General features: G+C 43.0%; 12 protein-coding genes across 26 annotated transcripts; 4 read left to right on the top strand and 8 right to left on the bottom strand.

Moving 5' to 3' along the window:
* Window positions 1–1,468: 1,468 nt before the first annotated feature.
* On the top strand, window positions 1,469–20,293 carry LOC137290856 (2'-5'-oligoadenylate synthase 3-like). Its single transcript, XM_067822011.1, has 6 exons — window positions 1,469–1,639; window positions 16,023–16,212; window positions 17,328–17,604; window positions 17,962–18,113; window positions 18,735–18,925; window positions 19,180–20,293. The coding sequence occupies exons 2-6, from the start codon at window positions 16,030–16,032 to the stop codon at window positions 19,292–19,294; spliced, it is 918 nt and encodes a 305-aa protein (XP_067678112.1). The 5' UTR covers window positions 1,469–1,639; window positions 16,023–16,029; the 3' UTR covers window positions 19,295–20,293.
* Window positions 20,294–23,124: 2,831 nt separating this feature from the next.
* LOC137290638 (dimethyladenosine transferase-like) lies at window positions 23,125–35,697 on the top strand. Its single transcript, XM_067821709.1, has 12 exons — window positions 23,125–23,321; window positions 26,856–26,929; window positions 27,282–27,368; window positions 31,909–31,970; window positions 32,180–32,273; window positions 32,520–32,569; window positions 33,378–33,501; window positions 33,668–33,760; window positions 33,995–34,059; window positions 34,226–34,289; window positions 34,579–34,685; window positions 35,164–35,697. Exons 1-12 carry the CDS (start codon window positions 23,264–23,266, stop codon window positions 35,204–35,206), a joined length of 921 nt encoding a protein of 306 aa, XP_067677810.1. The 5' UTR covers window positions 23,125–23,263; the 3' UTR covers window positions 35,207–35,697.
* A 3,642-nt stretch (window positions 35,698–39,339) lies between these two features.
* On the bottom strand, window positions 39,340–111,022 carry LOC137290629 (zinc finger FYVE domain-containing protein 16-like). Of its 2 annotated transcripts, XM_067821695.1 has the most exons (18): window positions 110,903–111,022; window positions 104,217–104,284; window positions 75,961–78,060; window positions 75,608–75,814; window positions 75,128–75,360; window positions 67,369–67,468; window positions 63,567–63,719; window positions 62,782–62,931; window positions 60,145–60,258; window positions 59,708–59,761; window positions 59,337–59,405; window positions 56,033–56,197; window positions 55,635–55,859; window positions 55,118–55,305; window positions 54,477–54,627; window positions 44,291–44,534; window positions 41,673–41,952; window positions 39,340–41,284 (listed from the first exon to the last, which is right to left on the bottom strand). In XM_067821695.1, the coding sequence occupies exons 2-18, from the start codon at window positions 104,263–104,265 to the stop codon at window positions 41,132–41,134; spliced, it is 4,635 nt and encodes a 1,544-aa protein (XP_067677796.1). In that variant the 5' UTR covers window positions 104,266–104,284; window positions 110,903–111,022; the 3' UTR covers window positions 39,340–41,131. The 2 variants fall into 2 exon arrangements, with proteins under 2 accessions (XP_067677796.1, XP_067677797.1); XM_067821696.1 differs by lacking the exon at window positions 63,567–63,719 and having other exon boundaries at window positions 40,201–41,284; window positions 110,903–110,992.
* A 1,828-nt stretch (window positions 111,023–112,850) lies between these two features.
* LOC137290639 (ERI1 exoribonuclease 3-like) lies at window positions 112,851–120,856 on the top strand. Its single transcript, XM_067821710.1, has 8 exons — window positions 112,851–113,089; window positions 114,858–114,879; window positions 116,256–116,372; window positions 117,979–118,038; window positions 118,192–118,283; window positions 118,590–118,662; window positions 119,619–119,715; window positions 120,078–120,856. The coding sequence occupies exons 1-8, from the start codon at window positions 112,920–112,922 to the stop codon at window positions 120,158–120,160; spliced, it is 714 nt and encodes a 237-aa protein (XP_067677811.1). The 5' UTR covers window positions 112,851–112,919; the 3' UTR covers window positions 120,161–120,856.
* A 2,389-nt stretch (window positions 120,857–123,245) lies between these two features.
* On the bottom strand, window positions 123,246–127,142 carry LOC137290635 (tRNA 2-selenouridine synthase-like). Of its 2 annotated transcripts, XM_067821703.1 has the most exons (3): window positions 126,975–127,142; window positions 124,636–125,207; window positions 123,246–123,969 (listed from the first exon to the last, which is right to left on the bottom strand). In XM_067821703.1, the coding sequence occupies exons 2-3, from the start codon at window positions 125,168–125,170 to the stop codon at window positions 123,359–123,361; spliced, it is 1,146 nt and encodes a 381-aa protein (XP_067677804.1). In that variant the 5' UTR covers window positions 125,171–125,207; window positions 126,975–127,142; the 3' UTR covers window positions 123,246–123,358. The 2 variants fall into 2 exon arrangements, with proteins under 2 accessions (XP_067677804.1, XP_067677803.1); XM_067821702.1 differs by lacking the exon at window positions 126,975–127,142 and having other exon boundaries at window positions 124,636–125,300.
* Window positions 127,143–127,371: 229 nt separating this feature from the next.
* Window positions 127,372–144,559, top strand: LOC137290636 (mRNA export factor-like). 5 transcript variants are annotated; one of them, XM_067821704.1, is made up of 11 exons: window positions 127,372–127,424; window positions 128,419–128,539; window positions 132,876–132,971; window positions 133,179–133,271; window positions 135,806–135,892; window positions 139,456–139,542; window positions 140,776–140,847; window positions 141,444–141,551; window positions 141,953–142,132; window positions 143,086–143,280; window positions 143,836–144,559. In XM_067821704.1, exons 2-11 carry the CDS (start codon window positions 128,444–128,446, stop codon window positions 143,926–143,928), a joined length of 1,107 nt encoding a protein of 368 aa, XP_067677805.1. In that variant the 5' UTR covers window positions 127,372–127,424; window positions 128,419–128,443; the 3' UTR covers window positions 143,929–144,559. The 5 variants fall into 5 exon arrangements, with proteins under 5 accessions (XP_067677805.1, XP_067677808.1, XP_067677807.1 ...); XM_067821707.1 differs by having other exon boundaries at window positions 127,391–127,781; window positions 143,836–144,556; XM_067821706.1 differs by having other exon boundaries at window positions 127,402–127,507; window positions 143,836–144,556.
* Window positions 144,560–151,215: 6,656 nt separating this feature from the next.
* On the bottom strand, window positions 151,216–170,503 carry LOC137290445 (regucalcin-like). 8 transcript variants are annotated; one of them, XM_067821378.1, is made up of 7 exons: window positions 170,367–170,421; window positions 155,356–155,528; window positions 154,537–154,713; window positions 153,703–153,882; window positions 152,958–153,173; window positions 152,591–152,734; window positions 151,216–151,865 (listed from the first exon to the last, which is right to left on the bottom strand). In XM_067821378.1, exons 2-7 carry the CDS (start codon window positions 155,444–155,446, stop codon window positions 151,654–151,656), a joined length of 1,020 nt encoding a protein of 339 aa, XP_067677479.1. In that variant the 5' UTR covers window positions 155,447–155,528; window positions 170,367–170,421; the 3' UTR covers window positions 151,216–151,653. The 8 variants fall into 8 exon arrangements, with proteins under 8 accessions (XP_067677479.1, XP_067677483.1, XP_067677480.1 ...); XM_067821382.1 differs by lacking the exon at window positions 155,356–155,528 and adding an exon at window positions 168,741–168,779 and having other exon boundaries at window positions 170,367–170,398; XM_067821379.1 differs by lacking the exon at window positions 170,367–170,421 and adding an exon at window positions 157,004–157,037.
* A 2,122-nt stretch (window positions 170,504–172,625) lies between these two features.
* Window positions 172,626–189,157, bottom strand: LOC137290210 (regucalcin-like). The gene is made up of 6 exons (XM_067820940.1): window positions 188,961–189,157; window positions 185,631–185,809; window positions 184,501–184,680; window positions 183,881–184,087; window positions 183,387–183,536; window positions 172,626–173,149 (listed from the first exon to the last, which is right to left on the bottom strand). Exons 2-6 carry the CDS (start codon window positions 185,791–185,793, stop codon window positions 172,938–172,940), a joined length of 912 nt encoding a protein of 303 aa, XP_067677041.1. The 5' UTR covers window positions 185,794–185,809; window positions 188,961–189,157; the 3' UTR covers window positions 172,626–172,937.
* Window positions 189,158–192,234: 3,077 nt separating this feature from the next.
* LOC137290209 (regucalcin-like) lies at window positions 192,235–197,225 on the bottom strand. Of its 2 annotated transcripts, none has more exons than XM_067820937.1 (6): window positions 196,952–197,225; window positions 195,811–196,016; window positions 194,569–194,748; window positions 194,195–194,395; window positions 193,304–193,453; window positions 192,235–192,811 (listed from the first exon to the last, which is right to left on the bottom strand). In XM_067820937.1, the coding sequence occupies exons 2-6, from the start codon at window positions 195,971–195,973 to the stop codon at window positions 192,600–192,602; spliced, it is 906 nt and encodes a 301-aa protein (XP_067677038.1). In that variant the 5' UTR covers window positions 195,974–196,016; window positions 196,952–197,225; the 3' UTR covers window positions 192,235–192,599. The 2 variants fall into 2 exon arrangements, with proteins under 2 accessions (XP_067677038.1, XP_067677039.1); XM_067820938.1 differs by having other exon boundaries at window positions 196,948–197,067.
* Window positions 197,226–200,375: 3,150 nt separating this feature from the next.
* Window positions 200,376–225,633, bottom strand: LOC137290208 (regucalcin-like). Its single transcript, XM_067820936.1, has 6 exons — window positions 225,479–225,633; window positions 223,597–223,773; window positions 204,134–204,313; window positions 202,369–202,569; window positions 201,874–202,023; window positions 200,376–201,473 (listed from the first exon to the last, which is right to left on the bottom strand). Exons 2-6 carry the CDS (start codon window positions 223,754–223,756, stop codon window positions 201,262–201,264), a joined length of 903 nt encoding a protein of 300 aa, XP_067677037.1. The 5' UTR covers window positions 223,757–223,773; window positions 225,479–225,633; the 3' UTR covers window positions 200,376–201,261.
* Window positions 225,634–248,988: 23,355 nt separating this feature from the next.
* Window positions 248,989–271,376, bottom strand: LOC137291015 (regucalcin-like). Its single transcript, XM_067822257.1, has 6 exons — window positions 271,251–271,376; window positions 270,658–270,845; window positions 268,649–268,828; window positions 251,484–251,684; window positions 249,731–249,883; window positions 248,989–249,249 (listed from the first exon to the last, which is right to left on the bottom strand). Exons 2-6 carry the CDS (start codon window positions 270,818–270,820, stop codon window positions 249,038–249,040), a joined length of 909 nt encoding a protein of 302 aa, XP_067678358.1. The 5' UTR covers window positions 270,821–270,845; window positions 271,251–271,376; the 3' UTR covers window positions 248,989–249,037.
* A 7,443-nt stretch (window positions 271,377–278,819) lies between these two features.
* On the bottom strand, window positions 278,820–287,989 carry LOC137290437 (tartrate-resistant acid phosphatase type 5-like). Its single transcript, XM_067821368.1, has 6 exons — window positions 287,781–287,989; window positions 285,031–285,236; window positions 284,470–284,594; window positions 284,091–284,291; window positions 281,003–281,150; window positions 278,820–280,305 (listed from the first exon to the last, which is right to left on the bottom strand). The coding sequence occupies exons 1-6, from the start codon at window positions 287,827–287,829 to the stop codon at window positions 280,057–280,059; spliced, it is 978 nt and encodes a 325-aa protein (XP_067677469.1). The 5' UTR covers window positions 287,830–287,989; the 3' UTR covers window positions 278,820–280,056.
* Between the last annotated feature and the right edge of the window lie 369 nt (window positions 287,990–288,358).

Here is a 288,358-nt window from a genome sequence, read left to right as displayed (position 1 = left end):
GGAGTTAATGCTTCATCAGGTGATACAGAATGGGGTACAGAGCTATATTTATATGTACAGGTAAAACAATAACAAAGTAACAAGTGGAATGAGTTAACGAAAGCTGGAAGCCAGTATAAACAAGCACTGATAAGAAGCCGACAGTTATGATAACAATGATGGAAGCCAATGGTAATACAATACAGATGATAAGATATGTTTACATAACACAGATCGGGGATAAGGACGATGTACATGATTGGGGATAAGGATGGAAGCCAGTGGTGATACATTACGCATGATTGGGTGATGTTTACATAACATATGATGGGGATTAAGGATGGAGTACATGATTTACATGAGGGTTGATGAGCATGATTACATGAGGGTTGATGAAGTACAAACACAAGTTGATAAGGATGTACACGGGTAGATTGGCTATACATGAATTACACAGATAGAATGTACACAAACAGATGAGATTAATTTATCAATAAGTCCCAGGCACTTGGTAGGTACACTCCTTGGTCACGGTTGATTGCTGGTTTCTGTCTCCGGATCTCGATGGCCTCTTGTAGTTTCCTTTGGCGCCAGTTGTTGTTGTTGGTAGATAGTATCCTAGTGTCCTCCCATCGAACTGAATGTCCAGGGTTCAGAGATGGCCGATTTCTGGTCGAGTTTGCTGACGGAGGTCTGGTGTTCCTTCATTCTGGTGTTGATTGGTCTCAGCGTTTCTCCAATGTATAGGTCGCCACAGTTGCAAGGGATCTGGTAGATGCATCCTCTCGGGTTAGGGTGTTCACAGCTGGGTTCTTTACCGTTGGCTTTTAGGTAGGTCGTGATGGTCTTGCCACTGGAGAAGGTGACATCGATGCTGGCTTTGGTCTTGATTTTTAAAAAAATCTTCATTGCTAGAGTCTGCTTATCACAATCAACGTTTTGTTTTTGGTTTTTGTAACACTAAACTATTGCTCACGACCTCATACTCCGGGCAGGCATACTGTTTCATGCTCCACGAACCTACTCATTTCGCTCGAGCACAACCCAGCATAGTTGCTGAAACCACTTTTTCCCCAGCGCTGGTGGAAAATTAATGAATCATTTGAACTCCGATTTCGCGGGCTTTTTTCATCGCTTTTTTTTCACCTTTACAGGTAGAATTTGGCATTTTTGATGATTTGTTTCGGTAAGTGCATACCGAAAGGTATCAGGATCTGCAAAGTTGAGTTTTACGTTGTATGTGACCTTTAACCTTCGTGTTAGGGTTACTACTCAATACATAACGATTGAATATATTTTGCACATATTACTTCAGCATACTCACTCACACACACACACACACACACACACACACACACACACACACACACACACACACACACCTAACCCGATATTTACCATGTATACAGTCTATCGACGGTGTACAAAGAGGGCCTGTCTCGTTATGTGACAAATATAATATATATACCCAACTCTGACCTCATACAATGTTTATACGGTCACCAGTAACAGTGTATCAACACAACAATACCCACGCACGGGACCGGTTCTATTGAGATATATACGCCCCACTCCCCCGCGCGCCATATTGTCGTCCGACTGCGTCGCTGTACCACTGCTGTCGGGAACAGTGGAAGGTTCACTGTTCGGGACTTACACAGTAAGTACACAATCATATGAACTGGTGTGAACTATTCAAGACTTCATCCTATGAACTGTTCAGGTGAAAGCATGTTAGCAGTTTGCCGCTGATTGGGACTTGCTCCCTTTGTATTACAAACAGTGAAGGTTCCGGGTAGTAGCTGTAGTGTTCAGTAACCTCTTCGTAAGAGGCACGGGGATCGGGTGGACAGGCTCGCTGACTTGGTTGTCATCGTACCCCTACTTGCGTAGATTGATGTCATGCTCTTGTTCACTGGATTGTCGAGCTCAGACTCGATTATTTACAGACCGACATGGAGCTGACATGTTACTGAGTGCAGCGTAAAACCCTTTGTATTACGGTAGCGTCTGAACGACCTATTGAGGTACTAATTTATTTAGAAGGCTGTTATATCCACAACATAAGTCTATTCACGCGTAGCTGATCAAACACTGCCAAAACATTCCCGACAACCCAACAAATGCATGCCTGATTCCTTGTAACGGTGTGGTAGTCTAATAGTTACGGGGCTCCCGTCACGCTGATTCCTTGTTGCAGCGGTGTGGTAGTCTAGTGGTTACGGGGTTCCCGTCACGCTGATTCCTTGTTGCAGCGGTGTGGTAGTCTAGTAGTTACGGGGCTCCCGTCACGCTGATTCCTTGTTGCAGCGGTGTGGTAGTCTAGTAGGTACGGGGTTCCCGTCACGCTGATTCCTTGTTGCAGCGGTGTGGTAGTCTAGTAGTTACGGGGTTCCCGTCACGCTGATTCCTTGTTGCAGCGGTGTGGTAGTCTAGTAGTTACGGGGTTCCCGTCACGCTGATTCCTTGTTGCAGCGGTGTGGTAGTCTAGTAGTTACGGGGTTCCCGTCACGCTGATTCCGTGTTGCAGCGGTGTGGTAGTCTAGTAGTTACGGGGTTCCCGTCACGCTGATTCCGTGTTGCAGCGGTGTGGTAGTCTAGCAGTTACGGGGCTCCCGTCACGCTGATTCCTTGTTGCAGCGGTGTGGTAGTCTAGCAGTTACGGGGTTCCCGTCACGCTGATTCCTTGTTGCAGCGGTGTGGTAGTCTAGTAGCTACCGGGTTCCCGTCACGCTGATTCCGTGTTGCAGCGGTGTGGTAGTCTAGTAGTTACGGGGTTCCCGTCACGCTGATTCCTTGTTGCAGCGGTGTGGTAGTCTAGTAGCTACGGGGTTCCCGTCACGCTGATTCCTTGTTGCAGCGGTGTGGTAGTCTAGCAGTTACGGGGTTCCCGTCACGCTGATTCCTTGTTGCAGCGGTGTGGTAGTCTAGTAGCTACCGGGTTCCCGTCACGCTGATTCCGTGTTGCAGCGGTGTGGTAGTCTAGTAGTTACGGGGTTCCCGTCACGCTGATTCCGTGTTGCAGCGGTGTGGTAGTCTAGTAGTTACGGGGCTCCCGTCATGCTGATTCCTTGTTGCAGCGGTGTGGTAGTCTAGTAGTTACGGGGCTCCCATCACGCTGATTCCTTGTTGCAGCGGTGTGGTAGTCTAGTAGTTACGGGGTTCCCGTCACGCTGATTCCGTGTTGCAGCGGTGTGGTAGTCTAGCAGTTACGGGGTTCCCGTCACGCTGATTCCTTGTTGCAGCGGTGTGGTAGTCTAGTAGCTACCGGGTTCCCGTCACCCTGATTCCGTGTTGCAGCGGTGTGGTAGTCTAGTAGTTACGGGGCTACCGTCACGCTGATTCCTTGTTGCAGCGGTGTGGTAGTCTAGTAGCTACAGGGTTCCCGTCACGCTGATTCCGTGTTGCAGCGGTGTGGTAGTCTAGTAGTTACGGGGTTCCCGTCACGCTGATTCCTTGTTGCAGCGGTGTGGTAGTCTAGTAGTTACGGGGTTCCCGTCACGCTGATTCCTTGTTGCAGCGGTGTGGTAGTCTAGTAGTTACGGGGCTCCCGTCATGCTGATTCCTTGTTGCAGCGGTGTGGTAGTCTAGCAGTTACGGGGCTCCCGTCACGCTGATTCCTTGTTGCAGTGGTGTGGTAGTCTAACAGTTACGGGGTTCCCGTCACGCTGATTCCTTGTTGCAGCGGTGTGGTAGTCTAGTAGCTACCGGGTTCCCGTCACGCTGATTCCGTGTTGCAGCGGTGTGGTAGTCTAGTAGTTACGGGGTTCCCGTCACGCTGATTCCGTGTTGCAGCGGTGTGGTAGTCTAGTAGCTACCGGGTTCCCGTCACGCTGATTCCGTGTTGCAGCGGTGTGGTAGTCTAGTAGTTACGGGGCTCCCGTCACGCTGATTCCTTGTTGCAGCGGTGTGGTAGTCTAGTAGCTACCGGGTTCCCGTCACGCTGATTCCTTGTTGCAGCGGTGTGGTAGTCTAGTAGTTACGGGGTTCCCGTCACGCTGATTCCGTGTTGCAGCGGTGTGGTAGTCTAGCAGTTACGGGGTTCCCGTCACGCTGATTCCTTGTTGCAGCGGTGTGGTAGTCTAGTAGTTACGGGGTTCCCGTCACGCTGATTCCGTGTTGCAGCGGTGTGGTAGTCTAGTAGTTACGGGGTTCCCGTCACGCTGATTCCTTGTTGCAGCGGTGTGGTAGTCTAGTAGTTACGGGGTTCCCGTCTCGCTGATTCCTTGTTGCAGCGGTGTGGTAGTCTAGTAGTTACGGGGTTCCCGTCACCCTCATTCCTTGTTGCAGCGGTGTGGTAGTCTAGTAGTTACGGGGTTCCCGTCACGCTGATTCCTTGTTGCAGCGGTGTGGTAGTCTAGTAGCTACCGGGTTCCCGTCACGCTGATTCCGTGTTGCAGCGGTGTGGTAGTCTAGTAGATACGGGGTTCCCGTCACGCTGATTCCTTGTTGCAGCGGTGTGGTAGTCTAGTAGTTACGGGGCTCCCGTCATGCTGATTCCTTGTTGCAGCGGTGTGGTAGTCTAGTAGTTACGGGGTTCCCGTCACGCTGATTCCTTGTTGCAGCGGTGTGGTAGTCTAGTAGTTACGGGGTTCCCGTCACGCTGCTTCCGTGTTGCAGCGGCGTGGTAGTCTAGTAGTTACGGGGTTCCCGTCACGCTGATTCCTTGTTGCAGCGGTGTGGTAGTCTAGTAGTTACGGGGTTCCCGTCACGCTGATTCCTTGTTGCAGCGGTGTGGTAGTCTAGCAGTTACGGGGCTCCCGTCACGCTGATTCCTTGTTGCAGCGGTGTGGTAGTCTAGTAGCTACCGGGTTCCCGTCACGCTGATTCCGTGTTGCAGCGGTGTGGTAGTCTAGTAGTTACGGGGTTCCCGTCACGCTGATTCCGTGTTGCAGCGGTGTGGTAGTCTAGTAGTTACGGGGTTCCCGTCACGCTGATTCCTTGTTGCAGCGGTGTGGTAGTCTAGTAGTTACGGGGTTCCTGTCACGCTGATTCCTTGTTGCAGCGGTGTGGTAGTCTAGCAGTTACGGGGCTCCCGTCACGCTGATTCCTTGTTGCAGCGGTGTGGTAGTCTAGTGGTTACGGGGTTCCCGTCACGCTGATTCCTTGTTGCAGCGGTGTGGTAGTCTAGCGGTTACGGGGTTCCCGTCATGCTGATTCCGTGTTGCAGCGGTGTGGTAGTCTAGCAGTTACGGGGCTCCCGTCACGCTGATTCCTTGTTGCAGCGGTGTGGTAGTCTAGTAGTTACGGGGTTCCCGTCACGCTGATTCCTTGTTGCAGCGGTGTGGTAGTCTAGCAGTTACGGGGTTCCCGTCACGCTGATTCCTTGTTGCAGCGGTGTGGTAGTCTAGCAGTTACGGGGTTCCCGTCACGCTGATTCCTTGTTGCAGCGGTGTGGTAGTCTAGTAGCTACCGGGTTCCCGTCACGCTGATTCCGTGTTGCAGCGGTGTGGTAGTCTAGTAGTTACGGGGTTCCCGTCACGCTGATTCCTTGTTGCAGCGGTGTGGTAGTCTAGTAGCTACGGGGTTCCCGTCACGCTGATTCCTTGTTGCAGCGGTGTGGTAGTCTAGCAGTTACGGGGTTCCCGTCACGCTGATTCCTTGTTGCAGCGGTGTGGTAGTCTAGTAGCTACCGGGTTCCCGTCACGCTGATTCCGTGTTGCAGCGGTGTGGTAGTCTAGTAGTTACGGGGTTCCCGTCACGCTGATTCCGTGTTGCAGCGGTGTGGTAGTCTAGTAGTTACGGGGCTCCCGTCATGCTGATTCCTTGTTGCAGCGGTGTGGTAGTCTAGTAGTTACGGGGCTCCCATCACGCTGATTCCTTGTTGCAGCGGTGTGGTAGTCTAGTAGTTACGGGGTTCCCGTCACGCTGATTCCGTGTTGCAGCGGTGTGGTAGTCTAGCAGTTACGGGGTTCCCGTCACGCTGATTCCTTGTTGCAGCGGTGTGGTAGTCTAGTAGCTACCGGGTTCCCGTCACCCTGATTCCGTGTTGCAGCGGTGTGGTAGTCTAGTAGTTACGGGGCTCCCGTCACGCTGATTCCTTGTTGCAGCGGTGTGGTAGTCTAGTAGCTACAGGGTTCCCGTCACGCTGATTCCGTGTTGCAGCGGTGTGGTAGTCTAGTAGTTACGGGGTTCCCGTCACGCTGATTCCTTGTTGCAGCGGTGTGGTAGTCTAGTAGTTACGGGGTTCCCGTCACGCTGATTCCTTGTTGCAGCGGTGTGGTAGTCTAGTAGTTACGGGGCTCCCGTCATGCTGATTCCTTGTTGCAGCGGTGTGGTAGTCTAGCAGTTACGGGGCTCCCGTCACGCTGATTCCTTGTTGCAGTGGTGTGGTAGTCTAACAGTTACGGGGTTCCCGTCACGCTGATTCCTTGTTGCAGCGGTGTGGTAGTCTAGTAGCTACCGGGTTCCCGTCACGCTGATTCCGTGTTGCAGCGGTGTGGTAGTCTAGTAGTTACGGGGTTCCCGTCACGCTGATTCCGTGTTGCAGCGGTGTGGTAGTCTAGTAGCTACCGGGTTCCCGTCACGCTGATTCCGTGTTGCAGCGGTGTGGTAGTCTAGTAGTTACGGGGCTCCCGTCACGCTGATTCCTTGTTGCAGCGGTGTGGTAGTCTAGTAGCTACCGGGTTCCCGTCACGCTGATTCCTTGTTGCAGCGGTGTGGTAGTCTAGTAGTTACGGGGTTCCCGTCACGCTGATTCCGTGTTGCAGCGGTGTGGTAGTCTAGCAGTTACGGGGTTCCCGTCACGCTGATTCCTTGTTGCAGCGGTGTGGTAGTCTAGTAGTTACGGGGTTCCCGTCACGCTGATTCCGTGTTGCAGCGGTGTGGTAGTCTAGTAGTTACGGGGTTCCCGTCACGCTGATTCCTTGTTGCAGCGGTGTGGTAGTCTAGTAGTTACGGGGTTCCCGTCTCGCTGATTCCTTGTTGCAGCGGTGTGGTAGTCTAGTAGTTACGGGGTTCCCGTCACCCTGATTCCTTGTTGCAGCGGTGTGGTAGTCTAGTAGTTACGGGGTTCCCGTCACGCTGATTCCTTGTTGCAGCGGTGTGGTAGTCTAGTAGCTACCGGGTTCCCGTCACGCTGATTCCGTGTTGCAGCGGTGTGGTAGTCTAGTAGATACGGGGTTCCCGTCACGCTGATTCCTTGTTGCAGCGGTGTGGTAGTCTAGTAGTTACGGGGCTCCCGTCATGCTGATTTCTTGTTGCAGCGGTGTGGTAGTCTAGTAGTTACGGGGTTCCCGTCACGCTGATTCCTTGTTGCAGCGGTGTGGTAGTCTAGTAGTTACGGGGTTCCCGTCACGCTGCTTCCGTGTTGCAGCGGCGTGGTAGTCTAGTAGTTACGGGGTTCCCGTCACGCTGATTCCTTGTTGCAGCGGTGTGGTAGTCTAGTAGTTACGGGGTTCCCGTCACGCTGATTCCTTGTTGCAGCGGTGTGGTAGTCTAGCAGTTACGGGGCTCCCGTCACGCTGATTCCTTGTTGCAGCGGTGTGGTAGTCTAGTAGCTACCGGGTTCCCGTCACGCTGATTCCGTGTTGCAGCGGTGTGGTAGTCTAGTAGTTACGGGGTTCCCGTCACGCTGATTCCGTGTTGCAGCGGTGTGGTAGTCTAGTAGTTACGGGGTTCCCGTCACGCTGATTCCTTGTTGCAGCGGTGTGGTAGTCTAGTAGTTACGGGGTTCCTGTCACGCTGATTCCTTGTTGCAGCGGTGTGGTAGTCTAGCAGTTACGGGGCTCCCGTCACGCTGATTCCTTGTTGCAGCGGTGTGGTAGTCTAGTGGTTACGGGGTTCCCGTCACGCTGATTCCTTGTTGCAGCGGTGTGGTAGTCTAGCGGTTACGGGGTTCCCGTCATGCTGATTCCGTGTTGCAGCGGTGTGGTAGTCTAGCAGTTACGGGGCTCCCGTCACGCTGATTCCTTGTTGCAGCGGTGTGGTAGTCTAGTAGTTACGGGGTTCCCGTCACGCTGATTCCTTGTTGCAGCGGTGTGGTAGTCTAGCAGTTACGGGGTTCCCGTCACGCTGATTCCTTGTTGCAGCGGTGTGGTAGTCTAGTAGTTACGGGGTTCCCGTCACGCTGATTCCTTGTTGCAGCGGTGTGGTAGTCTAGTAGTTACGGGGCTCCCGTCACGCTGATTCCTTGTTGCAGCGGTGTGGTAGTCTAGTAGTTACGGGGTTCCCGTCACGCTGATTCCGTGTTGCAGCGGTGTGGTAGTCTAGCAGTTACGGGGCTCCCGTCACGCTGATTCCTTGTTGCAGCGGTGTGGTAGTCTAGTGGTTACGGGGTTCCCGTCACGCTGATTCCTTGTTGCAGCGGTGTGGTAGTCTAGTAGTTACGGGGCTCCCGTCACGCTGATTCCTTGTTGCAGCGGTGTGGTAGTCTAGTAGTTACGGGGCTCCCGTCACGCTGATTCCTTGTTGCAGCGGTGTGGTAGTCTAGTAGTTACGGGGTTCCCGTCACACTGATTCCGTGTTGCAGCGGTGTGGTAGTCTAGTAGTTACGGGGTTCCCGTCACGCTGATTCCTTGTTGCAGCGGTGTGGTAGTCTAGTAGTTACGGGGTTCCCGTCACGCTGATTCCGTGTTGCAGCGGTGTGGTAGTCTAGTAGTTACGGGGTTCCCGTCACGCTGATTCCTTGTTGCAGCGGTGTGGTAGTCTAGTAGTTACGGGGTTCCCGTCACGCTGATTCCTTGTTGCAGCGGTGTGGTAGTCTAGCAGTTACGGGGTTCCCGTCACGCTGATTCCTTGTTGCAGCGGTGTGGTAGTCTAGTAGTTACGGGGTTCCCGTCACGCTGATTCCTTGTTGCAGCGGTGTGGTAGTCTAGTAGTTACGGGGCTCCCGTCACGCTGATTCCTTGTTGCAGCGGTGTGGTAGTCTAGTAGTTACGGGGTTCCCGTCACGCTGATTCCGTGTTGCAGCGGTGTGGTAGTCTAGCAGTTACGGGGCTCCCGTCACGCTGATTCCTTGTTGCAGCGGTGTGGTAGTCTAGTGGTTACGGGGTTCCCGTCACGCTGATTCCTTGTTGCAGCGGTGTGGTAGTCTAGCAGTTACGGGGTTCCCGTCACGCTGATTCCGTGTTGCAGCGGTGTGGTAGTCTAGCAGTTACGGGGCTCCCGTCACGCTGATTCCTTGTTGCAGCGGTGTGGTAGTCTAGTAGTTACGGGGTTCCCGTCACGCTGATTCCTTGTTGCAGCGGTGTGGTAGTCTAGTAGTTACGGGGTTCCCGTCACGCTGATTCCGTGTTGCAGCGGTGTGGTAGTCTAGTAGTTACGGGGTTCCCGTCACGCTGATTCCGTGTTGCAGCGGTGTGGTAGTCTAGCAGTTACGGGGCTCCCGTCACGCTGATTCCTTGTTGCAGCGGTGTGGTAGTCTAGCAGTTACGGGGTTCCCGTCACGCTGATTCCTTGTTGCAGCGGTGTGGTAGTCTAGTAGCTACCGGGTTCCCGTCACGCTGATTCCGTGTTGCAGCGGTGTGGTAGTCTAGTAGTTACGGGGTTCCCGTCACGCTGATTCCTTGTTGCAGCGGTGTGGTAGTCTAGTAGTTATGGGGTTCCCGTCACGCTGATTCCTTGTTGCAGCGGTGTGGTAGTCTAGCAGTTACGGGGTTCCCGTCACGCTGATTCCTTGTTGCAGCGGTGTGGTAGTCTAGTAGCTACCGGGTTCCCATCACGCTGATTCCGTGTTGCAGCGGTGTGGTAGTCTAGTAGTTACGGGGTTCCCGTCACGCTAATTCCGTGTTGCAGCGGTGTGGTAGTCTAGTAGTTACGGGGCTCCCGTCACGCTGATTCCTTGTTGCAGCGGTGTGGTAGTCTAGTAGTTACGGGGCTCCCGTCACGCTGATTCCTTGTTGCAGCGGTGTGGTAGTCTAGTAGTTACGGGGTTCCCGTCACGCTGATTCCGTGTTGCAGCGGTGTGGTAGTCTAGCAGCTACGGGGTTCCCGTCACGCTGATTCCTTGTTGCAGCAGTGTGGTAGTCTAGTAGCTACCGGGTTCCCGTCACGCTGATTCTGTGTTGCAGCGGTGTGGTAGTCTAGTAGTTACGGGGCTCCCGTCACGCTGATTCCTTGTTGCAGCGGTGTGGGAGTCTAGTAGCTACCGGGTTCCCGTCACGCTGATTCCTTGTTGCAGCGGTGTGGTAGTCTAGTAGTTACGGGGCTCCCGTCATGCTGATTCCTTGTTGCAGCGGTGTGGTAGTCTAGTAGCTACCGGGTTCCCGTCACGCTGATTCCTTGTTGCAGCGGTGTGGTAGTCTAGTAGTTACGGGGTTCCCGTCACGCTGATTCCGTGTTGCAGCGGTGTGGTAGTCTAGCAGTTACGGGGTTCCCGTCACGCTGATTCCTTGTTGCAGCGGTGTGGTAGTCTAGTAGTTACGGGGCTCCCGTCACGCTGATTCCTTGTTGCAGCGGTGTGGTAGTCTAGTAGCTACCGGGTTCCCGTCACGCTGATTCCTTGTTGCAGCGGTGTGGTAGTCTAGTAGTTACGGGGTTCCCGTCACGCTGATTCCGTGTTGCAGCGGTGTGGTAGTCTAGCAGTTACGGGGTTCCCGTCACGCTGATTCCTTGTTGCAGCGGTGTGGTAGTCTAGTAGTTACGGGGTTCCCATCACGCTGATTCCGTGTTGCAGCGGTGTGGTAGTCTAGTAGTTACGGGGTTCCCGTCACGCTGATTCCTTGTTGCAGCGGTGTGGTAGTCCAGTAGTTACGAGGTTCCCGTCTCGCTGATTCCTTGTTGCAGCGGTGTGGTAGTCTAGTAGTTACGGGGTTCCCGTCACGCTGATTCCTTGTTGCAGCGGTGTGGTAGTCTAGTAGTTACGGGGTTCCCGTCACGCTGATTCCTTGTTGCAGCGGTGTGGTAGTCTAGTAGCTACCGGGTTCCCGTCACGCTGATTCCGTGTTGCAGCGGTGTGGTAGTCTAGTAGTTATGGGGTTCCCGTCACGCTGATTCCTTGTTGCAGCGGTGTGGTAGTCTAGTAGTTACGGGGCTCCCGTCACGCTGATTCCTTGTTGCAGCGGTGTGGTAGTCTAGTAGTTACGGGGCTCCCGTCACGCTGATTCCTTGTTGCAGCGGTGTGGTAGTCTAGTAGTTACGGGGCTCCCGTCACGCTGATTCCTTGTTGCAGCGGTGTGGTAGTCTAGTAGTTACGGGGTTCCCGTCACGCTGATTCCGTGTTGCAGCGGTGTGGTAGTCTAGTAGTTACGGGGTTCCCGTCACGCTGATTCCTTGTTGCAGCGGTGTGGTAGTCTAGTAGTTACGGGGTTCCCGTCACGCTGATTCCTTGTTGCAGCGGTGTGGTAGTCTAGCAGTTACGGGGTTCCCGTCACGCTGATTCCTTGTTGCAGCGGTGTGGTAGTCTAGTAGCTACCGGGTTCCCGTCACGCTGATTCCGTGTTGCAGCGGTGTGGTAGTCTAGTAGTTACGGGGTTCCCGTCACGCTGATTCCGTGTTGCAGCGGTGTGGTAGTCTAGTAGTTACGGGGTTCCCGTCACGCTGATTCCTTGTTGCAGCGGTGTGGTAGTCTAGTAGTTACGGGGTTCCCGTCACGCTGATTCCTTGTTGCAGCGGTGTGGTAGTCTAGTAGTTACGGGGTTCCCGTCACGCTGATTCCGTGTTGCAGCGGTGTGGTAGTCTAGCAGTTACGGGGCTCCCGTCACGCTGATTCCTTGTTGCAGCGGTGTGGTAGTCTAGTGGTTACGGGGTTCCCGTCACGCTGATTCCTTGTTGCAGCGGTGTGGTAGTCTAGCAGTTACGGGGTTCCCGTCACGCTGATTCCGTGTTGCAGCGGTGTGGTAGTCTAGCAGTTACGGGGTTCCCGTCACGCTGATTCCTTGTTGCAGCGGTGTGGTAGTCTAGCAGTTCCGGGGTTCCCGTCACGCTGATTCCTTGTTGCAGCGGTGTGGTAGTCTAGTAGTTACGGGGTTCCCGTCACGCTGATTCCTTGTTGCAGTGGTGTGGTAGTCTAGTAGTTACGGGGCTCCCGTCACGCTGATTCCGTGTTGCAGCGGTGTGGTAGTCTAGCAGTTACGGGGTTCCCGTCACGCTGATTCCTTGTTGCAGCGGTGTGGTAGTCTAGTAGTTACGGGGCTCCCGTCACGCTGATTCCTTGTTGCAGCGGTGTGGTAGTCTAGTAGTTACGGGGTTCCCGTCACGCTGATTCCGTGTTGCAGCGGTGTGGTAGTCTAGCAGTTACGGGGCTCCCGTCACGCTGATTCCTTGTTGCAGCGGTTTGGTAGTCTAGTGGTTACGGGGTTCCCGTCACGCTGATTCCTTGTTGCAGCGGTGTGGTAGTCTAGCAGTTACGGGGTTCCCGTCACGCTGATTCCGTGTTGCAGCGGTGTGGTAGTCTAGCAGTTACGGGGCTCCCGTCACGCTGATTCCTTGTTGCAGCGGTGTGGTAGTCTAGTAGCTACGGGGTTCCCGTCACGCTGATTCCTTGTTGCAGCGGTGTGGTAGTCTAGCAGTTACGGGGTTCCCGTCACGCTGATTCCTTGTTGCAGCGGTGTGGTAGTCTAGTAGTTACGGGGTTCCCGTCACGCTGATTCCTTGTTGCAGCGGTGTGGTAGTCTAGTAGTTACGGGGTTCCCGTCACGCTGATTCCGTGTTGCAGCGGTGTGGTAGTCTAGCAGTTACGGGGCTCCCGTCACGCTGATTCCTTGTTGCAGCGGTGTGGTAGTCTAGTGGTTACGGGGTTCCCGTCACGCTGATTCCTTGTTGCAGCGGTGTGGTAGTCTAGCAGTTACGGGGTTCCCGTCACGCTGATTCCGTGTTGCAGCGGTGTGGTAGTCTAGCAGTTACGGGGCTCCCGTTACGCTGATTCCTTGTTGCAGCGGTGTGGTAGTCTAGTAGTTACGGGGTTCCCGTCACGCTGATTCCTTGTTGCAGCGGTGTGGTAGTCTAGTAGTTACGGGGCTCCCGTCACGCTGATTCCTTGTTGCAGCGGTGTGGTAGTCTAGTAGTTACGGGGTTCCCGTCACGCTGATTCCTTGTTGCAGCGGTGTGGTAGTCTAGTAGTTACGGGGTTCCCGTCTCGCTGATTCCTTGTTGCAGCGGTGTGGTAGTCTAGTAGTTACGGGGTTCCCGTCACGCTGATGCCTTGTTGCAGCGGTGTGGTAGTCTAGTAGTTACGGGGTTCCCGTCACGCTGATTCCTTGTTGCAGCGGTGTGGTAGTCTAGTAGCTACTGGGTTCCTGTCACGCTGATTCCTTGTTGCAGCGGTGTGGTAGTCTAGCAGTTACGGGGTTCCCGTCACGCTGATTCCGTGTTGCAGCGGTGTGGTAGTCTAGTGGTTACGGGGTTCCCGTCTCGCTGATTCCTTGTTGCAGCGGTGTGGTAGTCTAGTAGCTACGGGGTTCCCGTCACGCTGATTCCTTGTTGCAGCGGTGTGGTAGTCTAGTAGTTACGGGGTTCCCGTCACGCTGATTCCTTGTTGCAGCGGTGTGGTAGTCTAGTAGTTACGGGGTTCCCGTCACGCTGATTCCTTGTTGCAGCGGTGTGGTAGTCTAGTAGTTACGGGGTTCCCGTCTCGCTGATTCCTTGTTGCAGCGGTGTGGTAGTCTAGTAGCTACGGGGCTCCCGTCACGCTAATGCCTTGTTGCAGCGGTGTGGTAGTCTAGTAGTTACGGGGTTCCCGTCACGCTGATTCCTTGTTGCAGCGGTGTGGTAGTCTAGTAGCTACCGGGTTCCCGTCACGCTGATTCCTTGTTGCAGCGGTGTGGTATTCTAGCAGTTACGGGGTTCCCGTCACGCTGATTCCGTGTTGCAGCGGTGTGGTAGTCTAGTGGTTACGGGGTTCCCGTCTCGCTGATTCCTTGTTGCAGCGGTGTGGTAGTCTAGTAGTTACGGGGCTCCCGTCACGCTGATTCCTTGTTGCAGCGGTGTGGTAGTCTAGTAGTTACGGGGTTCCCGTCACGCTGATTCCTTGTTGCAGCGGTGTGGTAGTCTAGTAGTTACGGGGTTCCCGTCTCGCTGATTCCTTGTTGCAGCGGTGTGGTAGTCTAGTAGTTACGGGGTTCCCGTCACGCTGATGCCTTGTTGCAGCGGTGTGGTAGTCTAGTAGTTACGGGGTTCCCGTCACGCTGATTCCTTGTTGCAGCGGTGTGGTAGTCTAGTAGCTACTGGGTTCCTGTCACGCTGATTCCTTGTTGCAGCGGTGTGGTAGTCTAGCAGTTACGGGGTTCCCGTCACGCTGATTCCGTGTTGCAGCGGTGTGGTAGTCTAGTGGTTACGGGGTTCCCGTCTCGCTGATTCCTTGTTGCAGCGGTGTGGTAGTCTAGTAGCTACGGGGTTCCCGTCACGCTGATTCCTTGTTGCAGCGGTGTGGTAGTCTAGTAGTTACGGGGTTCCCGTCACGCTGATTCCTTGTTGCAGCGGTGTGGTAGTCTAGTAGTTACGGGGTTCCCGTCACGCTGATTCCTTGTTGCAGCGGTGTGGTAGTCTAGTAGTTACGGGGTTCCCGTCTCGCTGATTCCTTGTTGCAGCGGTGTGGTAGTCTAGTAGCTACGGGGCTCCCGTCACGCTAATGCCTTGTTGCAGCGGTGTGGTAGTCTAGTAGTTACGGGGTTCCCGTCACGCTGATTCCTTGTTGCAGCGGTGTGGTAGTCTAGTAGCTACCGGGTTCCCGTCACGCTGATTCCTTGTTGCAGCGGTGTGGTATTCTAGCAGTTACGGGGTTCCCGTCACGCTGATTCCGTGTTGCAGCGGTGTGGTAGTCTAGTGGTTACGGGGTTCCCGTCTCGCTGATTCCTTGTTGCAGCGGTGTGGTAGTCTAGTAGTTACGGGGTTCCCGTCACGCTGATTCCTTGTTGCAGCGGTGTGGTAGTCTAGTAGTTACGGGGTTCCCGTCACGCTGATTCCTTGTTGCAGCGGTGTGGTAGTCTAGTAGTTACGGGGTTCCCGTCACGCTGATTCCTTGTTGCAGCGGTGTGGTAGTCTAGCAGTTACGGGGTTCCCGTCTCGCTGATTCCCCACATGGGGACATGGTGCGAAGCCCATTTCTGGAGTGACGACCATGGATTTGCTGGACTCGCTAAAAGTGGCATAAATCCAGTTACAAAAGTGAACAGGGTTTTACTTCACGTAATGTAGTCCTTAACATGCTCAGTTATTCTTGTTTGTTTAACACCGCACCTTCCAACACTCCCGGAATATCAGATCGGTCTATATATAATCTAAAACAAACACTCCACTGACTGACATCATGAACATCGATCCCCTTCAGCCGCCTCTTACGACAAGGGTGATCAGGAGTTGTCGAACACCATTACTCCTGCTGGCCATAAATATGAAATGGACAAAATATGCCAAGTGTTTCCCATACAGTACGGGTCTAACCATACCAGCTGACCTGAACATATACAATGTGGCGGTCAGTTCCACCTTGTCTGGTCTTACATGTGTCTGTCAATGAAGGTAGACAGCATGTTTAAGACAAAAACTACCAAATGTGAAAATTCCATTTCCTAGAGGCCGCGGTGGCTGAGTGGGTCAGATCGCTGGCTTTGAATGAATCAAGATTAAATAGCAGATTCTGAGTGTGTGTGTGTGTGTGTCTGTGTGTGTGCGTGCGTGTGTATGTCTGTGTGCGTGTGTGTCTTTCTCTGTGTGCGTGTGTGTGCGCGTGCGTGTGTCTGTGCGTGCGTGTGTGTCTGTGTGTGCGTGTGTATGTGTCTGTCTGCCTGTGTGTCTGTCTTCCTCTGTGTGTCTGTCTGTGTGCGTGTCTGTGTCTGTGTGTGTCTGTCTGTGTGTGTCTGTGTGTGTGTGTTCGAATCCCGGATTGGACTTGATCCCTAAACGTATTAGAATCTGTACTTGAATGAGAAAGTGTGACCCAAAATGTAGCATACGATGAATCTGACCACTTTCTAAATCATCGTATCCCACTATTGCTCAGACCGATACTCATGATGTCACTCACTGGATTGTCTGGTCCAGACTCGATATTTGCAGACCAACGCCACATACCTGGAGTGCGACATTAAACAACAAACATTGCGTAATCATTGCGTTTAAAGCTGTAGACGATATTTTTGACATGTAACGTGTTTGTTGTGCGTCAGCGTTGTCATGGCAGCAGCCGGAACCTCGCTTATCAAGGGCATCAACTCCGGCGAATCTCTACTTAAGTTCATCGACAGAGCTGTCCGGCCTGATGCTGGGTACATTGCCAAATGTCAGGAACTTGTTGGGAAGTTTGCCAAATTTCTGGAGACCAAAAACGGACCCCTGAATGTAAAGAACGTAGTAACGGTGAGTGAGCGTTGTGATCCTGTTTCATACCGTCTCACAAACACAGTGGTATGATGTCTTGAACATGCTTATGGGTGAAATTCAGTTAAGACCGTAAATCCATGTTCACGTCTCGTGTAAATCCATGTTCACGTCTCGTGTAAATCCATGTTCACGTGTCGTGTAAATCCATGTTCACGTCTCGTGTAAATCCATGTTCACGTCTCGTGTAAATCCATGTTCACGTGTCGTGTAAATCCATGTTCACGTGTCGTGTAAATCCATGTTCACGTCTCGTGTAAATCCATGTTCACGTGTCGTGTAAATCCATGTTCACGTCTCGTGTAAATCCATGTTCACGTGTCGTGTAAATCCATGTTCACGTGTCGTGTACATCCATGATATGCTGGACATGCTAAAGTTCACACTGCCATTTATGGTAATATATTGTGACATTGGCACTCTACCTATCTCAAACTATGGTAAACTCGATATGTATTCCGTACTCTTCCAGACTTTCAGTATTTTACTTCATTGGCACTAATTTATCAGTGCCCCTATAAATAATAGGCCAGTCATTCTAGCTTATATATAGCTCAACCTGGAACAAATCGCAATAACAGTTCGTCTGTTTTGTAATCCTCATAATATGTATTTTAAGATATCAAAAGTGTAGGAATGTATAATGACCGAGAAATACAAAACTATCTATAAAATCAGTGAGTGAGTTTTTAGCAATGGTCCAGCACTATCGCGGCAGGGGGAAACCAGAAATGGGCTTCACACATTATAGCCATGTGGGGAATCGAACTTGTGTCTTCGGTGTGACGAGCGAACACTTTAACCACTAGGCCACTAATAAAATCAGTAACTACCATTAAAACATGAACCTGCATAACGGCGATAGTTGTAGTTGTATTTGTTGTATTGATAGCAGTAGATAGATTAGTAGCGCAATTGTATTCCAACATCAGCAGCGGTATTTTAGATCGGCGGAGGGTGTACATCGTGTGAAGCATAATTCCCTTGTCCCCTGTCGTGGAATTGCCGAAATATTGGTAAAGGCGGCGTAATACTATACAAACTCAATCACTGGATAGTTTGGTTAACATTAAACCATCCACACGCTCTTCCAGACCGGGCCTCTCGTGACGGGCACGGCAGTCAGGGGAAAGGCCGACGTCGACGTCATCATATTCCTCAACGGCTACAGCGACGTCAGGGATCTCAGTAGAGACATCAGCAACGTTCTACGACATCTAAAGACCTTTATCGAAACAGACGTCACCTGGACCAAGAGCCTTGCGTTTAAGGCGATGACACCACAATCTGTGCAGTTTCTTCTCAACGTGGATGACTGCGACTTCGAGCATACAGTCGAACTACTCCCGGCTGTGGATATCTCTAAAACAAGTACACATGGCTCTGCTGTATAGTCGACCATGCATGTCTTGTTATTACACGGGGGGATTACCAAATGTCAATCTTCTGTGCCGAAGGCTGAAATACTGTCGGCCATGTCCATAGTTAAACTCTGAAAAAAGTCTCTCAGCACATCTCGTGATTCGAACCCACGTCCTCAGTGTCAGGCACCTAATCACCAGCACACACAGGAAGCCGGTTAACCCGCTCGGTCACCGAGGAAAGCTTGTACTTTGCTAAGAAAGTGTAATTCCACATATATCATACGTTCTTCGGGCTCTGATAATCCTGCAAATACTATGTGTGTTTACCATGAGGTATCACTAATACACGTCCTGCTTTTTTCAGTGTCGCAGAGCACCATCTACGAGGAGATGAAGGACAAGGCAGACATTCGGAGGTTCTACAGTGCCAGTCTCGCCGCCTATAATTTCCGCTTCTTCCAACAGGTGCCCGCCAAAGTAAAAGATCTCATCAGACTCGTCAAATACTGGCAAAGGGTGAGGTGACTTCTAAGTATTCACCTATATCGGGCTCATTCATTGGGCTCAATCGTTGGGGGCCGGATATTGTAGAATTGGCAGATTCGGGTTGACGTTGACATACATAAAAAAACATCATTTAAGAATGGTTAATCCTGACTCGGGAGTTTATGGTTAGTTTTCACAGTCTCTGGTTTCGTGAAAGCTGGTAAGGTGATAAGAACTCACTTCTCTGTTACTGCTTGAACATTGGGTACGTTTCTGCATGATGTTCCTTTCGTTGACCAATCAATAACTAGTTGTCACGGGAAGTGTACACCAGTATGGCTGGGCTCCATTTCGGCCGTCAGTCAGATCTCTCTTGTTCGGGTACGTTGGTCATGACCATGCTACCAGGCACGTAGCAAGCAAATGTTTTCGTGTAGTCCAAAAGGTTGCACACCTATATAATAAGTAGTATTGAACGCGTTCACAACTTTCATGGTGATCTAGCAAAATCGTGTGTAAGCCCGAGCTTTTTTTCGTAATGGTAGCTACGCCCCTGGAGGCACTAGCACTGAGCAGCTGGTACCAACTCCTCTATAGACCCCCAACGGCTTTAGGGTACCAAGATGACTGTTTAAGTTTTTCAAACAACAGGTGGAGGACGTGCCTATTGGTAGCTGTTTCATCGAGACACTGGTGATGGCAGTCTGGCGGGAAGACCACAAACCTCAAAACTTTGATATGAACGAGTACTTACGACAGGTGATGCAGCGTTTGTCACAAATCAAGACTCTTGCCATCGTCTTCGAAGACAACTACAATCACCGCTTGTACAGAAACGACCTGTACGTTAGTGAAACCTTTATTGATATTTCATGGCATTTCCTTAACTAACATTAAATGTTTTGCATTCGGTATACATTAATCAATGACAACGTTTAGTATTTGAGCGCGTGCGTGTGTGTGTTGACTAAATGTATGATATTGATACTTAAATCACTTATCGAGCCAACTCTGGCCTGTCCCTGTGCCTGTACTTTGCTTAGGAATCCATAAGAGGGGAATGGGTTACATATATCAATGGTTTGTATTTCTGCAGAAAGGCTCCATACCTGCTCGACCCGTTTAACCCCTACAAGAATACGGCGCCCTCTATCGGCGACATTCACATTGTGAAGAAGAAAGCGGACGTCCTCCTAGGAAGCCTTGCATGATACAGAAGCGGGTACACCCAGACCAGCAGATTAAACGACGGGTCAATTCATGGACAGTTTATGGACTAGTGTCATTCATATATTGATGGACTGATTCCTGTTGATACAACCACCGGCATAACAGCGTGGAAATGTCGGTATTTTTCATTCAAGCTCCGAATATATCTGGCTGAACTCCAGAAAACATCACTCAGTCTAAATCCATGGGTCCTTTTAACAATGTCCAGTTATCGAGCTGTCGAGCCGAGCCTGTGCTTATTACAACGTTCCGTATAAATATTCTCAGGACCGACTCCAGTATGGCTTTATCTGATACCGACCACATAAATGCAACTGTGTCTGCAATCCGCTATGACAAGGCAACAAATGATTTACGTCTTGTTGTGTGAGTGAGTGCATTTGATTTATGCCGCTCTTAACAGCACTTTCATGAAATGCCTTTCGTTGTCTAAGTTTAAGACCTTGCCATTTTCGGGGACCCACAACTGCGGCTATCGTGCTGGAATATAAGAGGAGCGAAAATCGAATAAGCACTAAAACACACCAGAGCGTGACCAACTACAGTCTGTTTGATTTCATTTGAGACCTACGAATTGCTCACCAACACAAAATATAATAAACTCTGATGATTTGTCTCATAATTTTGGACAACCGAATAAACAAATTGTGTAACAAACGATCATTATTTTGTTTGGCTGGGCACTTGCTGGTAAAACAGCCACGTGATTAGCCTTCCCTGCCACTTCACACGTGATGACAATGGATGACGACTCATGGTTCCTGTCAGTATCACAGCAGGTAGAACAACTTGGACGCAGTTTACTATATGTGACGCAAACTGGCTGTCTTCTTATGATCGGAGTCAACATTTCCGTCATGTTATATTTATATGTGTAATCAAAAATGAATGCTATTGTATATGAATTCCAAAAAGAATGTACGTATATGTATTTTAATTGTCATATTCGGGTACTGTAATAAATCTACATGCATGTGGTGTCACGTTTTATATATATATATATATAAACTCGCGAGTTCGGGGATCGACTCGCTTGGCAATATGTATGACTATACCAACCCACACACATTCTCACCACAAACAAGATCTTAGAAGTTGGGGGTCTTTATAATTTGAGCCAAGACTCGGTAAGGCTTGCAGATGTTGTGATCTGCTCTAAACGAAGTGAGAACATGAAGAAAAGGAAACGAACCAACTTCAACAGCCTTAACTGACATATAATGAAAATGGTGAATCTAGCTCGGCGATATTTCTGAGAATCACATATTGTGAGTTAGGGACCCGAATATACGTATTTTCGATAGTATCATAGTTGAGAGTAAGCTCACAGTGGCGGAGCGAATAAGTAGTAGATTACAGTCTACACTAAGTAGATCGTGGAATATGCCAAGCAACGGGTCTATACAACATATGTATACGTTTGCAATACCTAGTTATAAAGAACGAATATATCATTTTCACAATAACTTATAAATTTGATGCTCACATGTTCATAAAGAACGATATGAAAACGTAAGCATGAAATTACAAGGTATTGAATACCTTCTTGAAAGCTATTATCTATAGCGATGTGTAGACATACAACGTACGAGAAAAATCCTTGAAACCGGGAGTCTGGTTTGTATAGGAAGACTCGGATCACGCAGACAATGTTGATCTGCACTAAATGCGTACATGCGTAGGGCGTAGAACGTAACCATATCGTACCGTAGAGAATCGTACCGTAGAGTAAGAACCAAGCCGATTTCAACAACTTAATCTGATAAAAATGTATGTCTGATAACATCACATCGATTGCAATACATACTCAGTATGCGAAACCATGACAAACGTGAACACGACGAATCAATGACCGGAGAACATACAACATAACTACGAACATACCTCACATAAACAAGAACGTCCTTGAGAAGTTCACGTACGCAGTTCATGTTGAGAGTCGCAACCAAAGTTCACAGATACTGTCAAAACATAGGAAAGACCTTGGTAATGCTTCTTGAGGTATGCCGAGGTTTACTTGATCTTGAAAGTCGGTTCACTCACTTGGTTGTTGGGTCCAGATGGATTTGTCGATGATGTCCTGATCCATGGTGAACGGCTGACATCTTGATGATACTGGGGTTGTCACTGCTTCTGCTTCTGATCTCATGCTTCTGTGGTCCATGATGACGTCCGCGGTGACGCTGTCTTGTCGTACCTCATGTCAACACCGGTGCTTTACTGCGATGCGGCTCGCGTTGAAAGTAATACCCCACATATCGTGACTGGAGGAGTAATGTAATGTTGGTGCTAGGGGCATTGGTGTGTGGGATCCTTCAGTTGTTCGTCTGTTCCATCCGGTTCTGTGGTGGAATCCAGGGGCGTCTGTCGACATCACGTACATTGTGCCCGTGCATGCGTGTGTGCGGCTGATTATATGACACGCCGTATGGTCGCCCTTACGGTTATGGTACGGGAACGCGAAATTTGAGATAGTTACGCCTGAAAACAGTGTCTCGGTTCCGGTACTTCTTGTAACTCGTTCCGGTTCAGTTATGTCGCGGTTCCTATTCCGGTACTTGTTGTCATTTGTTCCGGTTCTGTGATGTCGCGATCCCGGTACTTTGTGGAGTCGAGTCACGTGCCCTGTTACCGCACTCATCACAGAAAATCATATTAAGGGGGTTAGGGAATGATACAGCAAAACAAGACACAACAAAACAAAACTCAGGTGAGCCGCGTACAGTCAGTTATTTTACACGTTCGAATTGATGTAGTTATATATGTATGTACTTTAGCACTCAGACTTTACCGCTCAGTCCTTCAATAGCAGGATTACTGTTTTCAGAACTGGATTCGATTTCCAGAGCTGGTGTACGTGTTTGTGTACAACTATTAAATATTTCTGGTTTCAAATAAAAACATTACCGACCCATCCATATGGAATACAGCCATAAAATCCGGGGCAGAATTGATCTTTAGCAACCCATGCTTGTCGTAAGAGGCGACAAACTGGATAGGGTGGTCAAGCTCGCCGACTGGGTTGCCACCTGTCATCGGTTCCCAGTTGCGTGGATCGATGTTCATTCTGTTGATCACAGGATTGTCTGGTCCAGATCCGATTATTTACAGACAGTTGGAATACTGCCGAGTGCTGCATAAAACTAAACTCACTCACCAAAAAACTACAGAAATTAGGACATTATAAACATTCTGGCCACTTTCATTTCTTTCTAGCCTTGCCCTCCCCCCCCCTTTTTTTTTTTTGTGTGTGTGTAAGGGGGGGTGGGGTGGTTGTATAGAGTAGTGATGTCACTATCTCTGGCAACTGCTAGAGCAGGGGACATATTTGGTTGGAGGAATTAAATCAGAGAATCAAGCATACAGTGTCTAAATATAAGTAGATTTAAAATCATACACCGTCAGTGTATATATAGTATGCTTTCTCATTTAAAGGCTTGGACTTCATGACAAAATGTCCGGGAACAGGTCAAAATGGCCACACGACAAAATGGCCACACTAACCCTAGTCAAAATGGCCACAGAAAAAAGTCAAAATGGCCACACAAAAAAGTCAAAATGGCCACAAAGAAAAGTAAAAAACACATTGTATTATTAGTTTTTAATGCTCATGGCATTTGTATTATTTGATATCAAAGTGACCAGCGTGTTCTTAATGAAGTAAACGCTGTTGTAATCACATAATTATGGTGGAAACATTGGCATCTTGTACTCGAAAGTTTTATACTTCTCCATGCAGGCCCAAAGAAATGTATACAAACAGATACAGCGTGGTGTTCACATGCAGCTTGTTGTGGTTCTTTCAAATACCTTTAGAGTTATCTGCCCCTGATATCGGAAGTTGTGGAGCGATTGTGAAAACATGAACACGTGTTTGTTAAGAATACAGATTTGTACTGTTTGGGACTAACAAAGTAAAAGTCGTTTCCAGTGAAGGAGAACATTTAGTTATGCCAAAAGTAAAGCAAGACAAGAAAAGTCGCCAACACCAACAAATTCAAAAACAAGGTGAGAAGATATGAACTTGAAATGATTAGGTTCAGGAATCTCAGTGTGACATACAGCAACGTTTGATGTAAACCTTCTCACATTGACGAGGTGGTAAGCTTCTCGTGGTAGTCTGGACAATCAGGGGGCCTTCACTAATAAATCTGTTATTTTAGCTGATAGTCAGTGACGAGAATACGTCAGTTTTGAGAAAAAGACCTATCCATGATCTCTGTTTTCGTGGCAATACACAATATAAATATGTACAGACTGTTAGTGTAGCGGAATCAGTAGGTTTATTATGAGTTGAGTTCAATGTAATTATTACGTTTTCAGTGCAATAAACTTGGGACATCTGCGTAAATCCACTACACAAACAATGTATATATTATTATCATGATTGTCAACAATATTATGGGAGACTCCTTAAAGAGGCACTGATGCGGAGCAATTTCCATGGACTGGTGTAAACTTTTGTTATTGTTTTTCTCACGTGAGTACCCGCATGATATCCCAGAATTCGTGACCTCAGCAGCGCAGTCCGTATTGCGAGTTTAATTATGGACAGATCAACTACGGTGAAGTCATTTTTACTTCATTACAAATGTATTATAAAAACAAATGAAACACTTTGAAGGTTAATCATCTGCCAGTGGTAGAAATGGTAAGAATCTATTACAACGGCAAAAATAACGAAGCCAGTTTGCGTCTCTATATTTTGTCTCATAACCCTAATTAGTTTATCGTCATATTTGTATGGTTTTGAAAATTAATAAAAGGACACACGTCTAATTGTGCTTATAGCAAAATTTCTAACATGACAGGAACATTTACACATTGTATCGATTGCCAATGTGGATCCTATTTCACACACATCGCGATCGTTTGTGGCACCTGTCATATAGATTCTACTGAATGCTATAACAAATAAATTAAAACAAAATGCATATACTGAATGTCAAACAGACTAAATTTATAGCAACAATGTCAGACTACTACCTTGTTCAGGAATGTATCCATCAATATCCACATAAAAGAAATCGTATTCCATTCGTCTGCAGCTGGTATATAATCATGCTCTGTGTCGTGTGTCTTACAACAGTCTAATTTGCGAGAAAGTAACACATCTTTCACATTGGTGAAAACCTGATAAACCTCTCATTGGTCACCCAAGATAGCACACCTGGCAACTAATTGTATGATGTCCGCCATTCTAAGTAATTTAGTTAACCAATAATGAGCAATCAATCAATCAATGCAAGGGTGGTTAATTCTTTGAAGGGAGGATGTTGTTTTTACACTCGCACTTTATGACAGGGTGTAGTCAGTATAAATTAGTACCTCTATACACACTGCCTCTTGACAAATCCGCTAGAAGATAAAAGTAATTAATCAATCAGTGTGTTATCGGTTAATCCTTTGATCGATATTTGTTTTTGTAACTCAGCTGATAAACTCTCTTGCATCACTTACATGCACATATTACATAACATACAATACATTTGCCATTACACACCTTAATTTATTATGTTGAGTATTTACTCCAGACAGGAGAAATGCCAAATGGGAACCTTTGTTGAGTAACCTGAGTGGTGTTACCACTAATTATACCTGTTACAAATTCATTAACTGACCATCCAGAGAATGACGACAAATAACATGTGTAGGTTTACACCATCAAACACGAGTTACAGCAAGGAAGATGTAATCTCTGTGTCGCATGCATCCTGAAAACACTTATGGGCCGAAACTGTTTTGAGGATACCAACAGAACTTCATTACATAAGGAATACATACAGGCATTTGCTGTGTACTTGGGTAAATGGGTGTAATAAGGGGGTTTTTTGACGTAAGAAAGTTTTCAGATTTCTCTCCCAAAGGCAAAGTCATCATTTTAAGTTTACAAATTCAAATAAATCAACGATGTGTTTTCATTATCATAAATAATAAACCAAGGTAGCTACCATAACTACCAAAATTTACATTTGACATTTACTATCACAGCTGAACCAACACTCAAAACTATCTAAATATAAGCAATCTTTCGGACTGAAACAAATGGCTTGCTACGTGCCTGTAGACATCATATTTTCACGTAACATGATTAAATATCGAGGTTAAAAACACAGAAATAGGATCAAATTGGATCAGTCACTATACCATTCAAGCATCTGGAAAAAAGTACACTGCTGGTATATTTTGTTATGATCAGACAAGGAATACCATGGATATTTTTAAATAATGGCATATGATGGGCATCCGGACTCCTGGCTGTTTAAGTGAAGAAATTCTACTAATATGGACAGGAGCCCAGTCCCTTTGTCTGTCACGGTCAAGGGAGCGGGCGCTGACCAATTTGCAATTTGGTTTCGTAATTAGACCGTTGGCGAGAAACATTATTCGCTCGGCATCAGTGCCCCTTTAATGGGTAAGAGCTCCTCCCATTCCCCCATCCCAGATAATACATATGAATTGATATATACTAGAATTGTTAACAAAACCTAACACAGCAATTTGCGAGAGGACTCACAAATGTAACGAAAAGTCTCCAAATTACGTACAGTATATTGAGTTGAACCACTTACTGTTACCTCTGTTAATCTGTGGAAGAAAGAATATGGAGGAATGAAAGGAACTCTTTCCCCTTAATGATTTATAGCACAAAGGTCATAGACAATAATCTGATAATAAGAAAACAGGAATGTTCCCCAACACATGCCCCACCCAGTGCTTGCTGTCAACCCGGAAAGGGTCCAAATCCACAAAGTATTCGCAGCACAGCAACATTTGTATGCCTATGATAAACAGGTCGTAACGCTAAGAAAGATTTGTCATCAGGATATTGGATATCTTCTGTGTTATACTATGGATAACATACTGCATTAACCAGTTACCACGAAGCACCTTCCAAGCAATAATCTTGTTATATACGGTATTAAAACTGAAACATTTATGAATGAAACTCCTATGAAAACCAGCAAGTCCACACGGTTGATAACTGAAAAATGTTGGTGGCCCTGTTAACATGTAACCAGCCCTGTATCAAAACAGGAAACAGAGATAAGGCATTAAACTACTCTTATCAAAGAATTGCTTATAGTGAGGTAAACTTAAACATATGCAAAAGCAAATTTTACAAATTGAGACAAAAAGGCAATGTCAGAATGGTCAATATGTTTGGCAAGAATGGTCTCTACATGTTTTTCATGCAATTAGCAGGGTAACTCTCCTTGTGAAAAGTAAACACGCACAACAACAAATTTAACAAAAACAACTTGGTCACTGGAAGCATTCTTTAGACCAATCAGGTTTAGTGTTAGATAAACAGGTGGGATGATCTGATTGAACATGAAGTACATATACAGACGTATATTTTCAAAATATCACTTGTAGTCAAAGACATGGTAAAATATATACCTATGAAAAATGGATTGGCCCACATGCTATAAAATAAAGTTGTAAGCCCACCATGTAACTAGCAAGCAGCATGCCGCCGAGCAGAAGCCTTTTCATACACTGGGTCTGGTGAATCTCATAGTCACACTGTGGTTGCAGGCATCACCTTCAAGCATGACTTTGGTCAGCACATCCTCAAGAACCCTCTTGTTGTGGTCAGTATGGTGGAAAAGGTGAGTCTAGTGACTTCGTCTCTTTAAACTTGAAACATAACGTAAAATAAGTCTCAATCTCAACACTCTTAAGACACTGAGTGGGTTGTGGCCTGATGGTTCAAACTGCACACTGCATCATACACGGGGAACATATTGCAATCCCAGCGACATATTTGCTCATTCCACAGATGATTTCAAGTGTAAATTTTTGTTTCTCATATTTCAGCTTTTCAAATCTAATATTTGTGAATCAGTTCTGATTAAGTATGCCCTCAATATTTAAATCTTAAAGCTGCTGTGCTTAGGTTATTTGTCCCTTTACCTGTTAACAATATTATAAAAACACATGAAAGCCGTTGTGATGTTGCAGGCTGCATTGCGTCCGACTGATGTCGTCCTGGAAGTCGGACCTGGTACTGGGAACATGACGGTCAAGCTGCTGGAGAAGGTCAAGAAGGTCAGTAGTCAATCGGTCCAAATGTCTTAAGACTGGTTAAAATATATGTACTCTACTGGACCAGCACTGGACTTGATACAAAAAAGGAAAACATAGCAGATATGAAAACACAGTAAGCAGATGTTGATGATCATATGTGAGTTAAAACTTACTGCTTAAGATGGTGTGCTTCTGTAGTCTGTTTCACTCAAACCAGGGAGCCTATATAGAGGGGAAGAAGAAACTCCTCGAAAAGCAACTGAACGTATGTCTCGGGTCGTTGCAGCGTAGTATTTAAGATTGAGCCCGGTGTATTTTCAACAGCTGATTAAGTTCACTGAGTGTTATAACAACTGAAATTCTACATGTAGAAGATAGGTTAACAATTTTTTCACTTCAGTTTAAGTCAAATATTGGTATTAGTGTCCATATTAGAACAGTAGATTTGTAGTAAAGTTTCAAGTCGGTAAGTTATAGCTCCCTGGCTTCTATTCTCGATTCACCACGAAGATAGACTAAATTGTGCCGATAAAAGCTTCTTTCACACATTCGTTAAATTTTTAGAAGGAGAACATACCTTTGGTTGAAAGGTATTTACAAGTAATACTAATAGTGACAATTTTATAACTTAGAAAATTGTTAGGGTGTAACTGAGGTGTGTGAAAAATATGACATTTCGCCATTGAAATGCTATATGCAGTTGTTTGAGTATTCCTAGTTACTTCCTCAAAAACATCTTTCACATACACCGTTAATTCTTATGAGGGAATATACTATCAGATGAAATGTGTTTGCAAGTAATAGTGATAGTTCCAAATCTAAACCAAAATGTTAGGGTGTATTTGAGGTGTGTGAAAAATGTGACATATTGCCGATCTGCTCGGATGCACCATTGAAATACTGTACTCCGTTGTTTGAGTGTTTCTAGTTATTACTTTTTAAAAACATCTTCCACATACACCTTTAATTCTTGTGAGGGGAATTGTAACGGTGTAGCAACATTTGCTTTGAAAATGGCGGCCATTGTTATGAGTGATTAGTGCGCTCGGCAAATTTTGTTACGACCGCAGTATTTATTGATCGTGCCCACCTTTATGTTATGTTAGTTTGTAGCCCACTTCTCGTAGTATCATTACATTAGTGTTTGTGTTAAGCAAGTTTTGGATACACGGAGAGTTTAACGTTTTCTCAGTCCGTTACTATGGAAGTAGTGGAAAAGAACTACTTTATAATTATATATATCTGTTGCATGTAGGAGTTAGTAAAATCATCTCATGAAGTTGGATAGGTTAGTTTCAGATCTTTCCATACATATATGATGAAAGTTGCTATCATTGTTGCGTACAGGCAGGAGAAGGCAATTACAGTATTTTAGAAGCAAAGATTTACTAACAAAGTGAATCTTGACTGGCAATGAGAGGTTGTTTTCTCTGAAGTCCACTTCGGTCATATTTAAGCAAAAGGACCAAAATAGTATGGGGTCAGTAGGTCATAAGCAAAACACACTTCAGCCAGGCACACACATCAGTCAAATTGGATACCTAGTGGAATACATATTGGACACTTGGGAATTTACACTCTGGAAACGGAACAGTCGTTTTAAAACTGAGTGAGTACCTTCTCTAGTGTTGCTAAGTCAGGGGAAGTTGTGACTGCCAAGTGTCAATCTAAGCATTATGAATTTTCATATTACTGATCTTTAGCCTTTGAAAACTTAGAGTTGGCCTGCGTAAATTAGTGTACTGCCTAGTGCCAATCCGAGCATATTGTAGTTTTCAATCAGTGACCTTTACATTTGAAAACGTAGAATGTGCCTGCATATTAGTTAGGCTTCCGTATATAGTAAAAGTCTGATAGTTTCCTTGTTAAACTGCATTTATTCATGACTGGTCGAATGATGTTGAAGTTTCCATAGTCTGCCCGTGAGTTGTCAATGTTTCCGGCAGAGTGTTGTTTTCATCCTTGATAGTGAGTACTTACCTCATCGATGTGAGTAGGGCAGGGTGAATTATCTCTTATAGTTGCTTTTAGGCACGTTCATGTTGTGACTCTGTCATATGACTACCTGTTGATTGTCAGGAAATTGAAGGACACATCTGTATAATATTCCTCCGTGACGAAATGATGTCAAACCACATGTAGTCTTGCGTTAGTTCTAATACAATTTCTGGAATTCATCAACCTTGTTGCGTGCTGTTTTCACGTTTAAGCTACCTACAGGGTCTAGGCCTGGTAGATAGATTGTTGAGTGACTAATAGTGTATTCCACCGTAACATGCAGATAATTCTACAGAGTCTAGGCCTGCTAGATAGACTGTTGATTGACTAATATTCCACCGTAACAGGAATATACTATCAGATGAAATGTGTTTGCAGGTAATAGTGATAGTTCCATAATCTAAACCAAAATGTTAGGGTATATTTGAGGTGTGTGAAAAATATGACATATTGTCGATCTGGTCTGATTCACCATTGATGCTTGAGGGTTATAGGGAACTTCTTTCTTTCTTGTTGATCTTATTATTTGACCAAACTGGAAAGGTGTTTTAGAATGCTTTGTGAGAGTTTTACACTTTATTTTTGAGGGCAGTGTGACAGCATCAGTTAACGTTTTGTTAATGTCCATTCAATTCCCCACATGCAATAAGATATCTGAATAAATAATTAATGTAAACAAAAATGTCTCAAAGTAAATTTTTTAAAAGGACAGCTGATGTTAACACATGTTCTCGCGATACTTTTGCATTCTTTAATATGTTTTGGGAGGGAAGGCCGCGGTGTATCATTTATTCCTTCATTCATTCACATATGTACTTCTTCCTTTCATTCTTTTTCTTTATTTTCATTCATTCACATAATTCTTGCTCTTAATTCTTACTATAATTCATTCATTGTAAAATTCCGATTGAAACAATAAACTGGCTGAAGTTCTGTTAAACTATACTCTACATAGCCTCCCTGGTTAAACACAACTGAAGTTGTACTGGGAACGAGCTAAGTCACTGTGTGCGTTGGAGCATGACGAGGCACATGTAAATTAGTACATCAGATCAACTCTGTGAAGTTTTTTCTGAATTTATGGCCTAAAAATAAAAAAAAGTTTTTAACAAACAATCATTGAAATATTGACAGTGACAGGAGTGCTGAGAAAGGAACAGCCAGGTGTTCGAAAAGCATGTGCACAACTGCTGACAAAAGTACTGATTCACAAACCTGTGGTGTGTCGTCTTCATTATTAGCGTTAACAATCTCTGTTATCTAGATAGATGACAGTGTCACATGTTTCAGGAAGTTAATAACAGTGTCACATGTTTCAGGAGGTTAATAACAGTGTCACATGTTTGAGCCAGTGCATAACAGTGTCACATGTTTCAGGAAGTTAATAACAGTGTCACATGTTTCAGGAGGTTAATAACAGTGTCACATGTTTGAGGCAGTGCATAACAGTGTCATATGTTTGAGACATTGCATAACAGTGTCACATGTTTGAGCCAGTGCATAACAGTGTCACATGTTTCAGGAGATGAATAACAGTGTCACATGTTTCAGGAGGTTAATAACAGTGTCACATGTTTGAGCCAGTGCATAACAGTGTCACATGTTTCAGGAGATTAATAACAGTGTCACATGTTTCAGGAGGTTAATAACAGTGTCACATGTTTGAGCCAGTGCATAACAGTGTCACATGTTTCAGGAGATGAATAACAGTGTCACATGTTTCAGGAGGTTAATAACAGTGTCACATGTTTGAGGCAGTGCATAACAGTGTCACATGTTTCAGGAGATGAATAACAGTGTCACATGTTTCAGGAGGTTAATAACAGTGTCACATGTTTGAGCCAGTGCATAACAGTGTCACATGTTTCAGGAGGTTAATAACAGTGTCACATGTTTGAGCCAGTGCATAACAGTGTCACATGTTTCAGGAGGTTAATAACAGTGTCACATGTTTCAGGAGGTTAATAACAGTGTCACATGTTTGAGGCAGTGCATAACAGTGTCATATGTTTCAAGCAGTTCGTGACAGTGTCACATGTTTCAGGCAGTACATGACATCATCACATGTATCAGGCAGTACATGACAGTGTCACATGTTTTAGGAGATTAATAACAATGTCACATGTTTGAGACAGTGCATAACAGTGTCATATGTTTCAAGCAGTACATGACAGTGTGACATGTTTGGGGCAGTGCATAACAGTGTCACATGTATCAGGCAGTACATGACAGTGTCACATGTTTCAGGCTGTACATAAGAGTGTCACATGTTTCAGGCAGTATAGGACATTGATTGACAGTGTCACATGTTTCAAGAGGTAGATAACAATGTCATTTCTCAGGAAGTAGGTACTAGTATCAGAGGTTTCAGACAGTATAGGACACTGATTGACGGTGTCACATGTTCCAGGAGGTAGATAACAATGTCATTTTTCAGGAAGTAGGTACTAGTATCAGAGGTTTCAGACAGCATAGGACACTGATTGACAGTGTTACATGTTTCAGGAGGTAGATAATAATGTCACATGTTTCAGGCAGTACATAACAGTGTCACATGTTTCAGGTGGTGGCTTGTGAGATTGATCCTCGTTTGGTGGCAGAGCTGCATAAGAGAGTTCAGGGAACGTGAGTACTCCTACTCTGGGATTTTAGATCCTATGTGTATGAAATTGTTCCAGACTATGAATGAACATATTTGAGAGTAGTGAAGAGGTCAGGTACGGAAAACAAATTCATATCAATGATGCAAATTGTTTTAGAATGCTGTTCTTTTTAAATAGTTGTGTATGTGTTTCCCAGTGCAGAAATGAATGTTATGTTGTTTTGCATGTCAGTCCTCAGGCCAGCAAGCTGCAGGTGATGGTGGGGGACGTCCTCAAGACAGAGCTTCCATTTTTTGACATCTGCGTGGCCAATCTGCCATATCAGGTAGGGAAACTATCAGAATTATTGAGGAAATTTGAGTTTTTGTACAGTTTTACTGTTCTACAGCAACAGAGCATCAGGAAAGTTTCCTTAATATGCTGTCGTGCTGTGTGGTAGTATTGTAGTGATTGGAAAGATTTGTAGAAGTCATTCTCCCATTGTGGAGAATACCATAATCGCACATTACACGACAGACAGAAGATATATAGGTGAGTGAAATATTGTAGTTTTTCTCTTTTTTTTTCCCAGATTTCATCTCCCTTTGTCTTCAAACTACTTCTGCACAGGCCCTTCTTCAGGTGAGTGAGTGAGTGACTGACTGACTGACTGACTGACTGACTGACTGACTGACTGACTGACTGACTGACTAGGAATATATGTCATCTTATGACTACACAGCTGGGTATAGTAGTGGGACTACATGTCATCTTATGAATACACAGCTGGGTATAGTAGTGGGATTATATGTCATCTTATGAATACACAGGTGGGTATAGTAGTGGGACTATATGTCATCTTATGACTACACAGCTGGGTATAGTAGTGGGACTGTATGTCATCTTATGACTACACAGCTGGGTATAGTAGTGGGACTGTATGTCATCTTATGAATACACAGTTGGGTGTAGTAGTGGGACTATATGTCATCTTATGACTACACAGCTGGGTATAGTAGTGGGACTGTATGTCATCTTATGAATACACAGCTGGGTATAGTAGTGGGACTATATGTCATCTTATGAATACACAGTTGGGTATAGTAGTGGGATTATATGTCATCTTATGAATACACAGGTGGGTATAGTAGTGGGACTGTATGTCATCTTATGAATACACAGCTGGGTATAGAAAAGTTTCTGAGGTAGTTTTTTATCGAAACCCATGTGTACAACTAGGGTGCAAGGATCAACAGAACTACATGTTCAGCTTGTTTATGAGCTAAGTGGTGTGTGTGATGTTGCTGATTGTGATCAGACTCTACACTGAACATGAGCACCTATGCTGTCTCAAAGACACAAGCACATTTTCTTTTATTGAAGTTTGTGGGACATGTGCTGCTTTATGTTCTGAAGTCATGTATCACCACAATACCTCTTCCTGTTCCAGATGTGCTGTCCTCATGTTTCAGAGAGAGTTTGCTCAGAGATTGGTTGCAAAGCCAGGGGACAAACTCTACTGCCGGCTGTCTGTGAACACACAGCTTCTGGCTCGTGTTGACAACTTGATGAAGGTGGGTAGATATGACGTCTGACACTATGGACTGTCAGTGAGCTCACAGCCTCTGCTCATGTTGACAACTTGAAGATGTGAAGTCTGGAAGTTTGGGATATCATGCTGCTGACTCAAGCACGAAAAGTTTTATTACCATTCAGCCTCACTAAGTGATTCTTTTTCAGGTTGGCAAGAACAATTTTCGACCACCCCCAAAAGTTGAGTCCAGTGTTGTCAGGATAGAGCCTCGAAATCCTCCTCCACCAATCAACTTTAAGGTACACTTTGTTTCCTGGTTACCACTTTTTAAGATTATATATCATCACACCCAGGAACAATCTACTCCACAGCATAGTAGTGTGGTTTGCACAATGTGGCTGGGGTCTGCACAGTAATTATAGCATTGTAGGATAGTGACACCAGTGTTCGACTGTATGATCAGCCTGTAGACTGCTGATGGCAAGTTTTATGGAGGAATGAATCCAGTTTCACTGCCTGTGCTTTTGTTTCAGGAGTGGGATGGTCTGGTGAGAATCTGCTTTGCAAGGAAAAACAAGACCATTGGAGCTGCCTTTAAGTGAGTACTTGAAGTATGAAGTATTTAGAAGAACATTAGTATTCATTCAAGACGTCATAATTCACCAACAAGTTTACCATCACTTTTCTGTATGATGATACTGAAAATAGTGGAGCCATTACACTGTCTCCGTGAGGTTCTGTATAAATCAGATTTTGCATTTCAGATACACCAAAGTATTGAATCTGATGGAAAAAAACTACAAGATTCACTGTTCTGTCAATAATATAGTAAGTACTGGCTGGTGACTGCACTACTCACATTTTACAGATGAAATTTGTGTTAAACATGGTTGCTTTGATACATACTGGGGTAGCCTAGTGGCTAAAGAGTTCACTTGTCACACCAGCGACCTTGTTTAGATTCCCCACCTTGGTACAATGTGTGAAGCCTGTTTCTGGTTTTCCCCACAGTGATGTTGCTGGATTATTGCCAAGAGTAGCATAAAACCATGCTCACTCACATATTAAAGTGTCATCCTGGGGTCAATGTTTGTGAATTGTTCACATTGATTTCCAGACAATACCAGCTAATTTTGACATCAAGGAAAGAGTGGTGAAGATTCTTGAAGAGAACAGCTTTGACAAGATGCGAGCCCGCAGTATGGACATTGATGACTTCCTGGCGTACGTACCCTGTCTACCCAGTGATCTCTCTATTCATAATACACATGCAATGTCAGAGACTCATTAATGTAATCTCCACCCTAACAGTTGTCAAGTCTTCAGTAACTCAGAGTCTGGGTTGTATTCTCAGTAGGAAGCTCTTCAAATGGCACTTGCCACTATGTCACTACACCACTGAAGTCTTAAGGACAAGGATCTATTTCCATGAATATACAGGTTCTTTTTTCACTGTGATTGAGACATTTCAGTGAAGAATTGGGTGACTCAGCAAATGAGGCACACATTTTGGTAGTGTATCCAGAGAGTTATCTCCCTTGTACTTTGCAGGGAGCTGAGAAAATTCCTTCCTCCATACTCCAGTGACCTGGGAAATAGCCTCGTAAACACACTGATGTATGTTTCAGGGCTCAGTGCAGCTCAGTTTTAAAATACATGTATTATTCATACGATTTCTTGGATATGTTTATCTTCCTTCCAGGCTATTAAACAGTTTCAACAAGGATGGCTTCCATTTTTCATGATGTGAGATGTGGTTCCAGTATTGTCTGAATCGAGATGAACCACTATCAGGGCGTCGGATTACTACCGAGTGTGAACCACTATCAGGGCATCGGATTACTACCAAGTGTGGCATTAAACAACAATTTGTTTCAAGGGTTCTGTGATACTGTGTTATGCTTATGGTGGTCAGTGAACCCTCATTTTTATGCTCCCCTGAACACTGAACACACAATGATTGAAAAGCATGAATGCCAGGGATAAGCTGGAAGAATTCTTCAGGTTCTTGCTATGAAACCCGTGTCCAGAAATCTCAGACCATGAATATTGTGAAATGCTTTTGACTGTGATGGCATTGAATGTGACCAGATGACACTGAACAGGAGTGTCTTCACTGTATACTGGTTAGTAATGTAATGTATGGATGCTCTGTAAGGAAGAGACAAAGCCGGTACATGGATTCTATAAACACTTGTTTATTTGGTCAGTGCCAGAAAATAAATATGTATGTACATTTGGGTGTTTTCTGTCGAGACCGATGTGGTGTGGCATGGTGGTTCAACACCTCCATCTTACAGACGTGTTTCCCCCGACACTGATGTCAAACATTTAACACTCAGTCTTACACACAGCCAATCACACACACAATTTCTCTCCAGCTTGCTCCAACTATATACAGGTGTGTGGTTCTATGAAGACAAGTACACGTCTCATCATGCATCACTGTCTGATGACGTGCCCAAGTGGTAGTCAATTGGTGTACCATCACCTGTTCCTGGAACATGTGCGAAATTTTCATAATTATGCTCCAGCTTTAGATGTAAACATGAAATAGTTTGAGCCACCAAATTATTACCATTCATAGTTTCAATTCACAGTTTCATGGTTTTGAAGTATGCTTAGAGTTTGTTGAATAAGGATCAGGTTTTGCAATGAATATTTTCTGTTCACTGCAAGCATGGCAGTTGTGTAAATTCCTTTAGGAACAGGAGATGGCATATATATGGCAGGTCCTATTGCCAGCATGTTTGTTGACCAGACAACAGGTATAACCTTGGTGTTCTAACAGCTAGAAGTCCTAGACTATACATTAAATATACATGAAAAAATCTGGTCAATAAGACATCAAGTCATTAATATTGCATGGTTTTACTTATCAGAGTCCCACTTGGCGGAGGGTTGTAAGTACAACAATGTAATAACTGATAAAGCTGATCATTTCAGGAAATATGTTTTCTTATTTCTCAGTTTACTGATGGTCTGACAAACCAAACTAATTTTTCGAAAAAACATATGCCATTTGAAAAATGGTCACCTGCTACTGAAAAATCTGCTGATCAAATATTATTTTAACCTCCTCAAACAAAAATCCATTCACTATAAAAACACTGTATCCTTAGTCAGAACAGAACAAATGTACATTGAAAATGCTTTAACAATTTTCACTGAATGACATGGAGTCATGTGCTCATTAGTGTTGTAACAATATGGTGAAGAGGAAGGTAACTGTGGTACTGCATACTAGTACTACTACCATAGCATCATGGAATATGTACCATATAGCACTCACACCATCTGGTCATGGGAACATACATGTCAGTACTTTCCAGTATTTTATTATCTAAGGGAATATATGCTGTATTGCATGCCCATTATATAATGGGGTATATGTACCATATTGATAGGAGAGGATACTACATTGCATGCCCAGTGTATGATAGGAGTACATGTGCTAGTGTGTTACCTGTATCTACCCTATTGCTACACCACTAATGGACCAGCACAATGCCTACATGTCTGGGTCAACAATAACAGTCAGTGATGACTTGCTGCTGGCTCGAGCTACCATTAAGTTCATCCCTGAAAGAATTAAGGACATTACAATGTGCCCCCAGTACACGGCATGAAGAGACAAGGACAAGTATGCACAAAACTCAAAGTTGTCCTACCTTCTAAAGATAACTGCTCTCATGTGTGTTGTCATACTAGCAAATATGTTGTCATAATTAATTTCTTTGTTATTTGTGTCCAATCCTTAATTCAACTCCCATCTACACATATAACAGACTACACATAAATGGAAGGTTGTGTTAGAAAATCACTTGCCATGAACGATTCGTCCAGCTTGTTTTGAGTAGTACATCTAAAATCATACATCACTGCATGCCGAGTTCTGACGGGACATTGCAGTTATGTACAGTTGGGACGTGACACAACCTGATGTCAGTGAGAGAGTCAACAAGTGATGCCAGATATTACTTTAGAACATATCAACAACTATCATGAAAACAAGTTGAGCTAAATTTATACATCTTAAATTCAACAGTAACATGTGCATACTGATAGGACACACTGACCTGACCAAAACAAAGGTACCCATTATCTCCCTTTTAGAAACAACTTCCACTCATCTTCTACGTACAGGACTCCAGCCCACTCATGATTATATACCTGGTACATGAAGCAGCTTGCACAGGAACAGAAGGTACAGTTCACTCACAGGGACATTATTTCTACTGCAATTGCATACAAAATATTACTACACACGTATTCCATACTAAACTTGGAAAACGAGTCCATGAATTTCAGGCTGTTCTCCATGTTACTAAACTTAGCTGCTTTTGCCCCACAAACATTTTCCTTGCCACAAAACATTCCCTGTTGACCATCCATAATTTAATGACAAGTCTGACATTTACAGGGCCCAAATCCATTGATAGCATCACTGTCAAGTCTAGAGTGTTGGTTACCCATTGGTGCATGGCTACAGGTCCTAATGAACATCAACTACTGCAAACATGGTTAAATAAATGTATCGTATCACTGATCTTACAAAACATACTGGACTGTCTGAAGAAAGTCCTGGTAAAATGAAGGTAACTGAAGCCTGAAAAGATCTGGTGAGTGTGTTCATGAGAGTGTCTAATGGTGTTGTCTGTTGGGCATCACAGACCTGATGATACATGGGGGAAAGCATGTCTTAAGAGTTTGTCTCGAACAAGAACTGTAGTGGGTGAAGGACAGGATAAGTGATCTAGTAGAGACCTTAAACACTGAAAACAAAACCTTTTTGAGAAGAGTTGAAATACAAGTAAATGGTCTTGCACTAATATCCCCTGAAGGAATTCAAGATGCCATTATTTCTGTACTATGCTTGGGGACTTCGGTGGTTTTGTGCTGTGTAATGTCTGATCACTGGGGTCCAACAACCCATCCTAGGTGACCCTCATCCAAAGTATTTCATTCTCTACTTTACCTACTGACATGCACTGAAAATAATCATGAATGTGACATACCTTATGGCACGGTATGTTCAAAACCTCGAACTAATAGTGTAGTGTTTCTTACACGCTGCCTCAGCATCTGACAGAAATGACCAGTTCATCATGAAATATTCCAGGACAAGCTGAGAAATTTTCTACTTGTGAACTTATTCAAAGGTGAGAAATTATGGATTCATGCTCACAATTTGGTTATCAGACCATACCAGTTTCTTGAAAATGCTCAGATCTACTCTCTACATCTCTAATCACACTGTAATATAAATATAAAATGCAAAACATCTAGTTCCTTTTTTGGTAATTTCATTACCACAATCTTGAACAAGAATCCTTACATCTTTTTGTTCACCAATCTCACGATGACAGTCTACAGAGTCTGAGCAGGCTGCCTGACCAACCGGAGAACGGGAGAACTTTCACACATCTCACCAAGTTTCTAACACGCTGCCTCACAAATACACATGACCAGCAGGGGGAACTCATCACACACACAATAAACACAACAAAGCCCTATGAAATAAGATCTGTACAAGGATCTACATGCATTGATAGGATATAATAGCCCATACACCTACTCTACCAGATGGCAAATGCCTATCTGGGAGCTGGCTATGATGATGACGAGGCAGATTATGAGAGACAGGATGATGCAAGCTGCTATAATAATGCTAAAGCAAGCTCAGTACTATACAGACCTGGATAGGTCTTGAACCTGTCACCCTGTCAAGTACTGAACCTGTATAACACACGATGAACAACCCATCATCCACTAGACCACCCCATCTACCGCTGCTAAACATGATGGTGATTAACATCATCATGATGAGTACCATTTCAAACTGTCTTTGTCAGTTTTGACTGACATGCAGAAGGAGTGAGTGAGAGAGTTAATATTTAATGTCACATCGGCAATACATGCAGAAGGAACCTGTACCCATGTTCAAAATACAGCAACCACTTGACGATGAGATGATGATGCCGATGATGATGATGATTATGATGATGATGATGATGCTAAAATGCTTTAAAAGGCTTTACAAATACAAGTACTGCTTACATACAATATTTACAGTAAATGTTCATCATTGTATTTTTGCACTATTGATATCAGTCATGACCCACCCTCCAGTTGGACCTCTACCATGAATGACCAGTGTGAGATGGGACGTAAAAGGAAACAGATGGCTGTACAGGACACTGGGACCACCAGACAGCTCTACAGGACACTGGGACCACCAGGCAGCTGTACAAGACACTGGGACCACCAGACAGCTGTACAAGACACTGGGACCGACAGACAGCTGTACAGGACACTGGGACCGACAGACAGCTGTACAAGATACTGGGACCATCATACAGCTGTACAAGATACTGGGACCACAAGACAGCTGTACAGGATACTGGGACCACTAGACAGTTGTACAGGATACTGGGACCAGGCTGTTATCGTTTTGTTCTGCCGTAATCTTATCTATCACAGATAAGTGACCTGAAGGTGATGCAGTAGCCTAGTGACGCTGGAGGGTCATGAAGTGCATTCACTGAGAAGTGCCTGGCCAGTTGGGTATCTGAAGCACTCATAAATATGGTTCAATGTACTGTAGAGAGGCCAACAGATTGACAGATACAAAAGAAATATCAAGCATTTAACACTATATCTAGTGACACGTTCCTCTAAAAACTGAATATGTTGATGCTTGAGGTCAAACTCCTTGTTCAGTGCTACAATGCCAAACGACACGAACATAGTTGGCACACATTTGTACATACATCTCATTTACAGATAACTGTCTTTGCACATAATATATTTCTCTCCAAAGTATATAACAATCTGCCCACTAAATAATAAATATAACAGTTTTCTTACACAATACACAACTTTGATGCACAATATTCACAAACCCTGTCTATTTGAGATAGTTGTCCGATAGGTAATTTCTGTTGTTACATTGGCCACGCCATACATGGGGAGTTTCAACACTATGTACACATCTTATCTACAGCTAAAACCAAGCAATCTTTACACCACAATCAACAGTCCAGCCAAACATAGAAACAGGTTCATGAAAACATGTGAGTTAATGAGCTTTAGTTTGGGTTTGTCACAGTGACTGTTTAATGTGGCACACATCCGAAACATGTACTACGACATGTACAATCTGCCAGAATGAGTGCAGTCACGCCAAGGGTCATGACCATTCTGAGTCTGCGATTTGCACCCACAACCTACAGATTTGGTAGGGCTTGGGCTGAAATTCTGAACAGCAAAATCTGATGTCTTGGACAAAGGTTTTACTGTCAGCAGGTCATCACTCTTGTTACTGGTCTGGTTTGTTTACTGTGTTAAATATATAACATTGAAAGTGCTGACAGGATGATGAAAGAGAAAATTGAATATTCAATGTTGCCACTTGGTAGGTAGTTTGGAACTATACATTCTGGAGGAAGAACTCTGGCATAACATCCCAACACTGTACACAGGGCACTCAAGTCTTTATCAAATGTGCTTCATCTTAAAATATATCTTTTGCCCCCAATACATTAACACCATACTGCAATAGATTGTTCCTTATCATCATGGTTTCTTTCAAAGCACTTGCACTGTGCATGGAATTACTACATTTTCTTCATTGCAGGAAGCAGTTAAATCAGCTTGTATCAGTTCAGTCACTCTAGGACATAGAATACAAGCTCCAGGACAATAGGGCCATCCTGACTCTGTGACACTGCTCCATGAATCACTGGAATCAGACCACTGTCAAGGTCATTCATGTAGAAGTCGGCCAGTTTCTCACCATTGGATCCAATCTCATATCCAACCTGTAAGTTAAAACATCTTGCAACTTCAGTCTCGGTAGCGAATTGTATTTCTATTGCAGTTACTTAATTCTATCTAGAAAAGAATCAATACATCAATGAACAGTAACATAACAGTGTGTCTCTGAATATGGTTTTGGAAGTTGACTTGAAACCACAATCACAAACATCATGGATCATGACTCCACACGGTTTACATCAAGTATTTCTACAACTTTCCCTTCATGACAAATAATTGTCACCTCCAAAAATAACCTTCACCTACCCTTGTTTTAACAAAAATATAGGCTCATGTACAATTTACAAGTTGGTTATTTCCAAAATTATAAACAGAAATGGCAACCCTCACATCAAAATAGATCCTGAGTATTGACAATTGTATTATACGCACCTGTTCTGTATCCAGAGTGACCCGCAGTCCTATCTTGACTGTCCCTGCTTCCTTCAGACGGTCTAGGTGTTGTGTGAGGCAGATGCAGGTCGCAGACGCTAGAGTCTCTGCAAGCCGACTCAGATCCACTGGCTCCCAGCGTGCACCACTATCCTCGTTCTGGATGAAGAACACGTCAGTCCATCGGATTGAACGATGCTCTCCTACATAGTCTGTGGAGTTGTGAATGTGGATACTTTCCACTCCATCAAGGGACATCTTGTCAATAGGACTCTTCACACTAGAGGTGGATAAACAGACAGTGATAAAATCATATGGACTGTGAGTTATGGATGCACCAAAACCACATGAATTGATGCTCTTGTCAAGCCCACATTCCCAACAGTCGCAATTTGTTTACAGACCACCCCCCCAACAGTTGCAATAAGCCCAGCATCCATCCCCCCAACAGCCACAATTTGTCCATGGCCCACCCCTACAACAGTTGCAATTTGTCCATGGCCCACCCCCACAACAGATGCAATTTACCTATGGCCCACCCCTACAACAGTCAAAATCTGACAATGTCCCACCACCACAACAGTTGAAATTTGCCCATGGCCCGCCCTCCCAACATTGCTGATAACATCATGATGTCATGGCCCACCCTCCCAACATTGCTGATAACATCATGATGTCATGGCCCACCCTCCCAACATTGCTGATAACATCATGATGTCATGGCCCGCCCTCCCAACATTGCTGATAACATCATGATGTCATGGCCCGCCCTCCCAACATTGCTGATAACATCATGATGTCATGGCCCGCCCTCCCAACATTGCTGATAACATCATGATGTCATGGCCCACCCTCCCAACATTGCTGATAACATCATGATGTCATGGCCCGCCCTCCCAACATTGCTGATAACATCATGATGTCATGGCCCACCCTCCCAACATTGCTGATAACATCATGATGTCATGGCCCGCCCTCCCGACATTGCTGATAACATCATGATGTCATGGTCCACCTACCCGACATTGCTGATAACATCATGATGTCATGGCCCGCCCTCCCAACATTGCTGATAACATCATGATGTCATGGCCCGCCCTCCCAACATTGCTGATAACATCATGATGTCATGGCCCGCCCTCCCAACATTGCTGATAACATCATGATGTCATGGCCCGCCCTCCCAACATTGCTGATAACGTCATGATGTCATGGTCCACCTACCCGACATTGCTGATAACATCATGATGTCATGGCCCGCCCTCCCAACATTGCTGATAACATCATGATGTCATGGTCCACCTACCCGACATTGCTGATAACATCATGATGTCATGGCCCGCCCTCCCAACATTGCTGATAACATCATGATGTCATGGCCCGCCCTCCCAACATTGCTGATAACATCATGATGTCATGGCCCGCCCTCCCAACATTGCTGATAACATCATGATGTCATGGCCCGCCCTCCCAACATTGCTGATAACATCATGATGTCATGGCCCACCCTCCCAACATTGCTGATAACATCATGATGTCATGGTCCACCTACCCGACATTGCTGATAACATCATGATGTCATGGCCCGCCCTCCCGACATTGCTGATAACATCATGATGTCATGGTCCACCTACCCGACATTGCTGATAACATCATGATGTCATGGCCCACCCTCCCAACATTGCTGATAACATCATGATGTCATGGCCCGCCCTCCCAACATTGCTGATAACATCATGATGTCATGGTCCACCTACCCGACATTGCTGATAACATCATGATGTCATGGCCCGCCCTCCCAACATTGCTGATAACATCATGATGTCATGGCCCGCCCTCCCAACATTGCTGATAACATCATGATGTCATGGCCCACCCTCCCAACATTGCTGATAACATCATGATGTCATGGTCCACCTACCCGACATTGCTGATAACATCATGATGTCATGGCCCACCCTCCCAACATTGCTGATAACATCATGATGTCATGGCCCGCCCTCCCAACATTGCTGATAACATCATGATGTCATGGTCCACCTACCCGACATTGCTGATAACATCATGATGTCATGGCCCGCCCTCCCAACATTGCTGATAACATCATGATGTCATGGCCCGCCCTCCCAACATTGCTGATAACATCATGATGTCATGGCCCGCCTACCCGACATTGCTGATAACATCATGATGTCATGGCCCGCCCTCCCAACATTGCTGATAACATCATGATGTCATGGTCCACCTACCCGACATTGCTGATAACATCATGATGTCATGGTCCACCTACCCGACATTGCTGATAACATCATGATGTCATGGCCCGCCCTCCCAACATTGCTGATAACATCATGATGTCATGGTCCGCCCTCCCAACATTGCTGATAACATCATGATGTCATGGTCCGCCTACCCGACATTGCTGATAACATCATGATGTCATGGCCCGCCCTCCCAACATTGCTGATAACATCATGATGTCATGGCCCGCCCTCCCAACATTGCTGATAACATCATGATGTCATGGCCCACCTACCCGACATTGCTGATAACATCATGATGTCATGGCCCACCCTCCCAACATTGCTGATAACATCATGATGTCATGGTCCACCTACCCGACATTGGTGTTCTTGTCATCTTCCACCCACTGCAGGACCACCACCTCCTCTGGCTTGTCAACAGCAGTGCTGCCACAGCCAATTGTGTAGTCCGTCATATCTTTGATGGCTTGTTTCACTGCCACCATACAGTCGGGCAGGATCTGCACCATTAGGCCATCTTCTACTATGCTCGACTTTGCTCGTAGTCCTGAGCTTGTCTTCAGTGCACCATTAAACACTACAAAACTAGCACCAGTCACTGTAAAGGTAAAGTTAAACTCTTAATGATAATATATCAAATTTAGTCTGTCTTCTTAGAACTGTAAGTAATTGAGTCTGGCCTAGGCAATCCAATGATCAATCAATATCAACTGAGATACAAATCATATACCAGCCAACTCAGCAAGCCTCACCACGTGATCACTTTAGTCACCTCTTACAAGCATTTGTTGCTGAAACCATTTTTAACCTGGATCTTCCAGGTCTGGTTCCCAGTGCCAATGTAGGGGATATTGATGACTTTGTTTTCTTGTCACTTCAGTCAAGTTGTGTGATTATGGTATAATTTTTCCTTATCCTGACTCATGCTTAACTGCTTATCTCCTCTTCCTGGCAAAGGTAGTGGGACACCTGAAATCCATTGAAGTTCCCTTCTAAAAGAAGCGGACGTAAAATCCACACTTACCCATGAGTTACCTCCCCTGTGCACATGGTAGGCTGATCGCCATGATACTCATGCTGTCCTATAATCACCCGACACAAGAATATGAGAATTCAGCGTGTCTGTGAGGGGAGGCTGGGGGAGCTTTCATCATGAGTCAGGATAAGCATAAAATATCAATTTTATTCAGAAAATTACATATTTTCCCTTATCCCGACTCATGCTTAATTGCTTACAGAATCTGACGGAGAAAGTGGTGGGTCAGACCATGCTGGATTCTGCTGGCTGTACAAAATTACTTCCAATAATTTCTCCCCTTAACGGGAACTTGTAACGATAATTTGGTCCTGTCCTTTCTAATATTCATGTAAATTCTGGGGGGATCACATCCAGTCGAACTTGTCTTCCATAGACGACTTCGTTGACTGGCATGTGATGACATCAAAAGTAACTAGCGTCCTGCTAGTTTCTGATGCAACTAAATGTCAAGATATAGCAATCGAGACTAGTTGCGAGCCCTCTTTGCATACAGGTATCTTCATTACGAGTACAGGGTCATAATCACTCATGCTAGTCTGTTTAAGATGTGTGCATTGACTTTCCACCATTATACTCCGCAGAGCGCCTGGCTTCCACAAGTCACATGATAAAACGGGCGAGTGAACTCAGCACCCTCGGGGAACTTTTAGTTGCTGAGCAACGACAAGATGCCCAAACTGATGAATGCCAGAGACGTCTTTCATGGCTATGTCTCGTAGGTAGTGGTTGGCAAACACTGTGTTTGACTTCATTATAGCCATTATAGTTGATAGTGAGCAATTCCCATGTAGCGCTAGTGTAGAGGCTCTGACTTCATGTGGGTTGGAGGCTCATGGAGGTTCCAATCCTGCTGCATTAAAAGGCTCTCAGTATAACAGCTCTGATCCACACTGAGATAGTGTTGCGGGATACTTCCATAAGTGTCTCAGTAGATATAGGGATAAACAGGTGCTTGAAACTTTGTCTTCTTGACTTGGTACTTGCGATGTGTATCTTCAATGCTCTGACTGGACATTATGATAACTCTTGAGTATCAAGGGGTCTAGGGATTGAAGATAGTGCTGGTATGTAGAATTGTCCATCCCGTTGACCTTCCAACTTGAAGGAGCGTAGCAAGGCAAGTAACTCGGGTACTTTAGTCAGCTTGGTCCCCGTTTCCATGGTGACAACTGAGAGCTGCCAAGTATGAAGATAATGTAGAACCTTTCAGACCTCTGGAATGTCGTAGGTGACATAAATATTCTGCTTCACGTTGCCTTCATCGCCATGAAGACTTTCTTCTTGGCGTATCTCTCAAACCGCTTCCACTTGTCATCACAAAGGGTGCGAGTGGATTTCCATAAGACTAAGGTAACTGCTTTCGCTGCTCCTGTCTCCTCTGCATCCTCTGGAGTGAGTGCAGATCCAGTTGAGTGTTCATCCGGAGCAGCAGTCGACGTAGATGAAGATTATAGTCTTCGTTCTTCTTCAACATGACCTTACCAAGCTCATGTTGCATGAAAGCGTCTGCGTTGAATGGTTGTGTTGAATGTAACCCAAGAGACACGCCAGGTACCATGATGTGACTTCTGAGTCCGAAAATAGGGCTTCCTCCGGTGACAAATCACAATCGTGTCTAACTTCATTCTTCCTAGAGTAAGATGAATTCCTAGATCGCCGACGATCCTGACTGTGTGAGTCTAAATCCAAAGGGGACGATAACTTCTATGAATAGGGGAGACTGAAGGAGACCTTCTCCATTGATGAATCCAAGAGTGCACTCACGCGAGCGCGTGACGTTACTCCCCTAGTAAAACTACTCGTACGAGTGCACTCACTCGGCGTGGGTGTATCCTTTTCTGTACTGTGACCTGATGACCGGGACCTGGATCTTCTGGAGTGCATGCGTGCATGCACCACTTCTTCATCATCAGATGTGAATGCAGGTCTAGATGAATTTCCTCTTCCAACCGTCGCTCCATAAGATTCATCATCTGCGTTGTGAATTGTTGCATGAAGGTGCACGCATTGACGACTGTGTTGAAGAGTTGTCTACGATGCCCAAGGTTGCAAGGAAAGGGTTCTGAGGCACTGATGATGCTGTCGGTGTCGATCTAGTTGCCGATGTCTTCACTCTGTGTGATCAACGGAGACTCGTAAAAAAATTGACATTCCTCTAAGGGGACGATCTCTTCCCCGAACCATTTCTTCATCAAAGAGGGACGATTCTGATTTCTTGGTCTGTGACGGCCCTGCCTCAACAGACGGTCTCTTCTGAGTCTTGGGAGGGGACTCGCCCGACCCTGGACACAACCTCAGAGAAACAGCTGGCATATCATTGGAATGAATCTCAGCATCAATAATTAAATGGTTACCCGATTTTATTTCACTAGATTAGACATGGCTAATGTGAGCTGACGTTGTTTATCTTCAGCACGTCTGTGAACAGACTGTAAATTCTGCTTCAGACAAATTAATACAAAATTTACAAGTATGAGCAGAACATAAAGGTTTACACACCAGGCAAAGTAAATGCAGGTCAACCGTCGACAGTCGTAACCTGCACTGAAAACATGATTTCATCAACTGAGACTTGAAATATGTGTTAGAAAACGGCACAATAATCACAAATTTGTATAATAATAATAATAATATTATTAAAATCTAAATATTTTAGATATTTAAATACTTACCTTACCATAGGTCTTATGCATATTACCTCAAGCTTCGCTAGAAGAGATCAGACAGTCGTTGATTCGCCATTCCCTAGATGGCTACCTCATGTAATCTACGAATGTAGTCACGGAAGTGACGTGATCTCCCCACTCGCGCAAGCGCGAACAATCCAAAAATCACTTTTACTGGCAACAGGAAGGTCCGAAGAGTCCAGAGTGGGGAGGAGCATCCAGCGTTGGGAGGGAGTCACCGCCCTATGGTAAGGTAAGTATTTAAATATCTAAAATATTTAGATTTTAATAAATTTTTAACTTACCTTACCATAGGTCTTATGCATATGGCTTCGACAGATGGATGGTGGTGTGGACTCCGGAGGACCATCCCTCAGCAACCAGTGCACATGCATTAGGAGAACCTGGGAGACCAATGCCAACAGTCACAGGACAAACCTGGAAGCAGGGCAAAGAGTAACCCAAGGGAACTCCAAAGAAAAACCGACGCACCCTGAGGGTGAGGTTAATCTTAAGACCAACGGTAAGTAACAGTGTTATTACCTAATGGGCGGACGTCCGGGTAAGTTGCTGGGCAACCACCAACGGACTGAAAGACTGTAGTCCCTCCATGTCCTCAACTGCCAAGTCCCTCAGGTAGTGGGAAGCGAAGGCAGTAGACGACGACTTCCAAAAGCAGCCTTCCATAGTTTGTGGCATTGTGCAATTTCTATGGAGGGCCATGGTAGATGCCAACGCTCTAATCTCGTGTGGGCTGTCTGCCACCGGATGAGGTAGACGCTTGGCATCAAAAGCCGCCAGGATCGTAGATCGAAGCCATCAGGCGACTGTGTTCCTGTTCACCTCCCCTTGCAGATAGTCGAAAGCGGGATGAACAGTCTTTTAGGGGAACGTCTCTTAGAAGCCAACTTCCGGATGTAACATCTGAGGGCTCAAACGAGACACAGCAGCTCCCCCTCCATGTCCTCAACTGCCAAGTCCCTCAGGTAGTGGGAAGCGAAGGCAGTAGACGACGACTCCCAAAAGCAGCCTTCCATAGTTTGTGGCACTGTGCAATTTCTATGGAGGGCCATGGTAGATGCCAACGCTCTGATCTCGTGTGGGATGTTTGCCACTGGATGAGGTAGACGCTTGGCATCAAAAGCCGCTAGGATCGTAGATCGAAGCCATCAGGTGACTGTGTTCCTGTTCACCTCCCCTTTGCAGGTAGTCGAAAGCGGGATGAACAGTCTTTTAGGGGAACGTCTCTTAGAAGCCAACTACCGGATGTAACATCTGAGGGCTCTAACGAGACACAGCAGCTCCTCTTCCAAGTCATGTTGTCCCAAGACTGCAGATGACAGAGGAATGGAGAACAGTCTGTCTGGCTGTCCAGGGAGCTGATTCTTGGCCACAAAATCTCACAGGAGACCCAAGTGGGCTGGTCCATGCCTCGACTGATCCAAGCGAACCTGCGTGACGTCCAGGGCATGAATTCCACTAGCTCTATCAGCAGTAGCGCTAACACTAGAATGAAGACCGTCCTTTTTTTTTTTTGAGACAAATACACGAAGGAGGCTTCCTCTAAAGGCTTATACGGAGGTCCTCTAAGATGTTGTAGGACGATGTTGAGGTCCCAAACTAGAGGACGAAGCTTAACTTTCCGGTCCTCCAATTTGCAGGCCTTGAGTAGCGCAATAAGATCTGGTACCTTGGAAATCTGTTTATCTGCTTTAATCGAATAGAGTTCAAAACCGACAGATAAGTCCCCAAGGTACTGCCTCTAAGATGCTTGCAGTTATGCAGGAACAGGAGGAAGTTCGCTAAATACTGTGGAGAAGCTGTCATAGGGTCTTGCGATCTTTGAGCGCAAAAACTCTCAAATGAGCGCCACTTGTCGTCATATAAGGACCTAGTGGACATTCGATGCGTACAAGCTAGGACGCTTGCCGCGCACGAGGAGTAGCCCTTAACTCTTATTGCCTTCTGCAGATGACCCAACTGTGAAGATGAAATCTCAGTGGGTCCGGATGCAGCTGCCGACTGTGCGGATGTCGAAGCAGACGTAACTAATCTGGGAGCTGGTACGACTCTCCGCTGGCGAGATGACGCAGGTCGGGGAACCATGGCCTGGCTGGCCACCAAGGTGCGACCAAAAGCAGTCGCAGGATCGTGTCGATCGCCCACGCCTGCAGGTCCATAAAGTGACTGAGTGGAAACCCTGTGCTCCAGGGTGATTAATTTCGCCACTTGAGATGAGTACCCCTTGGCCCTCAAGACTATCACAGATGGTCCAGGCGCAAAGATGAAACCGTGACGGATCCAGGTGCAGTGTCCAATTGTGAGGATGGTACAACAATTGGTCCCACTCTGGAAGCCGATATTTGAAACGTCTCTCGACACAACATATTCTCTGTTGGAGATAGACATAGGGGGCGAGATAAGGCGTCTGCCATGAAGATGCAGGCTCCTGGTGTGTGAGATGCTTTTATATGGAGGATCAGACTCGACCACGTCGAAGGGTAGAAACGACAAGTGTAGTAGAGGTCGTGGTCTCCTTGACCCTTGTTTACCTAGAGGGCTACTATTGAGTTGACCGAATGGATCATCAGTAGCTTGTCTCTCGGTGCTGTCAGCCAATAATAGACATGCATCACCGCTTATCTTCAACTGGGTGATGTGAAGAGATAGAGCTCCACTCCCCCAGAATCCTGCTGCAACCTCCTTGACTAGATAGGCACTCAATCCTGGTAGAGACGTGTCAACCTAAAGATGGTTGTTGAATGACGGCTCTAATATGCAAGTTCCAAACATTGACCAGCGAGTCTACCACTGGTGTGGAGTCAAGACGTCCAAAGTCGTAAACCTGTCTTGAAATCATGATCAAGAAAACGCTGTCATAGACGTAATAGTAGACGTCTACGTCTGATCATATCCTAAGGTGACGTGAGCAAATCGAGTAGACATTATCACTGACATAGTGATAACGGACAGAGTACAGCTTGCTTTTAACATCGCCTTGAACTTCGACCCCCGAACCTGGGACGGCGATGTGATGAATCAACTCCCGCGGAGTTAGTTAGTCATCCAAGCTGACTTAATAGCCTGATAATGAAGTCCACCCCTCTCAAGATAATCTTGTATGCCGTAAAGATGCGTCATACTTCGACTTCAGAATAACCACGCTGTTCATTATGAATGTGTTGACATTTCAAGGAAGTCTATTTATAGCTGGCTGTCTGTCCGATCAGAAACTGCCATACATCGCTGCACGCCTCCTGATAGGCAGCGTTGAGACTACTGTTAGAGGATCTCTATGCCGAGTAGAGAAATCCAATGCCGCTGTAGACTGCTAGTCTAGAGTGTAACGACATCTTTCCATCGTAAATGACTAAGTCACTGCAGACAACTTCCTTACACTAGAATAATAACAACACATTCTGCGCAGGGCGTTGTCCCTCGATGACCAATCAGATCGTAGATGTAACGTCCTGGGATCCTTTGCAGGGCGTTGTCTCTCGGGGACCAATCAAAATGTAGACGTGACGTCACCGGTGTAGCAGGTAACTAATCACCATGAAATCTTGTAAACGGTGATACCCTGCTAGCCTGTAGGCTTAACAGTAACCATGCTGTATGGCGAGCACGTGTCTAAAGGAGTAAAGCGCGCGAAAACCCTTCCGCCGCTTGAAACGGACGTAGACAAATTGCTTTCCAAGTACATGTGTTGGAATTTTCCCCGAAGATAAATGCTGCCCTCTCTATAATAAGAGGTGTAGTTAGGCGTGGCACTTTGTAGTTGTCTCGAAAAATCTTCGTGACACAATGCGTAAAGCACGTGAAAGAAAACTTTCTCCGCTTGAAGTATATGTAGACAAATTGTAAAGTAAGGATCTTCGAGGATGCAGCCAGTCCCTCCAAAGGACACCCAGTCTCACGCCTACCAGCAGAGGAATATCTGGTACGGTGATCAATCCTCGAGGCGTTGTCTTCAGACAAGTCCATCGCCGTCGCCGAGGTAGCTGACACCAGAGCAGACAACGGTTTAAGCATCCGCTTGAGTTCAGTCTCAATGGTCACCCGCTTAGAATCCTGCACTCTGTAAGAGAGCTGCGAGGAGCCCAATAACCGCTACATAGATTCAACCAAGACCGCCACGCTGTCCGCGAAAACCAGGCTGTGTATCTTGTAATCTGACTTCTTGGATTTACACACTTAGAAATTCGGATTAGATGACAATTTTTCAAAGACCGCATCTAATACAGCCACAGCGTCCGCCACCATAGGATCAGGCGGGATGAGTAACTCCGGCGATAAATGAAGTGCTGCAGGGTTGTTGGAATTAGCTGAAGGTGAAGGGCAGTACGGTAACCTGTCAGCAATCCACTCGAAGACGACTGATAAGGGTAGTTAAGTGCCATCACCATCGCCGTCGCCTCCTGCCTCCTCGTCGAAGTCCGGGCCAAAAACCTGTTCTTCCAGGTCCTCATAGGAAACGGAATTCGAATCACGCCGCGACGTAGGAGACCAAGTCGATGCATGAGCAGCAGATTCCTTGGACGAGATCCAAGGTGGTTCCGGCGACCGCAAACGCCGAGTTCTAGAGGAGCGTCGAGGTGATATGGACTGGGAGCGCAAGCACCGTCTTCACCTGGTAGTAAAGTGAGAGTCCTCATTCAAAGGGCGTAGCGGGGACCGAGAGCGCCGACAAAGACTACTGTGGAGGGTACAGGATCACCGACTCCCAGGGAACCTGGAGTGCGATCTGCGCCGAGAGCGCTCTGCCTCCAAGCGCCGAGCGCGCCCTTCATCCAACTGTCGATGTAAAACCTTTTCCCTGGACAATGTATGCAACACCCTGGGTATACGGTAAGGCGCAGGCGCTGGCGCTGGCATAGGGTCCGGCGTCGGCATAGGCGCTGGCGTAGGTATAGGCACTAGCGCAAGCACAGCCTCTGGCGCTGGCGTGGACAGACGCTGGCGTAGGCATAGGCATAGGCACTGGCGCAAGCACAGGCGCTGGCGCTGGCGTAGACATAGGCGCTGGCGTAGGCATAGGCGCTGGCGTAGTCACTAGCGCAAGCACAGCCTCTGGCGCTGGCGTAGACATAGGTGCTGGCGTAGGCATAGGCACTGGCGTAGACATAGGCCCTGGCGTAGACATAGGTATAGACACAAACACAGGCGCTGGCATAGACGCTGGCGTAAGCAAAGGCGCTGGTGTTGGCATAGGCGCTGGTGTCGAGATGTCGAGACGCTGGCATCGCAGCAGCACCGGGCGTCAGGAGAGAGCGCAGGAACCTCTGGACTTCCGGATGAGACAAGGCATCTGGATGAAAACAGATCCACGATGGAATCCGAGCGAGGTGGTTCCGGGGACAAGCGTACAGGCGTCACAGACGAACGCCCCATCCCAGGCGTCGGCACAGGCGTTGAAGGCGGTTGTAAGTCAGGGTCGTCCGGCAGAGATCCCAACGACGACTCTCGAAATCCGCCACCAATAACACCTCGCAGTACTGGCAGTGTCCGTCAAAAGAGCAGGCTAGAGACGCACAATCCGGGCACCAAGGGTGGGGATATTCGCCGATTCCTGCCCCAAGCAGATAGTGCAAAACTGGGGAGATATACACAGTTAAGTGCAACAAACAAACATAACAATGCGTTGAAACCAACGCAGGAGGTAGAAAAAACACCCCTATTCCAGAAATGCAGCACCAACGCACCCCCACTATAAAGTAGGCACACCCGTAAGCTCGTGACAGCGAAGGGCAAACAACCAAAACGGTTGCCTGCGTACATCGCAACGTGGCACGAAAAAACATATAAATGCAGTGAAACCTGGCAAAAATACTAATCGACATGGAAAACCACATGGAGGGAGAAAACCAGCAAGATATAATACCCCCACGGACGCCATGCCGCACTCACACACGATGCGGGCGAACCCACCCCGAAGTGAGAGAAAAAATAACACGAGGTAGCAAAGTAAGTGCAGTTAAAAGATAACTTACCTTAACACGCACACCTAAGGGATACAAACCATACCTACCCCTGAGGAAACAACTTTATTGAACCACAAAGTAGGTAAACTAAGCGAACCAAAAACGTCCGAACAGACGAACGCTAGAAGTAAAAGTGATTTTTGGATTGTTCGCGCTTGCGCGAGTGGGGAGATCACGTCACTTCCGTGACTACATTCGTAGATTACATGAGGTAGCCATCTAGGGAATGGCGAATCAACGACTGTCTGATCTCTTCTAGCGAAGCTTGAGGTAATATGCATAAGACCTATGGTAAGGTAAGTTAAAAATTATATATATATATATATATATATACAAGCCAAAAACCGCATACAACACAAATTTAGTTAGAAAAACCAAAAGAATGAAGACTTATCACCGTGTACCGGACCCAGGGTGCCTCCAGCCACCCTCGTCGGGTGATAGGGAGAGAGTGAGTATCATGGCGATCAGCTGACCATGTGTGCAGGAGGGGAGGTAACTCATGGGTGAGTGTGAATTTTCACTTCCGCTTCTTTTAGAAGGGAACTTCAAGGGATTTTAGGTGTTCCACTACCTTCGCCAGGAAGAGGAGATAAGCAATTAAGCATGATTGGATAAGGACAAAATAAGACACTATTATATAAACATTACACCCCGAACTGACTATGTTAAAGCACTTATCTGTATAGCATTCAGTTTGACAGGTCAATAAGTCCAAAGGAAATATACACATATGCACTTGGCAAACAATGCACAAATTACTCTAACAAAAGACATGACAGCTAGAACATTGAGCCCTTTATTAGGGAATGTTAAACTGGAGAAGGTTGTGGACAGCATGATCGTGAACTGACCTTTGCGAGGTTTGTTCTGAATGTTTATGGCCTGTGTTTGATAGTTGCCCTCATCGTTTTGTATACACACAAGGTGAGAGTCGGCATCGGCGCTGAAGCTGGATCCCAACGCCATCACATGCTCATTACTGCTGTTGACCATCTTCATCAACTGCAGGCACAAGAAACATCAGGTTCCCCAACACCATTACATACAATCACAGTATCAATAACATCACCTTCTGGGTTAGATTTTCAAAGCTCTCTTAGCGCTAAAACGGTTATAAGATAATGCTAATGTATGGTACTTACAACTATTTTAGCACAAAATGACCTTCAAAAATCTAGTCCCATGTCCCCAATGGGAATATTAACTTACTTTTGGTGTGTGTGTAATGCTTTTGTCTGACTTTCAATTTTATGCTGATTGACATATTCTATTGAGTGAGTGCGCATGCTTTTACAGTGCTTTCAGCAATAGTCCAGCAATATGACAGCAGGTGAATCAAACCCAGGTCTTTGGCATGATCAGCAAACACTTTAACCACTAGGCTACACCACCGCTGGACAAAACATCAATATAGTCAAAGAGCGGTGCATCAAGTTTTAATTGGCAGTTGTAATTGGATCTTGGTTATGAACAGTAATGTTGTGTGAGTCACCTCATCATATCTGTTGCGGGGGAAGTTGATGACAGTCTTTTTGTCCTCCATGTGTATGTGGACCCCTCGGATCTGTGGCAACATGTATTGGTAGTTCCGGAAGTCAGCCAGCAGGTTCATGATGGTATGGCCAATCTCAAAGAACACAGGCTTGCGGTTGCGAATACTCACCAGAGGGCAGGGGTAGTCTGTGAAAACGTTTACAGGCCAAATATACCTATTTATCACTGGTGAATACTGTACCTCTGGAGAATAAAGAATGCTTCAAATTCCTGTGGTAAATACAGTTCATATCCATCTGAACAAACAGTAAGCGATTCTGTGGCACTGCATATTGAATAACCAAGCACTGAATGAGGCCACAGATTCAGTAAAAATGTAATTATTGTGTTTGCAATCAATAGTTGACTATTCATTACAACTTTGTGTACATCTCATAAACATCTCTTCTACCTCATAAAATGTAAAACAATTATTGAAGCAATGAGGACAATACTTCTTGATGTGTATTCCTTACATCTGTATTCAGCTCCCAGTCGTAGTAGAAGCCGAAGGGGAAACACTTTGGCCCATGGCGTCTCCCACTTCTGAAGCAGAACTCCAAACAGATACGGCGGTGACGGCAAGGGCAGTTTCTGCAGACACTGGAACGTTGGCCGCAAGTACAGGAAGCCCCCATGATCACGACTGTCCAGAAAACTCTGGTTGAAGATTGTATGTCCCATGTCAGACACAGTGTTACCTACAAGCAGCAGATGGCAGAGTGTAGCAGAAAGCCATTTGTAGAGTACAATAGTCGTCCTACATGGAGATCACTGTGGCATCATTGTAACTCCTCACAACACAGATACAGCCTTCTTGTTACTAGTATATGTCATTTGCTGATTGACAACTTAGTAATGTCAGAGTACCCACCTTTCCCGGCCTCTTCATACATAGTGGCAAAGTGACAGAAGATGTCCCTGGCAGGCTGGCTCTCATCAGGGAAACACTCCAGAATTATTATGATCTCATCCTGACCCACAGTACAAAGGCCACGCGTCGTGAAAGTCCAGCATTCACGGTTCACGCAGCAGTCCACTGTAACCATGGCAACAAATAACTGGCATTGCATCACCATCTCCTTATTGACCATTTTCAACATTCACCAATTAGCCATGTACTGTGTTAGGAAAGGATATTTATTAATGGCTTCAGGATTTTTATCCGAGCCACCAATCATTATTTTCCTCAAATTGGTTACCATTCCACTTGTGTTACAGTTACATTTACAATGAGCTTAGAAACTGCGAGTGATGTCACTCTAATGTATCGCCAGGTTCTCCTTTTACTGAGGAAACCTCTACAGGCAGTTTTGTAGCATTCTCCAAGAAATCAACAGAATTGACACAGTACCAAGGAATTTTTTGAGGAATTGTCTGGGGATTTTCTGAATAATAGCCCTTGACTTTGAATTGTTTTACACATACCAACAATGTCTTGCTATTACTAAATACGATCATAAAATATCACATTACTGAAAACTTCCAATATATTGTGTGGATACCTGTTTCCTGCAACTGTTACTAGCTTTAATTTTATCCACTAGCCTACGAAAGATTGTTTGTCAGTATAAACCATGTGTTCCTCACAAGTGCGTGGAGTGCAAATACAAGACACAGGGAGCACGTGCAGTGCATGTGCAATGCATGTGCAAGGCAAGGTATTAGCTGCCAGTCACATCCCAGTTGATTTACCAAATATGTAATTTTCTGAATAAAATTGATATTTCATACTTATCCTGACTCCTGAATGCTTATTTGCTTATCTCCTCGCTCTATGCAAAGATAGTGGCACAATTGAAATCCCTTGGAGTTCCCTTCTTTTGAAGTGGACGTACAATTACCCACAGGAAGCCTCCACGTTTCCCGCCCCATCAATCACATGAACAGGTTCTTCCATTCTGAGAGTCTCAGTGATGGTTGTCCTAGTTCTTCAGTGAGTACTGAAAACCATTCTCTCCCTGGCCAGTAAGCGTGATGAAAATCAGTTCCAGCATCATCATCTATTTTAGCATACCAATGACCTTCGGTAGTACGACAGGAGGCTGGAACGCCGTTCATTCATTCCCATAAGATGTTGAGATCAACAGTTGCCCATACAAACAGAGATCCGGTACTGGAGACATGAATGTTGGTATCTGTTGAATATGTGGTGATCCGAATGTCTGACTGATGAGACGAAATTTCTCCTGATGTATCAACTCTGCTGCAGACATGGTTCTAAAGGAGATGACATAATGGGGATGTGGAATGCCTTTAAGTAGAGATTCAAGTCGCTGACGATGTCGATGAGTTGAAAGGTTAGCTGTAGCAGGATGTGAGATCATGTTGACCCTTGCTTATTTATGCAGAATGCTACTGCATTGATTACAACTTTCATCTCCGCGTGGTTGACATGTAGAGTGCATTCGTTGCTCACCCAAATTCCTGCTGCAGTTCAGCTCTGTCAAATAATTCTCTGCAACACTGTAATGGGCATAGTTGCAGTCTTTCCCTTTGAGCCAAATGCTGCGCTGAGGTGAGTAGACTGAGAAGACACTGCCAGGGTTGTACTGGTAATAAAAATAGTAGTATGTCTGCTATCGTGGCTTTAATCTTGTCTCAACACTTTCATATTGCGAAGATCTTCCTTCCTGGAATGTAAAACTTGCGTAATAACCAACTCTGACTTCATCAAATCTTCCGGTAATGGGATACCATTCTGTGTAAGCCATGCTCATTGTTGCAGGAATGTTTCAATCAGCTAAATAGGTTTATTTGTAGCTGACTAGCTGTCATGGCAAAACAGCCATGTGCTGCTGCTTCTGACCTCCATATTAACGTTGAACCTGCTGTAAGAAGACCTCTTTTCCTCATGAAGACAATCAAATGCCGCTGTAGACTGCTATCTGGGTTGCAAATGAAGACTTTTCAACATTGAAAGGTTGTTTACATTTGTGGACGACTTCCTCACTTGCAACCAATGGCTGCATTCTGCGCAGGCCATTATCTTTCAAAGACCTATCAGATTGCAGATGTGACATCACCACTGTTGCAGCTAAATCTGGTGCAGTTGGTGATTTCCTCACAAGCATTCGGACTTGTCTCAGAGATACCAGAATGAGCATGTGCATAGATGACTGAGTAGAGGCGCGAAACTTTCCACCGTTTAATACTGACATAGGTAGACTGTCATTGTGTCGGTGTTCATCAGCTGAAGATCATGCCGTTGTTATACAGATGTTGCGAGGCAATTCCCACGCTTCCCCATGTTGTTACACATAGAATTTCATATCGTAATGATAATTAGACCAAAGCAGTATACTGCTAAATTTTGTAGAAAGGACCAAAATATAAAAGGATATCAAACGCCGTACGTACAGGAACGAAAGTTGACTCCAACCATCTCATCGGGCGATGGAGGAGAGTGTGACAAACAGGGTTGTTCATGTGACCGATGTGGTGGAAAACGTGGAGGCTTCCTGTGGGTAAGTGTGATTGTATGTCCACATCAAAAGAAGGGAACTTCAAGGGATTTCAAATGTTCAACTATCTTCGCATAGAGCGTGGAGATAAGCAAATAAGCATGAGTCAGGATAAGAAACTCTAAAGTATATGTTCGATCCATTCATAAGTTGGATGAAAACGTCCTCAGAATTTTCCCATGTCGCAGGCCTAATTTTTCAAACAAATCCAAGGAGGAGGTTTTGATTCTTCACATCTAAAGTTGGCCAATTGGTCATGAGGGTTTGATATCAGCAGAAATCACACAATGAATCATGGGATAAATACACAATGCCCTTATGGCCAGCGGCCAGAAGCAACATGTTATACGTTATATCTGGGATTAGACTCTCTGGGAGTCCAATCTGTGATTCAAAACAGTCAGTAACCTAACCAAGTCTTCCTCAAGAGAGGAAATCTAACAATCTATATCACATACTCAGTGTTCGTAGACCCAAGACTAACTTGCAGGTGTGATTGTAGTCTACCACTAGATATCACAAAGGTGCTGGCTGTATATGTCGTTCACTTGGTCAAACTGTAAATGTCAATTCAAACTCTGTTCTCCTTGTCTGAGTTTTGACAAATGAAATTCATCCAGAAAAACAAAGATGCCAAAACATAAATACAACAGCTATTAGAACTGATCCATGCATGTAACTTGAAAGTGAATATTCCAGCTGAATGGGACTTACACATGAGGATCTTGACAAGCACCTGCAGGTTGCTGTTAATAGCAAATATGATTGGTTCAGCTTCCTCATCTGAAAACAAGACAAGAAGGCCTCATAATCACATACTGCATGTGATGAAGTCAACATACTGGGCACAATAGTCCGAGGTTGTACCAGCTGGTTATTTGGGACAGAATGCAAACAATGGAGTATAACCTTACTCACTAACATTACACAGCTGTACACAAATAATCACCAAATATAACCAAATCACTTGTCCATGCAATCCTTTCAAACATCCAACTAACATTCAAAATTCTTCAATGTGAGTCTCTTCCAACATTTGGTCCATTACCAAAATGATTAACAATGATCTCAGTGTATGGTCTTACTTCTAATTTGTGTTAAATGCTTCCCTGGGTCATAATTGTCGTCAAGACTGACAGCTGAAAAGAAAAAATTTGATTCATTAACATTTCAGCAAGTTAAAACATAAACCAAGTAAAAGCTAATAAGGTGTGAATACGTGAGTATCTTCAAAGATACACTCCTTATGGCAAAACATTTTCATGTGAGAGTGATGGGCTGGTCTACATCCACTGCATATCCCCCTGCTACAAGAGTCATTAAAACAACAATACTCACATGATCGTTTGTTAAATAACTTTTCATTTCATCATGCCAATATTGGAAATTATAGTGAAGATTTGATATGGACAAATGTTTGATGCCATTTAAGATGACTAACAATTTGCAGCAAATGGACAACAGTCAACTTGGCGAACGGGTGAATGAGTGAATTGAACACATCTACTGGATCTAGTCTTACCACCAGCATCTGTGAGGGTGTACAATGGGGGAAGACCATCTTCTGGGATTAAGCACTTGTTCCTGGCATTATCACTTCCTCTTAGCCTTCTCGTCTTGGGAGAGGATTGTCCTCCTTGAAACAACACAACAAGTTTCAAAGACAGAGAATACCAATACTAGCCCTATGATTTATAACAAATTATATTTGGATTACACTGGATGGGAAGCTCCGCCTACGGAAAAAAACAAAAAAACTTCAATGTGGTCATAATTGATTTTCAAAAGGGGGATTAATCCCAACTACACTCCCCAACCAATTTCCTACATCCCCACCCTCCATCCATTGTTTTATTCTAACCTCCAATCCATTTCTATATCCATGATGTCCCATCCTTTCCTATATTACCCACCTCCCATCCTTTCTTGCATCACTCACCTCCCATCCTTTCCTGTATTACCCACCTCCCATCCATTCTTACATCATCCACCTCCCATCCTTTCCTATATTACCCACCTCGCATCCATTCTTACATCACTCACCTCCCATCCTTTCCTATATTACCCACCTCGCATCCATTCTTACATCACTCACCTCCCATCCTTTCCTGTATTACCCACCTCCCATCCATTCTTACATCACCCACCTCCCATCCTTTCCTATATTACCCACCTCGCATCCATTCTTACATCACTCACCTCCCATCCTTTCCTGTACTACCCACCTCCCATCCATTCTTACATCACCCACCTCCCATCCTTTCCTATATTACCCACCTCGCATCCATTCTTACATCACTCACCTCCCATCCTTTCCTATATTACCCACCTTGCATCCATTCTTACATCACTCACCTCCCATCCTTTCCTATATTACCCACCTTGCATCCATTCTTACATCACTCACCTCCCATCCATTCCCATATCGCCCACTTCCAATCCTTTGTTATATCGACCAGCTCCCATCCTTTGTTATATTGCCCACTTCCCATCCATTGCTATATCGCCCACCTAACATGTATTCCAATATCCCCCACCTCCCACCCAATCCTATATCCCAGTGTCTATTCTACGACACGAGATTGCATGATTTGCGCTAATAATGATCAAATCGCACCTCATGAAAACAACAGAGCATGAACTGTCGTGCATAGTAATTTGCTCCCTAACTACATTTAAAAAAACATACGAAAAAAGCTTTATATTGACAAGGAAAGACTTTTTAAATCAGAGTCAAGTTCAAGTGACAACATGTAAATATAACAGAGTAACCTCAGTTGGTTAAAACCACTATCGGCACTGGGGAAACTAAATTCCATTCATATCAGTATGAAAATAGATAACATTTTTCGATGAAGTTATGATTTGATTCATGAATTAATTGACAACTTTAGACTCTAAAAACTCTAAACATAGTGCTTGTGTGCAGCACTTGCAAAACACAGTTTCGTCAATCTTGTTTAGAACATCAGTTCATTTTAGCTTCGTTTTCAAAATCAGACAATATTATCACCTGAAGTTGCCGATGACAAATATATACGAAATTCTTATTTACAACAGTTTGTGGTAATTTGGCATGAATAATGCCACCCAAAAGAATGAAAATAACTGACTTTTTTGCACAAAATACCACTGAGAAAGCAACAGTGTCCGCCATGTCTCCCCAGACTGATGCGTCTGTTAAGGAGACGTGTGAATCGAAAGGCGAGCAAAACCCCGAGACTGACCCCGGTCCCTCCGACTCTTAAAAAAACCCTAACCAAGTGTTTTTCAGAAAAAAATTGTTGCAAGAATGGCCATGGCTCTCTAAAAATGAGCTTGGTGCTATGATATGTGACTATTGTAGCCAAAATAAACTGAGCAATAGTTTCACTGGTGGTGGTGGTTGCAATAACTTTCGTACATCCACACTATTTTGAAAGACGGTAATACAGGTATCCTCCCCCCTCCCATTTATACATCCTACAACTCCCATCCTTTCCTATATCCCTCATTTCACATCCATTGGTATATCGCTCACCGCCCATTCATTCCTATATCCCCCGCTTGCCATCATTTCAAATTCAACCACTTCCCATCCTTTGCTATATCACCCACCTCCCATCCATATATCCATTTCTATATCCCTCACCTCCCATCTATTCTAACATCACCCACCTCCCATCCATTCTTACATCACCCACCTCCCATCCATTCTTACATCATCCACCTTCCATCCATTCCAATATCCCCTACCTCCAATCCATTGTTATAACTTATATTGGCCACCTCCCATCCATTCCTACATCTCCTATCTCCCTTCCATTCCTATATCCATCAGTTACCATCCATTCTTACATCACCCACTTCCCATCCATTGTTTCATCACCCCTTTCATCAATTCTTACATGACCCATCTCCCATCCATTCCTATATCCAGCACCTCCCATCCATTCCTATATCCAGCACCTCCCATCCATTTTCACATCAACCACCTCCCATCCATTCTTACATCAACTATCTCCCATCCATTCCTACATCCACCACGTCCCATCCTTTCCTATATCCCCTACCTCCCATTCCAATTTCAGAATGTGACAACCAGACAATAATTTATATATTCCCACTTCACTACAAAAAAACAAAAAAAAAATATATGACACATTTTGATAATTGTTACCTTGTGCCTTTTCTACCTTCTTCTGAAGTCGTCCCGTGCGACGAGGGGGGAGCCGAGCCTCACTGGACCCATCTAGCTCTGTCAAATCTCCACCCGGACGAATCCCATCTGAGAACATTACTTGTTTGGGCTCCGTTCTCCTCTGGCTCCCTACATAAGCAGTGGAAGAACCATTGGTCCAGAGCTAGAGCCACAGGCAACATGCAAGTCACTATCTATCTAGCTACAAGGCCACACCAACATCCAACACAAATCATAGAAAACACAAAGTAAAAAGGAACAATGAAGCCATTCAAACTACAGAAAACAGGATAAACAGCACTTCAAATACTTTCAAGATACTAAATGCAATAAACAAGTAAAAATGGTAGTTGAGAAATCCGAAAACTGTATTAATAATGTGTGGTGAGAAAGAGAGTGAAACCGGTGCAACTGAATAAACAGAAAGAACGATGGATGGAAGCTGAATGTAGGGGTGATTTGAGAGCTGGGTACATGACACAGGTTTGTCAGACACACTCTGACACATCCTGACACACCACAGTGGGCTGCTTGTTGGAGAAGAGCTACACAGACAGGAAGTAATGAGCAACACACCCAAACACTGTTGCAACACCAACGTTCAAAGTAAACAAAATAAAGAACATCCACCATTACACTTATCAATAGTCATTGCATTTATTGAAACTTGGCTTAATGTTCTATTACCATAAACAAACAATTCAACATCTGAGGATAAATCTGTTGAGTTGAGACTGAAGGCACCCACCATGGCTACAACTCACCCTCTCGTTTAAGGACGCCCACCGGTACCAAAACAGTGGGCAGGGGGGCACGTGCATTAGCCTGTTGCTGAGGTGGAATGGTAGAGCAGTATTCGCTGGGGTTATTGGGGTTGGGGCTCCGGCGAGACGAACCACCGGTCGGCGACCAATCAGCTGGGAACACCAAGCAGAAAGCAGGATGAGCCAGCCGCCACACGTGATCACATGATGACAGCAAGCCAATCACATGCAAGCATTTGGAGCAACCACCAATCCAATAAAGGCACAAGTTTGACAATGGTCTCATATTATTTTCAGAAGCCAACCATGATCAACTTCATTGTCTGTTCAACAATGAAACCCCAATTTCCAGTTTTAAATAACAGAACCTCACCCCAAAGAGGAGCTTCTTCCTCTTCCTTCTTTGAAGTTTTATGTAATTTTAGAGAACAAATATTATTTTACACTTATTCTGACTCATACTATTTGCTTCTCTCTCCTCTGCTCCAAGACATGTCAGAAATGCCTTGTTATGTTCCACATAGACAGTAAAAACATCTCATCCAAACACACCCCTCCATTGCTCATGTGCACATGTGCTCATCTCCCACATGATGAGCCACATGGCAAAAAATGTACACATGGCAAAAAATAGTAGTAGTGACCAGGGATGCCTGGAGGGATTCTTTAGGGTATGATTCAGGATAAGTATAAAATCATTTTTTTAAGAAAAAAAAATGTATTTTATTCTTAATCCTGACTCACACTATTAGTTTGAATCGGTCGGAAGTAGCCACCCACGCTAAATTTGAATTCATGTTCATAACTCCCAAGATAATCCTCCAGAATCTTCAAGAAAAGTGATACAAACATCCTTTTGCAACAAAGGAAATCTTAAAGAGTTTTGTGGATTAGACTTGCATGTCAATACGAATCTTTGTAATCTTAGGATGATCCACATGTTAAGAATAGGTTGTAAATTTATGGAATCATGTCACTTATGCTCTGAATTACTCAGTTAAATGGGGGCACTGACTCTCAGTCATGGATCAGTAAACTCACTTCCACAATTCTACATGAATTTGGGTAATGTCATTTGTTCTGAAAGGTAAGGACCAAACTCATGAATGCCAGTGTTATGTTGTTGGGAAAACCCTGAGATAAAGGTTGTCCACGCCAGTATCCAACATCCATGATGGATGAAATGGAAAACCTGACATCCAGCACAAACACATTTGTTCATCTACACGGGTGTGTATTTATGAATATCCTCTTAAACTTTCTTCTTCCTAGTGTCATTCTTTGCAGATAAACACGAAGAGCTCTGACCGAGCAAAGCGATATGTCTCCTGCACTGGTTTCACACTTCTGTCGGAGATGGAGCATGCAATGTTTGTCATGTTGCCTTGGTAAGCTGATTTTTTGTGAGCCTTCTGTGTCCTCCTAAGACCACAAAATGTCCACAAAGTGATCTGCCTCAAGAACGACTTATCAATTGAATTCTCGGGAGTTCATAGTCTGAATGGACTTGATCAACTTGATCTTTGCTGTGTTCTACAACTTCATTATTCATATACAACTATTCACATCAAAGGTGGTTGGTAATTACCTTGACATATTAGAGGCTTCTGAGATTGTGTGATGCTCTGAGGCTATGTGAAGGTCTAAGGCTGTGTACAGGTCTAAGGCTACATGCAGCCTTTCTGATAAATGCTCATGATCGCTAATGAAAGAGTAGATGGTTGTATGAATGTTGACAGCTGATCTACCTCATGGAGGCCTGCATGGAGGGAGACTCTTAAGTCTTATGAAAATCCCTAAAACACATCACATTTTTCTTCTTTTACTGGTGAGAGGTTTGTCCAGCAAGGTCACCAATGGCTGCATGGAGGCCTGGGACACATTATAGGTTAGTGCACGTCTTCCATTGGAGAAGGGTTCATGTATCCAGTGGTGACTGTTGCCACTGGCTTCATGAAAGACGTCTTTTTCTAGTCATCTTCAATTTCACCCATTTCTGAAGTACTAGTGATCTCGTGACGACAATTTCCGTTTGTCACCAGTATGTGTCATAGTGAGTCCTATGGGCCTTGCACCAATGATAGAGTCTTGTGACAACAAGGCTCATAATGACTGAAAAATATTTATATCAACAGACTGAAGAATAAAATTCCTGTACAATGTGTAGGAACAAACTCAAAGTCCCCCAAATGCTGTATAATCTTTTCTGCCAGTGAGAATGACTACAATAACAACCTTGACATTTCCCTCTTTTTTGTCCATCTACTTTCACTGCACGACAAAGAAAAAATGTGCAAACTCATTATACAGACAAGAGCACAAAAACTATCATCTAAGCTGCAATGTGTAAGGACACATGTTGAAACAAGTTCTGTGTGAATCTCTTATCAAAAACACAAAAACTGTCTCTAATTAATCACCACTTTGAAAAAAAACAAACCACAAAACCATATCAAAGATAATCCAAGCCAAAATTTCTGAAAAGTCTACTAATTTTTATGGGATAGCTTGGATACAAAACAGATATTTTCCCCAACCATTCCACAGAGGGAAACTACAGAGTGATATGTCACCAGCAAGTCATGGAGGGAGCCAGTGCAGTGGGGGGTAAGATGTTTTCACTGTTCTTGAGGAACATGACACAGAACATTTCCACCATGTCTCAGATTTAAGGAGAGAGAAGCAATAAGTCATGACAAGGAAAAATAATGAGAATGAAACGATATTTTTGGCAAATTTCCTTATTTTATGTCAAAATAAGACCAGACAAGTTTGACACAAGAAATAAATTTGAATAATTTGATTGTTATAGGGCTGACACACACCAACACTGGATTAGGCACTGACACATGCGAGAAAGCTGAAGATGCAGTGGTCTAGGAACATGCTCACTAAATGTCAATCAAAGAAGAGAGACAGGTGGTCTGACTGCCCCGCCCACATTATCTGCATGTGACTGACAGAGGTGGATTATGAGATGAGAGGCCTTCTCCAGGTTTATCAGGAAGCTTGAACAATGAGTATCCATCAAGAGGATGGCAGTAGTGAGAGTGTTGTGTGTCAAGAGAAGCATTAGTCAAGAGTATTGTGAAACACTCTTGAGGATAAATGCTGTAATAAAGTTTCCTTCTTCATCCTCCTCTTCCCAGCCAGTCACCATCTTGCCATGACCTGTCCTGGTGGTCTCTTGTCTGTCAGTCTTGGTGGTCCCTGATCTGTCTGTATGTCCTGGTGGTCCTTGGTCTGTTGGCCTGTCCCTGGTCAGTTTTTCCTGGTAGTCCTTGGGTCTGTCAGTCTATACTGGTGGCCAATGGTCTGTTGCGTCTCCTGGTGGTCTGTTGGGTCTTGGTGGTTCCTAGTCTGTCGGTCTCAGTGGTTCCTGGTAAGCCTGTCCTTGTGGTTCCTAGTCTGTCTGCCTATCCTTGTCTGTCCTGGTGGTCCTAGTCTATCTGTCCTGCTGGGCCTGGTCTGTCTATCTGTCATGGCAGCCCTTGGTTTGTCTGTCTGTCCTGGTGGTCAAATGGTCTGTCTGGCCAAGTGATCTTGACCTGTCTGTCGTGATGGTCCTTGGTCTGTCTGTCCTAGTGGTCCCTGGTCTACCTTGGTGGTCCATCCGTCTCTACTATATCCCGGTCTGTCTGTCTGTCTGTCTGTCTGTCTGTCTGTCCTGTAGTTCCATGTCTGTCTGTCATTTCCGTCTATCTGTCCTATATCCCGGTCTGTCTGTTCCTGGTTTATCTGTCCTGACCTGTCTGTCTATCCTGGTGACCCCTGGTCTGTCTGTTGCTTTAGTGTGTCTCACCTGACTGGAGAAGCTGATGACACTGTTGACACACCCGAGCCTCCTTCAAGTCCATGTAGGCCAGGGCACTCTTCTGGCTGCAGCATGTTGAACAGAAGACCTGAAGAACAGAAGATATCTTCATAAAGTCACACTTCAATAGGTGAAAAAGACCCACAACTTAATTCTTAAGAATTGTTTGATCAGCATTTGAAAAGTTGGTGAATCAAAAATGAAATTAGAATGGCATCTGAATCTTTACTTCTATCCTCTAACCTCAGTTTTGGTCCTTGTGCTACACAATTTTAACTTCATCGCTAGATATGCTTCAACAGTTGAGACCTATTTTCGAATCCATCACACAGAAGCGAGCAAACCACCTGAAGAAACAAGGTTGCACAACTGACTGTAACTTGTGGCTTCACAACGATTTGGTCTTAGATAAGAAAAGTCAATACACTGATTTTTCTGATAAGACCAAAATACATCTTAATATCACTCTTACAAAATCATTGAGAATTTTCATCATGACTCATCCTGAGTGTATATGGATCACAACTTCTTCCTTATTTTATAATACAACCTTTCTGCGTTGGTTCTTGCCTCTTCTTCAATCACTTGAAATGTCTTGTTATACAATAAAGAAGTTGTCACACATGTACTCGTCTCATATATTCACCAACATCTGAATATCTGAATACGTCTCAAGAATCTCATAAGACTTATCAAGACTAAATCTAGTTTCACATTGTTGTCTATAAAAATGTAATTTTCTGAACAAAATTGATGTTTTATACTTATCCTGACTCATGCTTAACTGCTTATCTCCTCTTCCTGGCAAAGGTAGTGGAACACCTGAAATCCCTTGAAGTTCCCTCCTAAAAGACGCAGACATAAAATTCATACTCACCCAAGTATTACCTCCCTTTCCCGCCACATGGTCAGCTGACCGCCGTGATACTTCACTCTCTCCTATAATCGCCCGACACAAGAATATGAGAATTCAGGTTGTCTGAGAGGGGCGGTTGGGAGGGCTTTCACCATGAGTCAGGATAAGTATAAAATATCAATTTTATTCAGAAAATTACGTATTTTTCCATATTCTGACTCATGCTTATTTGCTTACTGAATCTGACCAATAACATCCTGTCGAACTTGTCTTCCATAAAAGGCTTTGTTGACTGGTACGTGACGATACCAGCTATAGTTAGCGTCCTGTTAGTTTCTGATGCAACTAAATGCGACTATTATCTTCATAATGAATACAAGGTCATAATCGCTTATGCTAGTCTGTTCAAGACGTGCGCATAGACTTTCCACCAAAATACTCTGCAGAGCGTCAGGAGACAAGTGGTCCAAACTGATGAATGCCAGTGACATTTTCCGTGGCTATGCGTCGCAGGTAATGGTTGGCGAACACTGTGTTTGACTTCCAAAAATAGCCATCCATAATAGTAGATAGTGAACAATTCCCATGTAGCGCAAGTGTAAAGGCCAAGGCTCTGACTTCATGTGGGTTAGAAGCTTGCGGTGGGTCTAATCATGCTGCATTATATGCTCTCAGTATAACAGTTCTAATCTACACTGAGATAGTGTTGCGGGATACTTCCGTGGGTGTCTCAGTGGATATAGGGATAAAAAGGCGCTTGAACCGTTGTCTTCTTGACTTGGTATGTGCAATGTATATTTCAATGCTCTGACTGGACATAATGATAAATCTTGTGTATCGTGAGGTTGTAAGATTGAAGACAAAGCCGGTATACGGAACTGTCTATCTGGTTGACCTGGTAGTTGATTCTTTGCTATAAAATCCCATCTTAGACCCAAATGAGCTGTTTCTTGGCGACTTGTATCAAACTTCCTTCGATGAAAGTCTAGAGAATGAATTTCTGACATTCTTGCAGCTGTAGCCAGGGCAAGTAAAAAAAGTCTTTTGAGTTAACACTTCAATTGAAGTCCAATCAAGTGGTTCATATGCATCACTTGTGAGATGTTGGAGTACAATATTTAGGTCCCATGCTGGAGCTCTAAATCTGTATTGTTGATCTTCGAACTTGAACGAACATAGTAAGTCAAGAAGCACTGGTACTTCCGTCAACTAGGTCCCTGTTCTCATGGTGACGACTGAGCTGAGAGCTGCTAAGTATGTAGATAATGTAGAACCTTTCAGACCCTTAGAATGGTGTAATTACCATAAATAATCTGCTATTTGAGGATGAGTTGCCTTGTTCACCGAAAATCCCTTTTTCCCTTGTATGTCTCAAACTGTTTCCACTTGTCATCATAAAGTGTGCGAGAGGATTTCCGTAAGGCTAAGTTGACTGCTTTCTCAGCTCTCGCCGAATATCCTCTGCATTTCAAACGAGTCTTAATATGGTCCATACGTGAAGACAAAATACCGATGGTTGGCCGTGCATTTGGTTTGTGTGCGTACGCGTTTAGTCCTTCCCATGGAATGCTGAGAGTGTTTGTTGTCCAGGCTAAGGGATCTGGTACTGGCTACACAAAGGTTGTTATGTTTGTTAAATCTTGTTGCAAATAGGTCTATTTGCGGTGATCCAAATGCTTGACTGATTAGTTGAAACACTTTCCGATGCAGCATCCGTTCTGTTGGAGATGGACGAAGGGGACGAGATAGGACATCTGCCATGACGTTGTATGCTCCTGGTATGTGACATGCTTTTACTTGAAGATTCAGACTGTCGACTAAGTTGAACCGTTGAAACGTTAGGTGTAGTAGAGATAGTGATCTTGTTGACCTTAGTTTGTTTATGTAAAAAGATACTGCTGACTTGTCCTTATGGATCATTAGTAACTTGTCTCTCAATGCTGTCGACCAGTGGTGGATGGAATGAATGACCATTTTCATTTCCAGCTGGCTGATGTGAAGAGCCTGTTCCTCTTCGTTCCAGATTCCTCCTGCTACCTCGTTTCCTAGATGAACTCCCCATCCTTGTAGAGATGCGTCTACATAGAGGTGGTTGTTGAAAACCAGCTCTAACATATAGGTTCCTTCACAGACATTCGATCAGCAAGTCCACCACATCAGAAAAGGCTTCAGACTGTCTGGGAGTGGAATCTGTCCTCTGTTGTTGAGATGAACATTCAAGAATCGTTGTAAGGGATGCAACTGCAGTCTTCCTCTTCTGGTCATATCTTGCACTGACATCAGGAGGCCTAGTAGACACTGCCATTGTCAAAGTGTTAGCGGAGAGAGTAGAGCTTGCATTATCATATCTTGAATCCTGACCCTCCGGTTCCCCGGAACTACAATCTGATTCAACGTAGTGACGAAACAAATCCTGAGGAATTTGATATCTTGTTGAGGTTCCAGTTTCGATTTTAGGTGATTTGCTAACCATCCCAGTTGTGTTAGTAGCCTGATTGTGAAGTCTAATTGTAGTCTCAGTTGACTGAGGTGTAGATAATTGACTATGGGTTTAGTTATCCGTGTAAATAGCCATGGGACCAAAGATATTCCCAATGGTAGGACTGTCCATTGGTAATGCTGGCCGTTGAAAAGGATTAGATTCTCAAGTCATTCAAGCTGAGTTAGTAGCCTGATAGTGAAGTCCAACTGTAGACTGAGTTGACTTCTCTCATGATGAGCTTGTATGTCATGAAGATGCGTCATTCTTCGTCTTCAGATCATCAACCCTGAATGTGTTGACATTCAAAGTAAGTCTATTTATAACTGGCTGGCTGTCCGATCAGAAACTGCCCTTCATTGCTGCAAGCCTCCTGATAGGCAACATTGAGTCTGCTGTAGAAGATCTCTATGCCATCTGAACAATCAAATGACACTGTAGACTGCTAAAGTAGTGTGAAAACGACATCTTTCCATCGTTGAATGACTACAGGTCAAATGTAGATGACTTCCTAACACTGGAAAAATAACATCACATTCTGCACAGGGCACTGTCTCTTGAGGACCAATCAGATTGTAGATGTAACGTCACTAGCTTTCTTTACAGGGCGTTGTCTCTCGGGGACCAATCAGATTGTAGATGTGACGTCACCAGTGTAGCAGATAACTGATCATCATGAAATCTTGTTCAAATGGTGATACCCTTGCTAGCTTTTAGGCTTGTCCGTAACCATACTATTTGGCGAACACGTAGTCTGTGCTACAGACCCTGAAGTATAAATATCCAAGAAAGCTCATGCAAGTCTAGAAAATGTGGGAAATCTAGATTTCCATAGCTTCAGGGTCTGTACCAATCTGCTGAATTCATACCCAGTATATGGCTAGTAATTATCAGTTGATCTGTAGCTGTCACTGGTGTTTAGTATAAATTCATGGGGAGACTCCCCCACAGCTCCCCATGGTCCCACACTTGGCTAAGACCTCCTGCCCTGTCCTCTCACAGCGAGGCAACATGTGTCGGGTTTTATCCAAGATTCCTGATCCTCCTTCCTGAGCGAGTCCCTCGACTCACAATGTCTTCGGTAGACTAACAACTACTCTCTGAAATGAACATATTTTAGTGGGAAAAGGTAAGAGTTAAAAAATTAAGAATAACATAATAAAATGGAGACTGAGACTTTCTTCACTTTCAGAAGCTAAGGGAATCTAGACTTGCCACTTGCATGGGCTTTCTTGGATATATTTGCTTCAGGATTTGTACAATAGACTGTTGTTTATCTCAGTTGTTTTGTGCCTTCAGTTCCACAGGACTGGTACAAATCGATGGCAGTCTTTTCAAAGGGTTTTACAAGACAGCACAATGTACTGTCCATATGAGTGACCTCATGTGAACATTTTCTACATACTATGTGTGTTGAACATTTCCTGTTAACTGTTACTTGTAAAAAATTTCAAAGACATGGCTCTGTCTTACTACTTCCAATGAACAGTTTTTGCCTGTTCCATGTGATTTCAGTCAAACTGCCGTATATAATGCAGACAGAATATTTTGATTTGACGAAAAAATTATATTTGATATCTTTGTTGAGTTTTGGATACATCCAGTTTTCCAGCCACAGCATTAGTCTCAAGAGATGCTAGTTTAACCCTGAGCTATGTGGTTGTGATGCTTGATACTTCCCCTGAGCTGCCCACACCACACTGAGAGGAAGTGCGGGTCGTGCTGGGTAGAGTGATGTTGGGGGCAATAAATAGGCCTGTCACATACACCTTCAGTGGCATGTCAGTAATGGGTGATGAGAATCTTTGCACGTGTTGAGAAATTCCAAGAAATTATCGCTCTGCAGATTTGTTTAGTCTCTGAAAATGAAGAAAGTCTCAGGGCTCCATTTCATTATATTATTTTTTTTCACTATGAACGTTTTTTCAGAAAAATATGTTCATTTCAGAGACTACCTGTTAGTCTAGCGAACACGTGTCTAGATGAATAAAGCGTGCAAAAAGAAATTTCCACCCTCTGAAGCTGATTTTAGACAAACTGTCTTCCAGGTACATGACATATTCATCGTCGACTTGTCTGTTTGGGTTACGGCTACAACGGCACCACAGCAGAACGGCACCTAAATTGTTTGGTGAAAACGGCACCATCTATAAAACATTGTTATGTTGACTTTATTGTTTTATTTCATTTTACATCAAGTAATCAGCAATCAAGGTGTCAATGGACTTGATCATCATGACTTCTCTAACTTCTTGAGCAATCATCCTTGTTACCTCTTCAATCTTGTTGAGGGAGTAGATTCAGTCCCGCAGTAGTTGAGACGAGGTGTTCAGACATAAACTGCTGATCTTTCTTCTGAGCAGGATTGCTGAATTTGAGATGAGAGTCTAAATCGAGCCCGTCCCAATGTCCTCTATCTTGTAAGATCGTTGCAGACTTGAATGCCGTAGATAACTTTCTCAGAACTCGTAGATTCTGGAAACGTGAATGCACGTCTTCCTTCTTCATCCTATATGTGTTGGGTTAGTTGGAATCCTTGGATGATGACACTAAGTCCAGACCATTCATGATACACGATGTGAATTTTGAGTCCAAAAATAAGGCTTCCGTCGGTGACAAATCACGATGGTGTCTAACTTCATTCTTCTTAGAGTAAGATGAATTCATAGATCATTGACGATCACAACTGTGTGAGTCTAAGTCGGAAGGGGAGGATGAAGACTGAAGGAGACACAAGTGCACTCACCCGAGTATAACTACTTGTGCGAGTGCACTCACTCGGCATGGGTATATCCTTTTCTGTGCTGCGAGATCTGACCTGGATCTTCTGGAGTGCGTGCGTACACCTCTTCTTCATCATCAGACGTGAGTGCAGACCTAGATGAATGCTCTCGCAGATTCGCAGACGACATCGTTGATGAGTGCAGTCGTCTTTCCTCTTCCAACCATCGCTCCGTAAGATTCATCATCTGCGCTGTGAATTGTTGCATCAAAGTGCCTGCAACGAATGCATGCGGTGCAAGCATTGATGACTGTGTTGAAGAGCTGTCTACGATGCCCGAGGTTTAAGCCGACATGCGACTCCGTATGATAACGGAGACTCGTCAAAACATTGACGTTCTTCCCCGAATGACTACTTCATCAAACAGGGATGATTCTGCAATGATCTTACAGGCGAAGACTTCGACTTGATGACTTAGATTTCTTGGTCTGTGACGGCCCTGCCTGCTCTTCTGAGTCTTGGCAGGGCACTCGCCCGACCCTGGACACAACCTCGGAGATACGGCTGACAAATTAATACAATATTTACAACGAGTATGAGCAGAACACAAAGGTTTACACGCCGGCAAGTAAATGCGGGTCAACCGCCAACAGCCGTAACCTGCACTGAAAACAAACTAAGTCTCAGTTGATGAAATACATGTTAGTAAAAGGCACAATAATCACAAATTTGTATAATAATAATATATATATCAATCAAAAACCGAATACAACACAAATTTAGTTAGAAAAAGACTTATCGCCTTATACAGGACCTCGGGTGCCTTCAGCCGTCCTCGTCAGGTGATATGGGGGAGAGTGAAGTATCGCGGCGGTCAGCTGACCATGTGCATGCAAGGGAGGTAACACATGGGTCAGTGTGAAGGGAACTTCAAGGGATTTCAGGTGTTCCACTACCCTCGCCAGGAAGAGGAGATAAACAATGAAGCATGAGTCAGGATATGGAAAAATTATACCATGATCACACAACTTGACTAAGTGACAAGAAAACAAAGTCATCAATATCCCCTACATTGGCAAAATACTCTTCATGAATACATCTACCAGTTATGACAATGTCAAAAGTTTTGGCAAAGTGGAAGGAGATTATTGAAAATACTCCATTCAGAATTCCAAAATTACCAAAGGCACCAGTACACCATCAGACCAATCTACATGCTAAATTTGGTGAGGAAATATTGAAAGGTTTTACAGTTCTGCTCCGGTAATGAACACTATCACCAACTTCAAAGTCAAACTTGTTGCCATGGAAATGGAAAATATACTTCATTAAGAATTCCAAAACAACCAAACTGCACCAGTACACCACCAGACCAGTCAATGCGCAAGCTCTGAGGATGAAATATTGAACAGCTTTAAAGTTCTCCGCAGGAAAAGAGCACACCCACCAAATTCAGTCAAAGTCAAACTTTGGAACGTTGCTATGGAAACATAAAAAATATTTTATTCAGAATTCCAAAACTACCAAAAGGCACCAGTACACCACCAGATCTATCTACGTGCCAAGTTTGGTGAAAAAATAGTGAACGGTTTTAAGTTCTGCTTCAGAAAGGAGAAATGTGCACAGACACACACAGGGAATAAAAATGAGTCAACTCTGGCCTGCCTCTGGACTCCATGACCTTACTGACCTTGCCACAGGCTCGACAGTGATGCCTCCTCTTGGTGAATGTGAATTTGGCCTGGCACTGCATACAGTTGGGTGCCTCATGGTCTGGCACCCAAGTGGGGGCCACCCGACCCAGGTTGGAGTGGATAATGGAGGGTGGGGGAGGTTCATTAGACATGGGTAGAGAACCCTCCTCATCTGTTACCCCAGATGCTTCTGTAAGCCCCTCATCACCTTCACTGTATTCTTCCCCTACTGCAAGCACAACATAAAATCACATTCTTCACGACTGACTTACAGACAGAAAAAAGGGAATCAGTTTGACAAGAATTTTATAAATTTCCATTACTTTTTATTTTATTAGTGGAAACTAATTAAATAATATCTCAAATTGACAGATTGTTAGCAAGAATATTATGATATTGCCATTGTTTCAGACTAAAATAGGCTTAATGTTGGCAAAGCTACAACACCCATTTGTTTGGAAAAATGCTCTATGTACCTGACTGCTCGGCTGTGTCCTCCTCGGGGATCTCATCCTGCATCATTCCAATGCCCCTTATCCGCCCACTTGTATCCGGGGACCGGTCACCAGCCATGGCAAGTTCTCCCCGAGGGGGCAAGTTCAAACTGGTGGGACGCCTTAGTTTGCCTGGTGGGGCGATCTGACCTGATCCTGGGCTCCAAGAGTGGGGTCGAGCTGGCATACCTAGAAATGCATGGGTACTATATCAATTGTATCCAACAACTTGTCCACATGGTGTACACTCTTGAAGCAACACCACTAAGATAAAAAATAAAGGTTGAGCTTAAGTAATTTACCACTGAAGAATGTGTCAAGGTATCAACACTTACCAGCTGGTACGTTGAGTCCTGGTTGGACAAGCTGCTCCTCACCACGCCTCATTATTGGCATGTCATCCATCGTCTCCCCAAGTCCAGTCAAGGTAGTGACCTCTCCAACCATCTCCTCTTCACTTGCTTCCCCTTCCATCATCCCATCTACAGGCTGGTCATTAGGCTGTCCTTGTTGGCTGAGCTGGTTATTGTGTTGCCCAACCAACATCCTGTCCATCCTCTGTCTTTGCTCCTGCTCTATCTGTTGACGGATTTCAAAGTTTGTCAGTTGTTTTTGTTCACTGGCAGGAGCAGGAGGAACCTCCCCCACTTCTCCTCCAGGCGGCTGTGGGAAACTACCTCCATACTGATTAACATAGCCAGGAGGTGGATCTATCGTCTCACTAGCAGACATGTCACCACTCTTGGAGGACTCTGCTAGCAAATGGCCTTCTGCCATTTCAGCTACATATTCAGAAGTTTCAGATACCTCATGAACAATATTATATGTAGAAGCCATATTGACTTTTGAAAGTCCTAACAAGCTATTAGGGCGATTCTTTTTAATGGAGGATGGATCTTTAGGTCTGGCTCCTATCCCAACAGTTGGAGGACTGCCCTGTTCACTGGGGCTGGAGTTGGCCTCCAAAGACCCACCAGCACAGCCATATCTTCCAGCATCACTTAAAGACGATTCTTCAGATGCTGAGTTCACACTTCCACAGGAACCTTCTTGTTTCCTTGAGTCAGGCGAAACATCCCTTGAATTGGACTGAAGAGTAGAAACAAGATCTGTAACTCTCATCTGATCTTGACCGCCAATCTGTGTCAACACATCAGAATCATTATACGCATTTTGCGACTGTTTACTATTCATTAATTCACAGACTTGAGTTTGGTTCTTTGACACATCTATCCCCTCTGAATGAGGAATCTGTGAAGGATCACTTGCCATGCCACCAGGGCCTGGTAGAAGAGAATATTGCACAATGCTCTTTTGATCATTCATGAAGTTTTCACTCCTCCCAATGTCAAGCACAATGTCTGGATTAACCTGTTTAGGTAAACCATGCTGGTTCTCTTGCTTACTGTCAGATGTGCCAAATGAGTCATTGAGATACTGATCAATTTCATTTTCATCAACATCACCACCAACACTGTCAAAGCCCACAGTTGATCCTCCTGTAGACTGGGAATGACCATGACCTAATTTTGTCCCATATACATTATCAGAAAACTGCATACCAGGTGATTTATCTGTTGACTTGGTGTTGGAATCCATCAGCACAGAGTCTGCCTGTTTTGTGGGAACTGACTCAAGTCTTGCATAGGGTGCAGAATGCTGATAGGGGTCATGAGGCTTAGACCCAATGGGTATTGAATTATGTTCATGGAAATTAGTTATAACATTAACTTCAGAATTTCCATGTCCATCAACAATAATGTCAGACTTTGGAAATGGTATGGAATCAAGTTCTCTCTCAGACCTGGGTGTCAAGGCATCAGTCTGCACTGCTGTCACCTGGGAAGCTACCAAGCCTTTTGTTGAGTTCTGGAAGTTATCATTAACAACTGAGCCATTATGTTTGGAATACACAGAACCACCAATATCATTATCACCATCAACCATGCCCTGATGAGAATTGTTCCAGTGTTCTTTCTCCGCCTCTCCTGAGGCTGTCAATGTCAAGATTGAGTTTGATTCAATAGACAGATCATTACTCTTGGACACTACATCAGTTTCCTTTTCAGACAAGCTAATCCTGTGCTGAAGACTATCCTGTTTGTCACCACTGCCATACTGAATGCTACCACCAAGGTCCAAGTCACCTCGGCCGAACTCCACATTGGCGACATTTCTCTTTAGATTTGCCAGATGAGTTGCATCAACGAAGTCGTGTTTTCTGTTACCCCCTGCATCATATGGAGTATCATAGTCGTACATGCTACCTTCCAAGCTTCCCTTCCCTGCCAGGCCATATCCCAGCTGCATACCTAGCGCAGACACAGGGACTTCTGCCAGAGACTCCCATGGCTTGTCTCGGTGGGACTCCAGATACTCAGAGTAGCCGCTCGGCCTCACTTCCTGGCCAGGGGTCAGAGAGTCTGCAGCCTTCTCTGCAACGCAACATACAACATGAGAAACTCTCACGAGGCATGCACTCAAGTATAATACTGACAACTCACTCCATGTTTACTTTATTTCAAACAAAACTTACCCAATCAGGACAGCATATGGTGGCTACATGTAACAAGACAAGTAGGGAAAAATCAAACAGGTTTTCCATATTTCCCTGAAATAGTTTAGGTATAGGACAAAGCAGGTGTTTTCTCCCATACTGAAGCATATAACTTGTCACCTGTCTCATGTGACACATGGACCAGGCAACATGTGACACATGGACCAGGCAACATGTGACACATGGACCAGGCAACATGTGACACATGGACCAGGCAACATGTGACACATGGACCAGGCAACATGTGACACATGGACCAGGCAACATGTGACACATGGACCAGGCAACATCACTGCTGATGATGAAGAAGCACCTGTTTCCTATGATCAAATGATCAAATATTCATACTTCAACATATACCATCGAAGACACCAACCTCAAAGTTACAGCTGACTTTAGGCCTTCTGTTTTAAGACATATCATACATACACAGGATAAATGCACAACATATTCTTTAAAATAGCAGTCAGTATCTCAGCCAAGCTGTGAAAACTATTGAAAAGTCATAGCAGTCATAGTACAAAGAAACAAAATCATTGTTGATGCCACAACAACTTACCATAGAAGAACAAATTTAGTTCCTTCCTTCGCCAAAAATCCATGGCTAGGTGAACTAGCAGTGGTGTGCAAGTTGTGTATGTGTGTGTGAGGGAACAGAGTGTTCTAGGGCACATGGCTGGCTGGCTGGCATTGTAAGCAGCTTGTGCTGCACGACATGGTCACATGCTGAGACAGCCTCAGACAGTGACACTTTATGACACTGGAGATACCTTGGTGTTTGTATTGATCTCAGCTACCAATCTCCTTCAGTCACACCAAGTCATTATCATGCACAAAATATCATAGGTTCTTGCATCAAGTGCTATTAAACAGTAACTAAGTAACACCTTGAAAAGTCAAAAGAGATTTTCAGAACAAGTCTAAGTCAAGTCTATGAAGAACAAGAAACCTTCACTTACGCTCATTAATGCGAGTTTATCCAATGGTGTTATCCATGTCTGTTTACAAATCACAAATCAGGTCTAAATTAAAGGTCCAGCATAATGAAGCTTGTGGCATTTGGACAGATTTACTGTCACAACAATGTAGGTATAGTACTGACAGATCAAGCATCACACAATCTTGGAATCTAAATACAACTGGGGGATCAAAACAACACAATTTCTGTTATGAGGAATACTGGGATAAAGGAACACTTATGCCATTTACCGTCACAAGTCTCTACCATCATGTGTCCCTACTATCATGTGCTTCCAACAATGTCTCTACCGTCACAAGTCTCTACCATCATGTGTCCCTACTATCATGTGCTTCCAACAATGTCTCTACCGTCACAAGTCTCTACCATCATGTATCCCTACTATCATGTGCTTCCAACAATGTCTCTACTGTCACAAGTCTCTACCATCATGTGTCTCTACTATCATGTGCTTTCAACAATGTCTCTACTGTCACAAGTCTCTACCATCATGTATCCCTACTATCATGTGCTTCCAACAGTGTCTCTACCATCACAAGTCTCTACCATCATGTATCCCTACTATCATGTGCTTCCAACAATGTCTCTACCATCACAAGTCTCTACCATCATGTGTCTCTACTATCATGTGCTTCCAACGATGTCTCTACTGTCACAAGTCTCTACCATCATGTGTCTCTACTATCATGTGCTTCCAACAATGTCTCTACCGTCACAAGTCTCTACCATCATGTGTCCCTACTATCATGTGCTTTCAACAATGTCTCTACTGTCACAAGTCTCTACCATCATGTATCCCTACTATCATGTGCTTCCAACAATGTCTCTACCGTCACAAGTCTCTACCATCATGTGTTCCTACTATCATGTGCTTCAAACATGTCTACCGTCACAAATCTCAACCATCATGTGTTTTTATCATCATGTCACTATTAAAAGCATCCATCACAATGTCTCTCTACCATAACGTGTCTCTACCATTCTGTGTCTCTATCATCATATGACAATCTATAACATTCATCATAATGTGTCTACTGCTGAGTGCCAATCTACAAGCAAGTCATCATCTATACCATCTACCATAACAGGTCTCTATCGCTGAGTGCCAATTGACAAACACTCTACATTCCATAAACTGTGTACGTTACCATGTGTCCACCACACCATCAACTGTGTAGTCATCATGTGCCCATCACACCATCAACTGTATAGTCATCATGTGCCCATCACACCATCAATTGTGTAGTCATCATGTGCCCATCACACCATCAAATGTGTAGTCATCATGTGCCCATCACACCATCAAATGTGTAGTCATCATGTACCCATCACACCATCAACTGCGTAGTTATCATGCACCCATCACACCATCAACTGTATAGTCATCATGCACCCATCACACCATCAACTGTGTAGTCATCATGCGCCCATCACAATCTATCAACTATGTAGTCATCATGCACCCATCACACCATCAAGTGTCTAATCATGTGCCTATCACACCATCAACTGAGTAGTCATCATGTGCCCATCACACCATCAACTGTGTAGTCATCATGCGCCCATCACACCATCAACTGTATAGTCATCATGCGCCCATCACACCATCAACTGTATAGTCATCATGTTCCCATCACACCATCAACTGTGTAGTCATCATGCGCCCATCACACCATCAACTGTATAGTCATCATGCGCCTATCACACCATCAACTGTGTAGTCATCATGTGCCCATCACACCATCAACTGTGTAGTCATCATGTGCCCATCACACCATCAAATGTGTAGTCATCATGCACCCATCACACCATTAACTGTGTAGTCATCATGTGCCCATCACACCATCAACTGCGTAGTCATCATGTGCCCATCACACCATCAACTGTGTAGTCATCATCTGCCCATCACACCATTAACTGTGTAGTCATCATGCGCCCATCACACCATCAACTGTATAGTCATCATGTGCCTATCACACCATCAACTGTGTAGTCATCATGTGCCCATCACACCATCAACTGTGTAGTCATCATGCGCCCATCACACCATTAACTGTGTAGTCATCATGTGCCCATCACACCATCAACTGTGTAGTCATCATGCACCCACCACACCATCAACTGTGTAGTCATCAAGTGCCCATCACACCATCAACTGTGTAGTCATCATGCACCCATCACACCATCAACTGCGTAGTCATCAAGTGCCCATCACACCATCAAATGTCTAGTCATCATGCACCCATCACACAATCAACTGTGTAGTCATCATGTGCCCACCACACCATCAACTGTGTAGTCATCATGTGCCCATCACACCATCAACTGTGTAGTCATCATGTGCCCACCACACCATCAACTGTGTAGTCATCATGTGCCCATCACACCATCAACTGCGTAGTCATCAAGTGCCCATCACACCATCAAATGTGTAGTCATCATGCACCCATCACACCATCAACTGCGTAGTCATCAAGTGTCCATCACAATCAATCAACTGCGTAGTCATCAAGTGCCCATCACACCATCAACTGCGTAGTCATCAAGTGCCCATCACACCATCAACTGCGTAGTCATCAAGTGCCCATCACAATCTATCAACTGCGTAGTCATCAAGTGCCCATCACACCATCAACTGCGTAGTCATCAAGTGCCCATCATACCATCAACTGCGTAGTCATCAAGTGCTCATCACACCATCAACTGCGTAGTCATCAAGTGCCCATCACAATCTATCAACTGCGTAGTCATCAAGTGCCCATCACACCATCAACTGCGTAGTCATCAAGTGCCCATCACAATCTATCAACTGTGTAGTCATCAAGTGCCCATCACAATCTATCAACTGCGTAGTCATCAAGTGCTCATCACACCATCAACTGCGTAGTCATCAAGTGCCCATCACACCATCAACTGCGTAGTCATCAAGTGCCCATCACACCATCAACTGTGTAGTCACTAAGTGCCCATCACACCATCAACTGAGTAGTCATCAAGTGCCCATCACAATCTATCAACTGCGTAGTCATCAAGTGCTCATCACACCATCAACTGCGTAGTCATCAAGTGCCCATCACACCATCAACTGCGTAGTCATCAAGTGCCCATCACACCATCAACTGTGTAGTCATTAAGTGCCCATCACACCATCAACTGCGTAGTCATCATGTGCCCACCACACCATCAACTGTGTAGTCATCAAGTGCCCATCACACCATCAACTGTGTAGTCATCATGTGCTCATCACAATCTATCAACTGCGTAGTCATCAAGTGCCCATCACACCATCAAATATGTAGTCATCATGCACCCATCACACCATCAACTGCGTAGTCATCAAGTGCCCAGCACAATCTATCAACTGCGCAGTCATCAAGTGCCCATCACACCATCAACTGCGTAGTCACCAAGTGCCCATCACAAATTATCAACTGCGTAGTCATCAAGTGCCCATCACAATCTCTCACCTACGTAGTCATCAAGTGCTCATCACAATCTATCAACTGTGTAGTCATCATGTGCCCATCACAATCTATCAACTGCGTAGTCATCATGTGCCCATCACACCATCAAATGTGTAGTCATCATGCAACCATCACACCATCAACTGCGTAGTCATCATGTGCCCATCACACCATCAACTGTGTACTCATCATGTGCCCACCACACCATCAACTGTGTAGTCATCATGTGCCCATCACACCATCGACTGTGTAGTCATCATGTGCCCATCACACCATCAACTGTGTACGTTACCATGTGTCCATCACACCATCAACTGTGTAGTCATCATGTGCCCACCACACCATCAACTGTGTAGTCATCATGTGCCCATCACACCATCAACTGCGTAGTCATCAAGTGCCCATCACACCATCAAATGTGTAGTCATCATGCACCCATCACACCATCAACTGCGTAGTCATCAAGTGCCCATCACAATCTATCAACTGCGTAGTCATCAAGTGCCCATCACACCATCAAGTGCGTAGTCATCAAGTGCCCATCACACCATCAACTGCGTAGTCATCAAGTGCCCATCACAATCTATCAACTGCGTAGTCATCAAGTGCCCATCACACCATCAACTGCGTAGTCATCAAGTGTCCATCACAATCAATCAACTGCGTAGTCATCAAGTGCCCATCACACCATCAACTGCGTAGTCATCAAGTGCCCATCACACCATCAACTGCGTAGTCATCAAGTGCCCATCATACCATCAACTGCGTAGTCATCAAGTGCTCATCACACCATCAACTGCGTAGTCATCAAGTGCCCATCACGCCATCAACTGCGTAGTCATCAAGTGCCCATCACACCATCAACTGTGTAGTCACTAAGTGCCCATCACACCATCAACTGAGTAGTCATCAAGTGCCCATCACAATCTATCAACTGCGTAGTCATCAAGTGCTCATCACACCATCAACTGCGTAGTCATCAAGTGCCCATCACACCATCAACTGCGTAGTCATCAAGTGCCCATCACACCATCAACTGCGTAGTCATCAAGTGCCCATCACACCATCAACTGTGTAGTCATTAAGTGCCCATCACACCATCAACTGAGTAGTCATCATGTGCCTACCACACCATCAACTGTGTAGTCATCAAGTGCCCATCACACCATCAACTGTGTAGTCATCATGTGCTCATCACAATCTATCAACTGCGTAGTCATCAAGTGCCCATCACACCATCAAATATGTAGTCATCATGCACCCATCACACCATCAACTGCGTAGTCATCAAGTGCCCAGCACAATCTATCAACTGCGTAGTCATCAAGTGCCCATCACACCATCAACTGCGTAGTCACCAAGTGCCCATCACAAATTATCAACTGCGTAGTCATCAAGTGCCCATCACAATCTCTCACCTACGTAGTCATCAAGTGCTCATCACAATCTATCAACTGTGTAGTCATCATGTGCCCATCACAATCAATCAACTGCGTAGTCATCATGTGCCCATCACACCATCAAATGTGTAGTCATCATGCAACCATCACACCATCAACTGCGTAGTCATCATGTGCCCATCACACCATCAACTGTGTACTCATCATGTGCCCACCACACCATCGACTGTGTAGTCATCATGTGCCCATCACACCATCGACTGTGTAGTCATCATGTGCCCATCACACCATCAACTGTGTACGTTACCATGTGTCCATCACACCATCAACTGTGTAGTCATCATGTGCCCACCACACCATCAACTGTGTAGTCATCATGTGCCCATCACACCATCAACTGCGTAGTCATCAAGTGCCCATCACACCATCAAATGTGTAGTCATCATGCACCCATCACACCATCAACTGCGTAGTCATCAAGTGCCCATCACAATCTATCAACTGCGTAGTCATCAAGTGCCCATCACACCATCAACTGTGTAGTCATCAAGTGCCCATCACACCATCAACTGAGTAGTCATCAAGTGCCCATCACAATCTATCAACTGCGTAGTCATCAAGTGCTCATCACACCATCAACTGCGTAGTCATCAAGTGCCCATCACACCATCAACTGCGTAGTCATCAAGTGCCCATCACACCATCAACTGTGTAGTCATTAAGTGCCCATCACACCATCAACTGCGTAGTCATCATGTGCCCACCACACCATCAACTGTGTAGTCATCAAGTGCCCATCACACCATCAACTGTGTAGTCATCATGTGCTCATCACAATCTATCAACTGCGTAGTCATCAAGTGCCCATCACACCATCAAATATGTAGTCATCATGCACCCATCACACCATCAACTGCGTAGTCATCAAGTGCCCAGCACAATCTATCAACTGCGTAGTCATCAAGTGCCCATCACACCATCAACTGCGTAGTCACCAAGTGCCCATCACAAATTATCAACTGCGTAGTCATCAAGTGCCCATCACAATCTCTCACCTACGTAGTCATCAAGTGCTCATCACAATCTATCAACTGTGTAGTCATCATGTGCCCATCACAATCAATCAACTGCGTAGTCATCATGTGCCCATCACACCATCAAATGTGTAGTCATCATGCAACCATCACACCATCAACTGCGTAGTCATCATGTGCCCATCACACCATCAACTGTGTACTCATCATGTGCCCACCACACCATCGACTGTGTAGTCATCATGTGCCCATCACACCATCGACTGTGTAGTCATCATGTGCCCATCACACCATCAACTGTGTACGTTACCATGTGTCCATCACACCATCAACTGTGTAGTCATCATGTGCCCACCACACCATCAACTGTGTAGTCATCATGTGCCCATCACACCATCAACTGCGTAGTCATCAAGTGCCCATCACACCATCAAATGTGTAGTCATCATGCACCCATCACACCATCAACTGCGTAGTCATCAAGTGCCCATCACAATCTATCAACTGCGTAGTCATCAAGTGCCCATCACACCATCAAGTGCGTAGTCATCAAGTGCCCATCACACCATCAACTGCGTAGTCATCAAGTGCCCATCACAATCTATCAACTCCGTAGTCATCAAGTGCCCATCACACCATCAACTGCGTAGTCATCAAGTGCCCATCACAATCTATCAACTGCGTAGTCATCATGTGCCCATCACACCATCAACTGTGTAGTCATCAAGTGCCCATCACACCATCAACTGCGTAGTCATCAAGTGCCCATCACACCATCAACTGTGCAGTCATCAAGTTCCCATCACACCATCAACTGCGTAGTCATCAAGTGCCCATCACAATCTATCAACTGCGTAGTCATCATGTGCCCACCACACCATCAACTGTGTAGTCATCAAGTGCCCATCACACCATCAACTGCGTAGTCATCAAGTGCCCACCACACCATCAACTGTGTAGTCATCAAGTGCCCATCACACCATCAACTGCGTAGTCATCAAGTGTCCATCACAATCTATCAACTGCGTAGTCATCAAGTGCCCATCACAATCCATCAACTGTGTAGTCATCATGTGCCCATCACAATCTATCAACTGCGTAGTCATCATGTGCCCATCACACCATCAACTGCGTAGTCATCAAGTGCCCATCACACCATCAACTGCGTAGTCATCAAGTGCCCATCACAATCTATCAACTGCGTAGTCATCATGTGCTCATCACACCATCAACTGTGTAGTCATCAAGTGCCCATCACACCATCAACTGCGTAGTCATCAAGTGCCCATCACAATCTATCAACTGCGTAGTCATCATGTGCTCATCACACCATCAACTGCTTAGTCATCAAGTGCCCATAACACCATCAACTGCGTAGTCATCAAGTGCCCATCACAATCTATCAACTGCGTAGTCATCATGCACCCATCACACCAACAACTGTATAGTCATCATGCACCCATCACACCATCAACTGTGTAGTCATCATGTTTCCATCACACCATCAACTGCGTAGTCATCAAGTGCCCATCACACCATCAAATGTGTAGTCATCATGCACCCATCACACCATCAACTGCGTAGTCATCAAGTGCCCATCACAATCTATCAACTGCGTAGTCATCAAGTGCCCATCACACCATCAACTGCGTAGTCATCAAGTGCCCATCACACCATCAACTGCGTAGTCATCAAGTGCCCATCACAATCTATCAACTGCGTAGTCATCAAGTGCCCATCACACCATCAACTGCATAGTCATCAAGTGCCCACCACACCATCAACTGTGTAGTCATCAAGTGCCCACCACACCATCAACTGCGTAGTCATCAAGTGCTCATCACAATCTATCAACTGTGTAGTCATCATGTGCCCATCACAATCTATCAACTGCGTAGTCATCATGTGCCCATCACACCATCAACTGCGTAGTCATCAAGTGCCCATCACACCATCAACTGCGTAGTCATCAAGTGCCCATCACAATCTATCAACTGCGTAGTCATCATGTGCTCATCACACCATCAACTGTGTAGTCATCAAGTGCCCATCACACCATCAACTGCGTAGTCATCAAGTGCCCATAACAATCTATCAACTGCGTAGTCATCATGTGCTCATCACACCATCAACTGCTTAGTCATCAAGTGCCCATCACACCATCAACTGCGTAGTCATCAAGTGCCCATCACAATCTATCAACTGTGTAGTCTTCATGTGCCCACCACACCATCAACTGTGTAGTCATCAAGTGCCCATCACACCATCAACTGCGTAGTCATCAAGTGCCCACCACACCATCAACTGTGTAGTCATCAAGTGCCCATCACACCATCAACTGCGTAGTCATCAACTGTCCATCACAATCTATCAACTGCGTAGTCATCAAGTGCCCATCACAATCTATCAACTGTGTAGTCATCAAGTGCCCATCACAATCTATCAACTGCGTAGTCATCATGTGCCCATCACACCATCAACTGCGTAGTCATCAAGTGCCCATCACACCATCAACTGCGTAGTCATCAAGTGCCCATCACAATCTATCAACTGCGTAGTCATCATGTGCTCATCACACCATCAACTGTGTAGTCATCAAGTGCCCATCACACCATCAACTGCATAGTCATCAAGTGCCCATCACAATCTATCAACTGCGTAGTCATCATGTGCTCATCACACCATCAACTGCTTAGTCATCAAGTGCCCATAACACCATCAACTGCGTAGTCATCAAGTGCCCATCACAATCTATCAACTGCGTAGTCATCATGCACCCATCACACCAACAACTGTATAGTCATCATGCACCCATCACACCATCAACTGTGTAGTCATCATGTGTCCATCACACCATCAACTGCGTAGTCATCAAGTGCCCATCACACCATCAAATGTGTAGTCATCATGCACCCATCACACCATCAACTGCGTAGTCATCAAGTGCCCATCACAATCTATCAACTGCGTAGTCATCAAGTGCCCATCACACCATCAACTGCGTAGTCATCAAGTGCCCATCACACCATCAACTGCGTAGTCATCAAGTGCCCATCACAATCTATCAACTGCGTAGTCATCAAGTGCCCATCACACCATCAACTGCGTAGTCATCAAGTGCCCATCACAATCTATCAACTGCGTAGTCATCATGTGCCCATCACACCATCAACTGTGTAGTCATCAAGTGCCCATCACACCATCAACTGTGTAGTCATCAAGTTCCCATCACACCATCAACTGCGTAGTCATCAAGTGCCCATCACAATCTATCAACTGCGTAGTCATCATGCACCCATCACACCAACAACTGTATAGTCATCATGCACCCATCACACCATCAACTGTGTAGTCATCATGTGTCCATCACACCATCAACTGCGTAGTCATCAAGTGCCCATCACACCATCAAATGTGTAGTCATCATGCACCCATCACACCATCAACTGCGTAGTCATCAAGTGCCCATCACAATCTATCAACTGCGTAGTCATCAAGTGCCCATCACACCATCAAGTGCGTAGTCATCAAGTGCCCATCACACCATCAACTGCGTAGTCATCAAGTGCCCATCACAATCTATCAACTGCGTAGTCATCAAGTGCCCATCACACCATCAACTGCGTAGTCATCAAGTGCCCATCACAATCTATCAACTGCGTAGTCATCATGTGCCCATCACACCATCAACTGTGTAGTCATCAAGTGCCCATCACACCATCAACTGCGTAGTTATCAAGTGCCCATCACACCATCAACTGTGTAGTCATCAAGGGCCCATCACACCATCAACTGTGTAGTCATCAAGTGCCCATCACAATCTATCAACTGCGTAGTCATCATGTGCTCATCACACCATCAACTGCTTAGTCATCAAGTGCCCATCACACCATCAACTGCGTAGTCATCAAGTGCCCATCACAATCTATCAACTGTGTAGTCTTCATGTGCCCACCACACCATCACCTGTGTAGTCATCAAGTGCCCATCACACCATCAACTGCGTAGTCATCAAGTGCCCACCACACCATCAACTGTGTAGTCATCAAGTGCCCATCACACCATCAACTGCGTAGTCATCAACTGTCCATCACAATCTATCAACTGCGTAGTCATCAAGTGCCCATCACAATCTATCAACTGTGTAGTCATCATGTGCCCATCACAATCTATCAACTGCGTAGTCATCATGTGCCCATCACACCATCAACTGCGTAGTCATCATGCACCCATCACACCATCAACTGCGTAGTCATCAAGTGCCCATCACAATCTATCAACTGCGTAGTCATCATGTGCTCATCACACCATCAACTGTGTAGTCATCAAGTGCCCATCACACCATCAACTGCATAGTCATCAAGTGCCCATCACAATCTATCAACTGCGTAGTCATCATGTGCTCATCACACCATCAACTGCTTAGTCATCAAGTGCCCATAACACCATCAACTGCGTAGTCATCAAGTGCCCATCACAATCTATCAACTGCGTAGTCATCATGCACCCATCACACCAACAACTGTATAGTCATCATGCACCCATCACACCATCAACTGTGTAGTCATCATGTGTCCATCACACCATCAACTGCGTAGTCATCAAGTGCCCATCACACCATCAAATGTGTAGTCATCATGCACCCATCACACCATCAACTGCGTAGTCATCAAGTGCCCATCACAATCTATCAACTGCGTAGTCATCAAGTGCCCATCACACCATCAAGTGCGTAGTCATCAAGTGCCCATCACACCATCAACTGCGTAGTCATCAAGTGCCCATCACAATCTATCAACTGCGTAGTCATCAAGTGCCCATCACACCATCAACTGCGTAGTCATCAAGTGCCCATCACAATCTATCAACTGCGTAGTCATCATGTGCCCATCACACCATCAACTGTGTAGTCATCAAGTGCCCATCACACCATCAACTGCGTAGTTATCAAGTGCCCATCACACCATCAACTGTGTAGTCATCAAGTTCCCATCACACCATCAACTGCGTAGTCATCAAGTGCCCATCACAATCTATCAACTGCGTAGTCATCATGTGCCCACCACACCATCAACTGTGTAGTCATCAAGTGCCCATCACACCATCAACTGCATAGTCATCAAGTGCCCACCACACCATCAACTGTGTAGTCATCAAGTGCCCACCACACCATCAACTGTGTAGTCATCATGTGCCCATCACAATCTATCAACTGCGTAGTCATCATGTGCCCATCACACCATCAACTGCGTAGTCATCAAGTGCCCATCACACCATCAACTGAGTAGTCATCAAGTGCCCATCACAATCTATCAACTGCGTAGTCATCATGTGCTCATCACACCATCAACTGTGTAGTCATCAAGTGCCCATCACACCATCAACTGCGTAGTCATCAAGTGCCCATCACAATCTATCAACTGCGTAGTCATCATGTGCTCATCACACCATCAACTGCTTAGTCATCAAGTGCCCATCACACCATCAACTGTGTAGTCATCAAGTGCCCATCACAATCTATCAACTGCGTAGTCATCATGCACCCATCACACCAACAACTGTATAGTCATCATGCACCCATCACACCATCAACTGTGTAGTCATCATGTGTCCATCACAATCAATCAACTATGTAGTCATCATGCACCCATCACACCATCAAGTGTCTAATCATGTGCCCATCACACCATCAACTGAGTAGTCATCATGTGCCCATCACACCATCAACTGTGTAGTCATCATGCGCCCATCACACCATCAACTGTATAGTCATCATGCGCCCATCACACCATCAACTGTATAGTCATCATGTTCCCATCACACCATCAACAGTGTAGTCATCATGCGCCCATCACACCATCAACTGTATAGTCATCATGCGCCTATCACACCATCAACTGCGTAGTCATCAAGTGCCCATCACACCATCAACTGCGTAGTCATCAAGTGCCCATCACAATCTATCAACTGCGTAGTCATCATGTGCTCATCACACCATCAACTGTGTAGTCATCAAGTGCCCATCACACCATCAACTGCGTAGTCATCAAGTGCCCATCACAATCTATCAACTGCGTAGTCATCATGTGCTCATCACACCATCAACTGCTTAGTCATCAAGTGCCCATCACACCATCAACTGCGTAGTCATCAAGTGCCCATCACAATCTATCAACTGTGTAGTCACCATGTGCCCATCACAATCTATCAACTGTGTAGTCATCAAGTGCCCATCACAATCTATCAACTGTGTAGTCATCATGTGCCCATCACACCATCAACTGTGTAGTCATCATGTGCTCATCACAATCTATCAACTGTGTAGTCATCATGTGCTCATCACAATCTATCAACTGAGTAGTCATCATGTGCCCATCACACCATCAACTGTGTAGTCATCATGCGCCCATCACACCATCAACTGTATAGTCATCATGCGCCCATCACACCATCAACTGTATAGTCATCATGTTCCCATCACACCATCAACTGTGTAGTCATCATGCGCCCATCACACCATCAACTGTATAGTCATCATGCGCCTATCACACCATCAACTGCGTAGTCATCAAGTGCCCATCACACCATCAACTGCGTAGTCATCAAGTGCCCATCACAATCTATCAACTGCGTAGTCATCATGTGCTCATCACACCATCAACTGTGTAGTCATCAAGTGCCCATCACACCATCAACTGCGTAGTCATCAAGTGCCCATCACAATCTATCAACTGCGTAGTCATCATGTGCTCATCACACCATCAACTGCTTAGTCATCAAGTGCCCATCACACCATCAACTGCGTAGTCATCAAGTGCCCATCACAATCTATCAACTGTGTAGTCATCATGTGCCCATCACAATCTATCAACTGCGTAGTCATCAAGTGCCCATCACAATCTATCAACTGTGTAGTCATCATATGCCCATCACACCATCAACTGCGTAGTCATCATGTGCTCATCACAATCTATCAACTGTGTAGTCATCATGTGCTCATCACAATCTATCAACTGTGTAGTCATCATGTGCTCATCACACCATCAACTGTGTAGTCATCATGTGCTCATCACAATCTATCAACTGCGTAGTCATCAAGTGCCCATCACACCATCAAATGTGTAGTCATCATGCACCCATCACACCATCAACTGCGTAGTCATCAAGTGCCCAGCACAATCTATCAACTGCGTAGTCATCAAGTGCCCATCACACCATCAACTGCGTAGTCATCAAGTGCCCATCACAATCTATCAACTGCGTAGTCATCATGTGCTCATCACACCATCAACTGCTTAGTCATCAAGTGCCCATCACACCATCAACTGCGTAGTCATCAAGTGCCCATCACAATCTATCAACTGCGTAGTCATCAAGTGCCCATCACACCATCAACTGTATAGTCATCATGCACCCATCACACCATCAACTGTGTAGTCATCATGTGCCCATCACAATCTATCAACTATGTAGTCATCATGCACCCATCACACCATCAAGTGTCTAATCATGTGCCCATCACACCATCAACTGAGTAGTCATCATGTGCCCATCACACCATCAACTGTGTAGTCATCATGCGCCCATCACACCATCAACTGTATAGTCATCATGCGCCCATCACACCATCAACTGTATAGTCATCATGTTCCCATCACACCATCAACTGTGTAGTCATCATGTTCCCATCACACCATCAACTGTGTAGTCATCATGCGCCTATCACACCATCAACTGCGTAGTCATCAAGTGCCCATCACACCATCAACTGCGTAGTCATCAAGTGCCCATCACAATCTATCAACTGCGTAGTCATCATGTGCTCATCACACCATCAACTGTGTAGTCATCAAGTGCCCATCATACCATCAACTGCGTAGTCATCAAGTGCCCATCACAATCTATCAACTGCGTAGTCATCATGTGCTCATCACACCATCAACTGCTTAGTCATCAAGTGCCCATCACACCATCAACTGCGTAGTCATCAAGTGCCCATCACACCATCAACTGTGTAGTCATCATGTGCCCATCACAATCTATCAACTGCGTAGTCATCAAGTGCCCATCACAATCTATCAACTGTGTAGTCATCATGTGCTCATCACACCATCAACTGTGTAGTCATCATGTGCTCATCACAATCTATCAACTGCGTAGTCATCAAGTGCCCATCACACCATCAAATGTGTAGTCATCATGCACCCATCACACCATCAACTGCGTAGTCATCAAGTGCCCAGCACAATCTATCAACTGCGTAGTCATCAAGTGCCCATCACACCATCAACTGCGTAGTCACCAAGTGCCCATCACACCATCAACTGCGTAGTCATCAAGTGCCCATCACAATCTATCAACTGCGTAGTTATCAAGTGCCCATCACACCATCAACTGTGTAGTCATCAAGTTCCCATCACACCATCAACTGCGTAGTCATCAAGTGCCCATCACAATCTATCAACTGCGTAGTCATCATGTGCCCACCACACCATCAAATGTGTAGTCATCAAGTGCCCATCACACCATCAACTGCGTAGTCATCAAGTGCCCACCACACCATCAACTGTGTAGTCATCAAGTGCCCATCACACCATCAACTGTGTAGTCATCAAGTGCCCATCACAATCTATCAACTGCGTAGTCATCAAGTGCCCATCACAATCTATCAACTGCGTAGTCATCATGTGCTCATCACAATCTATCAACTGTGTAGTCATCATGTGCCCATCACAATCTATCAACTGTGTAGTCATCATGTGCCCATCACACCATCAACTGCGTAGTCATCAAGTGCCCATCACACCATCAACTGTGTAGTCATCAAGTGCCCATCACAATCTATCAACTGCGTAGTCATCATGTGCTCATCACACCATCAACTGTGTAGTCATCAAGTGCCCATCACACCATCAACTGCGTAGTCATCAAGTGCCCATCACAATCTATCAACTGCGTAGTCATCATGTGCTCATCACACCATCAACTGCTTAGTCATCAAGTGCCCATCACACCATCAACTGCGTAGTCATCAAGTGCCCATCACAATCTATCAACTCTGTAGTCATCATGTGCCCATCACACCATCAACTGTGTAGTCATCATGTGCTCATCACAATCTATCAACTGTGTAGTCATCATGTGCTCATCACAATCTATCAACTGTGTAGTCATCATGTGCTCATCACACCATCAACTGTGTAGTCATCATGTGCTCATCACAATCTATCAACTGCGTAGTCATCAAGTGCCCATCACACCATCAACTGCGTAGTCATCAAGTGCCCATCACACCATCAACTGCGTAGTCATCAAGTGCCCATCACAATCTATCAACTGCGTAGTCATCAAGTGCTCATCACAATGTATCAACTGTGTAGTCATCATGTGCTCATCACAATCTATCAACTGTGTAGTCATCATGTGCTCATCACACCATCAACTGTGTAGTCATCATGTGCTCATCACAATCTATCAACTGCGTAGTCATCAAGTGCCCATCACACCATCAACTGCGTAGTCATCAAGTGCCCATCACACCATCAACTGCGTAGTCATCAAGTGCCCATCACAATCTATCAACTGTGTAGTCATCATGTGCTCATCACACCATCAACTGCGTAGTGATCATGTGCTCATCACAATCTATCAACTGTGTAGTCATCAAGTGCCCATCACACCATCAACTGTGTAGTCATCATGTGCTCATCACAATCTATCAACTGCGTAGTCATCAAGTGCCCATCACACCATCAACTGTGTAGTCATCATGTGCTCATCACACCATCAACTGCGTAGTCATCATGTGCTCATCACAATCTATCAACTGTGTAGTCATCAAGTGCCCATCACACCATCAACTGCGTAGTCATCAAGTGCCCATCACAATCTATCAACTGTGTAGTCATCATGTGCTCATCACACCATCAACTGCGTAGTCATCATGTGCTCATCACAATCTATCAACTGTGTAGTCATCAAGAGCTCATCACACCATCAACTGTGTAGTCATCATGTGCTCATCACAATCTATCAACTGTGTAGTCATCATGTGCTCATCACACCATCCCCTGGCACCATACTAAACTCCTCTGTACTAGCAGCCACTGTTGGAGGAATTACAAGCTCCAAGAAGTAATCCGTATCAACCATATCGTGTCAGCCAATCATGATCAGGGAGCTTTCCTCTGTATGCTTTAACACAAGTAATTTTAATCTACTTATCCTCTTATTTAATCAACTGAGTAAACACATTACAACTGTCATGTCATCAATTCCATCCTAATTATGTAGCATCCATCTTTTCACTTACACGAATCGAATTATAAATGAAGACTGAGACCGCCTCTTCATATTTCTGATCCTAACCACAGGACTGATTCTACCTAATATCTTCAGAAGTATGTGTGTAAGTAACATGAAGCCCCTGTTGTAATCTATAAATTATTTTGCCTCACAACAATCAGACGTGATTTCCTTTAAATGCTGTCTTATAGGAAATGCCCGTCAAAAGAGCTTTGTCTAGACTGCTGCATAAATTGTTGAAGTTGTACAGTTGGCTGTACAGGTATGCAGTGTTAGGAAGTATGTAAACCGTGGAATAACTCACAATATCCGCAAGAAAGGAGATAACATAACTGTGCAAGTGCTTGCTATATGGCTAAAAAGAATGGAGAACCTTTCTGATGCCATCCTGCTTGATACTGATGGAAGATTAAATAAGCCTCATTTTACACTCACTAATTGTATAAACTGATTCCGAAAAATATCATCATATGACATAGTTGATTCACAAATTTCAATGATGTTGATGATTAGTCTTCCCACACAGAGAAGAACAATGATTTTACAATTTACAAGTCCACTGATTCAAGATAGAGTAACATTTAGGAAGTACCACTGCCATGTGACATTTCCTGCAGGCTACCATGTTGATAGGTAATTAGATGTCAGCTCTCTAACTGTTCATTTTGGAACAGAAAAAATAACAAGCATTGCCACTAAGGTGACTTAATCCCCTGCCATAAATTATCAAATCAAACTTAAAAAGTAATGAAAGTGAAGGTCATAATTTAAGATGAAGCTACGTGTCAACAAAAATATGACCAGTCAGCCTCTTGTGATATATTGCTCTGTAGTTGTTAAAACACACAAATATTTTCAACAGACACTTTGACATGACCGTTTCAGTGCATGAAATATGAAAAAGTAGTAATAAAGAAATTGCTTATGGAGAAGCATTCAAGCATGTCTTGAAAGTCTATGAAGAAGATCCAGCGAACACTTTCTTGAGGTATCTCACTGAAAAGTTTAACATGTAGCTTGAAATGCAGATTTCTTCAAAGTGTCGCCATGACCTTAAAAATTAAGCGAAAGTCACTTAATCGACTGGGTCCTGCACCTTCCCAAGATAAAAAGTGGTGATGAATATGAAGAAAATCCAGTTAACGGCTCTTGAGATATTTTGTTGACAAGCGTAAAATGCAGCCTGTCATGCTGAAATCTTCAAAGCATTACCATGACCTTGAAAATTATATGAAGGTCACCAAATTCGACTTGGCCCTGCAGCTTCCCTAGATAAAGCTTGGTGCTGAATATGAAGAACATTCAGTGTACACTCCTTGAGATGTCTAACTGACAAGGGTAAAATGTTGAAGTCACCTTGTGACCTTGTAATGAAGGTCAAGGTCACCAAACCAGACAGCGACCTTTATTAAACAGTGATGATCCTAGGTACAGAATATGAAAAGAATCTATTTGACCATTCTTAAGATATTACAACGGAAGGATGGAGCCTAATACTTAATTCCCAACAACACATTTTGCACAAGGACATAAAGTGTCCTTTATTACACTATACATGAAGATTGAGCAAACTGTATTTCTTATTAAATACTTTATTAGGATAATGTCAAATTAAATTCTTTCTTAGGATAATTATGTTTATATAAGGCAGAAAACAAACAATATGTCAGTGACCAAAATTAAGAATCCTCACACAGGGCTAACTGGCACATTGTTCTTATCATGTCTTCCCCACTACATTAAAAAGAATGTTACCAGAAGAACAAATGACAAACAGTTTGATGATGATCTACATTCGGGCTAAATATCTTCTCTAAATTATTTAATTAAATTAAAAAAGCATCTAATAGAAATTAGTTATTATGTACAAATAAAACAGTCTGTAAATGATTGAGTCTCGACCAGACAATCCAAAGACCAACAGCATGAGCATTAAATTACACATCCAGGATATGATGACGTGTCAACCAAGTCTGACCACCCAATCCTGCTAGTTGCCTCTTATGACAAACATGGGTTGCTGAAAACCAACCCGCATCAAAGTTGATAATAGCCACTGTAACCTTATCACGCTTTGTGACCTCAAAAGTATTGTCATATATACAGACTGTACTGCCCCTCTATCAGTATTACACCTCTCATTTCCAGTACAGCAGCCTTCCATGCATGATGATGCCATGGGATGTATGTTCACACATCCAGTCCAAGACTAGTCAACCTCTTACATAATGGTAGGACATATTTTACCACTGTTCTAATCACACTACAGAAAACATGAGTGCTGTTTACTTTGATATACACTGTTGACTTAATCCTTGAGTGGTATAATCTGTGTGTGTCACTGTGGCTCTCCACCACCACCAAAAGAGCCTTGTTACATGATATATGCATGTGAGTCACACGCAGTGTCATGCGTACCTCCCTCCATATTCCTGGCGCTGAAGCAGCTAAGTATAACAGCAAATTGTTTGTTACAAGCTGAGAACCTACCTCCACTTGGTAAGAGCTGTCACACAGTCACAGCAATACGTCAAACTGGAAAACCTCCCTGCTGATCATAGCATAGTTATCCAAGGTTTGATGATTAAATATTAACACATATAACAGGACAAAGTTTCCAATTTGTGCTACACAGACAATAAATCTGTGGTATAGTACACAAGCTGGTAGCATAACTGTAATATAACACACAACATGGATATCATCTGTGGGATGAGACGCATTATGGATAAAGCACTTGATATAACACACAAGATGGCCAACATCCGTGAGGGATAAGACACAAGCTGGATAACACGTTTTAAAATACACCAGATAAATAATACACCAGAATGACAACATCCCTCTGGGATAAGACAGAAGCTGGATAACATGCCTGAGACCTTACACTCCAAAACTCATATGTTCAGAATGTTAAGCATTCATGAAAAGTCACTTATTGACTATCAAAATTGATTTCCATCAATATTTTTTGTATATTTTAGACTTATCAGTAAAACATCTTTAAGAAACTCATTGGATGTGCCCTATATTATGCATGACCAGATAATTAGGGGTAGATCAGCTATGTACCAAGATTATCTCCTGGAGGACCACAGAAACAAGGCCAAAGGAGGTGTCTATACACTGTAGACCAGCTTGGCATTCACACACATTTTGGGAATGACTGAGTTTAGTTTTATGCCACACTCAGCAATATTCCAGCTATATGGCAGCAGTTTGTCCAAACAGTCAAGTCTCGCTAATCCGACATCGTCTGATGGACATCGAATTACTGAGAATGTCGGACCATCGATTTCTGAGAACAGACCACACCCATGGTCAAAAACAGGACAATCATGATTCAAATCCCCAATGTCACTATGAATAATATTAAAGCGATAATAAAATCAGTGTTCATATGTATTTTATTGGCATATAACATAAAAATGCACTAAATTTATATATCTTATTCGTAATATCAAACACATGTATAAAGTTTACGAATAACTCCATTTGCAAGTACATGTACTCACATGTGTCACATTCATGTACACGTTTCTGACAACATACGATGGAGTCTGTAAGAGAGTCTGGACCAGACACTCCAGTGATCAACAAAATAAGCATAGATCTGAGCCACTGGGAAGTGATGACAGTTGTCAACCAAGTCAGCAAGCCTGACCACTCAATCCCATGAGTCACCTCTTACAACAAGCATAGTCACCTTCTGTGGCAGCATGGGTTGCTGAAGACCTATTCTATCTCGGAGCTTCTACCATTTATATATTTATATGAAATTTCACTCAACAAAACATAAATGACAAGAGTGCCACTAGATAAGATAAGACAAGATAAGATAATGCTTTATTATCCTGAAGGAAATTTGTTTTGCACGGTTAAAATTGAAAACACATACAATGCAAGAGATACAGATACATAAGGACACAAAACACCCATTCATATGTCAAGTAGTACTAAAACAGCTAGCAACAACACCCAGAATATGAGGTAAAGATAAATGTGAATGTATAATAACAAATTTAAGAATCAGAGCTGTATACAGGCGACATTAAAAAGAAAAAAGAAATTTTGATGAGGAGCAGTGGCACTAAAAGTATTTATACAAGTTTGAAACAAGTGATTGTAAGGTGATTAACAAACATTAAAATAATTCATTTAAAACTGATGCTTGCTGGGATGAAAGAATTTCAAGCCCTGTTTATTCTGAATATTGGCGTACGCAGTCGATGGCCTGACGGAATAAGTTGAAATTCCACAGATAGGACATGAGTGCTGTCATCTTTAATTTTACGTGCTTTCTTTCCAATTTGCTGCTTGTAAATAGTGCCAATATCTTGCATTCTGAGTCCAGAAATTTTGCTTGCTGTGTTAACAATTTTGGAAAGTTTATATCGATTTTGAACAGACAGACCCCTATACCAGCAATGTAAATTGAAAACGAAAATACTTTGAATAAAAGACTTATAGAACAATGACAATATGGTTGTGTCAATCTTTAAATAACAAAGATGACGTAAAAAGTATAGCCACTTTAGCCCTTTCTTGTGTATGTAGTCAGTGTTGCTGTTCCAGGTGAGCTTAGAATCACTTCTAAGAATCTAAGCCGTCTTAGAATCACTGTGCCAAGATACTTATATTCCTCAACTCTATCAATGATTTCGTTATCAATGGTAATTGGCAGTAATTCATTGTACTTTTCCGAAAATCAATAATCATCTCTTTTGTTTTCTCAACATTTAATTTAAGGAAGTTGACATTACACCAGTCAAGAAATTTTGTGATTTCGGAGCGATAGTCATTCTCCGAGTGCCTTATAAATCCAGCGAGTACGGCATCTTCTGCAAACTTTACAGTTAATCCTTGTGAAAAGCTACTGACACAGTAATTTGTACATAAAATAAACAAAACCGGGAATGGACACAACCTTGCAGGGCACCAGTGGAAAGGAATGTTGTTGGTGAACTGGGATCTTTTTACAAGAAACGATTCTATCCATTTTATATCACATGGGTTGACTGACATATTACGTAGCTTTTGCATTAAAATATGAGGCTGGATGGTATTAAAAGCTGAAGAAAAGTCTGCAAACAGAATTCGTACATAGAAATAGGAAAGTTCTAGATGTTTGTAAATATTATTTAATAAGGTGATGGTGGCATCCTCGACACCTCGCCCAGCCCTGTAGGCAAACTGAAGAGGGTTGAGAAGGTGCTCTGTTTCTTGTAGGAGCAAACGCTTTACCATTTTTTCCAAACATTTCATAGGTATAGGCATCAAAGCAACTGGATGGAAGTTATCTTTACCACAAAGATTATCCAGACCAGTTGCTTTGTGAGTATTTATTTTAGAAAATGAATTGAAGACATCAAAGGGAGTTAACTAAATCATACGGTCATCGGATAACATATTTCGAACATTGTCTCTTTCATCACTGAAGACCACTGTAACAAATCGAGAGTAGAAAGTATTTAAATTGTTAGCAAATTGTCGAGGGTCCGAGGTCGAGGTTTACGCTTCTTATCTGTCCCCAGTACACATTTGACTCCACTCCAAGCCCGACGAAGATCATCGTCCGAGAATTGTTGTTCAATTTTAGACTCGTATTGTCTTTTACATGCATCTATTGCACATGATATTTCCTCCTGAACAACTTTTACTTTCGCCATGTCACCAGTAGAGAACGCCCTTTTCTTTTCATTGAGCACAGACTTGAGTTCTTTAGTCACCCATGGCTTATTGTTAAGATACAGCTTTATTGTTTTCATGGGTATGACACAATCAACACAGAAACTGATACCAAAGTAAAGTCTATTAATGAATGGTACCGACAAGCTGAACACTGATACGTCAGTACCTTGAATCGGCTTGATGAAAAGTTGGCACTTAAGGACGGTCATTAAGGATGGCACAGCCTCTTGTTGCCCACTACAGAGACAGCACAGTGTGTGCAGCAGGATTCCATGTCATCAGTCAGATCAGCACTGACAACATGCACACTGAGCTGACTGAATTCGGTCTCATCAAAATACTGTCAGATGTCCCTAAATACCCAGATCAATATCGCTCACAATTTGGTTTCCATGGAAACACAATTTCTCACATAAAGCACAAAATCTATATGGACATCAGTCTCACATATCTTCAGTGTAATGAAAAACATTCAACATGCAGTCTTTGAACTTGCTGTCACCCTTAAGTTGAAGATAATTTGATATGATTTAGGTCTGGAGAAGTGTATGAGGTTGTACCACCAATAATACATTCAGTCTATTTACTGTAAGTTCACAGACTACCATTTATCTCAAATAGTTCCAGATCAATTTCTCACTTGGATTCAGGACACAGACCTGAATCACATATTTGAGCGAGTTGGGTTTTACGCTTCTTTTAGTAATATTCCAGCAATGAGGCAGGGGGACACCAGAAATGGGCTTCACACATTGTACCATGTGGGGAATTGATCCAAGGTGTTTCACATGACTAGCTTTAACCACTAGGAGGAGGATACCCAACCGACCCCAATTCAGACGGGTATCAGGCATGTACCATTAATTCCTATTAATAAGGATGTCCTCTGATGTGCATTATGAACTCCTTTGTTGAAGACAGGTATCTCTGACATTAAATGCTGTCAAAACAGTAAGAGCTGTCTTGTGTAATGAATGAGACACACTTTGACACTTTGCACTAGATGTCTCAGTTGTGGATAAAAATAATATAATAGTGATATGGTCAAAATCTATTTCTGAAATATATTTCGAAAAGACATTCAACTAAAGAATCACTGTCTTGGTGAAACTACAGGTGAAAATCTGTTTCTACTATTACTGTATTGGTGAAACTACAGGTGAAAATCAGTTTGTACTATTACTGCATTGGTGAAACTACAGGTAAATCAGTTTGTACAATTACCAAATTGGCGAACCTACAGGTGAAAATCAGTTTGAACAGTTACTGCATTGGTGAAACTACAGGTGAAAATCAGTTTGCACAATTAATATACTGGTGAACATAAAGGTGAAAATCAGTTTGTACAATTGCTGCACTGGGGAACATACACTTGAAAACCAGGTTGTACAATTACTGTCATGGTGAAACTACTGGTGAAAATCAGTTTGCACAATTACTGCATTGGAGAAACTACATGTGAAAATCAGTTTGTACAATTGCTGCACTGGGGAACCTGCACATGAAAACCAGTTCGTACAATTACGTCATGGAGAAACTACAGGTGCAATTCAGTTTGTACAATTACTGAATTGGTGAGACTGCAGGTGAAAAACAGTTTGTACAATTACTGTATTGTTGAACCTTTGGTGAAAATCAGTTTGCACAATTACTGCAATGGGGAAACTACAGGTGAAAATCAGTTTGTACTATTACTGTATTGGTTAACCTACAGGTGAAAATCAGTTTGTATAATTGCTGCACTGGGGACCCTATACATGAAAACCAGTTTGTACAATTACTGTCTTGGTTAACATACACATGAAAATCAGTTTTCACAATTACTGCACTGGGGAAACTACAGTTTGTACAATTACCCTACTGGTGAAACCACTGGGGAAACTACAGTTTGTACAATTACCCTATTGGTGAAACTAATGGTGAAACTAAAGTTTGTATAATTACCATATAGGTGAAACTACAGATCATACAATGACCATTTTGGTGAAACTACAGTTCATACAATGACCATATTGGTGAAACTACAGTTCATACAATGACCATTTTGGTGCAACTACAGTTCATACAATGACCATATTGGTGCAACTACAGTTAATACAATGACCATATTGGTGCAACTACAGTTCATACAATGACCATATTTGTGAAACTACAGTTTGTACGAGTGCTGTTTCGGTGAAACTACAGTTTGTACAAGTACCGTTTTGGTGAATCTGCTGGGGAAAACCTGATCATAAACTCCTGCCATAACAAGGAGCTCTTCATAGCAAAATGCTGCACACGTTATCAAAAACACAATCAAATGTAACCCTACTATGCAAACCTAAAGATGACGCACTTGTGACGTGGACGCTACTCCGCTCAGCCATCCCAGCCACATAATGATTGTTGTCAGTCTGTGCTAAAGTATGGGAGTTCCCCTTCAGCAGACACTATGCCAGGTGCATCCCAGTGAAGGTACATGAGAGCGATGAACATCATCGTTTTACTATCAACACAATGTTGAATCCATTTTCAACTCTTAGCAAACCACTACAGCCCTCTCTAAACCAGCGGCGTTATTTAGATAAGTACATGATGGAGCTGTGATTTATGTATCAGCCCGACTTAGTGACACATCCCTGCAAGGACCTTGCAGCAGGTCAGTCAGCTCTTCCTCATTGTGTGATCACTATTCTAGAAATTCTAATAGAAGTTGGTGAGTCGATCATGAAGCATACCATGATTTATGGAAAACTTGATGGAACAAAAGCGAAGTAATACAGCACAGAACTGACTGATATAATTGTTATCCCTAAAGTATTGTACCTTTCATATTATTAAAATGACAATCAAACAGATCTTACACCACCATCAAGCTAAAAGACTAAATGAAGTCTTAGTAAGGATCTACACTGAAACATCACTCCATGGAAACATTACTCTATGGAAACATCACTCTATGGAAACATCACTCTATGGAAACATCACTATGGAATTAACAGAAAGGTGTTATTCCTAAAGTTCTATGTTTTAAAAGGCAGAGATAACAACCAGGTTTGTTGCATGGCCATAAGTTATGGTTATACAAGCTGGATAACATACACTGTAAATGACAATGAAAGATGTGACACCTGAACTCTAACTAACATACAACAGTAACCATGGGAACATGAACTGACCTTCTTCTTCGAACTCATCAAGAACTTTGTCGAGATCTACAAAATCCATGGTCGATGATACCGAGTCACTGAAACATAAAATACAGTACAGCCATCACTTGTAGTCACCCTCTATCCATGCTGCAGCAGTGTATACACGCTGAGTGGGAAGTCATGACTCCATGCTTTCGCAACACTCGCCAGTCTACAAGGCCTTCACACACTGTACTCAGTCATCACTAACCACCCAAACAACTGTACTACTAAGGCTTTCAATCTGTCTTTAACATATTCAGCAATAATACATCATTATGTATTAGATAATATTATGACTGGATGAATACTAAACGCATTCCTCTCAGTGAAACTGTTTATATGTTATGACAAAAAACACACTGTCTCTATACAAATAAATTCCAAGGCACCAAAACGTTAAATGACTGATTCATTCCATAACGAGCCTGTACAACTCACACTTATGATACGACTTTCATTAGTTATCACATGAGCAAATCAATGTCTTCTAACACACTCTGTGACACGTCACAACTATAAAAGGTAAGCATTTGAGTTTGTTGAATCATGGAATAAGACACAATTTGTCTCTATCATCATATTCAGGGCCCCATTTCACAAAGCTCTCGTAAGCCTAAGACCTCGTAAGTTTTCTCGTAGCCATTGTGCCTCCTATGTTGTAACACAGGAGCTACGGATACTACGAGAAAAGTGAGCTTACGAGAGCTTTGTGAAACGGGGCCCAGTACAACTGGTCACAAAGTCAAAATGTTTTTAATTATTTTTTTATTCTTGTACATATATCATCAACCAAATGTTTCCATATACTATCCCATACAGGTAGATTTGTTTGGCTCTTTGTTTAACAGAGCATTCAACAATACTCAAACTACTGTATCTCCTCTAATAAACACCCCCAGCCCTTAATTTTTCAACGGACCTCCAGAAACAGCGTTTATTAGAAGCCCGGCGCTTTTTAGAGGACTGGAGCTTATTAAAATACCAGTACCCTGTATTTTCAAAAGGACCTTTTGATTTAAAGGATTTCTAAAAAATGTAAATATTACATAATGTCATTCAAACTGTATATATACACCACATCTGTACCATCCATTTATGAAAAAAAGCCCTAAAAATTATAAATATGCACCAAAAGGAAAGCCATTTTAGCCCCACCCACTAGTATGCATATTTCTATTTTTAGCGGTCTGCCATCTGTGGGTGTGATGTCATACCCTGAGTCCACTCAGTGTGTTTATGAAAGACCCCACAGGTGCTATCAAAGAACACAGTGCTGGCAAAATATGGATACGAATAGGCAAAACACAACATGGATACATTCCCTTTGACTTTCTTAACTAACACTGCAGTCGAAATGTAAACTTGGGACAGAGACCGAGAGTAGCATTCCAGAAGTGATGTTCGATGCTGGTGAGTTTTAAATGTAGTTGCTTTGGAGCAACATTAATACTCTAGTAATATAAAGAAACAGTTGATGTAAAAGTATGTCATAATTTGTCTTATTTTTGACAAGAGATACATGTATATTTTTTCAAAGTCACTGTAACAGTTACTCAGCAGAGTGAATTTCTCCAATGAGGACTTGCATAAGAATGTGCGGGTAAGAGAGACCACATAACTGCTTAAAAGTAGTGGGATTGGTCCCCAACAATGTTAAAATGGCTGAAATGAAGAGGGAGGGATGGTTGGGGACATTGAAGTGTTGGCTCTCTCTTCCTTTAACATGTTTAATACAATGTTCAATACTTATTTGAATGCACTTGCATTAAACTTCGTGAAAAACCCCTGTTAAAACATTGTGACAGCTGTATATATAGGTTACTTTTAACCCACTTTCAAAAGTGGGGAAAAAGGGAAATAGGTACATTCAGATAATGTATTTTTTTGGTGTGGTTTTATTTTCTGGGCAAATGTAAAAATGCTAGTTTAAAGCTATTTTAGGGATGTACCTGGCAGTTTTTCACATCAAATGAAAACAGCCTAAATACCCCAGCAGTGACCAAGACTGCAGAACACAAGAAGGAAAGCAGCTACCCTTGATCGGTTTTCAATGAACACATGCTAGGCAGGTGGCTTGTATGCCAGCCTGCAGTGGTCTGTTCAAAATGTAGTCAGGATCAGAATTGTCCCATGACGGTATGTCATCAAGTGGTGGGATTGTTGTCAATGTTGTCATGTATGTGATATTATTTGTATCTAGTATGTCATCCAATTAAAGGTTTGACTTTGTGGATTAATATTTCTGCTACACTTGAAGCAGGCCTCAGTAAGCAAACAGGTTCAGAACCACTGTCTTTTCCATGTGTTGATGTAGCAACCCTCAGGTATGACGCCACACGACCATGTGACCGCCTACCTCTTCTTGCAAAATGCCAAAATGCTTTCAAGGGACAACCGTTTTAAATTCACAATAGAAGCTGTATAATGAAATATTACTGTTTATAACCTTATTTTGTATATATTATATGTATCTATGTGTTCATCAAGATCGAATTTAAACAATGAATAGAGACCTTTTCAAACCTTCAATATACATATTTATAGAACAAGGGAGAATACACTTTTGAAAAAATGAAAACGTCTGTACCATGGCAGCACAACTACAACTCTGAAAATAACTTTTATACTGATTCATTGAACGGTAAATGTGCTAAAATTTGACAAACTCAAATGATTCAAAAGCAATTTTTGCATCCCATCAACCTGGCACTCTCACAGATTAACAAAGGTGTGGATATTTGGAACAGCAGCACACCCAGCTGGAAATCCTGTTTAGTACGATAACATAGTTGGTGGGTTACTTTATAGGTCCCATACAAATTCTGTCAGTCACGATAGTGTTCAGGAAATCCTGCTCTTGAGTTCACATGTTTACTGATGTAGTGAAAAATAATTGAAGTGACATAATTTTTGTGAAGTTTTAAGCTTATTTGGTTCATCATATGGTATGGGAACACGTATTTTCACAACAGCAAATATAAATCATCTGTGTGGCGTCCAAAGGCACAACATGATTGAATGCATTTTTATACCTGATACCCATTCATCATTGTAAGTCAATGAGCGCCACTATCATATTTTCAGGAAGCATTTCAGAACCAGATGTGCATCAACTCTTGGAATTATCATATTTGGACCTTTCTTGTTGAGACTTTTCAGTCCTATCTGGGGAAGGTGATTATTAGGCTTATCTCCTCCTTCATCTAACACAGTCAGTTCCACCCTGAAATCAGATGCAGAGTGTCCTCCTCCTCAGGTTCACATCAGCTTGTATTGCTGAAAATAATATGCCCTGGATCCTACAAGTCTACACTGATTTCCACATACATCCTTCTTTACATGTATATGGATATCAGTGTCGACTTGTAGGACCCAGCCTAAACTGATATCCCTATACACCCTTCTTTACATGCATATGGATATCAGTGTAGACCTGTAGGACCCATCCTACACTGATTTCCACATACATCCTTCTTTACATGTATATGGATATCAGTGTCGACTTGTAGGACCTAGCCTAAACTGATATCCCTATACATCCTTCTTTACATGTATATGGATATCAGTGTAGACTTGTAGGATCCAGCCTACACTGATATCCCTATACACCCTTCTTTACATGTATGTGGATATCAGTGTAGGCTTGTAGGATCCAGCCTAAACTGATTTCCACATACATCCTTCATTACATGTATATGGATATCAGTGTCAACTTGTAGGACCCAGCCTAAACTGATATCCCTATACACCCTTCTTTACATGTATATGGATATCAGTGTAGACCTGTAGGAGCCAGCCTACACTGAGATCAATATACATCCTTTTTTATATGTATATGGATGTCAGTGTAGGCTTGTAGGACCCAGGATGTATTATTTTCAGCAATACAAGCCCCTGTGCTCAGGAAAACAAGTGAAATCAGTGGCAACCATAAAAGTGGCTTAGTAATAACCATCAGTGCTGTATCTTGACAATGTACACCAGTGACTGGCAAAGAAATTTACTTCATACATAGAAAGCATAATACTTACAAATTTGTCAGTACAGGACACTCACTAAATTGTACTTTCAATCAATTATTGTATGCGCCATGACTTCAGCATATGTTAAAATGGTTGCAAAGGAATATAATATTTTATCCTGTAAACTCTGAATTGGAAGCTGCAAGCAAAATCTCATTTAATTAACAAATATTGCTGTGACATTTTACAAATGAAAACATTTTCATCATTGGATCAGCCTATCTTGAAATTTTGAGAATTTTGAAATTTGGCATTGTTTGAGTTGTCAGTAGAACTAAGAGAAAGTTACATCACTCTGCACCAGATTTCACTAACTCCCAATAATGTACAGAAATCACTATGGCTACAGCCTTCAAACAAGCCTTACTTCTCAGAGTATGGATACCTATTTTCAAATTATCTTCCCTTCACTAACGCACTAGGTGTGCTCATCTGGATGGTCCAACCTTAAACTGACTCAGCTTGTACACAAGATGCAAAGAGACAGATAACCAAGACAGCTTTCACCCTCATCGCTGATGTTCACGCTGGTGTATCAACAGTACATCTTATCTTTTGGTGATACTCCACCAACATTCTATAAACAGAATAGCGCTGAACATATGCATGATGCACTCAGTCCAATACTATGTTCATCAGAAGGCTCAGAATGTTTTCACAGTTACTAAAACAAAAAAGTTTGACAACAGAGATAGCATCAAACTGGCAATTCACTGGGCATGGAGAATAACTGGACTTGGTCAGGAGGGTTCGAAAATTACTGCACATGTAGACACCTCACTGTATCGTTTTTCATCAGCTGTTTTGTTTTCAGCTAAAACATATTTTCGAAACTGTAAATGGCACATGACTTTCCTAATGTTGATAGACTTTTCAATAATAAGGGGGAAGTACACTGGAGACATACACAGGAGAGTTGAAGAAGGTTTTTTTCTGTATGATGAAAATGTAGACAGTACATTTCCCCCTTCCTTGAACATGCAAGCCAAGTCTGCCAATTGTCTGTCACTACCATGGACTAGGGGTTCAATAATTTCTTAAAAATCCATTTGTCAAAGGGCAAGTGACTTTCAGACAGCTCAAACTACAGACAAAAACAGAAAACCACTGTCCAGCTGGTATACTACATCATGATAACAGTCGAAACAGATCATAAGCAGGGGACACCAGAAATGAACTTCACACATTGTACTCATGTGGAAAATCCAACTCAGGTCTTCAGTGTGACAAGAAAATGCTTCAACCACTAGGCTACAGAAGAGCTCCACCACTGATCATGTTTGTTCACTGTGCACAGTACAGCCTTGATATTCTGTACACTGTATATCAACTGGATCAGATATCACTTCTGCCATAGTTGCAAATGTTGAAGACATCTGTAACTTTGGTTTGGTCATAGATGATTGCCAGGAACATGTCTTTGCTGGGGTGCAAGACAGAGAAGTGAATGTCACACAAACATCAATGTTATCTATACACACATCCTGAGGAAACCAAACTAGCAGTGAATCATACTCATGTAGAACTTGGTTTCACATAAGCCATGGTGCAAATTATTCATGTTTCTGCAGGGTTTCATTACATAAATATGATGAGTCTTAGTTCCGATATTGTTAAATAAGATTCCAAATTGGGGTTCAAACCTTCATGACTATTCAAAAACATGACTATAATAATATGATCAGTACCTATAAGAAAAGCCAGATTTATGGATGTCAACTTCTCTATTGTGGAAAACACAACATTTCAGCGTGTATACTTGCTCCTTCACCAAATGAAGGCACAAGCATACGCTTATTTAGGTGAGGGACCAAGCAAATGCTCTGAAATGTTGTGTTTTCAACAATAAAGAAGTTGACATCCATAAATCTGGCTTTTCTTATGCACTCTGCTTCTAAATACCCTTCAAAGATTTAATCAGTAACCATGATGTGTGCACTGAACATTATCAGCATGCATAGTATCACACATTCAATGAATCTTAGACTCTTAAAATCTACTTGTTTCGTGTGAATGCTAGGAACAAGAACACATATGCATACTAACACTAAAAGCTTAACAGGAAACGATAATGTAGTCTGAACAATAAAAGTAATGTTTCCTGTCAAGATTTGTGTTGTACACTGTCATCTAATCAGGTACTATCACTTCCTGGGTCAAAGTAAAACCATATTGTCACTGTGTCACCTGTATCTCCTTTCTACATGAGACCTAATAGGACCTTGTTCACACAGTGATGCTGTACACATCAACCAAAGGGAAGTGAAGGAAAAGTTCCCATAAGTAAAAGTAATATAGATACAGTTTCTATTGGTCACAACTGAGGGTAATTGCGGTCTGCTATACTCTTAGACACATATGTCAACATTTTGAAATCTAAGCACACTAAGAGCAAATGTGACGATCTGGTATTCGGATAATTGGAACCCACGTCCGTTATATCTCCTCCATGAATATGCAATGTTACATAAGAGGCATCTAAGATTTCACCAGCACCAGATAATACGATTCGGTCTTGCAAAGATGTGACCTATCCTCGAAATTGTTGTCAATGTTGACATCTGAATAGACCTGGTATTTATATATCTACCTAAGATTAGGACCGTAACCAAATTAAATTGGAAATACGACGAATGGTAGAATGAATACCTTAACTAAATATCATTTCGTTGGTTTCATGAGGCACTTCCGGAGACCAAATCACAACAATTTTTCCCTGACTCAGTGGAGGTAGTCTCTTGCAGTCGCCATATTAGATAGCCTATTTCCATTCGTGACTGGTCGTGATTTTCCGGAATACGTCGGAGTTGGACAACGAATATATTTGTTACTTGACAAATACCATTCCTTGTCTCCTTAAACAGATCACGATTCATAACAAAGTCAGCATCACATTTTAAGAACTTTGTAAAAATACCAAGCTCTAACTGAGGCCCTACTGCGTATTTTTTACGCCGTGAGTAGCTTAATAATTGCTTTTACCGGGCTTCTGTCTACAAACAGGAGTAAGAAGATTTGGAGCACACTTATCTGCGTGTACCAAGAGCGAGTCTAGTTTGAAAAAGGAAACGATCATTGTGCAACACATTCTATGTATGAATGTGTTACGATGTAATGATTTGATTTGTTCTGTATATATTAAATCCATCTCATCTCCTGACTGATGTCTTCTAGAAATAAACAACCACAAAAACACACACACAAAAAACCCCGAAAGATCCACCATGTTACTGGGTATGTGTACCATATAGTGAGTTTAGTTTTAGTTTTAGGCCGCTTTTAAGCAATATTCCGGTAATATTACGGCGGGGGACACAGGACACCAAAATCTAAAAATGGGCTTCATACATTGTATCCACATGGGAAACCGAAACTGGGTCACTGGGTCTTGAGTGTGGCGTACGAACGCTTTAACCAGCAGTATGTCATTTGTAAGTTTTCCCTGACTCATTAATTGAGGTGTGTGAAAAATATGACACTTCGCCATTAAAATGCTATACGCCGTTGTTTGAGTATTCCTAGTTACTTCCTCAAAAACATCTTTCACATACACCTTTAATTCATATGAGGGGAATTTACCATCAGGTGAAATGTGTTTGCACGTAACACCGATAGTTCCATAATCTAAACCAAAATGTTAGGGTGTATTTGAGGTGTGAGAGAAGTTTGACATATTGCCGGTCTGATCTGATTCGCCATTGATGCTTGAGGGTTATAGTTCCATAACTTCTTTCTTTCTTGTGGATCTTATTATTTGACAAAACCGGACTGGTGTTTTAGAACGCTTTGTGAGAGTTTTACACTTTATTTTTGAGGGCAGTGTGACAGCGTCAGTTAACATTTTGTTAATGTCTATTCCATTCCCCACATGTAATAAGATATCTGAATTAATTATTAATGTAAAGAAATGTTTCAAAGTAGATTTTTTAAAAGGACAGCTGATGTTAACACGTGTTCTCGCGATACTTTTGCGTTCTTTAAAATGTTTTGGGAGGGAAGGTGTAGCGGTGTATCATTTATTCTTTCATTCATTCACATATGTACTTCTTTCTTTTATTCTTTTTCTTTATTTCGTTCATTCATTCACATAATTCTTGCTCTTAAATTCTTGCTATAATTCATTCATTCATTGTAAAATTCCGACTGATACAATAAACTACCTGAAGTTGCTAAGCTAGGGATAATCTTCAACGTATTCTCTATATAGACTCCCTGGTTAAACACAACTGAAGGTGCACTGGGAACGAGCTAAGTCCCTGTGTGCGTTGAAGCATGATGAGGCACACGTTAATTAGTACAAATGGTAAAGAAAGCAATCGAGTGACCTATCCCTGTTGTAGAGTATCCTTGCTTATATTCAGATGTGTTGGAATTCGAGTTAGTTTATTTTCGTTAATAAAGTGTGAAAACCATGCTCATGGCAATATCGTGTTCTTTGAAAATATTTTTCGGTTGAAAAAGCTATACAGAGTTTATGTATTTATTTAAGGGTCAGTATCGACTCGATTAGATGTTATTAACAGAGAACCATTTCTCCTTTATAAATGTCATTATGTTTCAAGAGAATAGTATCAATGTATTTAAGGCTCCAAACAGCGCTCTCTGGTCTTAACTGTTAACGAAGAAAGAAAAGTGCTGTTGTAGAGCTTAACGGGATTTCACAAACATGTGCACATCTACTTTTGTTTCATCTTGTACCCAGAATATTCGGAATAGTGTCACATATAGATCTTGGTTTCGCTCTGTCTACAGGGAGATGGCTTCCTGTTCGCAAACATCCGGACAACAGTTTGATTTTCTCTTAGTGTTAGATTTTGAAGCAACTTGTGCACCGAGGTAGGGCTGATCATCTGCTGAAGCCGAGAGAAGGGGTCGTTGTCGACATGGGTACTTCGTCACAGTACAGAAACGTAGCCTCAGCCAAAATGAGAATACAGTACCCAACAATGAGTCCATTCCGTATTGTACCGTTTCCTAGATCGGAACTGTCATTCTATCGTATCATATGCATTTGATTGCGCTGTGTAAGACAAGAGCACACACACAAAACTAATATTCTTTTACGTGGGCTTTCTAAAACTAACGGAAACCGCTACATTCGGTTTCATTTTGGATTGGAGATTACGGATTTTTCTCCCGCTTAGTGTACCGGGTACGTTTCTGTATTTTGATAAGATACGTACATTTCTTGTTTGTGATACATTTCGGTATAAAGACCATACTGGCTAGCGGCCAGTTATCGCCAGTTTCAGCGATTTTTAACAATTTGCTTCATTGTTTCTTAACATAATGAAACAAACTTTATCTTCATGATAGGTTAGCAATTCACCGACGTTTCCAGTTTGTTTACAATCGATCGTCTTTCTTCAAAGCGTGGTTAACATGTAGAGCGTGGTAGAGTGTGGTAGAGTATAATGTGCTTTCCAACAACTAAGAAGACCAGTTATCGCCATTTTTGAAATTTTCATGTTATCAACCAGATGTGACATAAATTTGGTAATAAAACTATTGTGTTTCAAACCTTGACATTTTGAAGAAATTTCATGATTGGAATTTGTTTTAAAAAAAGAAATTTAAGAGAACAAAACTTGCTCTTATTGTGAATGTTAATGGATGCTGATAATGGATAACTCATAAGCTGATGGGAATATGGAGATGTCGCTGCACGATTGAACTTATCAAAGTTAACTTTTTGAGTAGTTGTTAGAATCTTGGTATTGTTTGTCTCTTGGAAAAAAATGTAAAGATAAAGGTGAAAAGTGCCTGTTACATTTTGTCAGTATCGTCTGCATGGTGTCAGTCGAGTCCTTAAAACAGAGATGGGAATGTAGGTCAATTCAGAGTTTAGCGATTGAGTGTTTGCAATATGGATATGCTTAGACAAATTATAGTCTGCAGTTTTTATGGACTGAACTGTAATGTCATAGATACGCAACACAGCCAGGATGATTTTCATTCAGTTCCCTTCATTTATGAAATTTCAACACATGAATGGTCACGTGACATCCCCCGAAGTGTTTGGGTCTAGTCTTCCAAGGGGATTCATATTTGTAACTTCTATAATGTAAACTACTTACTATGATTTTGACTGTCATAGCCTATCACTTTTGTGATGTGTCAATGTACGAAGTATAACGGAAGAACAAGTCAAGCTGTCCACACAAGCGCTACAGTCGGATGTTGGCGATAACTAATGTGCAACGATAACTGGTAGCTAGCCGGTATCTAGAGTACATGTCAGTAGTACCTTGCCAACAGCGCCTCCAACAAGCATCTGAAAGAACATTGGCAAACAAAATCTGACTTACAAGAAAAATATATTCATCTTGTATTCACCAACATGCACGTGAACTTTCCTCTTTTTTCATAATCTCAGTGGTCATGTGAATGCACCTGTTAACTTTGATAAAACAGTTTAAATATTTTGCTCATTTTAGATGTTAAACAGATAAACAGCTGATACATGCCTCTTGCTACCTTGCCATTTTGCTATTTTGTGTTATTGGCAGCATTGGTTAGAAAATATGTATTAATCTTGGGGGCCTTGCTTTACAGTGTTTCCAAACAATTTCTCTTGAGTAATTACTCTATTCTCTCCTGACAGGGGGGAGACACTTCAGCCACAGGTAAGTCTGAAGATTTGTTTTGTTATTTTACAAAGAAATGATGACACACAGAAACATGCATAAATGTGGATGCACACACACAGACATGTTACTAAAACATTTTCTTGGACACCTTTGTAGACCTTGCACTGTCATCCAAGCATTTCTTGATGAACCTTGACAAATCTGTACATGGAGTGCTGTCACATTTTGGTTCAGAACACCAGCTATCATTGATAGTCTGTTTAGTGTCTTAGGGCACAGCTACCATTGGTAGTGTATTTAGTGTCTGTGGACACCAGCAACTGTCGAGAGTGTGTTAAGTGTCTAAGGACACCCGCTATCATCGATAGTGTATTTAGTGTCTGAGGTGACCAGCTACCCTCAATAGTGTATTTAGTGTCTGAGGTGACCAGCTACCATCAATAGTGTATTTAGTGTCTAAGGGCACCACCTACCATGGATCGTGCGTTTGGTGTCAGAGAGCACCAGCCTACATCGATAGTATATTTAGTACAAATAGGACAAATTGTATGGATAACAACTTCTTTATTGCGTGATAGCAACGTTTCGGTGCAGATTCTTGTACCGTTTTAAAGCATGAATGATGCATAAAATCCAGAACTTGTATATATATACTAATACAAACAATGGGATTACATAGTATAACCGGAGCAGCATAATGCCATAATTGGGGAAACAGAAAGCTGGAGAAGCATGTAGTAGACAAAGGATACTGAATGGAAGCCAGACATGTACAAATAAAGGGGGGTTACAATGAAAGAGGATGAGATGTTTATACAATAGATTGGGCTTGGTAGAGGAATGCATCATAAGCAGATGGAATGAAGTATCCTTGGTCATGGTTGATGGTGGGCTTGTGGCGTTTGATGTGAATGGCTTCTGTGAGTTTGCGTTTGGTGAAGTCCGTTTGGTTGTTGGCTAGGATTGTCAGAGAGCCAACATCCGATGTATTTAGTGTCAGAGAGCGCCAGCCACCATCGATAGTGTATTTAGTGCTTGTGGGCACCAGCCCTATTTGTATGAAAAACAGTTGTATAATTACTCTTGAATGCTGCTGAAAAAATGTTAACCACCATCTTGTCATTATTATAGTTAGTCTGTCCGGCTATTCAACTATAATCTGCTACATGTACTAGATGTTATTATTGTGCTTTTTATAGAGTCCAGTTGATTTCAGAATATGTTTCCAAACAAGGCGTGTTTTGTCTTGGAACATATTGTGTATCATAGCATACCAGCGGAGTTCTTGAATACCTTTAGTCCAACGTGTTGAAACTGTTTGTGACACACTTACAGCGAGCAACAAGGCATTTCTTTTCTTGAATTTCCAACAGTACTGTTGTTGTTTCTTGAGTATGGACTGTTGTTGTCAGGAAATCCTAGAGTTCCCATGCCTGAAGGTGAGCACACAGACAGGTGACGTCGAGTCTCAGTTCCATCAGTATGTGAAACCACGTGTCCATCCCCAGCTCACAGACTTCTGCACAGAGGTGAGGACCCTGGTCATTCTAAAGGAGTAGCAACAATCACATACAACAAGTTGCAACAATTTTTCAAATTTGACATTCAATGGAATAATTCTGGAAACTGCATGTTGTTCTCTTTTAATGAACTTAAACGAGTTGTTTGCACCAGACAATTGTAAGTCCCCTACTTTAAAGGTCACATGCAACCAAAACATCAAACATAATTAAAACACAATTATCACTTATTCATGACTTATATAATATACATTGCTGCTTGTAGAAAACAAATAAACAAAATTATAAGCATATAATCGCGATTCAAAAGTGCAATATTTTGTATTTGGGCTTACTCCCCTCGAAACGAAGCCCTCAGGAGGCCGAACCCTGTCATAGAGGGTAGATGTGCACTCAAGTGTAACGACGGCTTCCAATTGGCTGACTCATTTGCTGATACGCTGAAGGCTCATTGTGTGTACAGAAATAAGATCTGTTTGGTGGGCATTTTAGAAGTATGGCGAGTCACAAGATTCTTTATGGAAAACAACTTCTGTTATTGTACTTGATGCGTCGTTTCAGTATGGATTCATGTACCATTCTCAAACAAAATCATATACACTAGAAGAAGTTGTTATCCATAAAGAATGTATTTAGATATGTTGGATTTTGTAAATACATGTTTTCTGAATTTGCATTTGATCAAATAAAAAATCATCTCAGTAGAGGTAGTGAGCTACTGTGTGGCTGGAAACAAAGCAGGACATGAAACTGACAAGAGTTTGCACCAGTCATCCGAGAAAAATGGATGTTGTTTGTTTGCAACCCACAGACATAAAAACATGTCATGTGTACAAGTATGACACCTGCCTAATTACATAATGTGGCTGAGAAAGGACTCGGGTGCACAAGTCATAAATCAATTTATTTTGTTTATGGCGTATAGCCTGATAGGTGTTAAGTTCAAACTGCACGTGGTCAATGATTGAAGCTGTGTATTGCATATTGTCTTTAGCAGACAGGCAGGCAGACATTTAGGTGTCAATAAACCAGACATTGAGGTGACAGGCTGCTTACCACAATCAACAACTTTTTTTATGTAATGAGCAGATTATTTACTTGTTTGTGTACACAACCAAACCAAGATTAGACACTACTGCTCACAACATCATACTTGGGGCATGCATTACTTTACAAGCTCCGTGAACCTATTCACTGCGCATGAGTTACGGGCGCAGTGCAGCACAGCTACTGAAACCACTTTTTCCGCCAGCACTGATGGAAATTTAGCTTTTTTCCATTGCGTTTTTTTTTTTTCCAACTTTATAGGTTGAATTGGCATTTTTGATGATTTGTTTCGGTAAGTGAATACCGAAAGGTATCTGCAAAGTTGTGTTTTACGTTGCATGTGACCTTTAATACAGCCTTACAACTTTCACAAAACATTCATCTTGTGGAACAGTGGACAGCATCACATCAAGATTCATTTAACTCATTGAGCTGACAGTGTGATATGGTTGAAACAGGTCAGGACAGCATAAACTCACCCACTCACTATCACAAGAGAAAAGCCTCTATTTTCTGTAAGTCTGTAATGTTTAAATATGAACATTATTATAGAAGTCTGTTATTGCAGCTGACAGGTATTATCCAGGATATGGTGGATGGACAGCCTCATCTTGAAGCTGTGCTTGAGGTATGACTCTTCATATTATTCTCAGGTTTCTCAGCATTATTTCTCTGTTGTAAATCCTTTCTGACCTCACTGAAACTGAATTTATAGAGATGATTATCTTGAATGTCCCTCGAGTAACTGCAGAAGTAAGTCAGTTCTCACTTCCTGTTACAGATGTTCGATGACTGGATGGCAAAGGAGGGTCTGCTAGATGGGAAGACCACATCTGCCTTTGTTACTTGTGGGGACTGGGATCTCCGCACCATGTACGATCTTATATTGTCATCACATTGTGCCCCCAAATTACATTCAGGAGTATGCGCCATGTCAGTTATCCACCAGTTTCAGTATTGCTAGCCATGGCACCAGAGTCTTTAACATCAGGGGCGGTGGGGTAGCATAGTGGTTAAAGCATTCGCTCATCATGCAGAAAACTTGTGTTCAATTCCCCAAATAGGTACTATTTGTTAAGCCCTTTATCCTCTGCGGTGATATTGCTTATAAGAACCAAACTTGCCCACACAATCTAATATGACTGAAATGATGAAATGTTTGTATTGTCGTCACTCAAGGTTGCCTGGACAGTGCCGCCATTTTAACATCAAACCAAAAGCGTACTTCAGCCGGTGGATCAACATCAAGAAGGTACTTGTTTCATCAAGATTCCACATCTTTGTACAGCACTTGATAATAGTCAGAACCAAGTCACCACTATCCCAGACCCAAATATAGTACCGGTATACTGCAAGCAGTATCTGTTTCAGAGTGAATTTCAGACTATAAACAATATGTGATTCGTTAATCTCCATTGTGGGTCTTATATGCAGTTTGTTGTCATTTTTAAATATAGACTAACAACTAGTGTCTGAAATGAACATAATGGTACAGAGACAGCATGTGAGTTTAGTTTTACGCCGCACTCAGCAATATTCCAGCTTGTTCGTCGGTCTGTAAATAATCAAGTCTGGACTAGACAATCCAGTCATCAACAGCATGAGTATCGATCTGAGCAATTAGAAACTGATGGCGTGTCAACCAGGTCAGCCAGTCTGACCATTGTCGCCTCTTACAAGCATAATTGCCTTTTATGGAAAGCATGGGTTGCTGAAGGCCTATTCTACCCCATACCTACAGAGGTCCTGTTCAGAAAGGAAAGCTCATAGTGAAAAAAACCAAATAAACTGTAATGAAAACGAGCCCTGAGACTTTCTTCTTTTTCTGAATCTGTGGAAATCTAGACTTGCTACATATTGTAGGCTGGCATGGGCTATGTTTGCGTCAGGGTCTGTATGACAGACTAAAGAATCCTGTCACAGAAGACTAATCACAGTAATACCCACAACAGATTACCCTTTTCATCAGTGAGATTGTATGTTCAGAATTACAAGGTACATAAACTAATATATTTGTATGGTCAATGTTTTCTTGCATTTGGAACTTTCCCACTGTAGTCATTGTTAGGTAAACAAACCATGTGTTAGATTCTTATCATTCCCACGAATCAGTGACTATGGAAGCCTTGAATCGGAGATACTACAGCATCACGGGGAGGGAGGACAGCTTGATCATCATGTTGTAGAGTGTGAGTTGTATGTTTCCAGAGTTGTGCGGAAGCCACATCAGTGTTTCCCCGGGGGATGATGGGAATGCTGTCCATGTTGCACCTGCCACACACGGGCAGACATCACAGCGGAATAGGTAAGTTGGGCAAAAACAGTAACATGGTGTCTGGGGTTTGTACATGAACTCCGAAAACTGAAAATATCTCAACCAGAGAGATCCCATCTCGTTTCGGTTTTCGCCTGTTCTAAGAAAACAGTGAACAGTACAGAAAGTGAGGTAAAACTTTGATACTTGTATTTATTACAAGAGTATATATTTTTCATTTCCCCAGATGATTTTTATCTGAAGTATATTTTTTTCTTTAAATATGCAACTTTCATGTTCACATTTGTGTAAAGTTTGGTAAATATATCTGTGGCTTGATAAATGCATACCCTGAGGTGATTAGGGTGTATATTCAGGGGTTTCACTGGCTGTATACCAGGTTGTTGTTGCAGATGACTGCACCAACATTGCTGCCGCTGTCAAGGAGCTGATCAGAAGGAAGTATGTGTTCAAGCACAATGGCTGGCTGAATTAGTAACATCAAATGCATTCACAAGCCAACACTGAACTGATAACTGAACTGTGAAGAAGACTTTTTTCTGATACGATTGTTGATGAGAATTAAATACTTATTCGAACGATGGAATCCAGTGATGATGTTACCAGACCATGCATAATGTTATCGACATGATTCTCCAACGACCATGGCCTTACCGGATTCATTGAAGTAATGTGGATGATTAGATGGGTCGTGAAGCAGGGCGGTGACATGATGTTTATTGTGTAAGAAATGTGTGGCCGTTGTGTCTGTACACAATACCCTGGAGATGTGGAACCATTCCCAAAGTTGCTGAATTAATTGAGGAAGTGGTTGTTGTCTTGCATGAATGTGAGCAATATGTCAGCAGTATCACACATAATATTGTGTGATATCATGTGAGGATGGGGAATTAAACAACCCTGAGTGTAGCAAACACTGAATGTATAGTATCTTAATACATTCTTTATCATATTTAACTAGAGCACTTTGATATTTACTAATGACCTATAAAAGCAGTTAAGGCTGGCAAACTACATGTTTCTTTCTACAAGACAATGTGTGTCCAGTGAGATTGCTACATTCAATGACATGGTGATGTCTTCCCCAGTCCACATACAGAGTCCCCCACTTGCCCGAGTTTCTGCAGCTTACTGTATATACCGTATTTTAATAAAACATTCAACACCAAAATATATGTTGTTTTGTGTAGCCAACTGCTGATGAATGAGGTGAATCACAAAATTCACCTGTCAGTTTTCATTTCGGGCAAGCAAATAATGGTATCTTGCTTGTCCGTGGGCTACTAGATAATTTCTGTTGACATTTTCAGACTGCAGATAAACATGGATTTCATTTCATATCTGCTCAAAATGTAGGCATTAAATTTCATAATTATGGTAAAGTAGGGTTATCTTTCTTTGCTATTTATCACTTCTCAATAAAAAGTCCACTACACATTTGCATCAAATACCATGTTAATTTATTCTTTCATAATTATATCCTCTTGATGATGTCATAAAAATCAGTGACCCTGTGGCAAGGGACTTCAAATGCCCCCCTTAATACATTTCACATGTGGAGTAACTGCTGTGTGGTGGTGTTTGCTCCGAAATGTGTTTGTGTAGGCTCAGTGGAGATGTTTGTTTCAAATGCAAACTGTCTCAGTAGGCATGAAGGAGATGTTATAAGGAAAGTTCATTTACATTTTGTATTTTCATGGGTCATCCAGGTACAGTTCAATCAATAGCAGAGGGTCGTTATTGTCAAACATCAATGAACTAGTACTGAAACACACTGAGTAATGAATCACCAGCCCAAGGTTGGCACATACTTGCTTGGCACAGGGGAGGTGGTGGACACTGGCACATACATGCTGGCACGAAGGTCATGATAACTATAGATGTGACAAGTGTTTGCCACTAATGAGGCAGTGTCCCCTGCAGCCAAAGACTGTTATATTTATAACATATTCACTGCTTTTTACATTTTGGTCACACACAAGACACACGAAATGACTGGTATCTGCAGTCACCCAATGTAGGCTGTCAACAAAATTGAAGACCTTCGTTGCAATGTTTTATAAGATACCACGTTAACATAAGTTTGAAAAGTGAACAAAGTGTTGAGGTCACGAAAATAAGATCAAGGTCACCAAAATCACCTGATGTCTATGTAATGTCTATGATGTCAGAGTTTAAGTGACCTAGAATATAAGGTCACGTTCACCCAAATCGACTGGTCTCTACCTAATGCTCCAATGTAGGTTGTCACCAAATTTTAAGACATTGGGTACAACAGTTTATGAGATATTGCATTAAAAGTTGCGGTGACCTTGAAAAAAAGATCAAGGTTACCAAAATCAACATGTTTCTATGTCATCCCCTAATGTAGACTGTCATCCAATTTGAAGACATTGGGTATAACAGTTCATGAGAAATCATGTTAACAAGAGTTTGAAAAGTGGTGAAAGAGTCGAGGTGACCTCGAAAATAAGGTTAAGGTCACCAAAATCAACTGGTGTATGTGCAAGCCCCCAGTGTAGGCTGTCACCAAATCTGAAGACACTGGATACAACAGTTCATAAGAAATATGTTAACAAGCATTTGAAAAGTGGTCAAAGAGTCGTGGTGACATTTGAAAATAAGGTCACGGTCAACAAAATCAACTGATGTCTGTGTAATTCCCGAATGTAGGCTGTCACCAAATTCGAAGACATTGGCAGTGTATGAAACAGTGTCTGCCCAATAGCCAGCTGCTTGCTAGTCACATGGCGGGCTTACAACTTTATTTATCACAAGGGTATATATTTGACCATGTCATTTACTACGGGAAACATTTAGGAAATAATGTACAATTGTGGTAAATAGATGGTGTCTGTATAGTTCATGATCCCTGCTCAACCAACCCATTCATCTAAAACTAAATGAGACAGGTCTAGAGAATGCTTTCAGCTAATGAATAATGTTGTTCTTTTCTGATGGCAGTGACACTAAACAAATTAACAGTGACAACCAAGTCATGGTTTTATTAAATTTGCTTTTGCACAAGTTTATGTTTACCTCCCTACAAGTAATTCATTAATTACTTTCTTTTAACAACATATCTCAATTTCTTATATTTAACCCAGGGCTGGTTACATGTTAACATGGCCGACAACGTTTTTAGTTATCAGCCCTGTGGGCTTCCTTCCTTTTTGTAGGAGTTTCATACACTGACAATGGGTAAAACAGTGCAGAGATATCACGTTAACAAGAATCAGAATGTACATACAGATGTACTGACGTACGTACAGATGCTGCTGAATACATAGTCCCCCATTCCGCAGTGCAATTGGGGACAACAATAGACTTAGAGGACATGCATGCTGATATACAAGTAATGCATAATGTCTCTTATCTCATGGCTGTCTTGCTTTTCACATCTCTGAATCGGTCTTATTTGTGGCTGATCATATCAAGACAGGCTCACAAAAATCAAACTTCAAAATTAGCCTACATTTCCTGGATCAGACTTCTCGTGTGATCTTTGTTCAGATTATTAAAAATTCTTATACTGCAGTGATAAATAACAAAACATTAGGTAATAATGGTCTTGTTTATTTAGTTATAAAATCAAGGTAAAATGATTTATATTAGCATCCTGTACTGTTAAGAGGTGTATCACCGGAACAGATTTCCTTTCACTTCAGTTTGGTCAAGACTCGGTTATATAATTTAGAAACTGGTTTACAGCAGATTCTTGTAAACTTGTTAAGTGAAATTGTTTTACATCACATTTGGACCTTACCAGAGCTTTAGCTTGAGACTTTGTATATGTGGGATCATAGTGATCTCGTAAGATACTCTCCACAAATTCTGTGAACCGATCATGAGCTAATAAATCATACCAGTCATACACCTTTTTCTTCCCAACAAACCTTGCCAATGGTGCAAGTGTTGTTTTCAGCTTTTCCACATCAGATATCCAGTGAGGATAACCATTCATGATGTGACAAACACGTTCTGACATTGGTAAATTTACTTCGTATCTCTGTCCTTCACACATCTTGTCGAAGAGTGTTCCTGGGATGGTAACTTTTCCAATCCGCCTACTCTCTGACTCCACCCACACAGGTCTGCTACTGTCTAGCTGAGCCATCTTGTCCCGTAACAGAGACTCCCACATCTTCTGGGAGGGCTGGGTGTGGTTGTGCCACAGACCAAGGGTGGACCCCTTGTGGCAAGCTAAACCTTCAAGGTCAAGGACTTGTTGGCCTCGTTCTGATAACTGGTGAAGGAGAAAAGTCTTGCCACTTCCTGTTAAACCTGAAAAGGTTATAATTATTATTTAAATCATCCACTCCACTTTCATATGCGTTGGTGAACAGGAGCCAGATGTTTGGGTTGCCTAGTTTTTCACAATATTTCATCAATATCACAACACTGGACAGCAGAAAAAGGCTCCTCACACAATCGTAAGGTCTAAAAAGAAAGTTGTGGCTCTGATTACCCTACCGACCCTTGGATTCTGATGCTGACCCTTTAGGATGAACAAAATATGATTTCAGATACCATCACTGTTTTTTCCCCAGCACCAACTGACATCAGTCTTCTGATAAAGAAAGTCAACATGATGGTCTCAAGCTTGATTGAAGAAACAATTACACATTGATAAATGTGTTATTAGTTTGTACTTTACTTCTGAAAATGATGTAAAAAATATCCTACCTACCTGCCCTAAATTTTAAAGATGTGTAACCAGATCAGCACACTTTTCATCCAGTTGGACCCTACCCTTCAAACACTGGGGATACCCCAGGTAAAAGAAAAACTTTGTGAGGTGAACAGCTGCATACAAATTTACTAATCATCACAAGATTATACCATCAAAATCCTTAGCAAATATTAAAGAAAATTTCTAAGGGCACTGACTTTCTCAGACACAAATGCTGCCGAAATCCACATGATTCACACAAACGACAGTAAACCAACCTGATATGACCCTGAAGTTCATCTCCCTTGGAAGGATATCAAGATCAGTTGTGACGATATGCCGATATGACTTGTAGCCTCCCTTCAACACATAAACACGAAATCCAATCTCGGCCAGAACCATTGCAAGACTGCTGGACCGCTGACCTCCACGCCAGCAGTACACTAAAGGTGAATAGTTTTCATCTTTTGACAGGAAATAGTTTTCAATATGTCTACTGATGCAGCTGGTGACATATCTTGCCCCAAGTTTCCTGGCCTGAAAGGCATTGTTTGAATACTGAGTGCCCACTTCAACATGCTGGGCCTGTGTAAGCACCGGCAGGTTCCTGGCACCTGGTATGTGGTCCACTGAAAACTCATTCTCAGTGCGGACATCTATCAGTTCAGAGGCCTGAGGTTCAAAAGGATTGCAAGTCTGGTGAGGAACAGATCTGTGCGAACAGCTTGTGTCATGAAAGGAAGCAGTCTGATGTATGGCAATCTTGACCAGTCTTCTCACACACACAGTCCCAATCTGCATCTTCAGGCACATAGCACACCATAGAAGTTTGGTGCTAACTAACAGATTTCTACAACAGACAAACATTTGCTCAGAAACATGACAATGATGATTGTTTGGGGTTTGTTTTGTTGCTTAATGACACATAAATGTTCCTGCTCTTTAACAACTCATAAACAATTGGGAGTATGGACCAGACAAGCCAGTGATTTTCATTATGAACAACAATCCCCCTGAGTATGATGAAACACCATAACCAAGTTCCTGAGCCTGACAAACTTCATCCATTTAGTCATCACAACAACCAACATAGCTGTTGTATGGCTGAAACAATTTCAACTCTCTAAAACCAAAACATGCTGGTATGGATCCATTCTAACCAGGAATCCCCATCAAACTTCGAGATAGGAGGATTTGACTGGCATGTTAACATGCGCCTTGTGTGCTTCTAAATATCTCACTACAACTATTACCTATTGTGAAAGTATGGGAATTACAAACACCTGAGCACTTCCACACCTAACCACTATGACGGTTACAGGTCTAAGTTAAGGTATGGCAATTAAAAACACCTGAGCACTTCCACTGTCATACATCCATGTTAAGGTATGGAAGGTACAAACACTTGAGCAGCGCGACTGTCATAGCAGGGATGGATACAGCTTTTTGAGAAAGGGGGGTTGCTCCCTTCATTTTCACCAGAGTTTCAATGCACATCCCCTCTGGATCCGCTTATGCATAGGTCTATTTTATGGGAGTTACAAATGAGCAGCACGATTGTTATAGATCTATGTTATGGGAGTTACAAACACCTGAGCACCATGATTGTTAAAGGTCTACGTTATGGGAGTTACAAACACCTGAGCACCACGACTATTATAAGTCTGTGGTAAGGTATGCAGGTACTTGTTAATGTATGTAGGTCTGTGTTCAGGTAGGCATGTCCCTGTTAAGGTATGTAGGTCTGTGTTAATGTATGATGAGAGTTACAATTCTGGATTCAGTTCCTGAAGGCAATGTTAATGCCACTCAAGACTAACTTCAGCCTGTGTTGAAAGAAAAGGAACTTAGAATTTCTTAGTGCTTTGTGGAAGGATTCCCAGACAGTCGGATTTGATCTTGTTGATTCATAAATGTTTGTCTTCCTTGGAAATACTATGAATTAAAGCTGAAAGGATGCTACCTAGACTTCAAAGTGATGCAAGGATCATGCTAAATTGCAAACCTTGAAAATCTGATTCACAACATTTTCTGGCATGCACTAGCAGTGGACATCTTGTAGTTGATCACACTCCCTTTACCAGGAACTAGCTGGAAGTCTGCTGTGTGTGTGACCTTACGGCCAGTATGTTTCACAGTTGTCAAACTGCAACTAACCAAGATCATAGTAATACTTGTTCAAATATTTTAATGGAATAGTGTACATTTGTTCTTTGTAATAAGCTGAGGCACCTTTCACAAGCAACTTTAAGTAAGGTTAACCTTAACTCCCATTCTTTAACACTGCACTACTTTTACCATAAATTGTTCATGACATAACTTGTTAAAGACAATGGTAAAGCATGGCGTCTTTTCTTATGAAAGTCCGTGTGTGTTCAGTCATGACATCTCAGGATGATGACACGACTGGTAAGTGTCGTAATGAATCATGAATGTGCAGGTATAACATGTTATGTTTGGTATCGCACTTTCTCCGAAGAGAGCAGATTGTAGTGTTTCATTGACTTGTTGGATGTTGTGGTCGTATCTTCTCGTCCGCTGTTTAAATGTAAGTCGTATGGTTATCTATATGATATGAAGGTATCTAAAATTTAGAGCAGAAAAACACACAGCGCACCTATGCTGTTTTTGTTTTCAGTCAACCTTGCAGGCATCTACGAGAATGAGGCAGCGCCGATTCAACATTTTTGAGGCACGATGGCCCAGTCAAGTTCCTTGCAGCGTAGTGGAGTCATCAAGGCGACGATGGCATCACGCGCTGTTGCAGAGCCTATGTTGGAGGTAACAAGGGAGGTAATTAAGCCTAACTGCGAAATGGTTTGTTAAAAAGCTTGTCTGAAAATTACGAAATATGAAATTGTGTAGATATGCAGTGAAAGTAAATGACATATTGTGTAAGAGGCTACCATCCTGGAAAAACTTATGTCCATATTTATAAAATACAGCTGATTTGGAGGCCTTTTTTCACTCAATCGTTTTCCATTTTGCTACCTATTTGTTTTTTCCGTATTATATATCGGATTCAAGATTTTTGTTCGAGCGCCATCTGCGGACTGAGGAAGAAAAAGTTCGTTTTCGTTCTAGATCTAGTTCAGTTGAGAATAAATAGCTTTTGCGACATGATTACTTATACTGGTATACATTCATTGTGTAAGGGAATGCTACTCCCAGATTGATAACTAAAGCTATATGGCTCATTTATATTTCAAATCCGATGAAATTATTCGTATTTCTGTAAAAGTCAGCAACCGGCTTACTGATTTTTAACTTTGTTCGAAATAATCGACACAGGCCAACTTAAGGTTGCTATCAGCAAATGAATTTAGCTTTTCCACATTTTCCAAAGTTTACATAGTTGTCGTAACGGCGGTTTGATCAAGAACGAAGAAGCGAGAGCTGCTTTGCTGTGCCTGAACTGGTTCAAGTCAGTTCAGAATTACATACCAGTCTATTTTGGGATGATTAGATCATATGGTTTATAAAAGTGTCAGGGCACGAGCACACACTTAGATATTGGTGATTTGTGTCGAAGCTAGTGAGGTATTCATGATGATATTATTCTTGTGCATCTATTAGCATTATTTTTCACGTTTGTTTCATTTTGTTTGATAAGACTCGATTATTTACAGACATTTAGCTGGAATATTGCTGAGTTCGGCATAAAACTAAACTCACTCACTCACTCTGATTTCATCTCATCCATTATTTTTTCTAGTCCAGAACACTTTTCTGAGTTTTATCAAGACAGATATTTCCTATAGCATATGAAATGACTAGTAGTAAATACATTTCACTCCCTTCAGTTCATCTAAAGTTACCAGGTTTGTCGTGTTAAGTATCAGTAATCAATACCATGCCAATATACATGTAATGATGGCATGAGCAAGTTGCTTGCACCTAACTGTACATCAGATACCTCACTGCCAATTTATCACCTCATTTTCCAACAAGTTTTGCCATCAAGTTCATTGACTGTTGTTATGAAGTGAAAGTATGTTCTTTAAACTAACCCTGCTCCCTCTAGAATGTCATTTACATATATTATACCTGTATATTTTCAGTTATCTCTGGTGGGTTTGGAACACCATGAGTATATTTGGTGGCACATCACAATTCGGTCAGTCCAATATGTTCGGCTCATCCACAAACAATACAGCATACAATCCAATGAAGGACATCGAGGTAGGTGAACTTGACTTTGTTTATCCCAACTGGATATACCAGTTATTTGTCGGGAGGAACACTACCTGCATGTGAAAGACATTATCTGATAAACAGAAAGCAAGCAAACAAATTGAAGCTTCATCATTGTTAGAAGAAAAGATGGTTCAGAGTTTTGTTTATAAGTCATTTATTTTTCCTTATCCTCAATCATGCTTATTATGCTTATCTTCTCCCTCTATGCTTGAAATCCTTTGAAGTTCCCAGCTAGCTGAAGCTGACATACAATACACCCACCTACTGGAAGCCTCTGTTTCCCGTGAATACTGTCACATGACCAAGCCATGCTTGTCACTCTTTCCTTCATTGCCTGATGAGGATGGTTGGAGGCACTTTGGGTCCCCATATGGCAATAAGTGTTTGCTTATATTTCAGTCTAGTAATCTAAATTGTGTCGTATTCAGTTTTTAGAGTGTAATTATTATCGTCATGGTGTAAAATTATTGTTGAAATTTATAAATATATAAATTCTTCCACTGTTTGCTGTGAACTTTGTAAGAATGTATCTAATTCAGACATTTATATGCTGTTCAAAAGCATGCTAAGGACAAGCAGTGTAGGCTTTTGCAAGTCATGTCTAAATTGGTTGATTCTGCATCTATTAACTATATGGTGATAACAGCTGAAATTCATGATTTTAGTGATCAGCCAAATGTACCCTGGGGGCATGGTTGAGATATTTGCGAGACTTGATCTTGATCACAGAAGAGGATGTCATCAGAATCGAGATCATCTCAACCTAGGAAGTTGGAAGTCCTAGTCATCATCTCTGACTAAGTCTACTAGATCTGATGGCTTCAGGATTCTGCTAGCCGACACCATATCATCTCTACAATCTCCAACACCCAAGAAAAACTCCAAGGAAAAGTTTCAACTTATATACAACATGAAGGAGTTCAACAAGGATTTTCTACTGAAACCAGAATGGTTCAGAATGATCCATCTACCACAATTATGGCATCTCATCCATCCAGCAGATTATCTAGTCAGCATCCAAAATATCCACAGTCCAGGAAATATCTGCGCTTCCATTTCAATAGTCAGCAATACGAATGGATGGTTCTACCGTTTGGAATATCTTTACTCGGGACACCAAGCCAATCGTCACCTACCTACATCACCGGGGACTTCGTAGCGCCTTTTACCAGCATGACAGCCTCCAAGTGCATCCGAGGATAAGTCAACTCAGATTACAGTTAGCCTTCATCCTCAAGCTGCTAGCTCAACTCGGATGGTTTGTGAATTACTGAAGTCAGAATTAGAGCCACAGCAAGATCTTCAATTCCTTGGGATTCATCGCTTTGTTGAACCGCATCATCATCCCAGGGGATCGGTGGGTAAAAATTCAAGCCATGATAGAACAAGCTCTACTCTCACCATTATCACTACCACAGTGGCAATGTCTACACTCAGTCTGCCCAGCACAGGATTTGACCAGATGAGGACATCTACAACTATGCCCATTACAACAGTTCCTGATTCAGCACCTCAACACCTCAGATCGGATAGCTCTGCTGGACAACTGAAGACCATATCTGCAATGGTGGATTCACCAATCAAATGTTTGTGGGGGGACTTATTTGCTAGAGCCGGTCTACAACAACCATGTCTACATAGATGAATCACAACAAAGTTGGGGTGCACACATGGACAACGAGGTGGCAGAATTTGGACATGCAACAAATGCATTTAGTATATCAACACCTGGAGATGAAAGCAGTAATGAATGCAGTACGTCATTGGCTGACAGCATTGAGCAATAAACTACTGTTGGTTCATACAGACAACCCAGCAGTAGAGTTCTACTTATACATGCAAGGATCGACACAATCACACATACTGATACAGGTGATCTTTCAACTCTTCGACACCATCAACGATTTGGACCTCCTTATAAAGGCATGTCATATCCTAGGTGCATGCAGCATCATGGCCAACGTGCTGTTATGCACACTACAGCCATCTCCAATGGAATGGATGCTACATCAAGAGGCATTCTGACTCATCAGCCAGACATGCGGATCTCCACAAATAGACCTATTTACCACAAGGTTCATCAAGCAGATACCAACATTCGTATCTCTAGTGCCAAATCCATTAGCATGCGCTCCCAGCATCTTGTGGGAAGGCTGAACGCCTACTTGTTCCTCCCTCCAGGACTATCGAAAGTCATCGGGAACATAAAACAGACAATGCTGATACAAGTGACTTTGGTCGCACCCTATTAACCAGTGTGAGAGATCGGTTCCCAGTACTCATCGAAGAACCAGAACAACCAACACTACAACTACCAGAGTGTAAGAACCTACACGTCCATCTACATACCAAACAAGCACAAGGCAATCCAACGTCGTTCCAACTTCACATCTGGATCGTATCAAAGCCTGTTTAAAACATCAAGGATATTCTACTGAAGGGGTGAATGTAGTCACTTTAGCTCTATGTACATCTCTGCGCACCTTATACAACAATAAATGAATGTGGTTTGAAAGATACACCAAAAAGAATGGCTGCAGTGAAGGCCACACATCCTCAAGTAGCAGGCTACTTATGTCATCTACGACATACCAAGGGACTGAAAGGTTCTACACTCTCAACATACTTGGCAGCACTCAGTTCTGCTATCACCATGAAAACGGGGATCAAGCTGACTAAAGCACTTCAACTACTAGGCCTTACTATGCTCGTTCAAGCTGGAAGACCAATAACGCAGATTTAAGGCTCTAGCTTGGGATCTGAATATTCTATTACAACACCTCACGAGTGATGTCTACCAGCCACTAGACCAGACTGAATATTGGACACAGAAAATGCTGTTTCTACTCGCCCTAGCTACAGCAGTAGCAATGTCAATATGTGCTCTGGACTTCCACTGGACACGATTCAACTCCAGTCATCATGAGATTGCACATCTAGGATTGAGATGGGATTTCGTTGTCAAAAATCAACTGTCTAGACAACCAGACAGACAATTCCACATCCTGGCATTATCTGCAGTCCTTTGGCCTCATGATACACAGGATTCATCATTATGCCCAGTCAGAGCATTAAAAATATAACTCCAACATACAAAGACAAGGATACAATGTTTCAAGAGCTTATTCATCCCATTATCTACTGAGACACCTATGGAAGCATCCTGCAACACTATCTCAGTGTGGATGAGAGCTGTTATACTGAGGACCTACAAAGCAGAAGGACTTGAACCGCTGCAAGCATTCAGTCCACACAAAAAGAGAAACTTGGCATTGACACTCGCTTTACATGGAAACTACTCACTAGCAACTATAATGGAGGGCTGCTTTTGGAAATCTAATACAGGTGTTTGCCAACCACTGCCTACGGAACACTGGCGCGGAGAACATCACTGGCATTCACCAATTTGGGCCACTTCTTGTCGCACAACAACTAACGGTTCCACAGCAGGGCTGAGTTTCACTGTCCCTTTTATTACATGACTTTTTGAGACCAAGACACTCTGTGGAGTATAATGGTTGGGAGTCTATGTGCATTTCTTGAACAGTTCTTATGACCGTTTACTGATAATTAAGATACTTGTACATGAAGAAGGGTCTTGATAGACATTTTGACATACAGTTGCATTAGACACTAGCAAGACAGTAGCTGATCTTTATATCATCACGTTCCAGTCAACAAATGCTTGAAGAGAAGACAAGTTAGACTGGATATGATCCCCTCATCTCACAGAATAATACTGGAAGAACAGGACCGATCTATCGCTGTTTTCCCAAAAGGGAGGGGTAAGTACTGGACATACTTATATGGCTGTCAAAAGAAGCCAGCATGGCCTGACCCACGGTCGTTTCCGTTGGATTCTGGAAGCATATTAAGCATGAGTCAGGATGAGGAGAAATATGTAATTTTCTGAATAAAATTCATATTTTATACTTATCCCGACTCATGGTGTCAAGCCCTCCCAACCGCCCCTCTCAGGCACGCTGAATTCACAGTAAGGACTTCGGAGATTTTGGAGGGAGTGGCAAGCATGGCTACTCATGTTTTGGCAGGAAATGGGGGCTCCCAGTGGGTGCATGTTTTGTATGTCTGCTTCAGTTAGAAGGGAACTTAAAGGGATTTCAAGTCTTCCACTATCTTCGAATAGATGGATGAGATAAGCATAATAAGCATGAATCAGGACAAGTGTAAAATATCGATTTTATTCTGAAAATTACATAAATTGAGGTACCACTTAAACTTGCTTCCAAAGTTTTCGTGTTTTTGAAGGAGTCGAGATCACTTTCTACAATTATCATGGAATACCGTGCTTGTTTGTCAGGTTGCTTCTCCCCCTGATGACAGTGTAAGTTGCCTCAAGTTCAGCCCAGGAACCCTACCGTCTACATTCCTTGTAGCAGGCAGCTGGGACAACAACGTGAGTATTTGGTGGTACACATGTGTACATATATATACATGCATATATATATACATGCATATATGTATGTATGTATGTATGTATGTATGTATGTATGTATGTATGTATGTATGTATGTATGTATGTATGTATGTATGTATGTATGTATGTATGTATGTATGTATGTATGTATCCCAGGAATGTTTCTCTGTTTTATATTTCTGGTAGGTGCGTTGTTGGGAGGTACAGCAGAGTGGACAGACTATCCCCAAGGCCCAGCAGACTCACACAGGACCTGTTCTCGATGTGGACTGGAGTGATGTAAGGCCTGCTTAGCTCGAAACATTCATAGCCCATTCTTGACAATACGACATTGGATACGATCAAAGTTGAGAATTAGTGTAGTACTTGCTTTTGTACTTTGTTATCTCAAAAACAACATGAACTTCAGTATCTGAATGAAAACGTATTATAAGACAGGGTATGATTACATGATGCCATGTAGAAACTGGTCAGATGCAACATGTGTCATATTTGGGATTTCACTTTCTCAGTAAAGTACAAATTCTAGTATACAAAGTATGCAGTCTAGACTTCCAGTTGTCCGACTTTCATTTTTGTGGAAGTCACGGTGACTGAGTGGGCTAGGCGGCTGACTTTGTGTGACGGGAACATGAGCTAGAACTCAAGGCAATGGCAGATGGGAACATGAGCTAGAACTCAAGGCAATGACTTGTGGGAACATGAGCTAGAACTCAAGGCAATGACAGACAGGAACATGAGCTAGAACGTAACGAGGAACAACTGGTAGTCTAGACTATGATTACATGATGCCATGTAGAAACTGGTCAGATGCAACATGTGTCATATTTGGGATTTCACTTTCTTAGTAAAGTACAAATTCTAGTACTTTTTTGGTTTAGTCCCATTCAGGATTCGAACTCGCACTCTCAGAGTCAGGCACCTAATCGCCAGCACACAAAGTCAGCCGCCTAGCCCGCTCAGCCACCGCGACTTCCACAGGATAGTCTTGATTATCCCAAGTGAAACTGTCCTTATAACACGAAAACAATTATCTCCATAGAACCAATGTAGATGGTCACAAAATACTTGATAGCAGCTTATACAACAGTTGAGAGGCAGGCAATCAGTTGTTTGAATTGTGGAACCAGTAGGTATAGGAAGCTTTAGTTAAAAACATTACAAACACAGACACTTGTTCACATATCATTTGTGTTACAAGCCACAAAAATGTGGGCCAATGCCTGCAAGATTATCACTTTTTTCTCTAATTAAACATTTTCACATATTCATCAGAATCTGTTGGCAACAGTTATTTGTTGAAATGTATCTTCAACGGAGTGTCTGTTGACATCAGATGACCCTCCCACAGAACGTAAAGATTTCCCGTGACAGTTAACAAGTACTGCTCACTGCAGGTATGATGATGATGTGTTACAGTCACCCTGAGATGGAGGATACTTCAGTCCTTCCCTCACACACAGCCAGGTTCTGTGTCCAGCTATGCACATGGTTGAAGTGTTTTTTTGCTAACCCAGAATACTGATAGCTAATTATCCTTTGCAAACCCTTCTTGGATTCAGTGTTCAAATAGGCCCCAAGCAGACAAGTTGCTGGTCTTGAGAGGAGAGTTAACTGAATTTCACTGTGAAACTTCATGGATTGTGTCATCATATCTTTGTGTCGTGGATCATACTCGTAACAGCAATCACTGAATTGTCTGATTGAGACATGACTAATGTGTCTATTTGCTGTGGACATATAGCTGTAACGTAACTGAGTGCAACATTAAACAGCAAACAAACAAACAAACAAACAAATGATATCTTTGTTAGGCATTCTAGAAGTTTAGTAGATGAAGAATGAGGACTATGATTTATGGATATACATAACTCCCCAAACTCCCCTTCTTAGATGTACAGTTCCAGAGAGAAAACCACACCCTCACCACAAGCGTATACCGCAAGCCGACCCACACTGACCAATACATCCACTTCTCCTCCTGCCATCCCATCCACGTCAAGAGAGGCCTTATCGCAACCCTGACCCGTCGTGCCAAAAACATCTCCTCTACACCTGAATTATTCGAGATCAAGCTGGACCACCTCAGACATGCCTTCACAACCTATAACGAATACCCGCCCTCCTTTGTCAACCAGACCATCAGGAGCACCCTCCATCCAACCACCAAGAGCCCTAGACACCAATCAGCTCCCTTCACCATCAGCATCCAAATCAGCCATTGCCGACCACATCAGAGACCACCCAAACCTTTCCATCAACTGGAGCAACATCAAAATCTTAGAAAAGAACCAGTCAGAATACAAAATCCGCAAGCTACTAGAGGCACTCCACATCATGAAGATTGAACCAGCGATCAACAGAGATGAGGGCTACCAAATGCCACTCGCATATCATCACTTGATGAAATAATTCTGTACTCCAATCCACTTTATTATAACAACACCCTACTGGCTTCCAATCTCCTATACCCTACTCCTTATTAACTTCTGACTTCCCATCAGCTTGTGTACATGAACCCCATTTATTGTATAAACAACTCATCATCTTCTGATTAATTGTAACAACAATTCATGTATATATTCCTCCACAAATTCATTACCCTGTACCATTTGCTTGACAACGACATTAGTATCTATGTCGAAACGTCACACTCACTGAATAAAAGAAGTCATATATCCATAAATCATAGTCCTCATTCTTTAAACAAATAAACCTTTCTGTAAGGGACCCTACTACCTGAAATGAAGTTTATGTTAGGCAGTAAGTGTTACTGTTAGGAAGTAGGTGATCATTGAAGGCTGTGTTTCCAGGATGGCACCAAGGTGTTCACTGCATCATGTGACAAGACTGTGAAAATGTGGGACCTCAACAGCAATCAAGCGTTACAAGTAGCACAGGTGAGATATGCATGTGTTATTTTCATGTTTGTCTAATCCTTTTCAAACCATTGTGTACTCTGCAGTTCAAACTTTTGTAGGGGTAACTTGTATATGTTCTGAAAAGGACTTAGATTTATTTTTCCCACATTTTTCCTTATCCTGACTCATGCTTAACTGCTTATCTCCTCTTCCTGGCGAAGGTAGTGGAACACCTAAAATCCCTTGAAGTTCCCTTCTTAAAGAAGCGGATGTAAAATTCACACTCACCCATGTATTACCTTCCTACCTATGCACATGGTCAGCTGATCGGCCATGATACTTCACTTGCTCCCTATCGCTCGTCGAGGGTGGCTGGAGGCACCCAGGGCTTCGTATACAGTGATAAGTCTTTCATTCTTTTGGTTTTTCTAACTAAATTTGTGTTGTATGCGGTTTTGGACTTGTGTATATGTATTATTATTATACAAATTTGTGATTATTGTGCCTTTGCCTCAGTTGATGAAATCGTGTCGTCAGTGCTGGTTACGATTGTCAGTGGTTGACCTGCATTTACTTTGCTGGGCATGTAAACCTTTTTGTTGTGCTCATACTTGTAAATTTTGTATTAATTTGTCTGAAGCAGAATTTTTATTATATTTACGGTCTGTTCACAGACGTGCTAGAGATAAGCAACATTGGCTCCCATTAGCCATGTCTAAATCTGGTGAAACAAAATCAGCTAACCGTTTAATTATTGATGCTGAGATTCATTCCGTGATATGCCAGCTGTATCTCTGAGGTTGTGTCCAGGGTCGGGCGAGTCCCCTCCCAAGACTCAGAAGAGACCATCTGTTGAGGCAGGGCGGTCACAGACCAGAAATCAAAGTCATCGAAGTCAAAGTCTTCGTCCATAAGATCATCGCAGAATCATCCCTCTTTGATGAAAAAATCATTCGGGGAAGAGATCTTCCCCTTAGAAGAATGTCAATTTTTTTACGAGTCCTCGTTGATGATATGGAGTGAGGACATCAGTCAACAGACATCGGCAACTAGATCGACACCGATGTCAAATGCAACCTCAGGCATCGTAGACAACTCTTCCACACAGTCGTCAATGCACGCAGTGCGTGCATTCAACACCGGCACCTTCATGCAACAGTTCACAACACAGATGATGAATCTTATGGAGCGACGGTTGGAAGAGGAAAGACAACTGCACCCGTCAACGATGTCGACTACGAATCAGCAAGAGCATTCATCTAGACCTGCCAGTCTAAGTAAACTTAGTCTCAGTGTATTTCATTACACTCCACCACTGAGTCTAACAAAACCTAGTAGGAGGTCGCGTCAGGTAACCTTTGAGCAACGGGAGAATCAAACCAATCAAACGGGAGACTGTTAAATAGATTTAACCAATCTGACAACGGCTACTATTTTGCGATCGGAGGTACTTTCAAAATATTCAGGTCACTGACACAGATCTCTCCACAAACAAAAATCAGCATATAACACAATTATTTGACCTGCAGTATATAAGCTTTGGGGTTTCTGTTGACATGGTTACCATTAGCTAATATTTCCGCAAGATGACATCCTTGAATATTGCCAAAAAAACCTTTTTCAGTGAAAGTTTACTCGCCGTTGTTATGGTTGTACGTAAGCCGTGTGCATCACCTGGAAGCAAGCGTAAGCTAAATAGCATTCGGGGTCGTTCGAGTATGCACCTTTTCGAGATAAAAAGTTCAAAAGGTATGTGTTTTGATTGGTCAATCTCAAAGGTTACTTGACGCGACCTCCCATAAGGTTTTGTTAGACTCAGTGGTGGAGTGTAAAGAAAAGTACTGAGACTAAGTTTACTGAGACTGCTAGACCTGCTCTCATGTCTGATGATGAAGAGGAGGTGCATGCACGCCAGAAGATCCAGGTCCCGGTCATTGGGTCACAGTACAGAGACCCACACACCCACGCCGAGTGAGTGCACTCACACAGGTAGTTATGCTCAGATGAGTGATGTCACACGCCCGTGTGAGTGCACTCGTGGATGGACTCGTCATCGGAGAAGGTCTCCTTCAGTCTCCCCTATTCATAGAAGACGCCGTATGCAGTCATCGTCCCCTTTTGATTTAGACTCACACAGTCTGTATCATCTGCGATCTATGAATTCGTCTTACTCTAGGAGGAACAAAGTTAGACACCATCGTGATTTGTCACCGTAGGAAGCCCTATTGCTCGCTATCAACTATTATGGAAGGCTGTTTTGGAAGTCAAACACGGTGTTTGCCAGCCATTACCTGTGAGACATAACCACGGAGGACGTCACTGGCATTCATCAGTTTGGGCCACTTATCGTTGCTCAGCAACTGACAGTTCCCCAACAACACTGAATTAACTCACCCGATTTATCACATGGCTTGTGGAAGCCAGACACTGTGCAGAGTATTTTGGTGGACAGTCTATGCGCACATTTTTAACAGACTAGCATGAGTGATTAGGACGTTGTAATCATTATGAAGATATTTGAACATGAAGAAAGGTCGCAACTAGTCTCGATTGTTATATCTTGACATTTAGTTGCATCAGAAACTAGCAGGACGCTAGCTACTTTTGGTGTCATCACATGCCAGTCAACAAAGCCTAATATGGAAGGCAAGTATGACTGGATGTCAAATTTGAAAAGAATAGGACTGAATTATCGCTGTTACAAGTTCGGGTCAGGTGGGAAATTATTGGACGTAATTTGGAACAGACAGCAGAATCCTGCATGGTCTGACCCACCACCGTTTCCTTTGGATGCTGTAAGCAATTAAGCATGAGTCAGGATAAGGAAAAATATTCTGAATAAAATTTATATTTTATATTTATCCTGACTCATGGCGAAAGCCCTCCCAGCCGCCCCTCACAGACACCCTGAATTCTCATATTCTCGTGTCGGGCAATTATAGGAGAGAGTGAAGTGTCATGACAGATCAGCTGACCATGTGCATAGGAAGGGAGTGTGAATTTTACGTCGGCTTCTTTTAGAAGGGAACTTCAAGGGATTTCAGGTGTTCCACTATCTTCGCCAGGAAGAGGAGATAAGCAATTAAGCATGAGTCAGGATAAGTATAAAATATCAATTTTATTCAGAAAATTACATTTTTCATTTTGGGGTACCGAAAAACATCTGTGTACCATGTAATGAAAAATGCATGAGAACCTTACCATGCTTACTGAACAAGAAGCATTCGTTTCATATATAACTTGTTTGGCAGGTAACAGTGTAGGTTATGAGTTCTGTTGAAAAAAGACTTCATGGGTCATGTAATGAATCCGAATGAGCTGTGCAGTGTTGAATCTCTTTTGCATGCCCAAAACCTTATTGCGAGTTTGAAGCACAGCTTACCACTTTCATGTTCCTGGCCTTGTCAGCACTATTCATGTTCCTGTTTGTATCCAGATTAAGTCATGAATGAAATCTGTATATTTGGGGCCTTTTGATCAAATTGTGATAAGCCTGAGAAAACAGATTTTCGTGTCCATTGTGTTTGTTTGAATGAAATTGTAATGGTGCTTGGTGAAGTGCTCGCCTCCATTGCTGCAGAGTGTTCTGTTGATTGTTCCAGCATGACGCTCCAATCAAGACAGTCCACTGGGTGAAGGCCCCAAACTACAGTTGTGTGATGACAGGCAGCTGGGACAAGACTCTCAAGGTAGAACACAGAACTTCTGAATAAGTGTAGACATTCCTGATCAGGATAGGTTCCCAGCACCCCATGCTTGTCTCCCTGTAGAGATTCCTGATCAGGATAGGTTCCCATCACCCCATGCTTGTCTCCCTGTAGACATTCCTGATCAGGATAGGTTCCCATCACCCCATGCTTGTCTCCCTGTAGCCATTCCTGATCAGGATAGGTTCCCAGCACCCCATGCTTGTCTCCTTGTAGACATTCCTGGTCAGGATAGGTTCCCATCACCCCATGCTTGTCTCCCTGTAGACATTCCTGATCAGGATAGGTTCCCAGCACCCCATGCTTGTCTCCCTGTAGAGATTCCTGTTCAGGATAGGTTCCCAGCACCCCATGCTTGTCTCCCTGTAGACATTCCTGTTCAGGATAGGTTCCCAGCACCCCATGCTTGTCTCCCTGTAGACATTCCTGTTCAGGATAGGTTCCCAGCACCCCATGCTTGTCTCCCTGTAGAGATTCCTGTTCAGGATAGGTTCCCAGCACCCCATGCTTGTCTCCCTGTAGAGATTCCTGGTTAGGATAGGCCCCAGAGAGTGAGTGAGTTTAGTTTTACGCCGCACTCAGTAATGTTTCAGGTATATGGCGGTGATCTATAAATAATCGAACATGGACCAGGCAATCCAGTTAGGATAGGTCCCAGAGAATGAGTGAGTTTAGTTTTACGCTGCACTCGAATAATTGAACATGAACCAGGCAATGATGTGATCAATAGCATGAACATTGACCTGTTCAATTGGGAACCGATGAGATTCAACCAAGTCAGCGAGTCTGACCACCCGATCTGTTAGTCACCTCTTACAACAAGCATAGTTGCCTTTTATGGCAAGCATGGGTTGCTGAGGGCCTATTCTACCCCATGCTGATCTCCCTAGTCAGGGTAGGTACCCAGTACCCCATGCTTGTTTTCCTGTATAGATTCCTAGTCAGGGTAGGCCATCAGTACCCCATGCTGATCTCCCTAGTCAGGGTAGGTCAACAGTACCCCACGCTTTCTTCCCTGTATAGGTTCCTGACCAGGATAGGTCCTAACAGACAATCATTTCTTGATTCATGGTTAGGATAGATATTCTGTGTAAAATAGAAACAATTTTTATCTGGAGAGATAGCCCAAATATTTCTATTTATGAGGAACTGTTGTAGTAGACTTGTTTCTGCTTCCATTTTTATGTATAATGTTAAAGTGTCTTTCTCCCTCAGTTCTGGGATACTCGATCTCCCAACCCCATCATGAACATCCAACTCCCCGAGAGATGCTACTGCGCTGATGTGGTGAGTAACAGTAACACTGAGCCATGCAGCATCAAGAGAAGTGCCCATAGGGTTCTAGGTTCTGACTTTATGCCTATGGCACCCATGCTTCACATGCAGGTAGACAGGGCCATAACTGTCATCTTATAGTTACTGTGCTGGAGGTGGCCTCGTTATCTCTGGCTGCAGTATGTGACGGGTGATTATTGCTTCCTGTTTCTGTTTGTCATGAATATGTTTCAAGGTTTGTCCAAACCAGACCTGTGCTCCTGGATCTGGAATTGTAAACATCTTGAGACCAGCTTCTGTTTGGATCCAGCTTGAAAGTTACATGCTGTGATATGTATAGTTCTGAGTGCAGTTTAAGCACACTCACAGACTTACCCCTGAGCCTGGTCCCTGGGGACATATAAGTAGCTGGATGGTTGACATGTTACTGAATGCTGAAGCACACAAGTGGTATCGCTTTAGGCAAGTGACTTTTCCGAATGGTCTCTGTACATCTTGCCTCTAATTGTTACGCGGATGATGATGATGATGATGATGATGATGATGATGATGATGAAACATTTAATAATAATGATGATTTATCCCCAGCTTGTTTGCTAATGTTGTAGAAATACCCCATGGCAGTTGTTGGTACAGCAGGTCGAGGTCTCATCATCTACCAACTGGAGAACCAGCCTCAAGAGTTCAAAAGGATGGAATCACCCCTCAAATACCAGGTGGCAACAGCTTCCATATTACTCTATGATTAAATATGAAACATTTGAACTCCAATTAACATTTTATGTCAAGAAATTTAGTCATGTTTACACAATTCCCAACAGATCTTTAAACAGAACCACAGATTTGGATTCTAATCATTTGCAACTGCCCCATTTGAAAGACTGCCACATAAACACAGCGTGTCATTTTACCTTCTGTCTTTATATAGAAAATAAACATTCACTCAATACAAAATCTGATTGCAGCTAGATTGCATGTTAGCATGGTTACTTATTTTTATGAATATGCTCCCTTTTTTAGCATTTATTTTGAGATTGTTCACATCTGAAACATTATTTCACCAGTGGATGTTTTGAATAAGATCTTATGATTCCATCCCTTGCATCTCTCTGTGCAGCATCGCTGTGTGAGTATCTTCCTTGACAAGAAGACCAACGCCCCTACTGGCTTCGCACTGGGCAGCATCGAGGGCCGTGTGGCCATACACTACGTCAACCCTACCAACCCCAAGGACAACTTCACCTTCAAGTGCCACCGGTCCAATGGAGCATCCAACGGCGTGCAGGACATATACGCAGTAAGTTCATGATTGACATATGGTCAGCTTGGACTGATGGTTGTTGATACAGCCTGTTGGGTTGAGGGGCTGGATCATCGGTTCTGGTTTGATCCTCGAGCTACGTTATACCCAAAGAGACCAGTGAAGGTCCCGGGGTAGAATAGGCCTTCAGCAACCCATGCTTGCCATAAAAGGATTGGGTGGTCAGACTCGCTGACTTGGTTGACATGTCATCGGTTCCCAATTGCGTAGATCGATGCTCGTGTTGTTGATCACTGGATTGTCTGGTCCAGACTCCATTATTTACAGACCGCCGCCATATAGCTGGAATATTGCTGAGTGCGGCATAAAACTAAACTCACTCATTCACTATACTCAAAGAGGTTTACAGATTGTTTTTGTTACCCTGGCTGGTGCTCGACATTATGGGAATGAAACAAACACTGATTGGCTCGGTGTCATTATATTGCATACGAGTTGGGGTATGCATATTGACTGCAAAATATTGTATCTCAGTGGGAAGGCACTTACGCAGCAAGACTAATCAGGATTGTACGTGCCAGTGTACATAAAATAAGCTATGTAAGTGCATTATTTATATATTGTGAGAAGAACCTTTGACTTTCAAATTCTATACAGTGAATGTGGACATGACACCATAGGTGAAGTTTTTTGACATTCCGCAATCTGTGGTCTTGTTTACCTCCTGTTTGTTAACCGTCACCCAAAGGTAAAAATGGCTGACCAGAAAGTCAATCTTGATCATCCTTTCATGGTCTTATAGCAGAAAAGTATCATATCATGGTAGACCTCTGCTTAATGAGATTGCAAATCATAGCATGTTTCATTTGAATCTGTTTGTATGTAACTGATACATTGTTCTGTGCTATATCTGTGTATTATTTACTGTATCGTGTGATTTTGTTTTTACCTTATGAAAACACCAGATAAAGATAGTCACTCTGCTGCAGGTGAATGACATCTCATTCCATCCTGTCCACGGAACTCTGTCCACTGTGGGATCCGATGGCAGATTCAGCTTCTGGGACAAGGATGCTCGCACCAAACTGAAGACCTCTGACCAGTTTGACCAGCCTATCACCACCTGTAACTTCAACGCTCAAGGCAACATCTTTGCCTACGCCTCCAGCTACGATTGGTCCAAGGTCAGTGCAAGCTGAAATTATTTGGTTGTCATTCCTCACCAACAGTGCTGGGTGATCCATTCCTTATGTATGAAAGCCTTACAATGAAACCAATTGTTTTCGCCCCAGCTCCAGTGTTTTTGAAGTGATCCCAAACCATACTCACTCACTCACTCACTCACTCACTCACTCACTCACTCACTCACTCACTCACTCACTCACTCACTCACTCACTCACTCACTCACTCACGTCACACACATCAGTCAGGATTAGAATAGATCTAAAACAACCTATGCTGGACAGAGGAGATGACCTTTAAATGGTTGGCAGTCAACCTTGGCAACTTAGTTGATTGCACGATATTGTTTCCTATGAGTAAGGATCATTCCTTATGATATTGATCACTGCATTGCATGATCTGACCTTGTTCATTCCATCTTGAATCTTTTCAAAATATGCTCCCATTGTCACAAGTAACACATACAGCTGTGACCATGCTGTCTGTTACATAGACATGAGACATTCCCTCACTCCTTGAGAAAGAGCTGGTTTAAAAGTTGGACTTACTATTTCAGGGTCATGAAGGGTATGACCCACAGAAGATGAAGCCACATATCTTCCTCCGGTCCTGCTTTGATGAACTGAAGCCCAGCACCAAGAGGTCCTAAATGTCCTCAGCCACACACAACATGGACATTGGTTGCAGTCATATTCAACAATCATCCACATGAAGATACTTCTGGCATACTTGATCACTATGGGTCAAACTATTCCGTGACAGAAGTTGAAGATCATGACCATTGTAAATATTCATGTAATTGTCATTGCTTGTGTCATTCTATATGTCTGTGTTATATGCTAGTGCAATGTCTGGTTGTCCCAGAGTCCAATGGTGATCAGTGATATCAGTTGACAAGGGTCCAATAACTGGTGGTCCTCACTTGGGAGGAGACGGACATTTCGCGTAAGAATCAGATATTGTTAAAATGATCATGTATTTCACACGAAGCCTTTGTAACAAAGTGACCATGAAGCATGTCCTTTCAATTCCCAATATGTAACACTGCTTTTTCCATGTTCTGTAATGTCACTGTAGTACATGTGAAAGGATGAGGGTTTCATTATTTACGACTTAGGAGAAGATCATTGTGATTAATGAAGGTGTGTTGCAGAACCTGTGTTTCACCTGGCCTGTGTGTCTCATACCTGTATACCTGGTGGTCAACTCATCGCCTTGCTACTGAGTGTCCATGTACATAAGCATGATAAGACAATAAAGGATCAGCAGCAGCTGCGTAACTTGTGTTGTCAATTAAGTTCATATAGAGGGGCAGAACAAGTGCCAAAGGTATCTTACTTCATGAAACTACATCAGTCATCCTCTCAGTGTATGTGGTATCAGCACATGATCAAGTAACTTTTAGTAGGAGTATTTTGAGAGAAAATATCTCAACCAAAAACCCCAAATGGCTGCAGCATATGAAGATGGAACTCACGTGTCACCATCACTGTATGTTAGATGTGAATTCACAGTGGTATCAAACTTGGGGGTGTTAAGTTCTGGTGATAGTTACTATGCCTTGACTGATTCTACTCCTTTAAAAAGGTTCCTGATTTCATGACAGGGACTGTTCACTCACCGTTGTCATGGTTGTAACGTGCGCCGTGTGCATCACCCGGAAGGGATCGTACACTAAATAGCATTCGGAATCGTTCGTGTACGAACCGGCACCCGTGGCGAGCCACCTCCTCGTGGTGGGTGCTGGGTAACGCCAAGAGCTCGCCGACATCCCCGTAGTGGACCCGGGAGGATATTTGGTCCACCAACCCGTTTGCCGTGGGTTGCAGCCCTGTGTCGGCGGAGGAGGGGATCCTGGTGGTTGAGAGCAATAGGAGCTTGCAACCGTGTTCCTGTTGCTCAATACACCACTTCGGCCCTGACTTCGCCTAGACGGGTGGTCGAATAGGCCCGGTTCGACCAATCGGCTGGTCATGCCAAGCCCTGTGCATGGGGCATTATTATATTTATCAATGCACATATATCATTTGGAATCGTTGTAAATTTGGACTTGACTATATAATCTAAAACATTTTGAATTTGAAGTATGTTGTTCTGTAATTTGCCTAGAGTCCTATGCCAGAAGGCGGTGGCTCATGGGCCAATCTGGTAGAATTATTAATCTCTTAATTCTTCTGCTGGAGTATATCATCCGGGTATCCTTGGTGCTGCAAGCTGGAGGCCCGCTTGCTTTAGCATTGTCCTTGTGATATGGTGGGTGGGGAGCTCGGATGATGAATCATATGACACCAATCATGGCTTATGAAATACCCCCCAAAAAAACCAAACGTCCACTTGAAATTGATCCCGTTGATACTTCTCATAGACCGTCTCTATCGATTGAGTATTGGCCACGTTTCCTCGTTATTGAGACTCCGGACAAGACACCATTGAAGTTGAACCCTTTCGCAGTATCTAAGGGCATTCAAGGTATTGCTGGGGATGTCAAGAACATTAGACGCTTGCGTTCGGGTGCATTACTAATAGAGTGTGGCAAGAAACAGCAGACAACCAATCTGATGAACATTGAATCTTTTGTGGGCATTCCGGTCACGGTCTCTGCTCACAAGACCTTGAACACAAGTAAAGGTATCGTCAGAGATCGTGATCGGTTGTTTGCTGACATGTCCGAGCTTGATATAGCATGCGAAATGAAGGATCAAGGTGTGCTGTATGTGAAGCGCTTTTCCACCCGAAAAAACAATGAAACAATCCAAACAAATACCTATCTGTTTTCTTTTTCATTGCCAAATGCTCCCAAATCAGTAAAGGCGGGTTACTGCAATATCCAAGTTGAAACCTACATCCCCAACCCGCTCAGGTGTTTTAAATGTCAGAAATATGGACACGGTGTATCTACCTGCACATTGTCTGTTGTGTGTGCTCACTGTGGTGAGAAGACACACACAACAGAAGATTGTGACAGTGACTTTAAAAAATGCACTAACTGCTCTGGCGACCATTCATCTTCGTCAAAACAGTGTCCAATATGGAAAGAGCAAATGGCGATTAACAAAATAAAGTTCACCCAAAATATCTCTTTTTCTGAGGCAAAGAAACTGGTGAAGAGATCTGACCTTCTAGAAAGTTATGCTACAGTAGCAAAATCATCATCTGAATCCAACTCTAAAATAACAAAATCATCCACAGGATGCCAAACTACCTTGACTTGGGTCAGTTCCGACTCCCCACAGGTTTTATACCCTGCTATATCATCCCAGACTGAGGAATCACTTCCTACTACATCAAAGTCCTCTGATCATAAGTCATCTTCACAGTCACGCTCTGAGTCTCATTCAACAGCTGATAGACAACAAATTGTTAAAACTAAACCCAAACCTAAGTCTGATGCTTCAAAGCAACAAAGTGGCAGAGCTCCTAAGGGGTCACAAAATAAAATTCAATTGTTTAATAAATATGGGTCTCTTGAAGATATGGACGTTTCTGAAAACGTCCATTCTAGGGCACATAGCTTGTCGCCCTCCAAAAGAGTGCGGGGTAGATCCCCCAAAAATCCCCCCAAAAGATAGTTTATTCCAACAATATTGTACAATGGAACTGCAGAGGTTTGAGGACTAATTTACATGAATTACAGCTATTAGTCCAAGATTTCACACCTTCAGCGTTATGTCTCCAAGAGACATATTTAAAACAAACAGATGCATTTGACCTTCGCCATTTTAATGCATATCATTCTTTTTCACCTCCGGGTGATAGAGCCACTGGCGGGTCATCCGTTCTAGTCAGACAAAACGTTATTCAAAGCCCTGTATCACTTAATACTAATATGCAGGCTGTTGCTGTGAGAATTACTTTACATGTAGCGTTTACGCTATGCTCGCTGTATATTTCGCCGTCTTCGACGTTTGCCAAAACTGATCTGCAAGCTCTCTATGACCAACTCCCGAAGCCCTGTATTATAATGGGAGATTTAAATGGGCACAACCCTCTCTGGGGTAGTGTAAATATAAACGCTAAAGGTAAGTTGTTGGAGGACTTCTGTTCTGACAACGATTTATGTATTTATAATGATGGCTCCAATACGTATTTACACCCTGGGACAGGGACCTATTCTGCTCTTGACCTGTCACTCACAAATTCAGAACTACTTAATGAATTCGAATGGTCAGTCCATGATGACCTCTGTGGAAGTGACCATTTTCCTACTATATTAAAAGCTGTAACTCCATCCGATGTTCCTCCATCATCAAGACGGAATTTTAAAGAGGCTAACTGGACTTTAAATGAAACACTGTGTGCTGAAAAGCTTAAACCTGAACGTTTTACTGACGTTCCTGATGCTATTAAATGTTTTTCTGATGAATTGAACTCCATAGCTGATGAGTGTATACCAAAGTCCTCTGCAGTTCCACACATAAGAAAACCATGGTTCAACGATGAATGCAAACAAGCTAGGAAGGCAAGGAAAAAAGCAGAACATTATTTCCGTCGCCATCCTATGGTGCATAATTTGAATAAATTTAAAATTTTAAATGCTAAAGCACGGCGTACTTTTAAACAGAACAAACGCCAATCTTGGCAAAATTATGTATCTAAAATAAATTCTCGGACACCCATGTCCAAGGTATGGAATATGGTCCAGAAAATTAAAGGTAAAGGTACTAAATCTACTGTCAATCATCTTAAACATGGAGATCAAGTACTTACCGATAAATCAGATATCGCAAATAAACTGGGTGAAACCCTTGCTAAACACTCTTCCTCTTCTAATTATTTACCTAAATTCCAGCAGTATCAAAAACAACAAGAAAAGAAAACTATTAATTTCCATTCTGATAATGGGGAAGATTATAATGAAACTTTTTCTATTCATGAACTCCATACTGCTCTTGATCAAGCTCATGATACTGCTACAGGAGCTGATAACATACATTATCAACTCCTGAAGCACTTACCAGAATCCTGCCTAGAAACTCTCCTAAATATTTTTGATGATATTTGGACATCGGGTAACTTTCCTTCATCATGGCGTGACGCCATAGTAGTACCCATACCTAAACCTGGACGTGATCATACCGATCCATCCAATTATCGTCCGATTTCGTTAACTAGCTGTGTTTGCAAGACCATGGAACGCATGATAAATAATCGACTTGTTTGGTACTTGGAAACAAATAACCTTATAACTGATATACAGTGTGGTTTCCGTAAAAACAGAAGTACTGTCGATCACTTAGTGCGACTGGAATCATTTGTTAAAAATGCACTGATTAATAATCAACATGCTGTGTCTATCTTTTTTGATCTTGAGAAGGCATATGACACAACCTGGAAATATGGTATTTTAAGAGATTTACATGACTTCGGCTTGCGAGGTCGTTTGCCTCAATTTATTGCCAACTTTTTAAATAACAGACAGTTTCAAGTTCGAGTGGGTTCTACCCTGTCTGATCATTACAATCAGGATCAGGGTGTTCCACAAGGCAGTATTCTGTCTGTCACATTTTTTAGCATCAAGATAAATAGTTTATCAAAAGTTTTAAACGATTCAATTGATGGATCGTTATTTGTGGATGATTTTAATATTTCTTGTCGTGGGAAAAATATGCATACCATTGAACGGCAACTGCAGCTTTGTTTAAACAAAATAAATAAATGGTGTCTTGAAAACGGCTTCAAATTTTCTAAATCGAAAACTAACTGCATACATTTTTGTCGTAGATATAAACCCCATAAAGATCCTGAACTGTCTCTAGATGGGACGCCCATTAAAGTTGTGAAGGAAGCCAAGTTCTTGGGTCTAATCTTTGATTCACATTTAACTTTTTTACCACATATTAAATCACTTAAAACTAAATGCCTGAAAGCACTTGACTTGTTGAAAGTTGTTTCAAATTCAAAATGGGGAGGGGATCAAGCTACCCTTCTCCATCTCTATCGATCACTAGTTCGTTCTAAACTTGATTATGGCTCAATCGTTTACGGGGGAGCCTGCAAAAGCAATCTTAAACTTCTTGATCCTGTCCATCATCAAGGTCTGAGACTTTGTCTTGGATCTTTTAGAACTTCACCTATTGACAGTCTCTATGTTGAGGCTGATGAACCTTCTCTTGAGCAGCGCCGTATAAAGTTAGCTTTACAATACAATACTAAATTATACTCTAATCATTCTAACCCTGCATATAACTGTGTTTTCAATCCCCTTTATGAGGATTTATACAACAAAAAGTCTTCTCTTGTCCCGCCTCTGGGACATAGAATTACACCTTTTCTTTCTGCTGCTGGGATTGAGCTGGAAAACATAGCTCCCTCCCGTCTTCTTTCTTCTCCTCCCTGGCAGTTGGTCAGGCCTCAAGTAGACCTAACATTGACCACATTTAAAAAATCAGAGACTAATGAATTACAATATAAGCAAAAATATAATCAATTAAAACATAAATATAGCAATTATAAATCCTTATTTACAGATGGGTCCAACAAATCTGTGACACCGCTTCTTATTCCCTACAGTGATTACAAAGCCACCATTAGATCTTATATCCGTGATCTGATGCAAAAGAAGTGGGACACCCAAGTGGGTATAAATAAATTACATGAGATAAAACCTTACATTGGTTATACCCACTTGGGTTGTCAATCCAGATTTGAAGAGGTCATACTACGACGATGTCGTATTGGCCACACTAGATATACTCATGCATACCTGTTGAAAGGTGAGGATCCTCGATTTTGCATCCCTTGTGATGAAAGAGTCACGGTCAAGCATATTCTGCTTGACTGTGTTGAATTCTCCATCACAAGGGATAAATATTTTACAGTTAAAACAATGAAGGATCTTTTTACCAACGTTAATTCTCATTTTATTATAGGTTTTTTAAAAGAAATTGATTTTTTGGGTGAATTTTGAATAGTATGTTTCTGTAAATAGATGTATTTTAATGATTGGTAGTTTGAATTAGTAACTTGAATTGTTGGTGGCTGTACCCTCAAAGGGGGTTGAAGTATTGTAAAATTATTGTCCTCCTGAGAGGGTACGCAAGTCCACAAACATTCACAGTAAATTTAAGTCTGCCAGGTTTTTAATTGTAGTATTCATGTTGTTTTAATTTTGGCTAACCTTTCGTACAATCGCCAGCAGCTGAGGGGATGATGTAAATCCAACTAGGGTCCATGCAGGTAGCAAAGGTACTGTAAGTCCCCATGGTCCCTAGTGGGGTGATCTACCTTCAGTTGTTGGCGATCTATAGTCTGTTTTTATTATGTATTGTCTAAATAGTGCTATTAGTTTTAACTTTCCATACTAGTTTTACTTAAAACTGTGATATGCTAGTTGTTTTACTGTCCTCCGTTGACAGATTTTTCCATATGCATATATTTAATTTAAATGTTCTCGTCACGATATGGCTGAGATATTGCCGATGTGACGTTAAACATTAACTCACTCACTCACTCGTGTACGAACCTTTTCGAGATAAACAGTTCAAAAGGTATGTGCGAATGTCCACTTTCGCGATTTGGTAAGCTGTGTTCTCATTGGTCAATCTCAAAGGTTACCTGACGCGACCTCCCATAAGGTTTTGTTAGACTCAGTGGTGGAGTGTAACGAAAAGTACTGAGGATAAGTTTACTTAGACTGTGTTTAGACCAGCTTTAACTCGTGTTTTCGCAGACGTCTGTACATCGTTATGAAGGCGTACACTCCATGTCACTTCACTCATTCTATTTGATCGGGGTAGCCTAATGGTTTAAGCGTCAGCTCGTTATGCTGAAGACGTAGGTTCGATTCCCCAAACGGATACAATGTGTGAAGCCCATTTTAGCTATGATATTGCTGGAATATGGCTAAAAGCGGCCTAAAAGCATAATCACTCTCATTTCTGGGATTAGTTATGAAATCACACACTTACTTAAAAGGAATACACATTAACGACTCGTATAAACTCCTTTGATTTTTTTATACAAAGTATAATGTCATAACAACATCCCTGTCCATCACTTGGACGATAAGACACATGTAAAATATATGAGCATAGATTGCTGAATGTTTACACCAAGGCACCGTCTTGACAAACCCGTTCCTGTATGAATACAGGCAATATACTGATATAAAACATTACGACAAAATCTCGACCAGCCCTGCCCCAAACTCACTCCTGTATATACACATTCTTTACGCATAAGTACTTTCCTAAGCGGGCTGCAACACAGGCACAACCATAACCCTGGGCCTAGATTTTCTAAGCTCCCTTAGCGCTAAGATAGCCGTAAGTGCCGTACATTAACATTAACTTACGACTATCTTAGTGCTAAAAGAGCTTCGACAATGTAGGCCCTGCTGAACAGTCGCTCTTCGCTGTATAACGGCCCTGACATTTCATCCCTCGTACACGTTGGCTGGCGTTCCCTTGAAGCCTAGTCCAGTCACCTTGAACACTGACCCCGCCAAGTTGTCGGAGGTCTGGAACTGTTCGTCCGTGACTCCCTCCTTCCCGCAGGTAACGTACAGCTCATTCAGGTTCTTGCCTCCCCAGCAGCAAGACGTTGTCCTTGTAGCGCCTGGGAACCCGATCGTCAACAGCTCCTTGCCTGGCAATACACGCAGAGTTATGCTATCACTGATTCACTCGTACAGGCATACGTGATGCTACAGCTTGTACTATAATGAAGGAAAACCAAGTTCTATGGATAGTCAACTTCTGTATTGCATCGGGTGCGACGTTTGGTGCAGGTACTAACACCGTTATCGAGCAATTGCATCACTTGACAGTCTCACCAAATGAGACAGAAACCAGCCAATACACCACGCCAGCAAGTGTCCTAAACAGAGCATCAAGGGGTACAATGTCCAATAAAACAAGCATAATAGTTCAAATCCGAAGACACAAACCTTCAGCCAAGGTTGTCTATCGACCCGCCTACAATGAACCGATAAATAACATAACACTCTAGCTATCATCGCTAATTCATCCATGGACATCTTTCTTCCGCCTGACGCAGCTAGCTTCCACAAGCTGTTACTGCATTAATTACCAATATCCACTGTTTATCATTGTCATGCATACCACCAGTCAACAACTGTCCTCTGTTTTTGACCACCATTAGATGCAGTGGAGTACAGGTATGTTGGTGCTATAGTACTGCACTTGTGTATACTGCACAGCTGTATAGGAATCTATACCGAAATGCTGCATCACAGTGTAGTGGAGAAGGTGACATCAGTAAAGTATCCTGCATTTATTACTCAACGGCGTCTGCCAATTTTACAGATGAAACAACATTGTAACAGAATGTTTTGACGATGAAACGCGTACCTGTCTGTGGGTCGAATCGGACCACTTTGCCCACACTGTAACAAGCCAGCCAGAGTTTCCCCTCTGTGTCGATCGTCATGCCGTCTGGGAACCCGTATGTAAATCGTCGCTCAGGACCACAGTCAACAACTGTCCTCTGATTGGCTGGAACAGACAGTAGTAGGGAATAGTAGCATGCAATATACAAACGCTTTAATTTCGTATTAAGAATAAGTTGAAAGAATACTTAAGACAAGCTGCATTCAAAATTGGGTCGGACAATGATTCTCATCGTGTTAAAAGAAAAGATCGAGCATAGGGCATATATGGTTTTCTGGGGCTGTTACAGAAACTCGACCTCAGATGTAAGAAATGGTGGTAAACTAACACGTGTTTCCAGTGTTGACGTCGTAGTCGAAGGCGAAAATGTTGCCGGGGATCGAGTCGACATAGTACAAGATGCGGCTGTCAGCGCTCCAAGCCAGGCCGTTGGATATGTTGATTTTGCTGACATGTTTCTTGAGATCCCTGTTGGTGTCGAGAGAATACAACGTCCCCATCTCCATCTCCGGCTGGGCTGGTGCAGTCTCCCTGCCCATGGTTCCTGGCAACAGGAAGTGCATGTATCTGTCTTGAACTAACAAAGCTTTCATGGGTAGTGCTGCTCATACATATAGCGTACACGTCGTAAGTGCCCTGAACTGACCGACCTTCTTGTTCTTTGAAAGCAGCTCATTTATTATTGAACTGCAAAGATTGAAAAGTGCATCATTAATATCGACTGAAATTTAGTGTAATGAAGAAAAGCAACCACCCAAACGATTAGACCAGCGTACACAAGTAATCTCACTAACGTATCCGTCAGAAACAACCAATAGGCTATTTCTGGGTCAACACACATATACGGAGTCTTTTTCTATAACCAGCTTGATTGGGGTGAACTTTGATGTGTCCAAGTGACGAAATAGCTGTGGTTTTGATCACACTACATCTTAATGAGCCTTATTCTTTGGTTTGGCTGTGGTTCTTACACGTGTTTGTGTCCGACTGGAAGGGATATCTCCCGTAAAGTGAATCATCGTTGGTAACAAAGGTCATTGACGGTTTTTGGTGCCGTGACTGCGCATGCTCACCTGCAAACAGTCTTCCTTTCGGGTCACACTTCCCGTCGTTGAACCTGTTGCTTGTGCCCTGGTCCACCTCCGCCAACGTCTCCATCGCCTGCGTGTCCCAGTCCACCGATACTAACTTCCGGCCAAGTCCCACCACCAAGCCTCCCTGTTTCCTGGGGACCACCAGAGTAGCGAACGGACCTGGTGTATACAATCACCCACATTAATCAACTCAAAGATTGTGTCCAACAAAAAACACCAAACATACGTAATGGCTGTCCATCTCAGTTAACAGTGTTGGTAAAGTAGGGACAGATGCCATCATTCGTTGAGAAGAACTGCGCCATTAAACAAAGATATACTTGACTTGTGAGACACAAAATCTTGCTCGTGGACATCAGCGAATTTTTCCTTTACAGGAGTACCTTTGAAATACAACACCACAGGTTCTCGTTTCGCATCTCGCGAGACGATCTCAGTCGCAGATCACATTTTCCCAAAACATGTAACCGGTTTTGTGGGAATCCGCGAGCTCTTTATTTGTTAGGACAACAAACCGTCTTCCACACTGTCCTTATTTGGCAAATGTACTTAGTCTAGTATCTAGCTCTGCCTGAGGTCAGTTAAGAACGTTTCGGGTAAATGTGCTGTCTCATGATTATAATCTACGGACCCTTTATCATCCCAATGCCACTTGGCACACTCATCCTTGACACAGAGTGGCATGGATTGAACCTGCATGTCCCGAACTGAAAACGGCTGTAGATGTCAGGCGTCAGACCTCAAATTCGTGATACGCATGTATGAATGGCGTGCAGTAAAAGGAATTATCGGGTTATTCTTCTCAAAACTCACCCATATTGATCTTACTGTCGACGCCGGTGTTGGAGTCCCAACGGTGCACGTCTCCGTTGGTGATGTCCACATAGTAGAGACTCTGCGAAACGTCATCCCAGTGAGGGCCCTCGCCTATGGTGGTGCAGGCATGCTTGATCACCGTCTCTACCTTATAGGATCCCGACCCCGACATGTCTGGAAGAGTGTTTATTTGGCGTGAAATGATTACTCAAACACACTTTACATGTTCATCAAAACAGACAACTGGCTTTCATACGACGAATCATCACTTGATCCTGTTGTCGTATGTCAAAGGGCGGTGGGGTAGCCTAGTGGTTAAAACTTTCGAGTTCCAAGTTTGATTCTCCACAGGGGCACACTGTGTGAAGCCTATTTCAGGTGTCCCTTGCCTTCATATTCCTGGAACGGTGCTAAAAGCGGCGTAGGACAATACTCACTCACTCACTCACTCGAATGCTAGTTGCTGGACATCGGTTCACAGTTTATTGACAAACAATGCAGTCGCTGCAATGTTGTTGATGACAAATCGCGACACAGCCTCGTTCTCGGTGAATGCTGTTGGCTGAATCGTGGCCGGTATGCCTTATATCACGTCGATACTAACAGGTACTGTGAACACGCCCTATAACCTTCACCTCTGTGCTTGTCGTGACCTTGTTATATTAGCAGGTCGTCCAACGACGATGGAAAGTGGACAGTGATGCAGTATGCTTGGACGGTATTCTCTGTAACATAGCGTATAGTGCCATACATCCAGATAACCGGGGTACAGGTACATAACCTCAAATGGCCATAGTAGCGGTGATATTCTCTTACCTGTGCACAGATGACTTGAAGCAAATACCGACTGCAGGCTGTCGTATTGATCACCACGAAGAGGCAAATCACGTGACACAACTACATACATACATGCATGTATTGCAGCATGGGTATCTCTCCAACCTGTTGTATTTATTTCTACAATTGAATGCCGACGGCCCGTCCCACACCTGTTAATATTTATGTTAAAGGGTTATGTTCCAATAATAACTTGGCATACCAATGATACTGATGTAACGTGTACAGGCAGTATTACCGACGGACTTGTAATGGTCGCTACTCAAACTCTTATAGCTAGAACAAAGGACAAGGATGAATAGCGAAGAAACGGGCCGAGGTAATTATTCTTACTGGTTCAACTTAGGTTGAGACACAAAACAACCACATACCTAGCTACATAGGTTGGGTAACTTGTTTGACTTGTTTGAGTGGCATTTAAAAGGTTGAGACGTACCATATACAACAATATTGTATAAAAAAATTGTTATCCATAAAATATGGTTTTACATAGCTACACATAGAGCTCTGTCTGTCTGTCTGTCTGCATGCATGCATGTCTGCCTGCCTGTCCGTCTGTCTGTCTATATGTATGCATGTCTGTATGCATATATGTCTGTCTGTCTGTATGCATGCATGCATGCATGCATGTATGTATGTATGTTCTGATCCGCGTGTTTAGGGATCGGGGTTGGAGTTGTGACAGTTTTGAAGTGGCCAGCTGAGCTGTATACATACATATAAACAAATTTGCATCAATCAATTCAAATGAAGATTCCTGAAGTTAGTTAACATCAAAGTTCAAAATAAACATGTACTCATTTGCTGTAATGTAAATACAAAAATACAGTGCCAAGAATTTAATTTGTTGATTGGATATTTTCTTCAGTGAATATCTTATTGTACTAAATGAGTAGTCAGTCCAGTACTATCCGGCATCCACTCGTCACCAGTAAAACTACGGCTGAAGTTATGAACCTGGGATCCAGAATGGTTGAATCTTAAGACTCTACCACAGTGCCAAAAATAGCAACGGTGGTCAAAGGGGCTTAACTCGTGCCCCGTCGTCATTTGCAGACTCACAAGTCCCCTTCACCAGGCTCCTGCGGGTAGAGAGGGCGTAACGTCTATGGTGTTCTGTGTTGTTCAGCACGAAGGAGCTTGTGCCTATATAGAATGAGCATCTGACTTGAGTACAACGCTGGCAGTCCGACTGCCTCGGGTGGAGGTAGCATGCGATACAGGCCGTTATACGATGCATGTTGCCTTTCGTGGCTGTCAGAGAGTGTAATGCAGGGGCCGTAATGCAGCGAAAACTGAGCCAAAGGCTCTCAGACGATTTTGCAGGTAACAACCATGCTGTGTGTTTGACCTACAGTAAAGCTATACGGTGGTAGTAAAACACAAGCAAAAAATGAACAGTTTTTATGGGGAACAGCTGGCAAACAACTCGCCATTACCGAGCCCTGGGGTTAGTTTACATACATGGTGGGAGTATTTCCCCCAGTGTCGTCCGTTTGCCCATCAATCGGCCACAGCAACATGCATGATGTATAGGAGTGTATCTATTCAGTTCAGCCTCTCTGGCGACTAAGAGTAGAAGAAATACGCATATTATTACATGTGTATAAACAAGTAGGCTACTGACCTCGACTCGACTCGACTCGCGACGCATCAAGGACAAAGGTCACAAACGTCGACTAAACAGCGATCGTTTGCTGGAGTAATGTATAGCTTCCTCGTACATGGGGGCGTGCCAGTTCTGTGGCGGTCGTTCCCTTGTACCATGAGACACACAAACCTTGTTACTTGGAAACACTTTACAGGATAACATTTTAAGACTAAATTCAATAATATTCATTAAATGATTACTTGTCCTTATTGAAAGGAAAGTGTAGCCCGTATCACCAAAGTAGGGGAAAAGTAATCCGTTCAGCACACACAATAGCATTCCTAAGAGAACAAAAGCATTCCAGACGAATACAATAGCATTCCAGACGAATACAATAGACATTCCAGAGAAGTAATCCTCAAAATCCTCCCTATGAGTACAATGCATTCCACAGCACAATAGCATTCCTGAACACACCTCCCTATGAGCACAAAGCATTCCAGAGGGATGAGTCAAACTATTTAAACTATTTAACGATATCATTCCACATATGTATCCTAAATACAATAGCATTCCACAAGAACGACTCTTAACACTCTTAAAACTAGGCAAACTATTTAACCTTGGCATTCCACAAAGTGCTCTTTAACGCAAAGTATGCAAACTATTTAACGATGGCATTACACAGATACATACTGAGTCAACTGAAACCGTTCAAACGATATGCGGTGAACAACCAAGTTATACATTAACCCCTTTGAGCAGATCGTTAGCTTATATAGAGTGTTTGTTTGTTGTTGTTTTTTGTTTTGTTTTTTTTTTGTTTTTTTTTGTTTGTTTTTTTGTTTTGTTTTTGTTTTTTGTTTTTTGTTTTTTTTGTGTTTTTTTCAGATCTATGATAGAAGGTAAAGGTTAACTTTATGAAACGTGAACATTCATAGAGTTCGGAATGTATCAAATAATGAATGAATAAACGAGACGTTGCTTTGAAAAACTTGAAATGCTCGCTGAGACATATACACAGAGAATCAATGTTCCCGTACGCTCTCGAAATTGATCGCCAAAACGCAGAAACAGGCGAAGTAAGGCGTTCGGTTTGACCTCATAACGCCTTGGCAGTTGCGTTCGAGTGAATGTTTTACGGTTCATAGTCTATGAAATGGAATTGTAATGCATCAATAACATCGCATCATAGTAAAGTACAACACATTTAAGTGTGATGACACATTTTGTTCACCCATGTAACACTTGTTACTCAATGGAACACAATAAATGAATGAAACTTACCTAAAGTTTAACATAACAGATGCACTCCGTTATCGTCTTTAGACAGGTCATGTTCATTTTTTTTCAAAAATGGTAGCGTTAACACCTGTAGTTCCACCATACACTTGATATTTAAACACGGTCTCTTCCTAGTTGTGTCCTTGAATATTTCCAGATTGTCCTCTCCTCTCTTCCTCTTCACTATCTTCTCTTTCTTTCTCCTTTGCTTAATTGTTTTCTCTTCCAATGTCTTCTGTTCTTTCTTAATTGCTTTCCCTCTCTGTCTTATCTCTTTCAGTCTTTTCAGTTTCTGTTCTCTCTTGAACTTTTCGCAGTAAGCCTTAATTATTGGTTGATTTTCTAGTATTTCTATTTGACGATCCAACAAAGTAGGAGTCTGTTTTTTGGTAAATGTTTGGTTTACTTTCCTTAATCCTAGAACGTTAAAAAAAATCTTCCATCATACCAGCAGTAAACTGTCCAAACGTACAGAATATTCATCACACACTCACATCGTCTTTGACTCAGTATTTACCAAAACAGTGTTCTATTGAAAATATTTCAATCTACCTTGTGGTTAATTTGAGGGTTGAGTTTATGGGCGGAGGGGAGGACTTCTTTGCAAAAAAGAACGTGAGCTAGGTTAACAAAGTGTGGTAGCCGTCCATGACCAAGGTTTTGATATTTGTCATGCCAACGTCAGCAAGATTTGATATCGCTTATGTGAATGTACCTAACTTCTTGAAACGTGGACAATTTCTTTTTTGTCTTTAAGAATACACCCATCATGACTTGTAGTTTTTGTTGAAATCTATGTCACGATTCTCGTTTTCAAAGCTGCGACTGTGCGATATATATAAGATGGTATAAACTTATATTAATCAAACGGTATGGCTTATCTAAGTATTTCACCTTCTGTTTCGGGATACGATTTCGCTATAGTTAAAGCAAACCATAGTATATCTTTTTGTTCTACTCATATTTCGTTCGAGAATTTGATTGATACCTTTGGATTTATTTTTTCAAAACTTGTGGAACATCAAAATTATAGTTATCCTTTTTCGTTGTACGAGAGAATTCAATTCACGCCCTTAAAACTAGGCAAACTATTTAACCTCAGCATTCCACAAAGCGCTCTTTAACGGAAAGTATGTAAACTACTTAATGATAGCATTTCACAGATGCACCCCGAATCAATTGAAACCGTTGAAAACGATATATGGTGAACAAACAAGTTATACATTAACCCTTGAACAGCTCGATCCGGTTAGTATCGTAAGCGTTCTATATACACGTGTGTTTCACAGCTCTCACTAGTGACAAAAAAACATGCCAACAAGTTTGTTAGCTTATAAATGAATCCTTTTGTATAAGTTTGTAATCTTCTGTCACTATTCAGATCTATGATAGGAGATAAAGGGTTAACTCTATGAAACGCGCTCATTCATGGCGTTTGGAATGTGTATTCAAATAAATGAATGAACGAATGAACGAGACGTTGCTTTGAAAAACTTGTCATGCCCGCTGAAGCATATACGCAGAGAATCAATGTTCCCGTACGCTCTCGAAATTGAACGCCAAAACGCAGAAACAGGAGAAGCCACGCGTTCGGTTTGGCCTCATAATGCATTAGCAGTTGTGTTCGAGCGAATATTTCCGGTTCATGGTCTATGAAATGGAATTGTAATGCATAAATAACATCGCATCATAGCAAAGTTCAACACCTTTAAGTGTGATGGTACATTTTGTCCTCGCATGTAAGACATATTACTCAATGGAACACAATAAATGAATGAAACTTACCTAAAGTTGAATATAACAGGGTTTGCAGATGCACTCCGTTATCGTCTTTAGACACGTCATGTTCATTTTTTTTCAAAAATGGTAGCGTTAACACCTGTAGTTCCACCATACACTTGATATTTAAACATTGTCTCTTCATAGTTGTTTCTTTAAATATTTCCACACTTCCTCTCTTCCTCTTCACTATCTTCTCTTTCTTTCTCCTTTGCTTAATTGTTTTCTCTTCCAATGTCTTCTGTTATTTCTTAATTGCTTTCCTTCTCTGTCTTATCTCTTTCAGTCTTTTCAGTTTCTGTTCTCTCTTGAAATGTTCACAGTAGGCTTTAAGTATCGGTTGACTTTCAAAAATTTCTATTTCACGATCCGACAAAGTAGGAGTCTGTTTTCAGTAAATTTTTGGCTTATTTTCATCAATCCTAACGCGTTCATAAATTCCTCCTTCACACCAGCAGTTAACATTGTCCAAATGTACAGAATATTCATCACACACTCACATCACCTTTGACCCAGTATTTACTGAAACGATGTTCTATTGAAAATATCTGAATCTACCTTGTGGTTAATGAGGGTTCAGTTTATGGGCGGAGAGGGGGACTTCTTTGCAAAAGAACGTGACCTAGGTTAACAAAGCGTGCTCACTGTCCATCACGAAGGCTTTGATATCGGTCATGCACACGTCAGCAACATTTGATATTGCTTATGTGAATGTACCTAACTTTTTGAAAACGTAGTCATTTTCCTTTTGTCTTGCGAGAATACGCCCCTCCATGACTTGTGGTTTCTGTTGAAATCTATCTCACGATTCTCGTTCTTCAAAGCTGCGACTGTGCGATATATATATAAGAAGGTATAAACTTATATTGATCAAACGATATGGCTTATCTAAGGATTTCACCTTCTGCTTCGGGATACGATTTCACCGTTGTTAAAGCAAGTCATAGTATATCTTTTTGTTCTACACATATTTCTTTCGAAAATTTGAGAGATACGTTTGGATTTATTTTTTTCAAAACTTGTATCACATCAAAATTATTATTATCATTTTTCGTTATACGAGACACTTCAATTCTGCTCTTTGCAAAATTGTTCTGTCACCCTAAAAGTAAATTTATTAACCTGGGAAATCGAAATTTCGCATAGAAATTTTTACTACAATTTATCTCTCACCAAATGAATTTAAAGACATCTATTTAGGTTTCCTCCCATTTCATTTCGACCAAACTATTTGTAAAGAATTATTCAGCTCCGTCTCGACTGGCATAGTTGATGTTTCAATGCTTACGTTTTCTTTTAATGCGATGACAAATAAACCGCACAGTTGGAGTTTTAACGGGGTTATTCCCACTTATCGATCAATTACGACACGCAACATGACTATGAGTGTGGTTAGCAGTTCATATTTACAAACACATCGTCAGTGACATATTTCGGATGAATTAACTCGCCTTCACACATGTCTTACATTGTCTAGGGTTATGTTCGCCCGCACTGTGAGCAGTGACACATGGATAATAGGCAGGAGGGTGTAGCGTTTGTGTCGAATCCTCTCGCCCTTATAACGGTAAAATACGCGTTTAAACTCGCCATTGAAACGATGACACTACGTCTTAGATGTATTGCCTGCAGTGAGTGAATATAGTTTTACGCCACATTCGGCACTATTACAGCTCTAGCACTTTGGTCTGTCAATAAACAAGCATAGACTAGACAATCTAGTGATCAACAGTAGGAGCGTCGCTCTGCGCAACTGGGAACCGATGACAGGTGTCATCTGAGTCGGCCAGACTGACCAACCGATTCCCATCAGTCTCCAATAGACATGGTTTAGTGAAGGTGGATTCTAACTCACACCATCATTGTTATGACGAAGAATATGGACTAATGTGCAAAAAAAAAAGCCAAAACAAACCATTCATTTATATCATTTATTGATTTGATTCAGTCGATTCCATACAAACCCGTTACATACGAATGGACAATAAAAATCACTTCATTCTAGAGCACAACAGTTTAGTCATTGGTATACACAGGCTGCTGCTTCTATTGTTTATACAATAAGTCCGTGTTTTGAAGCACATTTTTGAACTGTTGAATGTGCAATTCGCCTTTCCTATAGGCTGTTTTAAGGTCTAACTAATGGTTTTCTATAGTCAATGCTTTGTCCTGAGCGATTTCCGTCTCGAGGGCCCCAGTTTCACAACTCAGAGGGAAATGCGGCGTTTCTTGTTGCCATTCGAGTTTAAGAACTGTTTTCAACATATGAACTAAGCTGGACGCGGGTTGAAAACGCATCTTCTCCCAACCTCTAGATGCTCACACTGATACAGCGATATCTTGAACAAGGATAATTATTCTTGATCGGTTTGCTCCTCCTCATCGTCACCACCATTATCACCATCCTCTGAAGCCAGGACAGATTCAGTGTCACTTTCTACTTCGGGCATGTCTATACGCCTCAGAATGTCTTTCATTTTTGGCTTCAGAAAGAGCTTGATTTTCTGTTTGAGGGTGGATTGCTCCGTGGAAGGATTCATATCTAACAGACTGTCCAGAATGGCTTGAAATAGAGGTGCCTGTTTAAAGTAAGCAGTGTATTCTACTACGCAATTGAGGCTACAGGCCAGTTCATTTTCCCACAACTGTTTGATTCGTTTCTCAGTCCATTCTACTGTTCGTCCCTGCTGCTTGTACTTTTTTCTCTTCAGTTTCATCACGCCACGGTGCAAGTTATACACACGCTTCCAGATACGTTGTAAACCTACGTTTTGCCACTCCTCGGCTTCTATGTCAATAAAGGTTGGTGTCCCACGAGGATATTTAACGACAAGACCACTGCCTTTCTGGGAAGAGGCTACATCGTCATAGTCACTATCATTGTCATCACTCTCGAGTCTGGCGCGCTTTCTCTTAGGTTGAAGCTTATTGGCTGGACACCAATGTTTGACATGTCGCTGTAGGTCGTGCAGGTTATCTATCAGCACCCCGCAGTCTGCGCAAGCCGTAGCCATAGTAAACGATGTTTCACTACTCGTGTCTGAATCAGTGTATACTTGAGTGGGTGAATGATGGTACGACCTCTGTTCTGTTGTTGTCGTAGCGGAAGTCGACGGAATATCGACAGAGACGTTCTCGGTCAACTGGTCTGTGGGCAAGTCGGGTTCACACTGAGTTGTTGCTCCCTCATGGTCTTCTTTTATGAGGTTAACATGAAGTCGATCCTTATCTTTAGTGGTAGGCTTGAGATCGATGGTGAGTTGTCCATAAGGTGTTTCAGCAGCCTTTTCATACTCAGCCATAAAGTGGTCCATATGTTCGGGGAAAATTCTACGAGCGAACAGTTTGATTTGCTGTTTATCTATGGGCAAATGAAACAGGCTAACATAATGAGCGTTCAAAGCAATGTCTCTCGATTCTTTACCTCTCGGAAACAGATTTTGTACCAAGAGAAAGATCAATACATTCTTGTGATGGGAGGTTTGGGTAAACAGCCGCGAAATACGCTTGTCGTGCTTTGCTTCGGCCAGGAAATCATCCAGGACCAACACGTTCTGTTGACGAGCATCAAAGTAATTCTCATCCAAGATATCATAGGGAATTCCTTTTACAAAGGTCACCCGTGGCAGCTGCTCACGGATGTCCTGATATAGGGGCTGCCACTGTGTATAACACCAAACAATACGGGTAGGTTGGGGTTGGATCAAGTCATGTTGGAGCACGTGAGAGGTAAACACAGACTTTCCACAACCACTGGGTCCCACAACGAGTGCATTCGAGGGGATCAGGAATTTGAATCGTTCTCGAAGATCAGATATACTTGGTAAATGAGGATGTGATGTGTGGGCTTGTGGCGGTGGCAAGTGGGTTTGTGGTTGCAGGTGTACTTGTGGTGGCGACGGGAGGGCTTGAGGTGGTGGCGAATGGTGGACTTGTGATGGTGGGTGGGCTTGTGGCGGCGGCGGGTGGTGGACTTGTGGTGGCAGGTGGGCTTGTGGCAGCGGCGGATAGGCTTGCGGTGGTACGTTATGTTTATATCTCCTGTGTCGTAACATGACATCTCTCCTAGAAAATATTTTCTGACAGTCCGGACAGGTGGTAACCCCCATAGTGTTACAGCACGGTGTGCGATTAGGGAATATGAAGTTTTCTTTTATACCCTTGCCTCTGTTCACGCTGCAAGGCAGCAAGTGCCCGTTCCACAATAGCCGACACATGTTGTGTTCTCACGGGTTGTACTTTCAGTTTAGTCTTTGGCCCCTGTTTGGTTGTGAACGTTTTTGTCGTCTTCTTCTTCTGTGCAACCTGTCTCTTCTGGCGTGGTTTTCTTGCCTTTACCTTGGCCTTGCTCTTGCTAGACAAGAAAATATCTCTGGGTATATCCTCTAGAGCTCTCTTCATGCTGAAATGGGACGTCTTATCCATTTGCTGCCAAGAGTGAAACTGTCAGTCGCCTGACCTTAACATGGAGTTTTATCCTAGCATTTCCTGTGACATGTACAGGAAGAAATCTTAAAAGACACTCTTTTCTTTAGGGGAGACTTGTGACTATGAACTAAAAAGCGAGGGTTAGTGAATTTTAATTTGGTCTGATAATACACACAGATATGTTCATAACAGTTACATTCATTTAGCATGCAGAATGACGTGTAAACCATTCATATGGGTTGAGCAGTTCTCTCTCTCCAGGGGTGTAATCATGATGCTCTTCTTCTTTCGAGAACTCATGGGGAATTGAAGCTATTGCATGCGACTAACCAATATATAACAGAACAGGAATGTGTTCTGTACAAGTTTTTTTTATTGACATGCATACATCTATGACATATTTTGTATTACATATTTTCCGATAAAATATTCACTTCGGGTTTTGGACAATTGGATGTCTTCTTTAACATATTATTACCATGTTTCCTTCTCTTCTCAAGTATGTTCATGAAATGTCTTCTTCTCCACAAAGTGGTACAGGGTAATTCAAATTACACGTTTGTCTGCACTGTCCTCCATTTCAAGTGAATAAATTACGAAACATTTACAGAGTCAGTATATGTCCCACAAAGTCCTGTGATACCGTGTCTTTTATCATCCCCTCTTCATCATAGTAGCACATGCAGTTCATGAGATCCATACAACACACATGACACTGAATTTGTCCACTATTACAGCTCATGTAACGCAACCTATTGTTGTAACGGCATACACTGCAACTTTTCTGAAGAGGAGTAAGTTTGTCTTCCTGATAGAGATCTTCCATGATTCCACTGGATGAATCAACAGCTGTTATGTCTGTGGTTTGTTTCTCTTTTTGTTCTATGTCCTCCATGAGTTGAGTGTAATCCAACCACCAGTCGTCTATAGTAGGTTCTGTGGTAGGTGTTATGGGCTGATTCGTGAGGGATGAAGTTGACACTGCTTCAGGATCTTCTTCCATGTTCCTGAAAATGACAAATAAGATTGGAGAATGTAGAACTGCAAACACAATAACACGTACGTAAATGAAAAGCTATTCCAAATGATATTCGCAGTGATAAACTATTCGCTTACTTTGGTTGCATAGGAGTGGATTTCTTCTCTTGGGTCTTCTGTTTCTGACCTCTTTTCTGTTCCTTCACTTTCCTTGGCTTCTTAGCTTTAGCAACACGCTTGTCGGGTGATTGACGTTTTCTGTTACTTGAATTTCTATCCTGAGTGGCGGCAGCAATTTTTGAATAATCCAACATCAAGCTCATGAGAGCTGGTGATAGCGAGGGGAATTTCTGTTCTAGAGTCTTCATTCTCTTGAACATCACTGTGTATGTGGTTTTATACAACTCACTTGTTCGCATCATCGTTTCGTGCAAATGGAGCTGAGTGTTAAGAATATCCTTCATTTCTTGAAACATACTCGAGAGCAACTGGTCTGTTGAAAAGTCCACATGTTGAAGGTGAAACATCTTCTGTGCCATATGGATTGCAAGCAGAGGTGTCTTTCTGAAACTTGTTCACTCAATAATGACGATGAAACTGATTTGAAATGTCTAATACTAAAAGGTATATGGTGGGATTGTGTAGAGCATGTAGGCACTGATTGGATGTAGAGTGGTACACACGCAGTTTGGTTGGTTAATACTCTACATCAGTGGAATATTTTATTCTAATGTTCGTTTGCCAAGGTTGAAATGATTTTCAGAGACCTGCGGAATGTTTATTGTATTCTGTGGAATGCTTTATTCTACTCATGGAATGTTTGTTCATCCATGACATCAATAGATTGAATACTTAAGAAGCTTTAAGAATCATGTCACTGGAATGCTTATTCATGTCTTCTGGAATGTTATTGTATTCTATTGAATGCTTTGACTCTCCTCTGGAATGTTTATTCACCACGACGTTAATAGATTGAATGCTTTAAGAATCATGTCACTGGAATGCTTATTCATGTCTTCTGGAATGTTATTGTATTCTGTGGAATGCTTTGACTCTCCTCTGGAATGTTTATTCACCATGACGTCAATAGATTGAATGCTTTGAGTATGAATACTCTGGAATGTCTATTGTTGTGCTCAGGAATGCTATTGTGCTCATAGAGAGGTGTACTCAGGAATGCTATTGTGCTCTGGAATGCATTGTGCTCACAGGGAGGATTAATCCTCAATCGATTGAGGATTACTGCTCTGGAATGCTATTGTTATGCTTTGGAATGCTTTTGTTATGCTCTGGAATGCTTTTGTATTCTTAGGAATGCTATTGTCTGTGCTGAACGGATTACTTTTCCCCTACTCACCAAGTCCCGTCAACAATGTCCACATTCATCCATCTATCACTGCTTCATCAAAAACAGTGACTTGTGGTACTGGTCAAAGGAATTGCATCAGCATTTTAACACATTTTGTATCTGCTAATTGTTCGTAGTTGTGGACTGAGAACATGGTCGTGGCCTGGTAGCGACAATGTAGTAGTGACAAAGCATGTAGGTAGTGTACAGGGATCGAGTCTATAACATAAGGTAAGATATTTATTGCATAGCATTCCACTAAGAAACAGTATTAATATTCTATAAACTACAAACCATAAACGCAGTAATTAGAAACATACAGAAATACAGATACATAAATGACGTACATTACAACCGCTTATCATATGCAGTATAATCACATGGAAGCAATATATGGCGCGTGTCACTGCTCCGGGTCGTGACCTCACTTACCTGTCTCGCTGCGAGACCACTAATTACTATGGACAACTGGCAGTATGATACAGCCAGGCACAAAGGGAGAACATAAGATTTGCACAAGTCTCTAGGGTAAAATTAATACTTTGAATGGTACTTTCTGCAAAGTAATAAATAACAGACCGAGGTGCTTCCGCAGATCTAGACTTGCCCCTACAAATGATGTTACTATTTATCAGCATTCAGCACAGCCTTGGAGCAAGGCTAGGACAATGATGGAGGTGTATACGGCTTCGTGCCATGGTCATGCATAGAGCCCTTTGCATCTCAGTGTCGGCATCGTCACGACATCAGCGCATGTCGTCGATACAAGGATACAGCTATGGCACTCTCTGATAACGCGTTTTACACAGTGGTCGAAGTGTTCAGACTCTATCTGAAACGTTGTATCATATTAAATTTGTCCTTGAAACAATGAGCTGATTGTGTTGCATCAGAGACCATACATGGGCGCTGGTAACATTCACACAGGTGATAACGCATAGCATAATCGCTTGCACTTTGGTCACGGCAATCCAGGTCACAGTTTCCCTCACCGATCGTTTCAATGCAGGATTCACATGGTCAATGAAGTTTCACAGTGTCACGTGTATTTTATGCCCCTAGTATCATACACTTTAAAGAACGAATAAAGTCAAATTTTTAAAATATCTAACAAGCTCATCAATTTGCTGGTTCCTCGATATCAACAAAGACATGCTGAATCGCTAGGTTGCCGTCAAATGCTTCCAGGTGTCGAGTGATGGTGTCACCACGCACAGATTTCCACGGGACCCCTCAGTTCGTGCTAAACATGTTTGTTAGTGTGAAGCGAACTTTGTGGAAGTCTGTGCGTATTAAATCAGGTGGTTGGACACCTACCTCGCTTCCAAGGTAGAAGACGCTATTATCATTTCTTTCCATCGAGTTAGAAAAATCAAAACTACTTACTAGTCAATGATAACACAATTGTGACGTAAAGATTTCTTCCTCGGAAGCAATCGAGGTTACGGTCGAAGTGATAGTAATATTGTAAGTAGTATTATATTGACACTCCCTCTCTTGCAAGAGGGAACATGTTATGTTATGAGCAATGTCATGCAAAATCCTATTGTCTGTCAATCAAATACATATATTAGTACCAGTATAAAGTAGTTTAGATTTTGTAACTCTGTGTAATCAACCCTAAATAGTATTTATTCTCTGACTGGCGGATGTTCGTGAGAGGGCGCCGCCATTTTTTAAAATTGTGGCGCCACGATCTAAAGTCAGTTTGAGAATCAATTAGATTATGGTTTGTTTTTATCAAGTTGAAATATCAAAACTACTTCCTACTCCTTGTTAAGTATGTTTTTGAATCATGACAAAGATTTTCTATGACACCGCTTGTAACAGAACGATGTATGTCCTTTTGAACAAGACGCGATTTTGATAGAATCGTCTATGAAAGCAATTAAAGTTGCATCTCGGAAAATAAGCAAAGCAGGTGACAAAAGTAGATTGTGCAAACAAAGCTCTCACCTGCCAAAACAACTGTCACGATTGCAGATTCAGACAAATCTATAAACAAGATATCCCACCCCTGAATGTAGATGAATACTAAAGCAACCCACAAAGACAAAGGTTAATCATCGTATTACGTCACGGAGACGCGCCCCTCTGCATGATTGGTTGAAATTTCGTTCGTGGAAGAGAATTGTACACTGATGTCAAAGAGGTCGATTTAAGGTAATTAAATGTCGAAATGAGTAGTTTTAATGACGGGGTTTCATTTGTAATGATGTCAATAAACGATTTATGTATTTGTAGTTTTGGTCGACAAAGGCTTGCTGAGAGGTTCCACAAACGAGCGCTTTTATAAGCATAAACAGTGACAATGGAACCTACTGTGTATCAAAGTAGAGGGAATGTGTATACTCTGTACTGCAGACATTAACCATGTCAGGTCACTATTAACCATTAAGGATTCAAGTTGGAACAGCTGACATTTCGCACATGCGAGCACTGCTTCCCCAAGGTACACCAACATGACAAATGTATGACATTAATAGTGTCATACACACTGCGGTCTTCTTGATGTGACCCGTGAAGGTCCCCGGGTAGAATAGGCCTTCAGCAACCCATGCTTGCCATAAAAGGCGACTGTGCTTGTCGTAAGAGGCGACTAACGGGATCGGGTGGTCAGACTCGCTGACTTGGTTGACACATGTCATTGATTCCCAATTGCGCAGATCGATGATCGTGTTGTTGTCACTGGATTGTCTGGTCCAGACTCGATTATTTACAGACAGCCGCCATATGGCTGGAATATTGCTGAGTGCGGCGTAAAACTCACTCTTCTTTGTGTCGTCCTCAGTATACAAGGGCGGGGGGTGTAGGGTAGCCTAAATTTCAAAGCGTTCTCTTGTCACACGATTTGATTCCCCACACAGACACGGGTGTGCGCCGTGCACCCCCACCCCCATGATATTCATAAAAAGTGGAGCCAAACCCACTCAACCACTTCAGTATTAAAGGATTTAACGTGCCAGTGACAGTCGTTTGATTATACAGAACATTCTGTTCTGCGTTCTGTTAAGTAGGAACAGCCCTACATTTCAGTTTACTACTGCTATATAGGTCGGTGAACCCGGACAGCACTGGTCCTTCATAAAATCAGTCACGGTTTTAGAGAACAGAAAGTACTGACTACATATAAATTATGCAATCTGTTCATGAATAAACACATTTGATGTACCTTGACTTGAAACGAAGCTTTATGGAGCGAACTAAGACATGACGCTTTGAAGACCTTATTTTCGAAGGGTTGGAGTCCCTGTGCATGTTTCCAGTCGGCCCTTTAATATGTAACACAAGGGGAATCTGTATTTGGAATTTACTTTCTATCTTTTCATGCGTTGAGTATTCAGTGTCACAATCGTCCCAAGCATTGTGAGGTGCAGGAATACATCGTCAGAATTCACCCCTAACAACTTGAGTTTCTAAGAGGTACATTGCTCGTCTCCAGGAGTGAACTGACCTGCTATCACCATGGTCTGATCGTTTGGCTGTTGCAATAACAACAGTACTAAAAAGTTGTATTTGTGATTGATTATGAAGATCCCTGAACTTCCCGTACAATGCATATAGGTGTGTCACATAGCTTACCTTCTTCCTGTCGGTGTGTGGAGTTCTGTCTGTCAATTAAGACTATACTTCTGTTATGGATAAGCTATCAACTGCTGCAGTCAGGCATGCTGGAACCTGTGCTCAGCGAGACGCAATTCCAAACTTGGCATAATTATGATTAGATAACCCATATCTATCTATGTATGTGTACTTCATCAACACGAGCAGGTGATATATCGAGTTGGGGGCGGAACATTTGGCCATGAGGATACTAGAGGAGACGTACAATACTTTCAATCTTTTAACATCTTTTAATTAACTACAGGTTTGCTATTTTGTTTATTTCCACCTGGCCACGCTGGGACTCCTCAGTCCACCTGGACACCCTGGGACTCCTCCGTCCACCTGGTCACAATGGGACTCCTCATTCCACCAGCCCACCCTGGGACTTCTCAGTCCACCTGGCCACCCTGAGACTCCTCAGTCCACCAGGCCACCCTGGGACTCCTCAGTCCAGGCCTCCCTGAAAGGTCCAATGGTCAGACAAAGGTACATCTTTTGTCTGTTAATGATGGCCAAGCTCGTGTTTGGCACCGCAGAAACACTGCATACACATTACAGAATATCATGGAGCAGGTATTGTTTGGCTGTATACATGACCTTGGAAAGATCAAACAGTATCATGATGGACAGCCGTACATGACTGGCATCCCAGACCGTGTGGTTGTACCACATTTCCATGACCATCCTCTGAACAGAACTCAAGTCTCCATGGACCACAATGCTCTCCCACATCAAGCATGTACCATTGACTATTTCATACATCAAGAGACGGTAGCTTCTCTACCATGTCCTTGCAAGAGTCCACACTGCAACCGGACAGAGCATGTTGGGGAAATTATGGGTTGCTGAATACGTCAGATAGATCCTCCATACAAAATCTGGACAAGAACAAACTCTCCAACCAGATGCGCAAGCAATCTCTCATCAAATTCAATGACTAACACAGTCAATAAGGTGGATTGTCGTGGAACTGTCTGGCATAATGTCTAACAGAACCATAACCTGCTATTATTATCATTCACCTAAATAGGATGTGGTTTGCCATCAATAACAAGAAGTGTTTTACTTTTCATCATCCATGTTCAACACAGGTTTCTTGAGAAACATACCTGTAAACAATCACAATATGTTCAGGTATCAGGGCCAATATGTGTAAATCAGTAATATCAACATAGACTTGATTTATTTTCTACTTAGTATCTGAATATTTAAGAAAAACCTATTTTCATCAATTTTTATGAGGTGGGATGAGCATGTGCCTCCTATATACCAGACCTACATATATTGTAGGTGCACAGTGCACACACACTGTGCTATATTCCCACAGTCTATCACAACCAGTCAGCGTTAATGTAGTTATGGGGTGTGTATGTGTGTTAAATAAAGTACAATCAAGTGCACATGACACCCTAACATCGTGTTCTGATAGTTCTAAAAACTTATCAATCTGTCCACAGCAGCCAGTGAACAATGTTGAACAATGTCCCCATTCAGGCATGAGATAACCAATATGTACAACATGCCCTTGGCTTATAATGTGTTATCACTATCACAGTTTTGTTGTTTACTACGAACCAGCAATGCTACTAACAAAAGTTTCCAGATAAAACACAAAACCCATTTAGAGATGCAAAATCCAAAATTGGATAGAAACATAATACCACAGGGTAGAAATTCCACATCCACTTGAGAAGCACATTACCTACTAGGTAGAAATACAACACACACTGGAGAAACACAACACTCATTGGGTAGAAGCACAGCACCTACTGTATAGAAACATAACACCTCGGTAGAAACACAACACTCACAGAGAAACATGTTGCCTGTAAAGTACAGATTTAGTTCTAAAGCACTGTCGGAAATAGGAAAGAAAATCCTATCTCCCTAGCACTGAGAGTGTATTTCACACTTTCACACATTTACTACATAAATTGTAGATATAAATGCCAAAAAAGAAGTTGTTTTTCATTTCCGACAACTTTAGTAAATCTCTCGTGTAAACTACCAACTTACAAGTAGTCATCAAATTTCTCTTGCAAACTGCAGACATAGCTCTTGTCAATTCAAGCTGAACTGTAAAGTTTTCTGTCAAAACATCTGCAAACATATGCCAGCCATGTTTTCAGTAATACATGCTGCGTCAAACAACAGTCTGTTCTTCTTACCTCATTTCCAAAATGTGATCAGTGGTTTAAAGACTAATAACTCCATGTGAATGAAGACAACAAACGCTTTCAACAGATAATAAAATAGTTTATCTCAATATTTAAAGACTTTGTAGTGCTACATTATACAGGCCCTTGGTTTGGCTGAGTCAGCGTGTAACATGACACCCTGCTCAATTGCAGTTGTAACTGTTTTGATACAGAAAGGTATCATTTTCATTGAAAACAAAGAAAAGTTATAAAGACAATATCAGGTCTGTCATTTCATCTCTGAAATTTCACTTTTTGATTTTCTGTACATTTTCCAAAACGCCCCGTTGATAACCATGTGACCAATGCTGCCCAACCCAACAATGTGAGTGTTTCATGTTCTGTGTTGTCAGCCCTGGAACACTGCACCATTTTTCCCCTTAGCACCAAGTTCCGTAACTCTGAACACTGATCCCGCCAGCGACTCGGTGGTGTTCAGCTGCTGTTTAGTGAAGCTGGCTACAAGGCTGGTGACGTACAACTGATCTAGGGCTGGTCCGCCCCAACACACCGAAGTGATCTTAGATGCATTCGGCAGCTCCACCCTCTGCAGCATTTGCCCTGGGGGACAGAGAAGTGATATGAATGAGTGGCACTCTCAACAGTTCCTGTTTCAGTTACCTTGAAGAATGGGTTTCATATATCTATAGTTACTCATTGTTGTATTACAATCCTGCTAGACAAGGACCCACTGTTCACAACTGATACATTTTTGTTGGAGACGGGCCTCTTTTTCAGTTACAAGTAAGATATACAAACTTTTAACCAAAAAACTTACAAGGCAGTTTATTCAAGACATCCATGTCCAGAAAACAGTCATATTTTTCTGGAAATTTTTTTTTATCAAATGCTCGGTCCAAAAGTGACAAACATATAGGTAATGAAAAGTACCTAAGTAGCTTTCATTGGTTAAGGAATTATGCTTTACAGACCCACAGGTGAAAACACCTGGCAAAGCTAAGGGAGTCACAGACCTAAGAAATTAAAAGAAAGGAACTCAGCGTATCCTGTGACAAGAGAATATACAAAGATGCCAATGATCAATGCATGCAGGGAACCAGTCATGTAATAATCTTGTCTAGAAGCAATGAAAGATCCAGGCCTCCATCTGGAGCTTCAACATGATATACTGATACCTTGACACTGACATGTGGATGTTTACACTATGTATCTACAGCTTTATGGACACTTCCCCTTGACACTGACATGTGGATGTTTACACTTCAACATGATATACTGATACCTTGACACGGACATGTGGATGTTTACACTTCAACATGATATACTGATACCTTGACACTGACATGTGGATGTTTACACTATGTATCTACAGCTTTATGGACACTTCCCCTTGACACTGACATGTGGATGTTTACACTTCAACATGATATACTGATACCTTGACACGGACATGTGGATGTTTACACTTCAACATGATATACTGATACCTTGACACTGACATGTGGATGTTTACACTTCAACATGATATACTGATACCTTGACACTGACATGTGGATGTTTACACTTCAACATGATATACTGATACCTTGACACTGACATGTGGATGTTTACACTTCAACATGATATACTGATACCTTGACACGGACATGTGGATGTTTACACTTCAACATGATATACTGATACCTTGACACTGACATGTGGATGTTTACACTTCAACATGATATACTGATACCTTGACACGGACATGTGGATGTTTACACTTCAACATGATATACTGATACCTTGACACGGACATGTGGATGTTTACACTTCAACATGATATACTGATACCTTGACACGGACATGTGGATGTTTACACTTCAACATGATATACTGATACCTTGACACTGACATGTGGATGTTTACACTTCAACATGGTATACTGATACCTTGACACGGACATGTGGATGTTTACACTTCAACATGATATACTGATACCTTGACACTGACATGTGGATGTTTACACTTCAACATGGTATACTGATACCTGGACACTGACATGTGGATGTTTACACTTCAACATGGTATACTGATACCTTGACACTGACATGTGGATGTTTACACTTCAACATGGTATACTGATACCTGGACACTGACATGTGGATGTTTACACTTCAACATGGTATACTGATACCTTGACACGGACATGTGGATGTTTACACTTCAACATGATATACTGATACCTGGACACTGACATGTGGATGTTTACACTTCAACATGGTATACTGATACCTGGACACTGACATGTGGATGTTTACACTTCAACATGATATACTGATACCTTGACACTGACATGTGGATGTTTACACTTCAACATGATATACTGATACCTTGACACTGACATGTGGATGTTTACACTTCAACATGATATACTGATACCTGGACACGGACATGTGGATGTTTACACTTCAACATGATATACTGATACCTTGACACGGACATGTGGATGTTTACACTTCAACATGATATACTGATACCTTGACACGGACATGTGGATGTTTACACTTCAACATGATATACTGATACCTTGACACTGACATGTGGATGTTTACACTTCAACATGGTATACTGATACCTTGACACTGACATGTGGATGTTTACACTTCAACATGGTATACTGATACCTGGACACTGACATGTGGATGTTTACACTTCAACATGATATACTGATACCTGGACACTGACATGTGGATGTTTACACTTCAACATGGTATACTGATACCTTGACACTGACATGTGGATGTTTACACTTCAACATGGTACACTGATACCTTGACACGGACATGTGGATGTTTACACTTCAACATGATATACTGATACCTTGACACTGACATGTGGATGTTTACACTTCAACATGATATACTGATACCTTGACACTGACATGTGGATGTTTACACTTCAACATGGTACACTGATACCTTGACACGGACATGTGGATGTTTACACTTCAACATGATATACTGATACCTTGACACTGACATGTGGATGTTTACACTTCAACATGGTATACTGATACCTGGACACTGACATGTGGATGTTTACACTTCAACATGGTATACTGATACCTTGACACGGACATGTGGATGTTTACACTTCAACATGGTATACTGATACCTGGACACTGACATGTGGATGTTTACACTTCAACATGATATACTGATACCTTGACACTGACATGTGGATGTTTACACTTCAACATGATATACTGATACCTTGACACTGACATGTGGATGTTTACACTTCAACATGGTACACTGATACCTTGACACGGACATGTGGATGTTTACACTTCAACATGGTATACTGATACCTTGACACGGACATGTGGATGTTTACACTTCAACATGATACACTGATACCTGGACACTGACATGTGGATGTTTACACTTCAACATGGTACACTGATACCTTGACACTGACATGTGGATGTTTACACTTCAACATGGTACACTGATACCTTGACACGGACATGTGGATGTTTACACTTCAACATGATATACTGATACCTTGACACTGACATGTGGATGTTTACACTTCAACATGGTACACTGATACCTTGACACTGACATGTGGATGTTTACACTTCAACATGATATACTGATACCTTGACACTGACATGTGGATGTTTACACTTCAACATGATATACTGATACCTTGACACTGACATGTGGATGTTTACATTTCAACATGGTATACTGATACCTTGACACTGACATGTGGATGTTTACACTTCAACATGATATACTGATACCTGGACACTGACATGTGGATGTTTACACTTCAACATGGTATACTGATACCTTGACACGGACATGTGGATGTTTACACTTCAACATGATATACTGATACCTTGACACTGACATGTGGATGTTTACACTTCAACATGATATACTGATACCTTGACACTGACATGTGGATGTTTACACTTCAACATGGTATACTGATACCTGGACACTGACATGTGGATGTTTACACTTCAACATGGTATACTGATACCTTGACACGGACATGTGGATGTTTACACTTCAACATGATATACTGATACCTTGACACTGACATGTGGATGTTTACACTTCAACATGGTATACTGATACCTTGACACTGACATGTGGATGTTTACACTTCAACATGATATACTGATACCTTGACACAGACATGTGGATGTTTACACTTCAACATGATATACTGATACCTTGACACGGACATGTGGATGTTTACACTTCAACATGATATACTGATACCTTGACACTGACATGTGGATGTTTACACTTCAACATGATATACTGATACCTTGACACTGACATGTGGATGTTTACACTTCAACATGATATACTGATACCTTGACACTGACATGTGGATGTTTACACTTCAACATGATATACTGATACCTTGACACTGACATGAGGATGTTTACACTTCAACATGATATACTGATACCTTGACACTGACATGTGGATGTTTACACTTCAACATGATATACTGATACCTTGACACTGACATGTGGATGTTTACACTTCAACATGATATACTGATACCTGGACACGGACATGTGGATGTTTACACTTCAACATGGTATACTGATACCTTGACACTGACATGTGGATGTTTACACTTCAACATGATATACTGATACCTTGACACGGACATGTGGATGTTTACACTTCAACATGATATACTGATACCTTGACACTGACATGTGGATGTTTACACTTCAACATGATATACTGATACCTTGACACTGACATGTGGATGTTTACACTTCAACATGATATACTGATACCTTGACACGGACATGTGGATGTTTACACTTCAACATGGTATACTGATACCTGGACACGGACATGTGGATGTTTACACTTCAACATGATATACTGATACCTTGACACGGACATGTGGATGTTTACACTTCAACATGGTATACTGATACCTGGACACTGACATGTGGATGTTTACACTTCAACATGATATACTGATACCTTGACACTGACATGTGGATGTTTACACTTCAACATGATATACTGATACCTTGACACTGACATGTGGATGTTTACACTTCAACATGATATACTGATACCTTGACACTGACATGTGGATGTTTGCACTTCAACATGATATACTGATACCTTGACACTGACATGTGGATGTTTGCACTTCAACATGATATACTGATACCTTGACACTGACATGTGGATGTTTACACTTCAACATGGTACACTGATACCTTGACACTGACATGTGGATGTTTACACTTCAACATGATATACTGATACCTTGACACGGACATGTGGATGTTTACACTTCAACATGATATACTGATACCTTGACACTGACATGTGGATGTTTACACTTCAACATGATATACTGATACCTTGACACTGACATGTGGATGTTTACACTTCAACATGATATACTGATACCTTGACACTGACATGTGGATGTTTGCACTTCAACATGATATACTGATACCTTGACACTGACATGTGGATGTTTACACTTCAACATGGTACACTGATACCTTGACACTGACATGTGGATGTTTACACTTCAACATGATATACTGATACCTTGACACTGACATGTGGATGTTTACACTTCAACATGATATACTGATACCTTGACACTGACATGTGGATGTTTACACTTCAACATGATATACTGATACCTTGACACTGACATGTGGATGTTTACACTTCAACATGATATACTGATACCTGGACACGGACATGTGGATGTTTACACTTCAACATGATATACTGATACCTTGACACTGACATGTGGATGTTTACACTTCAACATGATATACTGATACCTGGACACGGACATGTGGATGTTTACACTTCAACATGATATACTGATACCTTGACACTGACATGTGGATGTTTACACTTCAACATGGTACACTGATACCTTGACACTGACATGTGGATGTTTACACTTCAACATGATATACTGATACCTTGACACTGACATGTGGATGTTTACACTTCAACATGATATACTGATACCTTGACACTGACATGTGGATGTTTACACTTCAACATGATATACTGATACCTTGACACTGACATGTGGATGTTTACACTTCAACATGATATACTGATACCTTGACACTGACATGTGGATGTTTACACTTCAACATGGTATACTGATACCTTGACACTGACATGTGGATGTTTACACTTCAACATGATATACTGATACCTTGACACTGACATGTGGATGTTTACACTTCAACATGGTATACTGATACCTTGACACTGACATGTGGATGTTTACACTTCAACATGATATACTGATACCTTGACACTGACATGTGGATGTTTACACTATGTATCTACAGCTTTATGGACACTTCCCCTTGACACTGACATGTGGATGTTTACACTTCAACATGATATACTGATACCTTGACACGGACATGTGGATGTTTACACTTCAACATGATATACTGATACCTTGACACTGACATGTGGATGTTTACACTTCAACATGATATACTGATACCTTGACACGGACATGTGGATGTTTACACTTCAACATGATATACTGATACCTTGACACGGACATGTGGATGTTTACACTTCAACATGATATACTGATACCTTGACACGGACATGTGGATGTTTACACTTCAACATGATATACTGATACCTTGACACTGACATGTGGATGTTTACACTTCAACATGGTACACTGATACCTTGACACGGACATGTGGATGTTTACACTTCAACATGATATACTGATACCTTGACACTGACATGTGGATGTTTACACTTCAACATGGTATACTGATACCTGGACACTGACATGTGGATGTTTACACTTCAACATGATATACTGATACCTTGACACGGACATGTGGATGTTTACACTTCAACATGGTATACTGATACCTGGACACTGACATGTGGATGTTTACACTTCAACATGGTACACTGATACCTTGACACGGACATGTGGATGTTTACACTTCAACATGATATACTGATACCTTGACACTGACATGTGGATGTTTACACTTCAACATGATATACTGATACCTGGACACTGACATGTGGATGTTTACACTTCAACATGGTACACTGATACCTTGACACGGACATGTGGATGTTTACACTTCAACATGATATACTGATACCTTGACACTGACATGTGGATGTTTACACTTCAACATGATATACTGATACCTTGACACTGACATGTGGATGTTTACACTTCAACATGATATACTGATACCTTGACACTGACATGTGGATGTTTACACTTCAACATGATATACTGATACCTTGACACGGACATGTGGATGTTTACACTTCAACATGATATACTGATACCTTGACACTGACATGTGGATGTTTACACTTCAACATGATATACTGATACCTTGACACGGACATGTGGATGTTTACACTTCAACATGATATACTGATACCTTGACACTGACATGTGGATGTTTACACTTCAACATGATATACTGATACCTTGACACTGACATGTGGATGTTTACACTTCAACATGATATACTGATACCTTGACACTGACATGTGGATGTTTACACTTCAACATGATATACTGATACCTTGACACTGACATGTGGATGTTTACACTTCAACATGGTATACTGATACCTTGACACGGACATGTGGATGTTTACACTTCAACATGATATACTGATACCTTGACACTGACATGTGGATGTTTACACTTCAACATGATATACTGATACCTTGACACGGACATGTGGATGTTTACACTTCAACATGATATACTGATACCTTGACACTGACATGTGGATGTTTACACTTCAACATGATATACTGATACCTTGACACTGACATGTGGATGTTTACACTTCAACATGATATACTGATACCTTGACACTGACATGTGGATGTTTACACTTCAACATGATATACTGATACCTTGACACGGACATGTGGATGTTTACACTTCAACATGATATACTGATACCTTGACACTGACATGTGGATGTTTACACTTCAACATGATATACTGATACCTTGACACGGACATGTGGATGTTTACACTTCAACATGATATACTGATACCTTGACACTGACATGTGGATGTTTACACTTCAACATGATATACTGATACCTTGACACTGACATGTGGATGTTTACACTTCAACATGATATACTGATACCTTGACACTGACATGTGGATGTTTACACTTCAACATGATATACTGATACCTTGACACGGACATGTGGATGTTTACACTTCAACATGGTATACTGATACCTTGACACTGACATGTGGATGTTTACACTTCAACATGATATACTGATACCTTGACACGGACATGTGGATGTTTACACTTCAACATGATATACTGATACCTTGACACTGACATGTGGATGTTTACACTTCAACATGATATACTGATACCTTGACACTGACATGTGGATGTTTACACTTCAACATGATATACTGATACCTTGACACGGACATGTGGATGTTTACACTTCAACATGGTATACTGATACCTGGACACGGACATGTGGATGTTTACACTTCAACATGATATACTGATACCTTGACACGGACATGTGGATGTTTACACTTCAACATGGTATACTGATACCTGGACACTGACATGTGGATGTTTACACTTCAACATGATATACTGACACCTTGACACTGACATGTGGATGTTTACACTTCAACATTATATACTGATACCTTGACACTGACATGTGGATGTTTACACTTCAACATGATATACTGATACCTTGACACTGACATGTGGATGTTTACACTTCAACATGATATACTGATACCTTGACACTGACATGTGGATGTTTACACTTCAACATGATATACTGATACCTTGACACTGACATGTGGATGTTTACACTTCAACATGGTACACTGATACCTTGACACTGACATGTGGATGTTTACACTTCAACATGATATACTGATACCTTGACACTGACATGTGGATGTTTACACTTCAACATGATATACTGATACCTTGACACTGACATGTGGATGTTTACACTTCAACATGATATACTGATACCTTGACACTGACATGTGGATGTTTACACTTCAACATGATATACTGATACCTGGACACGGACATGTGGATGTTTACACTTCAACATGATATACTGATACCTTGACACTGACATGTGGATGTTTACACTTCAACATGGTATACTGATACCTTGACACTGACATGTGGATGTTTACACTTCAACATGATATACTGATACCTTGACACTGACATGTGGATGTTTACACTTCAACATGATATACTGATACCTTGACACTGACATGTGGATGTTTACACTTCAACATGGTACACTGATACCTTGACACTGACATGTGGATGTTTACACTTCAACATGATATACTGATACCTTGACACTGACATGTGGATGTTTACACTTCAACATGGTATACTGATACCTTGACACTGACATGTGGATGTTTACACTTCAACATGGTATACTGATACCTTGACACTGACATGTGGATGTTTACACTTCAACATGGTACACTGATACCTTGACACGGACATGTGGATGTTTACACTTCAACATGATATACTGATACCTTGACACTGACATGTGGATGTTTACACTTCAACATGGTATACTGATACCTGGACACTGACATGTGGATGTTTACACTTCAACATGATATACTGATACCTTGACACTGACATGTGGATGTTTACACTTCAACATGGTATACTGATACCTTGACACTGACATGTGGATGTTTACACTTCAACATGATATACTGATACCTTGACACTGACATGTGGATGTTTACACTTCAACATGATATACTGATACCTGGACACTGACATGTGGATGTTTACACTTCAACATGATATACTGATACCTTGACACGGACATGTGGATGTTTACACTTCAACATGATATACTGATACCTGGACACGGACATGTGGATGTTTACACTTCAACATGATATACTGATACCTTGACACGGACATGTGGATGTTTACACTTCAACATGATATACTGATACCTTGACACTGACATGTGGATGTTTACACTTCAACATGGTACACTGATACCTTGACACTGACATGTGGATGTTTACACTTCAACATGATATACTGATACCTTGACACGGACATGTGGATGTTTACACTTCAACATGATATACTGATACCTTGACACGGACATGTGGATGTTTACACTTCAACATGATATACTGATACCTTGACACGGACATGTGGATGTTTACACTTCAACATGATATACTGATACCTTGACACTGACATGTGGATGTTTACACTTCAACATGGTATACTGATACCTGGACACTGACATGTGGATGTTTACACTTCAACATGATATACTGATACCTTGACACGGACATGTGGATGTTTACACTTCAACATGATATACTGATACCTGGACACGGACATGTGGATGTTTACACTTCAACATGATATACTGATACCTTGACACGGACATGTGGATGTTTACACTTCAACATGGTATACTGATACCTTGACACTGACATGTGGATGTTTACACTTCAACATGATATACTGATACCTTGACACGGACATGTGGATGTTTACACTATGTATCTACACCTTTATGAACACTTCAACATGATATACTGATACCTTGACACGGACATGTGGATGTTTACACTATGTATCTACACCTTTATGAACACTTCAACATGATACACTGATACCTTGACACGGACATGTGGATGTTTACACTATGTATCTACAGCTTAAGGAACACTTCAACATTCAGTGGTGAGGAGTTACCTGTGCTGGAATCAAACTGTGCCACTGACCCTGCATCCAAGCAGGCCACCCACAGGTTGTCATCAGTGTCAATAGTCATCCCGTCAGGACGCACCAAGGTTCCCTCAAATTCGGGGATCTTGCTGAAGTCCACCGCTACCCTCTGATTAGCTGCAGGAAGACAGGAGTTCACCAAGCATGACTAAACTTGGCAAAGTCGTTGTTGCTGCTTGTCTAGGGCAACTTCCATCAATAGACGAATGGTTGCAGTCTGTAAATACTAATTCCTGCACTGAGAGTGATACTCATGGCACCCCTGTACCCGGCAATGTCCTTAGCGGAAATGACATACTGATAATAGGTTTCTTGGTTTCATTTCCTGTGGCACTGGGGCAAACTTTTGGTTCTACTCTTATTTGCAAACTTAAATGCATCTTAATCTATTTGACATCTGCTATAAAGATGATTCACTGAGCTGACTGAACAACTGTCACTGATTTCTTGTCATCATTTACCTAGGGTGCCTTTCTCAAGGTCAAAGTCATATGCCCACACTTGGCGAGTGGGTGTGTCTATATAGAACATTGTCTTGTTATCAGCTGACCAGGCCAGACCGTTGGACACAGTGACCCCCTCCACATGGCACTGCAGCTGTCCATCTCCCCCCAGGGAGTACAGGTTCCCCACCCCCTGTACCCGTGGGCTCCCGGTGTTCATTGTTCCTAGGAACAGCCAAAACAATCACAATACTATTAGGAAGAATACAGATGATACCAGTTTCAGTTTATGTTTCTCATGTGCCAGAGAGAGGCAAATATAGTTTAATTACCATTGCTTTAAACATGTTCAAATTAATCATGAGAAAAACTGCTCTGTGTCACTCACTGTCAAAATATTGCCCGACACTTCATATGAATGCTCTTTTGTCAACCATTGTCAACATATTGCCCTACACTAACCTGAATACTTTGGGTCACTTATTGTCAACTTATTGCCTACACTTATTCTAAGTGTTCTATAACACTTCCTGTTAGAATATGTTTAACACTTAACATGAGTGGAACATTCACAGAAGGGATGAAGCACTAGTGTGAAGATATTTCTGTGAAGATAAAATGAAGATGTCATGACATACCTGCCCAAAGTCTTCCTGAAGCATCACATTTAGCATCGTTCAAGCGGTTGTCTCTTCGTTCATCCACCGTGGCCAGGGTGGTGGTGGTTCCACTCTCCCAGTCCAAACAGACTACACTCAGGTTCAAACCCAGCACAAGACCACCACTGCTTCGAGGGATCACAAAGCCCACTGTCCCATCTGACAACACAGCATATAACCAGTGCAAGAACCCTTTTCACGACAAGAATATCAAAATAAATCTTAAGGATACACATGTCCCTTACATCCATATCCGATTCTAAGACACAATATATATCAAGCAAAAAGACTGTATCTGTATGGGATTCTAAGAGATGATATATATCAAGCAAAAAGACTGTATCTGTATGGGATTCTAAGAGATGATGTACATCAAGGCAAAAGATTGTATCTGTATGGGATTCTAAGAGATGATATACATCAAGGCAAAAGACTGTATCTGTATGGGATTCTAAGAGATGATATATATCAAGCAAAAAGACTGTATCTGTATGGGATTCTAAGAGATGATATACATCAAGGCAAAAGACTGTATCTGTATGGGATTCTAAGACACAATATATATCAAGCAAAAAGACTGTATCTGTATGGGATTCTAAGAGATGATATATATCAAGGAAAAAGACTGTATCTGTATGGGATTCTAAGAGATGATATACATCAAGGCAAAAGACTGTATCTGTATGGGATTCTAAGAGATGATATATATCAAGGAAAAAGACTGTATCTGTATGGGATTCTAAGAGATGATATACATCAAGGCAAAAGATTGTATCTGTATGGGATTCTAAGACTCTATATGTCCCAGTTCATTGTGCTTGTATCCATGTGATTCTAACACACAATATTGACTTTATTTACATAACATCTAATGATCTCTTTTACTGCTACAAATATAGTTTTGTGGCATATACAAAGACAGCGTGTTCTGGAGTTCCCATCTACTCCAAACACAACATTTTATACTCCCTCAAGTTCATATGTCTTTGCTTTTCAGAACTTTAAAGTTAATTTGAAAGTTAAAGTGTTATTCATGTATTCCTCAGTAACTATTGCTTTGAAATCTGAGCCAGACAGTTTATAATCCAATCGAATATAGAAATACTAACCTAGGTGTACTTTCTCATCCTTGGCTGTGGAGGGGTCCCATCTGTGGACATTCCCCTTGTTGATGTCTACATACAGCAGCCTCTGGGTGGCGACATCCCAGTGTGGACCCTCCCCCACTGTCTGTGCAGCATGCTTGATCACTGTCTCTACCTTGTATGGCATCCTCACCAGCCAGGTGCTTAGAATGGCAATATTTATGTTTCATACTGTACTCTTCCAAAAAAGTAGGGGACAATGAACTTTCAATTTGGATTGAAACATTTACAAACGTTTCAAGACAGACATCTTATGAACGCACCACCATTTCCTTCTATTACCACCCCCAAACACATACATGTGCATGGGGCCCCATTCTTGATTTAGACGAAGGTCGAGAAATCACTTAGAACATTAATTTTGATACTCATCTTGCATCACACATTTGTTAGTGTTTGATACTAGTCGTTAGTTTTAAAATGTCGTATACATGCAAATTACATGCCATACACCAACCAACCCTTAGTATACAAGTTATATAGGACCTACGGTGGGTGACTGTGGGCAGCGGTTTGTAAACTATACAGTCTGGACCAAACACTCCAGTGATCAACAGCATGAGCATCGATCTGCACAACCGAGAACTGATGACATGTGTCAACCAAGTCAGCAAGCCTGACCTCCCAATCCTGTCAGTCGCCTCTTACAACAAGCATAGACGCCTTTTATGGCAAGCATGGGTTGCTGAAGGCCTATTCTACCCAAGACCTTCACGTGTCCCTACTTTTTTGAAGAGCATATATACTATTCTGTTTGCTGCCAAGGAATACATGATATATCGGGGTATATATATATATCTAATATCAGGGTTAATGGAATAGACAGGATATCCAACATCTGTGCATATGCAATGTGATATGATGGGATATCTCACACCTGAGTGAATTTGTTCACTGCCTCATGAGGGCGACCTGGGTTATTGTACCCTCAATGTTTGTTTATCTTCCCTGAGCTGAAAGAGGGAGGGTAACATATACAAACATCAAGGAACCAGTGAACAACGTATTTATCTTACCGAACATTGCAATGTTAATTTTGAATTTTTTTAACAAATCTGTTTGGATCCATCTCAAAATTTAGCTGACAAGAAAAACAGATTTAAGATAATATCCTGTCCATCAATTTGCATTTGTAAAACATCTGTGATTCCCGGACATCTTAAGTGATTCAATGTTATCTGAGATAAAGAATTACTACCATGAAGTACCATATGAGTTCAGAATTCCCAGCGGAGTACATAGAAAATATCAGAAAAGCGCAAAACCAATCAGAAAGCAACATTCATCTGTGAGGTAAGATAAACTATGAGTTATGATGGGACATCTGAGTACATAGAACGCGATATGTCATGAGATCTGATATCTGAGTATATCCAATGCGTATGACAGCATATCTGCCATCTGAGCAATTATGCAATGTGATATAGCTGTATATCTGTCAAGTGGGTATATATGACCTGATATGACTGCATATCTGACCAATTATGCAATGTCATATGACTGCATATCTGAAATCTGAATAGATATGGTGTGATATGACAGCATATCTGCCATCTGAGTAGATATGATGTGATATGACAGCATATCTGCCATCCAAGAATATACAATGTGATATGACTACATATCTGACATCTTAGAATATACAATGTGATATGACTGCATACCTGACATCTGATTATATACAATGTGATATAACAGCACATCTACCATCTGAGAACTTACAATGTGATACAACTGCATATCTGACACCTGAGCATATACAAAGTGATATGACAGCATACTTATCATCTGAGAACATACAATGTGATACAACTGCATATCTGACACCTGAGTAATTATAAATACAATGTGATATGACTGCATATCTGACATCTGAGCAGTTATACAAAGTGATATGACTGTGTAGCGGCCACAAAATTTCCGAGTCCCGTGCTGGGATCCGAACGACGGACCTTCCGATCCGAAGTCGGACGCCTTGTCCACATGACCAAAGAGGTTAACCCCGTCAGCAAGCTGACAAGGTAAGGATGTCATCTGTGGGATGACTCCACGCCCTGCTACATACTCCCCCGTCAACAGAAGGCACGTCCCGGGCCGCATAGTTGGGTACTGAGGCTTATTTTGTTCAAATATGATATGAACGTGCTCAGCCCCACGTTGGGCGCCAATGTAGCGGCCACAAAATTTCCGAGTCCCGTGCTGGGATCCGAACGACGGACCTTCCGATCCGAAGTCGGACGCCTTGTCCACATGACCAAAGAGGTTAACCCCGTCAGCAAGCTGACAAGGTAAGGATGTCATCTGTGGGATGACTCCACGCCCTGCTACAACTGCATGCCTGACATCTGAGTATATGCATGATATGACAGCATATCTGACACCTGAGTATATCCAATGTGATACGACTGCATATATGACATCTCAGCAGATACAATGTTATATGACTGCATATCTGACATCTGAGCATATATAATGCAATGTGAGTGTATATCTGACATCTGAGTTTATACGATGTGATATGACTGCATATCTGACATCTGAGCACATACAATGTGATATGACCGCATATCTGACATCTGCAGGCTTAAAAAATCATTGGATTTCATTTCATTTCCGCTCATAATGAAGCTATTAAAGTTTGCAATAATAAAGTAGAGCTAGTAGAGAGTGCAAGTATCACTCTTCCATAAATAGTCTATGAAACATTACCATCACGCATTGTGTCATAAAATGAGGGCAAGTAGAAAATTAATAAGTACAAGTCACTTTCTTAAAGTCAAAAATATTTTTGAACCCCTGATCTGATCATATACAAGAGCGAGAGAATGAGTGAGTGAGTGAGTGAGTGAGTTTACTTTTACGAGGCACTCACTCAGCAATATTCCTGCTATATGGTCGCGAGTCTGGACCAGACAATCCAGTGATCAACAACATGAGCATCGATCTTCGTCTTTGGGAACCGATGACATGTGTCAACCAAGTCAGCGAGCCTGACCACCCGATCCCGTTAGTTGGCTCTTACGACAAGTAAGAGAGAGAGAGAGATTCACATGTATGTGTGAATAAGTGTGTAAGTATTTGTGTATCTGTATGTGTGAAAACCAGAGTGTGTATGTAATGGTGTCAGTGTATATGCTGTAGTGATGTCATATTTCAGTACATACAAAACACACATGAAATCATACGTAGCTGTGACACCATTGTACTGTGCAATGTGCACACTGTGTGTACCTTACATCAGAGACCATATAATATTATATGGTCTCTGCTTACATCGACAGTATGTCTACATACCTAATCTGAAGGTCAGTGAGTGTTCGCTGTACAAACAACACCTGCTCTGTTATCTTTCTCGCATGGGCAGAAGCATTGTAATTACATGCAGGTCACAATTCCAAACACACGTGATAACCTGTGGAGCACGTATTGTTGGCTGCTGTCACCAGTGCTGTAAGTACCTATTCAGTGTTAGAGTTACGCCCCTTAGAAAGGGGGATTTCCCCGAAGAGCATGTCGTGCGAGTCCGCTGACAGCACTGAACTTACTTGTTTTAGAATGTTGAGGAAAACCGCGTATAACTTCATGAAACAGATTACTCTTGTATATCGTGAAACAACGAGGAGAGTTCTACGTATAGACAACTTCTTTAATACTGAAGAAGTGAATGTTGATAATGAAGTTTGTTTTCATCACGGATCACACACACCTGAAACCAGGGAGCCTGTACAGAGGGGGAAAAGAAACTCCTCGAAAAGACCCTGAACGTATGTCTCGGGTCGTAACCAGTGTAGCCAATATTGTGGAAGCGTAGTATTTAAGATTAAGCCTGGTTTATTTTCAAAAGCTGATTAAGTTCGCTGAGTGTTGTAACTAGTGAAATCCAACATGTAGAAGATAGCTTATACCGTTAACTATTTTGTCACTTCAGTTTAAGTCAAATAATTGGTGTTAGTGTCCGTATTAGGAGAGCAGATTTGCAGTAAAGTTTCAAGTCGGTACGTTATAGCTCACTGGCTTCTATTCTCGATTCACCGCGAAGACAGACTAAATTGTGCCGATAAAAACTTCTTTCACATATTCGTTTGATTTTTAGAAGGAGAACATACCTTTAGGTAAAAGGTATTTGCAAGTAATAGTGACAGTTTTATGACTTAAAAATTGTTAGGGTGTAATTGAGGTGTGTGAAAAATGTGACATTTCGCCATTGAAATGCTATACTCCGTTGTTTGAGCAATCCTAGTTACTTCCTCAAAAACATCTTTCACATACACCTTTAATTCAAATGAGGGGAATATACCATCCGGTGAAATGTGTTTGCAAGTAAAAGTGACAGTTCCATAATCTAAAACAAAATGTTAGGGTGTATTTGAGGTGTGTAAAAAATGTGACATATTGCCGATCTGATCTGATTCGCCATTGATTCTTGAGGGTTATAGTTCCCTAACGTCTTTCTTTCTCGTGGATCTTATTATTTGACCAAACTGGAAAGGTGTTTTAGAAAGCTTTGTGACAGTTTTACACTTTATTTTTGAGGGCAGTGTGACATTTAGTTAATGTCCATTCCATCCCCTACATGTAATAAGATATCTGGATTAATTATAAATGTAAACAAAAATGTTTCAAAGTAAATTTTATAGGACAACCGATGTTAACACGTGTTCTCTCGATACTTTTGCGTTCTTGAACATGTTTTGGGAGGGAAGGCCGCGGTGTATCACTTATTCTTTCATTCATTCACATATGTACTTCTTTCTTTTATTTTTCTTTATTTCGCTCATTCATTCACATAATTATTGATCTTAATTCTTACTGTAATTCATTCATTCATTCATTGTAAAACTCCGATTGATACAATAAACTGGCTGAAGTTCTGTTAAACCTGGGATAATCTACAACGTATACACTCTATATAGTCTCCCTGGTTAAACAGAACTGAAGTTGCACTGGGAACAATCCAAGTCACTGTGTGCGTTGGAGCATGACGAGGCACACGTTAATACAAATGGTAAAGAAAGCAAGCGAGAGACCTATCCCTGCTGTAGTGTATCCCTGCTGAAACGTATGTTTCATTTCACAAAACACTTTTCGTTTACACTAAAGTCATAATATCGATTTTCATCATCAGTGATTTTGAAGTTTCCTCATTTTGCCATTTTGACTATATAAAGAGGGAGAGGAAACTCCCCGAAAAGCTCCTGAACGTATGTCTCGGGTCGTTACGTAACCAGTGTGGCCAACATCGTGGCAGCTCAAGTATTTAAGATTGAGCCCGGTTTATTTTCAACAGCTGATTAATTAGCTAAACTGATTATTTTAGATACGCCAATTACATTTGTATTTTGTCACACACGTTTAAGTCAAATAATTATTATTTGAGTCAGTATTAGGACAGTAGACACTGGCTTCCATTCTCGATTCACCGCGACGATGGGCTAAATTGTGTCGATAAAACTTCTTTCACACATTTGTTTAATTTTTAGATGTGAAACACACCTTTAGATGAAAAGTACTTGCAAGTAATAGTGATAGTATTATGACTGTAAAAACTGGTTACGGTGTATTTGAGGTGTGTGAAAAATATCGCCGATCTGTTCTGATCCACCACTGAAATGCTACAAATGTTTGAGTGTTTCAGTTATTGCTTCAAACAAATCTTTTACATAAATCTTTAATTGTTATGAGAGGAATATACTATCAGGTGAAGTGTGTTGTAGATTATCCCTGATTTTACTAACGTGTACGAATCCACCGGATTTCCATGTCTACGAACCAGTCTGTTCACAAACAACTCAGCATGCATTGTTTTAAGCCATTATAGACAACAAGAGAATGAAAAGACAGATAGAAGCTCAACGACACAAAAGGATCGACCGTTTACAGGGACGGACATAATGACAGACCCAGGTCATATCGACCTGGAGATACCACCGCCACCCAGGACCGCTACATCGGTTGAGGCATCGATCTTCGATAAAACACAACGGCTGCATCATACACAACAATTAAAATCCACAGACTGCCGAATCTCCGACCAGAAATTGGCTATGAGAAGTCACATTGTTTGCAAGAGGACCAATTCAGCGTGACGTTGTTCCCATTATCAACGCCTGTGGTTAATCTGAGGAGCATGGCAATGCTCAACCCCACGTTGCAGGTGCTTGCTTGACAGGTAAGCTGTATTCAAGTGATACCTTGCCCTTCTCGATCACGTGATTTGTCACACTCAACTAATCTCCCTGATTACAACCCGGGAAAACCACATTTTCGAAAAAAGAGTTGAAAATGGTGTGGCTCAAACGGCAATGGGCATGGTGTAGTGATAGTGTGAATGTGGCTCTCCCGTTGAAGTTTGACCTATGTGGGGCTTACACGGAGTTAAAGGAGAGAATCGCGCGTGTGTAAGATGACGTTGTATGTACCTCAGGGTATTATAGAATGAGTAATCCCATCATGGACTTTATTCTTAGAACTGAGGCGCAGCTCCCATGTCCCTGGCGTTGATTAGGTGGTGCCGCTGACCACCTGGTATGGTAACACAGTATCAAATATGTGTAAACGCAAGACATACTTCAGAAATATCTGAAACTTCATTATCTAGGATGCGAGATAATATTGGCTTATTCACACGTCAGATAAGTGCCTCATACAACACTCACTGTCCATTACCTAATTCATGATTAACATGCCACAGGGGTGTGTCCATAACTTCAGCCACCTGTGTTAACAAGGCAGCTAACTCCTGTTGCTCTTGGTGTCCAGATCTGCATGTCATTTATCATGTCTGAGCACAATTTAAGTATATTTACATTAAAGAAAGAAATATAAAGGCTGAAACCACTGTCTACAGCAAATGTGCACAATGGCAAACACAGAAAAGATGTGGAACAGATACATCGAGGAATGCTAGTTTCTCATTGATCTCTTCTTCTACTCTCATCCCTGGTAGACGTAAGCCGGGCTGCCTTTTACCCCAAGACCGGTAACTCTGAACAGAGACCCCGCTAGTGATTCCGTGGTCTGGAGCTCGCTGTCCGGGATGCCTGATCTGAGACTGGTTACGTACAGCTCGTCCAGGTTCTTCCCTCCCCATGCTACAGACGTGATCTTGGTTGCGTTAGGCAGGGAAACCTGTTGAAGAGCTGCCCCTGAAACAGATTGTAAACAGGAGTAAGTAAGCAAGTAAGTAAGTAAGTAATTTTCGCCTAGTAATTTTCTCAAATATTAGTTATGTCCTTGTTGCACGTATTGCCCGTCGCGAGATCTGGGTGGTTATACAGTGAGGGATCTACCCACCCAGTGTGGGTCGTAGTACAACCCAAGCTGTTGGTTTCGTTGTTCCCAAGCAACGTACGTCTAATGTGACAGTTCAAATATTGCTATTTTGTGTAAATCACCCTTTCACACAGAACTGGAGAAGACTAATTTCACCATTGAAATTTCAAGAACGATGTTATGACTCATTGCTTTACGATAATGAATGTTTCTCAAAATGCCGGAAGTAGTTCTGAACGACCTCATATGGCATGACTATAGCGCCAACTCAGTCAGAAAGACAATGTTTTTGGTATTCTATGGTAGATATATCTTTAAACGGAAAGCCAATTACAAATTACCTTATGTTGGAAGTTATGGCTCACCTGTTTTAGGATCAAATTTGGCCACCATTCCACCTCCAAAGCAGGCAACCCACAGATTGCCGTCCGTGTCAATAGTCATGCCATCGGGGCCAGGGACATTGCCATTAAATTCGGGCACGGCGTCGAAGTCCACAGCCACCCTCTGATTGGCTGAAATGAAACATCAGCTTCAGATAAACGCAAAACTGTTGGTGGCTATACAGAATAAAGTTGTATTCCACTGAATTTTTAGAGGCCATCCTCCTTCTCTCTGTGTTTGTGGTTTTGACTCAGAGGTCCATCCATGGTACCACTCAGAATATACGGAAGTCATAGACGTTCATGAGTTCTTGGTGTTCAGACGTATCCAGTCGAAAGAACCTGACAATCTCCTTTGAGGCCAGTGAAATAATCTACAATGTGATGTTTCTGTCCCTTTTGACACTAATGTTTCAGAAGAAACATGGCAGTTTAGGTGGACCTCCTAGGTGACGAAATGTCACTCTTGCCTCCCACATAGCAAGTCGACCGACTCTCGACTTCTTTGTGCCTCGGGTGTTGGTACCCTAGGACAATCCGTTGACTGACTGTAGAAGAATACCCGGGTTTACTGCCAGGAATATTCTAGTAATGCAGAAGGTCACAGTGGTGTTCGTATTCTCCAAAAATTTCTTCTCAGCGCTTCCTGAGTAAAGTCCCATTCTCTGAACCTGAGCTGGTGATGAGCCGAACCAGCCCAAGTGTTCGTGACTGAAATTGACTGCACGTATCTATATTTACTTGCGGCTTATTCGCACAACGTGGTATTGCTTGTAACTATTACTTTCTGACATATGAAATGGCCCACAATGAAGTCTGAGAAAACTTGGAAGTCAGCCATTTGGCATACTTAACAGGTTAAGAGTGACTCACAGATATTCCCCGTGTTGATGTCGTAGTCGTACGCGTAGACCTTGTGTGGTGTCGTGTCGATGTAGTACATGATGGTGTTGTCTGGGGACCACGCGAGGCCATTGGAGATAGTCACGCGGTCCACCTTCTTGGTCAGCGTCCCATCTACGTCCAGACAGTACAAGTTGGCCTGGCCAGCATTGAACGTCTTGCTCATTGTACCTGAAACCAACACACACACGGGTTAATCACTTGATTCACGACACGGATTATACTTGTACAAAACAGGAATTACTAAAGGATTAAATTTCACCTTACAGTTAATAAAAGCTGTAGTACAGAACCCGGGTCTATCTAGGACTGGCAATTTCAGGATTGCTCCCGAATTCACTCACCTCCCCACAGACGTCCTTTTGGATCGCATTTCCCATCATTCATCCTGTTGTTGGTTCCAGAGTCCACCTCCGCCAACTTTGTGACAGTTTTGGTATTCCAGTCGACAGCCGAGAACGTATTGTCCAGGCCCACTATAAGTCCCCCTTTACTGCGGGGTACGACGAACCCAACAGTTCCATCTGTAACGTAGAAACAACAACTGCGCATACTACAAAACACATACAGGCAGCAACCCAAACCATGATCTTCTGGAAGACAAGTCATAATTCATCTGGACTTCAGCAAATCAACCCACCCCATTGTGTGACCGTTAATGTTCACTGAGGGACCAACAGGGTATGTTATGATTGGCTGTTCCAGTACGCGTAACCTTGAAGACCTGATGTACCAATTACACCCGCGTACGAAGGTCTTTTGCCTTATATCATTCAAACAAAATCAAGGAAAAAACGCTGTAGGATACAACTGGCCGAAAGCCTCTTACAATGCTGACAGTGAGCAGGGAGCATCACTACTATATAATTGTAACTGAATAGTAAAGCATGCCTGCACTCGGTATACTTCTCAGTTTGTGTTTCATAAAGCTCATGTATAAACATGCATCTGAATGCCTGCTCCTTGAGGAAAAGACAACTCGGAGGCAGGCGTCCTCTCTTGGTTTGGATTCATTGTTCCGAATGTATCCATCAACCACTGAAAAATACTTTAGTTAGAGTTGTCATTTTTATCAATTTTCCATCATAATCACTCATGTAAAAGACTGAACTTTGCATTTAATGTTCCTCGGTTACATGATAGAGCACTTCCACTGTTTAGCTAATTTGGGTTTACACATATGTATGTAACACCTCTGCATAAATGAATTACCTTCAATGTGGCTTGGGGAAATTGAAAGCCAACAATTTAGGGAAACGCAATCAAATGAATTTAGCATGTAAGTAGTAAATGTACAGGATACTGAACATAGAAATGAACCATTTCTCTGTGTGAACGTATGGTGGTGAAAGGGAAATTTCATCATATTGTTGTGTGGAACCGACTCCCTAATAGACAGTAATAGAAAGTTCACACATATGGAATATTGTCGCTATACGAGAAAGGAGCAAGAAATGGTTACTCTGAGGTGTTTTGAAACTTAAAGTGCTGAGCCGCGGCGACTGTTTTCAGTCCAGATTTTCTTCAAATACAGTTTTCCGGTATGTCTTCCTGACAAGTCTCCTGGTATATGGTGACACACTTACTGAGCTGGATCATGTCGTTGGTGCCGGTACCGGGGTTGTATCTAAATATCTTGCCGTTGTTAATGTCGACAAACAACAACGTCTGTGTAGTGTCGTCCCAGTGAGGTCCCTCCCCGACCGTGGTCGCCACATTCTTCAAAACAGTCTCCACATTGTACGACATCGTCGATCAGATTACGACTCACTGTATGTGATGTTCCTAACACCTGGAACACAGTTGAACTGAAATATTGAAACAGCCAAGCCGCCTCTTGGAGGGGAGCTAAAGATATAGGCTATAACCCCAGCAAGAATGACCTGGTGGGTTGGCGTCTGTCCGGATGGGTGAGAGGAAGGTTTGTTCCCTGATCTTCGTACGTAGACCCCCAACCGGTTAAATTATGGTACCTGTTGTTTGCCTTACTGGTGATCGGCATTGAGAGGATAAAACGTGGACTGGTCGAGTCGCAGGGTGTTCTCAGTATACTGAGTCTGCTCGGAGTCCACATACAAGTACAGACATGCAACTATATACGAGGGAAATTGTTTTTCGAGACGCCAAAGCCCTCACGTCACCACCTCAATCAAACTCAAGATTTGTTGATAGCAACCCAATCGTGTACTAGAGTCGACTAACCAGAGTCTCACTCAGTGACGTTTTTGATGGTGATTATGAATGTCATTGTGTAGATCTGTGCAGGTAGTTATTGTCTCAGTCATTGGATTATTTACAGTTCTGTCATGCAACCACGATATTGCTGATATCGGCGTAACAACACGTCTGTCTCAGTAGAGTAGCCCCCATGCTAAAAGCAAACACTGTGTACAGAGGTACGCTCGTTAGCGCGTTAGTTTTTCAGCATGAGCAAGGCACCTATGTTTCGGTGACCTTTCATCTCGTTCAGGTGCCGCATGGCGATAGGCCTGACATACTGATAGAGAGACTTTAACCCCTAGCTATTCACACAATCAACGCCAGATGTACAGAAAACTGACTAAACGCCTTTATATTATGTTACTTTGTACCATAGGGCTCAACTTATACCAAGCCTGGCCCCTTTTAACGGAGACGGCCAATAGCTCTGTAAATACACGGTGTTGACTTTGGGGTAACAACAAATAGCGGGCTGTATATCAGCAGAAGAAGAAGGAGTATACCTACTGGTGAAGATGCAGGCTCTCCGGCAAGTGTCAGTTACACGCGATATCTGGTGGTATAGATATCTGTATGGGACGTATCACTGTACCCGCTAATCCCGTGACGTCACATCACGCTCCCAGCATGCATGACCAGCCCGTTATGTAAACAGACGTGAGAATGAATCCCGGTGTGCCAGACTGACCTGTAGAAGTTCCAGCTATATGTGTTAGTGTGACCTAAAGTCAATCCAGTTACATATGTCATGTGTATACCTGATACTTAAAGCCAAAGGTCTGACTAGCAACCTTACTGTAGTTAGATACATATTTTCTCATGCTTATTTTGGAACTGACGTCATTAAGAAGAGCAAACGCCTACACTCTACACACTATGCTAATTGCAAATAATGTTTAATTCCGATCCGATTTAAGCTCTTTTTAACATGGTATCCATTTCGAGAGAAATCCTCTTGCGTTGGGATAACACCATAACATTTACGTGTTTCGGGTAATTGTTTTGTAATTGTTTTCAAACCATCAGGGCCCGAATGTTCAAAACTCGGTTAGCTTATAACCAGTGGTTAAATCGTCTTTACAGACCCTAAGGCACAAAGCACCTTCGTTTCACATTGCAATATGCATGCATCCATGCATGATATGTTCATGCTCTTAGGGGTTTAACCGAAATCTGTCAGCTACCTCCTAGCTGTGGTATACACAGAGGCTCCTCTGACACCGTATAGTTTTCAATCAGACCATGGGCGGTCACTGACATGACCAACACTATTGAATGTCTCAACAAGTTCTATTTGTTCAGTAGTATGGAATCCTAGAAAGGACATCTTCGCGTTTTCGTTTTGTGACGTTGTCGCCCTCACAAAATCAAGCAGAAGATGGCAAAATTAACCTCAGTGCGACAATGCAAAGATGCAACAAAGCGACATTGAAGAGTATTATTTTATTCATCCAAGGGATGACAATGCGACGACCCGACAATAGGATTCTAGGATTCCATGCTTTTCATCCTAACAGAATTTGGTCCGACAGTCAAGAGTGTTTGTTTTCTTTGCTGATGTTATATCATAGGTTATGTCAAAATATATGACGTTGTCACGTTGTCGTGCTTGTAGTAAATACACTATAATACATAGTATGCTCAGTATTTTAACAAAGCGCGACCACACGCTATTTCTCAAAAATGTTACAATGTCCCTTCTCCGATTCCATACTTTTCAACGAACAGAATTTGTTCCGATAAGTCAAGAGTGTTTACTATCTTACTAACATTACATTTTATGCTATGTCAACGCATGTCGCGTTGTCGTGTTTGTAGTAAGTACGACATAATACGTAGTATAACTAGATTTTAATATGAAAATCAAGATGAATGTATAGGTCTATACTGGAAACGAGACAAGGTTAAAAGATCGACCTATACAGGGTCACGTGTATCTCGTATCTTATCGATGTATCGATGTTGGGTGAATCATGACATGTCCAAGATTAACTCTATATCATTCACATAGACTTGAAAAACAGATTCACAACAGATTATTGTTATGAAATTCCAGGCTCTCTCTGTTTCGTCCACAGGAAATGACCTATATCAAGAAAGAGAGTGAGTGTAGGTTTCTGGCATTTCGACACTATGTTGACTTTGTTGACTATCCATAGAACTTTGTTTTCCTTCATCTATACAACTTCTAAAATGCCTTTCAAAAAATAAAGCTTTTGCAGTTTGTTTGGTCCAGAGTTTCAGTGTATTAGGGAACAGCGACACAGAACTTTTATCTGAGAAAATCATATTGTCCCAGTTAAAATGTCCGTGCTGTAAGCACCAGTTCAACCATCGCTCTTTTTTTTTGTTCAGGTTTCGTGATCGATGACGGAATTCCTCGATTTTTCTGAGTATGTAGCTCTGTTCTAATTGTTTCCTTTCAGATAGCACAGTTCCTATATCAATCATATCCATCCTTAAGTTTTCTAAACCCCTTCGTTTGTCTTTAGAAACGAGAATGCCAAGGCGCCTCCTGTCACCGACAGTCAATATTCTGGGCCTACCTGAGCCTCCTTGGTGCTCAGTGCCGCATCAATTTGCATTATTTTTCAAAACACGATAAACAGTGAACAAAGGGATGACTCTCCACTTTAACTGATCTGATGTCCTTGTTATAATACTCTAAAATCAGCTTCTTCTTCTCTTAATAATCCATACTGAGGGTAACTGAAAATGTCATCTGCTAGCAAGTAAACAAAGGGGATACCTCTTGACAAACTAATGCGAAAGGATTAAAGGAGTTGTCTCTCTTGTGAAACCAAACACTTGGTTCATATTAGAAATCCAGTTAAACATATTCCAAAAATACTCAATAATTTCTGCTCACACTATATTATAATGCCCATTTGCATTGCGTTTTTCCACGCCCTCTATTTCGAGGCAATTCTCAGTCCCAACGGGAGTATATGACCCAAGCAGTCTTCGAGGTAATGGAGGGTTAAGTCATATACGCATCTCGTTCTACCTGGTATCCATCCACAGCTGGGTAAACTGCTGGCATAGTTCCAATATATTGGAGGAATGTCCTATTTAGGAGATGAATGCGTATGGTGTTGGGATTCGGACCAATGACCATAAGGTGTTTTGCCCACCTGTGATTTAAAATATCAGTTTTACAAACGTTCAGTTTTGTCGAAATGTTCTGTTTTCAACATTGTACACCAATATCGAACATAGCGAAGTCAAAATGTCATTCCTCTATCCAAGGGGCATGTTTTAATAAACGCAGTGAGTAGAGATATACTTCTGCCTTCAGAGGATCAGGACAGTTTCAAATCTCACATGAAATGTACTGATTAACCAATGTGTGCAATGCTGACAAGTCATCCTCAGGGGAAGAAAGTGTGCTCCTCTCCTTGCGAATTTGTTTCTTTATGCATACAACTCATGCTTGCCATAAAGAGCGACTATGCTTGTCGTAAGAGGCGACTAACGAGATCGGGTGGTCAGGTCGCTGTCTTGGTTGACACATGTCATCGGTTCCCATTTGCGCAGATCGGTGCTCATGCTGTTGATCACTGGATTATTTGGGCCAGACAGAATTATTTACAGACTGCCGCCATATATCTGTCAGTCATCCCCTGTACCTGTCAACATTCGACCGACACCCATTGTACCTGTCAACATCTGTCCGTCATCCCCTGAACCCGTCAACATCCGATCGGCACCTCACCTAGCCTTCCAAGCCAGGGCCTCATTTCACAAAGCTCTCGTAAGGCTAAGGTCTCGTAACTTTTCTCGTAGCATCTGTACCTGGCATACTGTAACATTGGAGGTGCAAAGGCTACGAGAAAAGTTACGAGACCTTAGCCTTACGAGAGTTTTGTGAAACGGGGCCCAGGCCCCAAGAGAACGGGCAAAGTAATACAGCATGAAGATACACATATCATGGCAGATAATAGTTTATATAACATGTCTATATTTACAAGATATACAGTCGGACCACACTGATGTGACAACCTGGAATAAATATGCAGACAACAAGCACGACCGATGCACGATTACCAAACCTGAACTGTTAATAAGAAACTCACTAACATTTGCACGTTTGACCTCGAACGTCTCTACCAATGCTAAACAACAGTATTCTTTTTACTTTCAATAATTACATATTATCATGGTTTTCCGAATTGTGGTTTTCCGAAAGGTTCAAGCAAGAATAATGTCAAGAGGAAATAAATTAACCCTATGTCAGAGGTAGTTTGTAGAATACCAAAGGGTATCACAGACCACACTATTTAATTAAGACATCTAACATATAGGACAGTTAACATTGTTATCACACAGTTAACATTGTTATTACACAGTTACGTTGGTATTACACAATTACATTGATAATACACAGTTAACACTGATATTACACAGTTGACATTGGTATTACATTTACATTGATAGTACAAAATACAACTAACATTGCTATTTCACAGTTAACTCTGATATTACACAATTAACACTGATATCACATAGTTACCATGGATATTACAAGTTAACATTGATATTACACTGTTATTACAGACTGGAATCTTATCATGTATTATCTTAACAATTCTTTTTCTTGTTTTTCGACAAAATATTTCATTGTGGTTTCAGCTCCCGGATTCAAGAATACACTACTTTGTCTGATGGAGCCTGGCGGTGATTATCTTAATTTTATCGTAAAGGACGACATGGACACCGGTGTGAGGGGGTCTAGAGATAAGCAAACACGTTGCCTGTCAGTGCTAACTCTAAACTCTGGCAACTAAATTCTGGGTAGGAGAAAATGCAGTTATTCTTCAGCCCTGGTAGACGTACGCCGGGATGCCTTTAACGCCAAGGCCGGTAACTCTGAACAGCGATCCTGCCTGTGAGTTGACGGTATGGAGCTCACTGTCTGGAATGTCCTTCCTGAGACTGGTTACGTACAGCTCGTCCAGGTTCTTCCCTCCCCAGGCCGCCGACGTGATCTGAGAAGCGTCAGGCAGATGAACCTGCTGCAGCGCTGCCCCTGGTAATGACATAATCAGAATTTATTCGGGCGAAAGAATAACGAACTGTAACCACGCGTTATGTTTGATCTATTTTTGTTTATCGACATGTAGGAGCAGCCAAAGCAGTCATGTTTCACTCGGAAAGGAGGACTCAAAGCACAAAGTAACGGTTAGTTAATTACCGTAGATTTATAATCATGTCCTGTTTGTAACAAGCTGCATTACTTATTTATTTTAATTTTCAAAGTTCTAGGACAGAAATTCTTTAACATCTCATTACATTTGCATATTCATGGGCATACGATTGTGCAGCGTCTGCAAGTACACCAAAGACAACGTTTGAATCCTGTGTGGATCAAAGTATACAGATAAAAAACAACTCTGCTGTAGTAATGATAACAGAACCAAGCCCCTCACCTGTTCTCGGATCAAATTTGGCCATGCAGCCTCCACCTAAACAGGCCACCCATATGTTGCCGTCAGTGTCTATCGTCATTCCGTCAGGACTGGGAACCTTCCCCTTGAATTCTGGGACTTTGTCAAAGTCTACAGCCACTCTTTTATTGGCTGAAAAGAAATATAAACAGGTGTACTTTGTGTGTATCGTGACGGATTAACCATCTACACGCACGCGGTTGGGAACCGATGACCAGTTGCGTAGATGGATGGTCATGCTGTTGATCACTGGATTGTCTGGTCCAGACTCGATAATTTACAGACAGCCGCCATATAACTGAAATACCGTTGAATGCGGCTTTGTATCGTTTTGTAGCGTTTCATGGATTACCTTGCAAAGAACTGTTGTAATGCTAGAATCAGTTCTTTGCAAGGTAATCAATGAAACGCTACAAAACTATCTGATGTAATTTGTGGAAATGCGTTCTCTGCCACGTGTATAAGTACGTAACTCACATATATCTCCAGTGTTGATGTCGTAGTTGAAAGCGTACACTTTGCGTGGCGTCGTGTCGGCGAAGTACATGGTTGTGTCGTCCGGGGACCACGCCAACCCGTTAGAGATGCAAGTCTTTTCGACCTTTTTGGTCACTGTACCGTCCGTGTCCAGACAATACAGGTTGCCCTGGAAGTCCTCCAGCGTCTTGCTCATCGTGCCTGAAACAACAATCACATCGTACTGACACCATCAAGGTACGCAGTCTAGACTACCAGTTGTCCGACTTTCATTTTTGTAGAAGTCGCGGTGGCTGGGCGGGCTAGGCTGCTGACTTTGTGTACTGGCGACTAGGTGCCTGACTCTGAGGGTGCGGGTTCGAATCCCGGATGGGACTCAACCAAAAAAGTACGAGAATCTGTGCTTTACTAAGAAAGTGAAATCCCAAATACGACATATGTTGCATTTGACCACTTTCTAAATGGCATAGTGTAATCATAGCATTCGGCCGTGGGAGCTGTGTCAATCTACACTCATCAGAGGGGTACACACGGTACGCAGTCTAGACTACCAGTTGTCCGACTTTCATTTTGTGAAAGTCGCGGTGGGTGGCTGAGCGGGCTAGGCGGCTGACTTTGTGTGCTGGCGATTAGGTGCCTGACTCTGAGGGTTCGAGTTCGAATCCTGGATGGGGCCCAACCAAAAAAGTGCTAGAATCTGTACTTTACTAAGAAAGTGAAATCCCAAGTATGACATATGTTACATTGTTCCTAACACAACAACCACATTGTGCCTGTAATAACAATCACATTGTACCCGACACAGCAATCACACTGTACCTGACATAGCAATCACATTGTACCTGACACATTCACATCATACCGGACACAATGACATTGTGCCTGATGCAACAATCACATTGTACCTGACACAGCAATCACATTGTACCTGACACAGCAATCACATTGTACCTGACACAGCAATCACATTGTACCTGACACAGCAATCACTTTGTACCTGACACATTCACATCATACCGGACACAATGGCATTATACCTGACACAGCAATCACATTGTACCTGACACATTCACATCATATCGGACACAATGACATTATACCTGACACAGCAATCAGATTGTACCCGACACAGAGGAAATAGACCAAGTGAAGTCATGACGTGAGCAAAATTTGCAAGTTTACTAATTAAATGACAAAGGTCCATGGAACATAAAAAATGTGTTCAGAAAATGAGGCGGAAATAAAGAGTTGTGCCGTGTGACTGGACAATACCAGTTCCGGGCGGACTGCGAAATTTATTTCCGGTCACAGACTGTTTCTGAACAAAATTGAATTAGGTTGGTCCGAAAGACATCATTCCCACAGAAGTCGCAAGGATTAATACGTTCGTGGATCAACGAGTTATCCCCTTCGCAGAACAGATGCTTGATTAATACCGGGAATCGATGTAACCGCCGAATGCATTATATTGTACGTTGCAGTGAGCAACATTGAAGTGATATCACCGTCTTGTAAATGCTAAAATACTAGAGTCAGGTAAACAGCCGTTCAACCTTCCATGTCACGCCATGGTATCATTCAGGTCACATTATGCAAGGTTTTACTTAGTTTGGGCATAAAGGGACCTACCTAATACCCGCATCAGCTGCTGCAATACTTAGCACACTGTCGAGTTACGACCTTCAAATGCCACGATTTACTTACCACTCCATATTGTCACAGAAACTATTAATCTACTTTTTAGAAGGTAACTGCGGCTACTAACCTGCCCACAGACGTCCTCTAGAGTCACATTTCCCATCATTCATTCTGTTGTTGGTCCCGGGTTCTACTTCCGCTATTTTGCTGACGGTCTTGGTGTTCCAGTCGAGAGTTGAGAAGGTGCGATCCAGTCCGATTACAAATCCCCCTTTACTGCGGGGCACGACGAACCCTACACACCCATCTGTGACGTGGAGAGAACTGAGTGAAGACACATTTCATCAAGAAGTTGTGTAATGGCAGGTTGCATAGGGCAGTATGAAGTCGTATGTTTGTTATTAAAATTACATGCGCAAATGAAGTTTAATTGGTACTATACTAGGCTGTGTGTAATGTGAGTTTTTTTTGTGGCAATAAGCGAGAATTTGCATGTGAAATGTATGAAGTTGCATGTGTAAAATATGAGGTTACAATTTTAAAATATGAAATTGTGAGTGAAAAATGGATATTTTACATTTGTAACATTTAAAGTTACAAGTGTAACATGAGAAACAGCAAGTGTAATATGAACTTACGCGTGTAAAGTAAATTGCGTTTGTAATACAGGAAGTTGCGGGAGTAAAGTACAAAGTTGCAGGTGCATTATAGGACATTGCAGGTGCAATATACAAAGTTGCAGGTGCAATACAGGACGTTGCAGGTGCAAAACAGAAAGTTTGCAGGTGCAATACAGGACGTTGCAGGTGCAATATACAAAGTTGCAGGTGCATTATAGGAGGACATTGCAGGTGCAATATACAAAGTTGCAGGTGCAATACAGGACGTTGCAGGTGCAAAACAGAAAGTTTGCAGATGCAATACAGGACGTTGCAGGTGCAATATACAAAGTTGCAGGTGCAATACAGGACGTTGCAGGTGCAATATACAAAGTTGCAGGTGCAATACAGGACGTTGCAGGTGCAAAACAGAAAGTTTGTAGGTGCAATACAGGACGTTGCAGGTGCAATACAGGACGTTGAAGGTGCAATACAGGACGTTGAAGGTGCAATATTCAAAGTTGCGGGTGCAATACAGGACGTTGCAGGTGCAATATACAAAGTTTACGGGTGCAATATACAAAGTTGCGGGTGCAAAACAGGACGTTGCAGGTGCAATACAGGACGTTGCAGGTGCAATATACAAAGTTTGCAGGTGCAATACAGGACGTTGCAGGTGCAATATACAAAGTTGCAGATGTAAAATATGAAGTTGCAGGAGCAACATATAAAATTGCAGGTGTAAAAGAAAAAGTTGCTGCTACAACAGATAAAGCTGCATGAGCAATATGTGACGTTGCGGGTGTATTTATAAGAGACAGAACATGAATTCAGTTTTAAAACAGTAAATAACACAAATATATTGCACCATTATCAAAGTAACTAGATATACAATCCATACAAATTGTAATCGCCAGCAAACAAAAGGTGTCAGTACAAATAAAACTAACGGTGGTAATAGCAGTGAAAACACTCGGATAAAAATTGGAACTTCCACCTGCATGAGGCACAGTCTTTATTTACAAAATGTAAGTCCCCCTTCTCTCACAAAGCCAGTATTATAAAAGGTAGTTTTTCATTAACCATTTCGCAAGGAGGTTGTGACCTACCATTCTCAAGAGCGACATGTTTTCTCTAAGATACGAAACTCGTTGAAGCCAACAAGACAAAACCTCGGAACGCCACCCATCAAACAATGTTTCATTCACATCAGCAAACTTAGCTTATGTTGAGTGAGTGAATGAGTACGGTTTTATGCCGCCTTTAGCAATATTCCAGCAACATCACGGCGGAGGATACCATGAATGGGCTTCACGCATTGTAGCCATGTGAGGAACCGAACCGGAACCTTCAGCGGACGCTTTTACCAGTAACCTGGCTCGCCGCCCACTGCAATTGTACAACAATCCCAGCGCAGATCTAAACATTTCCATGAACCAATTATTGACATTATAATCATAACAGCTTGTCTTTTTGTCATTGCTGGGTTTCGATACAGATTGTTTTACCGATATAAGCAGAAATGTGCCATGATCATGATGTTGGTGATGTTGATGATGATGTAGATGAACATATAGAGATTTTACGTGCGCTTTCGTATTACGTATATAACACATGGACCCTTGTTGGCCATTACGTGTCTTGGTTGACGCCGCACTCAACAATATTACAGGTATATGACCGCGCTTTGTAAATACTCGAGTCAGGACCAAATAATTCAGTGATCAACAGCATGTGCGTCGCTGTACGCAGTTGGGATACGATGACATGTGTCAAACATATCAACGCCCATGACCACCGGAGTGATTTGACCGAAAGATGTTCTTCTGGATTAAAGTATTTTTAATATAAAGAGATATTAACATGATGTAATATACTTATGCTATATCCTTAGTCAGAGGCGACTAAAGGGACCGGGTGGTCGGGTTGACTGGTGGTCACTGACTTGGTTGGCACATGTCATCGGTTCCCAATCGCGTAGATAGATGTTCATGCTATTGATCACTGGATTGTGTTGTCCAGATTCGATTATTCACACACTGCCGCTATATAGCTGGAATATTGCTGTGTGTTTAGTAAAACTGAAGCTGAATCGTGAGGTTAAGTCACTGTCCTTGACTGAACGGCTGCAAATCAGGCCCAGTTATCTCATCACTGTATAGCAGATGTCAGATTGGCATTGACAATGACAAGTTATGTCCGATCGGGAGATATGATGCTCCCCAATAACATAAAGCTGTTACCACCAGACTATCGATGTTAAACAACGCTCCAGTCAGCATACCGTTCACCTCGCCTTCTGTACGCCTTGCCCTGACATGTGCTTGAAATCTGGACTCGTCAGTGTGCAAGGCACCATCCCACTCATGTCTCTTGTGCTGTAGATGTCGTTCCGATCAATCGTACCTATGGGGTGACGTTGGAGCAGAATTCAACGTATTGCATGCCGTCGGGGCCGGATGCCATGCGCCTTGAGTCGGTTCTGCACTGTCCTGGAACTGGTTGGACGTAAACTGGGAATCGTCCGAGCAGTCAAACTGGCAGTCTGCAATCGATTCCTAAATGTTGTCTTGTTAACGTGACGTCACGCATGGAGAGCTGCTCCGAGACACATCTCTCATGTTCCCATTATGGAGAATACGTCTCCACAGAGATGAGATCGTGTCTCGATGAACACCAAAATGTCTTGTCATCTTATTTTGAGCCATTCCAGTCTCCGGTATACCCACGCCGCAGAACTGCTGATTTCTATAAGCCGTGGCATGGCGTGCGCACAGTTTACGCTGAAACTTTCAACAACATTCCGAGGTGAGAGAATAAATAAATAAATAAATAAATAAATAAATAAATAAATAAATAAATAAATAAATAAATAAATAAATAAATAAATAAATAAATAAATAAATAAATAAATAAATAATGTAAAGAGATAGGTTTTCAGCAGTCTCCTGAAAACTGCACACAGAATCACCTGCTCGAATTTGGGGAGGCAAAGAATTCCAGATCTTCTGTGTAATAACTTAGAAGGCATTATCAGCTAATTTTGAGTTTGTGGATGGCACTGAGAGTGGAATTTCGGTTGATAATCTAAGAGATCTATGGGATTGGGGCAGAGAAAGTAAGTCCTTTAGTTACTGTGAAGAAGAGTCCTCTTTGTGTGTGGAGTAGGTGAGAAGGCGCTGTTTGAAGACTATCCGATCTTTCACCATTCTCGATATCTCCAGGGTATACGTTCCGATAAGTCTCCACTATACCCTGGACGCATCTACGGCTCTGCCCGATAAATTTATTACCTCCCTTTGCTGGCTCCGCCTTCTCACAGTAGCCAATCAGCTAGGCCGCCGTTATAACCGAGCTTGCCAGTGTCAACAAAGGTAGCGGTCGCAACTGCGAAGGTTTGCTCGCAGTGCGTTCCAGATTTTACGGAAATCAAACAAACAAATTGACAAGTCCGAAACATTAAAACAACAGTAGTATATACAATGGGGGTTCTGGACCACTTTCAAGAAAAGTCTCTACAAAGCCTTATTTACTAAATAAGGCTTTGGTTGGGGCCTTAGCTCTTGCTACTATTACCCCTACTACAAAAAAGTTGGCGGTAATTACTATGCCTATGTCACGTTTATATCGATGAAACAGTTTAACGTGAACCGCCTATGATCTCTTTGGTGTTCGTAATAAAGGCTTGCTGGACTTTTTGTATTCCCTGTTCTATGTACTTTTTTTTCTCGTCCTCGCTGATAGCAGACTTACGAGACTTGGACCGAATATCTTGTTTCATTCCGTTATATTTTGTGAGTTCAGAGAGGATTGAACGAAACTCCTCTTCTGAGATCTTACTATCAGAGAGTGCCGTGGAAATACGCTCACTCACTGTGTTGAGCTTTGCTTCGGCCAGAACCCTGATCTCGTCGTGTTTCAATGCCTTACGATGCAGTCTGCGTGATAATAACTTAAGCACCAACCCTGCTAACCCTGCCACCCCAGCTGTTATTTCAATACCTAGCACTATAGGTGCAGCCACGATGGTAGCCAACAACCCAACGCCTGCCGCCCCTAGTCCCATGCTGGTTGCCATAAGGGTAGTGTCAGCCCCGTCCACGATATTGAAAGCTCTATTGTACTTCTTACATAGTGCTTTCCGCGTGTCACGGTCTTGTTCTAGTTGACGTTTCACATCACATAACTGCCTCAAGCGGAACCCATCTACGGTTTCCAACGTCTTCGCTACTTCCTCTACGACTGGGTACAGACCCATCCTATAATATATATTATGAAAGATATTTTAATTGGGTTTCAGTTAATAGTCCATAAGTGAATTTGAATTCTACAAGTTCTAGACCACTATTCAGGGTAATAGGTGAGAGGTTAATAGACTTTCCTGTTGTAATAAAAACCCCACTGAGGCTTATTAAGCGGTTGTTTATATGACCCGGGGTATCCCGTTGTATAACAATACGACAATATTGACCTATGTGTTCGTCATACCAGTGTATTGTCAACCCGGGTACAATTTGGTGTACTCTTGAGGTGTTTTCATTGCTTGAATAAAAGAAGAATTCTATGATGAGTGTGGAAGGGGAGAATATATCAAGAATATTTAGATTACTCAAACGATTGCTAAATGTTAATTTATTTTTCAATGCAGAATTTAACCCATTTTTTTTGTCACCAATAGTTCCCATTTGTAATCCCCTCTCCGGAATGAAATCCCCGACCCAGCTACCGTTGTTGCTAATCTTAGAGATGGTCCACTCGTCTTTTAATGTGATATAAGGTGAGGCGAGTGTTAAGTTGATCTCCCATTTGGGCTCTTTAAAATCTGATAACGACACCCGTCTGTACACGTTGTCTTTAAAGTGCAGGATGTATAATTCATCTTCCTCACCAGGCTGATCGAATTCCTCCGTATCTCCTAGGTCGTTAAGCGTAGTGTTGGGTCGATGACTGGTCATTATTATACTATTACGATATAATTTCCAACTGGTTTTTTGATAATAGTTCAGGGGTGAACTTCATACCCATGAAGTGTATGTTGGCAGGCAGGAAGATATTGGTTAGTGATATCTTGTTTTCCACGATCACATTGACACCCTGCAGACTGGTGTTGGAGTTGGAACCCACCCGCACGTAAACGTTGCAAACTTGATACTGGTGTCGTTTCACCCACCCGAGTTTGATCCCCTTCACTATCTCGACATCATTCCCCGATGGTTCCCCTAGGTAGACTTTGATGATCAGTGTTGAGTTTGCCGGTAGATCCTCTAGTATAGTGACCACGCCTTCGAATTCAGACACCAACTGCAATTTCACGTTTTGTATGGTCGGTTTACTCGTTAGCATGTGGGCTGCCATAGTGTTGAGTGGGCTGACGACTATGCTACGTCTCTGAGTTGGGACGTAAGCCACGAGCAGGGTTCCATTGTTCACGACTTTGTTTAGGTGGTTGTCTTTGTTATCCGTGAACACGTAGGGAGAGACGAGTCTAATATTGAGAAACCAGTCGTCGTTATCGGGTAACAACACCCACTTGTCATCTTCGGTGAAGACGAGCATATATGGCTTGTTTCGGGCGACGGTAGTGCTCTCAACATCGTCTAAGTCGAACAGTTTACCCCCGAACGATGGGTATATTATCCAGTTATTACCGGTGTTGACAAGGGCGTACTTAGTGTTGACTTTTGCTCTTGCGGTATCTACTATATCACTTAGGGCTCCACCGGAGGTGACTTCAACGCGTTTGTAAATGTTGTTTTTCAGTTGAAAGGCGTACGGTGTACCATCTACTCCGGGAGCGTCGAAACCGCGCGTGTCTCCGAGGTCGGAGATCCCGATATTGACGCATTTTTTCACTCCGGGCCCTTGTGCGCTGGTCATTTTACATGAAGCGTTAAGCTGAGGTATCCTATATTTACAGGATTATGATTTATATCTAACACCGATATTGTCAGCTCAGGTATGTTGCCCTGGATTAATCTCTTATACTGCCGTGGTGAAAACGACTCGGTTCTACCGTCGTTGTATTTCTCAGTTTTCACCGGCACTGCTCTCAGTATAGTGGAAGGGTGGCCTCCTTGAATGTTGTACGTTGTGCTCACCTGACCGAGATGAATGTATAGCTCTCGGTACGGTACTAGGTCGGGTAACTTCGTGCCTGTGACGGTTGTTGTTGGTTTTATCTCGTCAGGAGACATACCGAGTATCCTCGCTAATGGTCGTCCTAGCCTCAAGGGGTTTCTTCCGTTGTTGATTAACACCACTGTACCGTTTGAGTCGTTCATCTTGAGTTCGGCTCCCAGGGGTTTGAAGACCTCGTCGTTTAGAGAGCACACGCTGTAGTAGCCGTCAGTTATCTGACTGCGAGTTCCACTGACGAACAGCTTGTTGTTGCTGGCGTTGATGTTAGTCCATTGCGGTAGGTAGGTGATATCGCAGAGTGCGACTTCGAGTTGACCTGACGTGTTATCGATCGCGTGCGTCAGCTGAACGGCCTCACCGCTCGTTATTCCTGGAAGTGTTATGTACATGTTAGAGTATATATGCTCATTATATAAGAGTTTTAAAATGTTGTTTTACCCTAAACTGGACGTAGATTTCTCCCCCATGAAGATCGTGGTTGCTCCTGAGTTGTATTTCAATGCCCAGCTTTTAGATGTGTTCGATAAGTATAAGCTTTCGGTGACTAACATCAAGGCAGTCCACGCTTGGTTCAACAACCCTATCCAGTTCTGGCAGAATCAATTAAACTTTGTCGTGTGGTGCGCTACAACGGGGTGTGGTGTGACATTGACCGACACTCGGCGTGGACCGCTGAGTCAGTCTGTGTTCAAGTTCCACGTGTACTACCAGGTCAGACGTATCCTTAAAGAGATCAGCGCCCCCCTCCCACAGGACAAAGCGTGGGACGCAACAAACAACCCGTACGATAGACGGGTCTACGAACGTATTTGCAATGAATTCGAAATAAGCCCGAAGACGGATTGGCGTTTGCCGGGGTTGAACCACGGGTTGGGTATTCCTTACAGCGATGGGCTCTCAGTAAAAGCATTTAAGAAAGATTTACTAACAAACTTTATGAAACGAAAAATGTTTAGTACTGGGAATTTTTTCCATGCATTAGATGATATTGTTCCTAAACCTACCAAATATGGACCAAAACCAGTGAAAGATGCAAGTGATGATTTAGTGAAACGAGGTATACTTAGGCAGGACTTTGCTTTGTCGAGTAATGAATGGAGGGATGATCGTATGGACTTTGAAGGTGGTGTTGCTTTCATAATCCAGAAAGTGGAGCAGTCAACCGCAGACGGGTGGAAAATGTTTATGCTGGATACGTCGAAAGGATTCACTCGTGCCGGGGTAGCCAGGTTGAACAACTCGATTCGAACGTACGTGTGGGAACTGTTGGGTGCACAGTCGATGACGCGTTCCAACATCCTCGGTAAGGGAACTGCTTTCGACGCTCAGAAACAGTTCGTTGCCAACGTTGAGGATGCTATCAATTCTCCAGTTGATCTTCCGCGGGCCATCGACCGTTACCAAAACGTGTTAGAATACGCCAGATCGAAAGTCAATTACGTGTTTGGCGTGGGGCTGTACATGGCTCCGAGTGATATGCAACTGAGAGTAAAAAAAGTGGTGGGTTATAACAACAAAATAGTCATAGCCACGAAGGATCAAAAGTTGGGTATCAACCCCGATATTAACACCACCTATATCCCACACATCCCACCACGTGAAACGGGTATAGTGGCGTCACCCCCGGAGTCTAAAGTTCATGTGGGGGTACCCCCCACACACCCTCATATGCAGGCTCAGCAGCATATTGATAGTAAAACGGCCCTGGTGGTTGGTGGGGTAGCTTTGGGACTTATTTGGTTAAAGATTTCTTAGCCGCTACGTACACCAGACCCGCCACGGCGACGATGGCTGCCCACAGGTTTTGGCTGAACCACGTGGCAGTTTTAGCCAGAGCGCCCAACAACCACGAGACGATGCTACCCAGGATGCCGGGAAGGGCTTCGGCGGCTTTACCAGCCAGTTTAGCTAGACCTTCCCCGAGTTTTTTTATCCAGTCTTTAACACCCCCACCACCACTTGGAGTTCCCCCGCCACCGGCAGGCCCCACAGTACCCCCTGTCAGTGACACCACCAAGGTTGATATGATGAAACCCAATGCAGTCAGAATGCTGGCGATGGTGATCCCTTGCTCCCGGAACAATATCCGAATCCTGTCTGCTAACGTGGTGTCTCGGTAGAGGACTTGATTGATGGTTTCCCGCACACGGTTGGTCTGGGATCAAAGCTTTTCTTTGTAGCCGGACGCTGTCTCCAACCAGGTCTGCCTTTCATCTTCCAAATTACGTATTCGTTCCTCGATGGTGGCTTTCATAGACTCGTCCTCAGTTTCACCGAGTTTTTTCTTTTCATAGGCGATGCGGTCGTCTATCTCACTCATTTTGGCCGTGCTTTTCCAGAGCTGACCACGAATGGTTTGCATCAACAGATCCAACCATTTCAGTTCCCGAAAGGTAATTTCGAGGCCCGGGAAGGGCTTGTTCTTGTAGTCGTCCAACACCTTTTCAATATCATAAGTCATGTTTTGAACCGATGTGGCGTCCCTGATGCCTTCCAGATCTTGACGGGCCTTCGGAGGAATCTTAGGTCGCTCGCCACTGTACTCTGTGAAACCTAGTTCGCGGACAAAGTCAGGTCCATGTCGACCGCTCAGTGTTACTAAGGCAAGCGGTTTTCTCGTGCGTTGATTCGCGAGATCGATCCCCTTAAAACGCAGCGTACCATCTCTATCGAGGGTAAACCTGGAATAGTACCTTCCCAACGGTTTGATTTTGTCTCTCTTTTCAACTGCGTTGTAATAAGCGTCGACGGCTTCCTTCACGAGTGAGCCACCTTGCGAGAGCTTGAGGTTGTTTATATCTTCGACAGCCGGCTGTAGGCCAGTACTGAATGAGGTCTCCTGCTCGGCCTCTGCATCATCCATAATATAATCCCACATATCATCCATAGGTATGTCTTCAGCCATTATTTAGTATTAAAAATATATTTCGTTTATATATAACAATGTACGGCAGAAAATTAGATCCTTTCAGAAGATTGAGAGAGCCATTAGGAGCCAGAGCCGTGTGCCAGTCGGTGACCATCACCAACAATCCCAGCAAGATAGACCAGAATCAAACTCTGCTGGTTAGATTTCCAAACCTTGGTGAGAATGACCTCATTGTACCAGGCACTGTTCGACTGGCGTTCAATATCACGTTGACCTCCAACAACGACAAACGCGAGCTAGTGCGGAACGTGGGGCGAGCCATCATCAAGAAAACGACCGTCAAGATCAGCGGTAACGAGGTGCTGAGCATCGACGACAGCGACGTGTTTCACTGCTACAGGGATCTCTGGAAAAGCGAGGGAGAACGAGTCAATGATGTGTACCAGGGTATCAGCAAATCAACCCGGGCGCGCATAGGGTATGTCTTCACGCAAGACCAGCAAGACAAGCTATCGGACGGTGAAAAGGCCATCGCTCGAGCGTACGGGAATCGATTCTGCGTGCCGCTCGACTTCGAGTTGCTCACGGGACACGCGCTGTTTTACCAGGCCGCGCTGGGTGATAGGCTCGAATACGAGCTCATGTTTAACGACTATAGCAAAGTAGTGCGTACGCCGAACGGTGATGAGGCCAGTTATGCCATAGACAACATCTCTCTGGAGTTCGACATGGTCACTAGCCCGGAGCTGGCCAGGCAGGTTCGAAGTCAGTACTCTGGGAAGATGGCTATCCTGTACGATCGCGTACTGAGGCATAGATCAGTCGTGCGAGATAAGAGCGACACTGTGTGGAATATCAACCTGAACGTGCCGGCGCGATCGATGAAAGGTATCCTGGTCATCCCCGTGGAGTATTACGATCCATTCCGGAGGGACAGCGAGAAGTTTTTCAACCCCGAGATTGAAAAGGTGGAAGTGACCATCGAGGGCGTGCCCAACCAGCTGTTCAGTCATGGTATGAGACCACACCAGCAGTGGGATGAGATAAAAAAGCTACCAGTGGGGGATTACATAACAAAGGACCTGGACCTAAGCTCCGTGCAGATCGGTGAATACCTGACCACCAAGTACGCCCTATGGTTGGACATGCGATCCACGGATGATGATAAACTGCACGGTAGCGGGCGCCGTATAGATAACGGCAGCGAAGGGATAACCATCCAGATTACTAAGAAGGCTCAACCCGCTGGTAAGTTGAAATTATATCTGTACGTTATTATGGACGCGCAACTTAATATAGACAATGGGAGATTTGTGCAAGGCATCTACTAGTGGGGGTACCCGGGGGTACCCACAACTACCCACTGACCCACACTGCGCCATAGTGTGCGGGCAGACTGGCTGTGGGAAGACCGTTTTCGTGTTGGATATGTTGGAGGGTTACTACAAGGATGTGTTCGATAACATCGTTATCATGTGCCCTACTCTGAGCATGAATAAAACATACGTGCGACCTTGGGTGATGACGGACCCGGACGTACACAAAATCGACCCTGGAACACGCCTGCAGGACTGGTTGAAATCTCTTCACGAGAAATTTAAAGGAGAACCGACGCTGTTCATACTGGACGACTGCAGCGCTAATCGCGAGATAACAAAAAAGAGAGACATGCTATCGTACCTGGCCTTCTCCGGCCGGCATGCAAATCACAGCGTCTGGGTGCTAACGCAGAAGTTCAACTCGGTGTTGAAAGACCTCAGGGAGCAGACGCGATGGGTGGCCTTATTTCACTGCAAGGACAGGGATTCGTTCGAGGAGTGTTTGAGAGAGAACGATGTGATGAGTAAATTAGAATGGGAACGGGTGAAGAAACAGCTCGCTGAAACTAAACACGCTAAGCTCGTGGCTTATATAGTATGCTAAACAAAGCTAAGCAAAAGCTAAGCTAAAGCTAAGCAAAGCTAAGCAAAGCTAAGCTAAAGCGAAGCAAATGCTAAGTATAGCTATGATATTTGAAGTGTTTGTCGTGTGCAACTTAACCTTCATTTCTCTGTGTTTTGTCTGCATCGGGTATTATATAGTTAAAACTAAATCTTACTTGTTATATTATAAGATGGAGTGTGAGGAATTACTCGAACTACACTCACTCTACACTCCGGATAAAATTCACAAAATGTCAGCCGAAGAAATCGATAAGCTGTATGCTAGATACGAGTCCCGGCTCGGAGCAGAAATGACAAAGACAATAGGATCGGCTATGACCCAGATATACACCGGTCATACTTCCTTCCCATTCCACCAGAGCGCCGACTTTACCTGTGGGAAGACCTCGAGAAAGACCCTTTTATCGAACACGCCGTGAGCTCTATCAGCTGCGAGCTGTACCACAAATATGGTATGTTGTTGGCTCCAGTGACGGCGGCGATTATCACGGCAAAGCATTGTCAATTTGAGAGAAAGAATAATAATAATAGTATAGATGGATGCTACACAGGAGACCCCAGTGGGGGTACCCCCCACAGTGAGGGAAACCCCAGTGGTGGTACCCCCAACAGTGAGGGAAGTGGGGGAACCCCCCACACCCCCAACAGTGAGGGAAGTGACCCCTTCAGTGGAGGTACCCCCAACAGTAACCAGACAGAAGAATCCTAAGAGAGTAGCTGCCGGTAAAAAACGGTGGTGTAACCAACATAAAGTGACCAACCCAACCCGACTGTTGTTGGCTGTAGGCGTAACTGCTGCCTTGGCTATCTCGTGGTTATACGTGGGGGTACCCTCCCACAGTGAGCCCCCACCCAACAGTGAGCCCCCCACCCCCACAGTCGACCCGCATATCATGTTATAATTTTAATATTTTATATCATATACATAATGTCTGAGGGGAAAACGTTCGTCAACGATGCATACCACGCCACAGTGGTCGCCAGTCTAGCCGTAGGGTACGCTCGGTTGACTAAAATGGTGCTTAAACAACCAACTATCAAGCTAGATTTCAACCTGCAGGATATGGGTATGCTCATAATGAACCTTGGTATGGCGATGGCCACAAAAGACATCCTAGTAAAACAAGGGATAATACCTGAAAATATAATGAAATAAATATAGGATGGCCACGATAGCTATGATGGCCGGTGGGGCGTTAGTGAATGCCCTGGCATTTTCCGGGAGTAATTTCCTCTTCTCGAAACTACGAGATGATCACGCAATACAGGAAGAAAGGAAGCGGCACAATCTCCCTACTGAGAAATTACAAAGGGCACAGGCCGAGTACGCTAAAAAACGCCTCCAGAGGATCGATTTTATTAACGAACAACTCACGCGTAAAAACCATGCTGTTCAAACATTCAACGATGTCGATGAAGCAATGAAAGAATACTACCTACTAACTGGTAAACGATTGGAACCGCTCAATAAACCCACACTCGCTCAGTACTACACACCATCCAAGGGACAAATGAATCGTGAACTGGTCTTCATAGTGTTGGGTATAGCAGCTACTGCGTTGGTTGCGAAGCAATTAAATTACAATACCTATATAAGTAAACATGAGACCCGCTCCATACCGATGTGAATACATACTTATGGGGAAGACCGAGGCCTGTGGTAGGAAATGCAGGAATCAGAGGTTCTGTTGTTTCCATATGGGAAGTCCTAACTACACGTGTTCTGTGTGTGGTATCGGGGTTAAAGGACACTACTGTCTATGTAAAGCTCACGGAGCGAACGTACGAGAATACAAAAGGCTACATAAAAGAACGTAGGCGACTGCTCAAGATAGACTCCAATTAAATGTTTTACAATATATCCAACAGTGCGTGAAACAGCCACTTAAGGGTTACCTCCCTTTACTGTGAACCAATTAGACATTGGTTCTCTTAGGTGTAAACACTATGACTACTGTGCGCGAGCTGAAGCGGGTCGCAAAACAGAGAGGTGTGATCGGGTATTCTCGAATGCGGAAGTCAGCATTGTTGAGATTACTAGGTTTAGAAGCACCTCCTACGGTAACACAATTAAAAGCTCAAGCAAAACAGCTTGGATACACGGGTTATTCAAACCTGGGGAGAGCCGGGTTAACCGCATTGTTATCACATGCCCCCGTAGCAAAACCTCCCACTGTAAAACAACTGAAAGCCGAGGCACACGATTTGGGTTTAGGCGGGTATTCCCGTATGAGAAAACCACAGCTTGTAGAATTATTACGACAGAATAGAGCTATTGACCTACAGTTCGTGCGCACTGAGCGCGCTGTAGGCAACTATTTGAGAGGTTGGCGCATGCACGTTGATAGAAACATAGACATTACAGATATCAAGCCTCTGATAGCTGATAAGGTCAACCAGGAACTAAATAACCTAGGAAGTATCAAGTTTCAGATCACAGTGAAAATGTCGCTCGATAAGCAGGTTGGGAGTACCACTGAATATGTTCAGCCTTACTTCCGAGGTAAACAAGAGGTTGTCACACACACAGAGACCATTGACGCATCAATCGATACCAGTTTTCAGCAGATACGAGAAAACCTAGAACGCTACACACACTTGGGGTCCGGGTGGGCTGTAGATAAAATCGATAATGTCTATCTAGACATAGGTAACTACGTGCTGTTCAGAGGCGGGTCATACCTAGCCTTGCCTCCCTACTATAGGAACAAACATGCCATAGTAAACGTTAAGAATAGAGGAAACGATTGCCTGAGGTTAGCTATCTGGTCAGCCTTATTTCCAGCTGGCACTCATTCAGATAGGCTTTCTAGCTATCCCCAAGACGATGGGCTCAACTGGGATGGTATAGATGAACCCACCCCCATATCCCAGATCACTAAAGTAGAAAAACAGAATAATCTGGCTATAAATGTCTTTGGGCACGAAGGTAACACAACAATAGTACACAGGGTCAGCCCGGTGAAGGATCGCCAAGTTATCAATATATTCATGATCCAGCGAGGTGATAAGTATCACTACACATGGATAAAACACTTTAGCAGGCTGTTGTATGACCAATCGGCACACAGAGAAAAGACCCACTTCTGTGAACGATGCCTACATGGCTTCACACGAGCTGATTTATTAGAATCCCACCGGGATGATTGTCAAGGTGTGGGGCAGACGGCCATACGAGTCGACATGCCTAAGGAAGGTGATAATATCCTAAAATTCAGTAACCACAAGAACCAAATGTCTTTGCCTTATATCATATACGCCGACTTCGAAGCCTTAGTTGTGGGTGTGGATTCCCCCAGTGGTGCCGCCGGCGAGGCTCCCATCACCCACAAAACACAAGAGCATAAAGCCTGTTCGTTTGGATACATTGTCGTCCGTTGTGACGGGGAAACGAAAGCTCCGGTAGTGTATAGGGGTCCTGACGCGGCTGAAAGGTTTCTAAAGTGTTTGCAGGAGGAAGAAAAAATTATTAGGAATGCATTGTATAGAATTGCTCCCATGCGTATGACCCGAGTCGACAGGCTAGCTCACGCTAGTAGCACTAACTGTCACGTGTGTGACTCACCACTTAACGGTGATTCGGTGAGAGATCAATGCCACATAACTGGTAAGTATAGAGGCGCCGCTCACAGCGCGTGCAACCTCAAGCTTAAAATCAACCCTAAGACAATAAACATCCCCGTTGTCTTTCACAACTTGAGAGGGTATGACTCGCACTTGATCATGCAGGCCATCGCGAAAATCGATGGTAATATAACGTGCATCCCCAACAACATGGAGAGATACATCTCCTTCAGCTTAAACGGACTTAGGTTCATTGACTCGTTTCAGTTCCTCCTGTCGTCACTCGACAGTCTGGTCAAGGCCAACAATACCTTCCCTATCACCGATCGATACACAGACGCCGAGACTAGACCCCTGCTTATGAGGAAGGGTGTGTACCCCTATGAGTACATGGATAGTTGGGTCAAGTTCACCGACACCAGACTACCCCCTATTGACTGCTTTTATAGCAAGCTGAATGAGGCGTCCGTCTCACGAGATGATTACTCGCACGCGACTAACGTATGGAATAAACTGGGTTGTAAGAACCTGGGTGATTATCACGACCTGTACTTGAGGACAGATGTACTGCTGTTAGCCGACGTGTTTGAGACATTTAGGCGGACGTGTTTCAAGCAGTATAAACTCGACCCCGTATGGTATTACACCAGCCCAGGTCTGTCGTGGGACGCCTTGCTTAAAAAGACCGGAGTTAATTTGGAATTGCTCACAGATTACGACATGCACCTATTCATTGAGAAAGGCTTGCGAGGTGGGATTTCCATGGCATCCAAACAATACGCGAAAGCAAATAATCAATACGTGAAAGGTTACGATCCTAACAAGCCAACCAATCACATTCTCTACCTCGACGCAAACAACCTGTACGGCTGGGCCATGAGTCAGTATCTACCTACAGGGGGATTCGAATGGGTACCACACGTTGATGTTATGGGGGTTGCACCAGATTCGAACAAAGGGTATATCCTCGAGGTTGACTTAGAGTATACCAAGGAATTACACACATCACACAACAGCTACCCCCTGGCCCCCGAACGTATAAGGGTTAACCCAGACTGGATGTCTGAGTACCAACATAACTTGTTAGGTGGACGTGTGACAGACGTTGAAAAACTCGTTCCTAACTTAATGAATAAGACCAAGTACATCGTTCACTATCGCAACCTACAGCTGTACCTGTTGTTGGGTATGAGGCTGACCAAAATACACAGGGTGCTCATGTTCGACCAGAGCCCATGGATGGAGCCCTACATCAGAATGAACACAGACCTACGAAAAAAAGCCACCAGTGATTTTGAGAAAAATCTCTACAAGCTCATGAACAACTCGGTGTTTGGTAAGACTATGGAGAACCTGAGGAAACGCGTGACCGTGAAGCTGGTTCGGTCGAGTGAGGAAGACAAGCTCAGGAGATTGATAGTCAGTCCGGCATTCAACCGTAGTAAGATATTCACAGACAACCTGGTTGCCCTACACATGAAGAAAAGCCACATAAAATTCAACCGGCCTGTTTACGTGGGGATGAGCAGCCTCGATTTATCCAAACACCTGATGTACGACTTTTACTACAACGAGCTCAAGAAATAGTACGGCGATAGGTGTGAAGTGCTGTACACTGACACGGATTCCCTGCTGTTAGAAATTCGAACCGAGGACGTGTACGAGGACATGAAAAAACACCTCGATTTATACGACACCAGCGACTACCCTAAGACCCATGCCATACACAGTACGGTAAATAAAAAGGTCCTAGGTAAGATGAAGGACGAGTGTGCTGGCACGCCCATAGCCGAGTACATAGGTTTGAGACCTAAGATGTACTCCATACTGAAAGCCGACAATAGTGAGATCCGGAAGGCTAAGGGGGTTAAGAAGTATGTGGTGAAACAACACATCAAACACGCCAGATTCAAGGAAGCCCTGTTCAAGACCCGTACCTTTAGGCATAAAATGAACACACTTAGAAGTGATGGACATAAGATATACGGACTGACTATAAACAAGACGTCCCTGTCGCCTATGGACACGAAACGTTGGATAGCTATTGATGGGATAAACACATACGCGTATAGACATGAAAAAATTTGAGGCTATTTACTACCGCCCGCGTGGGTACTGGAAAGGAGCTAGCGCAGTAGATAAGCTAGCTAAAATAGCGCGAGTACCCCCGGAGGAAGCCAAAGCGTGGCTTGAAAAACAAGCCCTGTGGCAGATCTATTTGCCGGAACCACGCTACGTGCCTAGAAGGAGGTTCGGTATTAACATACCTAATAGCGTTCACCAGGCAGACCTACTGTTCCTACCCCACGACAAGAGGTATAAGTATGCCTTAACCGTAGTGGACGTAGCCAGTCGTTACAAGGAAGCCGAACCCTTGACCACGAAAGATTCGGCCCAGGTAGCCAGAGGATTCGAACGCATATACAAACGCAGTCCGCTGACGTGGCCAACAGAGCTGCAAGTTGACCCCGGACGGGAGTTCATGGGTGCCGTGTCACAACTGCTAGCCAAACACGATACAAAGGTCAGGCGTGGCACGGCTGGAGCCCATCGCAGCCAAGCCATAGTTGAGAGATTTAATAGGACTTTGGCTGAGCGCTTGTTCGGCTATCAGTATGCTAGGGAGATGACCACCCCTGGAAAACGATCGACTGAATGGGTCACGAGGTTACCCAAGGTGGTGTCGGCAATCAACCATGAAGTCACCCGTCTCACCGGTAAGAAACCGGCAGACGCTATCAAACTAAAATCAATAGTTGCAGAGTCGGCCGCTCCATTGCGTGGGAAGGAGAAACAGATACCAGATAGGGCCCTAGTGAGGTATCTATACCAGACGGGGGAACACGAGGGTGATAGCCGTAAGCGGGCCACCGATCCTATATGGTCAGTCAAAACTTACAACATAGATAAAGTGGATATGAAAGCCAACGAACCTAACTTGTACTAATTGAGGGATGGGCCGGGTAGGGGGTTTGTAAGAGAAGAATTATTGATCGTACCGTACGGCACAGTGTTACCTCCAACACACGTTAAGTAGTAGGGGTAATAGTAGCAAGAGCTAAGGTCCCAACCAAAGCCTTATTTAGTAAATAAGGCTTTGTAGAGACTTTTCTTGAAAGTGGTCCAGAACCCCCATTGTATATACTACTACAACATATGCAAGAACGCCTTCTACCTCTTCCAGAGAACCTCGGCATGGTTTCTGTTGCCAAGTATAATCGGTTAGATAATTCAAAAAACGAAAGTGAGTTGTGATTGGTTCGCTCAACTTCCCAGTGTAGACACCTGACTGGATCAAAAGACAGTCAAGGGAGGTAATACATTTATCGGGCAGAGCCGTGGATGCGTCCAGGGTATAGTGGAGACTTATCGGAACGTATACCCTGGAGATATCGAGGATGATCTTTCACAGGAAGCCAGTGGAGGTGGCGTAGGACTGGAGTGAAGTGCGGGTGGTCATGCGGGCTTCTGGAGATGCTGGATGACAGTGGAACCTTGGAGGAGAGAATTACAGTAGTCTATTCAGGAAGTCACATAGCTGATCGGAGCTTTCCACGTCTCGGAGTCAATGTGTCTGTGCATCTTTCCAATCACGGAGAGGTGGAAATTAGCTAATGTAGCTGTGTTCAAGGCTTGACTTTTAGACGACACCGATCTGTCCTTAACAGCGCCGAGATGTTTCACGTGGACTGAAGATTTAATAAGTGTGTTGTCACCAGAGTTATTGGTGTCTGGAATCTTTGCAAGTTGTTGATACATTATGAAATCAGCCACCGTCCACCTTGTGGTAACTGGAGGTCATCCACTGGTTAACGTCCGAGATGCATAGCTTCCATTGATGGTATTTCAGATGTTACAGACATATACAACTGCTGATCATCAGCATATCCATGGAAAAGCTTTGAGTGATTCCTAATAACATTGCCCGGGTTCGGTGTTTTTGTTGTTTGGTGGTTTTTGTGTGAGCGTCTTTTTCCTGCTGTCAGGTTATGTGTTTTGGGGCTTTATGTACTTTATATTGGTACTAGTTATGTAAGATTATATGCGACCTCAAAGGTGGATAATGTACCCAAGACTTTGAAGGTTTGGGTGCTTTTTAGTGGGCTTTGGAGTGTTTGTCTTGTTAGGCAAGTATTGAGGTCAGTGTTCAGTGTTCAGAGGTGGACCATGTCGTTGGTGCGAGTGGCGGGGCAGTGTGAGGACTCTTGTTCATATGGGGTCATGTGGAGACATTTACTGAGCTGAATCATGTCGTTGGTGCGGGTGGCGGTGTAGTGTGAGGACTCTTGTTCGTATGGGGTGATGTGGAGACACTGAGCTGAATTATGTCGTTGGGTGCGGGTGGCGGTGTAGTGTGAGGACTCTTGTTCATATGGGGTCATGTGGAGACACTTACTGAGCTGAATCATGTCCTTGGTGCGGGTGGCGGGGCAGTGTGAGGACTCTTGTTCATATGGGGTCATGTGGAGACACTTACTGAGCTGAATCATGTCGTTGGTGCGGGTGGCGGGGTTGTATCTAAAGATCTTGCCGATGTCGAGGTCGACAAACAACAGCGTCTGTGTGGAGTCCTCCCAGTGGGGTCCTTCTCCACACTTGGTCGCCACATTCTTCAACACTGTCTCCACTGTATACATCGCTGGTCTGACAATAACTGAAATTTTGGTATGTAAATATTATTAGGTGAAACAAGCCATATATGAAGTATTTCAGACGTTTCGTCGACATACAACGCTACATGTTTGGTGTTTTAAGAACCGGAACAGGTTAAAGTCGAGGAGTAAGTGACTCCATTAACCCAAAACCTGTACAAAGTATGCGCCAAACATGAAGGTCTTACGTTTGCGTCGAAATATACATAAAGGCTGAAGCATTAACAGGCAATATTACTGAGTGGATAAGTGTTGTTTGAGGTATGAGCCGTGAGGGAGAACTTGAAACATTACAGATTGATAAATCCGCTACGTCGCTATATTGTTGAGCTTACCTGTGTTAGTTGTTGGGGAAATTTCGCGTTTTGACATTTTGACCTAGAGGTGCAGCAACTGTTGTAGACGTTATTGTCAATAGTTCCGAGACAGGTAGGAGCAGAGAATAGCGAGAACGACTAGTATGGGACTTAGTCAGTTGATATCGATATCAACTTCTATGCTGTCATCGCGTGAACGAGACATTTTTTCATGAAGGTTTAGGTCACCGTCATAGTCTGTGACGAAATCAGCTGAAGACACTGAAACGCCGTGTGACTGCTATTGTTAGTTACCATCTGAACATTGTGTCTTCAGAAATTTTGTGCGGTGCCTGCATCATGATTTTTTTTTCTGTTCGAGTTGTTTGTTAGGACCACAGATTATGTCACTGTCATAATGAAACCACGTTCAAACGGCCCGTGTGAGCAGAAATAACAACTATACAGAATGGTGTATCTAGACAACTAAAATCTTTCAGACGGAACCTGGAATATAACTTGTGCAAGGACATTGGACAAACAGGCTAGTCTGTGGCACGGGGAGCAGCGTCATTTGGGGTGACTGATTAACATCGTGTTAGTGAGAGCTTACTTTATGCGACGTGGTATTCCGGACTGGCACGGTAAAACTTAAACTATATCAAACTGTTTTTGCAATAATGCACTAGAAACAACATCAAAGTTGCAAGAATTGTTAGGAATGAAAAAGTAGTTCTGGGTCAACAAGATCTTATGGCGAGGCCTTGATTAACCAATCAAAGTCCTCGAATCGGTGTGTGTTGCCATCTGTTCGTACCGTGTGTTGGTTGTAAGATTATGTCACTGACAGATACGTGTATGTTCGTAACAAGTACCATGTTTTAAAGATAGCGCATGGTATCAGAACTTCTCTCAGCATTGTAAACAGCCCCAAATAGACTATACGTTAAAAAAACTAAAAATGTTATGTGTGATTTCGTTGTCCCAACAGCTGCCATTATCCACAACCAACACGTATTCATAAGGAGGTCAAAACTTCGGTTGTGAATTCGTTGTGGAAAAACGCGCGCGATTGTGTTCTGTTAACACATAGAGAGACACATAATGACATTACTTGAGGCAGCTCTAAATCACTGCAGCCGGTCTAACTCTGGAGAAATATGATTAAATAACTTTCGTGGAGAGCAGTACATACATGCAATGAACTGAAACAGGTAGTTAAGCATGATCACGGCGTGCTGTGGGTACAAAAGAGGCTCATCTCTCGGCTATCAAAGCAACACAAAGAAAGCTATTTCGCTTGCAAACCAAGAAAAAATTATGAGAATGTGGGATTCGAACCATAATTATAGGATCTGGCACAATTAAATCAAAACCCATTTGCACTATCAATAGACATTTCAAAACTCACGGTATGGTCGGTTGTATGCGGTAGTATATACTAGTATGACGCCCGGCCAAGGTGTCCAACTCTAAGAGACGAAGATTTACTGACGGGTCTCAGTAACAGCTATATATCCTGTTACTGCTGAGCGGCTCATGGTTCTGTGCTATACATCTGATGACGCAAGGAAGCCACACCCAGCCAGGACTCTAGCGCCAATCACATACAGAGACATGTACATATGTAAATGAGGTAGACACACTTTACTTGATGTATTCATAAACATGTGGCAACAGAAGTGGGGCCACCATGTAGTACATAGCTAACATAAAATGGGGGCAACAGCGATCGCTGACGACTGGCCATTTTAGTGTAAAGCGTGATGGAAAGCCATATCCTGCCAGAACCAGTAAACTATAGTGTGTGTTGAGTGTTACCGTTATATCCTGCCAGCACCAGTAAACTATAGTGTGTGTTGAGTGTTACCGTTATATCCTGCCAGGACCAGTGAACTATAGTGTGTGTTGAGTGTTACCGTTATATCATGCAAGGACCAGTAAACTATAGTAGTGTGTGTTGAGTGTTACCGTTATATCCTGCCAGCACCAGTAAACTAGTGTGTGTTGAGTGTTACCGTTATATCCTGCCAGCACCAGTAAACTAGTGTGTGTTGAGTGTTACCGTTATATCCTGCCAGCACCAGTAAACTAGTGTGTGTTGAGTGTTACCGTTATATCCTGCCAGGACCAGTAAACTAGTGTGTGTTGAGTGTTACCGTTATATCCTGCCAGAACCAGTAAACTAGTGTGTGTTGATTGTTACCGTTATATCCTGAAAGGACCAGTAAACTAGTGTGTGTTGAGTGTTACCGTTATATCCTGCCAGGACCAGTAAACCAGTTGCAGTTACATCAACCTTGGACTATCCAGAGATACCGGAGACCTCCTCCAAACTAGGGTCGCCATGCAGCTTGGTGCAAACGTACGTCACAATTAGTGTCAACCGACATGCCTCTTTGATAATACTCCATAACACTCAGTGATAAAACCCTATCACTAAAACACTATCACATTTCATTACCACATTGTACGACAACAGTCTCCGAAAAAGCCTGTGATAACACCTTTTCCTAGAACAATATCATACCGATGTACTGACTAATATCACTGACTGATCAGCACATTTTGACCGTGAAACCTGAAGTAACGAGCGTGGAACGTGACTGAAAGTATCCTTCACCTATCACAGTGCCATCTAGATCGCAAGGACCTACACACGCTTATTGCCGAATCAGCAATGATTGCGTTATCCCGAATGCACACACAATATTCCGCATGTGGTAAGAGGGTACAACGAGGTGACTGTTTGTTCAGTATCGAGTAAGGAGCACAAATGTAGGTCAAGGCTGCACATCGTGGCCACGTCCGAGTCGCGTTACCTTTTGGCACAAACGGCTGATTTAATATCGTGTATCCTCACTACCTGATAGTGATATAGTACAGCGAACTTCAACAGTGATTTCTTGTGATTATTGAACTGGTTTTACCACGCGACCACTTGCTCATACTCCCATCTGATTTACCCATCTGTCCTCGAAATATTGTTCATTTATTATGCACCCATTCAAACTTAGAATAGTAATACCGTGTGCAATAAGGATGGCGTTTTCAGATTCCGTATTGCACACCCAAACTCCGTAGTGCGCCCCTGTTGCTACCATATGTTTATTCATTAAGTAACAGATTAATGCAAAATAAGAAGGTATATAATAAATAAAGAACGCCACACTAATGCCTGTGGGTGTTTTGTATTGAACTCAAAGCTGCCATGGGTGCACAGAATAAAACTTGTTCTTCGAACTTGTTGTTTCTTTGTTCAAATGACATCTTCTCGTTCAGCACAAAACATCCGAATACATTAGTATGGCGTTCTGTGTATGCATCTGTCGAGATTCAGCGTGATAGACTAAGACTAGGATGGAATCAAGCAGCAAATTCTACAAACATTTCAAAGAGGGCCGTACTGATCTTGTTTAAAGGTTGTTATGGTCGAAGTCCATTCAAAAACATTTAATTGGCAGGTATTTGGAGGACAGGACTCTACTTGGCCTTTAGTATTGGATGTTTTGTGACAGATGATACAAACAGATCATGATGCGGTAGGACTCGCCCCTTTAGGAAGAGGTGTCTTATGAACGTGACAATGGTTTTGATATTTTAGACCACGGAAAATGCTTGATCACATATAGCCGGACAAATTCTCTGACAAACGCAGATTAAGGCTCCCCAAATAAACATACATTAATATCGTGTATACATGACAGATGTACAGATGATTTCTATCTTTCTGAACTATCCCTCTTAAAAATGCACGAAGCTTCTTTACTTTTCTGAGGCAGTCGCCCTTGTTATTCCTCAAGTCGTTGTGTCATCATCTGATTTTGTCACACGGTGAACACTAATGTCTGTATTCCGCGGTGGGAGTGAACACTCAGTCAGAATACATGGGCAACATACACTATGACGACCTACGTCGTACTCTACAAGCCTAGTCTTCGTCACGTCGCACTGAACAAACATAGACTTCGTCACGTCACACTGAACAAATATAGACTTCGTCACGTCGCACTGCACCAAAGTAGCCACCATGAAGACGCGCTGACCTAACATAACCCTTGTCACGTCACACTGAACATAGTTTTCGTCACGTCGCACAGCGCTAGTCTCCGTGACGACACACCAACGTAATGTATCCTTCGTCACGACACATTGCACAAGTAGTCTCCGTCAAAGCTCGTCACGGCACACAAACCAAACTTACCTTTCGTCACGTCATATTGCAGCGATGTAGTCTCCGTGACGATAATCTAACTTAATGTTCTCTTCGTCACGACACACAGACCAGACCCATCCGTTGTCACGATAGACTGCACTGAAGTAGTCTCCGTGATGACACTAGAGATGGCAGATTGTGTCGACTATGACGTTTGTCTGGGATGAATCGAAGGTAAACTTATTTTCTACATCATTGAGAGAGATATTGCAATTTCAGTGAGAATTCTTCATTAGCTAAACACTTGAAACTCCCACGAAGAGGGGATTGCAGATTTCGTACATTGTCTTCTGGATTCAGCGTCATGTATGAAATGACAAGTCAAACATTTTAATCTCGAACCTAGTAAATCTAACTGCAATAAAGCCTGTGGACATGCGAGGACAGAAAGCCGGAAAGTCCACAGGAAGCTTAGGCGATGTTGCCGTGAATACTACCATAAAAACTACTATTCAAAACAGGCAAGACTTGATCGACTAAACATACTCTAAACAGCTAGAAACTATTTTCATACCTTTTGGATTAGACATTAATGATTCAGCAACAGTGGAAAATATCCATTTGAAGATAATGACCATTCTATAACATTATTGAAAATGCATCCCCTTTTATGTGCATTTGTCCTGTCTATGAAAATCTGAGAAATAACTGTCTACCACAAATGCCTTTATCTCATATCAGTGTTAAAATATGGTCTTCCTCACTTTCCTCCAAGGAACCTTAAAAACAGTACAAAATAGCCCTGTCTATTTACACGGAACGGTACGCGAGTGTACATGAGGGTAGACATTGCAAATCCATTTCATACAGCGACACTAATTGTCTTGCAGGCTTTGGTTGTGGTCAGTCATCAAACACGTCCATTATAACAAACCAAACCTTGTCTATAAACAAGCCAAAAATAATATACCTTGAAACTGTAGTGTCATGAGCACGTCTCGGCGATGTGGGTCAGAAAAGATTGTCTTTGTATCCTGTTTTCTAGTACTTATTGTTGTAGGTTGTCACCGTGTAAGTTGTGCGTGCCTCGGAATGAATGCACGACCACCAAGACTTATAATAATTGCTCCTTGTTCGGAAGTGCGAGTGACAGTGCTTTCCTCGGAAACCATTTGCCCCGGCGTGAACCATCAACAAGACTGAATGAGTAAGTAGCAAGCAGCACGTAGCAAGTAGAATTACAGTGTGGCTTCTAATACATATATTACTGTCAAAAATCATTTGTAGGAATAATGAAACGGATTTCACTAAATTTACATTTCTTGAATTTAACAGGTTTTTCATTAGTTGTTCGTCTTTGTACACAGATGTGATCATAGTGAGGTATCAGGTTCCAAGAACTGACAATGTTTACAAATGAGAAGAACATGAAACTCATCCTCGACATAGCCTTCATTACATAAATTACATAAACTATTTTTTTAGCATGTACATTTTTCTTTCTAAGATTTTATACATTAAAATTGTGTTGTGATATTCATAATTTACAGAAAGCTCTTCTTAAAGTTCTACCCTGTAGTTAGGTTACATATTTTTCAGGAATAAGTAATGATTTTATATACTGGGTCAAAAAAGAAACTTCACATTCTTTCTTCAGGGCACTATAAAAGAACAAGAGATGGTATGATGGTTAAATTGTTATTATTTCATTGCTGAGATCTGTGTGATGTACTTGATACACTGGCAGTGCCACAATCAGTCCCATTAGGCCACATCGCCTTTCCAAAACATGGGTATACAGAATGTCAAATTACAATATGGACGTCGAGAATGGAGATTGGCACCCCGCAAACGATTTCGAATGGTCTGTGAGGACAGTCGACCTCTAAACATCTCAGCCCTGGTTCGTGTAGCTGTCAGAAATCACGCCGACGATACCCCGACGACGAGCACCCTTTCAGGATCAGGGTGGTGGTGGTCGAATGCTGGCTTCGGGGATGATACCCATTTCACCGGTACGCATGGGTAGTGCAACGTGACTAACGTTGATCATGGGGCTGATCCCCAACTTTTGATCAGCTGTTGCGATGACGATTTCGTCGTTGTAGCCAACCACTTTATGGATCCTCAGTTGAATATCGCTCGGAGCCATGTACAGTCGAACACGTAGTTGGTCTTTCGAGCGGTCTTTTTCCGTCACATTATGAAAACAAGTGTGATACAGATGGGAGCTTCACGTGGCCAGGTGGCCACACCTTCTGGTGGAACCGTCCAAAGATGACCAGGAATATGACTCGACACATGGACACTGTCCACAGCAAGGTCAGGTCCAGGAAGGGGAGGCCGTCCGTCACGGTCCCTGACGAACATCAGTATTAACGCGTTAACCATTGTCAGTACCTGCTGCATGACATCCTGTCAAATCAAGAATGGTACTAAGCACATAACGACAGCATGGTATTAATTTAACATTGATTTATTTCGGAAGCACATTTCAAATGATATATATGGCAACTGTTCTTGTCTCGTTCAATGACCGTCGTTTTTTGTTCCATGCAGTTTCTTTTGCTCGTGATTGTAAATAGTTCCATGTTTGCACGTGACATCTGTAGTTAGTAAATCAAGTACGACTGTCGGGTATTTATCGGATGTAATAGGTCCAACGTCGCCCGCCCGCCGCGACCATGTCCTCACAAGTCCTGGAGTAATGAAGATAAAATACCAACTGCTTATTTCCATACGTGATGACAGGTTTTCAAGGTTTATGGTGATCACCAGAGTCTGCTGTATGTTACGTAGTGTAGTTTTCAAATCCTTTGTTCTCTCCTTACCACGTCTATCTTCAGTTCAAATTCAGTTCAACTTCAAAGTCACATGTCATGCACTTCTTCAACAAAAAAACTGCCAATACCATCAATAGGGCTGACCTGACTTTTATTCTTCACAAGTCCTTGAATGACCGACATTAATATATATGATGATGCACGTCCTCAAATCCTCAAACATATCCAGCCAGCACTACAACTCCCAATCCTCACACCCAACACGATGGAGTCCACCTGACCATGTGCACACATCTCAAGCCATTACTCGAGTTACTTCCCTTGACCCCTGGCTTGAACTAAGTGTCCCTAAATGTAGACCAATTTAGTTTCGCACAAAAATTAAAGTTTTAAAATAAAAATAATTCCAACTCATAATTTTGGCCATAACAGATAGGATATAGAAGACGACCCACATGCACCAGTGTAAAAAAATATAACACATTCTTATGTTGATTTGACTTTTACTTTTGAAAAGTGATTCTCATTGTTCTTGAAAGTCTTTCCCAATAAAGTGAGGAAAGAAACCAATGTTTTGTTCCCATGAAAGATGCCAAAACAGTGCAAGATGTTCCAATATGACTTTCATTTTGGCCGCCACGGAGGGAGTTTGCAAAAACTGATGTCCCAGCGTACTAAAGTGTCTTATAGGTTTGGTTAGTAGTAGGACTCAGCTCTCGTTTTACACTTTGCGCATTCCTTGTTGTTAGTCCTGGATCTCCCTTCCACATGCTCAAATAATGCTCTTTGAATGTGAAAATGCCAATTTGACATCTCTCCTTCATGACCTTATCAAATCTCGGTCTGCATTTTCATATATTCTTAATGCAGAAAGAAGGGCATATTAATGTTGTAGGTATATCTAATTGTGTTTCGAAACATTAATATGTATGTATGTTTAGTGTGTATTCATCTATGAATGTGCAGTTGTTTGAATATGCAAATACAGACCATCAACGACTGAGTAAAATCAGAGGCAAACTAATAATTATAGGAAAAAGTTACTTTAAAAATAGTGTGGAAACATTACTGGTTAAAGCGCTCGCTCGTCGCACCGACGACCCGGGTTCAATTCCCCACATGGGTACAATGTGTGAAGCCCATTTCTGGTGTTCCCCGCCCTGGTATTGCTGTAATATTGCTGAAAGTCGCGTATCACAGAACTCAGTCACGCTGTCTCGTCCTCTTTCTACTATCCTCCCCTATCTGTCTCTATCTCATGCTTTCTACCCCAATCTGCTCTATCTCATGCTTTCTACCCCGGCCTATCTGTCTCTATCTCATGCTTTCTACCCCAATCTGTCTCTATCTCATGCTTTCTACCCCGGCCTATCTGTCTCTATCTCATGCTTTCTACCCCAATCTGTCTCTATCTCATGCTTTCTACCCCGGCCTATCTGTCTCTATCTCATGCTTTCTACCCCGGCCTATCTGTCTCTATCTCATGCTTTCTACCCCAATCTGTCTCTATCTCATGCTTTCTACCCCGGCCTATCTGTCTCTATCTCATGCTTTCTACACCAATCTGTCTCTATCTCATGCTTTCTACCCCGGCCTATCTGTCTCTATCTCATGCTTTCTACCCCATCTGTCTCTATCTCATGCTTTCTACCCCAATCTGTCTCTATCTCATGCTTTCTACCCCAATCTGTCTCTATCTCATGCTTTCTACCCCATCTGTCTCTATCTCATGCTTTCTACCCCAATCTGTCTCTATCTCATGCTCTCTACCCCATCTGTCTCTATCTCATGCTTTCTACCCAAATCTGTCTCTATCTCCTGCTTTCTACACCAATCTGTCTCTATCTCATGCTTTCCATCCCGGCCCATCTGTCTCTATTTCATGCTTTCTACCCCGATCTGTTTCTATCTCATGCTTTCTACCCCGGCCCATCTGTCTCTATTTCATGCTCTCTACCCCATCTGTCTCTATCTCATGCTTTCTTCCCCTATCTGTCTCTATCTCATGCTTTCTACCCCGGCCTATCTGTCACCATCTCATGCTCTCCACCCCATCTGTTCATGCTTTCTTCCCCAATCTGTCTCTATCTCATGCTTTCTACCCCGGCCCATCTGTCTCTATCTCATGCTCTCTACCCCATCTGTCTCTATCTCATGCTTTCTTCCCCCATCTGTCTCTATATCATGCTTTCTACCCCGGCCTATCTGTCTCTATTTCATGCTTCCTACCCCATCTGTCTCTCTCTCATGCTTTCTTCCCCATCTGTCTCCATCTCATGCTTTCTTCCCCAATCTGTCTCTATCTCATGCTTTCTACCCCGGCCTATCTGTCTCCATCTCATGTTCTCTACCCCATCTGTCTCTATCTCATGCTTTCTACCCCGGCCCATCTGTCTCTATTTCATGCTCTCTACCAAATCTGTCTCTATCGCATGCTTTCTACCCCAATCTGTCTCTATCTCATGCTTTCTACCCCGGCCCATCTGTCTCTATTTCACGTTCTCTACCACAATCTGTCTCTATCTCATGCTTTCAACCCCGGCCCATCTGTCTCTATTTCATGCTCTCTACCCCATCTGTCTCAATCTCATGCTTTCTTCCCCTATCTGTCTCTATCTCATGCTTTCTACCCCGGCCTATCTGTCTCTATCTCATGCTTTCTACCCCATCTATCTCTATCTCATGCTTTCTATCCCATCTGTCTCTATCTCATGCTTTCTACCCCATCTGTCTCTATCTCATGCTTTCTACCCTATCTGTCTCCATCTCATGCTTTCTACCCCATCTGTCTCTATCTCATGCTTTCTACCCCAATCTGTCTCCATCTCATGCTTTCTACCCCATCTGTCTCCATCTCATGCTTTCTACCCCATCTGTCTCTATCTCATGCTTTCTACCCCATCTGTCTCTATCTCATGCTTTCTTCCCCTATCTGTCTCTATCTCATGCTTTCTACCCCGGCCTATCTCTCTCCATCTCATGCTTTCTACCCCATCTGTCTCTATCTCATGCTTTCTTCCCCAATCTGTCTCTATCTCATGCTTTCTTCCCCAATCTGTCTCTATCTCATGCTTTCTACCCCAATCTGTCTCTATCTCATGCTTTCTACCCCGGGCTATCTGTCTCTATCTCATGCTTTCTACACCAATCTGTCTCTATCTCATGCTTTCTACCCCGGCCTATCTGTCTCTATCTCATGCTTTCTACCCCGGCCTATCTGTCTCTATCTCATGCTTTCTACCCCAATCTGTCTCTATCTCATGCTTTCTACCCCAATCTGTCTCTATCTCATGCTTTCTACCCCGGCCTATCTGTCTCTATAGCATGCTTTCTTCCCTATCTGTCTCTATATCATGCTTTCTTCCCCAATCTGTCTCTATCTCATGCTTTTTACCCCGGCCTATCTGTCTCTATTTCATGCTTTCTACCCCTATCTGTTTCTACCTCATGCCTTCTACCCCAATCTGTCTCTATCTCATGCTTTCTTCCCCATCTGTCTCTATCTCATGCTTTCTTCCCCAGTCTGTCTCTATCTCATGCTTTCTACCCCATCTGTCTCTATCTCATGCTTTCTGTCCCAATCTGACCCTATCTCATGCTTTCTACCACAATCTGTCTCTATCTCATGCTTTCTACCCCGGGCTATCTGTCTCTATCTCATGCTTTCTACCCCGGCCTATCTGTCTCTATCTCATGCTTTCCACCCTATCTGTCTCTATCTCATGCTTTCTTCCCCATCTGTTTCTATCTCATGCTTTCTTCCCCAATCTGTCTCCATCTCATGCTTTCTTCCCCAATCTGTCTCTATCTCATGCTTTCTTCCCCAATCTGTCTCTATCTCATGCTTTCTACCTCGGCCTATCTGTCTCTACTTCATGCTTTCTACCAATATCTGTTTCTACCTCATGCTTTCTACCCCATCTGTCTCTATCTCATGCTTTCTACCCCTATCTGTCTCTATCTCATGCTTTCTACCCCATCTGTCTCTATCTCATGCTTTCTACCCCAATCTGTCTCTATCTCATGCTTTCTACCCCATCTGTCTCTATCTCCTGCTTTCTGCCCCATCTGTCTCCATCTCATGCTTTCTTCCCCTATCTGTCTCTATCTCATGCTTTCTACCCCTGCCTATCTCTCTCCATCTCATGCTTTCTACCCCATCTGTCTCTATCTCATGCTTTCTTCCCCAATCTGTCTCTATCTCATGCTTTCTTCCCCAATCTGTCTCTATCTCATGCTTTCTACCCCGGCCTATCTGTCTCTCTCTGATGCTTTCTACCCCAATCTGTCTCTATCTCATGCTTTCTACCCCGGCCTATCTGTCTCTATCTTATGCTTTCTTCCCCATCTGTCTCTATCTCATGCGTTCTTCCCCAATCTGTCTCTATCTCATGCTTTCTTCCCCAATCTGTCTCTATCTCATGCTTTCTTCCCCAATCTGTCTCTATCTCATGCTTTCTACCCCAATCTGTCTCTATCTCATGCTTTCTACCCCGGCCCATCTGTCTCTATTTCACGTTCTCTACCACAATCTGTCTCTATCTCATGCTTTCAACCCCGGCCCATCTGTCTCTATTTCATGCTCTCTACCCCATCTGTCTCAATCTCATGCTTTCTTCCCCTATCTGTCTCTATCTCATGCTTTCTACCCCGGCCTATCTGTCTCTATCTCATGCTTTCTACCCCATCTATCTCTATCTCATGCTTTCTATCCCATCTGTCTCTATCTCATGCTTTCTACCCCATCTGTCTCTATCTCATGCTTTCTACCCTATCTGTCTCCATCTCATGCTTTCTACCCCATCTGTCTCTATCTCATGCTTTCTACCCCAATCTGTCTCCATCTCATGCTTTCTACCCCATCTGTCTCCATCTCATGCTTTCTACCCCATCTGTCTCTATCTCATGCTTTCTACCCCATCTGTCTCTATCTCATGCTTTCTTCCCCTATCTGTCTCTATCTCATGCTTTCTACCCCGGCCTATCTCTCTCCATCTCATGCTTTCTACCCCATCTGTCTCTATCTCATGCTTTCTTCCCCAATCTGTCTCTATCTCATGCTTTCTTCCCCAATCTGTCTCTATCTCATGCTTTCTACCCCAATCTGTCTCTATCTCATGCTTTCTACCCCGGGCTATCTGTCTCTATCTCATGCTTTCTACACCAATCTGTCTCTATCTCATGCTTTCTACCCCGGCCTATCTGTCTCTATCTCATGCTTTCTACCCCGGCCTATCTGTCTCTATCTCATGCTTTCTACCCCAATCTGTCTCTATCTCATGCTTTCTACCCCAATCTGTCTCTATCTCATGCTTTCTACCCCGGCCTATCTGTCTCTATCGCATGCTTTCTTCCCTATCTGTCTCTATCTCATGCTTTCTTCCCCAATCTGTCTCTATCTCATGCTTTTTACCCCGGCCTATCTGTCTCTATTTCATGCTTTCTACCCCTATCTGTTTCTACCTCATGCCTTCTACCCCAATCTGTCTCTATCTCATGCTTTCTTCCCCATCTGTCTCTATCTCATGCTTTCTTCCCCAGTCTGTCTCTATCTCATGCTTTCTACCCCATCTGTCTCTATCTCATGCTTTCTGTCCCAATCTGACCCTATCTCATGCTTTCTACCACAATCTGTCTCTATCTCATGCTTTCTACCCCGGGCTATCTGTCTCTATCTCATGCTTTCTACCCCGGCCTATCTGTCTCTATCTCATGCTTTCCACCCTATCTGTCTCTATCTCATGCTTTCTTCCCCATCTGTTTCTATCTCATGCTTTCTTCCCCAATCTGTCTCCATCTCATGCTTTCTTCCCCAATCTGTCTCTATCTCATGCTTTCTTCCCCAATCTGTCTCTATCTCATGCTTTCTACCTCGGCCTATCTGTCTCTACTTCATGCTTTCTACCAATATCTGTTTCTACCTCATGCTTTCTACCCCATCTGTCTCTATCTCATGCTTTCTACCCCTATCTGTCTCTATCTCATGCTTTCTACCCCATCTGTCTCTATCTCATGCTTTCTACCCCAATCTGTCTCTATCTCATGCTTTCTACCCCATCTGTCTCTATCTCCTGCTTTCTGCCCCATCTGTCTCCATCTCATGCTTTCTTCCCCTATCTGTCTCTATCTCATGCTTTCTACCCCTGCCTATCTCTCTCCATCTCATGCTTTCTACCCCATCTGTCTCTATCTCATGCTTTCTTCCCCAATCTGTCTCTATCTCATGCTTTCTTCCCCAATCTGTCTCTATCTCATGCTTTCTACCCCGGCCTATCTGTCTCTCTCTGATGCTTTCTACCCCAATCTGTCTCTATCTCATGCTTTCTACCCCGGCCTATCTGTCTCTATCTTATGCTTTCTTCCCCATCTGTCTCTATCTCATGCGTTCTTCCCCAATCTGTCTCTATCTCATGCTTTCTTCCCCAATCTGTCTCTATCTCATGCTTTCTTCCCCAATCTGTCTCTATCTCATGCTTTCTACCCCGGCCTATCTGTCTCTATCTCATGCTTTCTACCCCAATCTGTCACTATCTCATGCTTTCTACCCCAGCCTATCTGTCTCTATCTCATGCTTTCTACTCCTACCTGTCTCTATCTCATGCTTTGTACCCCGGCCTATCTGTCTCTATCTCATGCTTTCTTCCCCATCTGTCTCTACCTCATGCGTTCTTCCCCAATCTGTCTCTATCTCATGCTTTCTTCCCCAATCTGTCTCTATCTCATGCTTTCTTCCCCTATCTGTCTCTATCTCATGCTTTCTACCCCGGCCTATCTCTCTCCATCTCATGCTTTCTACCCCATCTGTCTCTATCTCATGCTTTCTTCCGCAATCTGTCTCTATCTCATGCTTTCTTCCCCAATCTGTCTCTATCTCATGCTTTCTACCCCGGCCTATCTGTCTCTATCTCATGCTTTCTACACCAATCTGTCTCTATCTCATGCTTTCTACCCCGGCCTATCTGTCTCTATCTCATGCTTTCTACCCCGGCCTATCTGTCTCTATCTCATGCTTTCTACCCCAATCTGTCTCTATCTCATGCTTTCTACCCCGGCCTATCTGTCTCTATCTCATGCTTTCTACACCAATCTGTCTCTATCTCATGCTTTCTACCCCGGCCTATCTGTCTCTATCTCATGCTTTCTACCCCTATCTGTCTCTATCTCATGCTTTCTACACCAATCTGTCTCTATCTCATGCTTTCTACCCCGGCCTATCTGTCTCTATCTCATGCTTTCTTCCCCAATCTGTCTCTATCTCATGCTTTCTACCCCGGCCTATCTGTCTCCATCTCATGTTCTCTACCCCATCTGTCTCTATCTCATGCTTTCTACCCCGGCCCATCTGTCTCTATTTCATGCTCTCTACCAAATCTGTCTCTATCGCATGCTTTCTACCCCAATCTGTCTCTATCTCATGCTTTCTACCCCGGCCCATCTGTCTCTATTTCACGTTCTCTACCACAATCTGTCTCTATCTCATGCTTTCAACCCCGGCCCATCTGTCTCTATTTCATGCTCTCTACCCCATCTGTCTCAATCTCATGCTTTCTTCCCCTATCTGTCTCTATCTCATGCTTTCTACCCCGGCCTATCTGTCTCTATCTCATGCTTTCTACCCCATCTATCTCTATCTCATGCTTTCTATCCCATCTGTCTCTATCTCATGCTTTCTACCCCATCTGTCTCTATCTCATGCTTTCTACCCTATCTGTCTCCATCTCATGCTTTCTACCCCATCTGTCTCTATCTCATGCTTTCTTCCCCAATCTGTCTCCATCTCATGCTTTCTACCCCATCTGTTTCCATCTCATGCTTTCTACCCCATCTGTCTCTATCTCATGCTTCCTACCCCATCTCTCTCTATCTCATTCTTTCTTCCCCTATCTGTCTCTATCTCATGCTTTCTACCCCGGCCAATCTCTCTCCATCTCATGCTTTCTACCCCATCTGTCTCTATCTCATGCTTTCTTCCGCAATCTGTCTCTATCTCATGCTTTCTTCCCCAATCTGTCTCTATCTCATGCTTTCTACCCCAATCTGTCTCTATCTCATGCTTTCTACCCCGGGCTATCTGTCTCTATCTCATGCTTTCTACCCCGGGCTATCTGTCTCTATCTCATGCTTTCTACCCCGGCCTATCTGTCTCTATCTCATGCTTTCTACCCCGGCCTATCTGTCTCTATCTCATGCTTTCTACCCCAATCTGTCTCTATCTCATGCTTTCTACCCCAATCTGTCTCTATCTCATGCTTTCTACCCCGGCCTATCTGTCTCTATCGCATGCTTTCTTCCCTATCTGTCTCTATCTCATGCTTTCTTCCCCAATCTGTCTCTATCTCATGCCTTTTACCCCGGCCTATCTGTCTCTATCTCATGCTTTCTACCCCATCTGTCTCTATCTCATGCTTTCTGTCCCAATCTGACCCTATCTCATGCTTTCTACCCCAATCTGTCTCTATCTCATGCTTTCTACCCCGGGCTATCTGTCTCTATCTCATGCTTTCTACCCCGGCCTATCTGTCTCTATCTCATGCTTTCCACCCTATCTGTCTCTATCTCATGCTTTCTTCCCCATCTGTTTCTATCTCATGCTTTCTTCCCCAATCTGTCTCTATCTCATGCTTTCTTCCCCAATCTGTCTCTATCTCATGCTTTCTTCCCCAATCTGTCTCTATCTCATGCTTTCTACCTCAGCCTATCTGTCTCTACTTCATGCTTTCTACCAATATCTGTTTCTACCTCATGCTTTCTACCCCATCTGTCTCTATCTCATGCTTTCTACCCCTATCTGTCTCTATCTCATGCTTTCTACCCCATCTGTCTCTATCTCATGCTTTCTACCCCAATCTGTCTCTATCTCATGCTTTCTACCCCATCTGTCTCTATCTCATGCTTTCTGCCCCATCTGTCTCCATCTCATGCTTTCTTCCCCTATCTGTCTCTATCTCATGCTTTCTACCCCTGCCTATCTCTCTCCATCTCATGCTTTCTACCCCATCTGTCTCTATCTCATGCTTTCTTCCCCAATCTGTCTCTATCTCATGCTTTCTTCCCCAATCTGTCTCTATCTCATGCTTTCTACCCCGGCCTATCTGTCTCTCTCTGATGCTTTCTACCCCAATCTGTCTCTATCTCATGCTTTCTACCCCGGCCTATCTGTCTCTATCTTATGCTTTCTTCCGCAATCTGTCTCTATCTCATGCGTTCTTCCCCAATCTGTCTCTATCTCATGCTTTCTTCCCCAATCTGTCTCTATCTCATGCTTTCTTCCCCAATCTGTCTCTATCTCATGCTTTCTACCCCGGCCTATCTGTCTCTATCTCATGCTTTCTACCCCAATCTGTCACTATCTCATGCTTTCTACCCCGGCCTATCTGTCTCTATCTCATGCTTTCTATTCCTACCTGTCTCTATCTCATGCTTTGTACCCCGGCCTATCTGTCTCTATCTCATGCTTTCTTCCCCATCTGTCTCTACCTCATGCGTTCTTCCCCAAGCTGTCTCTATCTCATGCTTTCTTCCCCTATCTGTTTCTACCTCATGCTTTCTACCCCTATCTGTCTCTATCTCATGTTCTCTACCCCTATCTGTTTCTACCTCATGCTCGCTACCCCTATCTGTCTCTGTCACATGCTCTCTACCCCTATCTGACTCTATCTCATGCTTTCTACCCCATTTGTCTCCATCTCATGCTTTCTTCTCCTGTGTCTATCTCATGCTTTCTACTCCATCTGTCTCTATCTCATGCTTTCTACCCCGGCCTATCTGTCTCTATCTCATGCTTTCTACCCTATCTGTCTCTATCTCATGCTTTCTTCCCCATCTGTCTCTATCTCATGCTTTCTTCCCCAAACTGTCTCTATCTCATGCTTTCTTCCCCAGTCTGTCTCTATCTCATGCTTTCTTCCCCAACCTGTCTCTATCTCATGCTTTCTACCTCGGCCTATCTGTCTCTACTTCATGCTTTCTACCCCTATCTGTTTCTACCTCATGCTTTCTACCCCAATCTGTCTCTATCTCATGCTTTCTTCCCCATCTGTCTCTATCTCATGCTTTCTACCCCATCTGTCTCTATCTCATGCTTTCTACCCCATCTGTCTCTATCTCATGCTTTCTACCCCTATCTGTCTCTATCCCATGCTTTCTACCCCATCTGTCTCTATCTCATGCTTTCTACCCCAATCTGTCTCTATCTCATGCTTTCTTCCCCAATCTGACTCTATCTCATGCTTTGTACCCCGGCCTATCTGTCTCTATCTCATGCTTTCTTCCCCATCTGTCTCTATCTCCTGCTTTCTACCCCATCTGTCTCTATCTCATGCTTTCTTCCCCTATCTGTCTCTATCTCATGCTTTCTACCCCGGCCTATCTGTCTCCATCTCATGCTTTCTACCCCATCTGTCTCTATCTCATGCTTTCTACCCCAATCTGTCTCTATCTCATGCTTTCTTCCCCAATCTGACTCTATCTCATGCTTTGTACCCCGGCCTATCTGTCTCTATCTCATGCTTTCTTCCCCATCTGTCTCTATCTCATGCGTTCTTCCCCAATCTGTCTCTATCTCATGCTTTCTTCCCCAATCTGTCTCTATCTCATGCTTTCTTCCCCTATCTGTCTCTATCTCATGCTTTCTACCCCGGCCTATCTCTCTCCATCTCATGCTTTCTACCCCATCTGTCTCTATCTCATGCTTTCTTCCGCAATCTGTCTCTATCTCATGCTTTCTTCCCCAATCTGTCTCTATCTCATGCTTTCTACCCCAATCTGTCTCTATCTCATGCTTTCTACCCCGGGCTATCTGTCTCTATCTCATGCTTTCTACCCCGGGCTATCTGTCTCTATCTCATGCTTTCTACCCCGGCCTATCTGTCTCTATCTCATGCTTTCTACCCCAATCTGTCTCTATCTCATGCTTTCTACCCCAATCTGTCTCTATCTCATGCTTTCTACCCCGGCCTATCTGTCTCTATCGCATGCTTTCTTCCCTATCTGTCTCTATCTCATGCTTTCTTCCCCAATCTGTCTCTATCTCATGCCTTTTACCCCGGCCTATCTGTCTCTATCTCATGCTTTCTTCCCCATCTGTCTCTATCTCATGCGTTCTTCCCCAATCTGTCTCTATCTCATGCTTTCTTCCCCAATCTGTCTCTATCTCATGCTTTCTTCCCCTATCTGTCTCTATCTCATGCTTTCTACCCCGGCCTATCTCTCTCCATCTCATGCTTTCTACCCCATCTGTCTCTATCTCATGCTTTCTTCCGCAATCTATCTCTATCTCATGCTTTCTTCCCCAATCTGTCTCTATCTCATGCTTTCTACCCCAATCTGTCTCTATCTCATGCTTTCTACCCCGGGCTATCTGTCTCTATCTCATGCTTTCTACCCCGGGCTATCTGTCTCTATCTCATGCTTTCTACCCCAATCTGTCTCTATCTCATGCTTTCTACCCCAATCTGTCTCTATCTCATGCTTTCTACCCCGGCCTATCTGTCTCTATCGCATGCTTTCTTCCCTATCTGTCTCTATCTCATGCTTTCTTCCCCAATCTGTCTCTATCTCATGCCTTTTACCCCGGCCTATCTGTCTCTATCTCATGCTTTCTACCCCATCTGTCTCTATCTCATGCTTTCTGTCCCAATCTGACCCTATCTCATGCTTTCTACCCCAATCTGTCTCTATCTCATGCTTTCTACCCCGGGCTATCTGTCTCTATCTCATGCTTTCTACCCCGGCCTATCTGTCTCTATCTCATGCTTTCCACCCTATCTGTCTGTATCTCATGCTTTCTTCCCCATCTGTTTCTATCTCATGCTTTCTTCCCCAATCTGTCTCTATCTCATGCTTTCTTCCCCAATCTGTCTCTATCTCATGCTTTCTTCCCCAATCTGTCTCTATCTCATGCTTTCTACCTCGGCCTATCTGTCTCTACTTCATGCTTTCTACCAATATCTGTTTCTACCTCATGCTTTCTACCCCATCTGTCTCTATCTCATGCTTTCTACCCCTATCTGTCTCTATCTCATGCTTTCTACCCCATCTGTCTCTATCTCATGCTTTCTACCCCAATCTGTCTCTATCTCATGCTTTCTACCCCATCTGTCTCTATCTCATGCTTTCTGCCCCATCTGTCTCCATCTCATGCTTTCTTCCCCTATCTGTCTCTATCTCATGCTTTCTACCCCTGCCTATCTCTCTCCATCTCATGCTTTCTACCCCATCTGTCTCTATCTCATGCTTTCTTCCCCAATCTGTCTCTATCTCATGCTTTCTTCCCCAATCTGTCTCTATCTCATGCTTTCTACCCCGGCCTATCTGTCTCTCTCTGATGCTTTCTACCCCAATCTGTCTCTATCTCATGCTTTCTACCCCGGCCTATCTGTCTCTATCTTATGCTTTCTTCCCCATCTGTCTCTATCTCATGCGTTCTTCCCCAATCTGTCTCTATCTCATGCTTTCTTCCCCAATCTGTCTCTATCTCATGCTTTCTTCCCCAATCTGTCTCTATCTCATGCTTTCTACCCCGGCCTATCTGTCTCTATCTCATGCTTTCTACCCCAATCTGTCACTATCTCATGCTTTCTACCCCGGCCTATCTGTCTCTATCTCATGCTTTCTATTCCTACCTGTCTCTATCTCATGCTTTGTACCCCGGCCTATCTGTCTCTATCTCATGCTTTCTTCCCCATCTGTCTCTACCTCATGCGTTCTTCCCCAAGCTGTCTCTATCTCATGCTTTCTTCCCCTATCTGTTTCTACCTCATGCTTTCTACCCCTATCTGTCTCTATCTCATGTTCTCTACCCCTATCTGTTTCTACCTCATGCTCGCTACCCCTATCTGTCTCTGTCACATGCTCTCTACCCCTATCTGACTCTATCTCATGCTTTCTACCCCATTTGTCTCCATCTCATGCTTTCTTCTCCTGTGTCTATCTCATGCTTTCTACTCCATCTGTCTCTATCTCATGCTTTCTACCCCGGCCTATCTGTCTCTATCTCATGCTTTCTACCCTATCTGTCTCTATCTCATGCTTTCTTCCCCATCTGTCTCTATCTCATGCTTTCTTCCCCAAACTGTCTCTATCTCATGCTTTCTTCCCCAGTCTGTCTCTATCTCATGCTTTCTTCCCCAACCTGTCTCTATCTCATGCTTTCTACCTCGGCCTATCTGTCTCTACTTCATGCTTTCTACCCCTATCTGTTTCTACCTCATGCTTTCTACCCCAATCTGTCTCTATCTCATGCTTTCTTCCCCATCTGTCTCTATCTCATGCTTTCTACCCCATCTGTCTCTATCTCATGCTTTCTACCCCATCTGTCTCTATCTCATGCTTTCTACCCCTATCTGTCTCTATCCCATGCTTTCTACCCCATCTGTCTCTATCTCATGCTTTCTACCCCAATCTGTCTCTATCTCATGCTTTCTTCCCCAATCTGACTCTATCTCATGCTTTGTACCCCGGCCTATCTGTCTCTATCTCATGCTTTCTTCCCCATCTGTCTCTATCTCCTGCTTTCTACCCCATCTGTCTCTATCTCATGCTTTCTTCCCCTATCTGTCTCTATCTCATGCTTTCTACCCCGGCCTATCTGTCTCCATCTCATGCTTTCTACCCCATCTGTCTCTATCTCATGCTTTCTACCCCAATCTGTCTCTATCTCATGCTTTCTTCCCCAATCTGACTCTATCTCATGCTTTGTACCCCGGCCTATCTGTCTCTATCTCATGCTTTCTTCCCCATCTGTCTCTATCTCATGCGTTCTTCCCCAATCTGTCTCTATCTCATGCTTTCTACCCCGGGCTATCTGTCTCTATCTCATGCTTTCTACCCCGGGCTATCTGTCTCTATCTCATGCTTTCTACCCCAATCTGTCTCTATCTCATGCTTTCTACCCCAATCTGTCTCTATCTCATGCTTTCTACCCCGGCCTATCTGTCTCTATCGCATGCTTTCTTCCCTATCTGTCTCTATCTCATGCTTTCTTCCCCAATCTGTCTCTATCTCATGCCTTTTACCCCGGCCTATCTGTCTCTATCCCATGCTTTCTACCCCATCTGTCTCTATCTCATGCTTTCTACCCCAATCTGTCTCTATCTCATGCTTTCTTCCCCAATCTGACTCTATCTCATGCTTTGTACCCCGGCCTATCTGTCTCTATCTCATGCTTTCTTCCCCATCTGTCTCTATCTCCTGCTTTCTACCCCATCTGTCTCTATCTCATGCTTTCTTCCCCTATCTGTCTCTATCTCATGCTTTCTACCCCGGCCTATCTGTCTCCATCTCATGCTTTCTACCCCATCTGTCTCTATCTCATGCTTTCTACCCCAATCTGTCTCTATCTCATGCTTTCTTCCCCAATCTGACTCTATCTCATGCTTTGTACCCCGGCCTATCTGTCTCTATCTCATGCTTTCTTCCCCATCTGTCTCTATCTCATGCGTTCTTCCCCAATCTGTCTCTATCTCATGCTTTCTACCCCGGGCTATCTGTCTCTATCTCATGCTTTCTACCCCGGGCTATCTGTCTCTATCTCATGCTTTCTACCCCAATCTGTCTCTATCTCATGCTTTCTACCCCAATCTGTCTCTATCTCATGCTTTCTACCCCGGCCTATCTGTCTCTATCGCATGCTTTCTTCCCTATCTGTCTCTATCTCATGCTTTCTTCCCCAATCTGTCTCTATCTCATGCCTTTTACCCCGGCCTATCTGTCTCTATCTCATGCTTTCTACCCCATCTGTCTCTATCTCATGCTTTCTGTCCCAATCTGACCCTATCTCATGCTTTCTACCCCAATCTGTCTCTATCTCATGCTTTCTACCCCGGGCTATCTGTCTCTATCTCATGCTTTCTACCCCGGCCTATCTGTCTCTATCTCATGCTTTCCACCCTATCTGTCTGTATCTCATGCTTTCTTCCCCATCTGTTTCTATCTCATGCTTTCTTCCCCAATCTGTCTCTATCTCATGCTTTCTTCCCCAATCTGTCTCTATCTCATGCTTTCTTCCCCAATCTGTCTCTATCTCATGCTTTCTACCTCGGCCTATCTGTCTCTACTTCATGCTTTCTACCAATATCTGTTTCTACCTCATGCTTTCTACCCCATCTGTCTCTATCTCATGCTTTCTACCCCTATCTGTCTCTATCTCATGCTTTCTACCCCATCTGTCTCTATCTCATGCTTTCTACCCCAATCTGTCTCTATCTCATGCTTTCTACCCCATCTGTCTCTATCTCATGCTTTCTGCCCCATCTGTCTCCATCTCATGCTTTCTTCCCCTATCTGTCTCTATCTCATGCTTTCTACCCCTGCCTATCTCTCTCCATCTCATGCTTTCTACCCCATCTGTCTCTATCTCATGCTTTCTTCCCCAATCTGTCTCTATCTCATGCTTTCTTCCCCAATCTGTCTCTATCTCATGCTTTCTACCCCGGCCTATCTGTCTCTCTCTGATGCTTTCTACCCCAATCTGTCTCTATCTCATGCTTTCTACCCCGGCCTATCTGTCTCTATCTTATGCTTTCTTCCCCATCTGTCTCTATCTCATGCGTTCTTCCCCAATCTGTCTCTATCTCATGCTTTCTTCCCCAATCTGTCTCTATCTCATGCTTTCTTCCCCAATCTGTCTCTATCTCATGCTTTCTACCCCGGCCTATCTGTCTCTATCTCATGCTTTCTACCCCAATCTGTCACTATCTCATGCTTTCTACCCCGGCCTATCTGTCTCTATCTCATGCTTTCTATTCCTACCTGTCTCTATCTCATGCTTTGTACCCCGGCCTATCTGTCTCTATCTCATGCTTTCTTCCCCATCTGTCTCTACCTCATGCGTTCTTCCCCAAGCTGTCTCTATCTCATGCTTTCTTCCCCTATCTGTTTCTACCTCATGCTTTCTACCCCTATCTGTCTCTATCTCATGTTTTCTACCCCTATCTGTTTCTACCTCATGCTCGCTACCCCTATCTGTCTCTGTCACATGCTCTCTACCCCTATCTGACTCTATCTCATGCTTTCTACCCCATTTGTCTCCATCTCATGCTTTCTTCTCCTGTGTCTATCTCATGCTTTCTACTCCATCTGTCTCTATCTCATGCTTTCTACCCCGGCCTATCTGTCTCTATCTCATGCTTTCTACCCTATCTGTCTCTATCTCATGCTTTCTTCCCCATCTGTCTCTATCTCATGCTTTCTTCCCCAAACTGTCTCTATCTCATGCTTTCTTCCCCAGTCTGTCTCTATCTCATGCTTTCTTCCCCAACCTGTCTCTATCTCATGCTTTCTACCTCGGCCTATCTGTCTCTACTTCATGCTTTCTACCCCTATCTGTTTCTACCTCATGCTTTCTACCCCAATCTGTCTCTATCTCATGCTTTCTTCCCCATCTGTCTCTATCTCATGCTTTCTACCCCATCTGTCTCTATCTCATGCTTTCTACCCCATCTGTCTCTATCTCATGCTTTCTACCCCTATCTGTCTCTATCCCATGCTTTCTACCCCATCTGTCTCTATCTCATGCTTTCTACCCCAATCTGTCTCTATCTCATGCTTTCTTCCCCAATCTGACTCTATCTCATGCTTTGTACCCCGGCCTATCTGTCTCTATCTCATGCTTTCTTCCCCATCTGTCTCTATCTCCTGCTTTCTACCCCATCTGTCTCTATCTCATGCTTTCTTCCCCTATCTGTCTCTATCTCATGCTTTCTACCCCGGCCTATCTGTCTCCATCTCATGCTTTCTACCCCATCTGTCTCTATCTCATGCTTTCTACCCCAATCTGTCTCTATCTCATGCTTTCTTCCCCAATCTGACTCTATCTCATGCTTTGTACCCCGGCCTATCTGTCTCTATCTCATGCTTTCTTCCCCATCTGTCTCTATCTCATGCGTTCTTCCCCAATCTGTCTCTATCTCATGCTTTCTTCCCCAATCTGTCTCTATCTCATGCTTTCTTCCCCAATCTGTCTCTATCTCATGCTTTCTACCCCGGCCTATCTGTCTCTATCTCATGCTTTCTACCCCAATCTGTCTCTATCTCATGCTTTCTACCCCGGCCTATCTGTCTCTATCTCATGCTTTCTACCCCTACCTGTCTCTATCTCATGCTTTGTACCCCTGCCTATCTGTCTCTATCTCATGCTTTCTTCCCCATCTGTCTCTATCTCATGCGTTCTTCCCCAATCTGTCTCTATCTCATGCTTTCTTCCCCTATCTGTTTCTACCTCATGCTTTCTACCCCTATCTGTCTCTATCTCATGTTCTCTACCCCTATCTGTTTCTACCTCATGCTTTCTACCCCTATCTGTCTCTGTCACATGCTCTCTACCCCTATCTGACTCTAGCTCATGCTTTCTACCCCATTTGTCTCCATCTCATGCTTTCTTCTCCTGTGTCTATCTCATGCTTTCTACCCCTATCTGTCTCAATCTGTACTTCTTTGTCTGTCCATTTGCTTGCCTGCCCTGCACTGTCTCTTTAACCATCCGTCCAATGCCCTTCCAGTTTTTGTGTTTGTTGTATATATTAAACATTCATTCCTCATAATTAGAGGAAGTAAGACGTGCATGTATGACACGACTGTTTGCTGCCCTGACCGCTGAAATATTCATTTCAGTCCGTGGAACTCAGGGTAAACTTGAACCGTTATTGCTGGATATTAGCAGTAAAACACTCCAGGCGAGGTAGGCCGGTTTTGTTTGCATGCTCCAATTCAAACATGTTAGAAGCGGCTCATTAATATAAACACCGTTAGTGCGCATGTCGATGCCCCCAATCCCAGCAGAATATTATCAACCAGCGACAGACAGACAGGCAAATAGATAGACAGACAGACAGACAGATAGATACCATCTAAAGTTCCCCCCCAAAGGATCCATAACAGGGACGCTTCCATCCAGTTTCATTTCAAATATGTTGTAGCGACTGACTCTAATGATTTTAACGTTTCATTTGGTATCCATGGAAAATTATTGAAAATGTTTTAATCTGTGTTTCATCATCTGGGTTTATTGATGGATAGGAGTCCTCTGAAAGTTTTAGCCACGATACATCTCTGCTGGTGTGCCATGTGCTCCAAGACCGGTAACTCTGAACAGCGAACCGTCCAGGGAGTCGATGACTGGAAATGTTGCTCTTGTAGGGTGCATTTTCAGTGTTGTTACATACAGCTCGTCCAGGTTCTTGCCGCCCCAACACACAGAAGTGATTCTTTTTGCATCAGGTATGTCCACCTTCTGTAACAACTTTCCTGAAGAATAAACACAGTTGTGCTCATCAATTACTAGACAAAGGGTATGGAAGATATGTTACTAACGTTTTTTCCAAAGATTTCTACCATTTCATCTCACATAGGAAAGCTTGTATGTGGACGGGCATGAAGCACGGAGATACAATCCGACCGACCCACCGACAGACGGGGTGTGGGGGTATGACGTATGGCTGTATCTCCAGCATGTTCTGACCTCTGCACACTGTCCAAAATGCCTTCCTGCCAAATCTATCAAACCTAAGCTCAGGACATTTCAGCGATTCCACGCAGATCCGTAGCGCCCGGTCTGGTACTCAGATTTTAGCTATTATTTCAAAAACTCCACTCGTAAAAGATAATGTCTCCTATTTGTACTTACATATTTTGAAATCAATGACATATAAAATTAACTGTATACTGTAGTAGTTCCATAACTCTTCAATTGTCGTTCAGCCGATCACTGGTGTGATCACCGGCTTACCTGTTTGGGGCTCAATTTTCGCCACACACCCGCCTTGTAAACAGGCCACCCACAGATTCCCCTCAGTGTCAATCGTCATGCCATCAGGACCCATGACGTCTTTGCTGCAAAGTTCGGGGATGTCGTTGAAATTGACCACAAGTCGACGATTGGCTAGAACACAGATGTAAGTACTGATACCTCAACAGTTCATGTTATCCTCCATGTATTTACTTCACAGTCAGTACGATGTGACCGATATCGCCTGTGTCAGTACGATGTGGCCGATATCGCCTGTGTCAGTACGATGTGGCCGATATCGTCTGTGTCAGTACGATGTGCCCGATATCGCCTGTGTCAGTACGATGTGGCCGATATCGCCTGTGTCAGTACGATGTGGCCGATATCGCCTGTGTCAGCACGATGTGACCGATATCGCCTGTGTCAGTACGATGTGACCGATATCGCCTGTGTCAGTACGATGTGGCCGATATCGCCTGTGTCAGTACGATGTGACCGATATCGCCTGTGTCAGTACGATGTGGCCGATATCGCCTGTGTCAGTACGATGTGACCGATATCGCCTGTGTCAGTACGATGTGGCCGATATCGCCTGTGTCAGTACGATGTGACCGATATCGCCTGTGTCAGCACGATGTGACCGATATCGCCTGTGTCAGTACGATGTGACCGATATCGCCTGTGTCAGTACGATGTGGCCGATATCGCCTGTGTCAGTACGATGTGACCGATATCGCCTGTGTCAGTACGATGTGGCCGATATCGCCTGTGTCAGTACGATGTGACCGATATCGCCTGTGTCAGTACGATGTGGCCGATATCGCCTGTGTCAGCACGATGTGACCGATATCGCCTGTGTCAGTACGATGTGACCGATATCGCCTGTGTCAGTACGATGTGGCCGATATCGCCTGTGTCAGTACGATGTGACCGATATCGCCTGTGTCAGTACGATGTGGCCGATATCGCCTGTGTCAGCACGATGTGACCGATATCGCCTGTGTCAGTACGATGTGGCCGATATCGCCTGTGTCTGTATGATGTGGCTAAAATCACCTGTGTCAGTACGATGTCAGACATCGTCTGTGGCATATATTGCCTGTGTAAGTATGATGCTGCCTATATCAGTATGATATTAGACAAGTACAGTACTCTTAACACCTTAAGAAAAAGACAATCTGTTCTTTAAAATTAGTATATGTCAGATTACCACTTATACAGCAGTTTATTCATTCAAGCTCTAAGCTCTAAGCGTCAATATGATACTAATAATGAATAAATCGCTAATATTTCTTACAAATAAAATCTGACATAAACAATCCCCAAAAGCAAGAAAAAGCGTTAGAGTACATGCAATATATTTTTCATAGATTCCAGGGCGCATCGAACAGTGGATTTTGCTTACACTGAAAGACAGTCTGACTGTACCCCATCCTGGTTATATGTCACTCTGACATCACGATAAGTGTGGTGAGTCAACAATGCTCAGATTACAGCTGGTTACTGACAGGCAGGTGGTTACAGTGGTGTTGTCCCTGTCTGAACTGCATCATTATCACCAGTGTGGAGTATGTACTATCGGCGATTTGAGGTGCTGTACACTGGTGTACATGTGTGGCTAACGGTGACACAACCAGTCTATACATACCACCAGAACACCTCCGTGGTCTAGTGGATAAACATCTACCGTCGGGAGCCGATCACTCCTTATGACGTTAAAGATGTAATGTCAAGTTGACATGCATACACTCACATATTTTGCCCGTGTCAATGTCGTAGTCGTAAGCGTACACTTCACGAGGCGTCGTGTCGATGAAGTACATGGTCTTGTTGTCTGGGGACCACGCCATACCGTTCGCGATGGTGAAGTTCTCGTCCTGTTTGCTGACGCTTCCGTCAATATCGAGACAGTACAGACTGCCTTTGTGAGGCGTCAGCTGCCAATCTAGTGTACCTAATGTGGTGAAAAACACATTAATTAATTAACACCATTGCCTAAAAGCATTTGAGACAAACTACTTGACATATATATTAAATAATTGGGTGCAAATCCATATATTGCGTCTATTCTGAAACAAATATGCAAGCGCATGTGTGAGTGTGTCTATATTCGTCTGTTTGACTGTGTGAATTTGCTTGTTCTTTTCCGGTTTTATAATATATGATGGCTTTTTGTTGAGATTTACATGGTTATATTTACGACATGATATATCACGACATTCCCGTGTATTGTTTTACGGCATCTGAGACAGTGACAGACTCGGCTCGCTGGGTTAGTTCTAATTGTAACTGTGCTGAGAAAAGGCCAAGTCAGGATTTCCTTGACCTGGCTGATCTTAACCTAGCCATTCGATGAGAGCTCTACCCCTATTCCAACAGTAGAAGTGTGAGTGAGTTAACATTTAACGTCACATCGGCAATATTTGAGCCATATCGTGACGAGAACATGTTTAATATTGAAATGAAATATAGTAGTATAGGGAATGATAGTTCTGGACCACTTTCACAAAAAGTCTCTACAACGCCTTATTTACTGAATAAGACGTTGGTGGGCCCCTTAGCTCTTGCTACTATTACCCCTACTACAAAAAGGTTGGCGGTAATTACTGTGCCTATGTCATGTTTATATCGATGAAACAGTTTAACGTGAACCGCCTACGATCTCTTTGGTGTTCATAATAAAGGCTTGCTGGGCTTTTTGTATTCCCTGTTCTATGTACTTTTTTTTCTCGTCCTCGCTGATAGCAGACTTACAAGACTTGGATCGAATATCTTGTTTCATTCCGTTATATTTTTTGAGTTCAGAGAGGATTGAACGAAACTCCTCTTCTGAGATCTTACTGTCAGAGAGTGCCGTGGAAATTCGCTCACTCACTGTGTTCAGCTTTGCTTCGGCCAGAACCCTGATCTCGTCGTGTTTCAATGCCTTACGATTAAGCCTGCGTGATACTAACTTAAGCGCCAACCCTGCCACCCCTGCCACCCCTGCCGTTATTTCAATACCTAGCACTATAGGTGCAGCCACGATGGTAGCTAACAACCCAACGCCTGCCGCACCTAGTCCCATGCTGGTTGCCATAAGGGTAGTGTCAGCCCCGTCCACGATATTGAAAGCTCTATTGTACTTTTTACATAGTGCTTTCCGCGTGTCACGGTCTTGTTCTAGTTGACGTTTCACATCACATAACTGCCTCAAGCGGAACCCATCTACGGTTTCCAGCGTCTTTGCTACTTCCTCTACGACTGGGTACAGACCCATCCTATAATATATATTTTGAAAGATATTTTAATTGGGTTTCAGTTAAAAATCTATCAATGAATTTAAAGTCTATAATTTCTAGACTATTAGTCAGGGTAATAGGTGAGAGGCTAATAGAATTTTCTGGTACAAAATAAACCCCAAGGAGGCTTGTTAAGTGGTTTATAGGACCCGTGGTATCCTGTTGTATAACAATACGACAATATTTGCCTTTGTGTATGCTAAACCATCTTATTAACACCCCGGGTAAAATTTGGTGTATTATTGGGGGGTCTCCATTGTCTGAATACTCAAAGAAGACTTCTATGATGAGTGTGAAAGGGGGGAATATTATTTCAGGATTACTAAATGTTAATTTATTTTCGAAGAAAGCCGATAACCCATTTTTGCTAGTTCTTATTAATCCCCTCTCCGGAATGAAATCCCCGGGCCAGATACCGTTGTTCCTAATCTTAGAGATACGCCCCGATTCAGTTAATGTGATATAAGGTGAGGCGAGTGTTATGTTGATCAGCCATTTAGGCTCTTTAAAATCTAATAACAACACCCGTCTGTACACGTCTTTGAATTGTAGGATGTATAATTCACCTTCCTCACCAGGCTGATCGAATCCCTCTGTATCTCCCAGGTCGTTAAGCGTAGTGTTGGGACGATGACTGGTCATTATTATACTATTACGATATAATTTCCAACTGGTTTTTTGATAATAAATCAGGGGTGAACTTCATACCCATGAAGTGTATGTTGGCAGGCAGGAAGATATTGGTTAGTGATATCTTGTTTTCCACGGTCACGTTGACCCCCTGCAGACTGGTGTTGGAGCCGACACCCACCCGCACGTAAACGTTGCAAACTTGATACTGGTGTCATTTCACCCACCCGAGTTTGATCCCCTTCACGATCTCGACATCATTCCCCGATGGTTCCCCTAGGTAGACTTTGATGATCAGTGTTGAGTTTGCCGGTAGACTCTCTAGTATACTGACCACGCCTTCGAATTCAGACACCAACTGCAATTTCACGTTTTGTATGTTCGGTTTACTCGATAGCATGTGAGCTGCCATAGTGTCGAGTGGGCTGACGACTATGCTACGTCTCTGAGTTGGGACGTAAGCCACGAGTATGGTTCCATTGTTCACGACTTTGTTTAGGTGGTTGTCTTTGTTATCCGTGAACACGTAGGGAGAGACGAGCCTAATATTGAGAAACCAGTCGTCGTTATCGGGTAACAACACCCACTTGTCATCTTCGGTGAAGACGAGCATATATGGTTTGTTTCGGGCGACGGTAGTGCTCTCAACATCGTCTAAGTCGAACAGTTTACCACCGAACGATGGGTATATTATCCAGTTATTATCACCGGTGTTGACAAGGGAGTACTTAGTGTTGACTGTTGCTCTTGTGGTATCTATCATATCACTTAGGGCTCCACCGGAGGGGATTTCAACGCGTTTGTAAATGTTGTTTTTCAGTTGCAAGGCGTACGATGTACCATCTACTCCGGGAGCGTCGAAACCGCGCGTGTCTCCGAGGTCGGAGATCCCGATATTGACGCATTTTTTCACTCCGGGCCCTTGTGCGCTGGTCATTTTACATGAAGCGTTAAGCTGAGGTATCCTATATTTACAGGATTATGATTTATATCTAACACCGATATTGTCAGCTCAGGTATGTTGCCCTGGGTTAATTTCTTATACTGCCGTGGTGAAAACGACTCGGTTCTACCGTCGTTGTATTTCTCAGTTTTCACCGGCACTGCTCTCAGTATAGTGGAAGGGTGACCTCCTTGAATGTTGTACGTTGTGCTCACCTGATCGAGATGAATGTACAGCTCTCGGTACGGTACTAGGTCGGGTAACTTCGTGCCTGTGACGGTTGTTGTTGGTTTTATCTCGTCAGGAGACATACCGAGCATCCTTGCTAATGGTCGGCCGAGCCTCAAAGGGTTTCTTCCGCTGTTGATTAACACCACTGTACCGTTTGAGTCGTTCATCTTGAGTTCGGCTCCGAGGGGTTTGAAGACTTCGTCGTTTAGAGAGCACACGCTGTAGTAGCCGTCAGTTATCTGGCTGCGAGTTCCACTGACGAACAGCTTATTGTTGCTGATATTAATGTTAGTCCATTGCGGTAGGTAGGTGATATCGCAGAGTGCGACTTCGAGTTGACCTGACGTGTTATCGATCGCGTGCGTCAGCTGAACGGCCTCACCGCTCGTTATTCCTGGAAGTGTTATGTACATATTACATATATATTTATTATATAATAGTTTTAAAATGTATTCCCCTGGTGTGTTTTACCCTAAACTGGATGTTGATTTCTCCACCATGAAGATTGTGGTTGCTCCTGGGTTGTCTTTCAATGCCAAGTTTATAGATATGCCTGATAAATATAAGCTTTCGGTGACTAACGTCAAGGCAGTCCACGCTTGGTTCAACAACCCTATGCAGTTCTGGCAGAATCAATTCAACTTTGCCGTGTGGTGCGCTACAACGGGGTGTGGTGTGACATTGACCGACACTCGGCGTGGACCGCTGAGTCAGTCTGTGTTCAAGTTCCACGTGTACTACCAGGTCAGACGTATCCTTAAAGAGATCAGCGCCCCCCTCCCACAGGACAAAGCGTGGGACGCAACAAACAACCCGTACGATAGACGGGCCTACGAACGTATTTGCAATGAATTCGAAATAAACCCGAAGACGGATTGGCGTTTGCCGGGGCCGAACCACGGGTTGGGTATTCCTTACAGTGATGGGTTCGCGGCAAAAGCATTTAACAAATATTTACTAACAAACTTTATGAAACGAAAAATGGGTAGTACGGAAATTTTTTTCCATGTATTAAAGGAGCTTGTTCCTAAACCTGCCAAATATGGACCACAACCAGTGAAAGATGCCAGTGATGATTTAGTGAGACGAGGTATACTTCGGCAGGACTTGGCTTTGTCGAGTAATGAATGGAGGGATGATCGTATGGACTTTAAAGGTGGTGTTGCTTTCATAATCCAAAAAGTGGAGCAGGAGCAGTCAAACGCAGACGGGTGGAAAATGTTCATGCTGGACACGTCGAAAGGATTCACTCGTGCCGGGGTAGTCAGGTTGAACGACTCGATTCGAACGTACGTGTGGGCGCTGTTGGGTGCGCAGTCGATGACGCGTTCCAACATCATCGGTAAGGGAACTGCTTACGACGCTCAGACACAATTCGTTTCCAACGTTGAGGATGCTATCAATTCTCCAGTTGATCTCCCGCGGGCTATCAAACGCTACCAAAACGTGTTAGAATACGCCAGGTCGAAAGTCGACTACGTGTTCGGCGTGGGGTTGTACATGGCTCCGAGTGATATGCAACTGAGAGTAAAAAAAGTGGTGGGTTATAACAACGAAATAGTCATAGCCACGAAGGATCAAAAGTTGGGTATCAACCCCGATATTAACACCACCTATATCCCACACATCCCACCACGTGAAATGGGTATAGTTGCGTCGCCCCCGGAGCCTAAAGTTCATGTGCCCCCCACACACTCTCATATACATGTGGGGGTACCCCCCTATCAGCAGCATATTGATAGTAAAACGGCCCTGGTGGTTGGTGGGGTAGCTTTGGGACTTATTTGGTTAAAGATTTCTTAGCCGCTACGTACACCAGACCCGCCACGGCGACGATGGCTGCCCACAGGTTTTGACTGAGCCACATGGCAGTTTTAGACAGAGCGCTCAACAACCACGAGACGATGCTACCCAGGATGCCGGGAAGGGCTTCGGAGGCTTTACCAGCCAGTTTAGCTAGGCCTTCCCCGAGTTTTTTGATCCAGTCTTTAACACCCCCACCGCCGGGGGGTGTGGGGGTAACTCCCCCCACAGGGGTTCCCCCCGTCAGTGACACCACCAGGGTTGATATAATGAAACCCAATGCAGTCAGAATGCTGGCGATGGTGATCCCTTGCTCCCGGAACAATATCCGAATCCTGTTGGCTAAAGTTGTATCCTCGTTCAGTATTCTATCGATTGTTTCCCGAATGCGACTGATCTGGGATCGAAGCTGTTCACGATTCGAGGAAGCGGCTTCCAATCGTGTACGTCTCTCGTCTTCTAAATCACGTAGTCGTTCATTGATACGACGCTTCATATCATCGTTTTCAGTTTCGTTGAGTTTGGTTTTTTCCCTAGCGATGTGCTCGTCGATTTCGTTCAGTTTCCCCATGTTGTTCACGAGCTCTCCACGCACGCGTTTCACGGCTTCGTCTAAGCCGTACAGTTCCCTTACCGGAAAGTCAAACCCCGGTAACGGTTTGTCCCAGTAGGTGCTCAATAGTTTTTCTATGCTGTCCGAGGTTTCTGTAGCACGCTCTGGTGTCATTTCATCTCTAGTGGTGAGGTGGGATCTGGTAGCTTGCAGATCTTCAACAACGGTCTTAGGTATTGCACCACCGTAATCATTCATGTTTAGATTTTTACGGATAAATTCAACACCATAGCGGCTGGCTAGAGTTGACAAGGCCAGTGGTTTTTTATTGCTCTTGTTAAAGAGGTCAACCCCTGGGTCAGACTTAAGGCGTAGAACCCCCTTTGTATCAATAAAAAAATCCTTATGGTATCGACCCTGTGGTTCAACGTAGTTTTTATCTCTTCTTAAACTTTCGAAATAATCATTTACCGTTGTTTCCAAGAGTTCTTGGTTCAATGGTGAACTAGTAAATGAGGTCTCCTGCACATCGGATGCCTGGGCACTAGCGCCCGGCATCTCATCCATAGGTATGTCTTCATCCATTAGTATTAAAAATATATTTCATTTATATAACAATGTACGGTAGAAAATTAGATCCTTTCAGAAAATTGAGAGAGCCATTAGGCGCCAGAGCCGTGCGACAGTCGGTGACCATCACCAACAATCCCAGCAAGATAGACCAGAATCAAACTCTGCTGGTTAGATTTCCAAACCTTGGTGAGAATGACCTCATTGTACCAGGCACTGTTCGACTGGCGTTCAATATCACGTTGACCTCCGACAACGATAAACGCGAGCTAGTGCGGAACGTGGGGCGAGCTATCATCAAGAAAACGACCGTCAAGATCAGCGGTAACGAGGTGCTGAGCATCGACGACAGCGACGTGTTTCACTGTTAAAAGGATCTCTGGAAAAGCGATGGAGAACGAGTCAATGATGTGTACCAGGGCATCAGCAAATCAACCCGGGCGCGCATAGGGTATGTCTTCACGCAAGACCAGCAAGACAAGCTATCGGCCGGTGAAAAGGCCATCGCTCTAGCATACGGGAATCGATTCTGCGTGCCGCTCGACTTCGAGTTGCTCACGGGACACGCGCCGTTTTACCAGGCCGCGCTGGGTGATAGGCTCGAATACGAGCTCACGTTTAACGACTATAGCAAAGTAGTGCGTACGCCGAACGGTGATGAGGCTAGTTGTGCCATAGACAACATCTCTCTGGAGTTCGACATGGTCACTAGCCCGGAGCTGGCCAGGCAGGTTCGAAGTCAGTACTCTGGGAAGATGGCTATCCTGTACGATCGCGTACTGAGACATAGATCAGTCGTGCGAGATAAGAGCGACACTGTGTGGAATATCAACCTGAACGTGCCGGCGCGATCGATGAAAGGTATCCTGGTCGTCCCCGTGGAGGATTACGAGCCATTCCAGAGGGACAGCGAGAAGTTTTTCAACCCCGAGATTGAAAAGGTGGAAGTGACCATCGAGGGCGTGCCCAACCAGCTGTTCAGTCATGGTATGAGACCACACCAGCAGTGGGATGAGATAAAAAAGCTACCAGTGGGGGATTACATAACAAAGGACCTGGACCTAAGCTCCGTGCAGATCGGTGAATACCTGACCACCAAGTACGCCCTATGGTTGGACATGCGATCCACGGATGATGATAAACTGCACGGCAGCGGGCGCCATATAGATAATGGCAGCGAAGGGATAACCATCCAGATTACTAAGAAGGCTCAAACCGCTGGTAAGTTGAAATTATATCTGTACGTTATTATGGACGCGCAACTTAATATAGACAATGGGAGATTCGTGCAAGCCATCTACTGATGGGGGGTACCCCCCCACACCCCCCAACAATAAACAGTCCCAACTGCCCCACCTCCCCACTGACCCACACTGCGCTATCATATGCGGGCAGACTGGCTGTGGGAAGACCGTTTTCGTGTTGGATATGTTGGAGGGTTACTACAAGGATGTGTTCGATAACATCGTTATCATGTGCCCTACTCTGAGCATGAATAAAACGTACGCGCGACCTTGGGTGATGACGGACCCGGACGTACACAAAATCGACCCTGGAACACGCCTGCAGGACTGGTTGAAAGCTCTTCACGAGAAATTTAAAGGGGAACCGACGCTGTTCATACTGGACGACTGCAGCGCTAATCACGAGATAACAAAAAAGAGAGACATGCTATCGTACCTGGCCTTCTCTGGCCGGCATGCAAATCACAGCGTCTGGGTGCTAACGCAGAAGTTCAACTCGGTGTTGAAAGACCTCAGGGAGCAGACGCGATGGGTGGCCTTATTTCACTGCAAGGACAGGGATTCGTTCGAGGAGTGTTTGAGAGAGAACGATGTGATGAGTAAATTAGAACGGGAACGGGTGAAGAAACAGCTCGCTGAAACTAAACACGCTAAGCTCGTACTAAAGACCGACCAACCAGTAGCATATATAGTATGCTAAGCAAAGCTAAGCAAAGCTAAGCAAAGCTAAGCATAGCTATGATATTCGAAGTGTTTGTTGTGTGCAACTTAACCTTCATTTCTCTGTGTTTTGTCTGCATCGGGTATTATATAGTTAAAACTAAATCTTACTTGTTATATTATAAGATGGAGTGTGAGGAATTGCTAGAACAGTTGGGGGTCTCCACCACGCCGCCGGCAGGCCCCACTGTGGGGGATTCCCCCAAGCGAGAGAAACTGGTGGCGTTGGCTGTTGGTGGCAAAGCCAAACATTACTTTGGAGACTACACTCCGGATAAAATTCACAAAATGTCAGCCGAAGAAATCGATAAGCTGTACGCTAGATACGAGTCCCGGCTCGGAGCAGAAATGACAAAGACAATAGGATCGGCTATGACCCAGATATACACCGGTATTGTGTCATACTTCCTTCCCATTCCACCAGAGCGCCGACTTTACCTGTGGGAGGACCTAGATAAAGACCCTTTTATCGAACACGCCGTGAGCTCTATCAGCTGCGGGCTGTACCACAAATATGGCATGTTGTTGGCTCCAGTGACGGCGGCGATTATCACGGCAAAACATTGTCAATTTGAGAGAAAGAATAATAATAATAGTATAGATGGATGCTGCACAGGAAACCCCAGTGGAGGTACCCCCAACAGTGGAGGAGACCCCAGTGGGGGATACCCCCACACCCCCAACAGTGACCCCTTCAACAGTAACCAGGCAGAAGAATCCTAAGAGAGTAGCTGCCGGTAAAAAACGGTGGTGTAACCAACATAAAGTGACCAACCCCCGACTGTTGTTGGCTGTAGGCGTAACTGCTGCCTTGGCTATCTCGTGGCTATATAGTGGGAGAACTGAGGGAAACTCTGGGGGTGTGGGGGATACCCCCACGCCGCCGGCAGGCCCCACTATTGATCCGCATATCATGTTATAATTTTAATATTTTATATCATATACATAATGTCTGAGGGGAAAACGTTCGTCAACGACGCATACCACGCCACAGTGGTCGCCAGTCTAGCCGTAGGGTACGCTCGGTTGACTAAAATGGTGCTTAAACAACCAACTATCAAGCTAGATTTCAACCTGCAGGATATGGGTATGCTCATAATTAACCTTGGTATGGCGATGGCCACAAAAGACATCCTAGTAAAACAAGGAATAATACCTGAAAATATAATGAAATAAATATAGGGATGGCCACGATAGCTATGATGGTCGGTGGGGCGTTAGTGAATGCCCTGGCATTTTCCGGGAGTAATTTCCTCTTCTCGAAACTACGAGATGGGGCTGAAATACAGGAAGAAAGGAAGCGACACGATCTCGCTATTGAGAACTTACAAAAGGCACAGGCCGAGTACGCTAAAAAACGCCTCCAGAGGATCGATTTCATTAACGAACAACTCAAGCGTGAAAACCATGCCGTTCAAACATTCAACGATGTCGATGAAGCAATGAAAGAATACTACCTACTAACTGGTAAACAATTGGAACCGCTCAATAAACCCACACTCGCTCAGTACTACACACCATCCAAGGGGCAAATGAATCGTGAACTGGTCTTCATAGTGTTGGGTATAGCAGCTACTGTGTTGGTTGCGAAGCAATTAAACTAAAATACCTATATAAGTAAACATGAGACCCGGTCCATACCGATGCGAATACATACTTATGGGGAAGACCGAGGCCTGTGGTAGGAAATGCAGGAATCAGGGGTTCTGTTGTTTCCATATGGGAAGTCCTAACTACACGTGTTCTGTGTGTGGTATCGGGGTTAAAGGGCACTACTGTCTATGTAAAGCTCACGGAGCGAACGTAGTCAGACATCAACTCATCTACGAGAATAAAAAAGGCTACATAAAAGAACGTAGGCGACTGCTCAAGATAGACTCCAGTGCGTGAAAGGGTTATCTCCCCTTACTGTGAACCAATTAGACATTAGTTCTCTTAGGTGTAAACACGATGTCTACTGTAAGCGAGCTCAAGCGGGTCGCAAAACAGAGAGGTGTGATCGGGTATTCTAGAATGCGGAAGTCAGCATTGTTGAGATTACTAGGTTTAGAAGCCCCTCCTACGGTAAAACAATTAAAAGCTCAAGCAAAACAGCTTGGATACACGGGTTATTCAAACCTGGGGAGAGCCGGGTTAACCGCATTGTTATCACATGCCCCCGTAGCACGCCCCACTGTAAAACAACTGAAAGCCGAGGCACACGATTTGGGTTTAGGCGGGTATTCCCGTATGAGGAAACCACAGCTTGTAGAATTATTACGACAGAATAGAGCTATTGACCTACAGTTCGTGCGCACTGAGCACGCCGTAGGCAATTATTTGAGAGGTTGGCGCATGCGCGTTGATAGAAACATAGACATTACAGATATCAAGCCTCTGATAGCTGATAAGGTCAACCAGGAACTAAATAACCTAGGAAGTATCAAGTTTCAGATCACAGTGAAAATGTCGCTCGATAAGCAGGACACTGAGTATGTTCAGCCTTACTTCCGAGGTAAACAAGAGGTCGTCACACATGCAGAGACCATTGACGCATCAATCGATACCAGTTTTCAGCAGATACGAGAATACCTAGAACGCTACACACACTTGGGGTCCGGGTGGGCTGTAGATAAAATCGATAATATCTATCTAGACATAGCTAACTACGTGCCGTTCAGAGGCGGGTCATACCTAGCCTTGCCTCCCTACTATAGGAACAAACATGCCATAGTAAACGTTAAGAATAGAGGAAACGATTGCCTGAGGTTAGCTATCAGGTCAGCCTTATTTCCAGCTGACACTCATTCAGATAGGCTTTCTAGCTATCCCCAAGACGATGGGCTTAATTGGGATGGTATAGATGAACCAACCCCAATATCCCAGATCACTAAAGTAGAAAAACAGAATAATCTGGCTATAAATGTCTTTGGGCACGAAGGTAACACAACAATAGTACACAGGGTCAGCCCGGTGAAGGATTGCCAAGTTATCAATATATTCATGATCCAGCGAGGTGAAAAGTATCACTACACGTGGATAAAACATCTCAGTCGGTTGTTGCACGACCAGTCGAAACACGTTGGGGAAAAACACTTTTGTGTACGATGCCTACACGGTTTCAGTCGAGCTGATTTATTAGAATCCCACCGGGATGATTGTCAAGGTGTGGGGCAGACGGCCATACGAGTCGACATGCCTAAGGAAGGTGAAAATATCCTAAAATTCAGTAACCACAAGAACCAAATGTCTGTACCTTATATCATATACGCCGACTTCGAAGCCTTAGTGGCTGCCGCTGGCGAGGCTCCCAGTGGTGCCTTCACCCACAAGACACAAGAGCATAAAGCCTGTTCGTTTGGATACATTGTCGTCCGTTGTGACGGGGAAACGAAAGCTCCGGTAGTGTATAGGGGCCCTGACGCGGCTGAAAGGTTTCTAAAGTGTTTGCAGGAGGAAGAAAAAATTATTAGGAATGCATTGTATAGAATTGCTCCCATGCGTATGACCCGAGTCGACAGGCTAGCTCACGCTAGTAGCACTAACTGTCACGTGTGCGACTCACCACTTAACGGTGATTCGGTGAGAGATCACTGCCACATAACTGGTAAGTATAGAGGCGCCGCTCACAGCGCGTGCAACCTCAAGCTTAAAATCAACCCTAAGACAATAAACATCCCCGTTGTCTTTCACAACTTGAGAGGGTACGACTCACACTTGATCATGCAGGCCATCGCGAAAATCGATGGTAATATAACGTGCATCCCCAACAACATGGAGAGATACATCTCCTTCAGTTTAAACGGACTTAGGTTCATTGACTCGTTTCAGTTCCTCCTGTCGTCACTCGACAGTCTGGTCAAGGCCAACAATACCTTCCCTATCACCGATCGATACACAGACGCCGAGACTAGACCCCTGCTTATGAGGAAGGGTGTGTACCCCTATGAGTACATGGATAGTTGGGCCAAGTTCACCGAGACCAGACTACCCCCTATTGACTGCTTTTATAGCAAGCTGAATGAGGCGTCCGTCTCACGAGATGATTACTCGCACGCGACTAACGTATGGAATAAACTGGGTTGTAAGAACCTGGGTGATTATCACGACCTGTACTTGAGGACAGATGTACTGCTGTTAGCCGACGTGTTTGAAACGTTCAGGCGGACTTGTTTAAAGCAGTATAAACTCGACCCCGCATGGTATTACACCAGTCCAGGTCTGTCGTGGGACGCCTTGCTTAAAAAGACCGGAGTTAATTTGGAATTGCTAACAGATTACGACATGCACCTATTCATTGAGAAAGGCTTGCGAGGTGGGATTTCCATGGCATCCAAACGATACGCGAAAGCAAATAATCAATACGTGAAAGGTTACGATCCTAACAAACCAACCAATCACATTCTCTACCTCGACGCAAATAACCTGTACGGCTGGGCCATGAGCCAGTATCTACCTACAGGGGGATTCGAATGGGTACCCCACGTTGATGTTATGGAGGTTGCACCAGATTCGAACAAAGGGTATATCCTCGAAGTTGACTTAGAGTATCCCAAGGAATTACACACATCGCACAACAGCTATCCCCTTGCACCCGAACGTATGAGGGTTAACACAGACTGGATGTCTGAGTACCAACATAACTTGTCAGGTGGGCGTGTGACAGACGTTGAAAAACTCGTGCCTAACTTAATGAATAAGACCAAGTACATCGTTCACTATCGCAACCTACAGCTGTACCTGTCGTTGGGTATGAGGCTGAGCAAAATACACAGGGTGCTCATGTTCGACCAGAGCCCATGGATGGAGCCCTACATCAGAATGAACACAGACCTACGAAAAAAAGCCACCAGTGATTTTGAGAAAAATCTCTACAAGCTCATGAATAACTCGGTGTTTGGTAAGACTATGGAAAACCTGAGGAAACGTGTAACCGTGAAGCTGGTTAGATCTAGTGAGGAAGACAAGCTCAGGAAATTGATAGCCAGTCCGGCATTCAACCGTAATAAAATATTTACAGACAACCTGGTTGCCATACACATGAAGAAAAGCCACATAAAATTCAACCGACCTGTTTACGTGGGGATGAGCATCCTCGATTTATCCAAACACCTGATGTACGACTTTTACTACAACGAGCTCAAGAAACAGTACGGCGACAGGTGTGAAGTACTGTACACTGACACGGATTCCCTACTAATGGAGATTCGAACCGAGGACGTGTACGAGGACATGAAAAAACACCTCGATTTATACGACACCAGCGACTACCCTAAGACCCATGCCCTACACAGTACGGTAAATAAAAAGGTCCTAGGTAAGATGAAGGACGAGTGTGCTGGCACGCCCATAGCCGAGTACATAGGTTTGAGACCTAAGATGTACTCCATACTGAAAGCCGACAATAGTGAGATCCGGAAGGCTAAGGGGGTTAAGAAGTATGTGGTGAAACAACACATCAAACACGCCAGATTCAAGGAAGCCCTGTTCAAGACCCGTACCTTTAGACATAAAATGAACACACTTAGAAGTGATGGGCATAAGATATACGGACTGACTATAAACAAGACGTCCCTATCGCCTATGGATAGCTATTGATGGAATAAACACATACGCGAATGGACATGAAAAAATTTGAGGCTATTTACTACAGCCCGCGTGGGTACTGGAAAGGAGCTAGCGCAGTAGATAAGCTAGCTAAACTAGCGCGAGTACCCCCGGAGGAAGCCAAAGCGTGGCTTGAAAAACAAGCCCTGTGGCAGATCTATTTACCGGCACCACGCTACGTGCCTAGAAGGAGGTTCGGTATTAACATACCTAATAGCATTCACCAGGCAGACCTACTGTTCCTACCCCACGATAAGAGGTACAAGTATGCCTTAACAGTAGTGGATGTAGCCAGTCGTTACAAGGAAGCCGAACCCTTGACCACGAAAGATTCGGCCCAGGTAGCCAGAGGATTTGAACGCATATACAAACGCAGCCCACTGACGTGGCCAACAGAGCTGCAAGTTGACCCCGGACGGGAGTTCATGGGTGCCGTGTCACAACTGCTAGCCAAACACGATACAAAGGTCAGGCGTGGCACGGCTGGAGCCCATCGCAGCCAAGCCATAGTTGAGAGATTTAATAGGACTTTGGCTGAGCGCTTGTTCGGCTATCAGTATGCTAGGGAGATGACCACCCCTGGAAAACGATCGACTGAATGGGTCACGAGGTTACCCAAGGTGGTGTCGGCAATCAACCATGAAGTCACCCGTCTCACCGGTAAAAAACCGGCAGACGCTATCAAACTAAAATCAATAGTTGCAGAGTCGGCCGCTCCATTGCGTGGGAAGGAGAAACAGATACCAGATAGGGCTCTAGTGAGGTATCTATACCAGCCGGGGGAACACGAGGGCGATAGCCGTAAGCGGGCCACCGATCCTATATGGTCAGTCAAAACTTACAACATAGATAAAGTGGATATGAAAGCCGACGAACCTAACTTATACTACTTGAGGGATGGGCCGGGTAGGGGTTTTGTAAGAGAAGAATTATTGATCGTACCGTACGGCACAGTATTACCTCCTACCAAGGCACAGTAATTACCGCCAACTTTTTTGTAGTAGGGGTAATAGTAGCAAGAGCTAAGGGGCCCACCAACGTCTTATTCAGTAAATAAGGCGTTGTAGAGACATTTCTTGAAAGTGGTCCAGAACTATCATTCCCTATACTACTAATATGCATAGACATAAAAAGCCTGTCGTCGAAGGACACTAAAACAACTAAAACATCACAGTTACAATTAAAACTAGAGTGGAAAGTTAAAACTAACATCACTATTTGGACAATACAATATAAAATACGGGCTATGGATCGCCAACAACTGAAGGCAGATCACCACACTAGGGATCATGGGCACTTACAGTACATTTGCTACACTGCATGGACCCTAGCAGGATTTACACCATCCCTTCAGCCATTGGCGATTATACAGAAATTTGGCCATTACTAAAAACAACAAATACATGTATACGACGATTAAAAGTTTGGCCGTGCTAAACTTACATAGAATTGGGACTTGCGTACAATCTCAGGAGGACAATAATTTCACAATACATCAACCCCCTTTGATGGTACAGCCACTAACAATCTCAGTTATTAATGTAGAGTACCAATAATAAAAAATATCTATTTACAACTCATTTAACAAACCTAAATCTTTTAAAAATGCAATAATTAAATGAGAACTTACATTGCTAAAAGAATCCTTCATAGTTTTGGATTGAAAATATTTATCCTTTGTGATGGAATATTCAACACAGTCAAGCATGACATGCTAGATAGATTCTTTATATATAAAGGCTGCTTGACCTACGTAAGTGCTGCCTGACCACTTGCTGTGTTGCATTCTGCATAACTGTTCCTCACTCTCACACCAACACTTCTGTGCGCTGACATTATACTTGTGACCCATTACTTTAGAGTTGACTCAGTTGTATTGCACATGAAACCTCTCTTGTAAATCTTTTGTATCTTGCCATTGGTTTTGATGAATATTAGACTTGTCAGTGTTCTATTTTGCTGGTTCGGGTGGTGGTGGTGGGTGGGTTGTTGAGGATTTCTCACACCTTTTGTCACGGCAATTTTTAACCGTAACAAACACGGGGGGCTTGTCCGGGATAGAATTTATTTGTCAATTGAGACCATTTGTGATATTTATGTCAAATTTCTGCAATTTTGCAACAGGTTTATTGTGGAACCAGCAAATGGTGTTTGAACTTGAGAAGTTTGTATTGTCCCCTGACTCTGAGACGATCGTGTATGTGAGAGTGTCTCTAAACTTGAGTCCGGCAAGTGTTTCAGGAGTTGATAATGTATGAAACAGTATCATGAGCCTGGCCAAGAGGAGTACGAAGCTCATGTATCGAAAACGTTTCATTATAATCTTCCCCATTATCTGAATTAAAGTTAATAGTTTTTCTTTCTTGCTGTTTTTGATACTTAGGTTCATAATATGACGCGGAGGAATGTTTTGCCAAAGCTTCACCCACTTTTCTTAGTTGGGGTTTCATAAGCCATGTTTAATGTTTAAATTTCATCATCCGAACTCCCCCACACCACGCAGTATCACAAGGACAATGCTAATAACAGCGGGTCTCCGACTTGAAGCACCAAGAATACCCGGATGACACACCAGCAGAAAAATTAAAAGTTGAATTATTCCATCAGATTGGTCCATGAGCCACCACCACTCTAGGCAAAATCATGAAACTGTATATTTGAAATTCAGAAGGTCCAAAAATCGGCCAAGTCCTAATAATACACATGTTACAATTTTCATAATTTGGGGCAACATTACATATAGTGATGCTCAGGGCTTGGCGTGACCAGCCGATTGGTGGAACCGGGCCCATTCAACCACCCGTCTAGGTGAAGTAAGGGTCGAAGAGGTGTGTTGAGCAAAGGGAAGGCGGTTACAGGCTCCTATTGCCTTCAACCCGCAGACTCCCGTCCTCAACCGACACTGGACCGCACTGGGGTTGGTGGATATGTCAGGTTATCTGGTACTGAATTCCATTCTCCCCCTTTTTCACCAAACCTTCACTACTCTAATAGGCGGGTATAGATGGTTAAGCCCTCATTTGAGGAAATGTCAGCGTCCAGAATATTCCACTGGATAGTGGACATCATGTTCGAACAAGACGCGGTGTAAGTGCAGTCATGCACGACAACTTCATTAGAAAAAGGATTACATAAGGCCACGTCCAGTTGTGTTAGAAACAAGTTTTGATAAGACAACTGCTCATAGATCATCCGTGGATTCGATAGTAGATAGAGATAGATATGCCTTATAGAAGGTATGGGCCTTCATTGCACAGACCATAGCTTTGGAGCAAACGTTTCCAGCCAAGGTATAAACATCAATTAAGAGATAAAGCGTGGTTAACGTTTCGTATTGTGTCTCCTGGACCTTCTCACCTGCCCACACTCTCCCTCTGGCGTCACACTTCCCGTCGTTCAGCTTGATGTTCGATCCAAGATCTACCTCCGCCAGTTTGGTGACCGTCTTCGTCTCCCAGTCTACTGAAACAAACGCCTGACCGAACCCAGCGAGCAGTCCACCCTTTTTGCGAGGAAGAACGAACCCCACACCGCCGTCTGAAACAACAAGTACTGATGTGAAATATTTACCAAATCTGCTCCCGGGTGCGAGGGAAGTAACACACTATATGTCCAATTTTACAAGGCTTGAATGATGATGTCAAAGCGAAGTCGACAAATGGTTTACAAACTGCTCCACAGATTTCAGGTGGTTCCAGGGTTCTGCCAAACAACAGGGTGTTGACAGATATTTACCAAATCTCTCAATGTTTTTGAGCCACGTCCTCAAGTAACTCTAGCCACATTGCCACCTAAAGTCTTATTGTTATATAAATTTACCTAACGGGATTGGGTGATCGGGTTTGCCGATTTGGTTGACCCATGTCATGGTATCCCTGTGTTGACATGTGTCATGGTATCCCTGTTTTGACAGATGTCATGGTATCCCTGTGTTGACACATGTCATGGTATCTCTGTGTTGACACATGTCATGGTATCCCTGTGTTGACACACGTCATGGTATCTCTGTGTTGTCCCACGTCATGGTATCCCTGTGTTGACCCACGTCATGGTATCCCTGTGTTGGCACATGTCATGGTATCCCTGTGTTGACAGATGTCATGGTATCCCTGTGTTGACACATGTCATGGTATCCCTGTGTTGACAGATGTCATGGTATCCCTGTGTTGACCCACGTCATGGTATCCCTGCGTTGACATGTGTCATGGTATCCCTGTTTTGACAGATGTCATGGTATCCCTGTGTTGACACATGTCATGGTATCTCTGTGTTGACACATGTCATGGTATCCCTGTGTTGACACACGTCATGGTATCTCTGTGTTGTCCCACGTCATGGTATCCCTGTGTTGGCACATGTCATGGTATCCCTGTGTTGACAGATGTCATGGTATCCCTGTGTTGACACATGTCATGGTATCCCTGTTTTGACAGATGTCATGGTATCCCTGTGTTGACCCACGTCATGGTATCCCTGTGTTGACATGTGTCATGGTATCCCTGTCTGGACACATGTCATGGTATCCCTGTGTTGACACACGTCATGGTATCTCTGTGTTGACACATGTCATGGCATCCCTGTGTTGACACATGTCATGGTATCCCTGTCTTGACACACGTCATGGTATCCCTGTGTTGACCCATGCCATGGTATCCCTGTGTTGACCCATGTCATGGTATCCCTGTGTTGACCCACGTCACGGTATCCTTGTGTTGACACATGTCATGGTATCCCTGTGTTGACACATGTCATGGTATCCCTGTGTGGAAACATGTCATGGTATCCCTGTGTTGACATACGTCATGGTATCCCTGTGTGGACACATGTCATGGTATCCCTGTGTGGATACACGTCATGGTATCCCTGTGTGGAAACATGTCATGGTATCCCTGTGTTGACATATATGTATCCCTGTTGTGTAGATAGACGGTTGCTAATGCTGTTGACCATTGGTTTGTCTGGTCATGACTCGATTATTTATAGAGCTGCAGTATTGCTGAGAAACAAACGTAGATCGTCTTGACCGGGTGCATATGTCAGTAATATGATCGGTATGGTGTGACCCCCCAACAGGAGAGAGACATGAGGACATCGTGATAGCGAACCAGGAAATGGAGAGTGGAAGAGTGACTGCTAGGCTTGTTTGTTACTTCTTTGCCTCGGGAAGCTGGGATATACATAATATTTTAAAACCGGGAATATTGATAGAAGATGATTTATTTCTATCACGCATGTATGTAAGCTGTATATAGTATAAGAATTGAAAAACAAAAAAAAGCAAAGCAAGTATTGCGCTGGATAATGTTGGTATGTCCGTATATGCGGATGGATGTTACTGCCAGAAACCATGAGTTATATCGCCTCACCTAAATGAAGGACGTCGACTTTGCCATTGGCGGGGTCATATCTGTGAATATCTCCCTTGAGGATGTCCACGTAGAGCAACGTCTGTGTGGCATCGTCCCAGTGGGGGCTTTCGCCAATGGTGGACACGGCGTCCTTTAGAACTGTTTCGACCTTGTATGACATCTCGAATCAAACTTCTCTTTCTAGTCTGCTTGCAAAGAGGATGATATTTTACACATATGTATATACAGATTCAAGTCGCCGATGCAGAACAGCTTATGCTGGACACAGACACTATGTGGGCCCATTCTGCCTGTATACATGCATGTGCCCTGGAGATCACCTGTACGTTTGTTCATTACCTTTCAGATGTATTCTGGCGACAAGGCCGACCTTCCGATCGTGTGACCGCCCCGGTCGCCTAGCAACAGCGTGCTACCGTTACGGAAATTTTGATGTGAATACACAATGCCATTGGAATAATCCCAGATAGAAAAATATTTTGGATTTTAACAGATTCATATTACTTATCAAAGTGGCAATGATAACAAAACCCGACTGTAGGAAGACTGTAGGAAGAAGTTGACATGATGACACAGTGCTGCCTACTCACCTGTTGTATCAAAATGTCGGGTTTGTCCTTGCCGCTGATGACGTGACTCGGCGATTTCACATGCCAAACTAAACCGACCCAGAGATAACAATGATGGTACACTTCAGACGTATGCTGATTATATTTGTTTTGTTCGAGTGACAGCCGTGCAGTGATATATGGGACATGTCTACATGGTTATGCAGACCCACCACTGTCAGTAGATAGCTCGGACACAAGGGCTACGTTTTTCCAATGATATATCAAGCGAGGTTTTCAACATCATATAAGCTGCAACATATGTCATATTTGGGATTTCACTTTCTCAGTAAAGTACAAATTCTAGTACTTTTTTTTTAGGGGGGGGGAGGGGTTGAGTCCCATCTGGGATTCGAACCCACACCCTCAGAGCCAGGCACCTAATCGCCAGCACACAAAGTCAACCGCCTAACCCGCTCAGCCACCGCGACTTCCACTTTGACGAAATCTGACTGGACAACTGTGCATCCCTGACATCCTAGACAGGGCTGTTGTACCATATTTCAGAGACCATCATCTAAATATAAGGCCAGTCTTCATGGACGACAGAGCTGGGCCACACCCTGCACTTGCCGCTGGTAATTTTTAGCTCAAGTCTTAGCAAGTCTACCTTAACTCAACATGAGTACAGATCTCTATCTCAGAGAGCATGCTCCTGCATGCAGAATAAGGTGCGGCAATTCAGTACATCATGTTGATGTGTTGGAACACGTCCGCCATCAAGAAGAGAAACTACCATTCAACGTCAACGTTAAATTCATGAAAATGTCAGTGACTTGGAGGGTCATGGATATTATCGCAGTTGGCGGAGGTATAGAGTAGTTATCATCTCTATAAAATGAATATTTTCCATGGTTTATCATGAATAAACTACAGAGAAAAGGCTTTAGTTATTCCATGAGGGTCAGTTCCAGAGTAGTAAGTTGAGCTGAGGATTCGATAGGTTCCTTGCTTTGGTCAACGGTAACGTATCCCATGGTCAAGAGCTTTATGATACAAATTGTAGTGTATATCCGACATAACATGAAACATCTTATTGTTAATAAAACCTGCCTATATCCAATATTAAAATATCCAGCCTGAGACTTTAATTTGTGAACTGCGTGCCAATCAGGATGGGACGTCGTCATGGTGACCGCACTTTCCGGCAGTGTTCATGTTTCTCTATATTCCACTCAGATAACAAGTAAAGTGATGTTCAGTTTTGTTTTGTTTTTTTGTTTTGATCAGCGTAAAATAAACAAAATGTGGTGTTTTCGTGGGTGGTGACCAGGTGGATATAATGGACCACTTTTCGTTGGTAACAACAGGCCAAAGTTAAATGTTCACTTTATTTATAGAAATAGGAGAATTTTGTGTTGATTGGCACAAATGTTTCCTGCATGAAACTATTTTTGAAGATTAAAGTCTACGTCTCCAGGCCAGGATAAGTACAGCAGGTCATATTCTTGCAGATTGTTTTATCGTTCAGAAAGTTCTGGCAGAATTCTTTTCCTGTAGTAATATCTGGCAAAACTATTTTGATTCGGAAAAATAGGTTCTTTATCAGGATAGTTTAATCTGGATTTTCATAGAAAGTCCGTGTTGACAGGCACTCATACAGGTTATAGTCAGCCCTTTGTGTGTCAGCGTCCTCCTATTGTACATATTATGCCTTGTTTGTATACAAATCTTCAATGAAGATGATAGCCGTTATGATTTAGGCTAAAGTGAAGGTTCACACTGATATCTACTTACACAGTTTTGCATCAATCCTGAGTCAGCTAACATTTCATTGTTTCATATAAGTAGATATGACAGCTGAACAGAAAGTGTATACATGTCCTTCCAAAATATACTATTAACCCTTAAGGTGCCCTCAACTAAAATCACTAAACACTTTCTGTATATCTTACCTGACAATACCTTTAACTTCAAACCGGAGCTCAAGTAACTACCAGTTACGTAAATTTGGTAATAACCAAAGAGGTGAGAATGACCTTTGTTAAATTCAGTTTTTTCAAATTTGATAGTGTCGGACTAGTCAAACATGCAGAATTACCCCAGGTATGAAAAAGAAACTGCTACAATTTCTTTGAGAGACACAAAATAGGTTCAGCCTTACAGAGCACAGGCGAACTGCAGGGTTGCGCTGCATAGAGAAAATGGCCAGTATTCTTATATGCTAGCGAAGCGAGCAAAGGTTGGCAACGTACTTTCCTCGCTTCGGTTCGAAAAATATTTTTCATGTCAAAATAAAATATCGCCACCATCAAAGGTATACACTAATTTCTTCACTGGGTTGTGCTCTCACATTCCCAACCCCATATTGAACAATTACTCACGTGAAATATGTTTTGTTCAACATTTAAAGAACAACTCGTGGTATATCAGACCGCCCTTCGCCTCCTTATTTATGTGGAATAGATATTACGAAAATTCTAACAATAGAGAAGACAGATAAGGCAAATAAACTCCAACAGGTTCATGATAAAATTAGGCAATATGGTATTTCTTTTTTATTTCTGCTTGTTCTTGTTCCGTCACTCCGTTCAGCCGGAATCTGGCAGGAGGGTAATGGAGGCGAAGAACTATCTGAATACCACGAGTGGCGCCTGAAATATTGAATAAAACATATTTCACTGAAGAAATCAGTGTATACCTTTGATGGTGGCGATATTTTATTTTGACATGAAATATATTTTTAGATCCGACGCGAGGGACGTACGTTGCCAACCTTTTGCTCGCTTCGCTATAAGAAGACTTGTCATATTCTCTATGCTGCGCAACCCCATTTACTTTACAGTTTGCCTGTGTCAAGAGGCACCTGATGATGACGGTGACAGAAATCAAGGAGATCGTGATGCATCAGTTCCCAGCAGGGGCGTAATCAGTAAAATACACTGTGAGCAAAACTGATGAAATATTTTGAAAACAGGGAGACTATATTATCTTACAGTAAAACATTCTTCTGAACCCGAGATAAAGTTAAGACAAACATAAGGAATATAGCCGAACATGTTGACCATGAAAATATACTCCAATCTAGCTAACCCTGACCATGTAAATATTATAATACAGTTACTGTAGATCATCCAGTATCGAAACCGGCGGACCCAGACTTCAGATTTGTCAGTTCTACCGGCTCACCAGAGACAGTAGATGGTTTCTGAGTGTCTGATTTACAGTTGGTGAGTTATCAATGCATTACTCAGACAAAGCTATTTGATCATAATGTATTTGGAAACAATGGGTACTATTGTCAGGTATAACGGGTGTTTCAGTCATTTTGGTTGTTTAACGAAGTAACAATCACTTGTTGGTGAACGTTTTCCAGATTTCCCACCACTCTTTTATGCATACATAACAAAAACCCACAATGCTGAAGAGGTGAAATAATAGATATAAATAATAGAATAGATTATCGATGCTGTCTGTAGACTAAGCGATTTTGGACTGAAGCGCCAGCATGTTTTCAGTCATAACGTTCAGCATAGAGTAGACAGAGGCATGTTTTATCGATAACTGATCCTCGAAACACGTTGTGTTCGGACGCCACGGTACTACACCAGAAACCGCCCAGGAAACATGACAACGAATTGAACGTATTTTTTAAACATCATCAATCACATTTTTTTGTTTTCAATTCTGAAGTGTACTCACGTGCTTTCCGTGGTACGCTGCAGCTACGCTACTGTATAGTAACTCTGTCTGAACTGACCATTGACCAACTAAATCACGCTTTTGTGATTATAACATTTCCACTTGTGACTATTTCTTCATGCATGATGCCAATAATTACATACCAAACGTCGCCATGCTCTAATCATATGCCTCCGCAATGATTCCAACGTGGACTTTGCAGGGGGATGGCTAAAGATAAGTCCATGTTATCCATGGATAGGAAAATAAACTATGACACACTGCCATTCCTATACAGTCTATTTTCAGATTGTGTTTCAATTAATAATTCACCAAATACTATCTTTCACATAAGTTGTGTGAAATACTGATACCAGTGATCCATAATATGTACTAGGGTTTGCGTGGCAATAAATCATATCTCGGTGAAAGAATCCCAATAACATCACTACACCACTCACGACTAACGCAGCATTGTCTGTCTTGCAACTATGAGTTCATTTTTACCAATGTTTATTAATTTTGTAATCAGTACAATACCAAGAGATTCAGTTATGTACAGCAGGAAGTGATTTCCGCATTCTGGTTGTTATCAACACTGACATGAACAATTCTCTATCAGCAGGTTGATAGGGATATCCATTGGCAATTTCACTCTCTCCATAAAAATCCAATATGAAAGGCTAAGTTCTGAATTAATGTTGTCCGTTTTACTCTTAACCGTTAAAGTTAAGAGGCATGTGACAAACGGTATTACACAGACAATACTCCAATATATGACTTACTGCAATGTTCTACAGTCTAAGTGTTGTTGTAGATACATTGCTAGGTCACTGGAGGTAATATAAGGCGTTTATACCACCCAGCCAATGACGTCGTTGACGTCAGATGTATTGACAGCAGATAGATAAATCCTCCATGTAAACCCCCAAGCGTCTATACTACGGACAAAGATAATGTGGACAAGTGTATTTCCAGGCGTTCGGGATTGCAGAAAATGGGGAAATTGTAAGTCAGTAAATATATGTACTGTTATGGCTTTCATTCTGTCCTAGTCTTTAACGTCTGATTTACAATTTTGTCACATTTCGTTTTTCCCCCACATTGACTTGTGACGTTAAGTCCTTGACGTCCGCGAGAAGAGTAATTTTAAGTTCCACCGAGGAGATATGTTTTCTGGTTTACGTTACTTTAGTTTGGAAGCGTTTTTCTTTGAATGGGTGTATGGGTCTGTTGCTTGTGTTCGGTGTTATTCTTTAGAACCAGTGACGAGTTCCTCCTGTGTTCGAGTAGCAGCTAATGGGGCAATGAACAGTCGGCATTGAGAGTGCCAGAAATAACTTGATCTACAAATTTCATGATCTGCGGAAATGATACGACACATGTGTATATTCGGTTTCCGTATTTCACTTGGTAAATCATAGGTTTGATTACAAACTGTGCTGTAAAAACTGTGAATGAAAAGTGTTCGTAATTAGCGTTACTCAGCGTATATACAGTCTCAGTGACTGGAGCCTGTGAGGAATATCCTGAGAGTCCAGTATGCATACATAGGTATGAATGTTGCGTTAATAAGCTGACATTTATTCGTGGTATGACTTGTTGAGTTAACCCTTGGGGTAAGTCCCACTACAGTTTGGCTGGTTTGAATACAGAAGGTGGGCTCACTAGACTGTAGAGTTTAATTGTTGTCCTTTTCATTCAGCAACATTTGATAAATAGTTTCAGGGCGATGCTCGTTTCATTCATAGGGATTAATCCTAGCTATCTAGGCCTATCATCATGCCGACAGTCTATCATTTCTGTTGAAAAGTAGTGTTGTGCACTACGCTTATCCCATTCTGTTGATGCACCAAACAGGCGTTACGTTGTCCGACTGAATCACTGGTTGTTCGGAAAGACAAGGGCGGACAGACGCTGGAACTCCTGCAGTGGTCACAGATGCAGTTGACCGCGGGAAGTAAGAGCCTGGTCTGGCATTAAATACCCAGACGTTATTGCCGCTGTCGTACAAGCCGCCGCTGTCTGAGTGCCAATGAAACTTGCCGCTGTATCTTCGAATGCAATCGTCAATGTATACTTCCTATTTTTCACTGGGGACCACTGGACCACTGGGCTTGTGTTTGATGCCTTTATTTACCGTCACTTGCCAACACATGCGCCATAAACATATCTGTAATTAGTGAAATTACCCGACGTAACTGAGCCGTCACTGCCAGCATGGTGTGTGTCAAGCACATGGCACATGCATCTTTTATAGCACCTCAGTGCACACACTGCAGGAGCAGCATGTGCCAGAGCCCCGGATGCACCCGCTGGCAGCCAGCGCAACTGTACGGCAAGCTCTTAGGGACAAAATTGTTAATTTGTGATGGGTGTTATATAAAATGAGCAATATAAAAAATGCAACCTGTGACAAATGGATAGGTGATTAAAGATATATAACAACCCTCCAAGAGTTTTATAATGATGGTAGAAAAACGTTTCTGTCGAACAATAGGATGTCTGCTTTCGTGGGAAACAGAGAACGGCCTCAGCTGGGTGTCACATGTACAGCTAAGGAAAGATGCATGACATGTTTGGGTGAGTTGTTACAAGAGGCGGGAAACTTTATATTGGTCATTTCCACACCATATATGAGAATGTGGACAATGTTAGACAGGATAAGTTTAAATGCATACTATAATGAGATGCTCAAAGTTTTGTTTTTTATGAAAACATACGGAAAGCACTGTACTGTCTCAAAAACGAGGCAAAACTGGCGCGATGGTTATGAAAAGATTGGACATGCACAAAATAGAGGTAAATCTATCCACTTCTGCCTTGTCTTAACCATCATCATCCTTTCCTATGATCACCTACCACTGCAGCAAATATGGCCTTGTCTGCCGATCCTCTCATACATCTGGTTCAGTATGATGTATGGGAGGAGCGGCAGACAGGATCATGTTTACTCAACCAGATATATGAGAAGGGCGGCAGACAGGATCATGTTTACTGAACCAGATGTATGAGAGGGGCGGTAGATGGGGCCGTATTTACTGAACTAGATGTATGGGAGGAGCGGCAGACAGGATCATGTTTACTCAACCAGATGTATGAGACAGGATCCTGTCTACCGCTCCTCATACATCTGGTTGAGTAGACATGATCCAGTCTGCCGGTCCTTTCATACATCTGGTTGAGTAAACATGATCCTGTCTGCCACTCCTCTCATACATCTGGTTCAGTAAATACGCCCCCATCTACCGCCCCTCTCATACATCTGGTTCAGTAAACATGATCCTGTCTACCGCCCCTCTCATATATCTGGTTCAGTAAACATGATCCTGTCTACCGCTCCTCATACATCTGGTTGAGTAGACATGATCCGGTCTGCCGGTCCTTTCATACATCTGGTTGAGTAAACATGATCCTGTCTGCCACTCCTCCCATACATCTAGTTCAGTAAATACGGCCCCATCTACCGCCCCTCTCATACATCTGGTTCAGTAAACATGATCCTGTCTACCGCCCCTCTCATATATCTGGTTCAGTAAACATGATCCTGTCTGCCGCCCTTCTCATATATCTGGTTGAGTAAACATGATCCTGTCTGCCACTCCTCGTACATCTGGTTGAGTAAACATGATCCGGTCTGCCACTCCTCTCATACATCTGGTTCAGTAAATATGGCATTGTCTACCGCCCCTCTCATACATCTGGTTCAGTAAACATGATCCTGTCCACCGCCCCTCTCATACATCTGGTTCAGTAAATATGGCATTGTCTGCCACCCCTCTCATATATCTGGTTCAGTAAACATGATCCTGTCTACCGCCCTTGTCATACATCTGGTTCAGTAAATATGGCCTTGTCTGCCGCCCCTCTCATGTATCTGGTTCATTTCTACACACATGCTCACCATCTCATACAACAAACTACAGTTCATTTAATCTCATTTCTTTATTTCATTCATTTTAAGAAAAATTAAAAAAATAAATATGTTAAAATAGCACTATCATCCTTTTACTCGACATGAGCAATTACTTCCTGAACAAGATAACAAACACATGACAAGACAAACATCCAGCACATCTCTAACTCAACTGATCTAGTGACCTTACTGCACTGCAGACCCTTGTATTTGAGGCCTCACTTGTGAGGTGTTAGTTCATATAATAATTTCTCCACCAGAGTGTTTGCCATTCTTGTGAAATATTGAGGTGTTTTTTAATTAATTACAGAATTTTGCTATGTTCTGTTTCACTGGTTAAAGAGAAAAAAGTAACCAAAATTGTCTTGATATTGATTGTAAGCAGTCTAAATACATTTATGAAAATAGCTATAAATAACTTTCTGAATTTCCTCAATTATAACGCAGCACATGAGAGTAGCCATTTTCCTGGGTTAATATTTAGAGTGCACAACCAGATGTGGACAACCAAGGGCAATAACTCTTAGCTATCTTAATAGTGTGACCGCCATTCATCCATCTAATACACAAGTGATGCTCAACAAATCATGGTTGGGAGAGTTCAATAACAATGCAGTATTACATGATCATTCCCTGGACACAGTAATTAGCAGTTGGAGTCACACATCTATCAACCCGAGCTAAATACTGTATTCAGATACTTTCATTAACTGTTAAATTCACATGCAGCAATATTCTTTCTTTTGGACATCACTGGAATGAATATTAAAATGTTTTTTAAGAACAAGTTTTATCAAATAAATAACAGCATTGGTAAACATGGTAAACTGAGCACATCCTTGACAGTATGTAACTCATATCTCCATTCTGTACATAGCTGTGCATAACCAAGACTCTTTGACGATCACAGCATTGTTTTGAACAGTGTCTGAACATCTAAAACACACATTACTAAATGGCATCATCCAATGAAAATCTACTCTTGAAATATACCTGCTAAATAAAGCCAGCATGATATGTTTTTGAGTGATTTATTGCAAATTGTTGGTTTAAAAATGACATCCAATCTCAAATATTTCAAAAGAATCTTCCATGTTTGAATAAGATCGATTTGAAAACAAAGAAACTAAAAATTCTGGCCTAAATCCTGGATGTGGTGACATCTGGAACAAGGCTTTGGTGACAAGTATGTCCTGGGTGTTTACCATAACAGACAGGAGATATGAAAAACAGCATGATGCAGATATACTCTTACTGTTTCCTTGGGAGTATGACTGTCTCGTAGAGGACATCACCATTGGCCTGCATGTAGGTGACTGTCATGTTCTGTGGGGTGGCCTCAGCGTACACGAAGCCCCCCTTAGAGAAGGCATCAGCCCAGTGGAACTTGGAGATACCAGCTGGAACAGTGTCCTTGTGGGCAGTACTGGGGTCCACAAAGTTGGCGGACCCAGACAGGATGAAGTCCAGGGTCAGCCCGTCCTTCGTCTCTTGTAGGTGCTGGAAGGAAAAGTTAGGCAACATCAGCCTCCACACAACACATTTATCATTCATTCAGCAGTGCATGTGCATGTGAAGTGTGTTTGCTAACAAATGTGGGTCTCAACATGCCGTGTCACATGGGGTTGACTTCACTGTCCTATTAAGCAGACAGGTGACAATATAACACATACTATTCAAATCAACTTTAATCTCACCTCTCTTACAAACCTCAGTTTACAACTGTAATCTTCAGTGTATATTATGGCCACGTCCACACATAGGTCCGTTAGCCTTGCAAGTATATAGGTTACCTGAAGGTTATGGCCACGTCCACACATATGTCCGTTAGCCTTGTAAGTATATAGGTTACCTGAAGGTTATGCTCTTGTCCACACATAGGTCCGTTAGGCTTGTAAGAATGTGGTTACCTGAAGGTTATGGTCATGTCCACACATAGGTCCGTTAGGCTTGTAAGAATGTGGGTTACCTGTAGGTGATGGTCATGTCCACACATATGTCCGTTAGCCTGGTAAGAATGTGGGTTACCTGAAGGTTATGGTCATGTCCACACATAGGTCCGTTAGCCTGGTAAGAATGTGTGTTACCTGAAGGTGATGATCATGTCCACATGTCATATAGCCCTGAATGTATGTGGCTAACCTTTAGGATGTGGTCATGTCCACATATCAGTTAGCCCTGAATATATATGGGTTACCTGAAGGTTGTGGTCGTGTCCACACATATGTCCAGTAGCCCTGTATTTCTGAAGCATGGGCAGGAGTCCATCAACGAGGCAGTCAGTGGGGCCGTGCTCCGCGATGGAGTACACAGGAAAGTGGCCAGCAGTGAACAGGTATGTGGCTCTGGAAGAGCAGCACAACACATTATGGCTTGTAAATAATTTGTATGTTGTATATCATCCCGCCCAGTATATAAATTGTATGCTGTATATCGCCCAGGCCTGTAAATAATTTGTATGTTGTATATCACCCAGTATAAATTGTATGCTGTATATCACCCAGGCCTGTAATAGTGTATATAACTTGTACGCTGTATATCACCCAGGCCTGTAAATAATTTGTATGTTGTATATCACCCAGTCCAGTATATAAATCGTATGTTGTATATCACCTAGCCCCGTTTATTTGTTAGTTGAAATGTTTTGGAGTAGATTACTAGTTTTAACTTTGTTTCTGCGATATTCTAGTTGCAGTTACAGTGCTTTGTTAACAGGATTTTTATAACTTTCCTTTAATTATTATAAATATATAACTTGATATAGGGCTGACATACTGATGATGTGCCTGACAATGTAAATTCACTAACTGTATGATGTACATCACCCAGCCCTCCATATTATTTGTATGTTGCATATGACATGTTTCTGTCTATTAATCACCCAACCTTTGTATCTTTATGATGAATGAAATTTACAATAAAATATTTCATAAATATTTTTTGAATAGCGAGATCCAATGCAACCTGCAGTTACTTCCCTTTACCCAACTGTGCATGGTGATAAAACATCACTGGAGACATTGATGACAAAACATCACTGGTGACATTGGTGACAAAACATCATTAGACATTATGATTTACAGATACAGTCATCAGGTGTTCCTCCCCGATGTGTGGGTGATCTAGTTTTGAAGATACTTTTCATGGCTAGAATCATAATCAAAACAAAAAGAACACAAACTAGGATACAATCGTACGGAATCTGTACAAATAACGAATGTCTCAAGAAGAGCTCATGTTAAGGTCTGGCAATTTTGGTCTATTTCGCCATAACAAATGTGAAGAATATTGGATGAAATGTTGAACAGAACTGATAAGATTCATTACATATTTAACTCCAGATTTACAAACAGCATTTTCAAACAGGACAGTTATATAACAGGGCAAACATGCATACATGTTGAATGTCATGGATTCCATACTGAATGTCCTGTTTTGTTGATCTGTGGAGCCATGCATTACACGTCACCCATGCTTCCATATTCTATGTTGAAAATCCTTGTTTTCTTGGAGCTATGGAGCTATACATTAGGCCTACCCCATGTGTCTGTGTGTTGAATGTCCTGTTTTGTTGATCTGTGGAGCCATGCATTACATGTCACCCATGCTTCCATATTCTATGTTGAAAATCCTTGTTTTGTTGGAGCTATGGAGCTATACATTAGGCCTATCCCATGTGTCTGTGTTGAATGTCCATGTTTTGTTGATCTATGGAGCCATGCATTACATGTCACCCATGCTTCCATATTCTATGTTGAAAATCCTTGTTTTGTTGGAGCTATGGAGCTATACATTAGGCCTATCCCATGTGTCTGAGTTGAATGTCCATGTTTTGTTGATCTATGGAGCCATGCATTACATGTCACCCATGCTTCCATATTCTATATTGAAAACCCTTGTTTTCTTGGAGCTATGGAGCTATGGAGCTATACATTAGGCCTACCCCATGTGTCTGTGTTGAATGTCCATGTTTTGTTGATCTGTGGAGCCATGCATTACATGTCACCCATGCTTCCATATTCTATGTTGAAAATCCTTGTTTTGTTGGAGCTATGGAGCTATACATTAGGCCTACCCCATGTGTCTGTGTTGAATGTCCATGTTTTGTTGATCTGTGGAGCCATGCATTACATGTCACCCATGCTTCCATATTCTATGTTGAAAATCCTTGTTTTCTTGGAGCTATGGAGCTATACATTAGGCCTATCCCATGTGTCTGTGTTGAATGTCCATGTTTTGTTGATCTGTGGAGCCATGCATTACAAGTCACCCATGCTTCCATATTCTATGTTGAAAATCCTTGTTTTGTTGGAGCTATGGAGCTATACATTAGGCCTACCCCATGTGTCTGTGTTGAATGTCCATGTTTTGTTGATCTGTGGAGCCATGCATTACAAGTCACCCATGCTTCCATATTCTATGTTGAAAATCCTTGTTTTGTTGGAGCTATGGAGCTATACATTAGGCCTACCCCATGTGTCTGTGTTGAATGTCCATGTTTTGTTGATCTGTGGAGCCATGCATTACATGTCACCCATGCTTCCATATTCTATGTTGAAAATCCTTGTTTTCTTGGAGCTATGGAGCTATACATTAGGCCTACCCCATGTGTCTGTGTTGAATGTCCATGTTTTGTTGATCTGTGGAGCCATGCATTACATGTCACCCATGCTTCCATATTCTATGTTGAAAATCCTTGTTTTGTTGGAGCTATGGAGCTATACATTAGGCCTACCCCATGTGTCTGTGTTGAATGTCCATGTTTTGTTGATCTGTGGAGCCATGCATTACATGTCACCCATGCTTCCATATTCTATATTGAAAACCCTTGTTTTCTTGGAGCTATGGAGCTATGGAGCTATGGAGCTATACATTAGGCCTACCCCATGTGTCTGTGTTGAATGTCCATGTTTTGTTGATCTGTGGAGCCATGCATTACATGTCACCCATGCTTCCATATTCTATGTTGAAAATCCTTGTTTTGTTGGAGCTATGGAGCTATACATTAGGCCTACCCCATGTGTCTGTGTTGAATGTCCATGTTTTCTTGGAGATATTCAGTCATACATTAGGCCTACCACATGTGTCTGTGTTGAATGCCCATGTTTTCTTGGAGCTATGGAGCCATACATTAGGCCTACCCCATGTGTCTGTGTTGAATGTCCATGTTTTCTTGGAGATGTTCAGTCATTGATTACGCTTCACCCATTATGTCTGTGTTCTATGCTGAATGTCCCTGTCTTGTTGGAGCTATGGAGCCATGTGTTAGACGTTGTATCACCCACTTGCTGGCTGCTAGTGTCTTGTCAATCCACTGCCACTGGGTTTCCGCAAATTCAGCATCCGATGGCCCCCGGGGCTGCAGGCCATGGAAGTCATCTGCAACATTGCCACACAGTGTCACGGTGTCGGTCATCACAAAGTCTATGGTGGCATCACTGTTAGGAATGTCGAAAGTCAGTGGGTAGAAAAAGTAGGGATAGTTCCTGAAAAGAAAACTTCATGTCTAGAATGCTTACAAAAAACAAACTGTAACAGAATTATTCATTACGAATGTGTGACTTTTATAGAGGGAATTTTTACAAATGAATGCTAATGCTAATATGAAAAACATTAACAGAGTTACAAAACATGCTGGAGATATCAAGGTAATAACTGACACACCATCGCCTGGAGACTTGAGAGTAGGCAATCTGTGCTGACACATTGCCATTGTGGTCGTGGTTTCCTGCCACAAGGTACCATGGGACTTGCAGAGAGGGCGCTGTGTACACTTGCTCAAACGTGAACTGTTTCAACAATAACATTGTGTTAGAATTATGATTATTTCTTTACTGTTTCCTGTTAAGTGACTCAAGTGTATTCATTAACTTATATATTACACCTGTTCCACTTAACTGGTCAATTCCATATCATCATATACAACACATACTAAATTATAAATACCTAGGGCACACTGACGAGGGACACATGCACAATTTCAAACTGTGCTGTTGGCAAGCTATTTCTACAAAGACATAACTTTTCTTTTAAACCTAAATTAGGAAAGTCATATTCCAAATTCCAAAACTTGCTGCAGACTTTGAATCAGTTATCAGCATCTCAATGATGACATTACATTTTCAGCAGTGTATAAACTGGAATCACTGTCTTGTACTTTGTGTTTCAACTTGCAAGTGGCTCAGATGGTGAAGGTAGCACCATCTGACAAATATCTTGCCTGACCTTGAAGCGTGGGTCATCAACATTCGTCACGCCATCATAGTAAAAATTATCGCCGAGCTCCATGATGAACGAGACTCCATACTTGTCAGCAATAGTGGCCATTTCCTGTGATGTTCCAAGTTCCACAGGAGTTATATATGGGTAGGTAGGCAGTCCTCCCATGTCTCCAATCACCAGGAAGCGCAGGCTCTCAACAGCCAGGCTCCCTGTAAATGACATTCATACAAATAACAGCACAAAGACAAACTTGCCATTAGCATGATGAAATACTACACAATCCATGAACAGATTAAACTCAGTTTGTTTAAATTAAAATGGCATAACTTGGTCTCAGGTTTCTGATGACTATAAACTGAACCAGAATTCAAACCACACTGTAAATGCATTTGCCATTGTGTCCCATAGTCACAAGTCAACATCTATGAAGATTTAAAACATATTTTCACCAAATGAACATTAGAAAAACATTTCCTATCACTCAAGTACAAGTTGTGCAATGTCTGCTGTAATCTGTCCATTTTCATGATTAAACTTTAATTTAAACCTGGGACTTGTAACAACAAGAAAGATGAACAATACACATAACAATCCAGCATCCTGTTTTCACCTGGGGGAATCATCTTTAATGGTCAGTAGTATCAGAGGATCTGTTATTCGCTCATGATTAAAACACTGAACTCTCTTTGAAGGTTTAGACATCATATACAGTCACCTGTTCTGAATATAATATATGGTAAAGATGTTGAAAAACCTGAATGTAAAGTCTAAGAGCTGAAGAACAAACCATTTCTTACACGAATCAGCATAAAGAGTATCATGGTAGTGCAGACAGGTGCAGATTCAGTGCTTGTTATCAGTGGTGCTCATCCCCTCCTTCTCCCCGAAAAAAAAATCCCTGAGGACCATTACCCCTCAAATTTTGGACTCCATGATATGCCCGTACTTCTCTAAAACCTTTCATCCGCCCCTGGGTAGGGAAATAGGGGTTGGGTACCAAGCTAAAACATTTGGACAGGTCCCTGTGTTTTCAGGAAGTGTCTATCAAATAGAGATTCATAGCAATTATAATTCCTTAATCAGTATATGCATTGCATGTGTTTAGAGTGGTTATGTGGCAATATATGTTCTAATGTTGTTTCCAACTGCAAAATATATATAGAGATGACATCACCATGATGACTAGCTGATGACCTCAGCTGCAAATGTGGTGTTAACCCCTCCATCCAAAAAATATGTCAAATGGTGGATGACAAATAGAAGGCAATGAAAAATACTGTGACAATGCTGTGTTTTAAACCTATTAATGTCAAGCACATTAATGCTACTTTATCATAATTTAGAACACAACTAGCAATCAAACTTTCTTATTTACAGCCCCATTTCCCCTCCACTGATATGTACTTGGACTACTTCTGTCCATCTGACTCAGTATATTTGTTAAATGGGCTCCAGTGGTCCTTGGAATTACTGAAAGTAACTTTAATAATATGTATGTTGTTCTGTCTCTCCTATTTTTAGTAATTCATTGTAAATATTTGGCTTGACTGATACACCATTGCAGGGAACCGCCATCGTTCTGTGTTATGAACACTCTCAAGAATCTCAAAGTCAACAGTTAATTACAGGCACATTCATAATCAAAACTGAGCTGCTTTTCACACTTTTATTCTTTTTTTTTTCTTACTATATTGGCAACTTGGAGGATGACATCAGTGAATATGCTTGTCACATTAACTGGTAGCAGTTGTCATACATTGTCACATGTTGACAGATTAATGCCTCTGAACTTCTCAGCATACTAAATATCTCAAACATATTCGTTTCAGTTCCCAGGTGACTCAGTGTTGTGAATTCATTGTAGCATTGTTGTAATGTGGAGGTATGTGGTCTTGTGCACAGAACTCAGGTCACAATGAGATGAAGTCAAGCAACTTTGGGCTGGGAAAGTCCTTGGGTGGGTGACCATCTTTGGCAGGTTGGCACCTGAGAGTTTCTAAAACCTCAGTCCTGCCCCACAATGAAGCACATGAGACATATGGTCTCACTGTAGGCAAGTGAGTATTGTTCAACATTGTCTGTCAACCCAGCAGAAAATGGGTACCCAGTGGGATAAATCATGTAGCCACTAACCTTCTAGCGCCTAACAGGCAGCTTGGGTTACGTGGGGTAGTGATAATCAGATTTTTCGAGCATTAATTGTGCATGGAATATTGCCCATGATAAATGGACTATTATAAATACTTCTATAATGTACAAGCGAGGTTTTGAGATTGGGGTATAAAGCCCGAACATGATCCACAACAATCATTCAGAGTGACCAGGTATCCAGTAACAGTTCCTCACCTCTCTTGGTGAAGTGAATGCGACCCAACAGATGTTTTGCTTACGTAAAACTGAAGACATGACAGTAGTGAAACATGTTTCCAAAACTGCATTTAAATCAAATAGACAAACACTGGCCAGAATTGTTCAGGTAGTATGGATTACAATTGCTTGTTTCATTCATGTTACATCTGTGAAAGGAGGAATCAATGAGTGTCAAATATCCATAACGTAAAGTTCCCTTCCGTGATAATAAGATAATGATTTTTATGGAGAAGCTCATGTTGTTTGTTTTGTTTTCGACGGAACGTACTCCTTGGCCCTTTCTGCCTCGCTGCACCGACCCACCTACTGACAACAACAACATGACCTGTTGAGGCTAGTTTGGAAAACTACTGGTGTACGTGTGAATATCAACAAAAGTTTACCTGTAACACAGACACAAAGTACAGACACAATGCTAGTTATTCTCGCCATGGCCTCGCTTCAAATGCTTGTGTAAATGTGCCAAAAATGCACGCACTAGATGATAGCAGACTGTCAATGATACTCTTGACAAAGTTCAAACTCCAAACTTGTTTATGACAGTCGCGTTACGTGCGCCATTTTGGATATCACATGATGCAAGTCACGTGGTCCAGCAATGTATACCATTCCGGAAAGGCGCGAGCGATGGGCGGGTTGTGGTATAAAGCGCGCCCATTTCAAACGTCAACAACGGCATGCTTATAAAATCTGGCTCTTTCGCTCTCTAATCAAATATATCAAATGCTGTCTGTATCCTATAAGCTGAGAATAAGAGATATTAGTAGATGTAGGGCGGATGGATCAAATTCAATACACAAAGGTCAAATGTAGCAAACTGTTTTATTTTGGAAATACACTTCAACAGAAGTATGAAACTGGCTGACTTTATTTTGAAGTAGAAAAAGATGTTCGTCATCTAACGTGCTGACAGTGGAAAATAGCTGTCAGACTTCCTCCCAAGATGGCATTTAACAGTCTC

Source organism: Haliotis asinina, chromosome 7, assembly GCF_037392515.1.
Source record: "Haliotis asinina isolate JCU_RB_2024 chromosome 7, JCU_Hal_asi_v2, whole genome shotgun sequence".
In the NCBI taxonomy this organism is placed as follows: Eukaryota; Metazoa; Mollusca; class Gastropoda; order Lepetellida; family Haliotidae; genus Haliotis; species Haliotis asinina.
The sequence above is the reverse complement of the archived record's forward strand: the minus strand, read 5'-3'. Positions and strand labels throughout refer to the sequence as shown.

Excerpts from the sequence above, each read along its gene's own strand:
- LOC137290629 (XM_067821695.1), bottom strand. The coding sequence starts at position 104,265 with ATGGATTTTGTAGATCTCGACAAAGTTCTTGATGAGTTCGAAGAAGAA. Across the intron at positions 75,815-75,960 it reads AGGACTCAACGTACCAGCTG|GTATGCCAGCTCGACCCCAC; the intron begins GTAAGTGTTGAT and ends ATGCATTTCTAG. Across the intron at positions 55,306-55,634 it reads ACTGGGAGCTGAATACAGAT|ACTACCCCTGCCCTCTGGTG; the intron begins GTAAGGAATACA and ends ACGTTTTCACAG.
- LOC137290210 (XM_067820940.1), bottom strand. The coding sequence starts at position 185,793 with ATGCCATACAAGGTAGAGACAGTGATCAAGCATGCTGCACAGACAGTG. Across the intron at positions 184,681-185,630 it reads GGATGAGAAAGTACACCTAG|ATGGGACAGTGGGCTTTGTG; the intron begins GTTAGTATTTCT and ends CTGTGTTGTCAG. Across the intron at positions 183,537-183,880 it reads CCTTGAGAAAGGCACCCTAG|CTAATCAGAGGGTAGCGGTG; the intron begins GTAAATGATGAC and ends GTCTTCCTGCAG.
- LOC137290639 (XM_067821710.1), top strand. The coding sequence starts at position 112,920 with ATGTGCACATCTACTTTTGTTTCATCTTGTACCCAGAATATTCGGAAT. Across the intron at positions 118,039-118,191 it reads ATCTTGAAGCTGTGCTTGAG|ATGTTCGATGACTGGATGGC; the intron begins GTATGACTCTTC and ends TTCCTGTTACAG. Across the intron at positions 118,284-118,589 it reads GACTGGGATCTCCGCACCAT|GTTGCCTGGACAGTGCCGCC; the intron begins GTACGATCTTAT and ends TCGTCACTCAAG.
- LOC137290208 (XM_067820936.1), bottom strand. The coding sequence starts at position 223,756 with ATGTATACAGTGGAGACAGTGTTGAAGAATGTGGCGACCAAGTGTGGA. Across the intron at positions 202,024-202,368 it reads CATCAACACTGGAGATATAT|CCAATAAAAGAGTGGCTGTA; the intron begins GTGAGTTACGTA and ends ATTTCTTTTCAG. Across the intron at positions 201,474-201,873 it reads CAAATTTGATCCGAGAACAG|GGGCAGCGCTGCAGCAGGTT; the intron begins GTGAGGGGCTTG and ends TGTCATTACCAG.
- LOC137290635 (XM_067821702.1), bottom strand. The coding sequence starts at position 125,224 with ATGTTTGTCTGTTGTAGAAATCTGTTAGTTAGCACCAAACTTCTATGG. Across the intron at positions 123,970-124,635 it reads GAACTTCAGGGTCATATCAG|GTTTAACAGGAAGTGGCAAG; the intron begins GTTGGTTTACTG and ends TAACCTTTTCAG.
- LOC137290856 (XM_067822011.1), top strand. The coding sequence starts at position 16,030 with ATGGCAGCAGCCGGAACCTCGCTTATCAAGGGCATCAACTCCGGCGAA. Across the intron at positions 16,213-17,327 it reads ATGTAAAGAACGTAGTAACG|ACCGGGCCTCTCGTGACGGG; the intron begins GTGAGTGAGCGT and ends ACGCTCTTCCAG. Across the intron at positions 18,114-18,734 it reads TCGTCAAATACTGGCAAAGG|GTGGAGGACGTGCCTATTGG; the intron begins GTGAGGTGACTT and ends TTCAAACAACAG.
- LOC137290209 (XM_067820937.1), bottom strand. The coding sequence starts at position 195,973 with ATGTCGTACAATGTGGAGACTGTTTTGAAGAATGTGGCGACCACGGTC. Across the intron at positions 193,454-194,194 it reads CATCAACACGGGGAATATCT|CCAATCAGAGGGTGGCTGTG; the intron begins GTGAGTCACTCT and ends GTTTCATTTCAG. Across the intron at positions 192,812-193,303 it reads CAAATTTGATCCTAAAACAG|GGGCAGCTCTTCAACAGGTT; the intron begins GTGAGCCATAAC and ends AATCTGTTTCAG.
- LOC137291015 (XM_067822257.1), bottom strand. The coding sequence starts at position 270,820 with ATGTCATACAAGGTCGAAACAGTTCTAAAGGACGCCGTGTCCACCATT. Across the intron at positions 268,829-270,657 it reads AGTCGACGTCCTTCATTTAG|ACGGCGGTGTGGGGTTCGTT; the intron begins GTGAGGCGATAT and ends TTGTTGTTTCAG. Across the intron at positions 249,884-251,483 it reads CATTGACACGGGCAAAATAT|CCAATCGTCGACTTGTGGTC; the intron begins GTGAGTGTATGC and ends TCTGTGTTCTAG.
- LOC137290445 (XM_067821378.1), bottom strand. The coding sequence starts at position 155,446 with ATGTATGTAGTTGTGTCACGTGATTTGCCTCTTCGTGGTGATCAATAC. Across the intron at positions 153,883-154,536 it reads CGACAGTAAGATCAATATGG|GTCCGTTCGCTACTCTGGTG; the intron begins GTGAGTTTTGAG and ends TGTATACACCAG. Across the intron at positions 151,866-152,590 it reads CCGATTCGACCCACAGACAG|GCAAGGAGCTGTTGACGATC; the intron begins GTACGCGTTTCA and ends GTGTATTGCCAG.
- LOC137290437 (XM_067821368.1), bottom strand. The coding sequence starts at position 287,829 with ATGGCGAGAATAACTAGCATTGTGTCTGTACTTTGTGTCTGTGTTACA. Across the intron at positions 285,237-287,780 it reads ACTTTGTGTCTGTGTTACAG|GGAGCCTGGCTGTTGAGAGC; the intron begins GTAAACTTTTGT and ends TGTCATTTACAG. Across the intron at positions 284,292-284,469 it reads TCTCAAGTCTCCAGGCGATG|GAACTATCCCTACTTTTTCT; the intron begins GTGTGTCAGTTA and ends TTTTCTTTTCAG.
- LOC137290636 (XM_067821704.1), top strand. The coding sequence starts at position 128,444 with ATGAGTATATTTGGTGGCACATCACAATTCGGTCAGTCCAATATGTTC. Across the intron at positions 132,972-133,178 it reads CAGGCAGCTGGGACAACAAC|GTGCGTTGTTGGGAGGTACA; the intron begins GTGAGTATTTGG and ends TATTTCTGGTAG. Across the intron at positions 135,893-139,455 it reads AAGCGTTACAAGTAGCACAG|CATGACGCTCCAATCAAGAC; the intron begins GTGAGATATGCA and ends TGATTGTTCCAG.
- LOC137290638 (XM_067821709.1), top strand. The coding sequence starts at position 23,264 with ATGCCAAAAGTAAAGCAAGACAAGAAAAGTCGCCAACACCAACAAATT. Across the intron at positions 26,930-27,281 it reads TGGTCAGTATGGTGGAAAAG|GCTGCATTGCGTCCGACTGA; the intron begins GTGAGTCTAGTG and ends GTGATGTTGCAG. Across the intron at positions 34,060-34,225 it reads ACCATTGGAGCTGCCTTTAA|ATACACCAAAGTATTGAATC; the intron begins GTGAGTACTTGA and ends TTTGCATTTCAG.